Below are 278,300 nucleotides of genomic sequence, written 5' to 3'. Positions count from 1 at the left end.
TACATTTGATTTGATTTGATTTTGATTTGATTTACAATCCCAATGTATGGAATTGACTTGCAATACTTTAAGTTTATATGACATGATTGCTAATAGGGCCTATACACCAAGACACCATATGCACACCAAGACATTTTGCCCTATACAATGATAATGACATGATAATGAAGAAGTGTTGAAGTGGGCTGTTATGCTGATTAAGCTTGAGTCGGTGGAATAATTGGTGTTAGGGTTGATGCGGTGTGATACTGTAGTCAATTCTAATGAGTTATGTGCAGTATAAGTAGAGTCTCTAGGACCTAAGGGGGTTGTTCACTGTGAGGGATGGACCTCAAGAAAAGCGATGAACCACGCTCAGATAATAACCTTGCCTGAGTGAGACCTGAAGACCTGCGTTGACACTCAGAGCTAATGCCTATACAAAAAAAATATTTTTTATTGTCACATACACCAGATAGGTGCATGTGTTGTTTTACAGGGTCACCCATAGTAGTACAGATCCCTTGGAGCAAATTAGGGTAAAGTTCCTAGCTAAATGGCACATCGACAGACTTTTCACTTTGCTGGCTCTGATATTCAAACCAGCGACCTTTCGGTTACTGGCCCAACACTCTAACCGCTAGGCTACCGGCTTTAGCTCAGTGGGCTAACACAGTCTGAGTCCGCAGTCACAGTGGTGTTCTGACTTGGATGTAGAGGTCAAAAGGGGGTGAAGTGTAACATGTTTTGGATTGTGTGATGCGTTCGCTTTAGTTCAGTGTATGGAAGATCATGGTTCCAACCATAGCCACGGGAAGTAGTTTGGGGGTGGGGGTGCAGCGATGATTTAATATATATTTTTTGTATTTTTGTATGTTTTCCTGGGTACTGCAGCGCCCTTAACACCCCTACTTCCCGCGGCTATGGTTCCAACCCTATTGATGCAGAGGAGTCAAAGACCTTCACTATGACTGACATAGCAGACTATGTTTTCATATTTATATTCATGTCTTCAGAAGAAAGAGTTGCAAACTTTGCACTCAAATGCTTAGCAACGCCGACACCGGCCTCGAGGGCGACCTGGAGGGCGAAGCGCAGGGCGATCCGGATGGAGGCGATGGAAATCCCTCAACATTGACGGATCCAAGATGTCCCCCACCGGTACCCAGCACCTCTCCTCCAGACCGTACCCCTCCCAGTCCACGAGGTACTGCAGGCCCCTCACCCGGCGTCTCGAGTCCAGAATGGTATCGACCCCTCGATGTCCAGAGGGGGAGGAGGGACCTCCGGCACCTCACCATCCTGCAGGGGACCAGCTACCACCGGCCTGAGGAGAGACACATGAAACGAGGGGTTAATACGATAATAGGAAGGGAGTTGTAATCGATAACACACCTCGTTTATCCTCCTCAGGACTTTGAAGGGCCCCACACACTGCGGCGCCAGCTTCCGGCAGGGCAAGCGGAGGGTAGGTTTCGTGATGGAGTGAGTTTTGGGCCAACTCCCGCCTATGGGACATACCTAGACCACTCGCTGGGTCGGTCCTGGCAATACGACCGCAGAAACCTACCCACCTCCTGGCTCACTCTCTCCACCTGCCCATTACTCTCGGGGTGATAACCGGAGGTCAGGCTGACCGAGACCCCCAGACGCTCCATGAACGCCCTCCATACCCGGGACGTGAACTGGGGACCCTGATCAGAGACGATGTCCTCCGGCACCCCGTAGTGCCGGAAGACGTGGGTGAATAACGCCTCCGCAGTCTGTAGGGCTGTAGGGAGACCGGGCAACGGGAGGAGACGGCAGAACTTAGAAAACCGATGCACAACCAGCAAAACCGTAGTTTTCCCTTGAGACGTGGGGAGATCGGTCAGGAAATCTACTGATAAGTGAGACCATGGCCGTTGTGGAACAGGGAGGGGGTGTAACTTCCCTCTAGGAAGGTGCCTAGGAGCCTTACTCTGGGGCACACTGAACAGGAAGAGACATAAACCCTAACGTCCCTAGCCAAGGTGGGCCACCAATACTTCCCCCGGAGGCCCCGCACTGTCCTCACCACCCCAGGATGACCCGATGAGGGTAGGGTGTGAGCCCACCAAATCAGTTGGTCCCGAACACCAAGCGGGACGTACTTACGCCCAGCCAGACACTGAGGAGGCGCAGGCTCCGCCCGTAACGCCCGCTCGATGTCCGAGTCCACCTCCCATACCACTGGTGCCATCAGACTCGAGGCTGGAAGGATGGGAGTAGGCTCGGTGGACCGATCCTCCGTGTCATAAAGACGGAACAGCGCGTCAGCCTTTACGTTCAGGGAGCCTGGTCTATATGACAGAGTAAACCTGAATCGGGTGAAGAACATGGCCCACCTTGCCTGACGTGGATTCAGTCTCCTAGCTACCCGAATATACTCCAGATTCTGATGGTGAGAAAGGGGTGCTTAGCCCCCTCAAGCCAGTGCCTCCACACCCTCAGGGCCTTGACCACCGCTAACAACTCCCGGTCCCCCACATCATAGTTACGCTCCGCCGGACTGAGCTTCCTCGAAAAGAAAGCGCAGGGGCAGAGTTTTGGTGGCGTACCCGAGCGCTGTGATAGCACGGCACCCACCCCAGCCTCGGACGCGTCCACCCCCACTATGAATGCTAGAGAGGGGTCTGGGTGCGCCAACACGGGTGCATCCGCCTCCGCCGACCACCGCAAATGCATCGCCCCCCACTTCAGCAGTGAGGTAATGGGGCCGCTAACTGGCCAAAACCCTGGATAAACCTCCAGTAGTAATTGGCAAACCCCAAGAACCGCTGCACCTCCTTCACCATGGTAGGAGTCATGGTAGTGGGGGTGGACGCTTCGAGGCTGGGGTGGGTGCCGTGCTATCAATTACGCACAGCCTTAATGCGGTCACACTATATCATCACCCCCGAGGTGGAAATGCGATAACCCAGGAAGGAGACGGCTCGTTTGGAGAACACACACTTCTCAGCCTTGATGTATAGGTCATGCTCCAGCAGTCTACCAAGCACCTTGCGTACCAGAGACACATGCGCGGCGCGGGTGGCGGAATAGATCAGAATATCATCGATATAAACAATCATACCCTGCCCATGCAGGTCCCTGAGAATCTCGTTTACAAAGGATTGAAAGACGGCGGGAGCATTCCTTAACCCATACGGCATGGCGAGGTACTCATAGTGGCCCGATGTGGTACTAAACGTGGTTTTCCACTCGTCTCTATCCCGAATACGCACCAGACTATACACGCTCCTGAGATCCAGTTTTGTGAAAAACTGTTTTCCGTGAAATGATTCCACCGCCGTAGCGATGAGAGGTAGTGGGTAACTGTTACTGTAATTTCATTATTTCCAATATGTTTTCATTAATTGAATTCACTTAGTCTATTTTATGAGAATTTGTAAGATTCTTATTTGCATAAAATAGACGGAGACCAGTCTTATCAAAAATGGATGATAGTATTTATTCGCGGAGCGCTACTACCATGTTACCACGAACAACAGCTTATATACAAAATATGATGTCATTTGGTGAATGAATCTCCTTCTCCCGACCAAGACAGAGCAACTTTAAAAGTTCATTCTGACCCACTAGCACACACACAGGACACACAACATAACTGAATTAACTCTTGACCCCTCACCATTATTCAACCATAGGTTAACGACCCTATCTGCTTACTTAACCCACAACCCATTCCTCCCCAGACTAGTTGGAATGGTGTTCATTATGTTTAATTACTCCTTGTTCATGCCACATAATCCCTTCTTTATGAACTAATATTATTAATCAGATATTGTAAAACAGGGTATAGTTTACTTAGTTACAGTTCTATTTAAAATTGGGATATTGTTTAGTCATTTATTCATAAAATTCCTAACAGTAACTAAACCCCACTGTGATGGCATTTAGACCTCTATAATCAATGCACGGACGCAGACCTCCCTCCTTTTTCTTCACAAAAAAGAAACTCGAGGAGACGGGTGAGATGGAGGGCCGAATGTCCCAGAGATTCCGTAACATATGACTCCAAAGCCAACGTCTCCTCCTGGGACAATGGGTACACGTGACTCTTGGGAAGCCCAGCGTTTACCTGGAGATTTATCGCACAATCCCCTCCCGGTCGATGAGGTGGTAATTTAGTCGCTCTCTTTTTACTGAAAGCGATTGCCAAATCGGCATATTCGGGGGGGATGCGCACCGTGGAACCCTGGTCTGGACTCTCCACCGACGTGGCACAGATGGAAACTCCCAGACACCTTCCAGAACACTCCTCTGACCACCCCTGGAGAACCCCCTGTCTCCGCAAAATCTTGGGATTGTGACTGGCCAGCCAGGGAATCCCCAGCACCACTGGAAACGCAGGCAAATCGATAATGAAGAGACTAATTCGCTCCCTATGATTCCCCTGCGTCACCATGTCCAGTGGAACCGTGGCCTCCCTGACCAACCCTGACCATAATGGCCGGCTATCTAGGGAGTGCACGGGGAAGGGAGAATCTATCGGCACGAGCGGAACACCCAGCTTGATGGCGAGGCCGCGATCCATAAAGTTCCAAGCTGCACCTGAATCGACTAGCGCCTTATGCTGGGAAGAGGGGAAAGAATCAAAAAACAAAAACAAGACAAACATGTGACCAACAGGGGGTTCTGGGTGAGTTTGGTGCTGACTTACCTGGGGGGACCGAGAAGCGTTCCGCCTGCCATCTCGACTCCCAGATGGGCCCCCCAGCACCGATTAGCCATGTGCCCTCTCCGACCACAGCTGGTGCAGGGAGAGCCTCCTCCTCCGGTACCCCTCGGCATGGCCATAGGAATGGGAGCGGGGGCGCTGGGTGGTGGAGCGCACAGGAACCTCTCCGAACACCCGGGGGCAGCCAGCAGATTGTCCAGCCGGATAGACATGTCAATAAGTTCATCTAGGGAGAGAGCGGTGTCCCGACACGCTAGCTCCCTGCGAACATCCTCCCGGAGATTACACCGGTAGTGGTCTATCAGGGCCCTGTCATTCCACCCAGACCCAGCGGCCAAGGTCCGGAACTCCAAGGCGTAATCCTGGGCGCTCCTCTTCTCCTGCCTAAGGTGGAACAGTCGCTCTCCGGGTGAATTCCGGGTAGTGCTCCTTCGCCGAGTCTGGGCCATTCCAGACCGCGTTTGCCCACTCCAGAGCACGACCCGTCAGGCAGGAGACGAGGACACTCACCCTCTCCGCTGGAGTGGGCCTCACGGTCGCCAGGTACAGTTCCAGTTGGAGCAAGAACACTTGACACCCTGCCGCCGCTCCATCATAATCCCTCGGGAGCGCAAGACGGAGAGTGCTGGAGCCGGGGGTATGGGGAGAGAGGAGAAGGGGAATCAGAGCTGGGGGACCTGAAGGTGGAGAGAGGAGACCACTCCTCTCCCATCGGTCCATTCTCTCCATCATCTGGTCCATTCCGGATCCGATCCGATGGAGGACGGTGGTGTGGTGGAGGACACGTTCCTCCATCGATGGGAGGGGGTTGGCAGCTGCTCCTGCTGACTCCATTCTTAATGGTGCGGGATTCTGTAATGCCCGGGGTGTAGTGGAGGAAGAAGTCAGGCGCAGGAAACAGAGAGTTCAAGATAGCGATACTTTTAAATTCACCACACCGGTGAAAACGACGCCACCCAAACAAAAGGATCAGTGTCAGCTAGTAGGCCGGTGACGACGACCGCCAGGTGCCACCCGAACAAGAAGGGGAGCCACCTTCGGTAGGAGTCACACATGATTCAACTTGTCAATTAACACAATATTAACACTTATGTAATTTTAACACTATAATATAGCTAACCAGAAGGAAAAAAACATGTATGGTTCTTCAAACGTTTTTTTAACCTTTGAGATTGAGAAAAGTTCTTTATAGAACCATTAACAAGGGTTCTATATAAAACCAAAAAAGGTTGGAACAATAGCGGAGCCATTTTTCATGCTATATAGAACCGTTCTGTGTAGAACCTTAGGAAAGGGTTCCATTAATGTTCCATTTAGAACCCCATGAGCATGGTTCTTTATAGAACCTTCAAAAAAAGATAATATAGCACCCAAAAGGTATCTGCTATGGTTACAAGCCAAATAACCCCAATTTGGCACTAGAACCATTTTTGTGTGTGTGTAGCCTAACATGCTGACTAGACCGGGTGTGTGCATGCTCTGTGTGTGCCATCATGCTCATGTTGATTTTGTCCATCCACACCAGACGTGATCAGGACATGCAGGTTCAAATATCAAACAAACTCTGAACCAACTATATTAATTTGGGGACAGGTCGAAAAGCATTAAATATTAATGGAAATTTAGCTAGCTAGCTTGCTGCTGCTAGTTAATTTGTCCTGGGATATAAACATTGGGTTGTTATTTTACCTGAAATGCACAAGGTCCTCTACTCCGACAATTAATCCACAGATAAAAGGGTAAACCGAGTAAATTTCTAGTAATCTCTCCTCCTTCAGTCATCTTCTTCTTCTTTGGACTTTATATGGTGGTTGACAACCAACTTTAAAGTGCATTACCACCACCAACTGGACTGAAGTGTGGACATCAGTTCATCTTTCATTATAAATTGGGTGGATCGAGCCCTGAATGCTGATTGGCTGACAGCTGTGGTATATTAGACCGTATACCACAGGTATGACATAACATACATTTTTACTTCTCTAATTACGTCAGTAACCCATTTATAATAGCAATAAGGCACCTATGGGATTTGTGATATATGGCCAATATACCATGGCTAAGGGCTGTGTCCAGGCACTCCATGTTGCGTCATGCATAAGAACACCCCTTAGCCATGGTATATTGGCCATATACCACACCACCTCGGGCCTTATTGCTTAAATCACTGTTGAAGGAATTTAATTCCTCTGTTTTAATTCCCAATTCAAATTAAACACTCTGTCAATTCATAAGGATTTGTAAGACCCTTATTTTATAGGAATGGACAGAGTCCCGGTCTTAAAGTCAAGTAACAGCCTTTATTCAAGAGAGTACTGAGTACATACACATTTTACCACAGGTTATAAACTGAAAATGACATCAGCGTTTTCTAAATGTTCCGTCTCTTCTTGACACTGGTAGAAAGGCTCTATAGATCTCAAGCCTTCCCTCCTCGCCTAGAGCCAAGGTCAGTCAGTGTAGATAAGCATTCTAGACAGTCTGGAGATAGTTCATTCATTTGTACCAAGGAACAGACTGTCATTGTTCTAAACTCTTGACTACATTATATTCAATACTGGGAGCAAGAGAGAAAATTCATACATGTACAGTAACATAATAGTATTCGGATTAGTCAGTCCTGATTGAAATACATAATTAGTCATCATTGATAAAAATTCCCTTAACAATCACCCACGTGGGTATATGCTCCTAAAAATCAATGAGGAGATGGGTGAGGCAGTTCTTGCAGCGCTTCAAGCATCACAAATAGAACCAAGTTCTATTTTAGTGTCTGGCTTTGCAGACGCTCATTGACAAGCAAGCAGTTTGGACGCAATGATTGAATAACATGTATGTGTACATTTATTTTGTAACTCGAGTGGTGTGGTCAGCACATAATGACTCGGTCACACTGAAAGTGCTGTTGCAATTTGGTACACCAGAAGTACATTAATTTCCAATGGAACGCTATGTTTGTCTTGCAGCATTCTGTTGCAGATTCAGTTGCAGTGTGTTCTGTGTGGTGCCTACCTTGTATTTATCAAACATATGCCTCAAACTGTATGCGTAGCCGGCTCGACAGAAATGGTAGCAGAAGGTGAATGTTGAACTTCTGTTACAAACATATTCAGATGATGCTGCATACTATTTTGCGCAATAAATCTATCAGTGGATCAAGGCATAAGAGCCTATTAGACTACCTTTTCATGGCATGACCCCTAAAAATATATATTTTTTGCTAATTCAGCATTGTTTGTTTGTGCACCCCAATGTTTGTTAAAAGCATTAGCATATTTTAATATTCCATTTCTTAGTTATTTCGTGTTCAGCTTTCTTATTCGTGTTACCTTGGGCTTTGTCTTGTCTTGATGCAATACAATGCGTCACATAAGGGGATAGAGGCTCTATCAGCGTGCATCGGAGGTTACTGCAGGTCAGCAGAAGAGAAGGGATCATTAACAAGAGCATATTCATATGCCCCCCCACACAAATTTCTGGCCACTGACTTCTGCTATTCCACAGGCGATTAAGTACAGCTAAGCCTATCACTCTCAACCCGACTGATAATTATGCTCCTTTGTGGTGAAAAACTGGCTCATAGTATGTTGCTATTCAAAGAGACAAAGGGGACACTAAGATTATTTTACGGACCTCTTTAGTTTGCATGTTAAATTTGAAGTCGCATTGCACTATTCTATACTGAACAAAAATAGAAATGCAACATGCACCAATTTCAACGATTTTACTGAGTTACAGTTCAGATAAGGAAACCAGTCAATTTAAATAAATTCATTAGGCCCTAATCTATGGATTTCACATGACTGGTCAGGGGCGCAGCCATGGGTGGGCCTGGAAGGGCATAGGCCCACTCACTTGGGAGCCAGGCCCAACCAATGGGGAGCCAGGCCCAACCAATCAGAGAATGTCCCCACAAAAGGGCTTTATTACAGACAGAAATATTCTTCAGTTTCATCAGCTGCCCGATTGGCTGGTCTCAGACGTTTCCGCAGGTGAAGAAGCCGGGAAATGGAAGTCCTGGGCTGGCGTAGTTACACATGGTCTGTGCTTGTGAGGCCGGCTGGACGGACTGCCAAATTCTCTAAAACGACGTTGAAAGCGGCTTATGGTAGAGAAATGAACATTTAGTTATCTGGTAACAGCTCTGGTGGACATTCCTGCAGTCAGCATGCCAATTGTACGGTCCCTCAAAACTTGTGTAGCATTGTGTTGTGTGACAACACTGCACATTTTAAAGTGGCCTTTTATTGTCCCCAGCACAAGGTGCACCTGTGTAATTCACATGCTGTTTAATCAGCTTCTAGAAATGCCACACCTTTCAGGTGGATGGATTGTCTTGGCAAAGGAGAAATGATTACTAACAGGGATGACAAACAAATTTGCACAAAATTTGAGAGAAATTCTGGGATCTTTTATTTCAGCTCATGAAACATGGGACCAACACTTTACATGTTGCATTTATATTTATTTTCAGTATATGTCCTACATACAGCTGAAGTCAGAAGTTTACATACACTTAGGTTGGAGTCATTAAAACTAATTTTTCAACCACTCCACAAATTTCTTGTTAACAAACTATAGTTTTGGCAAGTTGTATCGGACATCTACTTTGTTCAAGACACAAGTAATTTTTCCAACAATTGTTTACAGACAGATTATTTCACTTATAATTCACTGTATCACAATTCTAGTGGGTCAGAAGTTAACATACACATTAAGTTGACTGTGCCTTTACACAGCTTGGAAAATTGCAGAAAATGATGTCATGGCTTTAGAAGCTTCTGATAGGCTAACTGACATAATTTGAGTCAATTGGAGGTGTACCTGTGGATGTATTTCAAGGACTACCTTCAAACTCAGTGCCTCTTTGCTTGACATCATGGGAAAATCAAAAGAAATCATCCAAGACCTCTGAAATGGTTTTTTTAGACCTCCACAAATCTGTTTCATCCTTGGGAGCAATTTCCAAACGCCTGAAGGTACCATCTGTACAAACAATAGTACGCGAGTATAAACACCATGGGACCACGCAGCTGTCATACCGCTCAGGAAGTAGACGCATTCTGTCTCCTAGAGATGAACATACTTTAGTGCGAAAAGTGCAAATCAATCCCAGAACAACAGCAAAGGACATTGTAATGATGCTGGAGGAAACAGGTACAAAAGTATCTATATCCACAGTAAAACGAGTCCTATATCGACATAACCTGAAAGGCCACTCTGGGGTTTGCAACTGCTCATGGGGACAAAGATCGTACTTTTTGGAGAAATGTCCTCTGGTCTGTTGAAACAAAAATAGAACTGTTTGGTCATAATGACCATCGTTATGTTTGGAGGAAAAATGGGGAGGCTTGCAAGCCGAAGAACACCATCCCAACTGTGAAACACAGGGGTGGCAGCATCATGTTGTCTGTGTGCTTTGCTGCAAGAGGGACTGGTGCACTTCACAAAATAGATGGCATCATGAGGGAGGAACATTATGTGGATATATTGAAGCAACATCTCAAGACATCAGTCAGGAAGTTAAAGCTTGGTCGCAAATGGGTTTGCCAAATGGACAACGACCACAAGCATACTTCCAAAGTTGTGGCAAAATGGCTTAAGGACAACAAAGTCAAGGTATTGGAGTTGCCATCTCAAAGCCCTGACCTCAATCCTATAGAAAATGTGTGAGCAGAACTGAAAAAGTGTATGCGAGCAAGGAGGCCTACAAACTCTGTCAGGAGGAATAGGCCAAAATTCACTCAACTTATTGTGCGAAGCTTGTGGAAGGCAACCCACAAAGTTTGACCCAAGTTAAACAATTTAAATGCAATGCACTTACTAGCCTGCGGAAATCCGGTGCAGAAACATTCTGGACAGTGCCAAGATTAGGGCACCACAATTCAGCACCACGTCCATTGAACAGTGCGGCGCCCCTGGCAGGCTGCTCATGCAATGGTTGGGCCTGTGGTTGCAGGAAGGCCTGCTAATAAGACATCCTGCCATGCTTTTACTATTGTTCTCGTTCCTCTTTCCCCTGAAAATTTGAATTGTGAATTTATTGGAAATAAATAAGATAGAATGTTATTATTGCAATACTGTTCTTAGACTCTTGTTAGGCCCATCCCGTTACTAAACATTAATTCACACATCATTGCATAGGCCTAGGTCTAAACAAAAATCTGCTCAAGTTTTCTTTTTCTAATGTCCCGTTAACATCTTGACTTATTTCATTATGCCGTATTTCATTACGCTGTAAGTCATCTTCATGCAATCTCGTTCCGCTACTGGACAGAGAGCATAGGGAGCGTTTCACAACGCAAGACAAGATGGAGGAGAGTCAAATATTTTTTATAACTAAACCAAGATAGACCATTGCATGTAATTTCCAATTGGAGCAAATTAATCATAGTGGGCAAAAAAAAAAAGGAAACTTTGGCAAAGGGTAAAGTCTACAAAACGTAGTCCACTCTGTTTGTTATAGATTCTAATTTTGGAAACAGAAAACTGTATTGAGATCAAATGTTTCATCGATGAGAAAATGTGCAGAATGTCGGCCAAAATCTATCTCACTCCATCTTCTCCCATCGCCAGCCACTGGGATTATGCTCATCAGTCACCATATTTGGTAGTGAGTGGAAACGGCAACCAGATACTTCACATTTATACATCCGGTGAAATATCTGGCTAATTGTTCGATCTGTGGCTGTCATGTCCGCTCCAGCTCCCCCTCTCTGGCTCTCAAGGCCACCAGGCTGCTCATCATTACGCACACCTGTCACCATAATTACGTGTGTTAGCGCTTCACCGGACTCACCTGGACTCCATGATGTCATAGATTGCCTCCCCTGTATCTGTCACTTCCTCAGTTTCTTCCTCGTCTCTGCATTAAATGCTGTTTTGTTTATTTTGTCCAGACGCTGTTTTTGCTTTGTTTCATGTCTATTTATGATTAAATCTTGACTCTGTACTTTCCTCCCGTCTCCCAGCGTCTGTCGGCTCAAGACCGTTACAGTGGCCTAGTCTCTCGTCAGGGATTGCATTTATTTTGGGAGATTGTAAAAGGTGACCTTTTCATTTAAGACAGGGGAAACATATTGTTTCAGTTGATAATAAAACATGTTTTGTTCAGTTAGATTACTTTTTCCTCAACTTGTTTCTATAACTTTCTAGCAAGTTAAACTAGCTTACAGAGCCGCTAGCTAAAAGCTAGGCTATACTGTAGCTAGCGACCTCCACTCTACCTAACAATTATCATCAAAAACTAAACAAAAGTCATTACCAACACAATAAACTAAAACAGGAGGCAACATTCATAAAGTAACCTATAATTGGCTTAACAGCCAATATGTATTACTTTTTAACATACTATTAAAATAGTACTCATTTACAATGGCGATTTTAGCATGTAAATCTTGGTGCGGCATTCTCAACAAAAACATTTTTAGAGGCATGCCAGCAAAGCCACTACACAACACATGAATTGCACTATAATGGTGACAATCGGTGCCCACAAACTGTTAGGGTCTACATAAACCTGTCCCAACAGCAGAGCTTTATTTTCAGCACAATGGAGTGAATCCTTACCACTGCTACACCTGGCTATCAGTGAAGCCTTGTCTGGCAGCAAAACAGTTCATTCTGACTCATTTACTGCCTTTAAAAAAACATAGCTGTTATGGCTGACTTGCTTAAACAAATGTGGTTTCTACTGACAATTGAAATTAACAAACAATGTCATAAGGGGATGACAAATGGATAAGAGGCAATCCATAATTTTATTTCAGACAGTAATGAGCGAGCTAGGATGGACGTAGTCAATATAACTATTTGTTAAGCACTTTTGAAATGTACAGCAACAGAATACAGAACACGGGCCGTTCTTACAGTATTCTCCCTGTACACCAATTCAGGACCGTAGGATGAATAAAGGGTGCATATAAGCAGACAATGCAATCTCTTACAATATTTGATCATTACTTTTCTCTAAAACATGCTATAGGCTACATGTGCACCACCAAGTCAGAACAATAGGCTAAGGGACCAAAGGGGGAAAGGGACCAAATTCTTAGGGGGAGTCACATGGGCTACTAACAGCTTACGATACAACATACATTTAGTATTACTTTCTTAGCTAGAGTATAGATATCTCCCTGGCATATTACATAAGTAACTCAGCAGCATAAAATACATGTTTGGACTCACCTTGTTGTGATGTGCTCACATGAACAGGAAGGTGGCGTGGTGGTCCTTCGTGGGCTAATTTTAGACTTGAACTATGCACCCACTCCACTGAATAGCAGGCTAGTGATTACTTTGCAAAACTTGCAGTTAGCCACTGATTCCTTCCAAACCACTCATTGTTGAATTTGCGATTTCCAACTTGTTGTGCAATGTTTATGTTTATGTCCAATGGCCGATGAGCACCGATACGTTTTATCTTTAATTTCTCTTTATAATTCCTCTTCATATGACAAGGATTGAAAAGGATTTGCCAGTTGATTGTCCACTTGATTCATGATGATGACTGCTAGTTTACTAAGATTTTGAAAGTATGATTTTGAGATGATCAGTCCAATCAAAGTTACGGTAGATATAACGTGATGTGACATAATTTTATCTGTGGCCAATGCCCTTGTGCCTTCATGGATGGGCACTTCTAATGTAACTCTATGGCAGCACCCAAGGGGCTTGAATTTTTTAGAGCTCTACCTGTATATTTTGCGGTGATGTAGTGTTCCCATGAGTGACAGAACACTGAGCCAATCACAGCACAACAAGAGAACATTACCAAGATTACCAGAACATTACCATTACCATTATTTCCGCTGGCTGCCCCACTACCACAGTAAGCACTGAGCTAGGCTGAAACACCTGCATTTTGGAGATGCCTTACTCAATTAAGCAAAAAAGTGACCATGTTTGTATACGGCTTTGTTAACTCAATTATGTTTTTTCTTACATTGTTTGCAAACATATATGTGACACGTATTAATGCCAAAATAACATGCTAAAAATGTGGGTCTCAAAACAGGTGGGGTAGCCCTGAATGATGGGTCGCCACTGCTCATTTATAGGAATGGGTAATTATTCATAAGTTGCTAGCTATCCCCTAAACCCATTTTAAGGGATAATCTTCTTCAGTAGTTTGGTAACTTCCTGGTTGGTCCCTTTACACCTGTCACATGCTACACTGTTTAAATGAAGTGCTTTGAAACACTAAAACTAGTGGCAACTGAGATGCCACCAACTTAAAGGAGACAAAACCTTAACTTTGTTGGAGTATTAATAAAACATGACCCTGAGATGTTCTGAAACACGATACAGTGTGTTGTACCACTTAATTAAGAGTTGTGCAAGACCTTGCCAGAGACAGGGAGCACTACCGGAAAGGGTTGAAAACATTATGGTATTTCAAGTCCTGTTTAGTGCAGAATTAAATTATTTCCCTTTTGGTGTTGTTTCCTCTCTTTAAAGATTCTAAACACTGTTATAGTGTGTCGTTTCCTCTTTAAAAGCTTCAAAATATTATAATAGTGTGTAGAATCCTGTCTAGCACAGAATTAGTTCCATTCTCTTTTGGTGTCGTTTCCTCTTTAAAGCTTCTAAATACTATGTGTTCAGAATCCTGTCTAGCACATAATTAGTTCCCTTCTCGTTTGGTGTTGTTTCCTTTCTTTAAAGCTGCAAAACACTATTTTGGTGTTTCGAATCCTGTGTAGTGCAGAATTAGATCCCTTCTTCTGGAGTTTCAAAATAGTGTAAATGAGAGTCGCTCTTATTGTGTTCCCTGCTCTTGTATGGGGTGCTGATAAACCTCTCATTGGTAATTCCAAAAGGTCAAACAAAGTATTATGCTCAAACAAAGAACACGAGAAAGGATTGTTTGGTGAAAATATACTTTTGTAAGTTTGTCCAGAGTAATATTTCATGAGTACATTGAAGCTTTAAATGCTTTATTTTCTTTGCATTTTATAAAATGACAACAAAACCTTAACAGGTCATTCACATTTATCAATTTGTAGATTGATAAAGACCGTTCCAAGATCTGAAACATATTTAGCGTATTCGTATTCTCAGGATTGGATGTTGTTGTACAGTAAATTGCAGGTCCAATGCTTGATTGGGGAAAGTACAGGACCTTCTCAGCGTCGGAGCATTTCCCTTACAAGGCAAAAGGCGACGTGGAATGGCTCCACTCTAATGTAATTGGAGTCCTGAATAAGGGCTACCTCTAAAAGCCCAATTTCCAATTACGGCCAAATTCGAGTTGGGTCGAGTGACGGGCTGGTGACGCCATTACTATACAACCACCAAGGTTGTTATATATATATATATTTTACAACCACCAAGTTCATTACTGCTGGATACTGACAACATTTAGATAGCTATTCTGGGCTTGTTGCTGTTAGCTAGTTCATGGACAAGCAGGAATGCAGTAGTCAGACATGACACAAATTACCACCATAGCTGGATTATTCATTCATTTTTGCACTACACAATAAACGCGTATGAGACCAGTCAGACCTCAAATGCTAGCTATCTAACGTTAGCTAGCCAATCAGAGTTGAAAAAAACTAACAGGCGAACTAAGCAGGAATTTTAGCTGTCCTGGTCGCATTGAAAGCTAGCTAACTAACTACATTTTTATCAAGCCTGTCGTCTGGTTTGCTTGGTTAGCTAGCTAGCTAATAGCCAATGTCAAGGTAGGAATTAAGCTAGCTAGCTAGCCTGTAATGCTAGTGTTGATAATGGGATATGATAAAGGGTGAGTCGGTCAAGGATCGATGCAGACAAGGTGGTAGATTGTACGACAAGCGACAGGTTTATTTCAAAGTGGAGATATCTGGTACAGCGTATATACGGGCCCCTCTGTTAGCTCATCAGAGACTAGCAAAAAAGACACTGCTAACAATGGGTACAAGCTTCATATACAGAACAGAAAGTAGGTTGATATCTAGGAGATCGGATTTATTGGATCAGGCTGGGGTGTAGTCATGCATTGGCTCTGTTGTCTTCCGCTAGAATCCTGCCATGCCTGTTCTTGGTCGTACCCTGTTCAGCTGAAAAGGAGATGCTATCTTCAGTCACACAATGTTCGGCAGGGAGATTATGTGTGTGTGTTATAAGTCTAGGCTTTCTGCCAATCTGTGGGTGTCTTAGCAGCTATGTACATGTGCGTCAATGCGTCCCTATCTTCAGGGGAGTTGTGAACTGCGGCTAGCACCTGTGGCTAGGAGTATCCTGTTGTGACAGTGTTCTGATGATTACAGTGAGTGTGTGGATTATTCTGTTTTACTATTCATTTTTGCACAAAGTGCCAATAGGAATTAGCAGTCCTCTACAGAAGCTAGCTAACGTTAGCAAGCTAAAGCATGGCTCGAGTCTGACTGGCACTGACAGCTTAGAGTAAAGTTAAACACAATATACAGCTAGCAACATAAAGAATGAGTCACATATTGTCTATCTAGCAACATGACATAATTTCTCATTTCTGGAGATAGGGCAATGCCAGCCCAACCTGGGTTGACTTCAAAGTGCCAATAGAAAGAGGCTTACGTGGACTACAATATACATGTAAAGAATGAGGGGTATAGATAGGGCTGCTGAAAGATGACCATCTACGGTGGGATTCTGGTTAGAGAAGATAGGCAGAGATGTAGTTATGACTCTTTACACATGTACAAACTACATCGCTGACCTGAGTATTTATATTCAGATGGTACATGTTGCAATGGATTGAATCACAGTACAGTTGAGCTAGATGAGAAATTGACATTTCAGTCGGCATTAGTCTGATCCTTGTCTTGATTGGCTTTGGTTAGAATTGACCCATATTCATGATTTTCTGGGTGGAGACAGAGAAATAGTATCACAATACATCATTACTTATTAACTGTTATAATATTAATACATCGATATATGAATACATACATCATTACTTATTAACTGTTATAATATTAATACATCGATATATGAATACACAATTATTACACATATCATTATCAATAAGCAAAATCCAAATATTTGAATAAAGCTATGCAAATATAGCAACAAGATAACATTACATTTTAAAGTAGGGTATAATGTGGCATGAAAGGCGAAACCTGACTAGCAGTGGCTATTCACTGTAGCAGCATGTGGGGCATGCATAAAAAAATGATGAAGCTCATAAAGCTAGTAGGCAAACAAGCCAGCAGTATTAACTAAAACGGATGCAATTTGCATTAAAAAAACATGCACAAACGGTGCAAACAACAAAGTGTCAATTGACAACTACATTTAGGTTAAAGAAAACTGATCAATTAATCAAAATGGCTGCTTGGCTTGGACTTATTACACTATTGACTTAAACCTGACTTGAACCATTAGCGTCCGAAATGCTACACAAAACACATGTTCATGTTGAGTGAATTCCTTTTCTGTTTCCTTCTTCAATGTGAAAACATTTTGTACTCAAGTTTTCATTGACGCACACTTTCTTGGATTGTTTTGGAAAGTCTCACCTGAGCGTTTGGTGTGCTCTCGCCTGTCTGAGTTTGCGAAGGACCCGAAGAGAGGGGAGGCACACAAACTTGCCTGTTTTTTTTTACACAAGAACAAAGAATAATCACTCCTGCTGTGAATGCCCTCTCTCCACCTCCCATGCCCCAGACTGTGGGAATTCTGATCAGTATGGCAGCACAATGTTTGAAATTCACATTTGACCTTTAATCTAAACATGTGTCTTCTGATATGGGGACCCAGAGTTTAACTCAATGTGATTTACAAGTTCCTTACAAGTCATGTGGATATATGCTTGAGTGGGTTTAATCCCCACTTCCGCATATCTCACCTTCACTCCTTCTGTTTCTAATCTGTCTAAATAAAGTATTGAAAAAAAATATAGGTGCACATATGTTGATTTAACATGGATCAAGTAAAACAAATGTCCATGTTTTATTGACTCAAATCCATGTTAAGTCTATTTATCTCAAGACTGAATCGGCCCCAATGTGCTCAATGTAACAATGGTGGTCAGCACAGCTGTTAAGACTGAAGACTGGCTGAATGGACTAAGGCAGTGTTTTGACAAGCAGGAGACCCAGGTTCAAATCCATATTATCACACATACACCAGCTTTATACATGTGTCCTCTACTATAACTTACTTACTTGAAGTATTTTGATTGTAACATAATTTATAATCTCACAATGAGCCTGGAAACTGTAATAATCTATACCTAGTGCCATTGTCTACCCTAGGAAAAGTATTACATTCCTGTATCCTCTTTAAAATATGAACATATTTCAGCAAACCATGGAGAAATATATCAGCTCTGGCTCTTACACTTAATACATTTCTAAAATGAGTCACTGGAAAGGATTGTGTGAGAGTCTGCAAAAATATTTTTGTACTGAAACCCCACATTTTTCCCCACAATACTTTTAAAAACACCAATATTCAGATTGAAGATCCACTTTTGAGTGTTTAAGAGTACTTCCATTCTGTTTTAAAACAAAATACTTACATTAGGTTTACATTCAAAGCCCATCCAAACACCAGATCTTAGTTTAGGTGCAACTACTTTTCATGGTTTCAGTACACAATGATGGTGTTTTGAGTCTTTCTATTTGAACAGTGTACGTTTTCCATGTTTTTGGTTAACATTTCATCCCATCAGAACGTTTTTCTTGTAATTAATATATTTTTCTTAAATTAATGAATTTATGTCCTGGGGATAATGTTAATTTGGTGCTTATTGCAGACCATTGATGCAGCGGCTGGGTTGGTTCTGCTGCAACCTGCTGAAAACGTTCTCAGAGAGAGGTAACTGACACATGTCTATTGGCTATCCTTTCGAGATACACATGTAGCCTATTACAATAGCAATACATGCATGCAGATACACTAAATGTACTAAATTCATCGGGGCATGGAATCTACAAGGTGTCGAGTGCTCCACAGGGATGATGGCCCATGTTGACCCCAATGCTTCCTACAGTTATGTCAAGTTGGCTGGATATCCTTTGGGTGGTGGACCATTCTTGATACACATGGGGAACCGTTGATGGTGAAAAACCCAGCAGTGTTGCAGTTCTTGACGCAAGCCGGTGCACCTGACACCTACTAACATATCCCATTCAAAGGCACTTAAATATTTTGTCTTGCTCATTCACCCTCTGCATGGCATACATACACAATTCATGTCTCAAAGCTTGAAAATCCTTCTTAAATCAGTGTAGATGAAGGGGAGGAGACAGGTTAAAGTGAATTTCACAAGTGACATCAATAAAGGATCATAGCTTTCACCTGGATTCACCTGGTCAGTATGTCTTGGAAAGAGCAGGTGTTCTTAATGTTTTGTGTACTCAGTGTATTTTTCTGCATTATTGTAATCAATGAGTTTCTGGGTTATTTTCTCTTTCCACAGATTTAATTGAGTTCAATGTTAACAATATCAATAGGTATTCCTATGAACAAGAGAAAGGGGAGTTCAAGGCTGCTGTGAAGCACTGAATACACATCTTACTTAGGCCTACTTCTTAATCCTGCTCATCCCCACTGGGACATAATGCCATTATATAATAGGCTGCTACACATCCAAACCAAAAGAAAACAAGCCATCAGCACTCATTTTATTAGCTTTATTACTGAACCCCAGGAGTCTTGTGCTTTGTAGACTTAACTCATCCCACGTGAGAAGGAGCTACAATTCACAAGTCGGCTGAGCAGTGAGTGAGATAATCTGTATAAGATAACGTAACAGCCTAAAACACATAAAAACAGATTCTTGTGGAATGTATGAAATGTACACAACAACAAAAAAACTGATAATGTTACCCCTACCCCATACATTAAGGAAACATGTGATTGGTCGTTTTTAAACTCAGTTCACTCACATCCTGCCTTTAGCATATTTATGTCAGAGATCTGATTGGCTGCTCAAGTCTCTGGACACAAATCAAATGTCAAGGTTGCCATAATTACTACATCCCCATTTGAAGACAAGTAAACTTCAGGAAAACCCCAAATGTATGTTAATAGTTGGACCTGGCTTCCTCTCCTCGCCTCCTTCCCTCCTTTACCTTCCCTTCAGATCAGTGCAGATGAGGAGGCAAGGAGAGGAAGCCATTTTAGACTATTGACATACAGTCCATCAGGAGGTTGTGTTAGATTTCTTAGAAGAATCTTCGGCCTCCATTCTCTCCCTCTCTACTTTGCCCTTCTCTCCCTGGAAGTAGTCAGACTCGATAAAACGAGACATGTGGGACAGTGTGACATAAACGTCCCCGTCAGTCTCGGTCACCGTGTGGACTCTTTGCTTGATGCCCTTGGAGTACCACCTTTTTGTGGGCACTGGGGCATAAGGGTTGGTGGCCCTGTAGATGCCCTCCCCCTCAGCGAGAGAGATCTTGTACTTGTGCTTTGGACACACTATGCACAGCTTGCCGTCAAATTCCTGCAAGAAGAATGAAATCAAGATAAGGTATTTATCAGATAGATTATATTTAGATTGGGCGTGCACGTAGAGGAAAAGGTATGTCGCTAGTACCTCGTTTCCAACCAGGGTACATGAATAGTGGAGCAAACTGTAAATGTGAAACCAATTACTTCTTTGCTGACACAGTTACCAACCTGGAACACACACAGGGCCGTAACTACCTATGAGGACACTAAGGTATTTTTTTCTAATTTGAAAAAAAGTACAAGAATAAAAATAAATATTTTGTACACAATAAAGAAAATCAATTACGGTTATGTTGGTCCCAGCGGTGATCAAAGCTCAGAATGCTTATATTTTTGATCTGACTGAGTTCTAATCGCGCCTGCCTCTTTGCGAACAAGTAGACAAGAATCATGAACAGTGGATTGTTCATTACATTAGCCTACATCCCCCGGATTTACGTTTTTAGCAGTAGCCTACATTCACCAATCTCTCAAACGGTTAACTCCGTGAAACCAACAACACCAGCTAAGAGTCGGCTCAAGTAAGCGAGATGTGTTTGCGAGATGCCGGATAAAAGGCCATTTTTAAACCGACTCTCTGGAAATTAGTGCACAACTGGTGAATAGCTGCGTATGAATAGTCAGGTGTCAAGCAGCGGGCAGAGATTTATATTGTAGTGGAAGGCGCTACATGGTCAATCCGAAGTCTGCATTGGCCGTGCAGCATTTAAGGTGATCTGGCCTATGCAGCGGTCAGGGCATCATACTTCTTGCATTTCTCGGAGCAGCTCAGAGCTGTTGTGAGGGAAGTTGTCAAGGAAGTGAGTTTGTGTTATACAGGACCTCCCGCCCTCACCTAACGTCAACCAATCATGTCAATGCAGAGCTACACGAAGCCCACCGTATTGTTAAAACATTTGAGAGGCGCTCGGTGATGCGGTACAGAGCTCAATTTGCGTCACACCATCCATAATGCCTCGACAGCGTTATTGCATTTCGGTACAACAGAAGTACATTCATTTCCAATGGAACGCTGCGTTTGCTTTGTAGCATTGCGTTGCAGAGGCAGTTGCAGTGCGTTCCGTGTGGTGCATACATTTCACTTATCAAACATATGCGTCAAACTGTATGCGTAGACGTTTTGACAGTAATGGTAGCAGAAGGTGAGTGTTGAACTTTTGTTGCACACAATATCCAGATGATGCTGCATACCATTTTGCGCAAAACACTGTAGGTTTGATCAAGACGTAAATTCGATAAATCCAACCAATGCACCACACAGAACCCACTGCAACTACCTCTGCAATGCAATGCTGCAAGGCAAACGCAGCGTCCCATTGGAAATGAATACTTCTGGTGTACCAAAATGCAAAAACACTGTCGGTGTGATCGAGGCTGGGGTCATTTTTGCTTGTTTTTTCTGTTCTCCCAATAGCATTTTAAAGTGTTTTAATTGTATATAAATGCAGTAAATGGGGGGGTGGGGGACCTCACTAAACTCAAACCCTGGTTACAGCCCTGCTGAACACACACTCAGGCCGGGAGAGGCACAGGGCCAGCTGCAGAGCAGCGACCCTGGAGCAGTTTGGGAGTTAAGTGCCTTGATCAAAGGCACCACGGCTGTATGTGGCACCTGAGATATTTATTCATCTGGATCATTCATTTGGATCAAGCTTACAATACTAAGTCACTCACCTCTATGTCTCCATTTTGCAATGGTCCCCCAGCATCTGTCCAAGGAGGAAAGGATCAGAGTATTGCAGAATAAGAAAACAGTTTATGGCACTGTAACAATTTGCTGACTGGACACACCATTCAGATGTTATGTGGGAAAATATCCCATAGAAAACAAAGTAAATCTACCACACCGGTATAAAGATGCTCCCCAGTGCAAACCCCTTGACTTTCTGTCTTGTTCTAAAATGGATTAAATTCCCCCCCCCCCCCCCCCCAATGTACACACAATACCCCATAATGACAAAAAAACTGAAATATCACATTTACATAAGTACTTAGACCCTTTGCTGAGGGCTTTGTTGGAGCACCTTTGGGAGTGATTACAGCCTCGGGTCTTCTTGGGCATGACACTACAAGCTTGGCATACCTTTATTTGGAGAGTTTCTCCCATTCTTCTCTGCAGATCCTCTCAAGCTCTGTCAGGTTGGATGGGGAGCGTTGCTGCACAGCTATTTTCAGGTCTCTCCAGAGATGTTCAATCGGGTTCAAGTCCGGGCTCTGGCTGGACCACTCAAGGACATTCAGAGACTTGTCCCGAAGCCACTCCTGCGTTGTCTTGGCTATGTGCTTAGGTTCATTGTCCTGTTGGAAGGTGAACCTTCACCCCAGTCTGAGGTCCTGAGCAGGTGTTCATCAAAGCTCTCTCTGTATTTTGATCTGTTCATCTTTGCCTCGATCCTGGCTAGTCTCCCAGTCCCTGCCTCTGAAAAACATCCCCACAGCATGATGCTGCCACCTCCATGCTTCACCGTAGGGATGGTGGCAGGTTTCCTCCAGATGTGACGCTTGGCATTCAGGCCAAAGAGTTCAATCTTGGTTTCATCAGACCAGAGAATCTTGTTTCTCAAGTTATGAGAGTCTTTAGGTGCCTTTGGCAAACTCCAAGCAGGCTGTCATGTGCCTTTTACTGAGGAGTGGCTTCCCTCTGGCCACTCTACCATAAAGGCCTGATTAATGGAGTGCTGCAGAGATGGATGTCCTTCTGGAAGGTTATCCCATCTCCACAGAGGAACTCTGGAGCCCTGTCAGAGTGACCATCGGGTTCTTGGTCACCTCCCTGACCAAGGCCTTTCTCTCCCGATTGCTCAGTTTGGCCGGGCGGCCAGCTCTAGGAAGAGTCTTGGTGGTTCCAAACTTCTTCCATTTAAGAATGATGGAGGCCACTGTGTTTTTCGGGACCTTCAATGCTGCATACATTTTTTGGTACCCTTCCCCAGATCTGTGCCTCGACACAATCCTGTCTAGGAGGTCTACGGATGATTCCTTCGACCTTATGGCTTGGTTTTTGCTGTGACATGCACTGTCAACTGTGGGACCTTTTATAGACAGTTGTGTACCAATAGAAACAGGAGGCATCTGAGCTCAATTTCGAGTCTCATAGCAAAGGGTCGGAATACTTATGTAAATAAGGTATTTCTGTTTTTAATACATTTAATACATTGCATGTCTAAAAAACTGTTTTCGCTTTGTTATTATCGGGTATTGTGTGTAGATTGCTGAGATTTAAAAAAAAAAAAAACATTTTAGAATAAGGCTATAAAGTAAAAAAAATTACGAAAAAAGTCAAGGGGTCTGAATACTTTCTGAAGGCACTGTACATTAACAACCGCTACTGAGAATGTTCCAGAATGCATCTTCGAATTAGCTTGAGTCAAAGATCTGTTTGTGCAGACTTGCCCAACTCCTATCATTGGCACAACAAACAAAAGTGCTGTTTATGGAAAGGGTTCTACATGGAAAGAGTTCTATGTTCTATCTGGAACGTAAAGGGTTCTACCTGGAAGCAAAATGGGTTCTTAAAACCCCTTTTGGATCTAGATAGAACCTTTTTTTAAAGAGTGTACCTCCGTAGGTAGGCAGGAAGATCTGATCACAAATAGATCACAATATTAATTAACAGTCTACACCTATCAAAAAAATGTGGTCACAATCATAATGTTGACAATATCAGTACAAAAGGCGCATGTTAGCGCCACATATACAGGGTGCCAGGAGTTGGTAATGGCAATTGTCAAGACAGCACAAACAGATCTGGGACTTAGGCTATCTTTAAAGCACAGGAAGGACCATTTATTCTACTCACGGTAACAGTGGAAGTCCAGAGCATAGAAAATCTCCTGGTGATAGAGCACCAGTATGTCCCTGCCCTCCAGGGTCCTGAACGACCGCTTGGCTTTTATCAGGTCTTCCTTCGTGCCCACAAAGTGCAGACCGGCTGCAGGCTCTCCCCCCTCTCCCCTGTCCTCCATGGGTATGATGATACTCCAAACACTGCTTGTAGTACAAAATATAGTGCCAGTTCAATATTTAATGTTGTATACATCAACATCAACAAAATGTTTTGGATTAAAAGGCAGATGCAATTCATAATGTATTTGATTTCTCACATCTTCAAAACATTTGTCTGTGAGCATGTCCATATAATTAAAAAGTGACAGTATAAATCTGTCATGGCTACTTGATGGAATCTGACCCTTAAGTATTTTATGCATTACAAATAATGAGCATATTTGATGTATTACAGATAATGAGCATATCAGTTCAAGTTGAGTAATTTCTGAGAGCACATAAATAGTATGAGTAGTAGGAGCCTGTGCCACATGTCCAACACCCTCTGGCTAAACCATGTCATTTAGTAAACTGCATATTTCATGTCGCCCTGATGCATTCTATTTAATAGGCCTATTTAGATACACAACCATAATCAATTGACGCTAACAAGATACATGTATTTTATCCTTAATGAAGATTGTTTGAATAAAAACAAACTATCTCCCTCTCTCTCCATCAGAAAGTGAAAACAAGTTTCCATTCCCAGTTTCAAATCAATGTTAAATTGTGTTTTTTAAATGTTTACCTTGGTAGCAGCTTGTTTCCTCTCTTGCAGAAGTCGTAATGAGCTCATTTTATATGTAACCCAGAGGCCTAGTCTAATAAGGCGGTATACCATGTCGTTATCTTGCCCCTCCGGTCCATTTCAGTTGTCCCTATCTACCCATCTCACTTTCTGGAGGGGGGGATGTTGTTCTTATCTCTGTCTAACACAAGGTGGATATTCACACAGACAGACTATAATTTTCTCTGTAAAATAAAGGATTACGTATTTGAAAATGAATCAATCAGTATGATTTAGTAAATGGATATATCATACATGAATTGCAAAGTGATAGCCTGCTAAAGATTTCAAAATACAACAATCATCTTAACTATCAACATGTTAATTATCTTAAGATGTGTGCTGTCATTTTTCTTGTTGTTAATTAATTCGTATATATTTTTTGTTTTAGTGCGATGACCTTCGGAGAGCGGACCTTTAATCAATGTTCACTATGAACACTCCAGACCCCTTTTTCAGATGACATAGCCAGTAGCCATTCAGCCAATCGGAACGCGAGAATGAGGAGATCTACGTCCAGTGTCTGAAATCAAGAAATGTATTTCTAAAAAAAGTGGCTAATTTCAAAGTAAGTGTTGTGAATGTATACAACTTCGTGTAAAAATACATTTGAGATTATTGTGGGAACAAACTAGCCAATTGCTCAACATACCCCATACAAATACTGATTACATTTGTCCGTTTTATGCATAATATGCATAGTGTTTCTGCAGTTTGTCATGCATATGAATTTATTGTTAACAGAGCAGACACCATCATGGCCCGTGTATACAAACGTATAACAAGCAGAAGTCTGGCCCCTCTTGAGGTTCTTAAAAGAGCAACCAAGAAAGTGAAAGAAGAGAAAAAGTACATACGATCAGCAGCAAGGGATTTTAAAAAATTGACCGAATGACACTGATGAGGTACATTGGCATTGAAAAAAATAAAATTACCATGTACCTGTGCGAAAGAGAGGCTATGGTAGAGTCGCAGAGGCACACAAGATCTTGTCTAACAACATGGATTCTGGGCATGCTAAACATATCAAGAATTTAGCGGACAAATAAGGCGGCTCATCTTACCATGTCCCGATGCTCAATTTACCCAATTTTTGGACAAACTATGTTTACATGACTTCTGATTATTTCCAGGGATACACATCTTGAAATATATGTAGATATTTTTGTTTGAAAGAATACTATATTTCCCTTGACGTAGTGATGCTGACTGTAAAAATGGCTCAACATACTCCACTCTCCCTTCTGTGAGCTATACACCCAAGGAATAGACAGCAAACGAATGGGCAGAAAATGCTAATGTACTTTCCAATCATTGACTACCAGTTTTTGTGTTAAAGGGTAATTCCGCCACTTTTCAAACTTATAGAGTATCTCCAGGACAATACCAGTGTCTACATATGTGAAAACGGCGCATTTCTGTTTTGTAGAAAGAAAAAAAAGAAGAAAAAAAATGAAACCATGAATACCTATGGATTGTGGATCAATGACATGGGGCGGCAGATATCCTAATGGTTAAAGCGTTGGGCCAGTATCCGAAAGGTTGCTAGATTGAATCCCAGAGCTGACAAGGTAAACATCTGTTCTGCCCCTGAACAAGGCAATTAACCCACTGTTCATAGGCCGTCATTATAAATAAGAATTTCTTAACAGACTTGCCTAGTTAAATAAATAAAAATATGAATGTCAATACGCACTGACTGGTGATTTCCCACAATAAGAACTAAAATGCTCATATTTGCATAAATTCTTCACAGTTGTGTTCTGTGGGTGTCATTGAGTACTTATTTATAATTGAATTGCTCCACACTCTAGCATTGTTTAACCTGATCTAGGCTACATATGGCGTGATTCCATCAATTGTAGTATTCTGCATCACTTTCAAATATGAACTTTTATTTTGAAGGCAAAACGCAAATTTCACTATTGTGCCTAATCCTTATTGTGGCTATTTTCACAACACATAACCCGGTCCGGTCGAGCATCACTAGCCAGATGAAGCTAGCTGGCTGCTCATAAACGTTAGCTTTGGGCAACAGGGTTAAGTCACTGGCTAGCTTTTTATTTAATGAACTGAAGTTCAATTTCAATGGGCGAACAAAAAAAGTCGTTCTGGATAAGAGCGTCTGCTAAATGACTTAAATGTAAATGTAAATGAACAACAAGTGGCTACCTAGCTAATACTTACAAGAATTCCAAAATCATGGCTAAGATTAATAAAAATGACTGCAGTTTCTACTGTTCATTGTTTTCAGGGTGGTTGTATTGGTGCTCGCTAGGTACCAAGCTAAAGCTAGCTACCCCTGAAGTTGCGGTCGAACAAATAATGCCTTATTACCAACGCTGTATTGTAAACACATATTTCGTGGCCGGTGTGTGCTATGCCTTCTGGCTAATCCTATACCCTGTGATGTCACAAACCACGTTTCCATCCAAGCATGTCATGCCGATGAATTACCTGATGCATGAAAAAAGTAAAGACTGGATAGTGGAAACAGTCAAATGTAAGTTATATAGGTTATATTGTGCTAACGCAACAGTTGTGACAAAACCGATGGAAATCCATTTAATTTGTATTTTTAATTCAGTACATGGGAATTTAACCCAAGTTATTTTATGTGACCTACGTCATCACGCACAGCCTTTTATCCGCAATAAGTCATTTTGATAGAAAAATCTCTGGTGGGAAAATGCACATATAGTTTTGAGCAGATTTGAGAATATTCGCATTCAAATCTGTCTCCAATAGGATGGAAACCTAGCTACAGAGGAGCATGTTTTAGGACCTTTATCTTAACCATCGATCATAGAAACGCACCGTTTTCACATACGCAGACACTGGTAGGGTGCTGGAAATGAGGTTAAAAAGTGGCAGAATTGCACATTAACATTGTTATGCCTAATAGCCTACTTGTCTTGCACTTTAAACAAGAATAAAAACCATCTCTTCAAAATTGACCTTTATTACATAACTTGTCTCCAATATTCCAGCTTTACTCCTGAGATATTTATTGAAAATACACAGTAAAATGGTGATTTAGGTTTATGATCTCAATGTCAGCAGTAGTTACCTTATCCAATTAACTATCACACAGTAGTGTATAAATCCCAACTCCACTGTCAGCAAGATGTGCTCCTGCAACAAATATCAACACTAGGTGGAGACAAAAAGTTGTATTTCACAGGAGGTGCACCAGTTAAGTCTCAGGCCAGCCAGGGTATCATTCAGCCGGTGGCTCATTTCATGCTTGCGAAATCAGATGAAGGTACGTACTTTTGACAATAATTAATCTTGATTCATATTTAAATGATCAGGTCTTTACATCCATTGGGGACATGTGCACTCCTGTGGTAAATGTATTTGAGAAGAGCCAAGAGCAGTGAGCCAGTTCTCGACACTGCAAAAGGACATGGTTGATATCACCTTAAATTAATTTTCAGTTAAACTGTGTCCTTTGAAAGTTGGACAAAAAGTTGGGAGTTTAAACTTACTTAATTGTCCTACACTTTCCCTCTTCAAGCTTAATTTCCATAATTGCATAGCCCAATGGTTCATACCATTTTAATTAGGAATTTTATTAAAAAGGGCAGGAGAATTGTGTTGCACAGTTGTGGTAAATTCAGTGAGAAACTGGGGCAGTGTTTGGATACTTTCAAGATGAGGATACAATCTCATGTCAGATCAGTGTTTTAGTATGTAGTGTAACCCCGGTTTTCACCTACACAATCGTGATGATTCAGTAATGGTTCAAGGAAAGACTCATTTGAAAACTACTCAAACAGGGCCCAGTGTCTTTACAACGGTTACTACCTGCTTTGAAAAACAATTTGTCATTCCCAGTTTTTCCATGTCAAAGTACAGCGGCTGATGCTTTCTAGGAAACAAATGTCATCATTCACAACAGATAATAAATGAACATTTGAAGACATTTCAGACAATCCTGTCCATTCAACATTTTATAATATACATGTTATAGGTGACATATGCATCCTCAACACAAAAGGTAGAGAAAATGAAATTAAAAAGGAGGACTGCATTGTCCACATCACTGGCTGTGACAGTTGATTTTTGTCCAAATGAGACCATTTTCAGCCTCAGAGGGAAAATCTCCTTTAAAAAAATAATAAAATAAAAATCACCACACACACACTTACCCACACAATACATGAGAAAAATTGTCCACTGCTCTCCACCTTTGCAACACTGAGTCTGGCAGCTTAGCATGTGGTCCTTCTAGTCGAGTGTCATTTCAACCAGGTAAACACTGTTCCAACAGTCTCCTACTAGTTAATACACACAAGGCAGAATGCCAGATAGCATGAGACAGTACCCCCGGCTGCATCTCAGGACTCTTCAATGGCTTCCTTCCCTCTTCTCATTGCCCTCTTTATTACCACAGATCTGAAAGAACATGGCAGGTTGGGGGGAAAAAAGCAATATGGTGGAAATGCATCCACTCCTTTCACCGATCAGTGATCATGAAGAAAAGGGGGTGAAGAGAGGAAGTCATTTTAGAGTATTGAGACATGGCTCACCCAGGTCATTGACATCACATCCCTGAACAGCCAGTGGCTGAGGAGAAGAACAATCCATGTGATCCATCGGTCAACTCATTTTTGACTTGACGCCAGCCCCAGTTCAACAGAGCAAGGTAGGAGGAAAGTTCTCATTTTGATTCTGTTAGTCTTCCTCAGACTGAATAGTCAAGTCTCTCCCGCTTACAAACAGAAAATGAATACTCCACACCTATCTATAACTGATTGATTGTAGTGTCACTGGAAGCGGTGATGAAACGTAATCTCCTTGGCATACAATCCAGGCCAGCACATCCATGTGAGTGAAAGGTGTAACGGGTCCTGTGTTCCTTTAAACAGGTAATGGTAAAACACACACGCACCCATATGAAAACTGCAGCCTAATGAGCACAGTTGATGGGTTGGCCTGACTGACTTTGCCCCACTTACACAACTTCAACATTACTACTTAGGGCCTATGCTGTTCTTTAGCCAAAGTATTTGCAGCAGAGTTTCAAGAAACATCCTTTTTCACACACAAAATGCAATGGTGCCCATGTAGCTCTGAATCACCAATGTGGCATGTGCTCAAGTCATAGCTGATAAATGTTGAGGACAACTAAATGTGCTCTTTTAGCTATATGTGCTAACTAACAAACAATGGCTAATGCCTCTTGGCATGTGTAAATAGTTGATTAAAATACAGAATCCCACTCATTTAACTTCACTTTCCATTTTGACCACCTAACTGGCTTGCTAACTAGAATTCCAGGAGTTTGCGCCAATTCCAAGAAAGCATATCAAGCATGTATGATGAGAAGCCTTTTCTGGTGTAGTTTTGTGAAGCATGGCCAATGGAAGAGGGCAACACACAGAAATGGGTGGCGATGAGAAAAAAAACTAAAAAACACACTGAATCCAGAGGAGGCTTGTGGGAGAAGCTATAGAGGACGGGCTCTATAGCTTTTCCAAACACATCAAATATATGGAAGCCACATGTTTGAATCTGGTCCATTTATCCCATTGCAGCAATAACAATGAGCCCATCCTCCTATAGCTCCTCCCACCAACCTACTCTGACTAACTCACAAAGAGGTTGGAAGGGAAAAAGGTAGGAGACATGGGGACCGATGGTGTTGGAGATCTGAAGTTCCCTCTAAAAACACCCCCCTGCAAAAAATACACCCTTTAAAACAATACCAAGCTCAAGCTGAGGAGCAGTTTGAGTGTGAGCTCTCTCCAGGGATGTAGTAGTAAAGAAATAAGGTGGGTAAACGCTGAATGAATGAATGATGCGGACGCTAACAACGCTAATTTAGCGTAATAGGCGCAGGAACACTTTTCATAACATATAGTTGCGTAGACGGTGTTAAGGTGCGTTTGTCCTCCACTACATCCCTGGTTTTCTCCCAGTGAGAGTCTATGGAGGCCCTGAGGTTTGGAGGCAGGGACAGGATGGATAGAGAGGGAGGGAGGGAGGGCGGGAGAGGAGAATGAACTCCTTTGGTTCCATGTCCGAGACAGCACTTCCTCCTAGTGCCATATACAGGGTCGTACTCATTAGGGAACACCGTAGCAAACTGTTTTGCAACAGAAAACAAAAACAAGTGGTAGTCCTTCCCCGTTTGTCTGTTTTCTGCCGTTTGGTTCCTAAAGAACACACCCCAGCTCTGGAGAGGTCAGAGGTGAAAGGAGGTGTGGGGTGAAAGTGGAGTCAGTCAGGGCAGTTTGTCTGTAGATTTGGGTGTTTGTCAAACAGACATAACGACTGAGGCTGGCTGGCTGACAACGAGGGTGAGACAAGCCAGAGACGGAAAGAGGGGCACATTGACTGAGCAACACAGCCTGCCAGGCTAACAAAAATACCAAATTTCAGCCATCCAGACAGAAAGCCAACCAGCTTACACTTGAATATGAAAGACTACCAGGGTGTGAAGGGGCCAAGAGGTGTCTGGGTTCTGAGAATTTGGTTAGAAAATTAAAGACTTAAGCCCGGAACATACTTAAAGCAAATGCGTCTAGTGACATGATAAAACGCAGACAGTTGAACAGAAACAATAGCAACCGCAGTAGCACACATTCCATTCAGCTGCATCTTTTTGTGTGTGCTCCGTTCCCAGATGCACTGCAATACTGGGTCGTCACATGGAGCAAGCACCTTTTCCGACTCCTTGTTCATAAATTCCATTTGGATATTAAACTGGTATGAACAGATACTACACTTGATCCTCTCCAAAAAGCAGATATCTGCACATCTCGCAACAAAACAAACTCCTGTGGGCTCGGCTGTTTGTTTGTGTTCATCATCAACTGTCTGCTTTCTATCAATCCATCAGACGAGGGAGGCATGCTTTGACTATGTGACCAAAACCATGCGGTCAAGTCAAATATCAAAAGGACAAATTAAGAAATTTGTCACTGCTCTCATAAAGACAAATTATATTTGGAGATATTTTTGTTTTATTTTGCGGTCGACCACGCCTTTATTTGGAATCCACTAATTTGTCCAGTTATTAATTTACTATCAATGTACCAGATGTACAAGTATTTGTTTTAGGTGATGATCCAGGCTTAACAGGATCAGGAGGGAGCTAGGATCGGATGTGGCAGGGAGTGGGGCGTCAATTTGGGGCGTTCATCATCATCATCAAGAGTCCTCGTTTCCAGAATCCTCCTGGTCGTCGTCATAGCAGCCAGTAGTGACCCCTCCTTCTCCTCCACTGGTCCCCTCTGCCTCTCCTCCTGACTCCATGTCGCTCTCCTCGTCTTCATCTTCCTCTTCCTCCTCCTCCATATCATCGTCATAGAGGTCATCGTAGAGCAGGTCTGAGCTGCTGTCTTGGGAGGGAACCCGAGTCTGAACGCAGTACTCAGCCAGCGTAGTGGGAACCTTGACACCGTCGCGCTCCGCCTCTGCCACCGTGGACACCACCTGCTTCCTGTTGGGGGCGGGGTTGGGGAGAGAAACATCGCAAAGGGTTCACTCACTGTGACTGTGTGTGTCAACTTTGTTGTGAAAAAGGTAAATCAAATGGTTGGGTTAGTGTGCATGTGTCCTTCCTACCTGATAATTTCAGCGTATTCTTTGTCCTTGCCCTTGCTGTCCCTCCACTTGCGGAACATAACGGAGGCATCCACGTTGGCCGGTGAAAATGTGTTGGGCTCGTTCAGCAGAGAGATCACACTCAACAAGATGGTCCTGTACACACACGTTACTAATTTGACTTTATGTCCTCTAAAACATTACCTGAATATTTCATTTACAATGGGTCCTTTACCTTAGTTTCTAAGTAATGTGGCTTTACTTGATTTCCTTGAATGATTGAGTTATTTGCACTGACTTCCTCTGTGACAGCAATGTTACCTCACCATTTCACCCATGTGGCTCCATTAGATGCTACTTCCTCTCTGGATGTTTGGTTAAACACACACTCAGCACTTTCAACCTGCCCCGGGGGTTGAGAAAGTGTCTCGCCGACTGGCATGCATTATCCTTTTGGCACTTTGACTGTTAGGGACTGTCTACTCCCGAGCACTGCCCTTTAAACCTTTGACACCCCCAATTGAGGCATTATGATGACATTCCATATTGTCTTTTGGTCTCCCCCAAAGATCTGGAAGGTTGTGATGTCAATGGCTTTTTCTGCATGTGTAGTCCTCTGTCATTTGTTTCAACGTATAGTCTAAAAGTTGATTGTCTTTTCATTTACATTTTTTTGGGCTCAAAATAGGTAAACATGTGAAGTGCGATAGACCTGACCTAGGTCAAGTACAAATGGGAAATCATTAGAAATACAGGTGTGCAATGTTTGCCCTTTTGGAACTACTCGCTTGATTCCACCATTTCATCAAGCTATATCAAGTGCATCTTGAGTAACAAAGTGTTTGAGCTTTGTGGTTGAGCCAAAGTGTACTCATTAGGCAGCAAATAAAATTCTTCTTAAAAGCTTATTTTTGTTTTCCGTAGCGAAACACTTAAATGTTTTCAATTGCATGCCATAATTAAAGAACACAAGGTTTGTAGCGGGTTGAGGTACCTGATGTTCTGGGTGGGGTTCCACCTCTCTGAGGGTAGCTCCCCGCTCTGGGGGTCATCAACGGGAGGGTGGAGGATGGAGATGCACACGTCGCCGTTCTGTTGGAACACAAAAAAGTCCAATTCTGGATGGAGAAAACTCTTGAAATATGTTAAGATTCATATACTTTGGGAATACACTTACCTCGTAGATGTTAGGATGCCACATCTTGGTGAGAAAACGGAAGGTCGGAGGGGAGTAGGGGTAGTCGATGGGGAACTTGATGTGAGACTGATAGAGACAACAGAAATGACCATCAGCTTCAGACATATTTAATTCCATTTATTAAAGCCAAATAACCCTTAAAATTAGTTGGATACAATTCAGAGAGCATGAGAATGATCCCCTAGTTTGTCATGTTAGTGTGTATGAGCTATTGGGGGCCAAGTGTGTGTCCGTATGTATGAGCAAGCATGGAGGTCTGTGAGAACATTGTGTCCAGCAGCGCTAGCCCTTTCGGGAGAGGCACTGCTCTGCTTCACATCAGATAGTATTATCACCGTTTCAAAACATGCCCTGTGCAGACATGATAAGCTCGTTGTGAGTTTTACTTGATACACTTCACTGCTTCCCTTTTGGATCAGGTCCCTGGAAAAGTTATTAAAAGATTTTTGTTGTAGCTTTTGTCCATTAAAATTACATCAAATTGATCAGAAATACTGTGTAGACATTGTTAATGTTGTGAATGACTATTGTAGCGGTAAACGGCTGCTTTTTCTATTGATAACTACATAGGACCACTATCAACAACCATCACTCCTGGGTTCCAATGGCACGTTGTGTTAGCTAATCCAAGTTTATCATTTTATAAGGTCAATTGATCATTAGAAAACCCTTTAGCAATTATGTTAGTACAGCTGAAAACTGTTGTTCTAATTAAAGAAGCAATAAAACTCTCCTTTAGACTAGTGAGTATCTGGAGCATCAGCATTTGTGGGTTTGATTACAGGCTCAAAATAGCCAGAAACAAAGGCCTGTCTTCTGAAACTCGTCAGTCTATTCTTGTTCTGAGAAATGAAGGTTTTTCCATGCAAGAAATTGGCAAGAAACTGAAGATCTCGTACAATGCTGTATACTAAACTTGGATTAGCTAACACAGCATGCCATTGGAACACAGGATTGATTGATGGTTGCTGATAATGGGCCTCTGATAGGCATACAATAAAAATAAAAAGTTCAAAAATCTACCGTTTCCATCTGTAATAGTCACTTACAACATTAACAATGTCTACTGTATTTCTGATCAATTTGATGTTATTTTAAAAATTGAGAATTTGCTTCTTTAAAAAACAAAAAGGTCATTTCTAAATGACCCCAAACTTTTGAATGGTAGTGTATACAGATACGTTGAATGAGTTTATCAGGAAGAGCATTGGAGATGTTGTACCCACTGTGACTATTAAAACCTACCCCAACCAGAAACCGTGGATAGATGGGAGCATTCATGCCAAACTGAAAGCGCGGACCACCGCAATTAACCAAGGCAAGAAGACTAGGAATATGGAAGAATACAAACAGTGTAGTTATTCCCTCCTCAAAGCAATCAAGCCGGCTAAACGTCAGTATAGGGATAAAGCTCAGTCACAGTTCAGCAGCTCAGACAAGACGTATGTGGTAGGTTTGCGGACCGCTATCAAGGACCTGTGGGCTCTTCTTCTCCATGCCCGACGTGAGTAAGACATTTAAGAGTGTTAAACCTTGCAAGGCTGCCAGCCCAGATGGTATCCCTAGCAGTGTCCTCAGAGCATGCGCAGACCAGCTGGCTTGTGTGTTCACAGAGCTATTCAATCTCTCCCTATCCCAGTCTGCTGTCCCCACATGTTTCAAGATGGCCACCATTGTCCCTGTACATAAGAAAGCAAAGGTAACTGAACTAAATGACAATCAACATGAAGTGCTTTGAGACTAGTCAAGGATCTTTCTTACCATCCCAATAGATCCACAGACGATACAATCACCACCACACTGCCCTGTCCCATCTGGACAAGAAGCATACCTATGTAAGAATGCTGTTCATTGACTATAGCTCTGCATTCAACACCATAGTACCCTCCAAACTCATCATCAAGCTCGAGGCCCTGAGTCTGAACCCCGACCTGTGCAACTGGGTCCTGAACTTCCTGACGGGTCACCCTCAGTGGGTGAAGGTAGGAAACCACATCTTCGCTGATCCTCAAGAATGAAATGGGGCCCCGCAAGGGTGCGTGCTCAGCCCCCTCCTGTACTCCCTGTTCACCCATGACTGAGTGGCAAAGCACGCCTCCAACTCAATCAAGTTTGCAGACGACACAACAGTAGTAAGCATGATTATCAACAACAATGAGAGAAGGGGAGGTCTCGGAGTGTGGTGCCAGGAAAATAACGTCTCACTCAAAGTCAACAAAACTAAAAGGAGATGATCGTGGACTTCAGGAAACAGCAGAGGGAGCACCCCCCTATCCACGTCGATGGGACCGCAGTGGAAAAGGTGGAAAACTTCCTTGGCGTTCACATCACTGACAAACTGAAATGGTCCACCCACACAGACAGTGTAGTGAAGAAGGCGCAATAGCGCCTCTTCAACCTCAGGAGGCTAACGAAATTAGGCTTAAAACCACCACAAACTTTTATAGATGCACAATTGAGAGCATCCTGCCGGGCTGTATCACCGCCTGGTATGGCAACTGCACAGCTCACAACTGCAAAGCTCTCCAGAGGGTGGTGCGGTCTGCCCAATGCATTACTGGGGCCAAACATCCCCCTCCTGGACACCTACAGCACCAGATGTCACAGGAAGGCCAAAAAGATCAACCACCCGAGCCACTGCCCGTTCACCCTGCTATCATCCAGAAGGCGAGGTCAGTACAAGTGCATCAAAGCTAAGACCGAGAGACAGAAGCTAGTTTTCAATCTCAAGGCCATCAGACTGCTAAACAGCCATCACTAGCATGTCAGGGGCGGCTGCCTATAGACATATTAGGAATCACTGGCCACTTTAATAATTTCTCCGTATCTTGCATTACTCATCTCGAGTGTAAACTATACACTATTCTACAGTATCTTAGTCACTTTACCTGTTTAAATATTGCATCAGCCATCTCATATGTATATACTGTACTCTATATAAATGCCACTTTATAGTCCAATGCCGCTCTGACATACATACATATAAATATGTATGTGTGTGTGTGTGTGCGCATACAGTTGAAGTCGGAGGTTTACATACACTTTAGCAAAACACATTTAAACTCAGTTTTTCACAATTCCTGACATTGAATCAGAGTAAAAATTCCATGTTTTAGGTCAGTTAGGATCACCACTTTATTTTAAAAACGTGAAATGTCAGAATAGTTGAGAGAATGATTTCTTTCAGCTTTTATTTCTTTCATCACATTCCCAGTGGGTCAGAAGATTACATACACTCAATTAGTATGTGGTAGGATTGCCTTTAAATTGTTTAACTTGGGTTAAACGTTTTTGGGTAGCCTTTTTTTTTTTTTTACATTTATTTTACTAGGCAAGTCAGTTAAGAACAAATTCTTATTTTCAATGACGGCCTAGGAACAGTGGGTTAACTGCCTGTTCAGAGGCAGAACGACAGATTTGTACCTTGTCAGCTCGGAGATTCGAACTTGCAACCTTCCGGTTACTAGTCCAACGCTTCTACAAGCTTCCCACAATAAGCTGGGTGAATTTTGGCCCATTCCTCCGGACAGAGCTGGTGTAACTTAGTCAGGTTAGTAAGGCCTCCTTACTCGCACATGCTTTTTCAGTTCTGCCCACAAATTTTCTATAGGATTGAGGTCAGGGCTTTGTGATGGCCATTCCAATACCTTTAATTGTGATAGTGAATTATAAGTGAAATAATGTGTCTGTAAACAATTGTTGGAAAAATGATGTGTGTCATGCACAAAGTAGATGTCCTAACGGACTTCCCAAAACTATAGTTTGTTAACAAGAAATTTGTGGAGTGGTTGAAAATGAGTTTTAATGACTCCAACCTATGTGTATGCAAACTTAACTAATATATATATGCACATACATATACTTAATCCATTTTGTACTTAGATTTACGTGTTTTTTGGTGTATACGTTGTGAAACTGTTAGATATTACTTGTTAGATATTACTGCACTGGCGGAGCTAGAAGCACAAGCATTTTGCTACACCCGCAATAACATATGCTTAACACATGTATGTGACCAATACATTTTGATTTATATGGCCCCTATATTTTTTTTACTAAACAGAGCACTTTTAACACGTGCAAACAATAGACTTCATGTTATTTTGCTAACTAACACCTTTCATCTGTGGTGTTAGATAGCTATATTAGCTACTATACTAGCAAGCTGACTAGATAAACATGGTGCTAAGATCAGATAGGAGCTAATACCCAACATAGTTAGCTAATGTTAGCTGGTTATCATTTTGAACATGCAACCTTTTTGGCAACGAGCCATCTGACTTGCAGTGTAACATTAGCCATTTCCTGGTGCGTTGATCTGACCAGCCGCAATCATATCCGTAAATTGACAGTTAATAGTTGGATTAGATGATTGTCGTAACAGGGAAAGTAGTGTTTTAAAATACCAAAATAAAGGTTGACAATAGGTTTAGCTACCTAAGAATTTTCCTGCATGTTTATAGACCAATAAGCGTTAGATCAGCAAGCATGTGTGCATTCTCACTTCTCAAACTATGGGCAGATTAGAGTCATTTAGACAGAACGTGCATCGTCGTTTCATCTGTTTTCCAACCCTCGCTCTAATTGTTAGATATTATCCATATTTATGGCTTGGAAGCAAATGTCATCGCCATTGAGCTAGTTCTCATAGTAGCAATAAACAGTAACAAGTGATATGAGCAATGGAGAGAGCTGTGAGGGGATGTGAAAGAGAGCGTGGTTACAGCCTCGCTCTAGCCAATCGTAGCAATAGTTTCAAGTTACAACCTGCCTGTTTCATGACAGATAGTTGAACTAGCCAACTGAGTCGTTTCTAATTTTGTCCTGGCAGCTGAGTTGTTTAGAGATGTGTCCTGACAGCTGAAAAAAAAACATGTTTCCCCGATAACAGAAAATTAACAAAAATACTATCTGTGATCACAAATCATGACGTTATGTTGGACCAATTTCTATTGAATATATGTTATTTTATATTCTCAAACTAACAGCAGTGCCTATATGATGTCCATACATACAGGCACGTCATGCTGGAGTGGTGCTTCTACACAAATGTTGTTTGTCATCTGTAGCACCATAGACACCACTGGTGAGCCAAAACAAGCTCAGTAACTCAATGCATGCACACACTCCTATTAAATATGTATTAACCTATATTGTGAGTAAGACTATGCAATCTTAATTTACACAGTTTATCAAGAGATTTACCATTATAAAATATTAAATTATTACCATGCTGGTATGTAGTTAGATTGTTGTTGTTACCAAAGTTAAATGTATTGTTTGATTTTCAAATTGATTCATTAATGCATACATGGCTGTTTCTGGCAAATTGTCACCAAATTATTAACATTTTTATTATATTGAATATCAGTCTAAAATATCAGCCTCCTTGAGGCCCAAAAATCGGTAGAGACACAAAAATAATAATAAAATAAATCAAGATTGGTCGTTCTCTAATTGTAAACCGGTTTTCTGGTTGAGAAGACGTCATGCAACTAGATTAGTCACATGGCATCTTTGTTCCTCAGAAATACGTCACATTTTAGTTGTTAGGCTATCTGATAATACTGGTAGTTATTAGAACCGGGACGATACCAGTATCGCGATACTTGTTAGTATCGCGGCAAGGAAACAAATCACGAAGCGGATTTAACTTCTTTAGCAAAACAACCCTAATGCTGGAAACAAACATGTTGTCATCCAGAATCACATGAGTAATTATTTATTTTCCAAGCTTCGGCTTTCATTTTTGAAAAAAAATATTGCGACACTGGTATCATCACAGCCCTAGTAGTTATTTGGTCCGATAACCAGATAAATAGATATTTTGTGGTTGCTAGAAAAACATTTACAAAACTTCACTTTACAACCAGTATACAACCTGACAATGACATCACTCACAAAATATGTTATAATAATCATTGCACTGATGTCATTGCAACCAGTTTTGCCCACTTGGAAGAGTACATGCCATGGCCTGGATGTGGGCTCCCGCTCACCAGACTTTTATGCTAATGTGGTGTACTAGACACACTGAATAAGTCACTCAGGGGAAAGGAGAAGAGTCTCATCATGCCCTTCTCTTCCTCGCTCGCTCTATGCTTAGGTGCCATTTATATCCGTCCACAGCTAAAAATAGGAGTCTGGAGCATAACGATCAAACTGCAAGGGGGAAGGAGGCTGGTGAGGGAGGGGGTGAGTGGGAAAGAAAGGAAGCGAGAAACAGACAAAGCGAGCGAGATTGGAGGGAGAAACACCTGAAGACATACACAAACCTGCTACACCCTTAGGCAACAAAGCAGCTTGTTGTACATCCCACCCATGACCCACCCCCCTCCCTCCGCGGTTGGCTCACCACACATAAACCTGCTACACCCCTACACAGTAACCTCACCTTAAAATAGCCTCCCTCGTACAGTGTGTTGGGGGGGCCAAAGATGGCCACCTCCCAGTTGTAAAGGTCCGACTCCTCCACCAGGCCGATGCGGAAGCCCTCCACTGGCTGCTCCTGCAGGGACTTCAGCTCCATCATCAGGGCCTTCTGGGAACTGGGCGTCGAATGGTGGGCCATGGCTATCCCACTTCTGACACCAGGGGACATTTCAGAATTCATTTATTTCCTCCTTCTAAGTTTACTGTTTGACGTATAATGACAACCAAATCAACTAATAACTCGACCTTGTTGACTTACTGGCTACAAAAAAAAATACACAGGCCATACATGTATACGGTTGGCTCCTATACAACCTCAGAAGCAATATTAAACAATAGTTTAATTAGGCTATTAAGGAAGATTTGCATGCAGTTTGAGTACAGAGAAAGCAGTGACAAGGCTGGCAAATAGCGAATTCATGTCGGATTCAAAGTAGGACATGTTCTGTATCGTGTAGCAAAGCCTGGGGCTGACTGCAACGATTAGGCCTTTGACAACTCAAATGGATTCAAGCTAATTAAACATTAATTACCTATATCCACGCAGTGTTTGTACTCTCTTGTACTGTTTTCAATGGGATATAGCAAGCTATTTAGTTTGTAACTGGTGAAGCATACAGTCAAATCATGTCAAGTTTCATATTGACAGAAGTGTTCTATCTTGACAAGCTGGACAGGAACACATTGGGGGAAAAAAATTCTCTCCTCGCGTGGTATTTTTCTTCTTTGTGCCACTGCTGGCACTTGGCATGGGGATAAACAACAACGTTAGAAAATTATTTGAGACATTCTTGGGTCCAAAACTCTAGCGACGAATTGGTCTCGTTGATATTTCCCCCGTGTCCCCTGCTTAGCCCCCGTTCGGACAGTCGCTCAGTTGATTAATCCGCTGGCTGTTTGTTTGTCTGCTCTTTTCTGGCATCTCGAACTTCTCCCCACGTCAGCTCAAACCCCACCGAGTAACTAAGTCGATAAAAGGAACTGCCTTCCCCACAGCATTTCCTCCACCGCCACGTCGAGAGGTCTGTATTTTATCGAGCTAACTTTCGTGAAAAAGAAAGACAGTGAAAGCTTTGCACTTACGAAATACAGTGAATTTCATCGAATTATAGTCTCACCCTATCGATGCTTCCGGCTATCATTGCGCGTGTCTCCACGACGTACTTGCGTAGCTAGACTCACGTCCAACGTGCGCGGGCTTCTCAGAATGATGTGCACTTTGGCATGTTTTTAATGTATCGACAATAACATAATTTCATGTAATTAAAGCCTATAGTTTTTCCTCACGTATAATTTACAGATAGAGTTGATAGACAATGGATTTTCAATAGTGACCACAAAATATGGTGAATTGGCACCCAGATGATGGGTATAAAACCCTCAATGGTAATTAGTCTCTATACCCTAGTCTCGGGAAATCACAGACCTAGGGCAATTAATGTGTGAGGAAACCCTTCTTAATTTAGGCCCGCTTCCATACCGCCTGCCATGCACTGCACTACAAGTCACAGCAAGCACTGCCAACGGGCTGCACGTCAAACCACAGTGTATTTCCACACACATCATCCCAGACACACACCTTCACATGAGGAATCTTCTACAAGACTGAAAGTTTAAACGTGTTGTAGGCTAAAACATTTCCTTGCCAAGATTCGGTTCCAACGGGTTATTGCTGTAGCCTACAGAAAATGTAATCTTGGTTGTCAAATAGTTATAAGATAAAGGATTCACACATGGTTATAAATTACTATTAAAGTACAATAGGACAAACACGCTAGTATAAATGAGACAACAGTTAAGTCATCTACTTTATGAAATTACAGCCTGATGGCTTCCATTGGTGAATTCAACATAACTTGCGCTGCTTTCGTGTGTCTCGGATATTTATTTGTGTCTGTCTTTAATCCTCATGCTTATTGCTTGTATTTCTCATATTGCTTCATAAATTATTAATAGCCTACCCGAGAAGAGAATATTTCATCTAAAAGCTGAATTGCAGTATATACAGTACCAGTCAAAAGTTTGGACACACCCACTCATTACAGAGTTTTTCTTGATTTTTACTATTTTCTACATTGTAGAATAATAGTGAATAGATCAAAAATATGAACTAACACATATGGAATCATGTAGTAACCAAAAGTGTTAAACAAATAAAAAATATATTGTATATTTGAGATTCTTCAAAGTAGCCACAATTTCCCTTGATGGCAGCTTTGTACACTGTTAGCACACCTCCTGTAACGGCTGTTGGAAGGAGAGGACCAAGGTGCAGCGTGGTATGTGTCCATATTTATTTAATGAACACAGAAATAACTACAATAACAACGAGAACAACCGAAACAGTTCTGGCTGGTGCAGACACACAACAGAAAACAACTACCCACCCCCATAGTGGGAAAACAGGCTGCCTAAGTATGGTTCTCAATCAGAGACAATGATAGACCGCTGCCTCTGATTGGGAACCATACCAGGCCAAACACCTAGAAATACAAACATAGAACAAAACATAGAATAACCACCCACATCACACCTGACCAAACTAAAAATAGAAACATACAAAGCAATCTACAGTCAGGGCGTGACACCTCCAGGCTGTGTAAGGGCTATTTGACCAAGAAGGAGTGATGGAGTGCTGCATCAGATGACCTGGCCTCCACAATCTCCAGACCTCAACCCAATTGAGCTGGTTTGGGATGAGTTGGACCGCTGTCTGAGAGAATACCAAGAATGTGCAAAGCTGTCATCAAGGCAAAGGGTGGCTACTTTGAAGAATCTAAATGATAAAATATATTTTTATTTGTTTAGCACTTTTTTGGTTATTACATGATTCCATATGTGTTATTTCATAGTGTTGATGTCTTCACTATTATTCTACAATGTAGAAAATAATAAAAACAACGATAAACCCTTGAATGATTAGGTGTGTCCCAACTTTGACTGGTACTGTATATTGCACATTACTGTACATATAAAGAATAAACTATAATACATTTTATAAAACCCAATGGACAATATGCACTATTTAATTTGATTTTTTTTGTCAAATGAAAGAATATCAAGAAATATTGGCAGATTATTTTATTCTCTCACACACACACACACACACACACGAAACACAGCTGTCTATTTAGTTTATTGCGTTGAAGGAGGTGAGGTGTGGAGGTGTGTCTCTCTCTCGACAGTATAAGTAAGAGTTATTCCTCTGGGAAGCCATGCAGACAAAACCCTGATTGGAACTACATCCCAGTAAGTACCCTACTTCTAAATATTCCTTATTTTAACACTTTAATTTAAAAATAAACATGTTTTTTTAAAGAGACTTGTAAACGTGATTGATAGAGTTTAACAGATCGCACTTTGATTGAAGTGTTACAGTACTTTGAAGCTATTGGAGACTTTTCTAGGCGTGTAGATATTTCAACATGTCCAGGCGATAACAAGGCTTCACTGGAGCTCGGTTCCCAAGTTTGTAAATTATACCAACCACATAGCCGCAGGTAGTAGGGGTGCTGAGGGTGCTGCAGCACCCCCTGAAAAATCTGAAATATATATATATATATACAGTACCAGTCAAAAGTTTGGACACACCTACTCATTCCAGGGTTTTACTATTTTCTACATTGTAGAATAATAGTGAAGACATCCAATCTATGAAATAACACATATGGAATAATCCAAAATATATTTGGATTTGTTTAACTTTTTGGTGTGTTATGGGTTATTTCATAGTTTTGATGTCTTCACTATTATTATTTTTATTCTGCATCTCCCCCCTCCTTGATCAAAGCATTGGAATGAAAGGAAGTCCAGTTTGGCTGATAGTACTATTAAAGGCACAATCTGGGATATTTCCTGTTCTTCAATGGTAATTTCAATTAGCTGATAATGTTGTAGCGGGCTTACATCAACACCCAGCAATCTCGTTAAGAGACTCGGATTGAGACCCCACGAATTCACTATATTGGTGTTAGAAGTGGGATTTTCACCCTTGTAAAGTATGTCCCCAAGGTATGGCCACAAGGGACTTGTGAGAGTGAATTAAAGGGACATGTTAGTACAACACCTAACCTGGACCTCTTTGTGTAACGGTTAAGCTATTGGACTAACAGTCGCAGGGACCTGGGTTTGGATTTGAGAGTAGTTATATTTCCTCAGCCCCATCCTTTAACTTTATAACAAACCAAGTGGTGGGGCTGCTGTTGGGCTGAAACACAAAGTCAAGGACTGTGGCTTCAAAGAAATTTGTAGTCGGGATCAGATGAAGATATATGCTTTGTCGCATGTGCTATTTTGTTCTGAAAAGGTCATCTTGCATAATGCTGAATTATCTCATGGTGATATGCTTTTGCGCAATCTCCTACCCACATTGGATCCCCAAGGTTGGTTTTATAATCTAGTCACTGTTTTATGAAAATTATCAATAAACTCAACGACGTTGGCAATGGGCGCTCAAGGGAAAACTAGCTGCTCTTTCCAGGCCTATAGTGGTCCACGGAAACACTTGACTGACTAGCCATCACATTCTCCTGACCCCAGTTCAGAATATATTTCATGGGCTTAAATAAGTAATGAATCCAGGTTAGGGTGACACAAATCTTATAAAGAAAATGTTTGGGATGATGGACCCAAAAAATACTATACATTGCACTGGGATGTGAAAAAATGTGATTGAATTGATTTATGATTTTTTTAAATAACATTTTGTATTTTCTGAGAGAATGACATTCTTTGTCCAATTTCTGTCATGTTTGTGTAATACAAAAGTGTAGCATTTCCCACTTTTTATTATATTTTAGAAAATAAACATGCCCAACTATTATGTGCAATTCAATTGAATGTTTTATCATTTTTATCAGAGAGAATACTATGAATAAAATTGCATGCCATCCTTTTTTACATTTAATTGTACATTTTTATCAACAACAAATATGATATAACACAATATAGAAACACATCTTACAAAACAGTATACCAAATAACAGAGACAAAATGTATACACAGGGGTATACACATTTAAACAAAAATACAGGGTTTGCTTTGCTTTACTGTTTTTCAGACTTTGCAGCATTATATATATATATATATATATATATTATATATTTTGCCTACTTGCATTTATGTATGTATGTAATATTTACCTTACATAATGAAGAGATTCATTATACACTACATGACCAAAAGTATATGGACATCTGCTCGTCGAACATGTCCTTTCTAAATCATGGGCATTAATATAGAGTTGTTCCCCCCTTTGCTGCTATAACAGCCTCCACTCTACTGGGAAGGCTTTTAACTAGATATTGGAACGTTGCAGCTGGGACTTGCTTCCATTCAGCCACAAGCGCATTAGCGAGGTCGGACACGGATGTTGGGCGTTTAGACTTGTCTTGCAGTCAGTGTTCCAATTCATACCAAAGGTGTTCGATGGGGTTGAGGTCAGGGCTCTGTGCAGGCCAGTCAAGTTCTTCCACGCCGATCTAGACAGACCATTTCTGTATGGACCTTGCTTTGTGCACTGTGGCATTGTCATGCTGAAACAGGAAAGGGCCTTCCCCTTCCCCTGTTGCCACAAAGTTGGAAGTACAGAATTGTCTAGAATGTAGTTGTATGTTGTAGCGTTAATATTTCCCTTCACTGGAACAAAGGGGCCTATCCTTCCTCCACCAAACTTTACAGTTGACATTATACATTGGGGCACGTAGCGTTCTCCATATTTGTCTGTCGGACTGCCAGATGGTGGAGCGGGATTCATCACTCCAGAGAACGTGTTTCCACTGCTCCAGAGTCCAATGGCGGCGAGCTTTAGACCCCTCCAGCCGATGCTTGACATTGCACATGGTGATCTTATGCTTGAGTGCGGCTGCTCGGCCATTGAAACCCATTTCATGAAGCTCCTGACGAACAGTTCTTGTGCTGACGTTGCTTTCAGAGGCCGTTTGGAACTTGGTAGTGAGTGTTGCAAGTGTCAGCACTCTGGGGTCCCATTCTGTGAGCTTGTGTTACCTACCACTTCACGGCTGAGCCTGTGTTGCTCCTAGACGTTTCCACTTCACAATAACAACACTTACATTTGACCAGGGCAGCTCTAGCAGGGCAGAAATTTGACGAACTGAGTTGTTGGAAAGGTGTCATCCTATGACAGTATCACGTTGAAAGTCACTGAGCTCTTCAGTAAGGCCATTCTACTGCCAATGTTTGTCTATGGAGATTGCATGGCTGTGTGCTTGATTTGACACAAATAGCCGAATTCAGTCATTTGAAGCGGTACTTTTGTATATATACTGTATATACTTTGTTCTGATCTACATCCTTATCATCAAACAAAAGTCAAACATTTTTACCATCAAGCCGAACCCTAGCATCAGTTGATCTAAAAAAATATCTTATTACAAATACATTCAAAGAATAAATGACTTATAATTTCATCTTCAATATTGCAGGGCAAATCTCCTACTTCCGAGTTCAGTGGGTTTTTTGTTGTTGTTATTTTAGTTATTTTATTTAACCTTTATTTAACCATGCAAGTCAGTTAAGAACAAATTATTATTTACAATGACGGCCTACCAAAAGGAAAAGGCCTCATGTGGGGACCGGTGCTGGGATTAAAAATACAAATTAATTAAATAAAAATATAGGACAAAACACATATCATGGCAAGAGAAACAACACAACAGTACATAAAGAGAGATCTTAGACAACAACATAGCATGGCAACAACACATGACAACACAGCATGGAAGCAACACAACATTCAAGACCACTGGAAACTCGGAAAAAAAGAGTTCCGACTGGGAAAAAAACCGTTGTGAACAGTCATTCAACTAGGAATTTCAATTCGGAAACTTTGGCATCTATCAAGAGCTCCGACTTTCCATCCGGATTATCACCGACTTCATGATTTGACCAAAATGATTATCTCCGAGCTCCCAGTTGTCCCGAAACAACTGGGAACTCAGAAAATACGAGGTTAGATCATGATGTCAGTGATCTTCAGGTCGGAAAATCGAAGCCCTTGAATTAGGCCCAAGTTCCCGAGTTGGATGACCGTTCACATCGATTTTTCCCAGTCGGAGTTCCCAGTTGTTTTGAAAACTCGGATTTCCGAGTTCCAAGTAGGTTTGAACGCAGTAATATTTATCTTCGGCTGTGTCGTCATGATGTGAAAATGTGACATCAAACAGGAACCATAGGAAGGCTGACAAATCAAGATGGCGTCCAACGATGAGGCAGGAAAGAGATTTCGATTCCAATAAAAACGTACTTCTGTCTAGAGAAAGTTTAAAAACAGTGTTTTTTGCCGGGGGGTGTAAATACGTTTTTGGAGACGCAAGACGGAGCAGATACTGGTAAGAGGACTCGTGGAAGATGTTATGTCAGTTTTCTTTCAGGGGCGGTGGCAGGGGGAGTGAACGAGTCAGCAGCAGGCCAGCTAGTTAAATAGCTAACTATTTAGCTAAGATGTGGACATTTGATGTTCTGTATGTCTGATTGTATTCGTAACCTAGTTATGTACTTAGTTAGCTATGTGCCATTCTTTTGGCTAAGTAACGTTAAGGCCTGCGCGTTAGCTTGGTTATTTAATATCATCCATTTAACGTCGTTACTCGTTTGCCAGCTAATGTTAACTGGTCATGAAACTTAACATCCCGACTTGCTAACTAACTATATGTCGTCCTCTATGTTAATCTACTCGTCAATTTAATTGTTTTCCAAACATACCCTCCAGGTCCCTCTTGCCTTGGTCGCATTACGTTGAATCACTCATTCAAAACTAGATAACGCTACCAGTAGCTAACCAGGCCAGGCGGAGCTAGCAAGCTAGCTGTCAAAGTGGCTAGCGGGTTAGCCCTTACTGCACTGTAGCCTACATCATATCTACGTTTTCTACTAGCTTGCTAACTTTACACTGCAGATGTATATAATGAATTACCCAACTGTCACCTTAAAGTTGTAGATATTCTTGCTAACCTCTGATGCAGGTGGCGAGTCATGCAAGTAACGTTATGACTCGTTAAATGTTTCCCCGATGAGCTAACACCGTTAGCTATGTACTTCAAATTTTCAGGTGTTTTTGTTGTTTAGGGTTTGAGTAAACTACACTACACTAAGCTATGTTGCTGTGGTGGACATTGCATTGACTGTTTATAGATAGAACATTCTGGCTGATCGAGCTAGATCTCACTCCATGGTACGCCAATGAGTCCTCTCATGACAAACTGTACCTGGGGGCCGCCTTATGTAACCGTATAATAAAGGCGATGGGTCTGGGCTTGCTGAACAGTGGTGTGGGTCATGCAATTAGTATTGCTCCTCTCACTTACTAAACTTTGTGTGTTCATTTCTGTTTATGTGCGTGCCAGGTTTTTACTCAACCCATCCAATCCATCGCCTTGTCAATATTGAAAAACTTCTCAGTAGCCAATAGCCACAGGCCCTTAAACATCAAGATATAGGCTACAGCTATTTTGCTGAGTGTAACACATTACTGTCATCTCTAGGGGCCTATTTTCGTTCATAGTAGCCTCCTGCTGCAAAAAGTACATTTTAAGTCCACAATTTGTTGTCAAGGGGATGGAAGCTCAAACTATTAGGAAGGTATGTGGCAGACCGAGGTAAAGTAGGTTTTACAACAGACATTTGCCGGTAGCCTATGTAAAAGTTGACAACAATTTCCATTACTTTCTGATCACTACAAAGGATCTTTCACAATAAAATGTTTTTGTTAGGGACCAGCAGATTTCTTGGTTAGGTTTTTTTGACTGGAGTGAAAATGCAATCACTATACATGCCCTCTCAGTGATGTGGTTAATTATACTCATACTAATAATATACTAATATATACAGTACCCGTCAAGTTGACTCATTCATTCCTTTTATTTTTTACTATTTTCTACATTGTAGGATAATAGTGAATACATCAAAACTATGAAATAACACATGGAATCATGTTGCTGGTTGAAGTGTGCAAAGCTGTCAAGGCAAAGGGTGGCTTCTTTGAAGAATATAACATATATTTTGATTTGTTTCACACTTTATCTATGTAACATCTGAGGTTTCAGAGTTGGTGGAGGAAGTTGTAATGTATAAGTCTATGTAGATTTGATGGTCGCTGACACACTATCTTGGCATAGGTCTGACCCATAGCCCCTCATCAATTGTAGTATTCAAATTGGATTCCCCTCGCTGTCTTGACTTATATACATCTGGTTTTGGGCATTGTTGCATTAACAATGAGTACACTCTGGATATAAATCTATGAGTCATGGATATCATGGAGTAGTTGTTCAATCCAGGAGTCTGTTTTGTCACAGGTGTGTTTATGAATTTCATACCAAGATCTTACTAAATTGGGTGGGACATGGATTGCTTGTTTTTGTTAATATAGTATTACTCCTGACATCATTAAGAGCATACATTTCCATCTGAGTCCACAAAGGGGCTGGTTCAGTTTCAGTTGAGAATTAAATGAATCTAATATGTGCTGCCCAGTAATACATCTTAAAATTTGGTAGCCGGAGACCTCCTAGACCATAATCCCATGTTAATTTGTCCAGACTCGCCCTTGGCGTTTTACTGTTCCACACACATTGTCTTATGGTCTTGTTAAGGGACATAAAGAAACTATTAGGTAGAGATATGGGTAAAGATTCAAATAGGTACATAATCTTACTCAGAACGTTAATCTTAGTACAGCTAATTCTCGCAAATAATTTAAGAGACAGATCTATCCACCTATTCAAGTCATCCACCACCTTCTGAACCAAGACAGAGTATTTAAGCTTGTACATTAAGTCTTTATCAACTATGATTCCTAGATATTTGAACCCCTGTGGCGAACATCTGAAGGGACTTGTTCGTTCGCAGATGCTGTTGTCAAAGCTAGTCAGTGGAAGCATTTCACTTTTGTCCATGTTAACTTTGTAACCCGATATAGAGCTTTATGTACCCAAAAGCGTCTGAAGTCTTGAGGGGTCGGGTCCGAGAGGAACAAAATACTGTTGTCTGCGAAGAATGAGATCTTGTGCGTTATCTGGCCCACCTGAAAGCCCTTTATGCCAGGGTCCACTATGGTCTCCGCCAGGGGTTCTATGGCTAGCACGAAAAGGAGTGGAGAAAGTGAACAGCCCTGTCTACCTATAAAGAGTGGGAATATGGCTGACATCATGCCATTAGTGGTGATCTTGGCTTGCGGTTTATGGTATAAAGTGTTCACCTAGTTGACAAACGAAGGACCAAAGTTCAATTCAGCAAGGACATTGAACAGGTATGGCCACTCCAGCCTACCAGCCTATCAAATGCCCTTTCAGCATCTAGCGATACTGCTATACTATGATCGCTCCTTCCACTGGCCATGTGAATCACGTTGAATAACCCACGCAAATTATTGGTGGAGGATCTTTTCTGTATGAAGCCCGTTTGATCTGTGTTAATCAGGTTTGGCAAACATTGTCCTAATCTACTAGCCATCGCCTTAGAAATGGATTTATAGTCCAGATTGAGGAGCGAGATCGGCCTAAAGGAAGAGCATTGTCGGAGGATCTTTATTTTTTGTAGTATAATTGTTATAATGACAGTGGAAAAGGATCGTCTCCTGGTGATTTGCCAGATTGTAGAGAGGAAATTGCTTTCTCTTCCTGTGTGAGGTAGTTCAATGGTAGGCAGAAATGTGGCTATCATTGCTGGTTCCGTTCTATCAGAAGTGTATAATTTAGAATAGTATTGTTTAAATGAACGAATCATCTCTTCTGGGTTGTGAAACGTTCTGTGTTGATAGTTCTCAAATTCTCCTCAGCTTTTTTCTGCCAGGCTAGGGCTGGGCGGTATACCATATTTGACTATATACCGGTATTTATGCATGGACCGCTTTGGTTTTTACTTTACCTTCTATAACGCTATTTTAATGTTTGATTTGTTAAATGTGATACGCTGTGTATAACGTCCATTTTTATAGTTTACTCCGCTGCTTGGGTCATCCCTCTCCGCTCTCTCTCTCTCCATGCCGCTTTCCACACAGACCTAGTCCCACCCCCTGTCACTCAAGGAGCGCATTTGTTGTTGCTTGACCACAAGACACTTTCGTTCAGTCTGCATGGTACATGCAGCACATACAACAATGTTGATGACAACAATGTTTCTACTTTGATCTTAATATAAATCCACATGCAATACCAAAATATGATGTTTTGGCCATATCACCCAGACCTATGCCAGGCCAAGACTTTGTGTTTTTTTCCCCAATTCATAATACATTTGCCTAGTTCTAAAAATAGCCTTTTCAGTTTTGTAAGTACTTCAGGTATTATATACTTTATTCACCATGACCGGTATGTTTCTTCAGAGTCAGATTTTTGGTGTTATTTCTGTAGTAAAAGGATTTCATTCTCTAATTCAGAAGTGCATTTTCTTTTTGACCTTTTGGTATAGGAAATGATTTGACCCCTAAGAAAGGCCTTTAATGTATCCCATATTACAAAACTAGAGGGAGAGGATGGACAAACGTTATTTGGTGTTTGATAATTTGACAAAATTCTGCCTACTTCAAAAGACTTGGGTTTAGGCGGCATCTATAGGTCCCTTGAACTCCATCTGGAATCCATGCTCCTCTCACACTTTCTGTTTGATCTGAGATAGTTCTGGATAAATACTAAGTTTCCACAACTCTATGGGTTACCTGTGTTGATAGGAGAAAAAAATACATCTGGGTTATGCGGGCAGGAGTAGAATGAGTCATCCCTATCTTGGGGGTGGAGCTGTCTCCATGTGCCTTTCAAATGGAAGTCTTTCATAAATGATAATACATTTGGCTGACTTAGTCAATAAGGTTGCTTTAGTTGAAGAGCTATCCAGAATCAGATCCAGACAAAAATCTAAGTCGCTCCAAACTAAGTGTTCCCTGAAATTCCACTACCTTGAGGAATATATCTAGAATAAAAATGATGATGATCATCATAATTAGGTGCATATACATTAAGCAAGGTCCAAGATTCAGAATACATTCTTCCATGGACCACTACTTAACGTCCCAGTGGCTCAATAATTGTTTTCGTTACACAGAAGGGTAAATTCTTATTAATCAACACAGCTACTCCCTGTGTCTTTGTTTTATATGAAGAGGCAAATACCTGGTCAACCCATTCCCTCTAACTTTATTGTTCTTCCCCTGTTAGTTGTGTTTCTTGTATAAACGCAACATCCAGTCTTTAGCCTTTTCAAGTACATATGGTCTCGTTTTCATTTAACAGGTCCATTCAATCCATTAACGTTCAATGATTTACTATCTTAGCCATATTGTTATGATTTGATTATTTCTATCAAGTCAAAAGTTGGTTGTAAAAGTGGGCCAGGCTTTTTCAAAAACATTTGAGGTTGATGTAACAATCATTCAAAAAGATCTTGCAGTTAAAAGGTACATATATATATTTTTTAATTAAAAAATGATTTGGTGGAATTAACCTCATCACTGAGACACTCAAGGGCCCTCATTGTGATTGTTCTTTTTGACTGGGATGAAAGTGCAATCTGCCCGGTCCCTAACAAAAGCATTTGCTTGTGAAAGATCCTTCATAGTAATCAGAGGAATTAACATTTTCAACGTTTAAATAGGCTAACGGCAAATTTCTATTGAACGTCTGATATAAAACCTTATTTTACCTCGGTATGTGGCAGAAGCATTCATTGGAGCAGTTGCTTCTGTTTTATATTCCAGTATCAATTGCACGTTGACATCTGTAATGCTATAGCCTACTTAGGATACAGCCGAAGCAGCACCCAACGCAAACTCCAATCAAATCTGAACACTTAACACACACGCCTCTATTTATAATGCCAAGGATTGTGGCGTGGCGTGCGGCAGAATAACCAATTTACCGGTTTGTGACTTCAAATGCAAATCAAAACACATTTTCACAGAAAAAGAACCTCAGGAACAGAAAGAGGAATGTGCAATTACTATGGCAGATATGGTTCTTCAGTAGCGCACTGTCCTTGTTATGCTCTGGTCATGCAGATATAAAAGGAAAGCCCATTACTTCACTGATTTCAACCAATTTTCTTGGGGACTGAAATACTAGGCAATTCCCCAGGATGTCAAAGGAGCACTAATGTCCTAAGGGGAGTTCTGTCAGATGAAACAAAGCCTCATTGCTCACCACTCCTACTTTTAAAAAATTTGGATTTGGGCTTGAAATGTGCATTTCTCATTGAGATGTTTCCTGCTCAGTTGCATCTTCGTGAAAGTTCCAATTTCCTTCAGAAAACATCTTGTTTGGGTCAAACATTTTGGGGAGCCTTCCACAAGCTTCCCACAATAAGTTGGGTGAGTTTTGGCTCATTCCTCCTGACAGAGCTGGTGTAACTGAGTCAGGTTTGTAGGCGTCCTTGCTCGCACATGCTTTTTCACTTCTGCCCACAAATGTTCTACAGGATTGAGGTCAGGGCTTTGTGAAGGCCACTCCAATAGTTTGACTTGGTTGCCATTTTGCCTCAACTTTGGAAGTATGCTTGGGTTCATTGTCCATTTGGAAGACCCATTTGCGACCAAGCTTTAACTTCCTGACTGATGTCTTGAGATGTTGCTTCAATATATCCACATAATGTTCTTGCCTCATGATGCCATCTAGTTTGTGAAGTGCACCAATCCCTCTTGCAGCAAAGCACCCCCACAACATGATGCTGCCACCCCCGTGCTTCACGGTTGGGATGGTGTTCTCCGGCTTGCAAGCCTCTCCCCTTTTCCTCCAAATATAATGATGGTCATTACGGACAAACAGTTCTATTTTTGTTTCATCAGACCAGAGGACATTTCTCCAAAAGTGTGATCTTGTCCCCATGTGCAGTTGCAAACCATAGTTTGGCTTTTTATGGCGGTTTTGGAGCAGTGGCTTCTTCCTTGCTGAGCGGCCTTTCAGGTTATATCGATATAGGACTCGTTTTACTGTGGATTTAGATACTTTTGTACCTGTTTCCTCCAGCATCTTCACAAGGTCATTTGCTGTTGTTCTGGGATTGATTTGCAATCATCTCTGGTAGACAGAACGTGTCTCTTTCCTGAGCGGAATGACGGCTGCATGATCCCGTGGTGTTTATACTTGCGTACTATTGTTTGTACAGATGAACGTGGTACCTTCAGGTGTTTGGAAATTGATCCCAAGGATGAACCAGACTTGTGGAGGTCTACATTTTTTTCCCCCGAGGTCTTGGCTGATTTCTTTTGATTTTTTCCCATGATGTCAAGCAAAGAGGCACTGAGTTTGAAGGTAGGTCTTGAAATACATCCACATCTTTAATTGACTGAAAATATGTCAATTAGCCTATCAGAAGCTTCTAAAGCCATGACATCATTTTCTGGAATTTTCCAAGCTGTTTAAAGGCACAGTCAACTTAGCGTATGTGAACTTCTGACCAACTGGAATTGCAATACAGTGAATAATAAGTGAAATGATCTGTCTGTAAACAATCATTGGAAAAATGACTTGTCATGCACAAAGTAGATGTCCTAACCGACTTGCCAAAACTAGTTTGTTAACAAGAAATTTGTGGAGTGGTTCTAAAACGGGTTTTAATGACTCCAACCTATATGTATGTAAAACTTCAACTTCCACTAAAACTTCTGCGATTATGCTGCAGGCTTAGTACTGTACCCTGCGTTTAGTACGGTACGCTGCGTCACCACTTCATTCCTCCAGACCAGCGCAAGGGTGAGTTAGAGCACTGATTATGCGTTTTGGGTCCTACTGTGTCACTAACTGACAATGAATGGGTGACATAAACCTAAGTAGAAACTGATAATTGTGCATGACTTCAGTATTACTTACTGAAAGGGCTATTACACTAAGGTTTTTATTATTTTATTTTGTTAGGATTATTTTGCTCTTGCTGTAGTACTGTAGGCCACTCCCGACCGGTCACGTTGTACAGCGTGTGACGCAATGGTCTAAGACACTGCATTGCAGTGCAAGCTGTGTTGCTACAGATGCTGGTTCAATACCTGTGCTGGCCTCGACTGGGAGACCCATGAGATGACTGTAGACCCCCACCTATGTAGCACAGAGCAACACGAAGGGACATTGCACAAATAATGCAGCTGACTTGGGAAACGTTCCCGCCTGTTCTTAGTTCCAGTCTGCACGTTCAAACTAAAACAATGTAACTAATAATGGCATCTTTATGCTTTCGTTAATAAAATAATAAAGACTCTTTCAAAATGCAGATATTTATTTTGTTATGGATCCATAATGAATTACTATGGGAATAAATATCACTTAATACAGAAATATTAGAACAAAGTTGTCTAATGATGGTGAACAAATTGTTGCTTACTGGAAAATACTCTTTCAAACACATGTTCATGTTGTACAACGCCATTTTGTCTATTAGCAGGTAGCTGGACGGTAGACTTGCCTAGAAGGAGGGTAGGGGGAGAATTCTAACTTAGCCAACTTATCATCAAATGTATTTCTATCACAACCGGCTGTGATTGGTTGCAATTTCAATTTAATCCACCAGAAAAGACCAAAACAAATAATACAACAAGTATTATGTATCACATCGGACCGTGATTGGGAGTCCCTTAGGGTGGCGCACAATTGGCCCAGTTTTTATCTCCCTCTTAAAACAGAAATAAATGTATTGGCCTTTTATTCAGATTACAATCGTTCACTTACGTATTTTTTCAAACAAAATAACATCATATATAATCAAGTTGATGGCACAGTCATATAGCCGGCACCTACATAAAGCTGTGACTCGCTCATTCAAAAATAAGTACCAACATTCTTTAATGTTTTGGGTATCCTGACCTGGACACCATGTACAGTATTATAATAGCCCATTATGGCCTATTAGAAGGACAATATACCTTTAACAACAACACTCTGTATTTTTGATACTTTGTGGATGGGGGCTCCCACAGTACAAACAGGTGCAGGTTCTATACCCGTGCCGGCCAAAACCGGGAGACCCATGAAGTGGCTTTTGGTTTTAATTTAGAATTCTCCAATATTCTATGTAATTGATGGCGGCGAGTCACGTCATATTTTTCGATATACTCTAGGCCTACCGTAGGCAACATGAGTCTCACTAGTGTTGAGTAATGTGGTGTAGGTTTTATTTATTTAAAGAGCATATTGAAGTTGGAAGCAATGCTACACTGCTCAAAAAAATAAAGGGAACACTTAAACAACACAATGTAACTCCAAGTCAATCACACTTCTGTTAAATCAAACTGTCCACTTAGGAAGCAACACTGATTGACAATAAATTTCACATGTTGTTGTGCAAATGGAATAGACAACAGGTGGAAATTATAGGCAATTAGCAAGACACCCCCAATAAAGGAGTGGTTCTGCAGGCGGTGACCACAGATCACTTCTCAGTTCCTATGCTTCCTGGCTGATGTTTTGGTCACTTTTGAATGCTGGCGGTGCTTTCACTCTAGTGGTAGCATGAGACGGAGTCTACAACCCACACAAGTGGCTCAGGTAGTGCAGCTCATCCAGGATGGCACATCAATGCGAGATGTGGCAAGAAGGTTTGCTGTGTCTGTCAGCGTAGTGTCCAGAGCATGGAGGCCCTACCAGGAGACAGGCCAGTACATCAGGAGACGTGGAGGAGGCCGTAGGAGGGCAACAACCCAGCAGCAGGACCGCTACCTCCGCCTTTGTGCAAGGAGGAGCAGGAGGAGCACTGCCAGAGCCCTGCAAAATGACCTCCAGCAGGCCACAAATGTGCATGTCTGCTGAAACGGTCAGAAACAGACTCCATGAGGGTGGTATGAGGGCCCGACGTCCACAGGTGGGGGTTGTGCTTACAGCCCAACACTGTGCAGGACGTTTGGCATTTGCCAGAGAACACCAAGATTGGCAAATTCACTCCTGGCGCCCTGTGCTCTTCACAGATGAAAGCAGGTTCACACTGAGCACGTGACAGAGTCTGGAGAACGTTCTGCTGCCTGCAACATCCTCCAGCATGACCGGTTTGGCGGTGGGTCAGTCATGGTGTGCGGTGGCATTTCTTTGGGGGGGCGCACAGCCCTCCATGTGCTCGCCAGAGGTAGCCTGACTGCCATTAGATTCCGAGATGAGATCCTATGCTGGTGTGAGACCATATGCTGGTGCGGTTGGCCCTGGGTTCCTCCTAATGCAAGACAATGCTAGACCTCATGTGGCTGGAGTGTGTCAGCAGTTCCTGCAAGAGGAAGGCATTGATGCTATGGACTGGCCCTCCCGTTCCCCAGACCTGAATCCAATTGAGCACATCTGGGACATCATGTCTTGCTCCATCCACCAACGCCGCGTTGCACCACAGACTGTCCAGGAGTTGGCGGATGCTTTGGTCTGGGAGGAGATCCCTCAGGAGACCATCCGCCACCTCATCAGGAGCATGCCCAGGCATTGTAGGGAGGTCATACAGGCACGTGGAGGCCACACACACTACTGAGCCTCCTTTTGACTTGTTTTAAGGACATTACATCAAAGTTGGATCAGCCTGTAGTGTGGTTTTCCACTTTAATTTTGAGTGTGACTCCAAATCCAGACCTCCATGGGTTGATAAATGTGTGATTTTGTTGTCAGCACATTGAACTATGTAAAGACAAAAGTATTTAATAAGAATATTTCATTCATTCAGATCTAGGATGTGTTATTTTAGTGTTCCCTTTATTTTTTTGAGCAGTGTATTTGAAGCAATAGCCTACAACTATTTTAGCACAGTTTCGTGCTGCTTTGAGACAATCATGGTGACTGGTCTTGATAAATCAATGAGAATTTTATTTTCACTGTTCTCCGTTTGGGTATTGGTTAGACTTCAATTAGGGTGTAGAAATGTTATGCTCTTAGTGTAAACTTGATTTAACTAGGCAGGTTAGCTAAGAACAAATTCTTATTTTTAAGGACAGCCTACTCCTTCTTCCCCGCTGGGGAATTGAACCCCGGTCTCCCGCATGCCCGCACGACACAGGGATTCTTTAGCTAAATAGCCAAGTACTGTAGTCTACTCCCGACTGTCACGTTGTACAGCTCCGTATTTTCCGTTCCATCCTAACGTAAACCGAGGGCTTTTCATTTTCTTGGAATCAAAACACCATAATATTTATCAAATGAATTCAGCAACATCAGTCCTGTATACTATGTTCTTGGTTTTAAATTCTCTAGTACAGCCACTATTGATGGCTATAAAATGCTTCTCATAGATGCCCTCCGGTCGTCTAACTACATTTACATTTAAGTCATTTAGCAGACGCTCTTATCCAGAGCGACTAGCATTAATGGTACCAGTGGTTCACACTTAAATAACCTGCCATAGAATTCTGCGGCATCATGCAAGTTGCGCTGCAGTACGCTGCAACATTTAACTTCTTGCGTCGAGCAATCCCGTATCCGGGAGCGTAATCATAGCCTCAAGCTCATTACCATAACGCAACGTTAACTATTCATGAAAATCGCAAATGAAATGAAAGAAATATATTCACTCACAAGCTTAGCCTTTTGTTAACAACACTGTCATCTCAGATTTTCAAAATATGCTTTTCAACCATAGCTACACAAGCATTTGTGTAAGAGTATTGATAGCTAGCACAGCATTAAGCCTAGCATTCAGCCGGCAACATTTTCACAAAAACAAGAAAAGCATTCAAATAAAATAATTTACCTTTTGAAGAACTTCGGATGTTTTCAATGAGGAGACTCAGTTAGATAGCAAATGTTCAGTTTTATCAAAAATATTATTTGTGTAGGAGAAATTGCTCCGTTTTGTTCATCACGTTTGGCTAAGAAAAAACCCAGAAAATTCAGTCATTACAACGCCAAACTTTTTTCCAAATTAACTCCATAATATCGACAGAAACATGGCAAACGTTGTTTAGAATCATCCTAAAGTGTTTTTCACATATCTATTCGATGATAAATCATTCGTGGCAGTTGGGTTTCTCCTCTGAAGCAAATGGAAAAATACACGCAGCTGGAGATTACGCAATAATTTCGATGGAGGACACCAAGCGGGCACCTGGTAAATGTGGTCTCTTATGGGCAATCTTCCAATGATATGCCTACAAATATTTCACAATGCTGCAGACACCTTGGGGAAACGACAGAAAGTGTAGGCTCATTCCTGGCGCATTCACAGCCATAAGGAGACATTGGAACACAGCGCCTTCAAAATCTGGGGCATTTCCTGTTTGAAATTTCATCTTGGTTTCGCCTGTAGCATCAGTTCTGTGGCATTCACAGATAATATCTTTGCAGTTTTGGAAACGTCAGTGTTTTCTTTCCAAAGCTGTCAATTATATGCATAGTCGAGCATCTTTTCGTGACAAAATATCTTGTTTAAAATGGGAACGTTTTTTTATCCAAAAATTAAAAGAGCACCCCCTATATCGAAGAAGTTAAAGGGCGAACCATTGTACAGCCTTATTCTATAACAGATTAATTTGTCCCTCCCCATCTACACACAATACCCCATAATGACAAGCAAAAACAGGTTTTAGAAATGTTTGCATGTTTTTTTTTCTTTCAATGGATCACATTTACATAAGTATTCAGACCCCTTACTCAGTACTTTGTTGAAGAACCTTTGGCAGCGATTACAGCCTCGAGTCTTCATGGGTATGATGCTACAATTTCGTTCGGGTTCAAGTCGGGGCTCTGGCTGGGCCACTCAAGGACATTCAGAGACATGTCCCAAAGCCACTCCTGCGTTGTCTTGGCTGTGTGCTTAGGGTTGTTGTCCTGTTGGAAGGTGAACCTTTGCCTCAGTCTGTGGTCCTGAGCGCTCTGGAGCAGGGTTTCATCAAGGATCTCTCTGTACTTTGCTCCCTTCATCTTAACCTCGATCCTGACTGGTCTCCCAGTCCCTGCCGCTGAAAAACCTCCCCACAGCATGATGCTGCCACAATGCTTCACCATAGGGATGGTGCTAGGTTTCCTCCAGATCAGAGTTCAATCTTGGTTTCATCCTTGGTTTCATCAGACCAAAGAATCTTATTTCTCATGGTCTGAGTCCTTTAGGTGCCTTTTTGGATAACTCCAAGCGGTCTGTCATGCCGATTTGCTCAGCTTGCCCGGGCGGCCAGCTCTAGGAACAGTCTTGGTGGTTCCAAACTTCTTCGGTTTAAGAATGATGGAGGCCACTTTGTTCTTGGGGACCTTCAATGCTGCAGAAATGTTTTGGAACCCTTCCCCAGATCTGTGCGTTGACACAATCCTTGGTTTTTGCTCTGACAACTGTGGGACCTTTTTATACAGACAGGTGTGTGCCTTTCCAAATCGTGTCTGTTTATCATCTGTTTTATTTTTTAATACATTTGCAAAAATTTCTAAAAACCTGTTTTGGCTTTGTCATTATGCGGTTTTGTGTGTAGATTTGAGGACCTTTTTATTTAATCAATTTTCGAATGAGGGTGTAATGTAATAAAATGTGGAAAAAGTCTAGGTGTCTGCATACTTTCCGAATGCACTGTATACATCATTGCCTGCATGCCGCTTCCCACAACAAGCCCTGACCCATTTTACTAAAGGAGAGCAGTTGTTGGTGCTGCTCGAGCACTTCACATGCCGTTCACTTAGTCTGCATGGTCAAACGCAACAAGATGTTGGTGACGACGATGCTGCTTTCAAAGCGTTCTATAATGACACTTAGTTTGTATCGTACTCTCTGCATACAGATAGTCACAAACTTGCAAAGACTAACAATAAATCATGTTTGCCTCTAATGATTTTTAGTTAGTTAGTTGGATGGCTAGCTAGCTAGTTAGCTAAAATGTAATAGGTCAGATAGGTTTTATCTGATATCAGCCTGATTATGAGTGCTGGTGTAGGCCTCGATCAGCATGTTGTTGGTGCAGTACAGTATCTTCTAAATCAAAGCGGAATAGACAAAGCATGACTATGTTGGCTAGCAACACAATGAAGGGGTATTTAACATTGTATAGGGTCCCCTGGGAAATGCTGACCAACACCTTTTTTAGGTATTATTGTGGAAGGGTAGGACAATCTGGCTTATTCATTTGTCATGTCAAACAACAATGTATTCATAGTGCTGCCTACTATATGTGACCGGCCGCCTTGGTTCGGTCTTATGTAGCAAAATTTGAAATTGTGTTTTCTACATTGGATAAAAGCAGAGACACAGAGCTACAAAATGGTATATCATACACTGCATTTGAGGAACAATGGGAAAGTTATTCTGCTTCAAAAGTTGATAAACTTGTAACCCCCACTTTGGCTCTTGAATATTTTGGTACACCTACTGTAGAGCTCTTCTTTGTCTACACCCATTCAGCATTCTTCACAGCCTCTTAAGCCAGCCCCACCCATCTCTTTAAGGATTGTGAGGTCATGTACTAAACAGTGAGTAGTGTAGTAAAGATTTAAGACTAAGTGGTAAAAGTAGTAGCCTGCAATAGGGAACAATTTCAGGTAAACAAAGTGTCCAGATAAAAATGTTTTATAAATATTAGATGACGCACTTGTCTAAATTGATGGGTCTTGTGAAAGATATGCTATAACCCCCAGACGCATCTTGCTAAGTGGATGGGTCTCTACAGAATGTGTAAATGGTACAGCGAACTGGTTCCTTGCATAGTAGCAAAATCAAAAATAGTGTCAATGCCAGTAGAGAAAGAACATAATATACCGTGTGTACAAGAACAATATAAATAATGAAATCAGTGATATGGTAGATGAGGTAGTTATATCAAGGGAAAAGTGGCTGAGCAGCAGGACAAAAGAGAAATTGTAGCATACCATGTGTGTTAGGAGAGAGCCATGTGAATAGAGGCACTGCATAAAGTGATGATGACTGGGAACTCGCCCCCAGTGATGAACTGGTCTGTCTGAACCACGGATGAACAAGGGATCTATATTCGGAGATCCTGTTTCTGTCCTGCCCTTGACTTTAGTGCAGGGCCTGAGATGTCCATCGCCTCTTCATCGCAAAATTCCATGATCTTCTCAAAAAGATACGTTTGTCTAGCTGTGTCCAGTCCAGGTGGTGCTTGTACATGCAGACCATCTATGGGAGGAAGGATGTCAGCGTTGCGCAGCAGCTGAAACCTGGTCCCGACTGAGTCCAAACGCTCCTTGGAGACAACACCATGCTCCATCCAGTGCATTGAAGCTGTAAAACAGGAAATCACTCTAAATAATTTGAAATCATAACTTTACAAACATCAATTCACCTCCCAAGTTTAGATAAGAAGAATAACCTCACGCAATGAAAATGATATTCGCCTGAAGTGCTGGTACTGCTTGATCTGTGGCAGCGTCCTGAAGTACGAAGTGAGGTGTTGTTGCCAGCCATAGCTTTCCACCAGCACCATACCATCCTCCAGTCCAATCAGCTGTGGGATTTTGACCCCTGCCACAGTGCTGTCCTTCACAACCCCAGCAATCTCAGTGTTAACCTGGAAATTTCTGAAGTGCTGCTTGATGAGGCCGATGCATCAGTCGGGGGGATGCAAACTTGGTGTGGCCTGTGAGCAGGAAGTGAAGGTCCAGACTGCTGGAGCATGTGCATGGTCACGATCATCCTCGCAGTGGCAGACCACGTGTAACAACACCTGCACAGGATCGGTACATCCGAACATCACACCTGCGGGACAGGTACAGGATGGCAGCAACAAAAACTGCCCGAGTTACACCAGGAACGCACAATACCTCAATCAGTGCTCAGACTGTCCGCAATAGGCTGAGAGAGGCTGGACTGAGGGCTTGTAGGCCTGTTGTAAGGAAGGTCCTCACCAGACCTCACCGGCAACAACGTCACCTATGGGCACAAACCCACCGTCGCTGGACCAGACAGGACTGGCAAAAAGTGCTCTTCACCGATGAGTCGCAGTTTTGTCTCACCGGCGGTGATGGTCGAATTCACGTTTATTGTCGAAGGAAGGAGTGTTACACCGAGGCCTGTACTCTGGAGCAGGATCGATTTGGAAGGGGAGGGTTCGTCATGGTTTGGGGCAGTGTGTCACAGAATCATCGGACTGAGCTTGTCATTGCAGGCAATCTCAACGGTGTGTGTTACAGGGAAGACATCCTCCTCCCTCATGTGGTACCCTTTCTGCAGGCTCATCCTGACATGACCCTCCAGCATGACAATGCTACCAGCCATACTGCTCGTTCTGTGTGTGATTTCCTGCAAGACAGGAATGTCAGTGTTGCCATGGCCAGCGAAGATCCCGGATCTCAATCCCATTGAGCACGTCTGGGACCTGTTGGATCAGAGGGTGAGGGTTAGGGCCATTCCCCTTAGAAATGTCCGGGAACTTGCAGGAAGAGTGGGGTAACATCTCGCAGCAAGAACTGGCAAATCTGGTGCAGTCCATGAGGAGATGCACTGCAGTACTTAATGCAGCTGGTGGCCACATCAGATACTGATTGTTACATTTGATCTTTAACCCCCCCTCCTTTTGTTCAGGGTCACATTATTCCATTTATGTTAGTCACATGTCTGTGGAACTTTTTCAGATCATCTCAGTTGAATCTTATGTTCATACAAATATTTACACGTTAATTTTGCTGAAAATAAATGCAGTTGACAGTGAGAGAACGTTTCTTTTGTTGCTGAGTTTATATTTTGTGTGCATTAGTCAGTATAAAGGAGGACATATTGCTTACTTGTTGAGCAAAATCAAAGCTGTAAATGCATCCTGATTTCTTTCCTTGCTGGTTCAGTAGGGCCCACCCAGAGACAACTGTAGGTCTTGACAGGTGGTCTTGCAGTCAGCAACCATCTTCAGCTAGATAGACCGCTCACTCTGAACAAGTGCTTGGTTGGGCCAGCTCTCTTTTTTGATGGGAGGCATTAGACCATTCTCCTTGTATGGATGGTCGGTCAGATGTGTTCTATTGATGCTGAAAGACAGATTCCAGATACAATAGATGGCTGTAATCACCATCACACACCTGGCTAATTTGAGGGGTCATGTTATCATCAAGTGGAGTCTTTTTATTTAGACGTGTTGCTCGCTAGCTAAACAATGAACCATCATCCCAATTTATAGAGTACTAGCAATACAAACCATTTTGTCATAGCTAGCTAAAGTTAACCAAATGGGTCCAATGTTAGCTCGCTAACATTAGGCTATAACTAGCAATGCGAATGGCTTCGAGATACTACTCCATAGATCATGCACGTAATGTTAGCTAGCGAGCCAGACACCTAACGTCAGCTAGCTAGCTAACAGTAAGCTTTAACGTGCAATGAAAACAACCTTCTGACAAAATTAGAAACGCATAATGTCTGAAACTGTAGCTAGACTCTTACCCGTATACATGGATGAACACTTCCCTTTCAGACTGCAACCCCTTTTATTGAATAAGTCGTCCTGTGTCATTTCCGGTTTTGTTTGTACAGCTTGCTTGGCCCGTTGTGTCAAGTCACCCTGGTTCACATGGTCTGATTCATTTTCAGAGTCTGAGAGAGCCAGCATGGGAAGCTTGTCCTCCAGAAAGTAGTCCATCACAACCTTTTCCCACTGACCTTTGTTCGATAGCGCCTGATAAATTCAGGGCAGGAATGTTATTGAGAGCCATAGCAACACTTTTGCCGTTCTCCATGGCTAAAGTTATATCTTTAGAAATAATTATCTACTGACAACAAGCAGCTCATTTTATAGACAGAAGATGTTTACACGGCAGACCAATACGTCCAGCACATCAGCCAATCATGGTTAGCGGGACGGTTCCTGTCTTTTTATGTGGCTAAACCAACTTGCCTTGTAATATAACAACTTTATTGGTATTTACAGATGGTTTGATATTAACCTCTATGGTATCGGTGTGTCGTCGCCTCTTCGCTGTTGACGTTGAGACTGGAGTTTTGCGGCTACTATTTAATGAAGCTGCCAGTTGAGGACTTGTGAGGCATCTAACGTTTCAGTTCCTTGCTCAGAACATGAGAAAATATGAAAGCTGGTGATTCCTTTTAACATGAGTCTTCAATATTCCCAGGTAAGTTTTAGGTTGTAGTTATTATAGGACTATTTCCCTTCTATACCATTTGACCTTTGACTATTGGATGTTCTTATAGGCACTTTAGTGTTGCCAGTGTAACAGTATAGCTTCTGTCCCTCCCCTCGCTCCTCCCTGGGCTCCAAACCAGCAACACAATGACAACAGCCACTACATCGAAGCCTTGCCCATGCAGAGCAAGGGAAACAACCACCCCAAGGCTCAGAGCGAGTGAAGTTTGAAACGCTATTAGCGCGCGCTAACTAGCCAGCCATTTTACTTCGGTCACACCAGCCTCATCTCGGGAGTTGATAGGCTTGAAGTCATAAACAGCGCAATGCTTGACGCACAATGAAGAGCTGCTGGCAAAACGCACGAAAGTGCTGTTTGAAAGAATGTTTACGCGCCTGCTTCTGCCTACCACCGCTCAGTCAGATACTTGTATGCTTGTATGCTCAGTCAGATTATATGCAACACAGGACACGCTAGTGATAGAGGAATTCTAAATTCCTTTATGCTTTAATTGCCAAAACCAATTTCGCACTCTTTTCTAATTCATTAATGATGTGTAAGTTCATTAATTATGCATGAAGTAGATCGAGACCAGTCTCAAAAGCCAGGTAAGAGCGTTTAATTCCAGAGAGTACTGAATGCTTACACACATTTCCACAGGTTATAAACTGAAAATGACGTCAGCGTTTTCCAAACGTTCTGTTTCACAAACAGAGGGCCCCTCTAGCTCTCAAGCCTTCGCGTTATCAGCACGAAGTCAAGGCCAGTCAGCATAAATCAACATTCCCGACCATTTGGAGATGGCCCGTTCCCACCACCTAGAGATTTGTACAACTGAATGAACTAAGGAACAGACCTACATTGTTACTAACTCCTGACTACATTATATACAATTGGGAAAAGGAGCAAGAGGGAAAACTCACATGTACAGTACATTATAGCATTTGGACTAGTCAGTTTCTGATTGGAATGTATACATAATTAGTCATTTCAACCATATTTTCCTCTATCAGCTAGCTCTGGATAAGAGCGTCTGCTAAATGACTTAAATGTAAATGTAAATAATATCTAGTAATATCATCAACCATGTGTAGTTAACTAGTGATTATGATTGATTGTTTTTTATAAGACGTTTAATGCTAGCCAGCAACTTACTTTGGCTTATTGCATTTGCGTAACAGGCAGTCTCCTTGTGGAGTGCAACGAGAGGGAGGCAGGTCGTTATTGCGTTGGACTTGTTAATTGTAAGGTTGCAAGATTGGATCCCCCGAGCTGACAAGGTGAAAATCTGTCTTTCTGCCCCTGAACGAGGCAGTTAACCCACCGGTTCCTAGGCCGTCATTGAAAATAAGAATGTGTTCTTAACTGACTTGCCTAGTTAAATAAAGGTGTAAAAAAATAGAAGAAAAATGGCAAATCGGCGCCCAAAAATACCGATTTCCGATTGTTATGAAAACTTGAAATCGGCCCTAATTAATCGGCCATTCCGATTAATCGGTCGACCTCTAGTCTACACTGTATTTCTGATCAACTTGATGTTATTTTGATGGACATGAAATGTGCTTTTCTTTCAAAATCATTGACATTTCTAAGTGACCCCAATCTTTTGAACGGTGGTGTGTGTGTGTATACATACATTTGAAGACGGAATTTTTACATACACCTTAGCCAAATACATTTAAACTCCGTTTTTCACAATTCCTGACATTTAATCCTAGTAAAATGACCTGTTTTAGGTCAGTTAGGATCATCACTTTATTTTAAGAATGTGAAATGTCAGAATAATAGTAGATAATTATATATTTCTGCTTTTCTTACATCACATTTCCATTCCCATCACATTTTTCTTTCATCACAGTCAGGTTTGTAGGCCTCCTTGCTCGCACACACTTTTTCAGTTCTGCACACAAATGTTCTATAGGATTGAGGTCAGGGCTTTGTGATGGCCACTCCAATACCTTGACTTTGTCCTTAAGCCATTTTGCCACAACTTTGGAAGCATGCTTGGGGTCATTGTCCATTTGGAAGACCCATTTGTGACCAAGCTTTAACTTCCTGACAGATGTCTTGAGATGTTGCTTCAATATATCCACATAATATTCCTACCTCATGATGCCATCTATTTTGTGAAGTGCACCAGTCCCTCCTGCAGCAAAGCACCCCCACAACATGATGCTGACACACCCGTGCTTTCTGGTTGGGATGGTGTCAGATTATGTCAACATAGGACTCGTTTTACTGTGGCAAAAGATACTTTTGTACCGGTTTCCTCCAGCATCATCACAAGGTCCTTTGCTGTTCTGGGATTGATTTGCAGTTTTCGCACCGAAGTATGTTCATCTCTAGGAGACAGAACGCGTCTCCTTCCTGAGCGTTATGACATCTGCGTGGTGCCATGGTGTTAATACTTGCATACTATTGTTTGTACAGTTGAACGTGGTACCTTCAGGCGTTTGGAAATGTATCCCAAGGATGAACCAGACTTGTGGAGGTCTACAATTTTTTTTCTGAGGTCTTGGCTGATTTCTTTAGATTTTCCCATGATGTCAAGCAAAGAGGCTTCGAGTTTGAAGTTAGGCCTTGAAATACATCCACAGGTACACCTCAAATTGACTCAAATTATGTCAATTAGCCTATCCGAAGGTTCTAAAGCCATGACATAATTTTCTGGAATTTTCCAAGCTGTTTAAAGGCACAGTCAATTTAGTGTATGTAAACCTCTGACCCACTGGAATTGTGATACAGTGAAATAATCTGTCTGTAAACTATTGTTGGACAAATTACTTGTCATGCTCAAAGAAATGTTCTAACCGACTTGCCAAAACTGTAGTTTGTTGACAAGAAAGTTGTGGAGTGGTTGAAAACGAGTTTTAATGACTCCAGCATATGTGTAAGTAAACTTCTGACTTCAACTGTACACACTTTTAAATTTAAAAAAAATATACCGTTATTATTCCCCACAAACCCTACCACCCCTCCCCCAATTGGAGTCAACTAATAAACAATAACACTTAGGCTTCTACCTTCATATTATGCACATTTTACAGACATAATCTATTTTACAATAGTGATATTGTTTGATTTTAGTCCTTCCTCTATTTCTGACTCTATCCAGTTTGATTTCTCTTTGTAACTGTACTATTATTTTAAACATTTCTGAACCTATATACATTTTACAGACCCCGTATGTTTTACATTGGTTATCATATTTTATTAGTCCCACCCTTCAGCTCCATTCAACCCCTCCCATCTATCTCTTAACACCATCCATTTACCATATATTTTTAAATGGTTAAAACATGATAATAATAGTCCTCCTGAGTATATCAAAAAAAGTTTGGTATACTTCCACTGGTATGCCATCCAGCCCTGGAGTTTTCCCAGCCTTCAAGGCTTTAATTGCATCAAGAAGTTCCTCCTCTGTAATTTGGCCTTCACATGAGTCTTTCTGTACAGATGTTAATTTTAAATTATTAATAGGGAAAAAATCCATTCAATTCGCTTCGGTTAGTGGAGATGGAGACTGAAACGAAAACATATTCTTAAAGTACTTCCTCTTTCAAAATATAATTTGGTGACTCATGCGTGACTCCATTTGTAACAAGTTTCAATACATTTTTTTTGGTAGCATTTATATGTTTAAGATTGAGAGAGAATTTGGTGCATTTTCCATCCAGTTCACTTTATTTGATTAATATATTACACTATCTTTCTTGAATAAGTTCCTCCATGTCTTTTAGTTTTTCCTCTAACTTATTCTGTGCCTCTATGGTGCAGGTTTTATTTCTATCTAACTGTACAGTTAGTCCTTCAATTTCCTTTGTTAATATGGACTCTTTTGATCTAAATTGCTTTTGTTTTATAGATGAGTACTGAATTGCATGGCCTCTAAAGGTACATTTTAAAAGTGTCCCATACAATAAGGGGATCTGCTGTACCTATGTTATGTCGGGAAAACGTTGTTTATAACTAGGACATAATAATATCTAACTAAGTTATCATCCAGTAGACTTTGATTTAAATTTCCAATATCCTCGTCCACGTGGAAATTCTGTAAGTGTAATATATATGCTGATTATGTGATGATCCGACCACATTCTGTCCACTACCACCACTGCAAAAGATAATGACGTAATGAAGACGTCGAGCTTGATTAAGCTTCTTAGACTTGCTTTCATTCAGAATCACATCTATAACTCACATGTCTATGTGAATTTGGTTGGGTTTCCCAAAAAGTTACATATTGCAGCTTTAAAAAACACAAAATACCATTAAATATGTCATCACACTATTTTTCACATATTTGACAGTATGTGTTATTTTAGCTATATTGCCCAGCCTTAATTGGCCCTGTGCACCCGGGGACATGCCACTGTCTGCACAGAGGGGGGCTTGCTTAGCTGTCTTTGAGCTTTTTGGGAGAGGGTGGGCTCACCAGAAGCACGCCACCTTATAGTCATTCTGATATAGGCAACATGACGGTTGAAACATCTACAGTTTTAATAAAGAAAATAAAAAGGTGACTGTGATATGTGGTGTTACCTGATGTTGCCTAACTTTAGTTGAATGCATTGCTCTAGATAAATGTCTGCATTTATGTCATTTAGCAATGTTCAAATGTGATGAGATGTGCTTATTTTTTATGTATCCAAAACCTGTAACCTTAGCATGATGCAACTCTGGTCAGGTATGGACAGGCAGGGATACAGTTGTAATGGTAGATGTGGTGTTTGATATCTTGTTTTTGTTTCACTGCGTCCACTCATGAGCCCTGTGTGTGTTTTAGACTCTAAATGGCTGCGAGGAAGTCTGATACCCACAACAATGGTGAGTGTGTGTCTCTTTCTGCCTCTTCATTTTCTCCATCCGTCTGCTCATTTTGGTGTAATTTTCATTCAGGCCGCCTTCTCAAACTGTTTTTCCAGGACCCATTAGCTACCTTGATGACGTTCCCTTCAAAATCAACGATAAGTTCCGCTGCCCTGCCAAAGTGGGGCTTCCCGTTGGCATCTGCCTGCCTGACTGTGACACTCTGCTCTCCAATCTGCAGGTAAGTCTTCTGACTTTGACACTGTTTCATCAAGGGTTTCAATGACTGGGATGCTTGGAATCGCACCCTCTTTATATTAGTCTGGGATCCTTAACGTTAAGAAAAATACTTAACCAAAACACTTAAATTACTCAATATTTTAAAAAATGACACGATATATATTTTTTTACACAATATTTAAAAAACTACAATCACAGTGTAGTTCACAAAACATTATTTTCTGTGTTATAGCCTAACTAGACGAAAGGCTATAAAGGCCTGGGGAAAGTTGGGTAATTGAAAGGTAGACTCAGCCATATGATGTAGATGCAGAAAACAAACGACATAGACCTAGTAGGACAATTTCCGTTACAAGTAAGAGCAGTGAAGCGCGAGGCTCAACTTCTCCTCTGTTTTGGTGCCCTCGCTACCGCACTGAACAGCGTGATGAAAACCCATGCACATGCCCAGATACTGTGTGTGAGTGTGTGAGAGCGAAGTCTTCCATCTCACTCATCAAAATATTGTAGCCTATTCATTGATGCTAACCTGCTTTACTGAAGTTCCGAGACATTGTAAGCCAAGAAATTGTGAGATACAGCATTCTATTGCGAGATGCAGATCGGCCTAGTGCACAGTTCTGACTATCTGCCTGGTGGCCGACCTGCCTATTCTGTGCCCCTCCCCTTTCTCTCCGTCCCTTGCTAGTTCGCTATGAAAGATGCAAGTGTTTTTGTTCTCAGAAGTACCACAACTAATTAGTCTCCTCCGTTTTCAAAAACACTTAATCTTAGGAATCTTGACACTCAGAGATGGGAGTCGACATTGGTAGTCAACGTGCAAGGAGTAGAGGAATCAATTATTTTGGAGTTGATGTCCACCACTTACAGTGGGGCAAAAAAGTATTTAGTCAGCCACCAATTGTGCAAGTTCTCCCACTTAAAAATATGAGAGAGGCCTGTAATTTTCATCATAGGTACACTTCAACTATGACAGACAAAATGAGGGGGAAAAAATCCAGAAAATCACATTGTAGGATTTTTAATGAATTTATTTGCAAATTATGTTGGAAAATAAACTTGTTATTGACCAAATACTTATCTCAATACTTTGTTATATACCCTTTGTTGGCAATGACAGAGGTCAAATGTTTTCTGTAAGTCTTCACAAGGTTTTCACACACTGTTGCTGGTATTTTGGCCCATTCCTCCATGCAGAGGTGAGCGGCGATGTTTTGGGGCTGTTGCTGGGCAACACAGACTTTGAACTCCCTCCAAAGATTTTCTATGGGGTTGAGATCTGGAGACTGGCTAGGCCAGGACCTTGAAATGCTTCTTACGAAGCCACTCCTTCGTTGCCCGGGCGGTGTGTTTGGGATCATTGTCATGCTGAAAGACCCAGCCACGTTTCATCTTCAATGCCCTTGCTGATGGAAGGAGGTTTTTACTAAAAATCTCACGATACATGGCCCCATTCATTCTTTCCTTTACACGGATCAGTCGTCCTAGTCCCTTTGCAGAAAAACAGCCCCAAAGCATGATGTTTCCACCCCCATGCTTCACAGTAGGTATGGTGTTCTTTGGATGCAACTCAGCATTCTTTGTCCTCCAAACACGACGAGTTGAGTTTTTACCAAAAAGTTATATTTTGGTTTAATCTGACCATATGACATTCTCTTAATCTTCTTCTGGATCATCCAAATGCTCTCTAGCAAACTTCAGACGGGCCTGGACATGTACTGGCTTAAGCAGGGGGACACGTCTGGCACTGCAGGATTTGAGTCCCTGGTGGCAATAGTGTGTTACTGATGGTAGGCTTCGTTACTGATGGTAGGCTTCGTTACTGATGGTAGGCTTCGTTACTGATGGTAGGCTTTGTTACTTTGGTCCCAGCTCTGCAGGTCATTCACTAGGTCCCCCCCGTGTGGTTCTGGGATTTTTGCTCACCGTTCTTGTGATCATTTTGACCCCACGGGGTGAGATCTTGCGTGGAGCCCCAGATCGAGGGAGATTATCAGTGGTCTTGTATGTCTTCCATTTCCTAATAATTGCTCCCACATCTACCTATTGCAGATTCAGTCTTCCCAGCCTGGTGCAGGTCTACAATTTTGTTTCTGGTGTCCTTTGACAGCTCTTTGGTCTTGGCCATAGTGGAGTTTGGAGTGTGACTGTTTGAGGTTGTGGACAGGTGTCTTTTATACTGATAACAAGTTCAAACAGGTGCCATTAATACAGGTAAGTGGAGTGGAGGACAGAGGAGCCTCTTAAAGAAGACGTTACAGGTCTGTGAGAGCCAGAAATCTTGTTTGTTTGTAGGTGACCAAATACTTATTTTCCACCATAATTTGCAAATTCATTAAAAATCCTACAATGTGATTTTCTGTTTGTTTTTTTCTCATTTTGTCTGTCATAGTTGAAGTGTACCTATGATTAAAATTACAGGCCTCATCTTTTTAAGTGGGAGAACTTGCACAATTGGTGGCTGACTAAATACTTTTTTTGCCCCACTGTATGTCATTGTTGTTAACAGTTGAAAAATGGCAGAGAAAGGCAAGATGGTGGATCAGCTTTAATATTCCATGTAGATTGTGGCTTCTATCAATGTAGTTGTCTGCATCATTTCCAATCCTCATTTTTTTCCTTATTTTCCTCCTAACCCAACCCTAGAGTAAACTAATGGACAATAACACTAAGGCTTCAACTTCCAGCTTATACAGTTGAAGTCAGTAGTTTATTTACACTTTAGCCAAATACATTTAAACTCCGTTTTTCACTATTCCTGACATTTATCCTAGTAAGAATTCTCTGTCTTAGGTCAATTAGGATCACCACTTTATTTTAAGAATGTGAAATGTCAGAATAATAGTAGAGAATGATATATTTCAGCTTTTATTTCTTTCATCACATTCCCAGTGGGTCAGAAGTTTACATACACTCAATTAGTATTTGGTAGCATTGGCTTTAAATTGTTTAACTTGGGTCAAATGTTTTGAGTAGCCTTCCACAAGCTTACCAGAATAAGTTGGGTGAATTTTGGCCCATTCCTCCTGACAGAGCTGGTGTAATTGAGTCAGGTTTGTAGGCCTCCTTGCACGCACACCCTTTTTCAGTAATGCACACAGATGTTCTATAGGATTGAGGTCAGGGCTTTGTGATGTCCACTCCAATACCTTGACTTTGTTGTCCTTAAAGCCATTTTGCCACAACTTTGGAAGTATGCTTGGGGTCATTGTCCATTTGGAAGACCCATTTGCGACCAAGCTTTAACTTCCTGTCTGATGGCTTGAGATGTTGCTTCAATATATCCACATAATTTTCCTTCCTCATGATGCCATTTATTTTGTGAAGTGCACCAGTCCCTCATGCAGCAAAGCACCCCCACAACATGACCGTGCTTCCCGGTTGGGATGGTGTTCTTCGGCTTGCAAGCTTCCCCCTTTTCCTCCAAACATAATGATGGTCATTATGGCCAAACCATTCTACTTTTGTTTCATCAGACCAGAGGACATTTCTCCAAAAAGTACGATCTTTGTCCCCATGTGCAGTTGCAATCCGTAGTCTGGCTTTTGTGTGGCAGACTTGGAGCAGTGGCTTCTTTCTTGCTGAGCGGCCTTTCAGGTTATGTCGATATAGGACTCATTTTACTGTGGATATATATACTTTTGTACCCGTTTCCTCCAGCATCTTCACAAGGTCCTTTGCTGCTGTTCTGGGATTGATTTTCACTTTTCGCACTAAAGTACGTTCATCTCTAGGAGACAGAACGCATCTCCATCCTGAGCGGTATGATGGCTGTGTGGTCCCATAGGGTAAATACTTGCATACTATTGTTTGTACAGATGAACGTAGTACCTTCAGGTGTTTGGAAATTGCTCCCAAGGGTGAACCAGATTTGTGGAGGTCTTGGCTGATTTCTTTTGATTTTCCCATGATGTCAAGCAAAGAGGCATCGAGTCTGAAGGTATGCCTTGAAATCCATCCACAAGTACACCTCCAATTGATTCAAATGACGTCAATTAGCCTATCAGAAGCTTCTAAAGCCATGACATTTTCTGGAATTTTCCAAGCTGTTTAAAGGCACTGTCAACTTAGTGTATGTACACTTCTGACCCCCTGGAATTGTGATACAGTGAAATAATCTGTCTGTAAACAATTTTGGGAAAAATGACTTAGGACATCTACTTTGTGCATGACACAACTGACTTGCCAGAACTATAGTTTGTTAACAAGAAATTTGTGGAGTGGTTGTAAAACGAGTTTTAGTGACTCCAACCTAAGACCTAAGTGTATGTAAACTTCCGACTTCAACTGTACATACTATATACATTTTATGGACACAGTATCTTTTACAATAGTTATCATTTTGTTTGTTTTTAGTCCCATCCTTCAGCTACCTTCAACCCCTCCCATCTATCTCTGAACCCCATCCAGTTTTAAATTTGCCATATATTTTTCAATTATGCTGTCGTGTTTCACCAAAGTTCTGAACCTGCCTTTTCTCATAGTTTCTACAGATTGTAAATTAAAGAAACATTTCTAAGAGTATTGTTTATCAATTGACTGACTTTTCAGATCACGCAGCAATACTTTTGAGAAGTTTAAATGAGAAAGAAATGCGAACTTTGTGAGGTGGAATTGAAGTACGGTAATGGTAGTACTGTTGCAATGCTTAACCATCTGAAAGGGATGCACTGTGAGACCCAAACCATTGCTGACAGCAGTGCAGCTGCATTGTGAATTCTATTGTTTTAATGGAAAACCAATAAACAAATGGAAGTTTAAACATGAAGACATTTTCACACTTGTCACAAACCAGACGGCACAAATTTGACAGATAGCCAGGGGCACACTCCAACACTCAGACATAATTTACAAACTAAGTGTTTGGTGAGTCCGCCAGATCAGAGGCAGTAGATGACCAGGGATGTTCTCTTGATAAGTGTGTGAATTGGACCATTTTCCTGTCAAAATGTAACAAGTACTTTTGTGTGTCAGGGAAAATCTATGGAGTAAAAAGTACATTGTTTTCTTTAGGAATGTAGTGAAGTAGAAGTTCACAAAAATATAAATAGTAAAGCACAGATACCCCAATAACTACTTTAGTAAAGATACTTTAAAGTACTACTTAAGTACTTTACACCACTGCTCATGACTTGACCAGATTCAGCTGGATTGATTAATCTCCATTCCTTTGATCCCATGTCTGCTGCTGCTCACTAACTAGTCCCGGCGGTTCTCTCTTCCCTCTTCTCTGGGCACTGCAGTATGATTTCTCCCTGGAGAGGCGGAGCGTGCGCTGGGGGGCGGAGCTGGCTGAGGCCCGGGCTGCAGAGGTGGCCAGGGCGGAGCTAGAGAGCAGGGAGCACTCGCCCCCTGCCCAGGACCCTGACAGGGGATCGGCCTGCGGGGGGAAGAGACCATGCCCTGCCGAGGAGCAGGACGCTCTCCCACCTGCAATGAACCCGCTGATGGCCAGCTTGCGCCACAATGCTATTCTCACCCCTCTGCCTGCCCCAGCCAGGCAGACCGCTCCCAGCATCCCGACCCCACAGTACCTTAACCTGGCTGACTTTGAGCGCGAGGAGGACCCCTTCGACAAGCTGGAGCTCAAGACACTGGACGATAGGGAGGAGCTGCGCAACATCCTCCAGAGCCAGCCCCAGCCACAGACTCCATCCCCACCTGAGGCACCCCAACTCAGGCCAGCATCTCGAGGCAGCACCCCTCCACCCCAACTCCCCGCCACCAGCCTTCCAGCCAAAACGGTCTTTGCCCACAAACCCAACGGGCTTGTGGTGCTACAGGACATGGACAGGGCCGGGGATCTGGCTCGGGGACAGACAATGGACCCTGACCGGCCCTGCAACATCCGCTCGCTGACCTTCCCCAAGCTGTCAGACCCCGGGGACTCAACCTTTGACTCCTACTGTCTGGCCCCTGTACCACGTAGCCTACCCAACGGCAGCCCGCCGGCACCCCAGCAGAAGAGAGAGGAGCCACCCAGTCATACCCAACAAACCCAAAATGGGGCACCAAAGCAGGTGAGCTTTGCACACGCACACACATGCCTTGCTTAGTTTCAATTACTGAATGTTTTGCTTAATTCTCTGAAACTTCTCAAAGGCTTTGAGGTTTTATGAACAAGAGGAAGATGTATATATTTTTTTTTTTACCCTTCTACAGATATGACTCTACAAAAACTCTCTCCCTCCATAGATAAATGCAGGTCCTCCCCCTCTCCCGTGCAGCGGGGCACTGCTCAGCCTGTCCCCCAGTGAACGGCAATGTGTGGAGACCATAGTGTCCATGGGCTACTCTTACGAAGGGGTCCTGCGGGCCATGCAGAGGCGAGGCCAGAACGTGGACCAGGTGCGCCCCTCCGATCTCCCTCCTCCAGGCCACAGCAGCCTAAGCCCATTTCTCCATAGAGATCTATTATAAAGAAATGTTCTATTTGATTCTGAAGTCACTCACTCACTCACTGCCCATTGCCCCCATGGTTGACTCTGAAATCATCAGGTGCCTGCGTTATGTGATTGTGTGTGTTCACAACATGTGGCTTTAGAAGTCCACCAGGCAACAAAATGGGGATGGTGGTTGTGAATAAATCTATTTGAATTTATGTAGCATTTTTTGTCTCGACACCATCCACCACCTTGGTTTAATGCCACCCTCAACACTATGATGGCATCGGACACAACAGACATGTTAGGGGCTTGTTAATGGTGAATAAACATTAGCTAACAATGTAGTGATATGCAGTGGATGTTTATGGTAGTTTTCCTGCTAGCTTTATTTGGATACCCATCTTCAAGCATCACTCGGGGGGGGGTTGAGTTTCTTTATATATTGAGGCATGGAGGGATAGTGCTTTTATTTCATGGTTTACCTTCCCCCTTTTTTCAGGGTTGACTTTTCTGCGCGCTAACTACACCACAGTTCAATGTAGTCTACCAGTCGAATGGTTTATCCTGCCCTCTATCCACCATTCATAGTGACAATAGTGTAGGTGGATCGTTTGTCCAGATCTGCAATAGGCTAACTAGAAATCATACTACACACAAAATCATTAAAAGCTGCACCAATTTTCAATATAAAGTGAAAACATGAGACAGACAGTTCAAAAAGCTCCCCCATTGATACTTTTATTTCCCCCCCAAAAATATTATGTAGACTAGCCTACAACACCACAATGCAGTGAATATTTGCGTTGTTGTATTCAAGTGAGTACAAAATTATACTCTTGGCTGTAAACGGAAATTAAATTGCATTTTAATATCGGAATGGCACATTAGCAGGCCAGTCTGGCAGTTAATTTTTTTAATTCTGATACTGCGATCTGCTGTGTGTTGCAGCTGATTATTCTCCCAAGTCAACCTATAATAATGTGGCCACATATGCTCTCAGCATACCCAATTATTCAGGAAAGCTCAACTCACTCTCTGTTCTGTGTCCTGCGATCCAAGTGGCTATTCCTCGCACACCTAGAACCTAACACTTCAATATAGCCTAAATATTTATTTTTCATGTTTAAAATGTATACCTTTTTATGTGTAATAAACACAACCAGTCACAATGTTTGTATCTGATTAGCCTACAGCAGACCTTTGAAATAGCCTATCTGTGCACATTCGTCCAAAATATAATTCTAGCAGCCAAACTGTGCACCTGTCATGCCATTTGATGAATGAAAAGGGACCTCTGTTACAATTTTCTAGCCAAACCTTCAATACTGGATACAAGGTAGGGAGGGATGTATTTTCTGTCTGTAGAGATTAACGTAATCTATTTGATTGTGGTGTTGAAAAAAAAACTGATCGTAGTTTAATGACAGGCAGGGAGAGCGAGCTTGTCTGGTAATTGGCGAACCCTCAACTTTCTGGCCCGTAGCCCTGCGACTGTGCCACAAAAGTATGCTGAAAAGGCAAAGTCGATATCCTCGTTTTATAAACACAGGGTCACTACAATTATTGTTATTTGTGGTCAAACATGTTGAGGTAATTTAGTGAAGGAAGGAGAATGTGCACTTTTTTTCTTTTTTTTACAGTACCTGGGGGATCGTGATGTGAAAATATATTTTTTTAAATTACGTTTGGGAGGTTGTTTAAATTTATTATTTTTTACCTGGAGTTATGATGGCTAGGTGGGAGTCACATACAGTCACATACAGTGCCTTCAGAAAGTATTCATACCCCTTGATTTATTCCACATTTTGTTGTATTACAGCCTGAATTCAAAATGTATTAAAGATGCACTATGCAGAAATCGCTCCGCCATTTCCTAGTTGCTAAAATTCTAATAGTTTGCCTAATTTCGGTTTGTGACAAAAACAGTAAGTATAGTGTAGAAAATAATTGTACAGTCTAAACCAGTGTAAAATAGTTTCCTTAACCAAAAATATTGTATTTTCAGCTGTTTGGACCTGATGTTCAAGACCGGAAGTAAAAGATGCAAAAACAAAACTTAACAGGAAGCATAGCGCACATGCAACAGATTTACTGCTTCTTAGACTTGAGGATAACAGATGCGAATCAAATCAATTTTTTATTGGTCACATATTTAATTAACAGATGTTATTGCGGGTGTAGCGAAATACTTGTTTGTGCAAATAATTCAAACAATAACACCCATTATTATCTATCGTGTTGCCTAGTCACTACATACCTACCTTTTTTTTATGTATGTACAGTGCCTTTAGAAAGTATTCATACTCCTTGACTTATTCCACATTTTGTTGTTACAGCCTGAATTCCAAATGGCTTAAAATGATTCACACACATTACCCCATAATGACAGTGCAAATGTGTTTTGGGATTTATTTGCAAGTGTATTGAAAATGAAATACAGAAATCTAATTTCACATCTCTGAGTCAATACTTTGAAGAAGCATCTTTGGCGGTGATAACCGCTTTGAGTCGTCTTGGGTATAGCTATTACATTAGTTAGCAAGTTACTTGGTCAATCCGGTTATGGGGAGAGTCAAGTCCAGCAGTTTTACTCACTGCAGGGGATTCAAGTAGATACCTCTTCAATTGAAAAAAGCATCTGTCAGCTGTGAGAAGCGGAAAGAACTTGACTATTCCAAAGCAACTAGCCTTGACAACATTCCTGACAGATTTAAGGGATGCTACAGTAATTATCTCACCCCCTGAGTAACTCACATTTTGTAAATCTGTCTATTGAACTCGGGATTTTTCCCAGTGAACTATAACTTGCAAGGGTCATTCTTTTGTATAAAAAGGGGAGTAAGTTAGGCTGATTTAGTTTCTATGATCGGTCTCAATCCTGTGTATTTTATCGAAGTTCATGGAAAAGATTGAGCAGATTGAGTCATATTTCCTTACAATATCTACTATATGAGCTCCAATCTGGCTTCAGGAAATCCCATTCCACCGACACTTGCCTACTATACAGTGCATTCGGAAAGTATTCAGACACCTTGACTTTATCCACATTTTTCTACATTACAAACTGAAATATAAAAATAAAAAAAGAATCTCATGCTACACACAATACCACATAACGACAAAGCGAAAACAGGTTTTTTAGAAATATTTGAAAATGTTTAAAAAAAACAGAAACCTTATTTACATAATTATTCAGACCCTTTGAGACACAAAGGAATTGTCCGTAGAGCTCCGAGACAGGATTGTGTTGCGGCACAGACCTGGGGAAGGGTAGCAAAAATGTTCAACTGCATTGAAGGTCCCCAAGAACACAGTGCCTCCATCATTCTTAGATGGAAGAAGTTTGGAATCACCAAGACTCTTCCAAGAGCTGGCCACCCAGCCAAACTGAGCAATTGGGGGAGAAGGGCCTTGGTCAGGGAGGTGACCAAGAACCCGATGGTCACTTTGACAGAGCTCCTCTGGAGAATTTTCCAGAAGGAGAATCTCCACAATCATCGCTGCAGCACTCCAATCAGGCCTTTATGGTAGAGTGGCTAGAAGGAAGCCACTCCTCAGTAAAATGCATATGACAGACCACTTGGAGTTTGCCAAAAGGCAGGTAAAGACTCTCAGACCATGATCAACAAGATTCTCTGGTCTGATGAAACCAAGATTGAACTCCTTGGCCTGAATGCCAAGCGTTACGTCTGGAGGAAACCAAGCACCATCCCTACGGTGAAGCATGATGGTGGCAGCGTCATGCTGTGGGGACTGGGAGATTAGTCAGGATTGAGGGAAAGATGAACAGAGCAACGTACAGAGATCCTTGATGAAAACCTGCTCCAGGGGGCCCAGGACCTCGGATTGGGGCGATGGTTCCAACAGTACAACGACCCTAAGCACACAGCCAAGACAACGCAGGAGTGGCTTCGGGACAAGTATCTGAATGTCCTTGAGTGGCCCAGCTAGAGCTCGGACTTGAACCCGATCGAACATCTCTGCAGAGACCTGAAAATATGTGTGCAGCGACTTTTCCCATCCAACCTGACAAAGATTGAGAGGATCTGCAGAGAAGAATGGGAGAAACTCCCCAAATACAGGTGTCCAAAACTTGTAGCGTCATACCCAAGAAGACTCGAGGCTGTAATCGCTGCCAAAGGTTCTTCAACGAAGTACAGAGTAAAAGGTCTGAATGCTATGCAAATGTGATTTAAGTTTGACCCTTTAATACATTTGCAAAAATTTCTAAAAACCTGTTTTTGCTTTGTCATTATGGGGTATTGTGTTTAGATTGAGGGGAATAAAAACATATATTTTAGAATAAGGCTGTAATGTAACAATGTGGAAGAAGTCAAGGGGTCTGAATTCTGTCTGAATGCAATGTATCTGACTGACCACATCTGGAGGGAAATTTTGTGGTATGGTTATTGTAGATCTATGTTTCTCATAGGAAGAAAACAGATGGTGGATATGGATGGGACCCTGTCTAAACCCAAAAATCTTGAACTGCAGTGTGCCGGAAGGGTGTGTGCTGGATCCAGTTCTGTTGAATATAAATGATCTGAAAACTGCTTGAACATGTGACCTTTTCCCCTATGCAGATGATTCTGCACTGTTTGACAAAAATATGGTTGAGGAAGCCCTGAGTGCTTAACTTCTGAATGTCAGTAAATGGCTATATTACCATAAGCTGTCACTTATTGGACCCATCTTGTAAGGGTCCAAGGTGAAACTGAGGGAATCCCCTGATTTTAAGGGAAGAAGGGGTAGTAGGTGACCATAGTCACAGCAAAATAGGCAGTTAATTATCTTGGATGTGTGCTAAATAACTTCTTGTGCCATGCTCTCCCCTGTCAGATGGTTATCTCCATCGTTATCTAGTGCCCCCAAGATAATTAAAAATAAACTGCAGACATCTCCGATCAAATTAGTCAGGATTGTTCTTAAACTTTCAGCACATACTCTTGACCATTCCCACTTTGAATGCCTCAGATGGCTCAAAGTGGAGGAGAGAGTCTCTCAAATGAAATTGTCTTGTACTTAAGATTGTCCACAGTATGGTACCTATAACTACTTTAACTTGGTTTGGGATAACCGTAACTATTCCACTAAAAAGAGTGTAACTGACGTTATTTTTACATTTTAATAATGGTATGGGGAATTCAACTTTTTATACTCTGCTGTCCTTTTTTCGGAATAGTCTTCCAAAGAATTTGAGATGTATAACCCCCATATGCACTTTCAAGTACACTGAAGAAATTGCTAAATAGTAGCATGTCTCAAAAGTGAGTCATAAGATTTATAGTACGTGGGTGAGAAAAATGCCTGGGATAAATAAGTGTACCCCTTGTGGTCCCGAGGACAGAGTATGGGAAACCCTGCAATAGCATGATGCTGCCACCACCATGCTTCATAATTGGGATGGTGTTAGATGGGTGATGAGCTGTGCCTGGTTTTGTCCAGACAGCGCTTTGCATTTAGGCCAAAGAGTAAAATGTTGGTCTCATCAGACCACAATATTTTGCCTTATGCTCAGAGTCTTCCATGTGCCTTTTTGCAAACTCCAGACGTGCTGTCATATGACTTTTTCTCAGGAGTGGCCACTCCCATAATGCCCAGATTGGTGAAGTGCTGTGGAGACTATCGTTCTTCTGGCAGGTTCTCACATCTCAGCCAAGGAACTCTGTAGTTCTGTCAGAGTGGTCATTGAGTTTTTGGTCACCTCGCTGACCAAGCTCCTCCTCGCACAGTTTCTCAGTTTGGTCGGAAGGCCAGCTCTTGGCAGAGTCTGGGTAGTTCCATATTTTTTTCCCATTTCCAAATGGAGACCACTAAAACTTTCAACACTCAATTGTTTTATACCCTTCCTCAAATATGCCTCATCACAATTATATCTCAAATATGTATGGACTTGGTATAGTTTCTGCTCTGACATGCACTGTCAAATGTGGGACCTTAAATAGACAGGTGTTTCTTTCTAAATCATGTCCAAAGAATTGAATTGGCCACAGGTGGATTCCAATCAAGTTGTAGTGCCGTCTCAAGGATCATCAAAGGAAATTGGATGCACCTGAGCTCAATTTGGAGCATCATTGCAAAGGGGTTTGAATACTTATTTAAATGACATTTCTGTATTTCATTTTCACTCATTTAGCAAACATAATGACAAAGTTTTCACTTTGTCATTACGGGATATTGTGTGTGTAGATGGGTGAGGGGGAAAAACCTATTTAGATATTTAGGCTGTAAAACAACAATGTGAAATAAGTCAAGGGGTGTGAATACTTTCTGAAGGCACTGTATCTTAGAAATATTATAACTTTGTTCTGTGCTTCTCTGAGCATGCACTTCGTAGCCTATAGGCTATGGATAATTTCATTGAGACCACACTAAATAGCCTATAGGCGCACTTGTATTGCGCACCCAGCGGCGAATCAGAGATGAGGGGTGGCATCAGGCACACATCTATATAGCCTAATAAGCAACTAATTCTAAAACAGAAATTTCATAAATTACAAAATACAAGACCCTCCCCCATTTTCCTTCAGGTAACCATTCTGTAAATGTCGATTCAGTCCCTTAGCTAGCAGATAAAGTCTGGGCTTAAAGAGCAACAATATCTGTCATCCTGTGACCCAGGTGCTGGAGTACCTGTTTACTCACGCGCGTCTTTGTGAGCGGGGATTTGATCCTAGTGCCATAGAGGAGTGCTTAGATATGTTCCAGAACTCTGAAGAGAAGGTGAGTCCACCCACAGTCTCACTCACTCACTCACACACACCGAGATGTGCATGTTTATACAGATGCACTCAACATGCAGAAACAAAGATGCTAATAGCCAGCTATCAACTCTTATCTGTGATGTGTTTGAACACAAATGTCGATTGGCCTAAGGTTGGATTCACTTCCAGTTTTCCCTGAACTTGGATGCACCAAGCATCTACTGCTCTCCTCCAACATTCTTCTGAAATGTTTTTAACAATCTTTGTTTATTTGATTTTTCAGTTAAATTGTACATAAATAGTCCGTAACAAGAATTCCAAATTACAATGCATATTTTTCATGATTTCCTCAGGCCTTGGAGTTCCTATCGCTGATGACGCGGTTCTGTGAGATGGGCTTTGAGAAGGACACCATCAAGGAGGTGCTGCTGCTGCACAACAACAACCAGGACAAGGCTCTGGAGGACCTCATGTCCCATGCCTCAGCCAGTTGAGCCCCCCAGCCATCCACCCTCCAGCCCCAGGCTTGCTTCCTCCCAGTACCACCCGCCCCTCCACCCCTAAACACACACAGTCCCCATGCCCCAACCTAGTTACAGCACAGAGGGGAGAACTCCCACCCCACCCAATGTAGCTATGACGTCCGTTCATGACCCCACTCTGGCCCACTCACACACAGTGACTCCAAAAGAGAGACTCCAAGAAATATAGTGAACACGTACACTTCCATAAGTGAGAAATAAGACCTTGTGTTCCTAGAGTGTGGGGCAGTGGGCAAATGGACACAAATGAGCACCTGCGAATTGAGGGGGTTAGTTTATGCTGACCACATGCCCGTTTTACCTTGTCTGTCGATCACTGTGTGTGTGTGCGCCGTGGTGGTTTGAAGGAGGCTTGAACTTCCCATAGGAGCATATAGAGGTGACCCGATGCTGGACAGCACTTTGGCGGTGTGCAGTGACTCTGTGGGTGGGACTTGGAGGGGACAAAGGACCAATGGACCCAGAACTGTGAGGAACCAGTAGCCAGGCTCTACTTTCTACAGATTAACAGTGAACACTGACACTCCCAGCTAACTAAGCTGCCATCATCTGCTATTTAGAGCAGGCCTACAAAATGGTGGAGGGGAGGGGATGCCAAGCGGCCCATGTGTGACTTACTGACCGACCGGCGGCAGAACCTAAAAACGCAAATGCGCATCATCGCAGAACAGAGAACTGACTCCAAGAAGTGCCCTATTCCTGCAACTGGCTTTCACAGATCTCATCTTTTCTATGCTGTTACTTTGCTTGTTCATTTGTCTCTGTTAGAAAGGACACACATTCATTTGATTTTTTTTCTTGGTTTCCTTTTTTTTTTAGATTCTCTTTCTTTGCTTTCTGTTTTAGGAAGTGCATTAACAGTAGTTAACTGTTCCTACTGCCTGTTGGCTCCTCCTGCACTGGAACAGACTGCAAGGCCAGTGGAGAAGAGATTGTCAATTATTTTGCAGGAAATATAAAACATGTCCAAACGCATACAAGCACCCAATGGCACAGAGATGTGACAAACTGCACAGACACACACACCAACATTAGATATTGACTTGTTTAAAAAGTACAGTGATATTTAATAATGAGATCAATATGAAGAAAAAATTCTAAGCAAGCAAAATTATGGTGCTTTGAAACGGTCCCTATTGGGGTCAGTAGACTGGACAGAGAGACGAGAGAAATTGAAATGCTAGTTTTAGGTTGTTCTGCAACCAAAACTTTTGTGCAATAGATGTTTTATGCACCTTTTTCAGACCCAGTGTACTTTTGGCATCCCTGAGCAATGGGCAAATCCCAAAATGACGGATGGCCTTTGCTGGAGACACGCTCACTGAAGGAGGAAATCGGTAGAAGAAAATATTTGATTTTGTTGTTTGCGGTCATTACTTCCCTCATTTATTGGAGTTCCTGTTTCACTATCAACTATGAGTAGTGTTTGTCTGACTCGTCACACATTCATGCTGGTCTGAATGTGTTTTGCCTCCCCCATGTGTCATGCATAGGAATCTTCCAAGAACAGGTCAGAAGATTAAACATCTTACCAGTTAGATATGAACCAAATTCATTATGGTGATATTTTATGTTCTAATTGTACTTCATTGTAGCTATGTTTTCACCTTGCATCGACCCTTTTGACTACTGATCTGTGTGTATGAGTCTACAGGTATTTTTGAAGTGCCATGATGATGCTCTCCATTTCATGTGTGAATCTTGCGCAGAAAAGTATCTCTGCCCTTTCCCAACCAAGCAGCCAGTCGATCCACGCTTCAAGATTACTTTTTGAAGATGACAAAAGATTTCTTTAAAATACAACAGTCTTGATCGTGCTCTGGTAATCAAGGGGAGATCTCTTTTATAGAATTCAACAGTCTTGATCTCCTCTGTTAATCATGGGGAGATCTCTTTAGAATGCATTCTTGATCTTCGGGTAATCAAGTGGATCTTGTGACATGAGATGGACTGAAAAGCAGTACATAGGAACGAGACTGAAAATTGGCACTTCGCTCAGAGGTTGTATCTAGTTCTGCCATCAAGACGTGAACGAACAGTTGTTACAGGTTGACAAAAATCACGTCGGCCTATTATAAGAAGAATCTGGCATTGAGGACATATGTAGAGTTTGATCTTTCTATTGATTGTATGTTGCCAATACATATATGACTGTGTGTGCCCCTTAACCCAGAAGGATCCGCTTACCTGCAGATACTAAAACACCCCAGATCCCATTATGCGTTATTAGACTGTGAGCATAGCGTCTAAACGCCAGGCCACCTCCAGACTTTGCTCTGAACTAAAGGTGAACTTCAGCCTCCTGATAACTTGTACATTTCCTTTGAACGACAGACTTCTTTGGGGAGGGGGGCACAAGAAGCCAAGCCACATAGAACATGTTGGTGGTTGAGAGAACAATAAGTGCTAGCCTTTTCTTTTTTTCATTGTGGACATGATTGGGTCTAATCCTAACTTTTTTTTTTACAATTTTTTTTGTGAGTCAATGAGAGACTTGGGAAGGGCTGGTCTGATATGACGATTCTGGAGTTTGATGTCTTAATGATATGTGGTGTTCCTGGTAGCTCCTGAAAGTTTTTATGTAAAGAAATAATAATAATCTGTAACCTCCTGAATCATTTGGCAGTTCTTCAATGTGATTAAACATGCACATCTTTTCAATGGTGTGGCTGTTACTATTGATAAGGTGTCTTGGTGTTTTTTTAATCAATTGTTATTGGAAAACAAATAATTAGATAAATTCTAGCTATGGTATGTTTTTCACTTGGTTTGTACAGCAGCACAATGGTTTGGTAGCAATTGTTAAACACATCAACAACCATGCAAAGAGATGATTGTTCCCTGAGCATTGTGGGTAAAGGTGAGAAACTTCCAGTGTTGTGGAGTGGTCGGAAAAAAATAAAAAATAATTGGTGCCTTTTATTTTTGCTGCCAGAGTCAAAGCAGATGGGCTGTTCTGTTCATATTCTATTACTAACTTTGACATCAGAGCCTGACCTGTACTGTTATATGCCCACTTCCATTTTGGAACCCTTTGAAACTGCCAGTGTGAAAAATGCCTTTTTGTGTTCACGCAGATCTCAAAGAGCTGTATAGGTGGAAGCAATATGATTGAAGCTCAGCTACCTATTGAGGGGCTGCATAGAGCAATAACCACACTGCTTACCAGTGGTGGAAAAAGTACTCTGTTGCCTTACTTAAATAAAAGTAAAGAAACCTTAATGGGAAAAAATACATAAATACTACTTGAGTAAAAGTATCTGGTTTAAAATGTACTTAAGTACAGTGGTGGAAAAAGTACTCCATTTTCATACTTGAGTAAAAATGCTATACATCAAATTCTTTGCATTAAGCAAACCAGATAGCACAATGTTCTTAACTTTTTTTTAAGGACAGCCATGCCAGGGGCAAACTCCAACACTCCACATTTACAAACACAGTATTTGTGTTCAGTGAGTCTACCAGATCAGAGGCAGTAGGGGTGGCAAAGCGTTATATTGATAGGTGCATAAATTGGACCATATTGCTGTTCTGCCTGAGCATTTGAAATGTAACAATTACTTTTGGGTGTCAGAGAAAAAGTGCAGGTTAGTGTTTTTCATCATGAATCTTGTTGTGGAGGCAGCTCTACAGAGTGGTCACTATCTGTCACAGCCACAAAGTCATAAAATCTGAAAACCTAACCTTATCCACACTGCTAACCCTAACCTTAAATTAAGACCAAAAAGCACATTTTTGTTTTCCTGAATATTTACAATATAGCCAATTTTTGACATTGCAACTGGCCTATCTAAGGGGACATTTCTCAGTTCTGCCTCCAGGACAATACTCATGACAAATGTCAACCTGATGGAAAATGTATGGTAGTAAAAAGTATATATTTTCTTTAGGAATATTGTGGAGTAAAAGTAAACAAAAATATAAATGGTAAAGCACACGACTTAAGTAGTACTTAAAAGTATGTTTACTTGGTTACTTTACACCACTGCTGCTTACACCTACTACTACTTAAGTAACCAGTCTTCTAGGACCTGTGAACACCACAAGTAGCCTGGCCTCAAATCTGTTTGTGCGATTGGCTGCAAACTCCAATGTTTGTCCATATGCTCTCGGAGCGTTCAGAGCGCACACTGGATGCTCTGGCGGAGGAGTAGGGTTGATTCGAGCTTTCTGACCTCAACGGCAGTCAAGCGCCCAAGCTAAACTTGCTAATGTTGGGTAGCTTGCTAGTTACTTTCAGACACAAATGAGAGAACACCGCACTCCGATCGTTTTACTCAGCCTAGCAGAGTTGGCTATACTGTTTATCTCGAGGGTTAATAAGTAAATGTGTTATTGGCAACAACCTCAGTTTTTGAGCCAATGTTTACTGTCATAAAACTTGGTGCTAGGTTCGTAATTTAAATTATTCTGTGCTCTGGCACTCAAACTAGAGTGGTATACTACGATTGAAGCTAGATCTAATCCGGCTTTTATAAAGCTAGCTAGCTTGGGTAACCGCTAGTGGGCGCTATGGATCTCCACTTCTTGAGGAAGACTAGTCAAAACGTGTTGCAGTTGTGCATCTTGATGTTCTCTGCTGACTGCTCCGACATCTATTCCTTTGTAAATATATTATGTTAATAGTTAACTAAACGTTTTTATTTTAACGTACCGGCTGCCTACTCCTCATCTTTCTTTGGATTACCTGCCATTTATAGGGGCCTCCCACTTCCTTCTTCTGACATGTATAGTTAAAACGTGTCTGTCTAGTGTTTACAATAATACTGCCAGAGCCAATAATACATGTTTGAAAAAAACGACATTATGCCTAACTGTTATTTGGATCACATGCATATAGCCTAGGCAGGCTACGGCTGGGGAACTCAAGGAACTGTGTTATGAATAAAAATATGAACGCAATCATTTCAAAGAGTTTACTGAGTTCAATTCATATAAGGAAATCAGTCAATTGGGAGAAATTCATTAGGCCCTCATATACTGTATGCATTACACATGACTACCTTAAAAAAGGTCGATCAGAAAACCAGTCAGTATCTGGAATGACCATTTGGCTCATTCAGCACGACACATAGTCTTTGCATAGAGTTGTTCAGGCTGTTGATTGTGGCCTTTTGGAACGTCCCACTCCTCTTCAATGGCTGTGCAAAGTTGCTGGATATTTGCGGGAACTGGAACATCCTGTTGTACACGTTGATCCAGAGCATTCCAAATATGCTCAATGGGTGACATGTCTGGAGAGTATGCAGGCCATGAAAAAAAAATTCCGCTTCCAGGAATTGTGTACAGATCCTTGCGACATGGGGCTGTGCATTATCATACTTTAATATCAGGTGATGGCAGCGGATGAATGGCACGACAATGGGCAATGGATCTCATCACGGTATCTCTGGGCATTCAAATAGCCATTGATAAAATGCAATTGTGTTTGTTGTCCATAGCTTATACCTGCCCATACCATAACCCCACCGCCACTAATGGTGCACTCTGTTCACAATGTTGACATCAGAAAACCGCTTGCCCATTTGATGCCAGACACTCTGTCTGCCATCTTCCCGGTAGAGTTGAAACCGGGATTCATCTGTGAAGAGCACACTTCTCCAGTGTGCCAGTGGCCATAAAAGGTGAGCATTTGTCCACTAAAATCTGTTACAACACCAAACTGCAGTCAAGTCAAGATCCTGGTAAGGACGATGAGCACGCAGATGAACTTCCCTGAGAGGGTTTCTGACAGTTTTCAGAAATTATTCTGTTGTGCAAACCCACAGTTTCATCAGCTGTCCGGGTGGCTGGTCTCAGACGATCCCGCAGGTGAAGAAGCCAGATGTAGAGGTCTTGGGCTGGAGTGGTAGCATGTGGTCTGCGGTTGTGAGGCCGGTTGGACGTACTGCCAAATTCACTAAAACATTGGAGGCGGCTTATGGTAGAGACATGAACATTCAATTATTTGGCAACAGCCCTGGTGGACATTCCTACAGTCAGCATGCCAAATGCACGCTCCATAAACATGAGATATCCATGTAATTTTGTTGTGTGACACAACTACAATTTTAGAGTGGCCTTTTATTGTCCCCAGCACAAGGGGCACCTGTGTAATGATCATGCTGTTTAATCAGCTTATTGATATGCCACACCTGTCAGGTGGATGGATATTCTTGAAAAGGAGAAATGCTCACTAAAATGGGTGGAAGCAAATTTGTGACAAACATTTTGAGAGAAGCTTTTTGTGGGTATGGAACATTTCTGGGATCTTGTATTTCAGCTCATGAAACCTGGGACCAACATTTTACACATTGCCTTTATATTTTTGTTCAGTGTAGAAAGAACGAGACTAGCTAAATTCTTTATAAACTGCTAGCATGTATTAGCTGCAACTGTCGGCACGTGAGCTAACAACTGTTTAGAGCAGGCTGGTACAGTGGCTCCCTTAGAACATAAGGTGAGTCAAGGAACATACAACAATAATTCACTAGGACTACATAGTGAACATAACAAATGCAACTATTTTATGGATTCTCGTGACAATTAAGTGAGTGGCGTCAGTTCAGCTAAACCTAGGGTATGGCAAAGTGGGATGGGTGTTATTTTATTTGGGGGTGGGGTGTTGAGGCTCATTTATTGCATTTCTACACCATTTCAAAACTCTAAAATGGTATTTGGAGAAGAGCAAAGACATCAAGCACTACTCAACCTCATAAATTGCGTAATTTACTTGTGGAACGGCACATACTGTATGGTGCAACAGGAAATAGATGCATAATACTCGATATCAAGTCATAAGGCTGCATTGGAGACCCGTCATTCAGGGCAGGTGGGGCAGAACCCCACCTGTTTTGAGCCCCATATAGCTAGCCCCACCTATTTTTTGTTGCCTGTTTTGCATATATTCATATATCTGTTTGCAAACAATGTAAAACAGAATATAAATAAAGTGTTAATAAAGCTGCATACAATCATGGTCACTCTTTGGCTTTCTTAAGGCAGCTCCAAAATGTAGACGTTTCAGTTTGGCTCAGTGCTTTCTGCAGTGGAGGGGCAAGTCAGCCGAATATACAGAGAGTAGGGGTTGGTAATCTACTCTAGTTGCGTCGTGATTAGCTCAGTGTACTGTCACTCATGGGGACACTATGTCACTGCAAAATCTACAGGGAGAGCTAGAAAGTTGAAGCCCTCTTGGGTGCTGCCATAGATTTACATTAGAAGTGCCCATCCAAGAAGGCTCAAGTTCATTGGTCATAGATAAAATGACGTTATATCTACCGGTAGCTTTGATTGGACTGATCATATCAACGTCATACTTTAAAAATCTTAGCTAGTAAACTATACAAGCAGCCATCATCATGAATCACGTCGACATTCTTACTGGCAAATCCTTGTCATTCACAAAAATATAAATGTAATACATCAAAATAAGGATCTTTAGAGATCAGTGTCCCACCCGCGGGACGGTTGAGCTAATGTGCGCTAATGCGATTAGCATGAGGTTGTAAGTAACAAGACCATTTGCCAGGACATAGACATATCTGATATTGGCAGAAAGCTTAAATTCTTGTTAATCTAACTGCACTGTCCAATTTACAGTAGCTATTACAGTGAAACAATGCCATGCTATTGTTTGAGGAGAGTGCAGAGTTATGAACTTAAAGTTATTAATAAACCACTTAGGCACATTTGGGCAGTCTTGATACAATATTTTGAACATAAACACAATGGTTCATTGGATCAGTCTAAAAATGTGCACATGCACTGCTGCCATCTAGTGGCCAATGTCTAAATTGTGCCTGAGTTGGAATAATATATTATGGCCTTTCTCTTGCGTTTCAAAGATGGTCCAAAAAAATACATAAAATATTTTTTTCTTTGTATTATCTTTTACCAGATCTAATGTGTTATTCTCCTACATTAATTTCACATTTCCACAAACTTCAAAATGTATCAAGAATATGCATATCCTTGCTACAGGTCCTGAGCTACAGGCAGTTAGAAATTTAATTTCATGCAAAAATGTAAAAAAGGTGTGGATCCTTAATTATGAGGTATTAAATAAATGTGGTTTCTACTGACAATTGTACTAACTATGGCATAAAGGAAAGAGGAGCGGATAAGAGGCAATCCGTAATTTCGATTCAGACATTTAAGCAAGTCAGCCATGTCAGCTATGTTTTTAAAAAGGCAGTAAATGAGGCTGAATTAACTGTTTCGTTGCCAATAAGTCTCCACTGATAGCCAGGTGTAGCAGTGGTAAGGATTCACTCCATGGTGCTGAAAAGAAAGGTCTGCTGTTGGGACATCTTTATGTAGGCCCTAACAGTTTGTGGGCACCGTTTACAGTGGTGGAAAAAGTACTGAATTGTCATACTTGAGTAAAAGTAAAGATACCTTTCCCAAGTCACCCAGTAAAAGTATTTGGTTTTAAATATACAGTGCCTTTGGAAAGTATTCATTTTTCCACATTTTGTTACGTTACAGCCTTATTCTAAAATGGAATAAATTGTTTTTATTCCTCAATCTACACACAATACCCCATAATGACAAAGCAAAAACAGGTTTTTGAAATGTTTGCTACATTTGAAATAAAATTTAAAAAATAAATTTACATAAGTATTCAGTACATTGTTGAATCACCTTTAGCAGCGATAACAGCCTCGAGTTTTCTAGGGTAGGACGCTACCTGCTTGACACACCTGTATTTGGGGAGTTTCTCCCATTCTCTGCAGATACTCTCAAGCTCTGTCAGGTTGGATGGGGAGCGTTGCTGCACAGCTATTTTCAGGTTTCTCCAAAGATTTTCGATCAGGTTCAAGTCCGGGCTCTGGCTGGGCCACTCAAAGACATTTAGAGACTTGTCCCAAAGCTGAGTGCTTAGGGTCATTGTCCTGTTGGTAGGTATACCTTAAATCAAATTGTATTTGTCACATGCGCCGAATACAACAGGTCACCTTACAGTGAAATACTTACTTACATGCCCTTAACCAACAATGTAGTTTTACGAAAAATACCTTAATTTATTTTTTAAAGTAACAAATAATTAAAGAGCAGTAGTGAAATAACAATAGCGAGGCTATATACAGGGGGTACCGGTACAGAGTCAATGTGCCGGGGCAGCGATTAGTTGAGGTGATATGTAGGTAGAGTTATTAAAGTGACTATGCATAGATAAGAGTAGCAGCAGCGTAAAAAAAGGGGGGAAATGCAAATAGCCTGGGTAGCCATTTGATTAGATGTTCAGGAGTATTATGGCTTGGGGGTAGAAGCTGTTTAGAAGCCTCTTGGACCTAGACTTGGCGCCCCGGTACCACTTGCCGTGCGGTAGCAGAAAGAACAGTCTATGACTAGGGTGGCTGGAGTCTTTGACCATTTTTAGGGCCTGACGCAACCTGGTATAGGGGTCCTGGATGGCAGGAAGCTTGGCCCCAGTGATGTACTGGGCCGTACACACTATCCACTGTAGTGCCTTGTGATGCGACCAGTCTGGATGCTCTCGATGGTGCAGCTGTAGAACCTTTTGAGGATCTGAGGACCTATGCCAAATCTTTTCAGCCTCCTGAGGGGGAATAGGCTTTGTTGTGCCCTCTTCACGGCTGTCTTGGACCATGTTAGTTTGTTGGTGATGTAGACATCAAGGAACTGTAAGCTCTCAACCTGCTTCACTATAGCCCTGTAGATGATAATAGGGGCGTGCTTGGTCCTCCTTTTCCTGTAGTCCACAATCATCTCCTGTGTCTTGATCATGTTGAATAAGAGGTTGTTGTCCTGGCACCACACGACCAGGTCTCTGACCTCCTCCCTATAAGCCGTCTTGTTGTTGTCGGTGATCAGGCCTATGACTGTTGTGTCATCGGAAAACTTAATGGTGTTGGAGTCATGTCTGGCCGTGCAGTCATGAATGAACAGGGAGAACAGGAGGGGACTGAGCACGCACCCTTGAGGGGACCCCGTGTTGAGGATCAGCGTGGAGGATGTGTTGTTACCTAACCTTACCACCTGGGGGCGGCCTGTCAGGAAGTTCAGGATCCAGTTGCAGAGGGAGGTGTTTAGTCCTAGGGTCCTAAGCTTAGTGATGAGCTTGGTGGTGGCAGAATCATGCTGTGGGGATGTACCTTCACCCAAGTCTGAGGTCATGAGCACTCTGGAGCAGGTTTTCATCAAGTATTTCTCTGTACTATGCCCCATTCATCTTTTCCTTGATCCTGACTTGTCTCTCAGTCCCTGCCGCTGAAAAACATCCCCACAGCATGATGCTGCCACCACCATGCTTCACTGTAGGGATGGTGCCAGGTTTCCTCCAGACATGACGTTTGGCATTCAGGCCAAAGAGTTCAATATTGTTTTCATCAGACGAGAGAATCTTGTGTCTCTTGTCGTGTTGTGTGTTTTGTCCTATATTTTGAATCCCAGCCCCCATCCCCGCAGGAGACATTTTGGTAGGCTGTCATTGTAAATAAGAAGTTGTTCTTAACTGATTTGTCCAGTTAACAATTCAATTTTAAAAATTACAAAAACATAATGTTCTCAATATAATGAGTGGTTATCCTGAGTTGAGTCGAACTAAGAGTTTACTAAAGTTACCTCGCTAACTCCTCAAACCTGCTTTGTAGGCTCTGACTGCTATGAAATCGGCAACCGGGGTAGATTGCCAGCGTGATTTTACTAACGCACGTGAAGAGTTCCGAAGCGTAAGTATGACATCAATTACAACTGGTTTGTGAACGCGCACGCTTTAGCGTACGTGCACGTTCGACGTTTTTGTTGCTGTTGAATTGTACTGCAGTTGCGCGCGGCACAATATTGTTACCGTTGGTGACGCTATTTGTAAAGAAAGAAGGAAGGATGGAGAACATATAAAAAGAGAGATGGAGGAGAGCCTTACATTTAGCCTCCACTTAAGCAAATGTTATTCGGTTAAAAGCTAACCTACGCGCGTAGCTATAGTTGTAGTTTTGGGACCCGGAGGGTAGACTAACGTTAGCTAGTCAACATCACCCTATGTGCTCTTCCTTCCCCGCCGCATGCTGCTACAGTCAGAGCCAGACAACAAAATAGCTAATCGCCATTATATGACCCAGTACCTAGCGTCAGTATTGCCCTCCATGTGGGTGAGAGGCTTGTGTGTGTCAGATTATGGCGAGAAAAACAGTTAACAGGAAAAGGAAGGCAGGGGAGTCCAAGGACCAACAACAGGTAGGCAAAAACGGTGGCGATTCAGGCAAACCTTGGTTAGCCTGACAAGCTAGCGAATGTTACCATTTTGCGTTGAATGTTTGACTCTATGACGTTAGCATGTTGGAAGTTAGCTGCGTGGCATTATCTATCAATCTTGCTAAAAGGCACAATTTGTTTTTGAAAATGTAATAAAATAGCTGTACCTTCATAGACGGCTAGGTATCTACCGGAACTTGCTAAATTACCTTGTTAGCCAATAATGTAACAGCTAGCTAGCACACTGGCGAGTTAGCTAACGTAAATTCGCGTTCTCATTCACGATTTCCTTTGACTGTCCCTCCTTTGTTTTTTATTTTTTATTTTATTACATTGACAGTTTCCCTAACTTGTTTTTAACAATACATTTAGACTTGTGACGTGTTGGTTAGGCCCAACGTTAGGCCTACCAGTGCCACATTAGGCAATTATGCATTGGATTGACTATTTATTGGGTTGTAGGGGACGTCGAAAAAATGATTTCATGTCATTCAATATAGATATACCAGAGTAAATCTGAGACTAGTGTAAGATAATTGTAATTATTGTAGTTAGTTAACGTATATCCTATTCGACTGGACTAGGTTGTTAGGTGTTATTATTAGGTAGGTAGTGTTAAAGGGCAATTCCAGCACTTTTAAACGTCATTTTCATAATCTCCAACACACTAAAAAATGCTTCTCTGTGACATCACAGGGTAGAATTCAAAGTAGTAAAAACAGTGATTTTCTACACCTGCAACAAGTTTCTAGCCCTTGATCATGACTTGGTTACATTACATTACACAAGTGATTGGAGGAAGGCATCTTTTTGTAGGGGATGGGTTTTGTTAAAGCTGCACTATGCAAAAAAATATCCTGGTTGCTAAAATTCTCATTTCAGTTTGTGACAAAACAAGCATGTATAGTGTAGGGAATCACTGTACCATCTTTTCCATATCCAAAAATATTGTATTTTGAGCTGCTTTGAAGCAAGTGAACAAGATGCAAAAACTGGAAGCATAGAAATAGCGCCCATAGTACAGATTTACCACTTCTTAGACTTGCTTTCCATGTGTGACAGATCTATAACTAATTTCTAAGTTAATTTGGTCAGGTCGCCTGAACATGTACATATTGCAGCTTTAAGGGCCGCTGTGCTCTGGCTGAACATTAACGCGCATTGCTTATGGTGCGGTTTTCAAAGCACTTATCTTTCAGAGCGGCAAGAAATTATTGTCAAAAAACAAAAGGTTAAATTGATGTATACCTTTTATCGGGTTATGGCAAGAGCAGCTCAAATAAGCAGAGAAAATGGCAGGCCATTACATTAAGGTCAGTCAATGAGGAACATTTCAAGAACTTTGAAAGTTTCTTAAAGTGCAGTCGCAAAAAACATCAAGGGCTATTTAACTTGTAATTGTGAAACATTTTTGCAAATTTATTTAAAAAAATACTATAAACCATTTTTCCCCGCTCTGTCATTATTGGAACGCCGACTGCAAGCCAGGCCTAATCGCCTAACATCAGTATCCAACCTCACTAACGCTCGTGACTGATTGGAAGCAAGTCCCTGCAGCAATGTTCTAACATTTAATGGAAAACCTTCCACCAACTCCATATTAATGCCCATGATTTTGGACTGTGATGTTCAATGAGCAGGTGTCCACATACTTTTGGTCATGTAGTGTATATTAAAGCAGACAACAACAACAAAAGTTACATTTTATTTGGGACTTACTCAGTGGCTTTAAAGGGCGAATTTGCTCTGTAAGCCAAAACAGCCAAATACTCAATCTAAATGTGAATCGATTCTTAATTGCGGTACGGTTCTAGAAACATAAATCCCTCTACTTTAATATGACAAAATAATTTCACAGATGCAAAAATACACACTTACGGTGCACTGTTTTAACAGTTTTTTTTCTTCAATTACAACATTTGTGGCCTCTGTCTTCCATAACAGGGTTGGATGCGCCCTGTGTTAAGAAGCAGTCCGGCTTGGTTGGGTTGTGTATCGGAGGACGCATTACTTTCAACCTTGGTCTCTCCCGAGCCCGTACGGGAGTTGTAGTGATGAAACAAGATAGTAGCTACTAACAATTGGATACCACGAAATTGGGGAGAAAAGGGGGTAAAAAAAAAAAAAGTTGTTATTGTGGAGGCGTTTCGAGTATGATTGTATGCAGACTTTCTATGCAAACCTAACTTTCATCAAGGACTTAAGAAACCAATTATATCACCTTTCTCTCTTTGTCAGTAATCATTAGTCAGCATCACTGTGTAACATGATCATGATAATGGTCATGATCATACCCTTCCTACTGCCACCGAAGTGTTAACAGGCAATTGTTTTTATCTGTGTGTGATCTATTTCACGTTCTCATATGAACTGCAATCGTGTGTGCTGCTAACTGGAGCATTGCATGGAATAATAAAGTTCTTATTTTCAAAACATAATTAAGGTCTTAAAAATCCATACATGTTCACTGGTCATGCTGAGTTTGTGTACTTCCTTGAGTAAGTTACCCCCAGTGACAATATTGGTCTGTATCGGTGTAGTCTGCCCTGCCAGTGCTTGTGAACTGCAGCTGTCAAGTCTGAGGTGATTTACAATCTGACAAAAATGTCTATGAAAGTGCAAAACCTGTTATTTTTTTTTATTTTATTTTTTACCATTTCACATCATGAAAATGAAGTTTAAACCTTCATACAGTAGGAAAGACATCAACGTATTGACATATGTAAATATACAGTAGAGATTAGAGGTCGGCCGATTTTTCAACGCTGATACCGATTTATTGGAGGACCAAAAAGCCGAAACCGATTAATCGGCCGAATATTTTTGGGGGGTGTGTTTTTTTGTAATAATAATGACAATTACAATAATACTTAATTAACACTTATTTTAACTTAATATAAAACATCAATAAAATCAATAGCCTCAAATAAATAATGGAACATGTTCAATTTGGTTTAACAAAAACAGAGTGTTTGGAGAAGAAAGTAATATGTGCCCTGTAAAAATATGTGCCATGTAAAAAAGCTAACGTTTAAGTTCCTTGCTCAGAACATGAGAACATATGAAAGTTGGTGGTTCTTTTTAACATGAGACTTCAATATTCCAAGGTAAGAGGTTTTAGGTTGTAGTTAATATAGTATTTATAGGACTTTCTCTCTATACCATTTGTATTTCATATACCTTTGACTATTGGATGTTCTTATAGGCACTATAGTATTGCCAGTGTAACAGTATAGCTTCTGTCCCCCTCCTCGCCCCTACCTGGGCTCGAACCAGGAACACATCGACAGCCACATTCGAAGCATCGTTACCCATTGAAAATCTAAAAGCGAGTGACGTTTGATACAGTATTAGCGCACACCCAGCTAACTAGCTAGCCATTTCACATTGGTTACACCAGCCATTAGGCTGATAGGCTTGACGTCATAAACAGCGCTGTGCTTGTGAAGAGCTGCTGGCAAAACGCACGAAAGTGCTGTTTGAATGAATGATTACGGGCCTGCTGCTGCTCAGTCAGACTGCTCTATCAAATCAGACTTAATCATAACATAATACCACACAGAAATAAGAGCCTTTGGTCATTAATATGATCGAATCCGGAAACTATCATTTCGAAAACAAAACTTTTATTTCTTTGAAATACAGAACCGTTCGGTATTTTATCTAACGGGTGGCATCCCTACGTCTAAATATTCTTGTTACATTGCACAACCTTCAATGTATGTCATAATTACGTAAAATTCTGGCAAATTAGTTCGCAATGAGCCAGGCAGCCCAAACGGTTGCATATACCCTGACTCTGCGTGCAATGAACGCAAGAGAAATGACACAATTTTACTTGGTTAATATTGCCTGCTAAACTGGATTAGTAGTTATAACTAGTGATTATGATTGATTGTTTTTTATAAGATAAGTTTAATGCTAGCTAGCAATTTACCTGGGCTTCTACTGCATTTGCGTAACAGGCAGGCTACTCGTGGAGTGCAATGGTTAGAGCGTTGGACTAGTTATCTGTGCGGTTGCAACCCCTGGGCTGACAATGTAAAAATCTGTCGTTCTGCCCCTGAACAAGGCAGTTAACCCACAGTTCCTAGTCAGTCATTGAAAATAAGAAAGTGTTCTTAACTGGCTTGCCTAGTTAAATAAAAGGTATACAAATATTTAAATAAATAACTAATCTGAAATCGGCGCCCAAAAATACCGATTTTCGATTGTTATGAAAACTTGAAATCGGCCCTAATTAATCGTCCATTCCGATTAATCGGTCGACCTCTAGTAGAGGTGATTAGGGATGAGTGAGGAATGAGTCCAGCTAGCTCAAATAAACAAGGGAATGAAATGGGTGTATCAATCCCTGAGTCTATTGTTAGTCTAGAGGTACACACTGAGTCTACAAAACATTAACACCAGCTATTTCCATGACACACTGACCAGGTGACAGCCTTGATCCCTTATTGATGTAACTTGTTAAATGGACTTCAAATCAGTGTAGATGAACGAAGGGGAGAAAGGTTAAAGAAGGATTTTTAAGCCTTGAGACAATTGAGACATGGATTGTGGTATACTCTGTGTATATACAGTACAGGTAGTTTGTGGGACTGGTAACAAAGAAAACGGACTCTCATGCTGTTGAAATGCAGTTCTTGAGGAGAAACCAACCACACAGGATTTGTGTAAAAAAAAAAAAAATTAAGTTAAATATAAGAACTCATTCTTATTTACAATGACGGCCTACCAGGGAACAGTGGGTTAACTGCCTTGTTCAGGGCCAGGATGATAGATTTTTACATTGTCAGCTCGGGGATTCGATCCAGCAACCTTTCGGTTACTGGCTTAACACTCTAACCACTAGGCTACCTGCCACCCCTAAATACATCTTGCCAGCCAAGGAAGACTAGGTTTGGGTGGCTGCAGGTCAAGTTGTCCACACCCTGGGTTCTTTTGTGGACAACGGGGAGGAGGTACCATTTCATAGAGCCTGTGCTGGCAGATTAAAGGGTGAGAGAGAATACAAAGCCATGAGCTTATAAAACATTTTGGAATTGAGTTTGAGTTCTTGTTTGTTTATTCTGTTACTCAAGTGATTGATAACAATTTAATATTTGAAATTAAACATCTGTCATTCATGATCTGGAATGAAATTCCTAAAACGTTGTAAATTTGAAATGGAGTGCAGTGTCATTTGCTGTGTGTGTTTTGGGACCCTGTCACATCCATAACATTTTCCTCTAGCTTTTGAGGCACTTTTTTTCGTTGCAATTTACCGGACATGCATATACATTGGGTGCATAAAGCATTAGGGCGTCCACTCACGGTGCTCAAAATCACATTTAGATTATTGTAATTCATTTTAACAGAGTAGAAATTAGCCTTAAAAGTTGTAATAATAAAGTAGAATGATCTATACCAACATGACAGGTTTTATTGAAAAGTTGTGCCTTCATCCCTGCTATAAATCATAAATTAAAAATAAGAGATTCATTTTTTAAAGAAACATTTAACCCAGAAGAGCAAGTCGCCTACACAGTAACTTCAAAATATATTTGTGAACTCCTGTCTTACAGGCTATTTGTATGAACATTTTTAATTAATAAAACACAGCTGTTTTCAAATACAACCTAGGCTTCTAACTTTAATTTAGCCTAGACATGAACATTTTAATTAGGCCTAAAAATAACAAAACATGCCTGTTTACGAACACCAGGGCAGGCCTCCCCACACCCATTCCCGCTGCGATTCAGCACCACAGCAGTGGAAAGAGGCCAATTTAGGCGACCACAAAATAAAGAACTGGTAAAACTGATGTAAAATTATGTAAATAAGCAAAATTAATTAAGGCTGGTTCATTAAATGAGAGATTATTTTACAATGCTCCTGTGAAACGAGGCCCTCGCCATGCATTTATGAAAGCACTTGTTTCCAAAGCTCAGATGATATCACACTCTTTTAAAAAAAAATATATATATATATTTTTTTTAACAGTTCTACTGGATGATTATAGTTAATGTTGTTTATTGGATACATGACACCCATGCGGCATATGTGGATATTGCCTAGGGCGGCAGCAGAACTGCTAGGACTGAGCCCGACAAACACAATTTGCCTCTAATTTACTAGCGTTTGTGGCAGACCTTTGCCTTCTCAAAGTTGCTGCTACTGTTGGGAAGTCAAAACTATCCAACTCCTTGGAGCTGCCTGCGATGCGTATCAGTCTCATTACTTTACTCTGTTTTGGAGAAAGAATCCCCTCTCAGCGGGCACACTGGAAATGGGGAAAATCCAAACAAGCATCGCCAATTTTTCCCTTACAAGGACCTCAAGTATTTTGCGTTAGTAAAAATAGAAACACACACCATACACACCATTTATTTTAATGGCTTTTTAAAAACAATCTTGGTTTGTGTGTGTGTACGGATCCTGCCTTTTTATAAAGTGTCTCTGAATGTGTGTGTGCGCTTAGATCCTGACCTAGTTGGCTCCTTGTATCTGGGTCAGTGGGCTGGGAGTGATGACCATAGCCTTAAGGGGATGAGTGTACTGTGCATGGAAGGGACAGAGTGCAGCGGGAGGGAGGGGGTCATGGTTGTAAGGAGGGATTAAGACTGGGCAGAGGGATAGGTTTTTTTAAACGCGAGAAGGCACAGAGGGTAAATGTACCGCATTAAGTAGTTTTTTTTTTTTTATACATTAAAAATGAACCTAACCTAGGCTGGAGCCTAATTTCTTCCTCTTCCCTGATCGTCTTCTGACAGCTGAGCTAGGGCCTATTGGTGTGTTCAAGACAGCTGTGAACTCTGAAGAAAACGAGCTCAGACTGGGAAAAATCGTGAAGTCAGTGACCTTCAGGTCTGAGAAGTCGGAGCTCTAGGATCATGCCGAGTTTCCAATTTGAAATTCCTAGTTGGATGACCATTCGAAAATATTTTTCCCAGTCGGAGCTTGTTTATTTCAGACTTCCCAGTAGGGGTGTGAACGTCATTTTTTTTTAAAACAATCGGGATCCTTAATCTGTATGCAAATTGTTAAAAAAAAAAAAAAAAAACAGATTCAGAAAGTAATAGTGGGTCAATTTCCACAACTTCTCCACTGTTTTGGTACCCTGGGTACCACACTGAACAGCTTGAATTGAACTCATGCACATGCGCAAATAAGTGTTGCATCTCGCTCATCTCAATATCCTAACCTATTCATTGATGAAAGGCTCTGCTTTACTGAAGTTTCTAGACCCCACAAGCCAAGACATTGATTCCTGTTTTTGATTGCCAGTAGATAGGCCTAATTCACAGTTTTGACTGTCTGCCTGGTGGCCGACCTGCCTTTACTGTGCCCCTCTCTGTCTCTTGCTCGCTATGGAAGATGTTTGTATTCTCTGAAGTAATGCAACTAATCAGTCTCCTCTGTTTTCACAAAATCGTCATCTTAAGGCGTCTGCATGCTTGCCACCCGAAACAGTTCTCTAGAGTTCGCACTGATTTTAATCCCCAACTAACCCATTTGGTGGAAACATACCACTGGTCGGAAAAAATGTGGATAAAAATCTGTCGCCAATTGGATGGAAATCTAGCTACTGTACTTGATTTACATGGTGTTCATCTCATTTAAGCCTTGTTAACCTTTATCTTTTTCTCTCCTCTGTCAGGTGGGCTGGTGCCAGTCTGCATACAAGCGGGCACGCGTGTCTTCCTCGTCCCGGCATGCCCAGCAGTGGTGGCGTAGTCTGCGCTCGGTGGTGTACGCACTCCAGGGCCGTGAGATCCGGCCTCAGCAGCAGCATGAGTGGCGTCTCCAGCGTAGCTTGCGGGGCTTTGCTGCCGGCCGCCTCCCGGGCATCCTGAAGGAGCGGGAGTTCTCCCTGGGCCGCCTCAACAAGGTATTCGCCTCGCAGTGGCTCAATCACCGCCAGGTGGTGTGTGGAACCAAGTGCAATACGGTGAGAGACTGCCCTCTCTTACTTTACTCTTTTTTTTCTTCTTTCAAAAAGGAATAACTTTAAAAACATTTCCTGTTAACTGGAGTACCTTGAACTGACCTATTATGAATAAAAAGGACATGATTCCAGACCTTGTGTTATTTCTCTAATGAAAGGTTTCTTTCCTCCTATCCACAGCTATTTGTGGCAGATGTTCTGACAGGGAAGATTACACGCATCCCCATGCTGAAGGACCGGCAGGGCCAAGGAGGTGGCTCCGGGGGTGTTGGGGGGACAATAGGGGCCCCCTTCCTCGGAAGTGGCTCAGTGTCCGGGCTGGATCAGCAAGGCTGTGGGATCCACGCCATCGAGCTTAACCCCTCAGGCACTCTACTGGCCACGGGCGGAGACAACCCCAACAGCCTGGCTGTCTACCGTCTGCCCACCCTGGACCCCGTCTGCGTGGGAGATGTGAGTGGTGGCTGAGACAGCCTAAAAGAAAGTCTGATCATACAGGGTCTGACATCAACAATGGCCCGCTGGCCCGGGGCCATTAAAAACATGTTTGGGCAGTCCATTTTGTCAGTCACTGGCCCGATTGTGCCATTAATTTCTTAGCACGTTTTGGCGTTCCAGTTCGACGTTTACCTGCTCTGTCGCAGTCTGCCAATGAAAACCATTGAAGACTAAATACGGACAACTCTTGTATTTGAGCAATATGAATGGCTGTTTATTCAACCACACTCCTCGCGAGTCACCTTCTTGAGCATTACATGAGTTGATGCATTCACAAGGCATACGCAAGCTGTCGAGAGTAAAAAATTAATAAAACGCGCTCATCAATCCACTCGCTGAGCTTATTTATTTTAGGGAAAGTGATTTACAAAAATAAAATAATTGATGCTGTTGATAGTCTGCAAAAATAAGCTAAAATGAGACTATTGCATTGATTCTTCTGCCATTGTAATCCTTGGCTGGGCCAACGTCCAAACAACGTTAAAAAAATAAATATATATATATATATAATTTTCTGGATGGACAAACGCTTTCAGTGTAAACTTAAACGACTAAAACCAGATATAAAGTATGCCGAAAAGATAATGGACCTACGTTTTTAAATAATATAATCTTTGAAAACTAGCAATCACCAAAATAAATGTTAGACATTCAGGGAGAATTTAAAATTTTAAAAATAATCAATTTAGCTGTATTTTATGTATGAGCAAAAGAACACCATGGCAAAATGCATAGAATTGCCAGGAACTATTTTAAAAACGGCAACATTTTCTCTCAGCTCCAAGGCAAATTTATGTAGAATTGCAGGAAATTGGCTTAACATGCTACAATTTCTCTACACTGCCAAGATGGGGCCCTCTAAAATGTTCTCACATTCTGCTGGTCCAACTGTGCTCATTGCCACACCCACCACCTAACCCATTTTTGATCCAGAAAAAAATATGTACTTTAGCCAGATATCGCTTTTGAAAAGCCCTTGTCTTAAAAGGGGAAACGTCCTATTTTAAAATGACATACTTTAGAGACGAATGTTAATCCAATTAATACAACAATTATTTAAGAATAGAGTAATGTCTTACATTGCTAAATTATATTACACCGCTTTTTAATATACCATAATAACTAAATGTAGCCTATTACTAGCTGAATTAAACAAGCATGTCAACAAATGTATTTATAAACCATCCAATGTCTTGGCCAGTAGAATTCTGTTCGTGCTATTAGATTTTTGGACAACTAGCCTGGCGGACCAGTGAGGGAAAAAAAGTAAATGTTGGACCCTGTCATACAATTCCTGGAATACAATGAAAACATTTTTTTTTTTTTTTCATGGGAGGGTTCTCTATTTTTCAGGATGGCCATAATGACTGGATCTTCTCCATTGCATGGATCAGCGACAGCATGGCGGTGTCTGGTAAGTGTTAAAGGTCCAATGCATCCGTTTTTATCTCAATATCAAATACTTTCTGTGTAATTAATTACCTTACTGTGATTGTTATCAATGAAAACGGTCAAAAGTAATAAACAAATGGCTTCTTAGCAAAGGATAATTTCTCAAGCAAGAATTTTGCTGCGATTGTCTGGGGGTGGTCTGAGTGGGGAGGGGAAAACTGAAAATTAGCTGTTGTTGCCAGAGCGCTTTGGAATTCTCTTTCTTATTGGTCTAACTTGTTTACTGCATGGTGATGTCACCATGGAAGGCCTAAACTCCATTCCACCAAAACAGGCTGAAATTTCAGGTGGTCTTTTCGAACAGCTCTTAAATTAAAAGGGCATTATCATAATTTTCACAATTTCACATTATTATTCCAATCTCCGTGTGGAAATGTATATGAAACACAGTAAAAATGACAGTACAAACACAGTAAAAATGTTGACTACACTAGGCCTTTAAATGGCACAGATTGCACTTACTGAAGTCCTACATCTTACGCGAATGCTATTTAGAGAACTCCCATATGAGTGAAATGCCTTTTACACTTGCCTCAAGGAAAACAGCAGAGTACTGCATGAAAGCCCCTGTTGATCTAAAAGACTGGCCACAGAGCAAGATCACAATGTGAGTAAAACCTTTAAACATGCTAAAACTCGTAAGGCCTCCGGGCCAGACGGAATACCAGGGGACAATCTCAGAACATGCGCACACAAATGAAATAAATAAAATTGGATTCTTGGGCAAGAAATGTAGTAACAAGGGAATGGATAAACCAATAGTTTACAGGCAATTACACAGGAAAAATGTCAGTATAGAGACAAAGTGGAATCACAATTCAACGGCTCAGACACGAGATGTATGTGGCAGGGACTCCACATAATCACGGATTACAAAGGGAAAACCAGTCACGTAGCAGACACCGACTTCTTGTTCCCGGACAAGCTAAACACATTTGCCCTCTTTGAGGATAACACAGTGCAGGAGACACGGGCCGCTCCTGAGGACTGAGCTCTCGTTCTCCGTGGCCTGCATAAGACATTTAAGTGTGTTAACCTTCGCAAGGCTGCCGTCCCAGACGGCATCACTAGCTGCATCCTCGGAGCATGTGCAGACCAGCTGGCTGGAGTATTTAAGGCGATATTCAATCTCTACCTATCCCAGCCTGATGTCCCCACTTGCTTCAAGATGTCCACCGTTGTTCCTCTACCCAAGAAAGCGAAGTCATTTAGTTCAGTTACCTATCGCCTCATTAGCACTCACTTCCTTCATCATGAAGTGCTTTGAGAGGGTAGTTGAGGATCATATTACCTCCACCTTACCCGACACCCTAGGCCCACTGCAGTTTGCGTACCTCCCCAATAGGTCCACTGATGATGCAATCACACTGCAATCCCATCTGGACAAGAGGATTGCCTATGTAAGATTGCGGTTCATTTAATACAGCTCAGCCTTCAACTCCATAGTACCCTCCAAGCTTATCATTGGGTCCCTGGGTCTGAACCCCAACTCTGCAACTGGGTCCTGGACTTCCTCACGGGCAGCCCCCAGGTGGTGAAGGTGGGCAATAACACCTGCACGATGCTGATCCTCAACACAAGGGGCTCAAAAAAGGTGTGCTCAGCCCTCTCCTGTTTTCCCTGTTCACCCATGACTGCGTAGCCACGCACGCCTCCAACTCAATCGACAAGTTTGCAGACGACACAACCGTGGTAGGTCTGATTACCAACAACGACTAGACAGCCTACAGGGAGGAGGTGAGGACCCTAGTGGAGTGGTGCCAGGAAAATAACCTCTCCCTCAACAAAATGAAAGAGCTGATCGTGGACTTCGGGAGACAGCAGAGGGTGCACACCCCATCCAAATCGACAGGGCCGCAGTGGAGAAGGTGAAAAGTTCCTTGGCATACACATCACTGACAATCTGTAATGGTCCACCTACACCGGCAGTGTGGTGAGGAAGGCTGAAGAAATTTGTCTTGGCCCCTAAAACCCACACATTTTACAGATTCACCACAGAGTATCCTATCGGACTGTGTCACCACCTGGTACGGCAACTGCACCGTCTACAACCGCAGGACTCTCCAGGGGGTGGTACGGTCTGCCTACTCATCACTGGTGGCAAACTGCCTGCCCTCCACGACATCTACTGGACCTGGTGTACCAGGAAGGCCAAGAAGATCATCAAGGACCTCAGCCACCCAAGCCACAGCCTGTTCACCCTGCTACCATCCAGAAGGCGAGGTCAGTACAGGTATAGCAAAGCTGGGACCGAGAGACTGAAAAACGGCTTCTATCTCAAGACCATCAGACTACTAAATAGATAAAACATGGGACCAACACTTTACATGTTGCGTTTATATTTTTGTTCCGTATTTGTGAGTGCTGTTTATAGACTAAAGCTCAGCGTTCAACACCATAGTCCCCTCCAACATCATCACCAAGCTCCGGACCCTGGGATTAAACACCTCCCTCTGCAACTGGATCCTGGACTACCTGACGGGCCAGCCCCAGTTGGTAAGGGTAGGAGGTGGGTGCTTAGTCCCCTCCTGTACTCCCTGTTCACCCACGATTGTGTGGCCACGCACAACTCCAACACCATCAACTTTGCTGACCAGGCCTGATCACCGATCATGAAACAGTCTACAGGGAGGTAGTCAGACTTGGAAGTGTGGTGCCAGGACAACATCAGTAAGACCCTGCAGCTGATTGCGGACAACAAGAGAAATGCAGGGCTGTAGTGGAGCGGGTCGAGAGCTTCATGTTCTTTGGCGTCCACATCACTAAGGACTTAACATGATACACACCCACCCACACGGTTGTGAAGTGTGCACGACAATGCCTCTTCCCCCACGAGGAGGCTGAAAAGATTAGGCATGGGTCCTCGGACCCCCAAAGTTCTACAGCTGCACCATCAACAGCATCTGACTGGCTGCATCACCGCTTGGTATGGCAAATGCACCGCCCTCAACCTCAAAGCAAATCACTGGGCCGAGTTCATTGCCATCCAGGACTTCGATATTAGGCTGTGTCAAGAGGAAGGCCTGGAAAATTGCCAAGAACTTCAGCCACCCAAGACGGACTGTTCACTCTGCTACTGTCTGGCAAACAGTACCGGAGCATCTGCTCTCAGGCCAACAGGCTCGGAGACAGCTTCTATCCCGAAGCCAAAAGACTGCTAAATAGTTCAATGGACTATTTGCATTGACCCTATATTGCAGTGAGTCTACACTCACAAAACTATACACTACATGACCAAAAGTATGTGGACACCTGATTGTCAAACATCTCATTCAAAAATAATGGGCATTAATATGGAGTTGGTCCTCCCCCACCCCTCTTTGCTGCTATAACAGCCTCCACTCCTCTGGGAAGGCTTTCCACTAGATGTCGGGACATTGCTGCGGGGACTTGCTTCCATTCAGCTACAGCCTGGCTCCCAGTCAGCGTTCCAATTCATCCCAAAGGTGTTTGATGGGGTTGAGGTCAGGGCTCTGTGCAGGCCAGTCAAGTTCTTCCACACTGATCTTGACAAACCATTTCTGTATGGACCAGTTTGGGCCTTCTCTAAACTGTTGCCACAAAGTTGGAAGCACAGAATCATCGTTAATGTCATTGTATGCTGTAGCGTTAAGATGTCCCTTCACTGGAACTCAGGGGCCTAGCACAAACCATTAAAAGCAGCCGCAGACCATAATGCCTCCTCCATCAAACTTTACAATTGTCACTATGCATTCGGCAGGTAGCGTTCTCCTGGCATCCGCTAAACCCAGATTCGTCTGTCGGACGGCCAGATGGTGAAGCGTGATGCACCACTCCAGCCAACGCTTGGCATTGCGCATGGTGATCTTAGGCTTGTGTGCAAGTGTGCAGCCATTGAAGCCCATTTCATGAAGCTCCCGACTAACAGTTCTTGTGCTGACGTTGCTTCCAGAGGCAGTTTGGAACTTAGTACTGAATGTTGCACTTGGCGGACCCGTCCTGTGAGCTTGTGTGGCCTCTCACTTCGCTGCTGAGCCGTTGTTGCTCCTAGAGGTTTCCACTTCACAATAACAGCACATACAGTTGACCGGGGTAGCTCTAGCAGGGTAGACATTTGGCAAACTGACTTGTTGGAGAGGTGAAATTCTATGACTGTGTAACGTTGAACGTCTCTGAGCTCTTCAGTAAGGACTTTCTACTGCCAATGTTTGTCCATGGAGATTGCATGGCTGTGTGCTTCATTTTATAGACCTGTCAGCGATGGGTGTGGCTGATAAATCCACTAGTTTGAAGGGGTGTCCACATACTATTGTGTGTATATAGTGTATACTCACACACTACACTGACACTCACACAAAATCCACACACATTCACATAGACTACATATGTGCAAACACACACAAAACACACACACACACACATCATATGCTGCTGCTTACACTTATATATTCTGGTGCCTAGTCACTTAACCATCCCTTTTATGTACATACAGTTGAAGTCTGAAGTTTACGTACAGTTTACGTACACTTAGGTTGGAGTCATTAAAATCAGTTTTTCAAACACTCTACAAATTTCTTGTCAACAAACTATAGTTTTGGAAAGTTGGTTAGGATATCTACTTTGTGCATGACACAAGTAATTTTTCCAACAATTGTTTACAGACAGATTATTTCACTTATAATTCACTATATCACAATTCCAGTGGGTCAGAAGTTTACATACACTATGTTGACTGTGCCTTTAAACCGCTTGGAACATTCCAGAAAAGGTCGTCATGGCTTTAGAAGCTTCTGATAGGCTAATTGACATCATTTGAGTCAATTGGAGGTGTACCTGTGGATGTATTTCAAGGCCTACCTTCAAACTCAGTGGCTCTTTGCTTGACATCATGGGAAATCACAGGAAATCAGCCAAGACCTCAGGAAAAAAATGGTATACCTTGACAAGTCTGGTTCATCCTTGGGAGCAAGTTCCAAATGCCTGAAGATACCACGTTCATCTGTACAAACAATAGTACACAAGTATTAACACCATGGGACCATGCAGCCGTCATACCGCTCAGGATGGAGACAGGTTCTGTTTCCTAGAGATGAACGTACTATGGTGTGAAAATCAATCCCAGAACAACAGCAAAGGACCTTGTGAAGATGATGGAGGAAACCGGTACAAAAGTCTATATCCACAGTAAAACGAGTCCTATATCAACATAACCTGAAAGGCCGCTCAGCAAGGAAGAAGCCACTGCTCCAAAACAGTCATAAAAAAGCCAGACTACGGTTTGCAACTGCACATGGGGACAATGATCTTACTTTTTGGAGAAATGTCCTCTAGTTTGATAAAACAAAAATAGAACTGTTTGGCCATAATGACCATCATTATGTTTGGGGGGGAAAAGGGGGATACTTGCAAGCCGAAGAACACCACCCCAACCGTGAAGCACGGGGGTGGCAGCATCATGTTGTGGGGGTGCTTTGCTGCAGGAGGGACTGGTGCACTTCACAAAATAGATGACATCAGGAGGAAGGAACATTATGTGGATATATTGAAGCAACATCTCAAGACATCAGTCAGGAAGTTGAAGCTTGGTCGCAAATGGGTCTTCCAAATGGGCAATGACCCCAAGCATACTTCCAAAGTTGTGCCAAAATGGCTTACGGACAACAAAGTCAAGGTATTGGAGTGGCCATCACAAAGCCATGATCTCAATCTTCTAGAAGATTTGCGGGCAGAACTGAAAAAGCATGTGCGAGCCAGGAGGCCCACAAACCTGACTCCGTTACACCAGCCCTGTCAGGAGGAATGGGCCATTATTCACCCAACTTATTTTGACATCAGGCTACTCAAAACGTTTGACCCAAGTTAAACAATTTAAAGGCAATGCTACCAAATACTAATTGAGTGTATGTAAACTTCTGACCCACTGAGAATGTGATTAAAGAAATAAAAGCTGAAATAAATCATTCTCTCCTATTATTCTGACATTTCACATTCTTAAACTGAACTGGTGATCCTAACTGACCTAAGACAGGGAATTTTTACTCTGATTCAATGTCAGGAGTTCTGAAAACTGAGTTTAAATGTATTTGGCTAAGGTGTATGTAAACTTACAACTTCAACTGTATCTACCTCAAATACCTCGTACCCCTGCACATTGATCTGGTACTCCCTGTCTATTGCTTCATTCTTGTGTATTTTACTCCTTGTTACTATTTGTCATATTTTTTAACTCTACATCATTGGAAAAAACTCTTAAGCAAGCATTTCACAGTAACGTCTACACCTGTTGTATTCGGGGCATGTGACCAATAAAATTAGATTTGAAGTGACAAATTGCCACCGGGAGAACTTCAAACCTTTTGTTCATCCTCGATAGTTTTTCATGTATATAATGCCTCCATATGAAATCCACCAACCAATAATATGCTGCTACTCCCCAGGGTCCCGGGACGGTTCCATGGGACTGTGGGAGGTGTCCGAGGGGGTGCTGAGCCAGGCTATGAGACAGCAGGATGAGGAGGGGGTCCCCTGCTACTCTCATATCTCCCACCGTGCCCTGGAGGACATCCCCAAGGAATACACTAACCCGTACAACTGCAAAGTGAGGGCCCTGGCCTTCAACAACAACCACAAGGTCAGCCATACCACCCTCCTAGCCTTCAGAGACAAACCATTGCCTGTGTTCCCCAGTACACATCTGTGTTGTAATTGGGGACCTACATGCTAGCTCTTCTCACTTTTTCTCAGGAGCTTGGTGCAGTGTCCCTGGATGGCTATTTTCACCTTTGGAAGGCAGAGCAAAACTTGAGCAAGGTCGGTTTGAGTATCTCAGGGTCCGCTCTGCTTATCAATGTTTGCTTTGTTCTGTGACTGTACTTGCAGACTTTGAAGATTATGAAGACTTGTTTGGAGTCCTCATAAGTCAGTGTTGAAACCTACTGCATTTTGTTGAATGTCCTCACATACCACAAAAAAAAACAAATGTTTCGGGTCAAGACGATTTGTATGCATGTTTGTCCTTAGGGCTGGTCATATAGCTCAACAAGGCTGTCTAACAAGTCAATATATCTGTTGTCCATAGCTGCTGTCAACAAAGCTGCCTCACTGCAAAGAGAATGTGTGTCTGGCGTATGGTCAGGACTGGTCGGTGTACGCAGTGGGCTCTCAGGCCCATGTGTCCTTCCTGGACCCCCGCCAGCCCACTCACAACATCAAATCAGTCAGTTCCCGGGAGAGAGGAAGTGGTGAGGAATTGACACCACATTACACTGTTTGAAACTGACATACACACATATGCAAATGCACATACAAAGGGTGCATTAATGGATACAGTGCATTTGGAAAGTATTCAGACCCCTTGACTTTTTCCACATTTTGTTAATCCGTTTTTTTAAAAGTTTTTTTTTACCTTTATTTAACTAGGCAAGTCAGTTAAGAACAAATTCTTATTTTCAATGACGGCCTAGGAACAGTGAGTTAACTGCCTGTTCAGGGGCAGAACGACAGATTTGTACCTTGTCAGCTCGGGGGTTTGAACTCGCAACCTTCTGGTTACTAGTCCAACGCTCTTAACCACTAGGCTACGCTGCCGTCGTTTTTTTCCCTAATCAATCTACACCCAATACCCCATAATGACAAAGCAAAAACTGTTTTTTAGAATTTACATATAAATAAAAAAATGAAATCACATTTACATAAGTATTCAGACCCTTTACTCAGTATTTTGTTGAAGTACCTTTGGCAGCAGTTGCAGTCTTGAGTATGACGCTACAAGCTTGGCACACGTGTATTTGGGGAGTTTCTCTCATTCTTTGTAGACACTCTCCAGAGATGTTCGATCGGGTTCAAGTCCGGACTCTGGCTGGGCCACTCGAGGACATTCAGAGACTTGTCCTGAAGCCACTCCTGCGTTGTCTTGGCTGTGTGCTTAGGGTTGTTGTCTTGTTGGAAGGTGAACCTTCGCCCCAGTCTGAGGTCCTGAGCTCTCTGGAGCAGGTTTTCATCAAGGATCTCTCTATACTTTGCTCTGTTCATCTTTCCCCCGATCCTGACTAGTCTCCCAGTCCCTGTCACTGACAAACATCCCCACAGCATGATGCTGCCACTAGGGTTGCAAAGAGTCGGAAACTTTCCGGTAAATTTAAGCCCTGGAATTTGGGGAAGTTTGCTTAAATTCATCAAAAAAGTTTGCTTAGAACAGTGAACCTTTTTTGTGGGATACACATAAGGCAATTCTAGGTCTTGTGGCATATTTTGGTTAAACTATCCCCAATTCAATGGAATTGCAACCCTCTGCATGCACAGTGCATTCTTCCATCACATGTACAACTGATTCTCAAGATCTTGCACACTAATGAGATGCTATTGAGCCCACACTACTGCACTGTCTGAGCCAAGGACTACATGCTTTCTGGTAAGTTTTGATTACAATACTGGTGGGGGTGAATATATTTTATATGATATACATTTTTGTTAACTAGTAAATAGTAGCCTGCAGCAAAGTGTGTTTAAATCATTTCTAACTTGTTAACAATTTCTGCTAGTTAGTTTTTGCTACCATGTGGGTTTTATTTTGCTTGAGGCTTTTAACTGAGTGTTAATTGACCCGTTTCCATACACGTTTCATTTTAAAAACCATTTATCTTACAAATTAGTTGTTTAACCTCTTGATTCTAGCCATCCCGGATCCGGGATCGTGAATACAGCCTCAAGCTCATTACCATAACGCAACGTTAACTATTCATGAAAATCGCAAATGAAATGAAATAAATATATTTGCTCTCAAGCTTAGCCTTTTGTTAACAACACTGTCATCTCAGATTTTCAAAATATGCTTTTGAACCATAGCTAAACAAGCATTTGTGTAAGAGTATTGATAGCCTAGCATAGCATTTAGCGTAGCATTCAGCATGCAACATTTTCACAAAAACAAGAAAAGCATTCAAATAAAATCATTTACCTTTGAAGAACTTCAGATGTTTTCAATGAGGAGGCTCTCAGTTAGATAGCAAATGTTCAGTTTTTACAAAAATATTATTTGTGTAGACAAATCGCTCTGTTTTCTTCATCACGTTTGGGTAAGAAAAAAAACGAAAATTCAGTAATTAAAACGCGAACATTTTTCCAAATTAACTCCATAATATCGACAGAAACATGGCAAACGTTGTTTAGAATCAATCCTCAAGGTGTTTTTCACATCTATTCGATGAAAAGTCATTCGTGGCAGTTTAGTTTCTTCTCTGAAGAAATGGAACGCGCATGGACCTGGAGATTACGCAATAATTTCGACGCAGGACACCGGGCGGACACCTGGTAAATGTAGTCTCTTATGGTCAATCTTCCAATGATATGCGTACAAATACGTCACAATGCTGCAGACACCTTGGGGAAACGACAGAAAGGGCAGGCTCATTCCTGGCGCATTCACAGCCATATAAGGAGACATTGGAACACAGCGCCTTCAGAATCTGGGGCATTTCCTGTATGAAATCATCTTGGTTTCGCCTGTAGCATTAGTTCTGGGGCACTCACAGATAATATCTTTGCAGTTTTGGAAACGTCAGAGTTTTCTTTCCAAAGCTGTCAATTACATGCATAGTCGAGCATCTTTTCGTGACAAAATATCTTGTTTAAAACGGGAACGTTTTTTATCCAAAAATTAAAAGAGCACCCCCTATCTCGAAGAAGTTAATAGAACTGCTTAACTATTTAACTGAATGTGGAATTGTATTTGTTGTTTTTTAAACTTTAAGAAAATGTTTTATCTTTACAGGATAATGCCACACACTATCTGATGTGTGGAGACATTTCACTGCAGCTAATGTATAAGGAAAAGCTGTGTACATTTGCAAATACTGTGCCAAATCATATGTGAAGAATGCAACAAAGATGCAGAATTATCTGGCCAAGTGCATAAAGTTCCCTCAGCGCTCACAACAAGCAACCTCTGACAGAAGTCCCTCTACTTCTATTCGAGGTGAAAATGATGAACCAGACACCTTATCGATAGCAACAGCTCATGGTCCTCCTGGAATAAGATTTTTTATTGATTCAATGGAGGAACATAGTCAAAGAAATGCTGATGAATGTTTTGCTCAAGCTGTGTATGCAACTGGTTCACCTCTGATGCACACAGGCGAAGTGTATTGGAAGAGATTTCTGAATGTTCTTCGCCAGCATACACCCCTCCAACCAGACATGCTTTATCTACTCATTTGCTGTATGCAGAGTTCAAGTGAAGGTCAATCAAATCATAGACAAAGCTAACTGTATTGCAATCATCTCTGATTGGTGGTCGAATGTTCGTGGGCAAGGAATAATTAACTACATCTCCACCCCTCAAACAGCATTCTACAAGAGCACAGACTCAAGGGACAACAGACACACCGGTCTCTACATTGCATATGAGCTGAAGGTGGTCATCAATGACCTTGGACCACAGAATGTATTTGCACTGGTGACCAGACAATGCTGTGAACATGAAGGCGGCTTGGTCTAAAGTGGAGCAGTCCTGCCCTCACATCACACCCATTGGCTGTGCTGCTCATGCATTGAATCTGCTCCTCAAGGCCATCATGGCACTGAAAACAATTGATACACTCTACAAGAGAGCCAAGGAAATGGTTAGGTATGTGAAGGGTTATCAAGTTATAGCAGCAATCTACCTCACCAAGCAAAGTGAGAAGAATAAGAGCATCACATTGAATCTTCCCAGCAACACCTTTTGGAGTGGTGATGTCATCATGTTTGACAGTCTCCTAGAGGGGAAGGAGTTGCTCCAAGAAATGGCCATAGCACAGTCTGCCGATATGGACAGCCCCATCAAGAGGATCCTCCTGGATGATGTATTTTGGGAGAGAGTGGTAAGCAGCCTGAAACTCCTGAAACCTATAGCAGTAGCCATTGCACGGATTGAGGGAGACAATGCCATCCTGTCTGATGTTCAGACTATTCTTGCAGTTGTAAGAGAAGAAACACGTACTGCCCTGCCCACTTCACTGTTGCTCCAAGCAGAGGAAACTGCAGTTCTGAAATACATCAAAAAGCGCAAAGACTTCTGCCTGAAGCCCATACATGCCGCAGCGTACATGTTGGACCCCAAGTATGCTAGCAAGAGCATCCTGTCTGGAGCACCCTGTCTCAAGATCAACAAGGCCTATGGTGTCATCGCTACCGTGTGTCGCCATCTTGGCTTGGATGAGGGCAAGGTTCTTTGCAGTCTGCATCTCCATTCCAAGCAAGGGCTTTGGAATGGAGATGCAATATGGCAGTCGTGTCAACATATCTCATCAGTCACCTGGTGGAAGGGACTTTGTGGATCTGAGGCTCTTTCCCCTGTTGCCTCAGTCATCCTCCAAATCCCACCAACATCAGCCGCCTCAGAGCGCAACTGGGCCTTGTTTGGGAACACACACACACACCAAAGCACACAACAGGCTAACCAGTACAAGGGTGGCCATCCGGGCAAATTTGAGGCTTTTTGAGTCTGACATCGAGCCATCCTCAACAAGGTTGGAAAGTGACTGTGAAGATGAGGCCTCAGGGTCTGATGTTCAAGAGGTGGACATTGAGGAGGTCCAGGGAGAAGACATGGAAGCCTAAGAGGAAGACAATCGAAACTTTAGTTTCCAGACTATCATTTTACAGATGTATGTTGAAAAATGTTTTTGGGGAGATGCGATGGATCATTGGGGATCACTCAATATTCCCTTTTATTGTTCAGTGAAATCATCCCATGTGACGAGTCAACTCATTTAATTAAGGTTCAATTCGTTTTTTAAAATTTCTATTGGAAGGATTTAATCATTTGCGATTTTGTCTATTTATGATAAGGTAAAAGGTGTATGTTTCTGTCTCCATATGATATCGTAAATATGTCCAATGCAAAAAAACATTTATATTTAAATGGTATTAATATTTATTTGCATATTTTTCCGTTAATTCCCATATTCCTGTTAATTCCCATGGAAAGTTTCCACCTCTGAATATTCCCAAAATGTCCAACCCTAGCTGGCACCATGCTTCACCGTAGGGAGGGTTGCCTGGTTTCTTCCAGACGTGATGCTTGGCATTCAGGCCAAAGAGTTCAATCTTGGTTTCGTCAGACCAAAGAATCAGAGAGTCCTTTAGGTGCCTTTTGGCAAACCAAGTGGGCTTTCATGTGCCTTTTACTGAGTGGCTTCTGTCTGGCCACTCTTACCATAAAGCCCTGATTGATGGAATGCTGCAGAGATGGTTGTCCTTCTGGAAGGTTCTCCCAGCTCCACTGAGGAGCTCTGGAGCTCTGTCAGAGTGACCATCGAGTTCTTGGTCACCTCCCTGATCAAGGCCCTTCTCCGCCGATTGTTCAGTTTGGCCAGGCGGCCAGTTCTAGGAAGTCTTGGTGGTTCCAAACTTCTTCCATTTAAGAATATTGGAGGCCACTGTGTTCTTGGGGACCTTCAATGCTGCATAAATGTTTTGGTACCCGTCCCCAGATCTGTTCTTTGACACAATCCTGTCTCAGAGCTTTACGGAAAATGTATTCAACCTCGTGGCTTGGTTTTTGCTCTGACATGCACTGTCAACTGTGGGTCCGTACATACACAGGTGTGTGCCTTTCTAAATTATGTCCAATCAATTGAATTTACCACAGGTGGACTCCAATCAAGTTGTAGAAACATCTCAAGGATGATCAATGGAAACAGGATGCACTTGAGCTCAATTTTGATTCTCATAGCAAAGGGTCTGAATATATTTTCGCTTAGTCATTGTGGGGTATTGTGTGTCGATTGATGGGGGTGGGAATTTTATCAATTTTAAAATAAGGCTGTAACGTAACAAAATGTGGATTAAGGGAAGGAGTCCGACTACTTTCCCGAATGCACTGTATGTAAACAACACAATAGCATACAAATGTTCTGTCAACTTTCTTTAATTTTCATTTCATTTCATTTCTCCAGAGGCAACACGAGGTACTACAAACACATTCCACCAAGAAGCAAAACAAAACCCAAACATTCTCCAAGACCCGCCCTGCACTTATGCTGCCTTCAAGTGGTGTCGGAATTATGTGGAAATATGACTTTCCGACTCAGAAATGTCACTTGAATGGCCTTCCAAGTCGGGATTACGAGTGGGAAAGTCGGGAGAAAATTATGATACCGGAGTTAACGACTTGTGGCATTACTTCACTGACCTTTCACCTTTCAACCAAAGATAAAACTAAGCAATTTACATTATTGGTGCATTATTTCATTGTAAATAATGGAGATAGTTTGGTTGTATTGTAAACGTAAGAAAAGCTAGCTAAATTATTATTAGCCATGTTAGCCAGCTAGCTAAAATCTCATTGGTTGAAGTGTTCTTTTGACTTCAAAAGCACTTGAAAGCACTCATGTCGGGAAATACGAGATTCCGGGGAGCATTTGAATGCGGCATTACAAACAAGTGCAGAGGCAGTACTTTTGAACGGAAAGTTAGTGATAGCTTTTTTTTTTTACATTTATGAAGCTATTAAAAGCGAGGTTTAACTTGTCTGTGTGTTTGCTCTCCTTCCCAGGCATCCGCTCTGTGAGTTTCTATGAGCACATAGTGACAGTGGGCACGGGACAGGGCTCCCTGCTGTTCTATGATATTAGAGCCCAGAGGTTCTTGGAGGACCCTTCCAGCCCGGCCGGCGGGTTCCGGCAGCGCCCAGGAGAGGGCATTCTTAAACTCACCACAGGGAAGGGCTGGCTGGTACGCTTTATTTGTTATTCCACTTTGTAAAGTATACCCCTCTTAGCAGAACACGTCAAGTTGAAAGTTCCTATTACTATACTGAACAAAAATATAAACACAAAATATAAAGTGTTTGTCCCATGTTTCATGAGCTGAAATAAAAGATCCCAGAAATCTTCCATATGCACAAAAAGGTTATTTCTTTCAAATTTTGTGCACAAAATTCCTGTTTGTGAGCATTTCTCCTTTGCCAAAATAATCCATCCACCTAACAGGTGTGGCATATCAAGAAGCTGATTAAACAGTATGAGCATTACACAGGTGCGCCTTGTGCTGTGGACAATAAAAGGCTACTCTAAAATGTGCAGTTTTGTCACACAACAAAATGCCACATGTCTCAAGTTGAGGGACCATGCAATTGGCAGGCTGACTGCAGGAATGTCCACCAGAGCTGTTGCCAGATAATTTAATGTTAATTTCTCTACCATAAGCCGCCTCCAACATCGGTTTAGAGAACTTGACAGTACAGACAATCACAGGCCATGTAACCTCCACATCGGGCTTCTTTACCTGCGGGATCGTCGAGGCCAGCCACCCGGACAGTTAAGGAAACTGTGGGTTTGCACCACCGAAGATTTTTGCAGAAACCGTCTCAGGGAAGCTCATCTGTGTGCTCGTCGTCCTCAACACTGTCTTGACCTGACTGCAGTTCGGCGTTGTAACAGACTTGTGGGCAAATCCTCACCTTTGATGGCCACTGCCACGTTGGAAAAGTGTGCTCTTCATAGATGAATCCCGGTTTCAACTGTACCGGGCAAATGGCGTTGTGTGCGTGAACAGTTTGCTGATAACTGAACAGAGTTCCCCATGGTGGGGCTATGGTGTGGGCAAGCATAAGCTATGGATAATGAACACAACTGCATTTTATCAATGGAAATTTTAATGCACAGAGATATCGTGACGAGATCCCGAGGCCTATTGTCGTGCCATTCATCTGCCGCCATCACCTGATGTTTCAGCATGATAATACACGGCCCCATGTCGCAAAGATCTGTACACAATTCCAGGAAGCTGAAAATGTCCCAGTTCTTCCATGGCCTGCATACTCACCTAACATGTCCCCCATTGAGCAGGTTTGGGATGCTCTGGATCGACGTGTACGACAGCGTGTTCCAGTTCCCGCCAATATCCAGCAACTTCGCACAGCCATTGAAGAGGAGTGGGATGACATTCCGCAGGCCACAGTCAACAGCCTGATCAACTCCATGCAAAGGAGATGTCGCGCTGGACAAGGCAAATGGTGGTCACACCATGTACTGACTGGTTTTCTGTGTTCTGTGACCAACAGATGCGTATTCCCAGCCATGTGATTACGGCCTAATGAATTTATTTGAATTGACGGATTTCTTTATATTGACATTAGCTCGTGTCTCCATAATGACATGGTATAGCATTTCTAGATTGAAACAGTATTGTCATGAAACAGAACATATTTATGAACAGCTTATTTAAGATTTAAACAAAAAGAAGCTGTGGTTTTGGTGGAAAGCTGGGTTGAAAACTAAGATCTTCTGGTCAAACTTTGCAGTAAACTTATACAGGATATATTTAAACATTCTGGAAGTAAACTGTTAAGCGACACCTCACCTCAGTGATTAGTGTGTCTTGGACCTGCCTTGACAAGATGCTGGCACAAAACGATAAGAATAATTTCTCCCTCAGTGTTCTCTTCCTCTGTTTTTCTGCCATCCTGTCACACCCTCCCTCACACATGTTTCTCTCTCACTTCCCCCAGAATCACGACGAGACGTGGAGGAGCTACTTCTCGGACATTAACTCGTTCCCCAACGCTGTGTACACACACTGCTACGACGATTCTGGCACCAAGCTGTTTGTGGCCGGCGGACCGCTGTGCTCGGGCCTTCACGGCAACTACGCAGGACTCTGGAGCTAGCCTTCTCTCGTGTCTCGCCATCTCTCCTTACCCCACCCCAGTCCCCCTCTTTGCTCCTCCTTTTGGTGTTACACTCACTGTCATCCCTTCAGTGTTGTCCGTCCCTCCCCTCACCAACATGTATCTCATCACCATCTCTTTGTTGCATCCCTCCATCCTCCCTTGCACTTTGTCCTGTCTTCTTTCAGTTCCCTATTCTCTGCTCCCCTTTTGTTTTATATATATATATATATATATATATATATATTGATGATTAACCAGTGATGTTGTAAAAAAAGGGGTATGATAAAAGAGGACAATAGGTTCTTAGGATGGAACAAACAGGAGAATACTTACACTTTTCTAAGAAACTTAGAGAGGACATGCTCATTGGCTGGTACTGGGCCACCCTGTGCCATGGCAACTAAAGAGCCGCAGCGATGGAAAAACTATCCAATCAGACGTAAGGTGAGAAGAAGCAGTGGATGAGTACAACCAATCAGATAGCGCCGGCCACTTCTTTTTTTGACTGATGTGAAGGAGGGATGACTGTAGATTCTAAATGCCACATAGGTGTTCTGCTCTGAAATAATCATGGAGACTGCTTATTTTATTTAGATTCTGACTGATTTGAAAAACTTAGTTGTTATTAGCTTTATTATTTATTCCCCCCCCCCTCTCATGATCACCCTTAGCTATGGTCTTAGGCAGGGGTATTCAACACCAGTCCCGTGCGGAACGCAGTGTCTTCTGGTTCTTCCCCCAGTTAGTGGTCTGGTCATGGCAGTGGTTGTCCAGGGATTCCCTTTGACTTTTGATAGGCCACGTGGAGTTGTTGGCCTTTTGCTGAGACATTCCCAATAGTAACGGGTCTGGGCCCGGTTTCCCCAATGTATCTTAAGGCTTGGTTCGTTGTTTGAACCTACGTAGGAGCATTGTTAAATGTCCGACCTGTTTCCCAAAACCATCGTTACTGAAGTTGCACTGGAAAAGGGTAGTTATTTAACGACAACTCATAGAACAGCAAAGTGCGTCTTTTTAAAAGTTTTTTTTTTGCCCTTCCGCGTCACTTCTTTATACACAGATCTCCGCTCAACACAAAATCAAGATGTTTCTGTCTTTCTGTTACCACTGATAACTTCAGAACTAATGTGACTACAAATACAAAGTTGCCAATGTCTTTGCAATTGTTACCAACAAGTGAAGGATATAAGATTCTTCAAACGAAAACCGAGATGTCGGAGTTAAATGATAAATATATTAGGCTACATATAGACCTATATATTGAAATACATTTCTTATCAATTGAGTTTGGCTATTTATATGCTACTTTACATTTTCTGCCTCAATAGATTTAATGTGTAGTCTACATTAGCGCAATGATTTCAATAAGTATTTTATTTTTGGTACCTTTACCCCTTTTTCTCCCCCAATTTCATGATATCCAATTGGTAGTTAGTCTTGCCCCATCGCTGCAACTTCCACTACGGACTCGTGAGAGACTAAGGTCGAGAGCCATGCGTCCTCCGAAACACGACCCTGCCAAGCCGCACTGCTTCTTGACACACTGCTCACTTAACCCGGAAGCCAACCGCACCAATATGTCGGAGGAAACACTGTTCAGCTGACGACTGAAGTCGGCTTGCAGGCACCCAGCCCACCACAAGGAGTCGATGGAGTGCGATGGGACAAGGAAATCCCGTCCGGCCTAACCCTACCCTAACCCGGACGATGATGGGCCAATTGTGCGCCACCTCATTGGTCTCCCGGTCACGGCCGGCTGTGACACAGCCTGGGATCAAACCCGGATCTCTAGTGTTGCCTCAAGCACTGCGATGCAGTGCTTTAGACCACTGCACCACTTGGGAGGCCCATGATTTCAAATCTTGATTTAGTGCATTATAGGGTAAGCATTAGAATAAGCCTCAATGTTTGTAGCCATAGGTGATCTCTAATAGGAGCTCATCCATTGTCAGTATTGTGGAATAATTTGAATGGTATGATTTGAAAGGGAGAACGCTGATCCGAGAACAGCGCCCTCTTTATTTAGATCATATCCGTATCAACACATGTTATATCTTTGGCTGTTTTGTAGGAAAGCTGCATCGTTAAAACATTATGTTCCATTGCTATTGGGAAACCTGGCCCTGGACAAGTGCATAGGGATTAGGGGTTAGAGTTGATTACCTCTTGAGGCACCATCATTTTTGTCAGTTCTTTCTATACTTTGTTTTTGTATGTGTCAAGGGATGAGTGTAGCTTCTCTTTTCCTTGTGTGAAGGACAGTGTAGATTTGAGTTAATTTGTTGCCTTTCTCTAGTCTTTCTGTGAAAGACTGTTCCATGCTGACATTATTTAGCTTTTTTACATGGAACTTTTCTTAAGTGTTCATGATCATGCGAGAACAAAAACGAGACCCCAATTATGACTAAGTTGAACAAATAAATAACCATCACTTTTAAAGAGTGTTTGAGATATGTGTGTGAAATGCATAGGGTCAAATGCATACATTTTTATGTATATGTTTGAGGTGTGTGGACTGACCTTTGCCTTTACTTTGGTGGTGACCTATTTTATACACACCTCGTGAATGTTTTTTTGTTTTTTTTACAAATGACTAAACCTGAGGATATTGTATGATATCAACAACAGCCAAAACACCATATTAAATCTTCAAAGAAAATAATGATACAAATAAAGTATATTGATGTAGTATTTATCTTATTTCATATGGCTGTTTGTGTGGTTTATTTGATGTGTGCAGCATTGCATTTCTTTCATCACTCATTGCTGGTCATTGAGCGACGCATGCAGTAGGCCTACAGTTGCCAGAAGAGCAAATATAAATGCATTTGTCATTGCTTCATAAACAATAGGTGTAGACTAACAGTGAAATGTTAAATTACAGGCCCTTCCCAACAATTAAGAGAAATAATAACACAAGTAATAAATGCATGAGTAACGATGACTTTGCTATATACACGGGGTACCAGTACCGAGTTTGTGTGCAGGTGTGCAAAGTAATTGAGGTACACTGAACAAAAATGTTTCGGGGAGTCATACTGAGACCATGGTCTTATTTACAGATGAGCCCTAAATTACAGAAAGTACACGTTAAATACAAAATGCAAGCAGCAAGAAAAACTTGGTCTAAATAAATAAACATCAGTGAAGGTCCTCAAATCAGCTTTGTGAATTGCCCCAGACTTGCAGTGGTTCCCAAACTTTTTATAGTCCCGTACCCCTTCAAACATTTAGCCTCCAGCTGCGTACCCCCTCTAGCACCAGGGTCAGCGCACTCTCAAATGTTGTTTTTTGCCATCATTGTAAGCCTGCCACACACACACTATACGATACACAATAGGGAAGTGCACTATCAGACTCCCGATCACGGCCTGTTGTGATACAGCCTGGGATCGAACCAGGGTTTATAGTGAAGCCTCTAGCACTGCTATGCCGTGCCTTAGACCGCTGTGCGCTGTGCCGCTCGGGGAGCTCATATATATAAATAATATGTGACATTTGTTTTGATTTAGAATGGACCATTATCATGCACCTGTATCGAAACAACAGGGGAAACGGAAAAAATACACTTAAATAGCGAATGGAGGATGCTTTTCCCCATGGTTTATTTTCATGCCAGGCAGGTAGGCTGTACTCCTGTTGTAAATATAAGCAATGTGCTTAATATTAGGAAATTTGAGAAATAAATACAGTAGGCGTAGCCTATAGAAAGCTGATGGGATCCTCATAGTTTTATTAGCGGCCATCACTCTGTTTTCCCTAGCAATTACATAGCCTATAGAAATGAGCTCATGGGCTCTCGTGAAGTGTTTGATTAGATTTTCAAACACATTTGCATTGATGTCAGAGTGATTAGAGAGACAATAGAGTGCTAAGTACCAGGCAGTTAGCAAGTTTGGTAGGTTACTAATAACCAGCAGCATCAGAGCTTGGAAAACGCCTAATTACGTGACTAAAAGGTAATGTGGAATTTGACTGCCTTCATGATTCGTGACTCCAGGTGTGGCGGTAATACGGTCACTGCAACAGCCCTATTCCTTTTCTGTGGCGGTCCTCATGACAGCCATTTTCATCATAGGGTTTAATGGTTTTTACAACTGCACTTGAAACTTTCAAAGTTCTTGAAATGCTCTGCATTGACTGACCTTCATGTCTTAAAGTAATGATTGACTGTCGTTTCTCTTTGCTTATTTGAGCTGTTCTTTCCATAATATGGACTTGGTCTGTTACCAAATAGGCCCGTCTTCTGTATACCACCCCTACCTTGTCACAACACAACTGATTGGCTCAAACGCATTAAGAACGACGCCAGGACAGCGGAGTCAATCACCACCTTCCGGAGACACCTGAAACCCCACCTCTTTCAGGAATACCTAGGATAGGATAAAGTAATCCTTCTCACCCCCCCCCTTAAAAGATTTAGATGCACTATTGTAAAGTGGCTGTTCCACTGGATGTCTTAAGGTGAACGCACCAATTTGTAAGTCGCTCTGGATAAGAGCGTCTGCTAAATGACTTAAATGTAAATGTAAATTTATTAAACATAATGAGTGTGAGTTTTTGTCACAACCCGGCTCGTAGGAAGTGACAAAGAGCTCTTATAGGACCAGGGCACAAATAATAATATAAATAATTTTGCTCTTTATTTAGCCATCTTACATGCAAAACCTTATTTGTTCATCAACAATTGTGAATAACTCGGGTTAATGAGAAGGGTGTGCTTGAAAGGATGCACATAACTGCAATGTTGGGTTGTATTGGAGTCTTAAATCATTTAAATAATTTTCCACACAGTCTGTGCTTGTATTTAGTTTTCATGCTAGTGAGGGCTGAGAATCCACTCTCACATAGGTACGTGGTTGCCAAGGGCGTCAGTGTCTTCACAGCGCTAATTGCCAAGGCAAGAAACTCTTGAGCGCATCCCTATCCAGAAATCTGGCAGTGGCTTCTGATTTAAATTCAATTTTCACAGAACTGCTTGTTGTAATTTCGATGAGGATCTCTTGTTCAGATATCGTAAGTGGACTGGAGGCAGGGCAAGAAGGGGATAACGAATTCAGTTTGTGTCGTCCGTTTCGGGAAAGTAGCTGCGTAATTGCGCACCCAGCTCACTCAGGTACTTTGCTATATCACATTTGACATTGTCCGTAAACTTGAGACATTTGCATACAAAAAATCATACAATGATGGAAAGACCTATGTGTTGTCCTTGTTAATACAGACAGGAAAGAGCTCCAACTTCTTAATCATAGCCTCAATTTTGTCCTGCACATTGAATATACTTGTGGAGAGTCCCTGTAATCCTAGATTCAGATCATTCAGGCGAGAATAAACATCACCCATATAGGCCAGTCGTGTGAGAAACTCGTCATCATGCAAGCAGTCAGACAAGTGAAAATTATGGTCAGTAAAGAAAACTTTAAGCCCGTCTCTCAATTTTTAAAAAAATGTGTCAATACTTTGCCCCTTGATAACCAGAGCACTTGTTGTAAAAGCATAACATGGTTGCTGCCCATATTGCATAATGCAGAAAATACACAAGAGTTCAGGGGCCTTGCTTAAATATCCAAAATGTCTTTCAAGCTGTCAGTCATTCCCTAGGCAGCAAGAGCCTCTTGGTGGATGCTGCAGTGTACCCACGTGGTGTCGGGAGCAACTGCTTGCACACCTGTTACCACTCCACTATGTCTCCCTGTCATGGCTTTTGCGCCATCAGTACAGATACCAATACATCTTGACCACCCAAGTCCATTTGATGTCACAAAGCTGTCCAGTACTTTAAAAATAACCTCTCATGTTGTCCTGGTTTCCAGTGCTTTGCAGAAGAGGATGTCTACCTTAATTGACCCCCCATAAACGTAATGGACATATACCAGGAGCTGTGCCAGGCCCGCCACATCTGTTGACTCATCCAGCTGTAACGCATATAATTCACTGGTTTGTATGAGAAGCAGTAATTGTTTCAAAACATCTCCTACCATGTCACTGATGTGTTGTGAAACAGTGTTGTTTGATGAAGACATTGTCTATAGTTTTTGGGGACTTTTCCCCCAGCGTTGTCCAAGCCATATCCGCAGGAGCAGGAAGAATTAAGTCCTCCACAATAGTATGGGGTTTGCCTGTCCTTGCGACTCGGTAGCTCACCAAATAAGATGCTTCTAGGCCTTCTTATTAATGGTATATATTGCTATTATACAGTTGAAGTCTGAAGTTTACCCAAATTACCCAAATACATTTAAACTCAGTTTTTCACAATTCCTGACATTTAATCAGAGTAAAAATTCCATGTCTTAGGTCAGTTAGGATCACCACTTTATTTTAAGAATGTGAAATGTCAGAATAATAGCAGAGGGATTTATTTCAGCTTTTATTTCTTTCATCACATTCCCAGTGGATCAGAAGTTTACATACACTCAATTAGTATTTGGTAGCATTGCCTTTAAATTGTTTAACTTGGGTCAAACGTGTCGGGTAGCCTTCCACAAGCTTCCCACAATACGTTGGGTGAATTTTGGCCCATTCCATCTGACAGAGCTGGTGTAACTGAGTCAGGTTTTGTTGGCCTCCTTGCTCGCACACACTTTCAGTTCTGCCCACAAACTTTCTATAGGATTGAGGTCAGGGATTTGTGATGGCCACTCCAATACCTTGACTTTGTTGTCCTTCAGCCATTTTGGCACAACTTTGGAAGTATGCTTGGGATCATTGTCCATTTAAAAGACAATTTTGCGACCAAGCTTTAACTTTCTGACAGATGTCTTGAGATGTTGCTTTAATATATCCACATAATGTTCCTTCCACATGATGCCATATATTTTGTGAAGTGCACCAGTCCCTCTTGCAGCAAAGCACCCCCACAACATGATGCTGCCACCCCCGTGCTTCACGGTTGGGATTGTGTTCTTTGGCTTACAAGCATCCCCCTTTTACCTCCAAACATAACGATGGTCATTATGGCCAAACAGTTCTATTTTTGTTTCATCAGACCAGAGGACATTCTCCAAAAAGTACGATCTTTGTCCCCATGTGCAGTTGCAAACTGTAGTCTGACGGTTTTGGAGCAGTGGCTTCCTCCTTGCTGAGCGGCCTTTCAGGTTATGTCGGTATAGGACTCATTTTTACTGTGGATAGCAATACTTTTGTATCTGTTTCCTCCAGCATCTTCACAAGGTATTTTCCTGTTGTTCTGGGATTGATTGGCACTTTTCACACCAAAGTACATTAATCTCCAAGAGACAGAATGCGTCTCCTTTCTGAGCGGTATGACGGTTGCGTGGTCCAATGATGTTTATACTTGCGTACTATTGTTTGTACAGATGAACGTGGTATCTTCAGGCGTTTGGAAATTGCTCCCAAGGATGAACCAGACTTGTGGAGGTCTACAATTTTTTTGTAGCAATTTCTTCTTAGTAGATTTCTTTAGATTTTCCCATGATGTCAAGTAATGAGGCACTGAGTTTGAAGGTAGGCCTTGAAATACTTCCACAGGTACACCTCCAATTGACTCAAATGATGTCAATTAGCCAATCAGAAGCTTCTAAAGCCATGACATAATTTTCTGGAATTTTCAAAGCTGTTTAAAGGCACAGTCAACTTAGTGTATATAAACCTCTGACCCACTGGAATTGTGATACAGTGAATTTTAAGTGAAATAATCTGTCTGTAAACAACTTTGTGTCATGCACAAAGTAGATGTCCTAAGCGATTTGCCAAAACTATAGTTTGTTAACAAGAAATTTGTGGAGTGGTTAAAAAGGTTTTAATGACTCCAAACTAAGTATATGTAAACTTCCGACTTCAACGGTATGCTTAAATCATCAGACTTATTTTTATGTGCTCTAGAGAACAGCATATACTGTATTTAGTTTTACCTGTATTCAGTACTAATTTCAGGTCAATAAAGTTTTTCTGTAATATAATGAATGCAGACTAGTTCAGTTAGCGCCTGGTTGACCGTTGGGGCAATAGCATACACAACAGTGTCATCGCCATACAAGTGCAGGTTACAATTTTTTACAGATTAGTCGATATTGTTCATGTAAACAGTAAAAAGTACAGGACCCAGAATTGACTTCTGTGGAACACATTTTGTAATATCCAGGAAACCTGGATCAGTAGCATCAGTAGATATACATTGAGTTCCATACGGTATGTCAAGTAATTTTTTAAACCAGCCTCTGATTATCAGTGAGTGATCAACAGTATTGAAAGCCTTTGACAGGTCAATGAAGAGGGCAGCACAATGTTGCCTTTTATCCATACAGTTAACCACATAATTTATAACTAGGGATGCAGCAGAGATAGTGCTATGACCTGGTCTAAAAACCCGACTGATGTACATTAAGAATACATTTCAATGATAAGAAAGTTCTTAGCTGAGAATTAATCAAAGATTCTAATATTTTAGCTAGGCAAGAAAGTTTAGAAATAGGACGATAATTATTTAGTTCACAAGGGTCACCACCTTTGTGAAGGGGGAGTGCATTGGACACCTTTCAAACCTTGGGGATAGTACTAGATATACTGTAATCGTCAGGTAAAAAATATGATTTATAAAATTCAGCAATCAGGGGCAGAGAGCTGCAGCAAATTGGATCAAGCATATCAGCTCCAGTTGATTTTCTTTTTACATCAATCTTAAGCAAAGGCATCTAGCACATCACAGATAGTAAATTGTTCAAATGAATACAAAGATTGACTAGAGGTTGACTGACGGGTTAACCGTCGAGTCAGCTAGAGGCTGGCAGAGGGAAGAGTAGTCAATTGACACTGTTTCTCTCAAATAAAAAACCTGCCAAGATAAAATGATGATTAAAAGCGCAACTTATCCCATTCTTCCCAGTTATGATGCCAGAGTCAGACAGAACTTGCTTAGGCAGGAAAGGAGAGGAATCTGTACGCTTCAGTGCATTTACTGTTTTCCACCAGCAGAGTCAGCTATAGAGGTTCAAAAGTATCTTGATATACAGTACCAGTAAAAAGTTTGGACACATTTACTGATTGCAGGGTTTTTCTTTATCTTTACTATTTTCTACATTGTAGAATAATAGTGAAGACATCAAAACTATGAAACAACAGCTTTGAACACTCTTGGCATTCTCTCAACCAGCTTGAGGAGGTAGTAACCTGGAATGCATTTCAATTAACAGGTGTACTTTGTGAAAAGTTCATTGTGGAATTTCTTTCCTTCTTAATCCGATTGAGCCAATCAGTTGTGTTGTGACAAGGTAGGGTGGTATACAGAAGATAGCCCTATTTGGTAAAAGACCAAGTCCACGTTATGGCAAGAACAGCTCAAATAAGCATAGAGAAATGACAGTCCATCATTACTTTAAGACAAGAAGGTCAGTCAATGCAGAAAATTTCAAGAACTTTTGAAGTTTCTTCAAGTCTAGTCACCAAAACCATCAAGCGCTATGTTGAAATTGGATCTCATGAGGATCGCCACAGGAAAGGAAGACCCAGGGTTAATTAGAGTTAACTGCAGCTCAGATTGGAGCCCAAATAAATGTTTCATAGAGTTCAAGTAACAGACACATCTCAACATCAACTGTTCAGAGGAGACTGCGTGAAGCAGGCCTTCATGGTCAAATTGCTGTAACGAAACTACTACTAAAGGACACCAATAAAAATAGACTTGCTTGGGCCAAGATACATGAGCAATGGACATTAGACATGTGGAAGTTTGTCCTTTGTTCTGATGAGTCCAAATTTGAGATTTCTGGTTCCAACCACTGTGTCTTTGTGAGATGCAGAGTAGGTGAACCAATTATCTCCGCATGTGTGGTTCCCACCATGAAGCATGTAGGAAAAGGTGTGGGGGGTGCTTTACTGGTGACACTGTCAGTGATTTATTTAGAATTCAAGGCACAATTAACCAGCACAGCTACCACAGCATTTTGCAGTGATACGCTATCCCATCTGGTTTGCTCTTAGTGGGACTATCATTTGTTTTTCAACAGGACAATGATCCAACACACCTCCAGGCTGTCTAAGGCCTATTTGACCAAGAAGAACAGTGATGGAGTGCTGCATTAGATGACCTGGCTTCAACCCAATTGAGATGGTTTGTGATGAGTTGAACCGCAGAGTGAAGAAAAATGCAGCCAACAAGTGATTAGCATATGTGGGAACTCCTTCAAGACTGTTGGAAAAGCATTCCAGGTGAAGCTGGTTGAGAGAATGCCAAGAGTGTGCAAAGCTTTAATCAAGGCAAAGGGTGGATACTGAAGAATCTCAAAGATATTTGTTTAACACTTGTTTGGTCACTACATGATTCCATATGTGTTATTTCATAGTTTTGATGTCTTCACTATTATTCTACAATGTAGAAAACAGTAAATATAAAGAAAAACCCTTGAATGAGTTGGTGTGTCCAAACTTGTGACTGGTACTTTTTGACTTGTACTATATCTCCAGTATTTACTGAACAAAAAATATAAACACAACATGCAACAATTGAAAATATTTTACTGAGTTACAGTTCATATAAGGAAATCGATCCATTGAAATATATTCATTTGGCCTTGGATTTCACATGACTGGGCAGGGGTGCAGCCACGAGTGGACCCTGGAGGGCATATCCCACCCACTTGTGAGCTAGCCAATCAGAATGAATTCCCCCCCTCCCACCTCAGACGATCCCGCAGGTGAAGAAGCCGGATGTGGAGATCCTGGGCTGGTGTGGTTACACCTGCTCTGTGGTTGTGAGGCTGGTTGGATGTACTGCCAAATTCTCTAAAAAGACGTTTGAGGCAGCATATGGTAGAGAAATTAACATTCAGTTCAAAGCCCATGTGGACATTCCTGCAGTCAGCATGCCAATTCCACACTCCCTCAAAACTTGAGACATCTTTGGAGTGGCCTTTTATTATCCCCAACACAAGGTGCACTTGTGTAATGATCATGCTGTTTAATCATCTTCATTATATGCCACCCCTGTCAGGTGGATGTATTATCTTGGCAAAGGTTAAATGCTCACTAACAGGGATGTAAACAAATTTGTGCACTAAATGTGAGAGAAATTAGCTTTTTGTGTGTATGAAAAATTTCTGGGATTTTTTATTTCAGATCATGAAACATGTTGTATTTATGTTTTTGTTCAGTGTAGATACAATGCCTTCAGAAAGTATTCACACTTCTTTACATTTTCCACATTTTGTTGTGTTATATATAGCCTGAATTGAAAATGGATTAAATTGAGATTTTGTGTCACAGATTTTTTAATTTTATTAATTTAAAATGAAAAGCTGAAATGTCTTGAGTCAATAAGTATTCAATCCATTTGTTATGGCAAGCCTAAGTAAGTTCGGGAATAAAACATTTGCTTAAGTCAGAATAAGTTGCATGGACTGTGTTTAACATGATTTTTGAATGACTACCTCATCTCTGTACCCTACACCCAAATCAAATCAAATTTTATTGGTCACGTACAGATGGTTAGCAGATGTTATTGCGAGTGTAGCGAAATGCTTATAGTGTTGCAAAATGCTTATTTATACACATATAATTATCTGTAAGGCCTCTTGGTCGAGCAGTGAATTTCAAACACAGATTCAACCACAAAGACCAGAGAGGTTTTAAAGAAGGGCCCCTAAAAAAGCAGACCTTGAATATCCCTTTGAGCATGGTGAAGTTTAAAATTACACTTTGGATGGTGTATCAATATGAGGCTGAAAGATACAGGCGCCCTTCCTTACTCGGTTGCCGGAGAGGAAGGTAACCACTCAGGGATTTCACCATGAGGCCAATGGTGACTTTAAAACAGTTACAGAGTTTAATGGCTGTGATGGGAGAAAACTGAGAAAACAACATTCTAGTTACTCCACAATACTGACCTAATTAATTGTGAAAATAAGGAAGTATGTTCAGAATAAATATATTCCTGTTTGCAATAAGGCACTAAAGTAAAACTGCAAACTATGTTCTGAATACATATCTAACACAACACATCACTGAGTACCACTCTTCCTGTTTTCAATCATGGTGGTGACTGTGTCATGTTATGGGTATGTTTATCATCGGCAAGGACTAGATTTTTTTTATAACAAAAAAAATATTCGGAAGAGAACTAAGCACAGGCAAAATCCTAGAGGAAAAGCTGGTTCAGTCTGCTTTTCAACAGACACTGGGAGACAAATTCACCTTTCAGCAGGACAATAACCTAAAACACCAGGCAAAATATACACTGGAGTTGCTAACCAAGATGACATTGAATTATAATTTTGTCTTGAAAATCTATGACAAAACTTGAAAATGGCTGTCTAGCAATGATCAACAACAAACTTGAAAGAGTTTGAATAATTGTATAAAGAATAATGTGCAAATATTGAACAATCCAGGTGTGGATAGCTCATAGAGGCTTATCCAGGAAGACTCACAGCTGTAATCGCTGCCAAACGTGATTCTATCATGTGTTGACTCAGGGGTGTGAATACTTATGTAAATTAGATTTTCAATACATTTGCAAAAATTTTGAAAAACATGTTTTCACGTTACTATCATGGAATATTGTGTGAGATGGGTCAGAAAAAAATCTATTTAATACATTTTGAATTCAAGCTCTAACACAACAAAATGTGGAATAAGTCAAGGGGTATACTTTCTGAAGGCACTATATGTATATGTAAAGTGACTAGGCAAGAGGATAGATAATAAACAGTAGCGTATGTGATGAGTCAAAAGAGTTACTGCAAAAAAGTTGAGATGCAAATAGTTAAATAGTTAACCAATAGTTTACCCGGACTAACTATTTAGCAGTCATAGGGCTTGGGGGTGAAAGCTGTTCAGGGTCCTGTTGGTTCCAGACTTGGTGCATTGGTACAGCTTGCCATGGGGTAGCAGAGAAAACAGTCTATGACTTGGGAGGCTGGAGTCTTTGACCATTTTTATGGCCTTCCTCTGACACAGCCTAATATAGATGTCCTGGAATGGCAGGGAGCTCGGCCCCAGTGATATACAGTGCCTTCTGAAAGAATTCAGACCCCTTGACTTTTTTCACATTTCTTTAGGTTCCAACCTTACTCTAAAATTGATTAAATTGGTTTTTTTTCTTCCTCATCAAGCTACACACAATACCCCATAATGACAAAGTAAAAAACAGTTTTTTTGAAATGTTTGCAAATGTATATACATTTTAAAAAATGAAATATGCATAAGAATTCAGACACTTTACTCAGTACTTTGTTGAAGCACCTTTGACAGCAATTACAGCGTCAAATCTTCTTGGGTATGACACTATAAACTGGCACACCTGTATTTGGGAAGTTTCTCCCATTTTTCTCTGCAGATTCTCTCAAGCTCTGTCAGGTTGGATGCAGAGCGTTACTGCACAGCTATTTTCAGATCTCTCCAGAGATGTTCGATCGAGGTCAAGTCTGGGCTCTGGCTGGGCCACTCAACGACATTCAGAGACTTGTCCCAAAGCCACTCCTGCGTTGTCTTGCCTGTGTGCTTAGGGTTGTTGTCCTGTTGGAAGGTGAACCTTTGCCTGAGTCTGAGGTCCTGAGTGCTCTGGAGCAGGTTTTCATCAAGGATCTCTCTGTACTAGACTCCGTTCATCTTTCTCTCGAGTTGATTCTTGGTTTCATCAGGTCTGAGAGTCTTTAGGTGCCTTTTGGCAAACTCCAAGCGGGCTGTCATGTGCCTTTTACTGAGGAGTGGCTTCCGTCTGGCCAGTCTCCCATAAAGGCCTGATTGGTGGAGTGCTGCAGAGATGGTTGTCCTTATGGATGTTTCTCCCATCTCCACAGAGGAACTCTGGAGATCTGTCAGAGTGACCATCGTGTTGTTGGTCACCTCCCTGACCAAGGCCCTTCTCCTCCGATTGCTCAGTTTGGCCGGGCAGCCAGCTCTAGGAAGAGTCTTGGTAGTTCCAAACTTCTTCCATTTAAGAATGATGGAGGACACTGTGTTCTTGGGGACCTTAAATGCTGCAGAAATGTTTTGGTACCCTTCCTCAGATGTCAGCCTCGACACAATCCTGTCTCGGAGCTCTACGGAAAATGGCTTCGACCACATGGCTTGGTTTTTGCTCTGACATGTACTGTCAACTGTGGGACCTTATATAGACAGGTGTGTGCCTTTCCAAATTATATCCAATCAATTGAATTTACCACAGGTGGACTCCAATCAAGTTGTAGAAACATCTCAAGGATGATCAATGGAAACAGGGTGCACCTGAGCTCAATTTCAAGTCTCATAGCAAAGGGTCTGAATACTTATGTAAATAAGTGTTGTTATAAATTGGCAGAAAAAAATCAAACCCCGTTTTCACTTTTTCATTAAGGGGTGTTGTGTGTAAATTGCTGAGGATTTAAAAAAAATGTAATCCATTGTAGAATAAGGCTGTAACGTAGCAAAATATGGAAAAAGTCAAGGGATCTGAATACTTTCCGAATGCATTGTACTTGGCCGTACACACTTCCCTCTGTAACGCCTTGCAGTCTGATGCCAAGCAGTTTCCATACCAAGCGGTGATGCAGCCAGTCGAGATGCTCTCAAGGGTGCAGCTGTATAATTTTTTGAGGATCTGAGGGCCCATGCCAAATCTTTTCAGCCTCCTGAGGGGGAAGAGGCGTTGTTGTGCCCTTTTCACAACAGTATTGATGTGTGTGGACTATTGATGTGTGTGGACCATGATCATTCCTTTGTGATGTGGACACCAAGGCTCTCGCCCCGCTCCACTACAGCCCCGTCGATGTGGAGGGGGCCGTGCTCATCCCTTCCTTTCCTGTAGTCCACGATCAGCTCCTTTGTCTTGCTGACGTTGAGGGAGAGGTTGTTCTGCTAGGTCACTGACCTCCCTATAGGCTGTCTCATCATTGTCGGTGTTCAGGCCAACCACCGCTGTGTTGTCAGCAAACTTAATGATGGTGTTTGAGTCGTGCGTGGCTACGCAGAAGGGGCCCCCGTGTTGAGGGTCAGCATGGCGGATGTGTTGTTGCTTACCCTCTCAACTTGAGGTTGGACCGTCCAGGATCCAGTTGCAGAGGGAGATGTTCAGTGCCAGGGTCCTGAGCTTAGTGATGACCTTGGAGGGCACTGTAGTGTTGAATGCTCAGCTATTAGTCAATAAACAGCATTCTCACATAGGTGTTTCTATTTTCCAGGTGGGAGAGGGCAGTGTGGAGTGCAGACAGGTTACCTTGGTGTTCTTGGGCACAGGGACTAAGGTGATCTGCTTGAAACATGTAGGTATTACAGACTGCGTCAGGTAGAGGTTGAAAATGTCAGTAAAGAAACTTCACAGTTGTCCGGAACAGCTGGTGCTCTCATTCATGGTTTAGTATTGCTTGCCTCGAAACGAGCATAAAAGGAATTTATGCTGTCTGGTAGGCTTGTGTAACTGGGCAGCTTGCGGCTTGGTTTCCCTTTGAAAGCCGTGATAATTTGCAAGCCCTGCAGACCGAGCGCCACAGTCGGAGTAGTAGCATTCAATGTTAGTCCTGTATTGGAATTGTGACTCTTTGATGGATCGTTTCTGGTTGGGATATTGTGACGACCCTCCCACTCGGTCTGCTAAATTCTTTCTCTCTGCTCTTGTTTCCCTTAATAGGATGTCGGTGGGCGGAGCTGGGAGGGTTGTCAGCGAAATGGGACACACCTGGGCTTGGGTGTGTCCTGGGGATAAACACACCTTTCCCCCATACATCACCGAGACTCTCTCCATGCAGATACAATGTTGTTTTTGGTTGTGCACCAGCTGTTGTTAACAAAGAGACACACACCTCCCCCATTAACCTTACCCAAATCTGCCATTTGGTATTGACAATGCATAGAAAAACCATCTAGAAGTAAATATTATCCATGTTCTTGTTCAGCCACGACTCCGAGAAAAATAGAATATTACAGTTCATCAAGTCCCGTTGATAGGATAGTCAAGAACGAAGCTCGTCCAGTTTCTTCTCTAGTGATTGTACGTTCGCCAATAGAACGGAGGGTAGAGGGTGTTTATTTACTCGCCAACGTAGTCTTGTCAGGCAGCCCTCTTGTTTGCCTCTCATGCGCCGTCTCTTCCTCTTTCAAGTCCCGGAATTAGGGCCTGGTCTGGAATAAGCAGTACATCCACAGCTGCCGACTCGCTGAAGTAGAAATCTTCATCCAAATTGAGGTTAGTGATCGCTGTTCGGATGTCCGAAAGCTATTTCCTGTCATAGGAAATGATGGCGGAAATATTATTTACAAGAAAAGTTAAGGTCAGCATAAAAATACACACAAAATAGCATAATTGGCCAGGAGCCCGTAAAACGGTTGCTATCTACTGCAGCTCCATCTTCATACCAAAATGGCTGCTGTGGCTACTGCTAGCTAGCATGAGGATGAAAATGGCAGTTTTCATAGATAACTGGTAGTATTTCAATCTTCTTGATGTATAAGTGTGGATAAAGGTCAAATTTGGAGTACAATGGCATATCCCATCACTGCATTGAGGTATGTTTTCCGACCTATATCTTGTGTTAGCTCCACGATGTCTTTGATGTAACCTACCCATTCATAGAAGCCAACTGCTTAAGCGCCTATTGACTGTAGTATCTTCTTTAAGGGGGTGCTCTTTTGTTAAGATTCCTGACACTCGGTCTCAACGTTAACACGCATCGCTTGCGCTACTGTTTTGGAAACATAAGGAGCATATCTTTCATATTAGCGAGGAAAAATGTACTTAAATAAAAATATACACTTGCTGTAGCATTTGTAGCACAATGGGTCCTGTATCCAGACAAAAATGTTTAGAGAAGACATACGACAATGGAATGTAAGAGGAAGAATTTAATAGCATTCTCCAAGATATACATGCTCAGACTACAACAAAAATAGGTCTTGAGGAACCTCTTAAATGGCTAAAGTGTCTGTGCAATCTTGCTAACTGGCTACTGCAACAGTGCATGTTTTGGGCTTTTTGGCCCATTAATGGAAAAGGTGAGCACATGTTGTATAGAGGAATGTACATCAGACATGATTTATGACAACATTTCTATATGCCATGAAATTAAACATATTTCAAATCAAATCAAATTGTATTTGTCACATGCACCAAATACAACACATTTACAAGCCCTTAAACAACAATGTTTTAAGAAAAATACCACAAAAAAATAAAAGTAACAAATAATTAAAGAGCCGCAGTAAAAGAGAAGTATCTTAAAGTAGACAGGAAATCAGATCCATATTACTGCACAAACTTTCCATCTACACGTCACTGCCGGATGATTGCATTACAATCAAAGGTGATTTTGTGCCATTACTAATCAGCTTCAACCTGGAGAACAACACGGTCTGCCGCTGCCGTTCATGGTGACATGACAAAGGACACTGCACAGAGTAAGATCCAACAATACATCTGTATCGATCTATCTATCGATCACATCTACTTGTTTTGTCCATTCTTTGGGCAGGAATTCCTGATGGTCCGGTGCAGCTGATCTTTATCTCTCCTGAAAGCCTGTTCATCGACCAGTGGTGGTCCTGGCTGAGGACCATCCAGGACAGGATATGCCTCCTGGCCGTGGACAAGGTGCACTGCATGACATTTAGAGTAAAAAAAAAATAAAGAAACGTATTGATGTCATTTGTCTCTTGCAAGCACATCATGCAACTCAAGTACATGCAGTAACTGTAAACACTTAACACATTCTTTGACACCATAATTCCCACCCCTGCAGAGAACTATACCTAAGCATGTGACATCTTTCAATAACATACCATTCTTTATTACTATTAATGCAATGGGTTTCACCAAAGTAACTCTGGTTTCAGATAAACGGTAATACTGTATGTACGCACACAAACATAAAAAGGAGAGCCCAACAGCTAAATCATACATCACACTTAAAAAACAACATTGGAGAGAGGTAATTGTTAAACAATTTAACTGCATCACAGGGGCGAATCCTTAAGGGAGACATATTTGAAGGTGCCTGCCGTCAGGGTCATCTTAATAGCTTGTTGCCCAATTCTGATGCTCACTGTCACAGCCACAGAGGCAATGGTGGATGACATGATAGAGAAGATTAATCTCCCCGTGTAGTCTGGCTGGATTGTCTCGGTTCTTTCCAACAGGTAATAATCTATGCGTTTACAATTTCCATGAAGAAATGCAATGGCAATATAAGGAAGGCAGTTGTTTAATTGAATGATCATCTCTACGAAGTGTTCCTACACATAGCTAAAGTCCAGTTTGTAACATGCTCCTTCGGATCTGTGTTTTTATTCGATATTATTACATTTTGGTGGCCTTTTACATTTTACTGACATGTACAGGAGTGGCAGATGGCCATATACGCTTCCTCTCACATGGCACCGTTTTACTGCGTAGGAGTGCGAGGCACTCAGGACAAATGAATGTCCCATGGGTAGGGGACACATTTGGAAAAACTAGTTTAGCAGTCCAGGGACTGGCTACTGAACCAAGACTGCACCTTTTAAAAAGCCTATGTTTCTTCTCAAATTCTCTGCTTCGGTTGCAGCAATTATTTGAGGAAGACATTGAAGAACACAAAAATACGTATACAACAAGAAATGAAAACACGTGTAAATAAATAGAAATGAGAAAATATGTTATGAGAAAAACTAAAAATATACTATAATAAATTACGATATCAGTTTGAGTTTAGTCTAGGATGCTATAGGGATGCTAGGATACTCTAATATGCACTAGAATTTAGTAGGGACAGGTGCTGCATTTTCTTTCGCCTTTTGTACAGAGTGGTGCAACGTGATGATGTTATTGGAGAAGTTTGCTTCACAAATATCTGGAGGCCCCAGGTAGGCACACACGTACAGCCATGTGGATCTGTGCAAAATTGCACAGTAAGTGTAGATTTTTTATTTTAAAGATTATTTCTCGCTGATATTAAAGATAAAGGAAGGGTGACCAAGAAAAATGAATTGGTACAGTTTAAGGCCAAGTGGCAAACAATATTGCAGGCGCTAGGGATAGGGGTATGAGCATGCAGATCTGGGCAGATGAGATGTTATTTTTTGTGTGTCTGTAAGTTGTTGTTCGTATGTATATATGTTTGTATCTGGAGTGAAACCTTTTTTTAAGATAAGGGGCATATCAGCATATGTTTTGAAAACCAGTTTGAAATGGATGATTATTGACGTTTATTAACATCTAAACACACCCACTATCGGCTTCACATGAAGCCAATAGTGGGTGAATGTAAGGGCTGAAAACCCTACAAACAGAGAAGGGTTTTCAAGAGATAAATCTAACCATGATTGCGTGCAAACCCCAGTGCAGCTCAGTGTAAACAAGCATAATGATAGGATCTGTATCTTCTGGTAAGTCCTACTGTACATTATGAAGTTCAATTAATTGTACAGACAGGGTTTCTGTCACGAGCTACATAAGCTAATAAGTGTTACTGACCAATTATTCCAAGTATACATAGGTGGCCCTGGCTATAAAAAAAAAAAAAAATTGTATTAAAGACTGTCGAATCGATCGCTTGTTGTGAATGTCAATGACCCCAAGAGGACGAAACACGCGCGTCTGCGCAGTTGTCTCTCAGGACCACAGAGGAGAGCGACTACAGCAACGCCGTATATCACGTGACCTTGTGCTGGCTGAGTGAATCGTGTTAGCAGGTAATAAAAAGCAAATCTCGTTCAGACGCTCAATGTTTTTCTTTATACTTGAGCCAATTTGAACCCTTTCATAGTCTTGTCCCTCTCGAAGTGTAATGTCACTGATTCATTTGTCTGTTTACACCAGCTTTTCAGTCTTTATTTCGTTATTTTCTTTTGGCTTTTTCCCGACAAGTAATGTCGGGGGTTGGATTGTGTGCTGTGTGGCCATTTTCGTTAGAATTGATAAAGCTTTGTGGTTAGCTAGCATGTTATGATACCCGAAGAACGGCTGTTTATGATTGACCCTTGGGAATAACCCCCGTTAGTAACATTCAACGTGTGAGCAGGAATGTCAGCCCGTCGTGTTTTGGTATCTTATCTGCCGTAGATTGCCTAAACTGCATCGCTAACTAGCTAACGTTAGCTAGATACTTCGCTAGCTAGGACAAAGGGGTCCCACTGTCGGTCACTTTTGTGTATTATTTGTCATTTACAGTAGGACTAAAATCCACGCCAGTGCTGTATTTGAAACGCGCGCCGTTACATTTCAGTTAAAAACATTATCAAAAGTGTCAAGACAATTAAACAGTTAAGTGATTGTAAATGTCATATAATGGCATGCGTTCTTTATCATTAATTATAACTTAGCTAAATATGATGGCAAGCTATCTATAACACTTTAGTCTATTGTTTGCACACATTTGACGGATTCTATACCAGTGTTATATAAACATTTATGCATGTTTACTATTCGAGTGTGTTTGTCATATATTGTGTAGATGAAAAAGGTTTTATGAGTAACCAGCTAGAGGATGATGCCAAACTCCGTAGCTGCGGTAACTTGTATTATTGGACAACAGCAGGGAAATCTCTGTCGAGTTGACACAATATCTCATTACATTGTCTTGCATGGGAATGCGCTCGAATGAGAGTTGTAAACAAAAAAAATATAGGCCCTGGCTGTCTTTTCGCTAGCGTATTGCCTTCGCAAAGTCAACCTGATGTTGATGCTGCTGTCATCTCAGCTACAGATCAATAATCGAGCCCGTGTTTATTGTTGCATTACTGGAAGTTGCCAATGGCAGCTATGGTCACTTCGCCACTGACCTGCAGCTGCATTGTCCTCAGATATGAACCAGGCAGAGTAATATTTGATCTTCTCAGTTTATATATTGCAGTTTTGGACGTGTGCATACAGTGCATTCGAAAAGTATTCAGACCCCTTGACTTTTTCCACATTTTGGTACATTACAACCTTATCCAAAATTGATTTAAATACTTTTTTCCCTCATCAATTTACACACACTACCCCATAATGATTTTTGCAAATGTGTGTATATATATGTATTTACATAAGTATTCAGACCCTTTGCTATGAGACATCAAATCAAATTTTATTTGTCACATACACATGGTTAGCAGATGTTAATGCGAGTGTAGCGAAATGCTTGTGCTTCTAGTTCCGACAATGCAGTAATAACCAACAAGTAATCTAACTAACAATTCCAAAACTACTGTCTTATACACAGTGTAAGGGGATAAAGAATATGTACATAAAGATATATGAATGAGTGATGGTACAGAGCAGCATAGGCAAGATACAGTAGATGGTATCGAGTACAGTATATACATATGAGATGAGTATGTAAACAAAGTGGCATAGTTAAAGTGGCTAGTGATACATGTATTACATAAGGATGCAGTCGATGATATAGAGTACAGTATATACGTATGCATATGAGATGAACAATGTAGGATATGTAACATTATATTAGGTAGCATTGTTTAAAGTGGCTAGTGATATATTTTACATCATTTCCCATCAATTCCCATTATTAAAGTGGCTGGAGTTGAGTCAGTGTCAGTGTAATGGCAGCAGCCACTCAATGTTAGTGGTGGCTGTTTTTCAGTCTCTCGGTCCCAGCTTTGATGCACCTGTACTGAACTCGCCTTCTGGATGATAGCGGGGTGAACAGGCAGTGGCTCGGGTGGTTGTTGTCCTTGATGATCTTTATGGCCTTACCGGAAACATCGGGTGGTGTAGGTGTCCTGGAGGGCACATGCGCATCCTGTTTCCATTGATCTACAACTTGATTGGAGTCAGCCTGTGGTAAATTCAATTGATTGGACATGATTTGGAAAGGCACACACCTCTTTATATAAGGTCCCACAGTTGACAGTGCATGTCAGAGCAAAAACCAAGCCGTGAGGTTGAAGGAATTGTCTGTATAGCTCCGAGACAGGATTGTTTCAAGGCTCAGATCTGGGGAAGGGCATCAAAACATTTCTGCAGCATTGATCGTCCCCAAGAACACAATGGCCTCCATCATTCTTCAATTGAAGAAGTTTGGAACCACCAAGACTCTTCCTAGAGCTGGCCGCTTGACCAAACTGAGCAATTGGGGGAGAAGGGCCTTGGTCAGAGAGGTGACCAACAACCCGATGGTCACTCTGACAGATCTCCAGAGTTTCTCTGTGGCGATGGGAGAACTTTCCAGAAGGACAACCATCTCTGCAGCACTCCACCAATCAAGACTTTATGGTAGAGTGGCCAGACAGAAGCCACTCCTCAGTAAAAGGCACATGACAGCCCACATGGAGTTTGCCAAAAGGTCACCTAAAGGACTCTCAAACCGTGAGAAACAAGATTCTCTGGTCTGACGAAACCAAGATTGAACTCTTTGGCCTGAATGCCTAGCGTCACGTCTGGAGAAACCAGGCACTGCTCATCACCTAGCCAATACCATCCCTATGGTGAAGCATGGTGGTGACATCATCATGCCGTGGGGATGTTTTTCAGGGACTGGGAGACTAGTCGGGTTCGAGGGAAAGATGAACGGTGCAAAGTACAAAGAGATCCTCTATGAAAACCTACTTCAGAGTGCTCAGGACCTCAGACTGGGGCGAAGGTTCACCTTACAACAGAACAACGACCCTAAGCACACAGCCAAGAAAACCTAGGAGTTGCTTCGGGGCAAGTCTCTGAATGTCCTTGATTGGCCCAGCCAGAGCCCAGACTTGAACCCGATCGATCGAACATCTCTGGAGAGACCTGAAAATAGCTGTGCAGCAATGCTCCCCATCCAACCTGACAGAGCTTGAGAGGCTCAGCAGAGAAGAATGGGAGAAACTCTCCAAATACAGGTGTGTAAACACATTTCAAGATTGTTTTGATCACGCAGACTGAAATATGTTTCAGTCAGCCTCAGAGAACAACATTGACCTACACGCTGACTCGCTGAGTGCATTTATAAAGAAGTGCATTGGAGATGTTGTACCCACTGTGACTATTAACACCTACCATAACCAGAAACTGTGGATGGATGGCGGAATTCGCGCAAAACTGAAAGTGTGACCCACCACATTTAACCATGGAAAGAGGTTGGGAATATGTCTGAATATAAACCGTGTAGTTATTCCCTCCTCAAGGGAATCAAACAAGCAAAATGCCAGTACTGGGCTAAGGTGGAGTCGCAATTCAACGGTGCAGACACGAGACGATTGTGGTAGGGTCTACAGGAAATCACAGACTACAAAAAGAAATCCAGCCACGTCACGGACACTGACGTGACGGTTCCAGACAAACTAAACACCTTCTTTGCCCGCTTTGAGAATACAGTGCCACCGTCGCGGCCCGCTAATAAGGTCTGTGCCCCTCTCCTTCTCCGTGGCTTATGTGAGTAAAACATTCAAACATGTTAACCCTCGCAAGGCTGCTGTCTCAGACGGCATCCGTAGCCGTGTCCTCAAAGCATGTGCAGACCAGCTGGCGGGTGTGTTTACGGACATATTCAATCGCTCCCTATCCCAGTCTGTTGTCCCCACATGCTTCAAGATGGCTACCATTGTTCCTGTACCCAAGAAGGCAAAAACAACTGAACTAAATGACTACTGCCCAGTAGCCCTCACTTCCGTCATCATGAAGTGCTTTGAGAAGACTAGTCAAGGATCATATCACCTCCACCTTACCGTCCACCCTAGACCCACTTCAATTTTCATAACGCCCAACAGGTCCACAGACGATCTCCATCACACTGCACACTGCCCTATCCCATCTGGACAAAATTAATTCCTATGTAGGAATGCTGTTCATTGACTACAGCTCAGCATTCAACACCATAGTACCCTCCAAGCTCATCATCAAGCTGGAGGCCCTGGGTCTCAACCCCACCCTGTGCAATTGAGTCCTTGACTTTCTGACGGGCCGCCCCCCAGGTGGTGAAGGTAGGAAACAACGTCTCCACTTTGCTGACCCTCAACACAAGGGCCCTACAAGGGTGCGTGCTCAGCCCCCTCCTGTACTCCCTGTTCACCCACGACTGCGAGGCCATGCTTGCCTCCAAGTCAATCATCGAGTTTGCAGGTGACACGACAGTAGTGGTCTTGATTACCAACAACGACGAGGGCACTTGGAGTGTGGTGACAGGAAAAGGAGATGATCGTGGACTTCAGGAAACAGCAGAGGGAGCACCCCCCTATCCACATCGATGGGACAGCAGTGGAGAAGGTGGAAAGTTTTAAGTTCCTCGGCGTACACATCACAGACAAACTGACATGGTCCACTCACACAGACAGTGTGCTGAAGAAGGCGCAACAGCGCCTCTTCAACCTATTCAATAAAAGACATCTCAGGAGGCTGAAGAAATTCACCCAAAACCCGACAAACTATTAGAGATGCACAATTGAGAGTATCCTGTCGGGCTGTATCACCGCCTGGTATGGCATCTGCACCGCCCTCAATCACAAGGCTCTCCAGAGGGTGGTGCGGTCTACACAACGCATTACCGGGGGCAATCTACCTGCCCTCCATGACACCGACACCTACAGCACCCGATGTCACAGGAGGCCAAAATGATCTTCAAGGACATCAACCACCCGAGCTATTGCTTGTTCACACTGCTACCATCCATAAGGCGAGGTCAGTACAGGTGCATCAAAGCTGGGACTGAGAGACTGAAAAACAGTCTCAAGGCCATCAGACTGCTAAACAGCAATCACTAACTCAGAGAGGCTGCTGCCAACATGGAACCCCAATCACTGGCCACTTTAATAAATGGATCACTAGTCACTTTATACAATGCACTCTAAGTAATGCCACTTTAATAATGTTTACATATCTTACATTACTCATATCACATGTATTTTATACCATCTATTGCACCTTGCTTTTGCTGTTCGGCCATCGCTCATCCATATACTTACATGTACATATTCTCATTCACCCCTTTAGATTTGTGTGTATTAGGTAGTTGTTGGGGAATTGTTAGATTACTTGTTAGATATTATTGCACTGTCGGAACTAGAAGCACAAGCATTTCGCTACACTTACATTAACATCTGCTAACCATGTGTATATGAGAAATAAAATTTGATTTGATTTAGCATCATACCCAAAACTAATTGAGGCTGTAATCGCTGCCAAAGGTGCTTCAACAAAGTACTGAGTAAAGGATCTGAATACTTATGTAAATGTTCTATTATATATATATATATATATCATTTTTTAATTATTATTATATATATATATATTTTATACATTTGAAGAAAAAATCACCATGTTTTTGCTTTGTCATTATGGGGAATTGTGTGTAGATTGATGAGGGGGGAAAACGATTTAATCCATTTTAGAATAAGGTTGTAACGTAACAAAATGTGGAAAAAGTGAAGGGGTTGGAGTATTTTACGAATGCACTAGAGCTAGCCCATTAATGGAATAAAGGAGCCTAACATTATTCATTATAGTCAAGGACCCAACACTTTCTGTTTAAAGGCGACTTGTCTCTAAGCCAAAACAGTCAAATACTAAATACAAATCTAGCTAAATGTGAATTGATTCTCAATTATGGTAAGGTTCTAGAAACATAGATAAATCCCTCTACTTTCATATCACGTCAAAATAATTTCACCAATGCAAAATACACATTTACTATACACTGTTTCAACAGTTGCAACCGACACTCAGGATTGCACAATCCCTCCAACCGTGTTGATGTGGGGACGTGTTTGATACAGGCTACACATGAGTATATACACACACACCAGGGAATGCATTTCAGCTCAGAAGAAACTACAAAGGGAATCGGGACTATTTGAACAACCCAGGCCTAACGTATAACAACAGACCTATTTGTCTTATCTTATACCTGCCTGCAGTGAATAGGGCAAATACCGTAAGTGACGTTATTCATTTTTATCCACCCCCCACACACCAACCCCCCCCCCCCTTCTCTGTCTTCCAGATTTTTCTATTTTGTACATACATTGTTTTGTATATACTGTATATGATGACATCGTTGGGCGGCGACAAAGCCCGGGGCACTCGGGACAAAGCGCTGCCTGCTGCCACACACGCAACTCAACCACAGAAACAGCTCCAGGTGAGTGACACACACGCAACCAGTATTTTCCACTAGCGCCGGTTGTCGGCTATACAAATGATTTGCAGACTCATATTCAGCCGTGTACATTTTCCACTTAACTTAACTAGGCTACTTTTCAATTGGTTTCTTAAAAATAAGTCTGCAGAGCCCTCCCCTGCTAGATCAAATCATACGTTATTTGTCACACGCGCCGAATACAACAGTGAAATGCTTACTTACAAGCCCTTAACCAACAATGCCGTTTGAAATAAGTGTTAAATCAAAAATAAAAGTAACAAATTATTAAAGAGCTGCAGTAAAATAACAACAGCGAGGCTATATACAGGGGGTACCGGTACAGCGTCAATGTGAGGGGGCATCGGTCGAAGTAATTGAGGTACAATGTACATGTAGGTAGAGTTAGAGTGACTGTGACTGAATATGCATCTTCTAGCAATCTATTAATAGGATAGGCGCCTGTCAGTCACGAAGTGAGCGATGACAGGGAAACACTGCCTCTCGGCATCTGGGTGTATGCGCTGTGGTTGCGGTCATATTTATTTACACTGAGGGAGAGGGCGTGAATTTACAGGTCCCATATAATGTGGTGACAATGAGTCAATCCACTTAGACTATTGTTTTTCTGGCACATTCATTTATTGTCTTTCGCGTGCAGGGTCCAACATTAACAACAAAGTCACTGCCTGCAGGACCAGTAACATCTCAGCACAGTTTTGCATTCCGGTTCAATATTTACCTGCTCTGTCGCAGTCTTTCATTGAAGACTACACACACAAATGTCATGCTACACTGAACAAAAATATAAACGCAACATGTAAAGTGGTCCCATGTTTCATGAGCTGAAATAAGATCCCAGAAATTTTCCATACGCACAAAAGCTTATTTCTCTCATTTTGTGCTCAAATGTGTTTACATCGCTGTTAGTGACCATTACTCCTTTGCCAAGATTATCCATCCACCTGACTAACCCTACCAACAGCTCTACACCCCCCCCCCCCCCCCCACACACACACTTCTCCTTCACCCAAATCCAGAAGGCTGATGTTCTGAAAGAGCTGCAAAATCTTGATCCCTACAAATCAGCTGGGATAGAAAATCTGGACCATCTCTTTAAAAAATTATCAGCCAAAATTGTTGCAACCCCTATTACTAGCCTCTTCAACCTCTCTTTCGTATCGTCTGAGATCCCCAAAGATTGGAAAGCTGCCGCGGTCATCCCCCTCTTCAAAGGGGGAGACACTCTAGACCCAAACTGTTATAGACCAATATCCATCCTGCCCTGCCTTTCTAAAATCTTTGAAAGCCAAGTTAACAAACAGATCACCGACCATCATCTGCACATTTATTACTCCAGTGTTAATGCTAAATGGTAATTATTTCGCCTCTATGGCCTATCAATGGCCTTACCTCCCTTACTCTTCTACATTTGCACACACGGTACATAGATTTTTAAATTGTGTTATTGACTATACATTTGGTTATGTGTAACTGTGCTGTTGTTTTTGTCACACTGCTTTGCTTTATCTTGGCCAGGTTGCAGTTGAAAATGAGAACTTGTTCTCAATTGGCCTACCTGGTTAAATAAAGGTGAAAAAAAAGGTGTGGCATATCAAGAAGCTGATTAAACAGCATGATCATTACACAGGTACACCTTGTGTTGGGGACTTTAAAAGGCTACTCTACAATGTGCAGTTTTGTCACACAACACAATGCCACAGATGTCTCAAGTTGAGGGAGCATGCAATTGGCATGCTAGCTGCAGGAATGTCCACCGGAGCTGTTGCCAGAGAATTTAATGATCATTCTTTTACCATAAGCCGCCTCCAACTAAGTTTTAGAGAATTTGGCGGTGCGTCCAACCGGCAATGGTGTAAAAATACTTTAAGTACTACTTAAGTCGTTTTTTCGTGGTATTTGTACTTTATTTTACTATTTATATTTAACTACTTTTACTTTCACTTCACTACATTCCCAAAGAATACGATTGACTTTTTACTCCATGCATTTACCCTGACACCCAAAAGTACACATTTCATTTCAATGCTTAGCAGGTCAGGAAAATGGTCCAATTCACGCACTTATGAAGAGAACATATCTGGTCATCCCTACTGCCTCTGATCTGGCGGATTAATTAAACACACATACTTAATTTAAGAATTTGTGTTTGAATGTGCCCCTGGCTATCTGTAAATTAAACATTTAAATAAAATGATGCCGTCTTGTTTGCTTAATATAAGCAATTTGAAATTATTTATACTTTTACTTTTGATACTTAGGTATATTTCAAACCAAATACTTTTAGACTTTTACTCAAGTAGTATTTTACTGGGTGACTTTTCATTTTCTATTAACGTTTCTTTACTTTTACTCAAGTATGACAATTTGATACGTTTTCCACCACTGCCAACCAGCCTCACAACTGTAACCACGCCAGCCCAGGACCTCCACATCCGGTATTTTCTATATGAAGTCTATCAGGACTTGCCAGACGTTATAGTGAGTTACTCGTCAGTAGCCTACCGAATTGCATCGGTACGAGAACTGTTCATTTAGCTACCTAATTTGCATACTGCTAGACGTTTTTGTGATTTTTCTGCAGATAAATTGTGAAAACATTTGACGAAGATGGTGAATCCTAGACTAGTGGAGAGAGAGCATCAGTTTGGATTGAATTTTTTAAAAGCTAATGGTACTTAGTTGTGGCCAAATATATTGGCACCCTGGCACCTTTCTTAAATCATTCCCTATTTTTTCTGAAACAAGTTAAAATTGAAAAACACTTTTGGTCTCCACACCTTGTTATTGGAGTTAAAACATTGCACAACACATTTTATTTTTGGAAACTTAAGTTGGCTATTTTTAATTTAGAAAATCAAGGCATGGACAAGGCTCTCCAGAGGGTGGTGCGGTCTGCACCACCCTCTGGACAAAATTATTGGCAAGATGGACAAAATTATTGGTGCCCAGGAGCTACCACTTAGTTGCACAGCCTTTGGCCAAGATAACTGAGAAAAACATTTATTGTAGCCATCAATGAGCCATTACTGGCAAGTTGGCCCACTATTCAACAGCAAACTGCTCAAATTTTTCGATGTTTGAGGGATGCCTTCAACCAACTGATGTTTTCAGATCTTACCACAGGTTTTTGGATGTGATTCAAATCTGGACTCTATGCTGGCCATTTCAGAGCAGTCGATAGTTTCATCTTGAACCGTTCCTGGGTGCTATTTGATGTGTGTTCAGGGTTGTTGTCTTGCTGGAAGACCCACAATCTTCAATGGAAAAACTATTTTTGGACTGGGTTGAACATTGGACTCAAACACTTGATAATCAGCTGATTTCATGATGACGTGTACGTTCAAGGCCCCCAGTACCAGAGGTAGCAAACAACCCTACAGCATTATCAAACCTCCCCATGTTTGATTGTAGGGGGTTATTTTGAGGGTATGCTTAATTTGGTCATCAGTAGAACGGTGCAGCAAGCTCATTTGAGGCTACAAGAAGCATTGGCCAAAGGCTGTTCAACCAAGTACTAGCTCCGAGGTGCCAATAATTTTATCCATGCCATTTGTCTTTATTTTCTAAATGAAACATTTAAGCTGAAGGTTACAGAAATAAAAAATGTATTCTGTAAAATGTAGAAAATCCAATAAAGTGTGGAGACATTTTTTTCTTCATTTTAAACTTCATTTATAAATAAGAAATTATTTAAGAAAAGTGCAAGGGTGACAATATATTTGGCTGCAATTGTATATGGTATTTTGAAGGATATTGATATATACAGTGCCTTCAGAAAGTATTCACACCCCTTGACTTTTTCCAAATGTTGTTGTGTTATAACCTGAATTTAAAATGGATTAAATTGAGATTTTTTTTCACTGGCCTACACACAATACCCCATAATGTCAGTGGAATTCTGTTTTTAGAAATTGTTACATATGAATTAAAAATGAAAAAATGAAATATCTTGGGTCAATAAGTATTTGTTATGGCAAGCCATAAATTCTGTCATCAAGGGTGGCTACTTTGAATAATCTCAAATATTTTTTTGGTTTGTTTAACACTTTGTTGGTTACTACATGATTCCATATGTGTTATTTCATAGTTTTGATGTCTTCACTATTCTACAATGTAGAAAATAGTCAAAACAAATAACCCTTGAATGAGTAGTTGTATTCATACTTTTGACTGGTGCTGTATTCATACTTTTGACTGGTGCTGTATATGTTTTGTGCTCTATCACTCCCCTATTACTAAACACAAATGATCTATAACTGGGCTAATAACTCACTAACCAGCAGAGGATATGAACAAACCGTCTATTTGCATAAAGGCCTACTGGAGCTCTGATTGTTTATGCCGCACCGGTCTGTGTAGAGTATGGGCGAAGTAGTGCATGTCAATGCATTAGAATCCTACTCCGATGCGTTCTGCATTCAACAAAATCCCTTGCATAGTTTTGTTTTGCATTGAAAGTGGCTAATATTGTGCTGATTCGATCACAATTGCAATTTAGATAATAGATAATAATTACAATTGCCACAGTAAAGGGAAACGTTGATAACTCTAGAACAGTGGTCACTTTGAGTCAAAATGCAAGGCGAGATTAACCGCTCAGATTTCTTTTTAACATGACTTAAAAACACATAAGTGTTGACAATGGAGCAGTCAACTGCTGCTTTCTCTTTAGCAAAGCCCATGTTTAACACCTGCTTCATTCTTCAATCATACCTGTCTTGCAGTTAGCTGAGAAAATACCTCTCAAAAGGAAGGTTGAAGCCGATGGAAGTCAGGACGTAAAGGATTCTTTGAAGGCCCAGTGCAGTCAAAATGACGTTTTCCTGTTTTTGTATCATATTGTACAAGAGCTGATGAAACTAACACTCGAAAAGTGTGAAAATGTGATCAGTGTTATTTCAGTGTTATTTCCTGATAGCTGCTGTTTGAAAATGCAATATAGCATTAGAATGTACCAGAGGCCACCAAAATAGAGCTTGTTTGTCAAACATTTCTTAACCCGGGGGACAAGCCCCTCTGGACTTTTTCTTTGACATGCACACAGTACAACTTGCTCAATGCATGGGTCTTCAAGTGGTAAATCATATCTCCAAAACAATTCTTCTCCCTCTCCTTCTCTCCTCCCTCTGTTCCTTTCCTTCTTCATATCCTCCCTCACTTCCTTCTCATCCATTTTGCAGGCGACTGCAGAGCAGATCCGACTCGCCCAGATGATCTATGACAAGAATGATGCTGAGTTTGAGGACAAAGTGAACCAGGTGAGTGGGTGGGAATTTCAGAGGCCATTGTGACAGCTCTGAATGACGGCCTGTGTGTGTTGGGGTGTGTTTCACATTAAGAGAGAATACCTGTGACTGCATGTGCTGGGAAAAGGCAAGACCACACTCATAATTTAGGAAAAAAACAAAATATTTTGTCAATTTTAGACAACTTCAGGGTTTTCACCTCAAATCTAAGACCCTCTCTTTTTCTAATACTGACTGTTAGGCTATGACAGATTCCCCCTCCCCTTCTGTGACTATGTACACAGCTTATTGGTGTGTGTGTATGTGTGTGCTTGTGTGCGTGTCTCAGTGTGTGTAGTGTATTTGTATCAACGGTCTGTATAGACAGTGTCATTGTACACTGAGTATACAAAACATTAAGAACAGACAGACTACATGAATCCAGGTGGAAGCTATGATCCCATATTGATGTCACTTGTTAAGTCCACTTCAATCAGTGTAGATGAAGGGGAGGAGACAGGTTAAAGGAGGATTTCTAAGCCTTAAGACAATTGAGACATGGATTGTGTGCGCCATTCAGAGGTTGAATGGGCAAGACAAAAGTGCCTTTGAATGGGGTATGGTAGTAGGCCCTCCGGTTCGTGTCAAAAACTGCAACACTGCTGGGTGTTTTACACTCAACACGTTCCTGTGTGTATCAATAATGGTACACCACGCAAAGGACGTCCAGCCAACTTGACACAACTGTGGGAAGCGTTGGAGTCAACAATGGCCAGCATCCCTGTGGAACGCTTTCGACACCTTGTGGAGTCCATGTGCCGATGAATTCAGGCTGTTCTGAGGGCAGGGGGTGCAAGTCAATATTAGCAAGATGTTCTTAATATTCTATTATCTTTCATTGGATTCAAATAAAGCACTCAGAGTTGTATGTATGTCCACAGCTGATGGAGGTGACAGGAAAGATCCAGGATGAATGCATGGTAGCGCTCCACGACTGCAACGAAGATGTCAACAGAGCCATCAACTTCCTCCTTGAGAGCACCTCTGATACGGTAGGGCAGAGGGGACTGACGTTAATAACGCTACCTTTTCAATTTCCTTCAGCCACTTTCCTCCGGGTGGCTAGTCATCGCTAGCTTAGCGTCGCTCAGTCACCTCAACTTCCCTGAGACCTGGGTCGTATTCATTAGGCACCAATGGAAGAAAACTGACTGAAAAAGGGAGGGACTAGCCTACCTGAACTTTTCTGCCTTTGTTTTCTGGTTTAGTGATGCTCATTGTTGACTCATGAGAGTGGAGTGGCTGGTGGTAGCATGGTATGGAATGTAACCAGTTGCTACATAGCTTTTTTGCACTGACTCTCTTGCACAGACTCGATGTACACTCGCTGGACTCTCACACATACTAAGCTGACACTCCAACACACAGACACACACACATGCATATTGACGCACATGTACAGTGCATTCGGAAAGTATTCAGAGCCCTTGACTTTTTCCACATTTTGCTATGTTACAGCCTTATTCAGAAATTGATGAGAAAAACAGTTATTTAATCCATCTACATACAATAACCCATAATGACAAAGCGATAACAGGTATTTAGAATTTTTAGCAAATTTATAAAAAATAAACATAACTTATTTACTTAAGTATTCAGACCCTTTGCTATAAGACTCGAAATTGAGCTCAGGTGCTTCCTGTTTCCATTGATCATCCTTGATGTTTCTACAACTTGATTGGAGTCCAGCTGTGGTCAATTCAATTGATTGGACATGATTTGGAAAGGCACACACCTGTCTATGTAAGGTCCCACAGTTGATAGTGCATGTCAGAGCAAAAACCAAGCCATGAGGTCGAAGGGATTGTCCGTGACAGTATTGTGTCAAGGCACAGATCTGGGGAAGGGTACCAAAAAATGTCTACAGCGTTGAAGGTCCCCAAGAACACTGTGGCCTCCATCATTCTTAAATGAAAGAAGTTAGGAACCACCAAGTCTCTTCCTAGAGATGTCCTCCCTTCTAAACTAAATAATCAGGGAAGAAAGGCCTTGGTCAGGGAGGTGACCAAGAACCCGATGGTCACTCTGGCAGATCTCTAGAGTTCCTCTGTGGAGATGGGAGAACCTTCCAGAAGGACAACCATCTCTGCAGCACTCCGCCAATCAGGCCTTTATGGTAGAGCGGGCAGATGGAAGCCACTCCTCAGTAAATGGCACATGACAGCCTAAAAGCACCTAAAGGACTCTCAGACCATGAGAAACAAGACTCTCTGGTCTGATGAAACCAATATCAAACTCTTTAGGCCAAAATGCCAAGCGTCACATCTGGAGGAAACCTGGCACCATCCCTAAGGTGAAGCATGGTTATGGCAGCATCATGCTGTGGGGATGTTTTTCAGCGGCAGGTACTGGGAGACTAGTCAGAATTGAGGGAAAGATGAACAGAGCAAAGTTTTTTATTTATTTCACCATTATTTAACCAGGTAGGTCAGTTGAGAACAAGTTCTCATTTAAGTACAGTAGGGTCCTTGATGAAAATCTTCTCCAGAGCACTCAGGACCTCAGACTGGGAAGAAGGTTCACCTTCCAACAGGACAACGACCCTAAGCACACAGCCAAGACAACGCAGGATTGGCTTCGGGACAAGTCTCTAAATGTCCTTGAGGGGCCCAGCCAGAGTCCGGACTTGAACCCGATGGAACATCTCTGGAGAGACCTGAAAAGTGTGCAGTGACTTTTCCCATCGAACCTGACAGAGCTTGAGAGGATCTGCAGAGAAGAATGGGAGAAACTCCCCAAATACAGGTGTGCCTAGCTTGTCGCGTCATACCCAAGAAGACTCGAGGCTGTAATCGCTGCCAAAGGTGCTCCAGAAAAGTACTGAGAAAAGAGCCTGAAAACTTATGTAAATGTGGAATTCCAGTTTTTTTGTTTTTGCTTTGTCATTATGGGGTATTGTCTGTAGATTGATGAGAACAAAAACAATTTGATTAATTTTAGAATAAGGCTGTAACGTAACTAAATGTGGAAAAAGTGAAGGGGTCTGAATACTTTCCAAATACACTGTACATTCATATTCCTTCACACATTTCACATACGCTGCTACTACTCTGTTTATTATGTAGGCATAGTCACTTTATCCATACCTAAATGTGCGCATTACTTCAATTACCTCGACTAACCCTGTACCCCTGCAAATTGACTTGGGAACGGGTACCCCTTGTATATAGCCTCGTTAATGTTATTTTATAGTGTTAATATTTTTCCTTTAGGTTATTAGTAAATTGTTCGTAACCTTTTTTTAAAACTCTGCATTGTTGGTTACGGGCTCGTAAAGTAAGCATTTCACGTTAAGGTCTTCAGAGCGTGTGACAAATAACTTGATTTGATCTACATCTGTTAGAGTTGGAGCACAGATCTGATAGGACGGAAATATGTTCTCACGTTTTGTAATGGGACAGATGACATAATGTACCTAATACAATACTTCTATCTACAGTGGATTGAGTCAGCTTTAGGCAATGGATCTCTTAATGACCCTTGCCACATCCCCTTCCAATCAAGCCCAAGGGTGCTGTGCACATTGCTATATCTATCCAAGGAAACTGAAAATAGGGGCTTGTGCCAACTGTGCCAGGGGGACTTGTCCAGTTGGGTGATTGAATAAAGGCATATTGTGATTATTATTGATTTATTTATTTTACAGAAGGACAATGGAAAAAGTATTATGGCCTCTGAATCTAGGATGTACAGCACTTGTCACATGTTCTGTCAGCGCCTGAGTCAGTAGTAAAATAATCGAGGTGTTTCAGAGGAGAGCACCGCAGCACAGAGATCTCCACCCCACCACAGTTATGCTGTTGTTGTTTCTTGGAAGTCCTGAAATAGAAAGTGGGTCGTTTTGCTCCTATGTATGTAATCCTCCAATGATATAATCAGCTACTGCTGCCTGCCTGCCCTGTGGTCATTCATCCTTTGATATGTCAATGACATTGTGACACTGCAGTAGGAGGAGTACATATCCATTATTAATTTGACGTTGACTAGTTCAAGCAGTTGTAGGATCTGACTTAACTTTTACTCCTGCAATCTGTAGGTATTTTCCACTCTTTCCTCTCCTCTCCTAGCGCACCTCCCCTCCCATTCACTCACCTCCATTTCAGCATTTCACCCCCCCCCCCTCTCAAAGCCAATTAGGATCAATAAGGAGACATCAAAAGTCAGTCGCTTTCCCTCGCCCGCTCTCTCGCTCTCCCTCGCAAGCTCTCGCTCTCCCTCGCCCGCTCTCCCTCGTCCGCTCTCTCGCTCTCCCTCGCCCGCTCTAGCTCTCGCTCTCCCTCGCCCGCTGTCTCCCTCGTCCGCTCTCTCCCTCGTCCGCTCTCACTCCCTCGCCCGCTCTAGCTCTCGCTCTCCCTCGCCCGCTCTAGCTCTCGCTCTCTCTAGCTCTCGCTCTCTCTCTCTCAATTTTTTATTACATTTCAATTTAAGGGCTTTATTGGCATGGGAAACATATGTTTACATTGCCAAAGCAAGTGAAATAGCTAATAAACAAAAGTGAAACAAACAAAACAAAAAAAATATAGGGAACATTACACTCACAAAAGATCCAAAAGAATAAAGACATTTCAGATGTCATATTATGTGCAAATAGTTTAAGTACAAAAGTGAAAATATATAAACATAAATATGGGTTGTATTTACAATGGTGTTTGTTTTTAACATTTAACATTTAAGTCATTTAGCAGACGCTCTTATCCAGAGCGACTTACAAATTGGTGCATTCACCTTATGACATCCAGTGGAACAGCCACTTTACAATAGTGCATCTAAATCTTTTAAGGGGGGTGAGAAGGATTACTTTATCCTATCCTAGGTATTCCTTAAAGAGGTGGGGTTTCAGGTGTCTCCGGAAGGTCGTGATTGACTCCGCTGTCCTGGCGTCGTGAGGGAGTTTGTTCCACCATTGGGGGGCCAGAGCAGCGAACAGTTTTGACTGGGCTGAGCGGGAACTGTACTTCCTCAGTGGTAGGGAGGCGAGCAGGCCAGAGGTGGATGAACGCAGTGCCCTTGTTTGGGTGTAGGGCCTGATCAGAGCCTGGAGGTACTGAGGTGCCGTTCCCCTCACAGCTCCGTAGGCAAGCACCATGGTCTTGTAGCGGATGCGAGCTTCAACTGGAAGCCAGTGGAGAGAGCGGAGGAGCGGGGTGACGTGAGAGAACTTGGGAAGGTTGAACACCAGACGGGCTGCGGCGTTCTGGATGAGTTGTAGGGGTTTAATGGCACAGGCAGGGAGCCCAGCCAACAGCGAGTTGCAGTAATCCAGACGGGAGATGACAAGTGCCTGGATTAGGACCTGCGCCGCTTCCTGTGTGAGGCAGGGTCGTACTCTGCGGATGTTGTAGAGCATGAACCTACAGGAACGGGCCACCGCCTTAATGTTATTTGAGAACGACAGGGTGTTGTCCAGGATCACGCCAAGGTTCTTAGCGCTCTGGGAGGAGGACACAATGGAGTTGTCAACCGTGATGGCGAGATCATGGAACGGGCAGTCCTTCCCGGGAGGAAGAGCAGCTCCGTCTTGCCGAGGTTCAGCTTGAGGTGGTGATCCGTCATCCACACTGATATGTCTGCCAGACATGCAGAGATGCGATTCGCCACCTGGTTATCAGAAGGGGAAAGGAGAAGATTAATTGTGTGTCGTCTGCATAGCAATGATAGGAGAGACCATGTGAGGTTATGACAGAGCCAAGTGACTTGGTGTATAGCGAGAATAGGAGAGGGCCTAGAACAGAGCCCTGGGGACACCAGTGGTGAGAGCACGTGGTGAGGAGACAGATTCTCGCCACGCCACCTGGTAGGAGCGACCTGTCAGGTAGGACGCAATCAAGCGTGGGCCGCGCCGGAGATGCCCAACTCGGAGAGGGTGGAGAGGAGGATCTGATGGTTCACAGTATCGAAGGCAGCCGATAGGTCTAGAAGGATGAGAGCAGAGGAGAGAGAGTTAGCTTTAGCAGTGCGGAGCGCCTCCGTGATACAGAGAAGAGCAGTCTCAGTTGAATGACTAGTCTTGAAACCTGACTGATTTGGATCAAGAAGGTCATTCTGAGAGAGATAGCGGGAGAGCTGGCCAAGGACGGCACGTTCAAGAGATTTGGAGAGAAAAGAAAGAAGGGATACTGGTCTGTAGTTGTTGACATCGGAGGGATCGAGTGTAGGTTTTTTCAGAAGGGGTGCAACTCTCGCTCTCTTGAAGACGGAAGGGACGTAGCCAGCGGTCAGGGATGAGTTGATGAGCGAGGTGAGGTAAGGGAGAAGGTCTCCGGAAATGGTCTGGAGAAGAGAGGAGGGGATAGGGTCAAGCGGGCAGGTTGTTGGGCAGCCGACCGTCACAAGACGCGAGATTTCATCTGGAGAGAGAGGGGAGAAAGAGGTCAGAGCACAGGGTAGGGCAGTGTGAGCAGAACCAGCGGTGTCGTTTGACTTAGCAAACGAGGATCGGATGTCGTCGACCTTCTTTTCAAAATGGTTGACGAAGTCATCTGCAGAGAGGGAGGAGGGGGGGGGGAGGGGGAGGAGGATTCGGGAGGGAGGAGAAGGTGGCCTAAGAGCTTCCTAGGGTTAGAGGCAGATGCTTGGAATTTAGAGTGGTAGAAAGTGGCTTTAGCAGCAGAGACAGAAGAGGAAAATGTAGAGAGGAGGGAGTGAAAGGATGCCAGGTCCGCAGGGAGGCGAGTTTTCCTCCATTTCCGCTCGGCTGCCCGGAGCCCTGTTCTGTGAGCTCGCAATGAGTCGTCGAGCCACGGAGCGGGAGGGGAGGACCGAGCCGGCCTGGAGGATAGGGGACATAGAGAGTCAAAGGATGCAGAAAGGGAGGAGAGGAGGGTTGAGGAGGCAGAATCAGGAGATAGGTTGGAGAAGGTTTGAGCAGAGGGAAGAGATGATAGGATGGAAGAGGAGAGAGTAGCGGGGGAGAGAGAGCGAAGGTTGGGACGGCGCGATACCATCCGAGTAGGGGCAGTGTGGGAAGTGTTGCATGAGAGCGAGAGGGAAAAGGATACAAGGTAGTGGTCGGAGACTTGGAGGGGAGTTGCAATGAGGTTAGTGGAAGAACAGCATCTAGTAAAGATGAGGTCGAGCGTATTGCCTGCCTTGTGAGTAGGGGGGCAAGGTGAGAGGGTGAGGTCAAAAGAGGAGAGGAGTGGAAAGAAGGAGGCAGAGAGGAATGAGTCAAAGGTAGACGTGGGGAGGTTAAAGTCGCCCAGAACTGTGAGAGGTGAGCCGTCCTCAGGAAAGGAGCTTATCAAGGCATCAAGCTCATTGATGAACTCTCCGAGGGAACCTGGAGGGCGATAAATGATAAGGATGTTAAGCTTGAAAGGGCTGGTAACTGTGACAGCATGGAATTCAAAGGAGGCGATAGACAGATGGGTAAGGGGAGAAAGAGAGAATGACCACTTGGGAGAGATGAGGATCCCGGTGCCACCACCCCGCTGACCAGAAGCTCTCGGGGTGTGCGAGAACACGTGGGCGGACGAAGAGAGAGCAGTAGGAGTAGCAGTGTTATCTGTGGTGATCCATGTTTCCGTCAGTGCCAAGAAGTCGAGGGACTGGAGGGAGGCATAGGCTGAGATGAACTCTGCCTTGTTGGCCGCAGAGGCTACCGGAGACCTGGAACTCCACGTGGGTCGTGCGCGCTGGGACCACCAGATTAGGGTGGCCACGCGGTGTGGAGCGTTTGCATGGTCTGTGCAGAGAGGAGAGAACAGGGATAGACAGACACATAGTTGACAGGCTACAGAAGAGGCTATGCTAATGCAAAGGAGATTGGAATGACAAGTGGACTACACGTCTCGAATGTTCAGAAAGTTAAGCTTACGTAGCAAGAATCTTATTGACTAAAATGATTAAAATGATACAGTACTGCTGAAGTAGGCTAGCTGGCAGTGGCTGCGTTGTTGACTTTGTAGGCTAGCTGGCAGTGGCTACAGTGCTGCTATTCGGGGGCTGGCTGGCTAGCTAGCAGTGTTGATTACGTTACGTTGCGTTAAAAGAACGACAATAGCTGGCTAGCTAACCTAGAAAATCGCTCTAGACTACACAATTATCTTTGATACAAAGACGGCTATGTAGCTAGCTATGTAGCTAGCTACGATCAGACAAATCAAACCGTTGTACTGTAATGAAATGAAATGAAATGTGATACTACCTGTGGAGCGAAGCGGAATGCGACCGGGTTGTTGAGTGCGGAAGTTCTATTCGGTAGACGTTGGCTAGCTGTTGGCTAGCTAGCAGTGTCTCCATCGTAATAGTAGCACACTTTTTTCTTTGTTCCTTGAGAACTCAGCGCCATTTTACATCACAGACGGGCGAAAAGCGGCAGCTGTTTGTTCTTTACTTTTCTTGTGGCAACAGGTCACAAATCTTGCTGCTGTGGTATTTCACCCAATAGATATGAGAGTTGATCAAAATTGGGTTTGTTTTCAAATTCTTTGTGGGTCTGTGTAATCTGAGGGAAATATGTGTCTCTATGGACATATATATTCTCTCTCTCGCTGTCTTTCGCTCGCTCTCTCGTTCTCTCTCTCTCTCGTTCTCTCTCTCTCTCTCGTTCATTCTCTCTCTCGTCCTCTCGCTCTCACTCTCTCTCGTTCTCTCTGTCATTTCTTTCCTCTCTCTATCTCTCTCTCTCTCTCAGACCTCATGGGAGACAGTTGGGAAGAAGAAACCCCTAGCGAAGGACGGCCCGACGGAGGGCAAGGAGAACCGGGAGAAGAGAGGAGGAGAGCGAGAGGGCAGCAGGGGCCGCGGAGGGAGCAATCGGAGAGGCAGGGGGGCCAGCAACCGCAGCCGCCAGGTTGAGAGAGGTTAGGGGGTCACGGAATAAAATTCTATGCATATGTTAATGAACAAGGCACTATAACACTAGGTCTAATTGATCACCTAAGAGCCAGGAAGAATGATAAGTCAGTAAGCTGTCGAGGATTTGAGTTATTCAACCATGGTGTGGTTAGTACAGTTACAGTTAGTGTGTTTATTCTCATTGGCGGTACTTTAGATTAGAGAACACTACATAGAGCACTTACTAAGAATGAATAGCCAGCCAATTTGTCATTAAGCAATTAGTTTGTCATCAATGCACTATTCAGCAGAATTGCTTACTAGGCAGCACATAGCTTTGTACTGACCTTAAATCACTAAATCATCTCTCTGTTGGTCTCTCCCCACTTCTCTCCTTCTCTATCGCTATCCCTCTGTCTCTGTCTCCCTCTTTGTCCCTCCCCACCTCGCTTTCTCGCTCCTTCGCTCTGTGTCTCCCTGTGCAGTGCGGCCAGAGGAAAATGGTGTGGAGGCGATCCCTGGCCCTTTGGACAGAGTGTCAGAGCGAGGTCGCAGGGGAGGAAGAGGGGGTAGAGGTGAGTGTCAATTAGTGGCACTTTCTCATATGTTCCAGTCAACACTCCCAGGTAACTTAAGTGCTCTCTTAACTTCACACAATTTTTCTGGTGCCATGCTTACTATGTGTTGACGTTGTGCGGGTCTGTGTGCTTCAGTTGGATCTGGAGGCAGAGGAAGGGGCAGGGCACCAGTGGGTAGCAGGTTCTCAGCCCAGGGAATGGGGTGAGTTCTGTAAATACACAAACAAACTCGTACACACACAACTGTCCTTTTCTGGTTCCTCGTACACCAGTTCTTCTTAAACCTAAACTTCACCTACCCTCATCCTCTCTCTCTCTCCTCAGGACCTTTAACCCAGCAGACTACACCCCAGAACAGGGGACAGGGACCACACAAGGTGACGCTTGGGAGTCAGGGGCCAACAACAGCAACAGCACAGACGGGACAGGTGAGGCTTCACACAGAGAAGGATCATGAAACTCTCTGGGTTCTTCAAAAAGTAGTAGTGTTCTTCGTTTTGCTCTACGACCCCCACAAGTCTGAAGTCGGTACTGCCGATCTGCCGACTTCTGTCAATAGCGTCCGAACAGTTTCGGCTACACACAAATATGACCCCTCTACGGAAAGATGAGACTCTCAGGAACACGTACATGTCAGTTGTTTTGCTCTAGGACGCTCACAAGACTAATCTGAAGGTAGCCCGGTACCAGTTTAAAAAGTGAATGGAAGTATACACAGAGTACACAAAACATTAAGAACACCGGCACTTTCCATTACATAGACTGACCAGGTGAATCCAGGTGAAAGCTATGATCCCTTATTGATGTAACTTGTTAAATCCACTTCGATCCGTGTAGATGAAGGGGGTGACACAAGTTCAAGGAGGATTTTTAAGCCTTGACAATCGAGACTTGGATTGTGTATGTCTGCCATTATGAGTATGAATGGGCAAAATATTTAAGTGCCTTTGAATGGGGTATGGTAGTAGGTGCTAGGCGCTCCGGTTTGTGACAAGAACTGCAACGCTGCTGAGTCTTTCACGCTCAACAGTTTCCCGTGTGTATCAAGAATGGTCCACCACCCAAAGGACATCCAGCCAACTTGACACAACTGTGGGAAGCATTGGAGTCAACATGGGCCAGCATCCCTGTGGAACGCTTTCGACATCTTGTAGAGTCCATGGCCTGATGAATTGAGTCTGTTCTGTGGGCAAAGGGGTGGGGGGTGCAACTCAATATTAGGAAGGTGTTCCTAATGTTTGGTGTACTCAGTGTATATGGAAGTACACTACAAAAGTATGTGGACACCCCTTCAAATGAGTGGATTTGGCTATTTCAGCCACACCCATTGTTGACAGGTGTATAAAATCAAGCACACAGCCATGCAATCTCCATAGACAAGCAGTGGCAGTAGAGTGGCCTGTACTGAAGAGCTCAGTGACTTTCAACCTGGGACTGTCATAGGATGCCACCTTTCCAACAAGTCAGTTCATCAAATTTCTGCCCTGCCTGAGCTGCCCTAGTCAACTGTAATTGCTGTTACTGTGAAGTGGAAACGTCTCTAGGAGCAACAATGGCTCAGCCTCGATGTGGTAGGCCACATAAGCTCACAGAACGCGACCCCAGAGTGCTGAAGCGCCTAAAAAGCGTCTGTCCTCGGTTGCAACACTCCATTCCAAACTGCCTCTGGAAGCAACGTCAGCACAAGAACTGTTCTTCGGGAGCATCATGAAATGGGTTTCCATGGCCAAGCAGCCACACACAAACCTAAGGTCACCATGCGCAATGCCAAGAGTCGGCTGGAGTGGTTTAAAGCTTGCGGCCATTGGACTCTAGAGCAGTGGAAACGCGTTCTCTGGAGTGATGAATCGCACTTCGTCTGGCAGTTCGACGGACAAATCTGGGTTTGCCGGATGCCAGGAGAACGCTACCTGCCCCAGTGCATAGTGACAACTGTAAAGTTTTGTGGAGGAGGAATAATGGTCTGGGGCTGTTTTTCATAGTTTGTGCTAGACCCCTTAGTTCCAGTGAAGGGAAATCTTAATGCTACAGCATACAGTGACATTCTAGGTGATTCTGTGCTTCCAACTCTGGAAACGTTTTGGGGAAGGCACTTTCCTGTTTCAGCATGGCAATGCCCCCGTGCACAAAGCGAGATCCATACAGAAATGGTTTGTCGAGATCGGTGTGGAAGAACTTGAATGGCCTGCACAGAGCCCTGACCTCAACCTCATTGAACACCTTTGGGATGAATTGGAATGCTGACTGTGAGCCAGGCCTAATCCCCCCACATCAGTGCCTGACCTCACTAATGCTCTTGTGGCTGAATGGAGTCCCTGCAGCAATGTTTCAACATGTAGTGGAAAGCCTTCTCATAAGAGTGAAGGCTGTTATAGCAGCAAAGAGGGGACCAACTCAATATTAATGCCCATGATTTTGGAATGAGATGTTCGGCGAGCAGTTGTCCACATACTTTTGGCCATGTAGTTTAGTGCACTAAAAAAGGTGTGGGTAAATGTAAATTTAAAAAAATCATTATTTTCTCTCAGATATAGGACAGACACTTCAAAACAAACTTCCTTTTGATAATTGTTTTTGACCATCTGTTTTTCCATGTATTAATCTGTTATTTAATGTGTTTCATTTGGCTAATAGCAGTAAGGCCAAATTCAATGGTTACTTATTTATTTTATACCTAAAGGGGTCCTAAAATTCTAAATCCTTGACATGACCATCTTAAAACAATTCCAGATGTTAGCTTAGTAGGAGGAAACCATCTCAATTGCATTTCCTTGATTCGTCGCATCCTCTCGTCTCTGTCTCAAAACCCATTAAATGAGAAGGTCAGAGGTCCCTCTAGGGCTGTGGTGGTCACAAAATGTTGTCAGCCTGTGATTGTCAAGCAAGTAACTGACAGTCTCACGGTAATTGACCATTAATCAACATAAACACATTTAGCATATCCTGGCTTCCACACACAGCCTACAAGCCACTGATGCAGACCTTTGGAACATCTACATTTTAAAAAGTCTAATAAATCCATATAATATAGCCTACACCTTCATAATAAATCCATTATTTATTTTAGACAGGTCTAAAGAAGCATGATATGAAGAAAGTGTAGTCTATTTCAGAAGAACAGAATAGCATTATCGGAGTTGTCCTTATGTTGAATAGAAAGGATATTTTCTCCAAATGATTTGAGGGAGTGCGCACATGCGGCTATTTTGTATTGAGCCGTTAACAAATAAGTATTCCTATATGCTTAATTTAGAGTTACATTAATAACTTTAGTTGTTCTACAAACGTTGGCCTATATGTTCAGATTTTTAATACATTGTAAGGCCACTCTAATGATGATTTGAAAAAAGTTGCTTGAAAGGCATGAGTTCTACCTTGTTTTTTTGTGCAGACTGTACACACTACATCATTCACAATTTGACAAGCACTTGATAATGCCTAGAATTTCACTGCGGCATCCCCTTTGTGGCCATAATGCACCCTAAAAAAATCCATGCCTTTTACGGCCAGTGGCCGTTGTCCCCTTCTCCCTGAGTGCTACGTGCTCCTAATCACCTCTCACTCACATGGCTCTCCATCACGTGATCGGGTCTTTCTCAGGCTACAAGTGAAGACAGACACACATCGGGAATGCAACTGCGCACGTCCTTGTCCAATTCCGAGGTGCATATTGAAGATGTTGGAAGAACTGTTCATATTTACTTTTCGTCAGTCAACAAGATGAGTAGGCCTAAAGAAAAGCAAAAGCACTAGCCTATATCTACTATCCCCAATAGTACAAATGTTGACCTATTCTAATCTGTGTGAGAAATAAATATTCCAAATATAGTCTGGGACAGTTGTGGGATGTGATAGATCCCAAATTAATACAACCACTAGCATCAACAAAAAAAACTTTTTTTACGCAATGTGGCTTACCCAACAGAGTAAGTGCTAGAGGCGTCACTACAGATCCGGGTTCGATCCCGGGTTAGGGAAGGGTTTGGGGGATGTCCTTGTCCCATCATGCTCTAGCCACTCCTTGTGGCGGCCGGGCACATGCACGCTGACTTCGATCGCCAGCTGTACTGTGTTTCCTCCGACACATTGGTGTGGCTGGTTTCCGGGTTAAGCGAGCCGTGTGTCAAAAAGCAGTGCAACCTTCGCCTCTCCTGAGTCCGTACGGGAGTTGCAGCGACGGGACAAGACTGTAACTACCAATTTGGATATCATGAAATTTGGGGGAAAAGGGGGGTAAAAAGTGCTTAAATAAATGTAAGAAAACATTGCAAATGGAGAACACTTTTCCAGTGGTTCATTTTCATGCCAGTCAGAGATGCTATTCTCCTGTTATAAATATAAGCAATGTGTTTAATATTAGGAAAAATGATAAATAAATATAGTAGGCCTACCCTATAGAAATCTGATGGGGTCCTCCTCTTTTTAATAGTGGCCATCCCTCTGTTTTCTCACACAATTGCATAGCCTATACAAATGTTGTTGCAACATGAGCTCATGGGCTCTCATGAAGTTTTTGATTAGATTTGCGTTGATGTCAGAGTGATTAGAGGGACAATAGAGTGCTGAGTACCAGGCAGTTAGCAAGTATGGTGGGCTACTAATGACCATCAGCAGCATCAGAGCTTGGATAAACCTAAATACCATGACTAAACGGTCACGTGGAATTTGACTGCCTTCGTAACCGCCAATGTGGCGGTAATACGGTCACCGCAACAGCCCTAGGTCCCTCCCCTCTCAACTTCTTATCCAATGGGTTTTGAGACAAGGAGAGAACGTGAAGATTCAAGAAAATGCAATTGAGATTCTCCAATTATTTCCTCCATTTCTCACATCCACTCTTCTCCCCCAATGTGCTTTGAGAGGAAGGTTCATCCCTTTGGGCTCCAATGCACTTTTGAGGAAAGGCAAGGAGTGGAGGAATCAAGGACCGAGGAAGCAAGCATTTGCCGGCTAATTTTCAGACTCTGACATGCAGACCAACGCTTAGTGTTTACTGATTAATTTCATTATTGATTATTATTAATATTGTCAATGATTTTCTTGACAAAACGCATTGTATTATTAGTTGACTAAATGCATAAACAGTCCTTGCTTCTAGGCAAGACAAAGAAACCTGCGGTGTCCATATTTCAAGTGACATTTTGAATCACATATAGATGTTTTGTTGTTGCTAGGTGGAGTTATGGTTAAGAGCGTCTGCTAAATGACTTAAATGTAAATGTAATGGTCTCATTGTGCCTATTTAAACTTTTATTTCTGTAACTACACGTGAAGCTGTATATCAAACTATTTTGAAATGTTTACCCTAATGTCACACATGGGCCCCTTTTTATTTATAGAAAGACCCATTTTCTCTTGTATAGTTTTCTGGAACGTTTTGACCGGTAGGTGTTCATTGGTCAGGATGTTTTATTGTTGTATTTCTAATGGGGCACTGTAGACTGTTGCTAGGGAAATGTCCCTAGCAATGCCGCTGAATTACAGTCCATGTTCACAAACGCCTCTCCAAGAAGCCCTTGTGTTGTTTCCATTAATCTCTGAGCTCTGACCCCTCTCTGGTGTGCTCCCTGCAGTGGCCTGGAGGAGTACTCTGGAAGACTGGGCTGCTGAGGACTGGAGCGAAGAGATGAGTGTGAGTCTGGGTAATGGGGACTGGGAAGTAGTAGTGGTCAGGGGGTGGAAGGAGCTTTGTCTTATGTTCACATTTTGGACATTTATTTTCCAGATGGAACACATACATGACCAGGGCTGTGAAGTGCGACCACCATATGCGAACTCAAATTTTAAAATGGGAGCACCAGTGTTCCTAGAAAAATCACCCACATAATTTGTGTAACCTTTTGTATTACCTCATTAGCTAGCTAGCTAACAACCTGGTAACATTATCAGTATATCCAAACATTTGAGGGCACAGGAAGGACGGGAAAGGGATAGCTTCTTCAGGAGATCAATGATCATAGCAATTAATGAATGACAGCTCTTGCATGTTGTCGTCACAAATGTTCTTAAAGAGATGGTGTACAATTTTCAATGTAATGCATCGCAATAGGAAAATGGTTATTTTACATAATGTAGAAACCAACTATTCCACAAATGACTTTTTCATTTCAATTACATTTGAGCTTTTTATAATAAACAAATGTATTTACAGGGTTACATATTCGTTTTTAGGGAACAACATGTGCTTCAGAAGTAGCTGGAATTCATATAGGCTGTATCTCAATCGATTTAACAAAAATGTATTTTCTGGTGCTCCTGAATTTTATGTTCTCTTTACCTTTTTAAAGTGGGGAGCACCAGTGATATCAATTAAATGTTTGAATTTAGTTCATACAGTGTGACTTCAAAAGGTTTAACAAAACTATAGTTGGCCTTATGTCCCACAACTTGGTCTATTACATTTGTCAATAACTCTCTGTCTTCCCTCAGCTCTCCGAGACCAAAGTGTTCACCGCCTCAAGTGCACCTGCACCTCAGAACCACCTCACACCTGGGCAAAGGTAACTCCCAGCTCACCATCCGCACGACTAACTAGGGTACCCACCCGTCACATATCAACACTGCTTTTTAGGCCTCCCGAGTGGCACTGCATTGCAGTGCTAGCTGTGCCACTAGAGATGCTGGTTCGAGTCCAGCTAGCTGCGACAGAGAGACCCACAGGGCAGCGCAAAATTGGCCCAGCGTCGTCAGGATTAGGGGAGGGTTTGGCCGGCAGGGATGTTCTTGTCCCATCACACACTAGCTACTCCTGTGGCGGGCTGGGCGCAGTGTACACTGACACGGTCGCCAGGTGTTTCTTCCAACGCAATGGTTCGGCTGGCTTCCGGGTTAAACGGGCGTTGTGTCAAGACCTTTCTTCACCTCTCCCGAGTCTGCACAGGAGTTGCAGCAATGGGACAAGACTGTAACTACCAATTGGATACCACGAAATTGGGGAGAAAAAGGGGTTAAAAAATAAGAATATATATATCAAAAATAAAATAAAAAACACTGCTTTTGGTGTTGTGTAAATATGGGGAAAATACCAGCCCAGTGGTACACAAAATAACAGCTTGACCTCTTTGCCAGTTTTATTCCATGCAGTGATATGTTTGGCCCAGCTGCTTTGGTAGATACATTTGGATGTGCATAATAAGTAGGAAGGACGTATGGACCCTTCCCTTGAGACATGGTCCCCGTTATGACTGTGTTGATTTTAATCAGACTTTCTCCGTAGTGGGTATGTGTGCAATAGAAATAGTATCATGTGTTGTAATAATGATATGTGTCTCCTGTAGTCTGGACCTGCCCTCTCTGCTGCAGAAGCCAGTGGGAGAAGGAAGAGGAGGAGGAGGAGGGGATGCCCCCTCTACACAGAGCCTGGTTTTCACCAACTCCCACCATCACCCCCCCCGCAACGGGTCGGCCATTGGCACAGGCAGCACCAGCTATGCACACGCCGCCCTGGTGAGCCATACTCGTGCCCTTTAAAACCATTCAGATACATACACCATATGACCAAAAGTATGTAGACACCTGCTCGTCGAACATCTCATTCCAAAACCATGGGCATTAATATGGAGTTGGTCCCCAGTTTTGCTGCTATAACAGCCTCCTCTCAACTAGATGTTGGAATATTGCTGCGGGGACTTGCTTCCATTTAGCTAAAAGAGCAGTAGTTAGGTCGGGCACTGGTGTTGGGTGATTGGGCCTGGCTCGCAGTCAGCGTTCCAAAGGTTTTCGATGGGGTTGAAGTCAGGGCTCTGTGCAGTTCAGTCAAGTTCTTCCACACCGATCTCGACAAACCATTTCTGTATGGACCTTGATTTGTGCATGGGGCATTGTCATGCTGAAACAGGAAAGGTCCTTACCCAAACTGTTGCCACAAAGTTGGAAGCACAAAATCGTCTAGAATGTCATTGTATGCAGTAGGGTTAATATTTCCCTTCACTGGAACTATGCATTGGGGCAGGTAGCGTTCTCCTGGAATGCGCTGAACCCATATTCGTCCGTCGGACTGCCAGATGGTGAAGTGTGATTCATCACTCCAGAGAACGCGTTTTCACTGCTCCAGAGTCCAATGGCAGCGAGCTTTAGACCACTCCAGCTGACGCTTGGCATTGCGCATGGTGATCTTAGGCTTGCGTGCGGCTGGTCAGCCATGGAAACCCATTTCATGAAGCTTCCAACGAGCATTCTATGCTGGTGCCATGTTGAAAGTCATCTGAGCTCTTCAGTAAGGCCATTCAACGCCAATGTTTGTCAATGGCGATTGCATGGCTGTGTGCTCAATCTTGTGGCTGAACTGGCCGAATCCACTACTTTGAAAGGGTGTCCACATACTTTTGTATATACATTTCCTTCGGAAAGTATTCAGACCCCTTGACTTTTTCCACATTTTGTTACGTTAAAGCCTTATTCTAAAATGGATTAAATAAAAACTAATGACAAAGCGAAAACAAGTTTTTAGAAATGTTTGCAAATTTATTACAAATAAAAATCAGATACCTTATTTACATAAGTATTCAGACCTTTTGCTATGAGACTAGAAATTGAGCTCAGGTGCTTCTTGTTTCCATTGATCATCCTTGAGATGTTTCTACAACTTCATTGGAGTCCACCTGTGGTAAATTCAATTGATTGGACATGATTTGGAAAGGCACACACCTGTCTATGTAAGGTCCCACAGTTGACAGTGCATGCCAGAGCAAAAACCGAACCATGAGGTCGAAGGAATTGTCCGTAGAGCTCCGAGACAGGATTGTGTCGCGGCACAGATCTGGGGAAGGGTACCAAAACATTTCTGCAGCATTCAAGGTCCCCAAGAACACAGTGGCCTCCATCATTCTTAAATGGAAGAAGTTTGAACCACCAAGACTCTCCCTAGACCTGGCCGCCGGGCCAAACTGAGCAATCGGGGGAGAAGGGTCTTGGTCAGGGAGGTGACCAAGTACCCGATGGTCACTCTGACAGAGCTCCAGAGGCCTTTTTGGTAGAGTGACCAGACGTAAGCCTCTCCTCAGTAAAAGGCACATGACAGCCCGCTTGGAGTTTGCCAAAAGGCCCCTAAAGACACTCAGACCATAAGAAAGAAGATTCTCTGGTCTGATGAAACCAAGATCGAACTCTTTGGCCTGAATGCCAAGCAACACATCTGGAGGAAACCTGGCACCATCCCTACAGTGAAGCATGATGGTGGCAGCATCATGCTGTGGGGATGTTTTTCAGCGGCAGGGACTGGAAGACGAGTTAGGATCGAGGGAAAGATGAACAGAGCAAAGTACAGAGAGATCCTTGATGAAAACCTGCTCCAGGGTGCTGGGGCGAAGGTTCACCAAGTCTCTGAATGTCCTTGAGTGGCCCAGCCTGAGCCCCGAAATGAACATCTCTGGAGAGACCTGAAAATAGCTTTGAAGCAACGCTCCCCATCCAAACTGACAGAGCTTGAGAGGATCTGCAGAGAAGAATGGGAGAAACTCCCCAAATACAGGTGGGCCAAGCATGTAGCGTCATACCATATCATATCGCTGCCAAAGGTGTTTCAACAAAGTATTGAGTAAGGGGTCTGAATAATTATGTAAATGTGATATTTCTGTTTTTTTAGATATTTAAATACCTTTTTTTGCTTTGTCATTATGGGTTATTGTGTGTAGATTGATTAAGGGGAAAAAATGATTTAATCAATTTTAGAATAAGGCTGTAACCTAACAACATTTTGAAAAAGTCTAGTGGTATTTCCCTTACTTGGTTGCCATATTTTGCTTGTATTAACATAGGGCCCCATTCACTCAACTCTCTCCTTCTGTCTGCCAGTCGTCAGTGCTAGGGGCAGGTTTCGGGGACCTGGGCCAGTCTAAGAGGAGTCAGTCCAGTCCGGGGGCCCAGATCTTGGAGCAGCTGAAGGGCCCGGGCCTGGGTCCTCTCCCATCCTCCCAGGCAGCCCCCCCTCCCAGCACTCAGGGGGCCAGTAACACCTCTCTGGGGAGTAGACTCCCAGGGCTAGGAGGAGCCGCCCCTGTTCTCCCACCGCCTTCCACTTCAAGCTGGGATATCAAGGTCCCAGAGCCCAGCGCCACATCCTCCTCACACACCTCCCACTTCAGCCGTGAGTAACACAGATTAACCAAAATAATCTATCATTTCAAATACCTGGCATATTGTTTTTTTTGTTAAATGGCCATGTGTCTGTATGTGGTGGTTGAGTCCGTATGCCTGACTGATCTGTATTTGTGTGTTCGCCCTCCAGGGGACTTTAAGCTGCAGCCTGAGCCATCCCTGGTGCTGAGCCAGCTGGCCCAGAGACACGGCGCCCCCTCTCTGCCCATTGCTCGCCAGCCCAGCCCAGCCCAATCTCCCTCCCCCATCCAGGGACCCCCCCTGGCCACCATCGGTGCCAAGCCTGCCCACAGCGCCGGGCCGGACACTCAAGGCAGCAACGCGCTGCAGCAGCACCGCGTTCCACAGCTAAAGGCCCAGAAACGAAGGATACCTCCCACCTCTAAGGTAAAAGGAACCACAGACAAATATTTCCTCGATTCCCTGTGTGAGGTCAAGGAATCAAGGACAGGAGGAATCAAGGAAAGAATTGGGCTTCACCCAGTGTGTATGACAGGAATGGTCAACCTTGGCTATCAAGGTTCTTGTTTTAGGCCAGTACAAACACATCTGATTGACCTAATCAAGGTCTTGATGCTTAATTGGTCAATTCCCAGCGTTGAAGAGCACTGCTCTAAATGAAGAAGCTAAGGGTGTTTGAGGGGATTGGCGATCAAGATTAGCAAATCTGTGCAGATCCTGATGATTCTCTCAAATGAAAGGATTGTGAATAATAAAGATGCTGTTTCCCGTCAATGAGTCCCCTCTGAGTAATAGCTTTCCCCTCCACTCCAGATCCCCTCGTCGGCGGTGGAAATGCCTGGCTCTGCCGACGTCCCCGGTCTTAACGTTCAGTTCGGAGCACTGGACTTTGGCTCGGAGGCAGCCCTGCCGGACTTTGGCTCCGTGGAGACGTGTGTCACCGGGGGCTCCAGGGAGTCCACCCCGGCCCCACAGAGCCAGACCAGCCTCTATTCCAATCCCCTCAGGTGGGTCACATCTCCACCGGGGGTGTATTCTGGGAGGTGAAAGTTACAGACAGAAAAAGTAACCAGTTTACATGATTCCACATTTCGCCTTAGACAGTCCGATCTCTTCAGCACAATTTCTTGTGTATATTCTTTTATTTTGCACTCCTGAACACACCCCAGGGGTGGTCAACAGATTGAAGACCATGCTAGCTCACCCTAGAAGTCCATACGAAGTCTTCTTATTATACATTTTAAAGTGTCTCGACATAGTTTAACTAAAACCTCCTTCTCGGTTTGTCTCCAGTGAATCTATGAGCACCCCTCTTTCCATCCCCCTCCCTCTCTCATCCTCTGAGCCCGTCTACCACTCCCCGTCGGTGCCCATGCCCAGCCTGACCCCCTCCTCTATGGGTACAGTCAGCTCCTCCACTCCATCCTCCTCCATCTCCTCCTCGGTGCCCTCCTCCTCTTCCACGTCTCCCTTTGTCTCAGTGGGGAGCGGTTATGACTGTGGGCCCGTGGCCCCTCACTCACACCTGGCCTTCTCCCAGAGCAAAGAGGCACCCGGGCCAATCATGGTGAGTCTAAGTTTGGCTAGTGTAAGCCATAACGAACACACTGCAGGCCAACAGTATTCATTAGGTACCAAATGGAAGAAAACGTCCAGAAGCCGGGATAGACTACCTGAACTTGTCCTATAAGAATCGCTTGTTTTTGTGTTCTGTTGCAGAAGGTTTTGGCTATGGTGTTCCCTAATGAACAAGACTCAGGGCTCCCACACAGTCTCAGTGTCCTGGGTTGTGCAATAATGAGACACATCATTTGTTGTGTATGAAATATGAATGATAAATGCATTTCGCAATGTTGGGATAATAAAGTAAAGTTGACATGGGTGAAGAATCCAATGTTTCATTAGTCGTTTGCTCGTCTCAACAGAACGGTCTGAATGGTGTGAGGACGTCTGCTATGGACCGTAAGTTACACATTTCATTCATTCTGTGCTGCTCTTTTTGTCAGTTGACCTCAGGATTTGTGTTTTTTAATTGATTGTTTCCCTCTCTCTCACCAGCTTCGTCAGCCTCCTCTACGCCAAAGCCGGAGTCTCCCTCTCTGAGCATCAGTACCAGCAGTGCCCCTGCCCCCTGTGCCCTCATGCCCTCCTCCATACCCTCCCAAAGCTCGGCACTCCCCAGTCTGCCACACGACATGCCCTCTGCCAGCCTGGCACCACTCAGCAGGTAACACGCACTTGCCTTTACGCGCTTGCATTGACGTGAGTTAGAGACAATTTATACATACAGAATTCCAAGTTTTGCCATTATAGGCTAGAAATGCAGTTACTTTCTTCGGTCAATTTATAGATACTGGATTGTAAATATATCTAAATCAAGAGCAGAAGGCAAATGGGGATATTAAGGACATTCATTAATGTATCTCTCTCTCTTTCTCTCTCTCTCTCCCCCATTGTAGCCATGGCAGCAGTAGTCATTCCTCTCTCACTGTGAGTACTGTTCAACACACAGACACACGCGCTTCTTTTAAGAGATACCATACCGAGTACAACCTCCTCTGTAACTAACTCTCTCGGTTTCTCTCACTCTACCTCTCTCTGTGTAGTATACCAGTGTAGACAGTAGTGTGAGCTCTCTGGCACCCTCGTCTGGCTCCTACTCCTCTGCCCCAGCACAGGCCCCAGCCCAGTCACTCCACCAGGTCAACAGCGGCATGGCTCACATCATGGGCACCATGAGCCACATGAACAGCATGGTCAGTAGCATGGGTGGCAGCGGGCATCACGCCAGCCAAGCACTGGGGCTCAGTGCCAACGGGACCACGGCCCAAGCGAACCTCTCCTCGGCCCCCAGGACCGCACCGCTGCTCTCCTCCTCAACTGGTGCACACAAACATGCATGAATATACGCGCGCACGCATACATGTATACACACACTCGTACAGTCACGTTCACCTACATATTAAAACACAAACGTAAAAGACTATAAGTGAAACTGTAATTCTGTCTAGATAGCAGTGTGTTTTGTTCTTGTGTTTTTCAGGTAAAGCTCCTCCTAACCTGTCTCAGGGGGTTCCCCCACTACTGCCCAACCAGTACATCATGGGCCCAGGAGGCCTGCTGCCTGCCTACCCGGTAACTATTGTGTCTGTTTGTGTGTCACTCTCTCTCCTGGCCTAGTGGTTAGAGCGTTGGGCCAGTAACTGAAAGGTTGCTGGACCAAATCCCCGAGCTGACAAGGTAAAAATCGTTCTTTCTGCCCCTGAGCAAGGCAGTTAACCCACTGTTCCCCGGGCGCCGAAGACGTGGATGTTGATTGTGGCATTCCTGCGCACCTCTCTGGTTCAGAGGGGTTGGGTTAAATGCGGAAGACACATTTCAGTTGAATGCATTCAGTTGTACAACTGACTAGGTTATCCCGCTTTTCCTTTCCCTGCTTTCAAAGTAAAGAAACATATTTTGTTATTTGGGTGTATGATCCATTCAAGTGACTGTATTTGCCATGTGTTCCACAGCAGATCTACGGCTATGAGGATCTCCACATGCTACAGTCCAGACTGCCTATGGTGAGTCTCAATGATTTATCTATGCACTGATGACTGACAGGGGGCGCTGTTTAAGCCACCTTGCCTCCATCTTGGCACTTCCCCACATATTGTTTTTGTGAGAAATCTATGAAAAAGAACAGGAATTTCATATTAATATGAAAAGTGTATACTAAAATATAAAAAGTATTGTATGTCATGTCTCAAAATCGATATCTATCTCACCTCTATATTGTTTTATGTCCTCCGGATTCGAGAAGAAAGATGAGTTCAACAGTGAGCCTGTCAGTTGGCCTTAATTCTCGCACAGCATCCAGCCTAGCTGACGCAAATCTATTTTCCAGATTTGTATTTTTACCACTTTTTTTGGTCTGATTTAGTCACCCAATTTTGGCCATCCTACACGGGTAGAACAAAATAAACATAACTTTTGAACGGATTATGATAGAGACATTTTGGACCATTGGTTTTCTTAGAGGATTATCTACACATAATTTTACCAATTGGTCAAAAGATGTGTTTTAGATTGAACACCCTACTCTACTAGTCTGTGTACCAATCTTTTTAGCTAACAGAATGGCCTTTCGGCAATCTCAACGTTCAGTTTACGGCGCAGTTTCTGATTGGCAGTTAAAAGCAACCTATTTTCCATGACAACGTTATGGAACATGGGGTGCGTGCAAATTTGGCACAATATAGAATTAGAATTTTAAGAACAACAATTAACAATACCGTTATAACGGGGTGTGGTTATTACCTTGTGAGAAGGCGGTGTCAATGCAAAATCATGTTGTTCAAAGTGGCTAGAAAGGACTCCGTATTGAGAGAGAGACAGCGAGAAATAATGATACAGAAAATACTGTATTAGTCCATAAGATTCAATCGAGCTACGTTTGCTTCGCTTGCATCCTATTCACGAGGAAAGACGGGACTTGCTTACATTTTTACAATTGTGTTATGCTCACTTCAGTTATGTTATTTTTCTCTCCTCTAATTAAGAGATGGAATCCAGACAGGATGCTTTAGGAAACTTTCTGAATGGACATTAGTTTTTCCAAACTTCCCCCCGGTAATTCTGATTTTTTTTGTTCTTCATTCAATTGAGTCGACGATGAAAGCTTGGTGGTTTTTAATCTATGCGTGAAGATAGTTCAACATGATGTCTGGACGATAAAAGGCTACACTGATCACTCGTGCTTGGCTGACAAACGTCTAGGAAATGTGATCCTAATCATTATTTTTGCGATCCACGTTAGACGTCACTCCTAATGATAAGGCTACCTGCTGATGTGAGCTGCCGGACAGTGCGCGTGCACTTGGAAATGCGTTTATGGATAAGAACGCGAGTTTGCCATTTCCGAAAAGTAGCTCCAGTCCCTGCTTGGCAATCCGTTGCCTAGGTCAACAGCCAGGGTCTCAAATAGGCCTAGGTACTACACTTTTTTATTATTGTACATTTAATTAAACTGACACATTTGGTGATGTTCGTCTTCAATTCATTGGCACATCAGACAGACCCTGTTTTTGTCTCTGGATGAATTGCACAGATGCTGATCGCTTTGATTCAGTGTAGTAGGCAAGGCCTAATATATATATATATATATATATTATAGGCTAGTATTGTTTAATAGCCCAGCCTAATTCACTTATAACTTACAGATCTGTTCCGTTCTTGCACAATTCAAACTCTGGCATCTCCATTGGCATCTCCATTGGCATCTCTCTCTTCCATCCTCTCTCTATTTCTCTAATAGCTCCTGAACCAGTAGCCTATCACAATGCATGTCCCAGAAGTAGCAATATATACTGAACAAAAATATAAACGCAACATGTAAAGTGTTGATCCCATGAGCTGAAATAAAAGATCCCAGAGATTTTCAAAATGCACAAAAAGCTTATTTCTCTCAAATGTTGGTGCACAAATTTGTTTACATCCCTGTTAGTGAGCATTTCTCCTTTGCCAAGATAATACATCCACCTGACAGGTGTGGCATATAAAGAAGCTGATTAATAAGCATGATCATTACAGAGGTGCACCTTGTGCCGGGGACAATAAAAGACCACTCTAAAATGTGCAGTTTTGTCACACAACACAATGCCACAGATGTCTCAAGTTTTGAGGGAGTGTGCAATTAGCATGCTGACTGCAGGAATGTCCACCAGAGCTGTTGCCAGAGAATTGAATGTTCATTCCTTTACCATAAGCCACCTCCAACGTCGTTTTAGATCCAACCTGTACTCACAACCGCAGACCATGTGTACCCACACCAGCCCAGGACCTCCACATCCGGCTTCTTCACCTGCGGGATTGTCTGTGGAGGGGTGCCGAGGAGTATTTCTGTCTGAGAGAATGCCAAGAGTGTGCAAAGCTGTCATCAAAGCAAAGGGTGGCTACTTTGAAGAATCTCAAATATAAAATCTATTTTGATTTGTTTAACACTTTTTTGGTTACTACATGATTCCATATGTGTTATTTCATAGTTTTGATGTCTTCCCTATTATTCTACAATGTAGAAAATAGTAAAAATAAAGAAAAACCCTTGAATGAGTAGATGTGTCCAAACTTTTGACTGGTACTGTATAGATTTGAGGATTTGGAGGATTTGCTTGCTGGATATAAAATAAGCTACAGTGTTCACACTGTGAACTGGCGGTGAAGTTTGAATGGCGAGAGCTTCTCTGTTGTGTTTTGATCACATTGGCTGGTGGTAAAAATGCAGTAAAGGGGAATCCGAATCCGTTTTCTCGCACCCAATGTTTATGTTTACAATGAAATGTATAAGGTTAGAATGCCCAATGTTAGAATGTTTACAATGAAAGTGATGAAATAAGTTAGAATGTTTTCCTATCAGTCTAATTTGCATAAACATTGTGATTGGATGATAGCTGTGAGGGTTATCGAATCAGAATCAAATCCTCCGATCTCAAGTTCATTAATGATAAATGTTCATATTTAAAGATAACCGGAAGGCCAGTCTCTTTGGCAAAGAGACAGGAGTGGCAAGCAGTGGAACCTAATAGCTGAACAGACACTGCAACCAGGCTACTGCCATTCATTCCAATTAGACAGATTTGGATTTCTATGTTTCTGATCTGGTCTCTCTCTGCGTAAAGCCCTCTTTGCAGGATTACTACGGAATCACATTCCCTGGTCCCGCAGCACTCTCTGGCAGAGATGGGAGCCTCGCCAATAACCCCTACTCAGGTATGCAACTCTAGCAGCGCTACTGTCAAACCCTTTTTGTCAACTGTTTTAAAACTTTTGGAACTGGAATTATAAACTAGCTTGACAATATTTCCATGACTATGGAGCTGAGGGGGATAAAAAAAAAGGAAAATCGTTCATGTTTATTCTGCTAAAATAGTAACAGGTACGATCACACACCCCTGGGGGACATCTTTACCATGTGTTACGCTTTCCGTAATCTTCCCTCCTCTCCCTTCCTCTGCAGGTGAAGTCACAAAGTTTGGCAGGGGTGACTCCACCTCCCCTGCGCCTAGCAGCTTGTCGGCCCAACAGCAGCCCCAACAGGGCCAGAGCCAAGGGCAGAACCAGGCCCAGCCACAACCCCCCCAGCCCCAGCCTCAAGGCCAACCCCAGGGCCACCACAACAGCCAGCAGCAGCAGGCCTTCCTCCCGCCAGGCTACAGCTACACAGGCCTGCCCTACTACCCCGGGATGCCTGGCGCTGCCTTCCAGTACGGCCACACCATGTTCATGCCCCAGGGACAGGGGCCAGCCAAGCAGCACGGTGTGGGTTTGGGAAACCCCTCAGCCAGCCCCTTCCAGCAGCAGCAGCCAAGCGGCTACGGCCAGCACACCTTCAGCTCAGGTTGGTTACCGTGAGAGAGGGAGACACACACCAACAATCTAGTTGACCACTGTGGAAAAGAGAGTTGATGTCAGTATGTTGTTGTTTTGGTCTCAGGGTATGAGGACCTGACCCAGGGCCAAGCAGGCGTAGACTATAGCAAGGGCTATAGCAACTCCTCCCAGAGCCAGGCCAAATCTGCTGCTACAGGCCCCGGTAAAGGTACATCACCCTCCCATTAAATCCCGGTCATCTGACCCCATATCGTTACCATGCACGGTTCTAACTCTTGTGGTGTTTTTAAAAATGTATTTCTATTATTAAAAATTAGAACTTGCCTGGTGAAATAAATAAATATTGCCATTTCAATGACATCTGATACATTTTTTCATCAGTATTGGGCAAAAGTCATAAGCTGTCCTGATTTTAAGAGGCATTAAGTCATGCTTTTGACTATGATACGAATGTTTGTTCAACTATTTAAATATTTTATCGTATGCTAGGCGGCATATCTGTGACGTCAGGCAACTCCGGGGTCCCAGAAATCAGTGGAAGTGTTTACAACAAGACCCAGGTGAGATGTTTGTGTTTCAGATTTTTATTTATACTGAACCAAAATATAAACGCAGCAGTTTCTAAGATTTTACTGAGTTACAGTCCATATAAGGAAATCAGTCAATTGAAATAAATGAATTAGGCACTAATCTATGGATTTCACGACTGGGAATATAGATATGCATCTGTTGGTGACAGATACCCTAAAAAAGAAAAGTATAGATCGTAAAACCACTCAGTATCTGGTGTGACCACCATTTGCCTCATGCAGCGCGACACTGTACAGATCCTTGCGACATGGGGCTGTGCATTGTCATGCTGAAAAATGAAGGTGACGGCGGCGGATGAATGACGCTACAATGGGCCTCAAGGTTAATTTCTGTGATCTTTTATTTCAGCTCATGAAACATGGGACCAACACTTTACATGTTGCGTTTATATTTTTTCCATTGTACATCATTACGATACCCATTAGTCCATCAGGGCTTATCTCCCCGGGATCATACACTAACACAATACTCTCTTATCAGTTATGATTTCAATTCTAGTCCTTTGCCAGAGCTTATTAACTGTGTTATGGTCGTTTTTTTCCCCAGATAAATCTAATCACTGACCTTGACTTTGCACTCCAATTGTCCGTTTCCAGTCCTTTGATAAGCAGGGTTTCCATGCGGGGACTCCCCCTCCTTTCAACCTGCCTTCGGCTATGGGGGGTCCTGGAGGGGCCCCGGGTGGCTACGCTCCCGCCCCCTTCCTCCACATCCTGCAGCCTGCCCACCAGCAACCCCACTCTCAGATGCTGCACCATCATCTGGCCCCGGACGGACAGGTAACACATTCACCCAGTCTACAACCTTGTGTTAACATGCCACTGGCTAGATCAATCCTACCCTGTGCTTGTAGGCTTTTCTTCCAGCCAAGCAGTAACACCTGATTCTACTCAAGTCTTCAATCAAGACTGATTTGGTTAATCAGTTTTATTTCAACAAAAGCCTGCACCCACACTAGCCATCACTTTGCATGTCTATATCAGTGTGGTGACGCTGTCCTGTCTCTAGGGAGGTCCTAGCCAGCGAGGCCAGTCTAGCAGCATGCAGCAGAAGAGCCAGGTCAACAAGTCCAGCTACGGCAGCTCCCCATACTGGGGCAACTGACAGGGCTGTGTGTGTACACACTGCATCATGCCCACCTATCTTGACTTGTCAGACCAGAGGGGGGGGACTTTAAAACACCCCCCCCAATATTCCCCTTTAAAAATGTATGGCTGTTGTATGTAAAATATATTTATGTATGTATTTATACAGTATATATGTATTAGTAGGACATGAAATTTGGTTTAGATTTTTTTGAAGGATGATAGGAATCAAATATCATGAAGTAATTATGAAGTTGGTGAATATACAGTACTTGAACCAGAACATGCGTGGATGATTTTTGTATGCACACATGAACATTACGGCTAAGCATAATTTCACACATCTCCAAACTCTTCTATTGAGGGTAATTGATAGCTTGATTCCCACATTTTATACAGCGAGCCCAAAGTATTGGCGTAGAGGAATTCTCGTTACTCCAGCACTTCGGATTTGAAATTACCCTCAGCTTTAATCTGAGGGTAATTTTCCCCCCATTATAACACAGGACCAAATTCACATTAATGTATTTGATCCCATATTCCCAGCACACAATTACATCAAGCTTATGACTGAAAATGAAAGCTTTTTTGTCCCAATACTTTGATCTCACTGCACTTGGCTTATAGAAAACATTCCAGTGTGGAGTCTCACAGGTGAAATCTTGCCCACTTAAAATGATCTGACCTTATTTTCACCCGAAAGGCATATTCTTCGGGAGAATGTGCACTATGGTACAGAAAAATGCATAATTGATTTGCCACTAGATGGCATAAAACTGCCCAAATGTTCATAATTGTGCACTCAATAGCACGGTATTTCACTGTTAATTTAAGCTTCCTGCCCATGTCTTGGGAAAATGTGAGGTTAGATGCTTTCATGTCGTCACTAACATTCCATTAGCTGTATTCAGCGAGATCTCATCTACAGGGCAGGGATCTTTCATTGAATTTAAGCGTTTCACCAGTTTCAAACCATTACAGAAAAGCAACCATTCAGATTGATAGGGGTATATTGACAAAGTAATCAACGCATAACTGGTTTAGACAAATATCCCCTTTTACATCAAATTGGCTGCAATTCTAGCCACACGTGGGTCCACGTGAGAAATGGTTGAAAGCACATTTATATTGAACAGATTTTATAGAAAATGTCCATGAAAGTATTTACATACAAGTGTGATGATTATTACATTAACATCAATGCACTGCGCTGAATATTCACCTCCCGTGTAGTACGTTGAGGCTAGGGAGCGGAAAGAATCAAAGTGAGAAACTTGATTACACAAGTCAGTTGGCTTACAACCTCTTAAATCCAAAGCTAAAAAAATACGATGGCAACAACTGTACAGAACTTAAAATAAAAAAAAATAGAAGTATCAGCCAAATCGGCTATTCAGTCCTTTTTCTTCCTCTTCTTTTTCTTCTCAGTCTGGGGGGTTTCTGGAGCCTCAGCCACTGGCTCCACCTCCATTGCCTCACTCTTTCGTTTCTTTTTCTTCTTGGCCGGAGCATCTCCGTTCTCTGCTGCTGAAGCCTCTTCCTCCATTTGAACGGCCTCGGATACCAGCTTCTTTTTCTTCTTCTTTGCCTCGCCGTTCTCAGTCGCCTAAAGACAGATCATTACATTAGGATGTTTCAGAATTACTCCATGGTCTACGCTCATTTCCGAATTGTAATGTCCGACTCACTTCAGTGATTTGGGCCACTGTAGGGGACCAGCCAATGGTTCGGAGTCAAGTTAGTTTAGCATGTCGTACACTGAGACAGAACCATGTGGAAGGGTCAAATCTCAAATCAAAACATGCTTTCAGTTAGACTGGACAGCTGAAGCAATAATTACCCCTGCCTCGCCATCACCCGCTTCCTCTTCGCCGTCACCAGTGGAGAGGGCTGCCAGCTTCTCCCGCTTCATGCGTTTCTTCTCCTTTTTTGCCAATTTGATCTTTATCTCTCCGGCCTAGGAGGGGGTAAGCAAAACAGCATGGTTATACTTCTAGGAGACTAGCCACTTAGGGCTGCTAGAAGCAGTGGAGATGTGCTTTAGTGCAGTGTCAGGCTCATTAAATCAGTAAACCCCCACATTTGAGTCAGGGAAAATGTTGTCATCACTCACAGCAAATAAGCTAAACATCTACGAGGAAAGTACTAAAATAATGCTCACAAAACAGATCCCATTTAAATGTCAGCGCACCTGTATAACAGCCTCTTTCATAACGTCTAGGTTCTTGCGAGGCGCCTCTCCAGTCTCATAGAACGAAAGGCGTTCCTCCACCTGGTCACGCAATTTGTCACCAAACACACAGGTGGGCACATCTGTCAGATTGGAAAGAAATTCAATTACACCGTTTGCCAGCAGGGGGCACCAGCAACAATACTCAAGACCTTAGATTTGCTCAGTAGTTAACTCATCACCATCATACACCCGGAGGTGGATTACTGTTGACGAAAAATAAGAACATCATCGCAAATAATGCCAGACGGGACATAGTGAACAGGCCACGAAACAACCTTTTTAACTAAGCCACTGCTCTCCTCATGGTTAAACCCCACCCATCACTCACCAGAAAAGGCATCAATTCTTGAGGCGATTGTGCACTTATTGGCCAGGTAACGGGAGATACGCCCTTTGTTCTTGGCTGCAGCACGACCAATGAAGGTTGAGTGGAAGATGAGGCCATACTTGGGGGTGTTGCCACGAGTCTTCAGAGCCCTGTGTGCGGGGAATGGCTGTTGGGTTACCAGTTTAAGTTAACTTCGCTATGGAAACAAATGTTTCCCCAACAGGTAAGTGTTGATTACTCAATTTGTATTAGTTGTCCTAATTCGAATGAAAGTACAACCATAACCCCTTTATCATGGCCCAAGACTAGAACAAAGTGCCAAGTAATCTACCTCTTAGTGCCCTGGGCGGCTGCTCAGACTGTGGGGGTGCGTAACGGAGAGAGAGATCACCCCGAGGGAGTCACACCCAGTCACCCTTCTCTGCTCCGCCCCAGCCCTGCCATCACAGCAGCCGCCAGTTTCCCCAGCAGGGGGGGGGTGCCCCAGTACCTGAACAGGGCCTTCTCAGCACCCAGGATCTGCACAGTTGAAGCTGGGTACTTGGCCAGGTTGGTTAAGCTGCCGGCGTGGGAGATCAGGCGTGCTCCCACCTAGGGGGAGGGGAAGAGACGACATGTCAGAAGTTGGTCGGTGAACATGTCACTGGTCGCAGAGGTGTCAGGGACAGTCAGCACCGATGGAAGACTCAACATTACGAGTTCAGGGGATTGACAGATTTGGTATAAACATCATTTGGTCCCGTTAGTGTGAAGTGGACAGTTGTAAGGTCACTACATACCACATCTCCTATGAGTGCGGCCAAGTTGGGGGCCACCTGGCCCATCTTGGAGTGAAGGTACTCCTGGAGCTCCAGCCTGTAGGCGGCCAGTGAGACCACACGGTTAGAGAACCGCTCAATGTTGATCAGGTCAATGGGAGAGATGTCCATGCCTACAGAAAGGGAAAGGCCGAGCGGCAACGTTGATACCAGGGACACGGGCGTTCATTGTACAAACACCACAGTGAAGACTGAAATATACATTTTGTATCTCCCGACAGGATCCACAGGAAGGATTTGAGCCTTCACTACAGGTTTATGAGAGAACTATAATAATCTACCCCTCTGTGTTGGTCATATAGGACACCTCAAAGTCCTAGATGGGCAAAAAAGGGGTTGTTTTTAATACCCGCATATAATAGAGACAGTGCGGGACATGTACTGACCCATGGAGCTGCGGGAGGCCTCCAGGATGGACTGGGCCTTGGCACTGTCCATCACCACCTCTTCCATGCTCTCCAGACTTTCCTCGCTCAGCTCCTTCCGGTTGCCAATCAGCTGGGTCATCTTGCAGTATGTAGAGTTATCCGTCACTATCTTGATTAGCTCCGGGAAATGGTAGCCATACCACTCACTATAAACCAGAACAGGAAAGAGGGAGCAGAAGTTGGGAATGTTTGGAAAATCAAAACCACCAGGTTGAGGGCATAATTTATATTTATACTGAGGGACCGTCAGCACCGATGGAAGACTCAACATTATGAGTTCAGGGGATTGACAGATTTGGTATAAACATCATTTGGTCCCGTTAGCAAGTGTGTCAGTGGATGGTTGTTGGTCTACTACTACGTACCACATCTCCTTTGAGGGAGACTTGGCAATCAAAGCAGCTGTACCTACCGCACACGCATGGAGAAGGTGTTGATGTCCTTGTCCAGCTGGTCAAGAAGGGCAATGGACTGGATGATCATGTTGTCGGACCTGTTGACGTTGAACTTGACCTTGGCCCTGGAGTAGCTGTGGCCCAGCCCCAGCTGGGCCTTGGAGGCAGCCTGGGCAGTCAGCCCCTTCACCAGGGAGTGGAAGTGGAGACGCACACCTTCAGGTGAGAACAGTAAGTGACTGAGTATGCACGGGGGTGGTATTTACACAACCTGGGTCATTGGCACTGGCGGCCGTTCAGATTTTCAGTATAAACCGTCACGAGGGTCAGGTATAGATTATCTTGACATCACCACAGGCCAGACATCCCCAGCTACACACTGTCTACTGGTCAACATAAATTATGACACCCCACCACCACAATAACTTGTACTGTAGCCCAGTTGAGTACTCACCTCTCAATATCTCTGCCACCACTCCTCCAGTCTGGATGGCCAAGCCCAGCTCTTCTTGCAGAGCTCCTCCTATCTTGGCATCACCTACCCCCAGCATTGCCTTCTTCTTGCCCCCCATTGGAAGGTTAGTCTCCAAGAACAGCTTCAGGTCAGCATGGACCACACCTGAAACAATTACAACATTTTGAATTATAGACTACAAATAAGAGTATTATTAGTTGGGGGTGTGTTAACATACTGGCTAATGCCATCTGATATAATTAATATAGCCAGGCCCAGAAGTTCAGGTTTGATGATTGGTGTCAGCACAGTCATTCAGAGGATTGACAGATTTTTGTATAACATCATTACATCTGAGCTTGGATTACAATTGAGTAAACGAAATAAAGCAACCAACTCACCTTCTGATATGGCATTAATATTATCTAGAGCAGCCTGGGCCGACTTGAACGGGAAAAAAGCAGCTAGGCTCACCATGCCATTGAATTTCCCAATGTTTAGAACACAGTCTTCAACCTGGAGAGAGGGCGTAAATATTAACTCCCCAACATCAACGAATATGGGTCAACCTGCGTCAAATGTCATGATATTTGTGGATGAATTGTTTATTCGTACCTGAGGCAAAAGCATGCCAATCTCTTCCACCTCCTTAACAACGAAGAGCGCATACCCTGCTGCGTGTTCGAACAGCACATGCAACAGCACCTATGGAAGAGATACGCATTAGGTTATTAAACTTTATATAACTAGCTACATATTAAATACGACAGAGGAAAAAAACGACTTGAAATCAAATTATTTAAATCACCATGGAGGTAGCGAAACTTGTTTAAACACTGGGCGTGGGCGATAAAGCGCTGCCGCACGCGTGTATGCAGCCATGATGGAATTAGCCACGTGGTGCGTAAAATTACGGCAGGTGGTCAAATGAAACAATTTTAGGCAATAATAGTCATTTCACAAGTGGACGACACAGCCGATGTGATATGATACAGGTAATTGATAGTATTTCCCAAAAAAGTAGCGTGAGCCTCGTTTAACTCCCGTGCCAAATACTCTACCAAGACGAGCGCCAAGCCACGTGTTGTATGGGACCAACACGCAGTAACCTTACGCACTTTGTAAAGGGAGCTAGACGATTACCGTGTATCACAAACGTTCGTAAAAACGTGTGTTGCGTTATCTATTTGCTTAATATGCTCATTAAGTGATAGTCACCCATTTCCTTTCGCAAAATCAGAATTTTCACTGAGACAGAGGCCTACCATCGAGGCTGCCAACATCCATTTCCCCCACCTCTCTGCTGGGAGCACTAGCGAACGTTAGCCACTGTAGTTCGCCAGTAATTACTGCATACAATAGTTACATGTTTTACTATGACACATTACGAAATCACTTAACTTGCAAGCTCGTCAACTTCCCACCCTGAAATTGAATCTATATGCCAAATAAGTTAGCTAGTTAGCTTAGCTAGTTCAGCGTTGAAAATGGTAGTTTTGCCACGAACATCTTATTATTCTAAGCATGTGTAACCACGAATAGTAGTTATTTATTGGTGTTTAAATGGTTAAACATCCAAATGTCGTGCAAAAATATCAAAATATTACCATGATTGAAAAATATCAGCTGCGACACGCTGGACGTGTCCTTCCCTCTGCTGCACGACTGTAGAAAGACTTCACTTGCTTTCCAACACCCAGCCACATGACTGAAGTACCGTGGGGTCGACTTTGTATCGCGAGATTAACGAATTTAGCATAATGTCGGGCACCACTTGTTGATTGATTGATGAGTTGGGATTTATGTATACGGTCTGTGGTTGGGATGCTGCGAGGCTTACCATGGGCTTTATGCATGATTGCAATGGGTTGTTACATAATGTAGTATAGCCTATGTGTACTAAATGTACTAACCATTCTGATTACTGGCTTCCAAGTAGTCATATATACCCTGTTTATTCCAGGCATTACAGACTTCCAGGTACTGTGCATTCGGGAAGTATTCAGACCCCTTTGACTTTTTCCACATTTTGTTACATTACAGCCTTATTCTAAAATGGATTAAATAAAATCATTTGTCTCATCAATCTACACAGAATACCCCATAATGACAAAGCAAAAAACGTTTTTTTAGAATTTTTTGCAAATGTTTAAAAAAATAAAAAACAGAAATATCACATTTACATAAGTATTCAGACCCTTTACTCAGTATTTTGTTGAAGCACCTTTGGCAGCGATAACAGCCTTGAGTCTTCTTGGGTATGATGCTACAAGCTTGGCACACCTGTATTTGGGGAGTTTCTCCCATTCTCTGTAGGTCCTCTCAAGCTCTGTCAGGTTGGATGTCAGGTAGCTGCACACCTATTTTCAGGTCTCCCAGAGAAGTTTGATCAGGTTCAAGTCTGGGCTCTATCTGGGTGACTCAAGGACATTCAGAGACTTGTCCCAAAGCCACTTTTGCGCTGTCTTGGCTGTGTGCTTAGGGTCGTTGTGCTGTTGGAAGGTGAACCTTTGCCCCAGTCTGAGGTCCTGAATGATCTGGAACAGGTTTTCATCAAGGCTCTCTCTCTACTTTGCTCTGTTCATCTTTCCCTCGATCCTGACTAGGCCCAGCCCCTGCCGCTGAAAAAATTCCCACAGCAAGATGCTGCTACCACCATGCTTCACTGTAGGGATGGTGCCAGGTTTCCTCCAGACGTGACGCTTGGCATTCAGGCCAAAGAGTTCAATCTTGGTTTCATCAAATCAGATTTGATTTGTCACATGCACCGAATACAACAGGTGTAGACCTTACCGTGAAATGCTTACTTACAAGCCCTTAACCAACAATGCAGTTTTAAGAAGAGTCAAGAAAATATTTACTAAATAAATAAAATAAAAAATTAGAAAAGTAACACAATAAAATAACAATACTGAGGCAATATACAGGGGGTACCTCTACCGAGTCAATGTGCAGGGGTACAGGTTACTCGAGGTAATTTGTACATGTAGGTAGGGGTTATGTGACTATGCATAGATAATAAACAGTGAGTAGCAGCAGTGTAAAAACAATGGAGGGTTGGGTCAATGCAAATAGTCTGGTATGCCATTTGATTAATTATTCAAGCAGTCTTAAGGCTTGGGGGTAAAAGCTGTTAAGGAGCCTTTTGGACCTAGACTTGGCACTCCGGTATCGCTTGCCGTGCGGTAGCAAAGACAACAGTCTATGACTTGGGTGACTGGAGTTGTTGACAATCAGACCAGATAATATTGTTTCTCATGGTCGCAGAGTCCTTTAAGTGCCTTTTGGCAAACTCCAAGCGGGCTGTCATGTGCCTTTTACGGAGTGGCTTCTGTCTGGCCTGAAGGGTGGAGTGCTGCAGAGATGGAGCTTTGTCAGAGTGACCATTGGGTTCTTGGTCATCTCCCTGACCAAGGCCCTTCTCCCCCTATTGCTCAGTTTGGCCGGGCATCCAGCTCTAGGAAGTCTTGGTGGTTCCAAATTTCTTCATTTAACAACGATGAAGCCACTGTGTTCTTGGTGACCTTCAATGCTGCATACATTTTTTGGTACCCTTCCCCAGATCTGTGCCTCGACACAATCCTGTCTCGGAACTCTAGAGACAATTCCTTCGACCTGGTGGCTTGGTTTGCTCTGACATACACTGTCAACTCCGGGACCTTATATAGACAGGTGTGTGCCTTTCCAAATCATGTCCAATTTATTGAATTTACCACAGCTGGACTCCAGTCAAGTTGTAGAAACATCTCAAGGATGATCAATGGAAAAGGGATGCACCTGAGCTAATTTTCGAGTCTCATAGCAAAGGGTCTGAATACTTATGTAAATAAGGTATTTCTGTGCTAAAATGTAAAAAAAACATTTTTGCTTTGGTTGTGTGTAGATTGATGAGGAAAATGCTTTATTTAATCCATTTTAGAATAAGATGGTAACGTAACAAAATTTGGAAAGTGATAGGGTTGGAATACTTTCCAAATGCACTGTATATAACCCATCAGGACAGCGACAAAAACTGTTGAATTTCAGCACCATGCTGACACTGGTTGGGTTAGTGGGAGCTAAAGATTCTGCGATTCTAACAGTCTACTGATTGTCAACACTTGAAATGAAGGGGATAATTTAAATAGAAGCAAGTGTCTTTTAATCCATAAAAAAAAAATCTTAATATGCATTTTCACAAACATGCAGACAAGTTACCTAGTGCTTTACGCTGTGCATATGCTATGAGATAACAAATATTTATTTACAAACAGACATGGCCAAATCATAGGCAAATTAAAACCCTTGTCGCTGTCATATGAAAGAACTTTACACCACCGAATGACCATTTCATTCATTACGTTTCTATGACTGCAACAACCAACAGTTGTTCTTTATTTTAAACCCAAAGTTACAAGCTAACTGTCAATGATGGAAAAAATAATGTCCCATTCAACTTTTCCATCATTCAAATTCAGTCATGAAAATGTAATAGAAAAGGCTGTGAAACAAAATACCCTCCAACATAAGGAATTGTACCTTATCCAAGACTATGCAGGATTTTCAGCTGGCACTGGACTACTGGTAACCGCAAGGGACACGGATGAGTCCATTAATGTGTCCATTACCCCAAAAGCTGGGTAGAGGGGCTCAGTGAATGTGGCCTGGAATGTGTACAGGTGGGTCATGGTGTCAGAGGAGACACTGTAGAAGGACAGAGTGCCATCTGGCCAGTCCAGATACACTCCTACTCTTTGGGGATCAGGTCTGGTGGTTGGGTAAAGAATATGATTCTCTTTATTATTGTGGCGGGCAAGGTAACGGTTCTTTTCTTCGAAGAACATACACCAAGACCTGTCATTGGCTCCCAGCTTACAATCTGTTGCCTTTCCCCACCTGCTAATACATTTATATGCCACTATGTCACAATTCCCAATCAAATCTGCCTCCCAGTAATGCCGTTTGATCAGAGGCGCTCTACACAGCACCTGTGGCATTTCCTCAAATCTCTGTGGGTTATCAGGATATGTCTGTTCTTCATCCACCCATGTTAGCTTTCTGTTTTCCTCAATCAGTGAGAAAAAATAGTTTTGTGTGTTTGGGTCCAGAGTGACTTCAGTGGCATCTGGAGAAGCAAGAGAAGTCAAAGGAGAGAGAATCTTATCATAACCAGTGGGTCAATAGTAGTTGTATTGAATTGCAATATCATTAGCAAAGACACTTACACTTCTTAAGCAGCTCCGGTTTAAACCACAACTCTTCATTTTGGTTCAAACTGTAGGAGAGGCAAAATAATAGTTAGTGACGGACACCGCCTGTGGTGTAAGGACACTTGCCTAGGTATTACTCATTCGAATCTACCTCAACTGGGTTAACCCTATTGGAGTAGTTGTTTACAGGTTTGCCTACGGGCTGGGAGACCCTGGTTTGAGTCCCGGTTGTTGCCGTTTGCTACAGTATGTAGAGCAGCAATGAAGCAACACAATATCAGGACCAGTCTGCTCTCAGACCAACAAGAGAAATGCAGTGATTACTCAAACAGTCAGTTATGGCAGTGGTTACAAGACTGGTGCACAAACAAAGTTTATCATTACAAAAGTCGTAGATTCTTCATTATATTCAGTAGCTGTATAAAGCTGCATGGCTGTTAACTTGTCGTGAATGTTTAGAATGACTAGTATATGCCCAGAACCATTGTGTTGATGGTGAACAAGTCAGGCAGGGGTATATAGAAAAGCAACTTTTTACTTAATGACACATTTTTTGAAGGAAATCTATTTAAAATATATTGTAATTATAGGTAATATTTCATAGAAATCTGGAGAGAGTGGGACCTAAGACAAGTTTTTCACAGTTAGCATACTTGAGTTTATCCAGTCTACAGTATGGATCTGCCAGTCTAGCAGAGAGCAGCTTCACTCCTGAGTATCCTAGGTGATTGAAGCTCAGGTCCACCTCTCTCAAATGGGAAGCCACCCCTGCGCTGTCATGGCTGTGTGCTTAGGGTCGTTGTCCTGTTGGAAGGTGAACCTTTACCCTAGTCTGAGATCCTGAGCACTCTGGAGCAGGTTTTCATCAAGGATCTCTCTGTACTTTGCTCAGTTCATCTTTGCCTCGATCCTGACTAGTTCCCCAGTCACTGCTCTCTTCTGCTCTTTTGCACACAAATATCTCTACCTGTACATGACCATCTGATCATTTATCACTCCAGTGTGAATCTGCAAAATTGTAATTATTCGCCTACCTCATGCCTTTTGCACACAATGTATATAGACTCCCCTTTTTTTTCTTCCTTTTGTGTTATTGACTTGTTAATCGTTTACTCCATGTGTAACTCTGTGTTGTCTGCTCACACTGCTATGCTTTATCTTGGCCAGGTCGCAGTTGCAAATGAGAACTTGTTCTCAACTAGCCTACCTGGTTAAATAAAGGTGAAATAAAAAATAAATAAATAAATAAATAAACTGCCTCTGAAAAACATCCCCACAGCATGATGCTGCCACCATGCTTCACCGTAAGGATGGTGCCAGATTTCTTCCAGATGTGACACTTGGCATTCAGGCCAAAGAGTTCAATCTTGGTTTCATCAGATCAGAGAATCTTGTTTCTCATGGTCTGAGAGGCTTTAGGTGCCATTTGCCAAACTCCCAAGTGGGCTTTCATGTGCCCTTTACTGAGGAGTGGCTTCCGTCTGGCCACTCTACCATAAAGGCCTTGAATGGTGGAGCGAAGCAGAGATGGTTGTCCTTCTGGAAGGTTCTCCCATCTCCACAGAGGAACTCTAGAGCTCTGTCAGAGTGACCATTGGGTTCTGGTCACCTCCCTAACCAAGGCCCTTCTCCCCCTATTGCTCCCCCTGAAAAGATTTAGATGCACTACTGTTCCACTGGAGGTCATAAGGTGAATGCACCAATTTGTAAGTCGCTCTGGATAAGAGCGTCTGCTAAATGACTTAAATGTAAATGTTAAATGTTTTGCCGGGCAGCCAGCTCTAGAAAGAGTCTTGGTGGTTACAAACTTCTTCAATTTAAGAATGATGGAGGCCACTGTGTTCTTGGGGACCTTCAATGCTGCATACATTTTTTGGTACCCTTCCCCTGATCTATGCCTCAACACAATCCTGTCTCGGAGCTCTACGGACAATTCCTTCGATCTCATCGCTTGGTTTTTGCTCTGGCATGCACAGTCAACTGTGGGGCCTCATATAGACAGGTGTGTGCCTTTCCAAATCATGTCCAGTCAATTGAATTTACCAAAGGTGGACTCCAATCAAGTCGTAGAAATGTCTCAAGGATGATCAAGGGAAACAGGATGCACCTGAGCTCAATTTCGAGTCTCATAGCAAAGGGTCTGAATACTTATGTAAATAAGGCATTTCTGTTGTTTAAAAAAAACTTGTTCTAAAAACCTGTTTTCGCTTTGTCATTATGGGGTATTGTGTGTTGATTGCTGAGGATTTTTTATTTATTTAATCCATTTTAGAATAAGGCTGTAACATAACAAAATGTGGAAAAAGTTAAGGGGTCTGAATACTTTCCGGAGGCACTGTATATAACACCAGTTTTAAAAAGTATTATTGTGAATATTATATTTCTGTAAATATAGGAATCTCTTCCTTTGTCCCCATGTATTTCCCACCTCAGTATCTCCAGTTTACAGTGTGGATTTCCCAGTCCAGCAGAGAGCATCTTCATTCCTGAATCCTGTAGATCATTGTTACTTACGTCCAGCTCTCTCAGGGGAGAGGAGTTTGAGCCGAGAACTGAGCCCAAAGTGTAACAACATGTTTCTGTCAGAGAACACCGACTCATCCTAAATGAGAAACGATGATACATAAAGACATAACACAAGATATAACAACATTAACAGGTTATGTAAAAAAGTGAGAACAAAATCACAATCATTCTACAGACCTCAGTTTCTCCAGTTTACAGTGTGGATCCTCCAGCCTAGCAGAAAGCAACACAACGCCCAACCGGTAACTTCTGTGCCCCCTGTGGTAATACAATAAAATACAAAAATGATTAAGGATGAAAACGAAACTTACACAACGACACAAAAAGGAAACAAAGGCCAATTTATGGCAACCATTGCACAGTTCACAAGGCATGCATCAGGCAATACTTTCGACACAAAATTCAACTTACAGATTGCGGCTGTAGGTGGTGAGCTCATTGGCATTAGAGCAGTAATCAAAGACGTTTCTTTGAATTTACAGCTTGAGAGTCTACAAAGAAAGAGACATCAAGTGATTAAATACAGGTCGTCTTACTCTATTGTTGATTTATTTCAGCAAAGAAAGCATCTGTGTGAAGTGAACATGAACACAAAGCATGTACACATTTAATGACATATGCTTTCATTACTGTGCGTGTCCATTACAGTTTGATTTCTCAAAACATGCTCTCAGGGTGACAATTTGAAACTTTGTTGAACAGTTTGTTAGTCACTCTTTGGGGTTGTTATCATGATATCCTATCTGGACCTCTCCAAAATAACTGACCATAGTGTTTATAGTGTGAAGGTTTCAATCCAGCAAAGAATAACATCTCTTTGTCATGAAACGCAATATTACTCAGGTCCAGGTCTCTCAGGGGTGAGTCTGCAAACTGGAGAATGGAGGCCAGCAATTCAAAGCACTGACTTGTGAGTACAATGCCAGACAATCTGCAAGAATAGAGAAAATACAACTCATATAACCTGTGATGTTATGTTACGTCAGGGTCTCTTAACCACTGTATTGTGAATTATTTGGATTTTCCAGGTAAGCCATTGAGAAATGAAATCCCAGTGCTTCTAACTAATAAGGTATACAAAAAGGCCCCCAGCATTGCAAAAATGTCAATTTATGATAATACAAATCTGAACAAGTTGCATATCATAAAAATTTGATAAATACTTATTTATAAGGATGTGGTATGTGTGAATTCTGCATTAATACTTGCATTGCCTTTCTGCGGTTTCTCACATCTGGAAGCAGTCTCAGATGACCTGTGATACCCGTGTTGTAATGATTTATGTCCAACTCATCCAGCACCTCCTCTGACATTTGAAGCATATAAGCCAGTGCTGAGCAATGAGGAGCCGACAGTTCTGTTTCTGATCGGTTTTCTGACTTAAGGTACTTTAGAATGTCTTCTTGTACTGAATTGTCTTTCATCTCAGTCAAGCATTGGAGAAGGTTGATGAATCTTTCAGGTGAGTAATAAAACATCCTGATCCCTAAAATATTTCCTAATTTTCTCAACAGACTCCGAGCCATTCTCACTTTGTGGCAGGAGGCCTTGTAAGAGTTTCTGAGTAGCATCCAGTGAGATGCCAACAAGGAATCGGAGAAACAGGTCCAGGTGTCCATTCTTACTCTGCAAGGCTTTAACAACTATCATCTGCAGAAGCCCGTGCAAGGAAAGCTCATCCAAGGGGCATAATTTTGGCTCATTTTTCAGGAAAGGCACCAGCTCCTTGACGTTCTTTATTACACAACAGTGGAACACGTACAGAGCAGCAAAGAACTCCTGGATACTCAGATGCACAAAGCAATAGACCTTCTTTTTGTACAACACAAGACTCTTCTTTCAAGATTTCTGTGCACAACCCACAGTACCATGCAGCTTCACTGACATCAATGCCATACTCATTCAGGTCCTTCTCATTGAACATGAGATTGCCTTTGTTCAGGTGCTCAAATGCTAGCCTCCCCAGTTTTAGAATTAAGTCTTTACTTGATTCCAAGATCTTCTGTGCTACTGCCTCATTTCGCCCCTGATACTTATCATTTGCCAGGTTTGTCTGAATGAGTAGAAAGTGAGTGTACATCTCAGTCAGAGTTGTTGGGATATCTCCAATCTCATTTGTCATCATCATTTGTACAAGGACTTGGGCAGAAATCCAACAGAAGACTGGTATGTGGCACATGATGTAGCAACTCCTTGATGTTGTAAGGTGTGAGATTATTGTGCTGGCAAGGTTCTCATCACTTATTATTTTCCTGAAATATTCCCCTTTCTGTGAGTCATTGAAACACCGTACTTCGGTCACCTGGTTGATGCACTAACGGTGAATCTGATTGGCTGCTGCTGGTCGTGATGTTATCCAGAGGAGAGCTTTGGGAAGAAGAGTCCCCTTGATAATGTTTGTAAGCAACACATCCACTGATGAGGTCTTTGTAACGTCAGTCAACCTCTTGTTTTTATGAAAATCCAATTCAAGTTGGTTTTCATCCAGACCATCACAGATTAACAGAAATTTACAAACAGCAAATGTCTTTGTGTCTTCTATCTCTGCAAGTTCAGGGTGGAAGTCATTCAGAAGTTCAGAAAGACTGTACTGGTCATCTTTGATCAAATTCAGCTCACGGAAAGGAAGAACAAAGACGAAATCCACATCCTGATTGGCTTTTCCTTCTGCCCAGTCTAGGATGAACTTATGCACCGAGACCGTTTTTCCGATTCCAGTGATGCCTTTGGTCATTACAGTTCTGATGGGTCGGCCTTTTCCAGGTAAGGGTTTGAAGAAGTCATTGCAGTTGATTGGAGTGTCTGTTGCTTTTTTCCCCCGGGATATTTTCCCAATCTGCCACACTTCATGTTCATCATTCACCCCTTGACTATCTCCCCCTGTGATATAGAGCTTGGTGTAGATCCGTTCGAGAGGAGTTTCATAGTCTGTGTTTCCCTCGAAAACAAATTGAAACTTCTCCTTCAGACTGGCTTTATGCTCCTCTTTAACTCTCTGCATCACATCATCCACTGTAAGGAAAAGGAATATAAAAGCCAAAAATAAATAAAGATACATCTGTTGGGGTGACATTTCCATAGTGCAAAAGCATTGTGCAAAAAATAATGTTAACCTTGTTTTAATATTGCCTTGTGATTTACTTGGAAAGGTTTCTTCTTTAAAAATTGTATTGGAGGATCGCAGCCAACTGAAAGCTGCATACACCGCGCCCCCTACTGTACTGGAGTGTGAGACCGGTCACAGCCTCCCAATACATCGATATTCTCTTATCTAACCCTGTGTTTCTAACCAAATCAAATAAAGCCCTACAAAGCTTACTACTTCCATCCCCCCACCGAAATCCCATCCCCGCCCAACCCCTCTGACCCTAGCAAACTAACTCTCTACGTCATAAAATTCACAACATAATACTACATGTTCAACCGTTTCTTTTACCATACGCCCATCTCACATACCAGTACCATGGTTCCCTATCAATTTCAGAATAATTCAATACCATATGTCCTAATCTCATCCTAGACAACATAACGTCCTCTTTTCTGTTCCCATTACATTTTATCTCGTACAGATTTCCTTGTTCTATAAAACTGTCTCCCCTTTACCACTTGCATCCCATTGCCTCTGACAACAATCCAACAGCGTTTGATATGAATGTTTTACTCTCCTCTCCCTAATTGCACCTGTAGGCCTATATCCACAAAATTATTTTTCACTGCTTCCTTTGCTATTTTATCTACTATATCATTCCCATCGACTCCTTTATGAGCAGGAATCCAACAAAACTGAACCTCTATCGCATTTCTTGTTAACCCTAACAACATCATCATTATTTCTATCCATAAATCCTCACGTTCCAATTTCCCAGTACTTAGACTGCACAAAACTGATGTAGAACCTGAACATATTACTGTTCTTCTTGGTTGCCCCTCCTCTAGCCATTGCAATCCAACAATTATAGCAACCATTTCTGTTGCATATACAGATAAATAATTTGTTGCATGGATTAACATTGAACTCAGGAATACACCTGCTCCAGTCTTCCCATTCATGGAATCCTTTGAACCATCTGTGTATACTACCAAGCAAGAATAAAACTGGTTACCAATATATTGATCCACTATTGTTCCTATATTTTCTTCAAACCACTGTTTCTTTTCTTTGATCAGGCTAAGATTAACATATGGCTTTGTATAAAACCATGGTGGCACATTTCCTATTGTCACAGATGGCCCTATATCAAGGTACCTGAGTCCATATTCATCTACCCTTTTCCCAATCTCTGGGCCAAATCCCCTCTTTTGATATTGTTTATATACCGAGCAGTCTTCCAATACTACTAGTGTAGGATGATCTGCCTTGAACGTTTCTTTAACAATGTGCATTAGAAAGAGGCAATTATTTAACTAGAGTTTAGTAAACTGAGCAATGCATAAATAGTCGCCTCTTTACAAAGGCACATTTTTAAAACTGTTTCAAATGAAATCACGCTGCCAGATTACAATACGATTAACGAATTCTGCAATCTGCCCAATGTTTTTGCACTATGAAAATGTCGCCCTCAATCTAGTACCTTACAATTATCACAGTCATCAAACTAAATACTTATGATACTTTTTACTCATTAGCTACTCTACAAGGTAAAATGTTCATTGAAATGTCTTTCTTGTTTCAGTAGTTTTCATCTTAAAAAAAGAAAAATCAATTAAGTTTCATTTTTTGTTGATATAAATGCATTATGAGTGGATGTGGGAGAAACACCATAAAGTGTCCTCCAAGTTTGTGTGGTAGTGCGCTTCAGAAAGGATGTGTTTTAGGTCTCCGGACACTGAGGACTGGCATTGTGGATGACATCCAACTCACTGCAGAGAGTGAGAGGGAGGAAGGGAGAGCGTTTAACCAGCACACACACACATGAGAAGGGTAGCACTTTATGATAACACCTGGTAATAAAACATTTGGTGGATTAGTAAATAGTTTATTCATCATTAATTAAGCTATTCCTACATTTAAAAATGTATTAAACTATTGTATTAAACTAACAATACAGACAAAACACAGAATGTTAAAGAAAATGTACTTTCTTTGCTACATCTGGAAAATGTAAATAAAATGTAAATATTTCCTGTAACATTCGGTCTCTATTTTAACAAAACTAACGCAATGGTAATTTTATGCGCTATAGGTTTGGGGTGGGGGGGTGTCAGGAATATTTTAGCTATTTTCACAACCAAAATTATGCTCGCCGTAGCTGGCAGTGGCTCGAAAGGGCTGGGTTTTGATGAATAAACAAGTTGTAGGTGTGTAAGAAAGTGCTCCATGGCCAAATATGTGCTTGCATTAAGTTGTGTATTTACGGTCTTATGTATTCAGTTGTCATCAACTACAATTAGAATGTTAGTCCATTATAGCCTAGTTTGTTAAATAGCCTACAGAAATCAAATGTAGGCTTATCCCATATTTGCTAAATATGTTGAACATGTTTGGAGTCCACATTGGTCTAAGTAATTGCATGGCTTCATTTTGGAAATATATTGTTAAACATAGCATTTGCACTAGAGGAGGCTGGTGGGAGGAGCTATAGGAGGAAGGGCTCATTTTATTGGCTGGAATGGAATTAATGGAACAATGTGTTTGATACCGTTCCATCTATTCCATTCCAGCCATTACAACGAGCCCATCCTCCTATAGCTCCTCCCACCAGCCTCTGATTCACACTGACATTGGCCTAATGTAAAAAGCTTTTTTGTCTGAGCCATGAAAATGCCAATTGTTATCAATGAGCAAGATTACATTCAATATTGGTAAGACCTAAAAAGACAGATAATAGTTCTAATCAAATTCTAATAAAATGAGACCACTTGTTTTAAAATTGTCTCTGTCTAAATACAGTAACAGGCACCATAATTGCTCCCCGTGGGCATATAATATTAGGCCTAAAACAACATAAACAACCAAGGGTTTTTTCTGACAAGTTCAGTGCCGAACCTGGCATAAGGGGAAAGGGGAAATAAAAAGGGAGATACCTAGTCAGTTGTACAACTGAATGCCTTCAACTGAAATGTGTCTTCCGCGCCCTCTGTGTTGTGTCCGTATTCTTTTACTGTTGATAAGCGAGGCATATTTCAGGTCATTTTGAGCCCTTTGTGGCGCATCAGCTACTGCTGGAATGGCTACTTATGGCATGGCCAGCCTTAAGGCTTTATCAGGTATAGATAGTCCTCACTTTAGATCCTTGCCTGCAAAAGACTTAACTAATGATTAGCAAATGCTTTGTAAGTAACCCTATCAGGGTTTTGTAAGTAACCCAACTCTGTGTCCACAGTTAAACGAGACTGGGTCTCTCAGCCCATGCTCACACACTGGACAGACTAGACCAGCCCTCAACTCACTACAGAGAATAATAGAGGGGGTGAGACAAGCAATTATATGCGTGTTTGTGTGCCTCTTTCTATTTTGGTTAGTCAGAGGTAATTATAGTGTATTGTGAGATTTTTATTTTTTTGTATAAATGCAGTTATTCTCTTCTCCAGTGGGTGTATCATCAGAGTACAACAACCCACCTCCTTTTCATCTCCCTCTCTCGCTCCAGCACCTGATCATTGCTACAACTCTTTTGATCTTGCTCCAGGTCATCCAAGAGGTCAGGAAGGGAGTGTGCCATGGTGACAAGCTGAAACAAACACAGTAATATCATAGCCATCAGTTTGATTTAGTTTTGACATGCAGTACATTTCACTTCAGGGCATCTAAACAATCCCTTTTTATCTGTGCAAAAACGGACCCTTGACCATTTGTCAGGTTGACGCCTCTTGAGATTTACAGTACATAGGATGCAGAGCTGCATTATCTTTGAATATCTAACGCAATACTGTAGGTCAGGTTAAATATTACTTAAACGTTTCACCTGAGACAGGTATTTGCTCAGGGTGTACCCTATAACCCATGTACATGCTAAGAACGTCACAAGCTATAGAAGGCAGATATTAAATATTTTGGGTTGTGTCATGTGGGTTGCTTGTTGTTATGCAACATTTACTTATTTCTGTTCTAGTTTCACCGATTTTCGTCATTTTTTTGAGGAAAGAGGTTTTTATGGCTCACATCTCTTCCTGGCAAAGAGTTTGTTTACTAGTACTGTTATTGTACCCCTTATGAAAAAAGATTACAGTCAGAGTCTAAGTTAGCAGCAAATACTGCGTCCAAAATAACACCACTTTTTTTTACTGCAGTCATTTTGCAGTGTAACTGTAGTATGAGTGCAGTATAACTGCAGTTATTCTGCAATTACTGCGTCCAAATGATCACAGTCGACTGCAGTTACTGCACTTTTACTGCAGTTTCTGCAATCTCTGTTTTAAGGGATCGGTCAGTAGGTTGGTCAAATGAGTCTGTCAAATGACAGTTAACAGCTTTACATTTTCTACTTAATTCTTTCGGAGAACTTCTACTTAACGTTACATAGTTGAGGTATTACTACATTATTTCGACGACAGTGATACGTGCTTCATAAAATAAGGCCAGTAACCTCTTCAAAGGATACCTTCCAGTCCAACCCGCCATTTTAGAATGTGCCCACAACGTATTTTCCAAAAACAAAAGGTAGCCTAGTGAGTCTTCATATAGAAAACATTTTTCAGTTTCAAGTAAGAAAACAATAACTCACCAATACGTGAACAGTTTGTTCAAACAATATTTGAAATTAAACAACGAATACGGATAAACATTTCGACTGCTTGAATACAGTCCTGCAATTTGTTTGTTGTTGGGCGGCCCGACCAATGGAGTTAAAGTTGTTGTGATGGGTCGTTCGCGAACGACTCGGCTCTAAGAGTCGGCTCTTGTAGTTGAACATTGGGAGCCGGCACGCATATCAGAAGAGCCGAATCTATTTATAAAAAAATATATAAAAAATAAAGATATGAATAATCAAAACATTTAAATGAATAGAATTAACTAATTCAAAGAACGAAAAAATAAATAAAATAATAATAGGACTAAATGCTCAAGCTGTCTGCTCAGAAAAAGAGCATCATCTGTGTCAACCAATGAAGCAAACATGCGTGAGGGAGGGCCGAACCAACTCACTCACAGTCACACACTTAGCAGCCGAGGAGAGAGAGGGAGGAGAGAGAGGAAGGACAGATGTGAAAACAACAGCTGGACAATTAGTCGGAAGCACAGTAACATTTGGATGCATTTTAATAATGTAGACAATGTTAGAGCACAGTGTAGAATTTGCCGATTCTACGCACAACCTACACCGGCATATGCGAACTGTGCACCCAACTGTGAAGCTAGCTGAAGCAGAGCTTCGAGAAACTAGCGTGCCTCCTAGTGGTAGTGGTGGAGCCAGCACCTCCACACGTGGAGATACATCCACCCAGTCAAGTAGGCCGACTCCGCGACCCACAGCAACGCAATCTTCTATGGACCAGTTTATGCCAAAGTATATGTCTGTAGCAAAACAAGGCCAAATTGATATTGCATTGGCTAAAATGATTAGAAATTATAGCAATAGTCTATATCCAAATGTACACAATTCCAAGCAGGAAAACCCTTTCAAAATCACGTATTCCATAACTGTATGAGATCACACAGGCTTCAGTGAGGGAAAGCGGTTTCTTGAGTCAAAGGATGCCATCATCTCCACCCTGGCCATTGTCAATGCACCTGTTGATGCTCTGAACCATGAGGAATGGGAGGTTACCACAGGACGTGACAGAGTTGATGGACACCCTTCTTTCATCAATGGACAGAAAGTTCCTCAGAATAGAATATAATCACTTGCTATCAGAAACCGCTGCACTTGACCCCAGGTTTAAGAAGTTAGCCTTCAGTGATGCCAGAGCGATTGATGATGCTCTTAAAAAAATAACCTCAGCAGCAGCTAGGGACAGCCCCAGGAGTCAGCTGGCTCAGGCACCAGGGCAACAGGAAGAAGAGAGAGCAGATGGAGCAGAAGCACCAGCAGTAGTGCCACAAACGTCTGCTGTTTGGATGCTGTTTGACGAGAGAGAAACTGGGGATGCAGCACGAAGGAATCACTCAGCTGATGCCATAATGGAGGTCCAATCCTATTTGGAGGAGCCCCTCCTGCAGATCCTCTGAGCTGGTGGAAGAACAAGGCCTCTCTCTACCCGCGGCTTACTAAAGTCATGACACGGAGACTCTGCATAGTGGCCACATTCGTTCCCTCTGAGAGGGTCTTCTTGAAAACGGGACAAATAATTACTGAGAAGAAACCGCACCAGCCCCTCGAAAGTTAGGCAGCTTGCATTTCTGAATGCAAATCTCTCATAAAAGCAAAATATGGTCAGCATTTCTGTGTGCTGCTGGTTATAACATGGCAATAAAGAAGAGAGAGAAAAGAGGGACCATTTTAATGTTTTAAGTGGGATGCTGCAGTTTTGCACATTGTTATTTATTTTTCTTTGATATGGTGCAATATTCTATTGTTATGTTGTTCAGATTGTATTAGTTTTGTATTGTTACATTTATATGCACTTTGTTTATATACATTAAAAAAGTTATACTTTAAATGCAAATGTTTAAAAGCATTATTTTGAAATATTTTTTAAATACAATGTGGTTAATGTAGAATATGATTTCATTTCATAATTTAATTCGAATTATTCTAACACCAATGATAGTCAAACTATCGCAAACTGTTTGACTTGAAAAAAATACAAAACATTTATTTTTATAGAGCCGTTTGGGAGCCAAAAGAGCTCACTGAAAAGAGCCGGAATGCCCACTACTAAATTAGTTAGGTCATTCTCATTGAAAGCAAGTCTACGCCGTATATCTATCTGTACCATGTGCGGTATTTCTAGAAGTCCCGTTCTTAAATTTTGTGTTTGCATCTTTTACTTTGGTTTTGTACACCAGCTTTAAACAGTAGTGATGTTTGTGAGGGTTGATACCAGTGTGGTGAGATTATTGGTGAGGAGTCGACTCCAAAAGAATCGATTCCTCGACTCCTTGCCCTTCGACTCCCGGTGTGGACTCACATTTCTGGGTGCCAAGCTTTGATTCCGCTAGAAAATCGACTCCTAAGATTCCATATTTTTGCACCGGGGGAAACTATTTTCCATAGTCTATTTCGAGAACACAAACTCTCGCATCTTTCACGGCAAAGAAAGAGCAAACTAGCGAGGGAGAGAGAGAGAGATGGAAGGGGGAGTTCCGCCAGGTATTGGTAGGCATGTAGGCAGCAGAGCAAGTGAGCGGAGTCGAGCGGTTGGAAATCCCATTGCTCATGAAGCCTCCATGTCCGTTTCTACAATCTGCTATAAACATCTCCGTGTTCACAGGAAGAAAAAAAACTCCCGCTCCAAATTGGCTACATTCATTAAAATCACAATTTAACCAACACCCATCTATTTTTATGAATTCCTGGACCTACTAATTGTTTTTTATGTATTGAAACCAAACCATATGATTTTGAATGAAAAGTATTTAAATTAACATGAAAAGGTGAATGTAAGAAGCAAGCATAATTTCAAATAGGCTGCATGTATGTAGACCTTGGTGGGGGGGGGATGTATGCCAGCAACGCCATTACACAACACAACACTAAACAATAAATTAATTGCACGATAACGGTGACAAACTGTTAGGGCCCACTTAAAGCTGTCCTAACATATTACCACCACTACACCTGGCTATCAGTTGAGCCTTGTCTGGCAGCGAAACAGTTCAATCAGCCTCATTTACTGCCTTTTAAGAAAACAGCTGATATGGCTGACATGCTTAAACAAATGTAGTTTCTAATGACAATTGAGATGTACAGCTATGACATAAGGGGACGACAAGTGGATAAGAGCCAATCCGTCATTTCAATTAAGACATTCATGAGCGAGCTACGGACGTACTCAATATAACTATTTGTTTGCACTTTTGAAATGTACAGTGACAGAATTAAGAACATGGGTCGATCTTTCAGTGTTCTCCCTGTACCAAGTCAGAACCGTAGGATAAATAAAGGGGGTTAAATCAAACAAATTATTAGGGTGAGGCACATGGGTTACTAACATCTTACTACACAACATACACTTAGTATTACTTTCTTAGCTACAGTATACATATCTCCCTGGCATATTACATCATTTATGCAGCAGCATACAATACATTTTTGGACTTGTTGTGCTGTGCTCACTTGAACAGGAAGATGGCATTTCACAACACCCACAATAACATCTGCTAAATACAGTGGCAAGAAAAAGTATGTGAACCCTTTGGAAATACCTAGATTTCTGCATAAATTGGTCATAAAAATTGATCTGATCTTCATCTAGGTCACAACAATAGACAAACACCGTCTGCTTAAACTAATAACACACAAACAATTATATGTTTTCATGTCTTTATTGAACACACAGTGTAAACATTCACAGTGCAGGGTGGGAAAAGTATGTGAACCCTTGGATTTATAACTGGCTGAGCCTCCTTTGGCAGCAATAACCTCAACAAAATGTTTTCTGTATTTGCGGACCTGCACAACGGTCAAGAGGAATTTTGGACCATTCGTCTTTACAAAAAATTTTCAGTTCAGCAATATTCTTGGACATGGTTTTGTTTGATTTTACCATGTGTTGACCATGCTGTGTAGTTAATGTGTGGTCAATTTGTGGTCAGAGGGAGCTGGGGTGCAGAGTGTTGGCACTGCTACTTCCTACCTGATGGGTAAATAGACATCACTTCTACTTTTCCAATCAATCAAATCAATGAAGATTATTATTTATTTTTTACATCAGCAGTTTTCACAGTGCTTTTACGGTAACCTGGCCTACACCAGAGAAACCCGAACAATACAGGGCACCACTTCTACTGCCATCTATTTCTCCCTGTGTGACGTCATATCCTGTTCCTGTTTAGGCACCTGGCCAGCCGAGTGCAGGGGGGCTCTCCCGTCAACATGAGGCTCCTGCTGCTCCCGCCCCAAATACACACACACACACACACACACACACACACACACACACACACACACACACACACACACACACACACACACACACACACACACACACACACACACTATTAGGAATGTTTCCCTATTTACATGTTTGGTTGTATGTGTGTTTTGTGTCAGAATAGAGGGAGGATAAGCCAGTGTTTGAGAAGAGGCGTCTGATGTAGGGGTCTTCATGGGCCCAAAAAGTTGGACTCATTCCAAAATGGACCTGGGGCTTTCCCACCCGGACCTGATATGCATAAATATATTTTTAAAATATGCAGACAAAATGTAAGGATGCTGGAGAAGTGCTTGACGCCATCTGTCAAGAATGGGCGAGGCAATGTGATGGTCTGTGGGTGCTTTGGTGGTGGTAAAGTGGGAGATTTGTACAGGGTAAAAGGGATCTTGAAGAAGGAAGGCTATCACTCCATTTTGCAACGTCATGCCATACCCTGTGGACGACGCTTAATTGGAGCCAGAGCACAGCTCCAAACTTTGCAAGAACTATTTAGAGAAGAAGCTGTAATCTGGTATTCTGTCTATAATGGAGTGGCCAGCACAGTCACCAGATCTCAACCCTATTGAGCTGTTGTGGGAGCAGCTTGACGATATGGTACGTAAGAAGTGCCCATCAAGCTAATCCAATTTGTGTGAGGTGATTCAGGAAGTATGGGGTGAAATCTCTTCAGATTACCTCAAGAAATTGACAACTAGAATGCCGAAGGTCTTTAAGGATGTAATTTCTGCAAATGGAGGATTCCTTGACGAAAACAAAGTTTGAAGGACACAATTATTATTTTCATTAACAATCATTATTGTCAATGCCTTGACTATATTTCCTATTAATTTTGCAACTAATTTCATGTATGTTTTCATGGAAAACAAGAACATTTATTTTTTTGTGTGGATTTTACCCCTTTTTTCTCCCCAATTTCGTGGTATCCAATTGTTACTACTCTCTTGTCTCATCGCTACAACTCCCGTACGGGCTCGGGAGAGACGAAGGTTGAAAGTCATGCGTCCTCCGATACACAACCCAACCAAGCCGCACTGCTTCTTAACACAGCGCCGGAGGAAACACCGTGCACCTGGCAACCTTGGTTAGCGTACACTGCGCCCGGCCCGCCACTGAAAGTATTCAGACCCCTTGACCTGATTCAGAGTGCGAAAGACACATTTCAATTGAATGCATTCAGTTGTACAACTGACTAGGTATACCCTTTTCCATTTTTCCACATTTTGTTATGTTACAGCCTTATTCTATAATTGATCAAATAATTTTTCTACTCATCAATCTACACACAGTACCGCATAATGACAAAGCAAAAACGGGTTTTGAGATTTTAGAAAACAGAAATACCTTATTTAAGTAAGTATTCAGACCCTGTGCTATGAGACTCGAAATTGAGCTCAGGTGCATCCTGTTTCTATTGATCATCCTTGACATGTTTCTACAACTTGATTGGAGTCCACCTGTGGTAAATTCAATTGATTGGACATGATTTGGAAAGGCACAAACCTGTCTATATAAGATCCCACAGTTGATAGTGATGTCAGAGCAAAAACCAGGCCGTGAAGTGGAAGGAATTGTCCGTAGGGCTCCGAGACATGATTGTATCGAGGCACAGATTTGGGGAAGTGTATCAAAACATTTCTGCAGCATCGAAGGTCCCCAAGAATGCAGTGGCCTCCATCATTCTTAAATGGAAGAAGTTTGGAATCACCAAGATTCTTCTTGGAGCTGGCCACCGGGCTAAACCAGATGGTCATTCTGATGGAGCTCCATAGTTCCTCTGTGGAGATGGGAGAACCTTCTAGAAGGACAACCATCTCTGCAGTACTCCACCAGACAGAAGCCACTCCTCAGTAAAAGGCACATGGCAGCCCGCTCGGAGTTTGACAAAAGGCACCTGAAGTCTCTCAGACCATGAGAAACAAGATCCACTGTTCTGATGAAACCAAGATTGAACTATTTGGCCTGAATGCAAAGTGTCACGTCTAGAGAAGCTGCCAGCGTCCCTGCGGTGAAGCATGGTGGTGGCAGCATCATGGTGTGGGGATGTTTTTCAGTGGCAGGGACTGGGAGACTAATCAGGATCGAGGAAAGATGAACGGAGAAAAGTACAGAAAGATCCTCGATGAAAACCTGTTCCAGAGCACCCAGGACCTCAGACTGGGGCGAAGGTTCACCTTCTAACAGGACAATGACCCTAAGCACACAGCCAAGACAACGCAAGAGTGGCTTCGGGACAAGTCTGTGAATGTCCACGAGTGGCCCAGCCAGAACCTGGACTTGAACCCAAATGAACATATCTGGATCATCAGAGAAGAATGGGGGAAACTCCCCAAATACAGGTTTGCGGAGCTTGTAGCGTCATACCCAAGAAGACTCAAGGCTGTAATCATAGGGGGAAATCCCAGGGGGGACGGGGGGACACGACCCCCCCATCCTGGGAAAAATAGGATTCCCCCCCCCCCCCCGTAAACATAACTATGTAATTTCAATAATATTAATAATACGCAATGAAAGCACTTGTGCTGATTATAGACACATACGAGTGTGTTTTTAAGTTTCAAAAGATTGCTACCCCCCGCCCTTTGCCTCACAATGGTTTGATCCACTGCCAGTTCCTTATCTGGTAGGTAACAGAGGATTCGTATCTACTGTCTGAAAGACACTCAATGCACGTAACTGACGTGAGGCTAATCGCGCCATAGCAATGTTTTTTGTTTTATGTTGGCAGGGTTTACACACACACTATCTGAATTTGCAGAGCTAGCGTGCAAACATTAACTATTAAACTAGCTAGTAACTATTCCATTCATGTGGCGTCATCAAAGATGGAATCTTTGCTGTCGTCAGTTTATTCCAGGATCAGCATGCAGCTGTAGTGCTACAAAGTCCCTGTGATAAGGTTAGCGATCAACTGAACATAACTACACTCTCTTCTACCATTGTCTTAAATATCTTTAATGGTCTCGTTGCAAAAACTAAATTGTCGCTTTGGGACTTTGAAGCACGTGTGCTGATCTTGGAGTAAACTGATAATAGCAAAGATTATAGCAAACACCACAGAAACGGAATTGGTGCTCGCTAGCATTGCAAATTCAGCTATTGTTGGAAGCCAGCCAATATGAAACAAACTATATTAAAATTACAAAAGGTTGCAGCTTATGTTGTGTAAATGGTGAACTCATACAGCTGTCAATTCTTGTCACTGCAATTCGTTTCACATTTGCTAGTGTAGAGGACTGCTAATTCCTATGTAGGTGACATTACATTGCTATAGCTGAGACAACGTATTTTCATAGTAAAACATGTTGGGCCCCATACAGGATATCTCTCACACACACACACTCACTTAAATCATCCACAACACTGTCACAACAGGATACTCCTAGCCACAGGTGCTAGCCGTCAGTTCGGCCACAACTCCCCTGAAGATAGGGACGCACACGCATTACACACTGACTCTCGAGGACAAGATAGGGACGCACACACATTACACATGGACTCTTGAGGACAGGACAGGGACGCATACGCTCTTACACACTGACCCCAGAAGACAGGGACGACGCACATACAGTACACACATAGCTGCCGAGGACACCCAGATAAGACACCCACAGATTGGCAGAAAGCCTAGACTTGGAGACAAACTAGCACACACACATAATCTCCCTCCCAGCCGAACATTGTGTGACTGAAGATAGCGCACACACCAAATCTCCTTTTCAGCTGACCATGGTGTGACGACCAAGAACAGGCATGGCAGGATTCTACGATAACGGACAGACAACTGAGCCAATGCCGGATGACTACACCCCAGCCTGATCCAATCCGAAGATCCGATCTCCTAGAAATCAACCTACTTTCTGTTCTGTATATGAAGCTTGTACTCACTGTTAGCAGGGTTCCTTCTGCTAGTCTCTGATGAGCTATCAGAGGGGCCCGTATATACGCTGTACCAGATATCTTTACTCTGAATAAACCTGTCGCTTGTCATATAATTGACCACCTTGTCCGAATCGATCCTTGACCGACTCGCCCTATCTACATATCCCATTATCAACACTAGCTATATTTAGATCGAAGCCCATATAGAATGATAGAAGATAAGATGATAGAAGCCCATCTCCTACTGTAAATAACCTACATACGGTGTGTGTGTGTGTGTTTGTGCAGCTTGCCAGGTAGAAACATTTCAGAAAAAAGTAAAAAGTCAGACAGAGTATTTTTCAGTACACCAAAACGCAAAGCAAGAACCCTAGTAGCCTAAGACTAGTTGATAAAATGTTAATTAGAAAGAAGTGAAATGCTAATGGAAAAGTTCCACAATGATGTCATTAGGCAGATCAGGCAACAGAGGGCACACAGACAGCAGAGCTGGGGACAGATGGGCAGGGACAGACAGGCAGAGACAGGGAGTCTCAGGTAAGTTTGTTGAGTCATTTGTTTGGCAAGATTATGAAAGGTTCTACATTTTTTTGACTTGTAAAATAGGGACATAATTGGAAAATGCCATGGATACCCCCACTCTCAACTTAAACTGGTGACTGAACTAAGATTTGTTTAAGGCAATGGTATTGCTGTTGTGATTAATTGTGTTGTTTTGGGTACTGGTAGTTAGGAGTACGGCAAACACCTTGTTTATTTTCTAGGAGACAAACTGTGAGGCAGTGAGGGTGGTGAAAGGGAAAGAGCCAAGGAGAGAGACTTCAGAGGACAGTGTCACAGCCACGGCAGGACCAGGTGTCAACCTTGTTGCCAGCTGCACCAGTATAGGGGACAGTGTCACAGCCACGTCAGGACCAGGTGTCAACCTTGTTGCCAGCAGCACCAGTATAGGGGACAGTGTCACAGCCACGGCAGGACCAGGTGTCAACCTTGTTGCCAGCAGCACCAGTATAGGGGACAGTGTCACAGCCACGGCAGGACCAGGTGTCAACCTTGTTGCCAGCTGCACCAGTATAGGGGACAGTGTCACAGCCACGTCAGGACCAGGTGTCAACCTTGTTGCCAGCAGCACCAGTATAGGGGACAGTGTCACAGCCACGGCAGGACCAGGTGTCAACCTTGTTGCCAGCAGCACCAGTATAGGGGACAGTGTCACAGCCACGGCAGGACCAGGTGTCAACCTTGTTGCCAGCTGCACCAGTATAGGGGACAGTGTCACAGCCACGGCAGGACCAGGTGTCAACCTTGTTGCCAGCATCACCAGTATAGGGGACAGTGGCACAGCATTGTCCAGTTACCTCAGTGATGGCACAAAACCATATCAGCCACACCCACAATTTATAGAACCGCAAACTCTTGCCAACAGAGTGTTGACGTTTCAAGAGAGATGGTTTCGCGATTTCCCCTGGCTACATTATAATCCATCAATAAAAGGAGTGTTTTTTTCACTGTAGCCAAGTGTTTTGAAGCCATCCATCTTTTGGCCAAAGAACAGATGCTGCCTTCATTAGTGCAGGATTTAGGAACTGGAGAAAAGCCATTGTAAAATTCACAGCACATCAAAACTGCCAAACCCACCTCCACTGTGTAACTGTAACAGCACACCAGCTAAATCCAATCAGTGTCCAGTTATCCAGTGCGTGGGGTAAACAGCAGAAATTACGAAAGTTACCTTGCACTGTATGAGAAAGTAACAACATTGATTGAATTCATTGAGACACTCAATACGATTTGCTGGCAAAGCAGTGGATCACTATAGGACAGAATTTTTTAACGTGTTGGATGGTGTGGAGGTTCAGTTTGGCGACCGTTTTGACCAGGACAGTCTAAACATTCTGTAAAATTTGGAAAGAGTGCTTCTCACGGGGGAGTTGGATGAGTCTCTAGATCAGTACCCTGAGCTGAACATAGATTCTCTTTCAGTGCAGTTGCCTCTCTTTCGCAACAAATACCCGTGTATCAGCAGTTGAGAGGCAGTAGAGGTCCTCAGGAGGCTTCCAGTGGAGGTGCGGGGGTTGGTTGACCAAGTTAAGGTGCTGATCAGAATTGTCTGTAATGTACATAAAGACAGGCTGGACAGTCTTGAGGGAAAATATCTGCCAGCAATTTGTTGGATCCATTGAAACCCTCAAACATAGGTTCGGTTCTTTTGTTCAGTAGTGTGTATAGCAGTGGTTCTCAACCTTTTTTAGTACTGGAACCCCTGCATATTTTGAGGAAAGGCAGGCAAGGTTTTGAGTGGTCCTCAGGGACCTCCACACCCTCTATATTATATGTAAAGTTAGTGGAATCCTTGTGCTGCTGAATACGTTCATGACCCTTTTTTATTTCATGGACCCCTTGCCATTACACCAGGGACCCCTAGGGGTCCACATACCCTGTTTGAGAACCCCTGGTGTAAAGTATAATATTTGTTATTTTGTTTAATCGTTTTTAGTACATGACAGTACACTTACTAATTATTTATTTAATTTAAAATGGCATACTTTGTGTGACATACTTGTCCATAGCTGTTGTTTGAAGAGTTGAGACACTGACGGAACAATAACTAAGTATTTCTGAAGGATATTTGGGTTGATTTGTTTGGGTTTTTCATTGAAGTAGTTATTTTGCTTTTAGAACTGTACTTATTCTGAGCGTTTTGTTCTTGTAAAGATGTTGTAATAGACTCAAACCAGTGGCACATATTTAATGACTATATAAATGAATCAGAAAAAGTTCAATAAAAAGGTCAGTTCAGTGCGTGGACCAACTGTGATGGTTCTCAATGGAGATTCTTTGAGACGAGATCGCACCATGTTCATTGTATTTATGAAACCTGCACTCATACAGTGTACAGTACCATTACCACCTACTGGCCTTGCTTGGTATTGCTGGTTGTAAGTACAAATACCTGCATACATACTGGACTGATAAGGAACACTGCATAACTATTATTAGTAGTAGTATTATAATGATTTAAACATTTTAACAAGTTGGGACAACCGTTCATTTAACTACTGTACCTATCAATTATCCAGTAGTAGTAATTATGGTTCCTCAATATACATTTAACATATTACTACGTAGGCTATGTGTTACAGCACTACTTTTTGGTGGCCCCCTCAGGAATTACTCTTGAGAAAATTTAATGTAATTGTCCCCTCCAAAGTTGATATCAGATTTTCGCCCCTGGCTGTAATCACTGCCGAAGGTGCTTCAACAAAGTACTATTTTTTATAATTTTGCAAAAATGTCCTTATCTGGCAGAGCCAATGGCATAGTCCCAAAAGTGCAAACTCTAGCCACGGTTGGAACTTTTGTTTAGACTAGCTTAAATGTCTTAATACTTCATTTATTTTATTTTGACCATTTTAATATATATATAATACTCTTGAGTCTAAAAATAATTTGGAACATCTTGCGAATATTGAGTTGTACCCCCTTTATCCCTCAGAACAGCCTCAATTCGTCAGGGCATGGACTCTACAAGGTGTCGAAAGCATTCCACAGGGATGCTGGCCCATGTTGACTCCAATGCTTCTCACAGTTGGCTGGATGTCCTTTGGTTGGTGGAACATTCTTGATACACACAGGAATCTGAGTGTGAAAAACCCAGCAGCTTTGCAGTTCTTGCCACACTCAAACCGTTGCGGCTTGCACTTACTACCATACCCTGTTCAAAGGCACTTAAATCTTTTGTCTTTCCCATTCACCCTCTGAATGTCCGACATACACAATCCATGTCTCAAAGAAGGCTTAAAACCCTTCTTTAATCTGTCTCCTCCCCTTCATCTACACTGATTGAACTGGATTTAACAAGTGACAATATGGGATCCTAGCTTTCACCCGGTCAGTTTGTGTTCCTAATGTACACTCAGTGTATGTATAGTGTGCAACGTTTGTACAAACTTGGTACTACTGTAGGTAAAAACACAAAGCAGGTACAGTGCTTAAAGGTATTGAGGCTAACATGTTTGTGCTTTCTCTTCCTCAGCCAAATGACAGAAGACCAACGGAGACATCAAAGCTGCCAATCTACTATAATTGACCAGTTTGTTTCAATTATATGAATGAAGGAAAATGATCATTTCAATAAAGCTTTGCTTGTCTTGTGAAATAGCTGTGTATCCAGACATGTCTCCCAATTCCATACCACATCCTCTAGATGACAGCGTCTATGTAATGTGAAGAAACAACCACTCATTGCTGGTAGTAAGTTAATTGACAAAATTCCCACTTCACACACAGCTACGCATTAACATACACACACACCTCATAGTTAGGGCCCTGTCTTTTGGTTAATCACATCACATGACCTGAATTTTAACCATTTATATTTTATTTAACTAGACAAGTCAGTTAAGAACAAATACTTATTTGCAATGATGGCCTACCAAAAGGCCTCCTGCAGGGGCTAGGATTAAAAATAAATTATATAATATAGGACAAAACACACATCCCGACGAGAGACAACACTACATAGAGACCTAAGACGAAAACAACATAGCACGGCAGCAACACATGACAACTGTCCCCTTATTTTATTATATATATATATTTTTTTATCTCAGATGGTCCAGCACCATCCTCTGACAATTGCTTTCATTTGTGGTCTACTTCTCATTTATGGAAAAGGTTTAAAATAAAAGGTTACAATTCCAGGTCATATGAGATGATTATCCAAAACGCAGGGCCCTACTCACAGGGAAGCAAAATACAGTCAGCTGAAAATATCACATGACCTACGGCAAACATTATTGGTGTGTCTGAGCTGTTAGGTGACTACAATACTGAAGACGCACAAATAAACACAAAAAACTTTATATGTATCCTTCATAGATTATAAAACCTTACACTGTATTTTACTTGTCTGCTATTGAATAAAACACTTGAAGATAAACTCTCACTCTCAGAACTTGGATGTCAATCTCTCGCAGAACTCAAAGACCTTTACTGCGAGGGTGGGGTCTCGGGCCAGGGGAGCAGGGAGACCCAGGGAACAGTCGCTGTCAAAGTACTTCCCTGTTATTCCCTCCGTCTCCATGGCAACCGCACAGTAGATGGTGCTCACTGCCCCTTCCTCAGAAGACTGTGTGGACAGAGATGGGAGAAGGTGAGGTAGTAGGGCCGGGATTCAATCTGTTCGCGCTGTCAGTTATGCACATTTTAAAGTCAATGTTCCTCCATTCACATTAATTGCTGCAGATGCCAGCACAGTTGGAAATATCAATCACTTTAACACGGATCAAGCGGTGATCAGATTGAATCCTGGCCTAAGAAGACACATGCACACACACACTAACCACCTCTGCCTAAAAGAGACAGCCACTGCTAGTAAATACCCTAACTGCCAGTCAATAGCGCAGTGCTTTGTTTTGGTGATATGCCAGGAAATAAGTCTTCCTTAATATGTAACTTTGACAAGCAAACTCTGAATTTTGACAGATTCCCCTTGTTGATTTCAGGGAAATCTGTGAAAAAGAGTTGTGAAACTGCTAGAAATTCAATTTTTCAGACACACACACTCTACTCCTTTTCACACTGGTTTATTCTGTCTTTAGATGTACGATCTCTATTCAATCTATCGCTGAATTTAGTATTCCAACTTGATTTCCATTACATTTCAATGTTCCCGCATTAGCGGAGACTGCATTCAAGATAAACGTGGCATATGTCGGCGCAATCGGAAATGACCTTCACATTTCTATTGTGCAATCTGTAACGATTCAGCAATACAGATTGAATAGAGCCCTAAGAATTCTTTCTGGACAAACTCAACAGTTCTTCCAAGGTGGGATGGCACACACACACACACACACAGCCAAAACAGTCCAAATTCCACTGTCACGGTTGGCCAAAACAGTCGAAATTCCACAGTCACGGTTCATGTGAACCCAGAGACAGAAATAAATGCTGTATTCATTACCAACATGTGGTAGCGTTTACAGTTGATCTTCTGGTTTATTGAGTGGATTTGTTTTTTTCCATCTCATTCTGTGGTGTGCCGCTGTTTTGTTGGGTCCCCACCAGACCAGGGCAGAAAACAATTGTATTTTGTAGTTTATTTGAAAATACAAACTTTTGAAATACTCAAGGTAGTGGAATATAGCTTATATAGAGTTTCAACTAAAAGGCAACTATTTTCTTTAATATTCAAAGGTCTCAGAAAAATTAAATAATATTTGAAAGTATTTAAAATACTTCTCAGAAAACCAAATTATATTAAGGTATTTATTTATTTTCTTTGTAGAAAAAAAACATTTATTTGATTTTATTCACACCAGATACAAACATCAACTTACAGACGCACACAAACAACGACTACATTTCATCTGCCCAGACCCGCATGCTCACACCCCTATCCTTAGTGGGCCACATGGCCTTAAATTGTATCAATGTGTCTTTCCTCAGTCACCCATGCTATTTCAATAATATATAATTAGATTTTCCTATTGTGTTAATGATTGGAGATTGATTGATTTCCATGTTTTTTGTATAATTTCTTTCTAGATGAGAAGAGAATCAGTCCATCCACCAGTCCATCAGTCCATATCTCACTACACCCCCATATGACATGTCTTGAAATATGCAGACAGACGGATTAAAAGTAAGTTCACATTGTAATACTTCTGACAGCCAACTTTCTAGCTCCGCCCATAACTTTTAGGAAAACCCAGAAAGTATGGATTATTGAGTCGTTGTTAGTTTTACACTTAAGACATGACTCTGCTGTTGTGCTGTAGAATTAGTTCATTTTGTCTCTTGTAGAATAAATTATATACATTAGTTTATACTGGATTAAGCGTACATTTTCATTAACTGTCATTTCGTTAATTATGCTCCAAAATTCCCTCTATCCTGTGCCAACATCAATTATTTTTAAGTCTAGGTTCCAATAGTTTAAAAGAGATTGTCAGCTGAATATGCTCTTTGCAAGGTTTTGTAAGTCTTAGCTATCACATGAACATCCTTTTCTGACTCAAATAAGATTCCCTCAAGGTTGCTCTGATGTCCAAATGATTTCAAATCGGAATTTTGTGATATGTAGCTTAACATGCATTTTAAAATATGTACATAGATTTTAATTATATAATGGAAATACATTTACTTCCTGTTACCAAGTCATTTACAGTTTCTATGCTGTTATCAGTGAATTCTGAAAAGCTATCCAAGGATTGTGTTTTTAGGGAGTGATATTGTTTCTTTTTTTCTTCCATATTGTTATAGTGTTCTTAACTATGAAGTTGTGAATGTTCTTAGCTTTATCCTTTGAAAATAGACACGTAAAAATATTCTGGAGATGAGCATGTGCATCTTCAATATGTACCCCTTGTTCCTCTTTAGCGCACTTAACTACAGTATCTGTCGCAAGTAAAAGCCTTGGGTAGCGAGTTGATACAATTCCAAGTCTGGAAATTTAAAACCACCAGACTTAGGAAGATGTCAAACTTTCCTTTTAATTCTATGAATTTTATTTGCCCATATAAAGTCTGATATGATAGAGTATACTTTTTTTAAAGAATGTCTTCGGTGGGGTAATTTGTATTAGCGAAAATAAATACAAACACTTTGGGAGCCATGCCATTCTGAAGAGGGTTATTCTACCTGTAAGATTTATGGGAAGATTGTTCAATTTAATTAGATCTGCTTTCATATGTTAAGTAATGGAATGAAGTTATCTTTATATATTTGTTGTCACTTATTAAAGTAACCTTATTTGTTGTAGTCCACTTAAAGGACTGCTTGAGTTATTATTTTTCATATTGTAATTATCATTTTCCCCCCTTAAATTGGATTTTAGAGGGTTCTGAAAATATTTTTAGCAAAGTGGGCATTGAGTTTTCAGTATTGGTCAGGTATATCAGTAGATCATCTGCAAATATATGTTTAGTTTATATTCATATTTACCAATACCTGTTACTTATGGGTCCTGTCTAATTCCTTCTGCAAGCTGTTCAATTTCCGGTGCAAACAGGAGGGTGGAGAGGGGACATCCCTGTCTTGTGCCCCTTTCTAAAGCAATTTCATCAGATAATGTAGTATTTGTGCATATTTTTGATTTAGGACATTTCTATATTATTTGAATTAAATGTATTATTTCATCTGTAAAGTTGAAAGCTTCTGTTTTGAATTTAAAAAAGGCCATTTAAGATGGTCTAAAGCCTTTTCAGGATCAACATCCATTATTAATAAAGCTATATATTTTTTTTATGTATTGTATTAAACTGAAACATATTCTTGTATTTCTCAGCTCGCTGGTCACCATAGCAGCACACGCTCCAGCAGGTATATCTCTCTGGTCACCCCCAAAACCAATTCTTCCTTTGGCCGCCTATCCTTCCATTTCTCTGCTGCCAATGACAGGAACGAACTACAAAAATCTCTGAAACTGGAAACACTTATCTCCCTCACTAGCTTTAAGCACCAGCTGTCAGAGCAGCTCACAGATTACTGCACCTGTACATAGCCCATCTATAATTTAGCCCAAACAACTACCTCTCCCCCTACTGTATTTATTTATTTTTCTCCTTTGCACCTCCTTATTTCTATCTCTACTTTGCACATTCTTCCACTGCAAATCTACCATTCCAGTGTTTTACTTGCTATATTGTATTTACTTCACCACCATGGCCTCTTTTTTGCCTTTACCTCCCTTATCTCACCTCATTTGCTCACATTGTATATAGACTTATTTTTCTACTGTATTATTGACTGTATGTTTGTTTTACTCCATGTTTAACTCTGTGTTGTTGTATGTGTCGAACTGCTTTGCTTTATCTTAGCCAGGCCGCAAATGTAAATGAGAACTTGTTCTCAACTTGCCTACCTTTTTATGTCATTGTTTATTTTTAATAAACCCTCTGATTGATATTTATCAAGTATGGTAAGACTTTTGCCATTCTATTGCTTATTAGCTTTGTTTTTATTTAATTGTGACAGTTTATTAAACTTGTGTCTATAATTATTAGGGGACTCTCCAGATGGTCTTGGTTTTAATATAACTGAAATAACTGTTTGAGACATAGAACTATAAGTACTGAATTGAGTGACATGTGTTGTCATTTGTGTAAAAAGGGGTGCTACTATGTCTCAAAATGTTGTATAGAATTCTATGGGAAAGCGAACCAGTCCTGGTGCTTTTCTCCGGGTAAAAGTTTTAACAGTATGTAATATTTATTTTGGGGCGATCTCTGTTTTCTGTAAATTGCTTCACGGTTCTTGAGTCTCAGAAGGCTATAAGGTCCGTCCAACTGCTGTTTCATTCGGATTTCAATATATTTTAATAGAAGCTTATAAAATGGTCATTAAACACGTTGTTATTTTTGTGAGAGCTGCAAGATATTTACCAGGTTTATTTGCTATTAAGTAATATGCTTTATTGGAGTTTGACCTGTAATTGTTGGCTCTCTTCAAAAGTAAAAAAGACTGTATTCTTGCTTAAATTCAGAAATGTGATTTTCTTCTTTATCTTGTAAAGATTTTTTATGGTCTTTTTCTAAGATAGAAATAAAAAAAAATAATGAAAAAGAAATCACTTAATCAGATTTAGATTTAGCCAAATATTAGATTATCATTGAGATTATCATTCCATAATGTATGCCTTAAAGGCATCCCAGATTATATCGGGGGTCGGCTTTTCTCTATGTCTACATTTGTAATGGTAACGGCCTCTATTTTTCCAGACATTGCGCTAACGCTAATTAGCATTGGCTCATGAAACTACCTCTAGCTTCCTTCATACTGGACACAGAGACATACAATTTGTATCCACGAGTTAATCGGACTCTGGGGAAGTATATGAAGGAGTACGCCTTTAAGTGTTGAAAGAAGACTAAATATCCCAAAACTGCCTTTTTGAATCAACTACAGCCACGGTAAGTGGAAAATCTGAGTAAACTATCCCTCTATAGTCGGTGTAATGTGTGTTTGAAACAAGAACACTGAGCCTCAGATGGTCAAAGAGGTTCAAAGTTGTATATGCAAAGCATCCAATGTTTGCAAATGGCTTTGAATTATTCTTCAGTAGTTTCAGGTAACATAAAATTAATTGCAGCTTTCAACCTTTTCAGTGGCATGTTGAAAGAGTCATACAGTAGTTAAGCGCCACAACCTCTTTATACTTATCTGTACAAAATATCATTGGTTAAACTGGCTCAGCTGGAAATGATCTTTAAAAAGCGCACTGTCGGTTGTCAGGTGCAGTAAGTCTCTTTAGTTCCCTTGTGAATGAAGTGAGACCTAACACATCCTGTTCCAATACATGCTACAACCAGGACCATAACAATAACAAATCTTTATATCTCACACATTTTCTTCCCAACTACAGACCGTCTCAGAAACACACTTTTCCCGGAATTTAGTCAAAGGAGCGATGTCGACAAGCACATTGCACATGAATGTGATATCCACAAAAAGCAGGGACATTGCCTTTCAAAGGTGTGTTGTCATTTGTGCACTGCTGAAATGCATCTTTGAATGAATCCCAGCCTTTCGCTCTTTCAGTTCAGACAAAAATAAAATATTGATTGCAACTTCATTTCACAGTACACTATTTACTTGTTATTTGGAAACTACTGCATAAAATGATAATTATTACATAATAACATATAAGTGCCAGAAATGGTTTCTTACTTAATAATACCAGCTGAAACAGGATGGTAAAATAAAGTGTTAAACAATGTACTGTATGAATGATTTTCACCAGGGTGTTATGATTCAAAATGTTCACCTTGAAGAAGAAGATTCCGATCATGTTGAAGAGGAACCGAACCATGAAGTTATAGTGTCTCATCATTTCTGTCATCACCAACCCGGGGTGGACGGAGTTAGCTGTCACCCCTGTGAGACACACACACACGAAAGCACACACGCACGCACGCACGTTCACACAGAAGAGATTATAAACCACACAAAAGCCCAGAAATCCATGTCCCTCCTTTACCAGGAATCTGATTTCATGGGAAGTCTGACACACATGGGAAAACTCCATCTCCAGCAGCTTCAAAGAAGACATTTGGTGCATTTCATTACATCACCACATTCCCCCTTTCAAGACCATTCAGAAAGGATGCTCATTGAAAAATGTTACTCATCTACTAATACGGTTGTTTTAGCAGCTGTAAAATAAGTATGGCTACTTTGTGCTCTAAACAAGAATTTGATAATCGAATAGCCAAACCAGATGCCATCAACACTCCTACTCTGAGATGCTTTACTAATACTGTCCCAGGCCTTCATACCCACCTGTTCCCTCTAGCCTTCGTGCCAGCTCGTTAGTGCAGATGACGTTGTGCAGCTTGGTGTGGTTGTACACACTGTCCATAGTGTAGCCCAGGTTCTTGCCCTTGAAGTGCGAGAAGTCGACCATACCCTTCCAGTGGTTCATGGATGACACGCTGACGATGCGTGCCGGTGCTGATTGCTTCAGCAGGTCTGGATGGAGGGGAGAGGGGGAGGAAAAGGAGAGGAAGAGGAGGGAGAAAGGGGAATGGGGGGATGGAGGGAGGAGAGATGAGAGAAGAGTAGTAAAGTGTGGAATGTAACATGAGATAACTGGGACAATGTTATACACAGTAACCTACTGTAAGGTTGAGTAGATATAAAACAGGTAAAGTAACAAAATGCACAACACTCACAAAATACAGTACTAGAATACACTCTTGGAAAAAAGGTGCTATCTACTGTAGTTCTCATTTGCAACTGCGACCTGGCCAAGATAAAGCATAGCAATTCGATACATACAGCAACACAGAGTTACACATGGAATAAACAAAACATTTAGTTGCGAAATAGGAAGCCGATTCTAGATTTAATATTGGATTGGAGATGCTTAATGTGAGTCTGGAAGGAGAGTTTATAGTTTAACCAGACACCTAGGTATTTGTTGTTGTCCACTGTCATGTCTTTACTATTATTAAATTGAAGACTTAGTTTTTATCAAAGATTCTCTGTAATTAGTATTACGCGATAAAACTGATTAATCATGGAACTGTAATTAAGTAGGGTGTCGGGGCACCAAGGAAAATATTCAGATTACAAAGTTATAATTTCCCAATATAACCTTTCAGATATCTGATCCATAGTCTTCTGATTAATGAATTATTTACTTTAGCTCACGTTAGTCTCATTCCAAACGTCGTAAATTGTTGGTTATCTGCACAAACCCAGTCTTCACTATGAGTTATCCATACATCAATTGTTTTAAATCATTTATTTTTTACTAACTAAGTAATTCACAGAAATCCATAAACAAACAGTAGATAGTTACAATGAATGATAGGAGAATGTGCCCTAGTGGGCTAAACCGGCATGGCGGCTTGTTAGACAACGGGGAAGTGGGGGTCGACTAAGATGAAACACTACAAAGTTGATAATTATAACAATTGAAATGCTAATCCTTTGCACATGAACGCTCACTCATTCGGGAACAATTGCAATCAATATACATATTTACACTCAGTGTGTCGTCGGTATCTTTGTTGAAAAGTTAGTTTCAGATCTCTCTCTCATATATATATATATATATATATATATATATATATATATATATATATATATATATATATATATATATATACACTGCTCAAAAAATAAAAGGGAACACTTAAACAACACAATGTAACTCCAAGTCAATCACACTTCTGTGAAATCAAACTGTCCACTTAGGAAGCAACACTGATTGACAATAAATTTCACATGCTGTTGTGCAAATGGAATAGACAACAGGTGGAAATTATAGGCAATTAGCAAGACACCCCCAAAAAAGGAGTGGTTCTGCAGGTGATGACAACAGACCACTTCTCAGTTCCTATGCTTCCTGGCTGATGTTTTGGTCACTTTTGAATGCTGGCGGTGCTTTCACTCTAGTGGTAGCATGAGACGGAGTCTACAACCCACACAAGTGGCTCAGGTAGTGCAGCTCATCCAGGATGGCACATCAATGCGAGCTGTGGCCAGAAGGTTTGCTGTGTCTGTCAGCTTAGTGTCCAGAGCACGGAGGCGCTACCAGGAGACAGGCCAGTACATCAGGAGACGTGGAGGAGGCCGTAGGAGGGCAACAACCCAGTAGTAGGACCGCCACCTCCGCCTTTGTGCAAGGAGGGGCAGGAGGAGCACTGCCAGAGCCCTGCAAAATGACCTCCAGCAGGCCACAAATGTGCATGTGTCTGCTCAAATGGTCAGAAACAAGACTCCATGAGGGTGGTATGAGGGCCTGACGTCCACAGGTGGGGGTTGTGCTTACAGCCCAACACCGTGCAGGACGTTAGGCATTTTCCAGAGAAAACCAATATTGGCAAATTTGCCACTGGCGCCCTGTGCTCTTCACAGATGAAAGCAGGTTCACACTGAGCACGTGACAGACGTGACAGAGTCTGGAGACGCCGTGGAGAACGTTCTGCTGCCTGCAACATCCTCCAGCATGACCGGTTTGGCGGTGGGTCAGTCATGGTGTGGGGTGGCATTTCTTTGGGGGGCCGCACAGCCCTCCATGTGCTCGCCAGAAGTAGCCTGACTGCCATTAGGTACCGAGATGAGATCCTCAGACCCCTTGTGAGACCATATGCTGGTGCGGTTGGCCCTGGGTTCCTCCTAATGCAAGACAATGCTAGACCTCATGTGGCTGGAGTGTGTCAGCAGTTCCTGCAAGAGGAAGGCATTGATGCTATGGACTGGCCCGCCCGTTCCCCAGACCTGAATCCAATTTAGCACATCTGGGACATCATGTCTCGCTCCATCCATGCTTTAGTCCAGGTCTGGGTGGAGATCCCTCAGGAGACCATCCGCCACCTCATCAGGAGCATGCCCAGGCGTTGTAGGGAGGTCATACAGGCACGTGGAGACCACACACACTACTGAGCCTCGTTTTGACATGTTTTAAGGACATTACATCAAAGTTGGATCAGCCTGTAGTGTGGTTTTCCACTTTAATTTTGAGTGTGACTCCAAATCCAGACCTCCATGGGTTGATAAATTTGATTTCCATTGATCATTTTTGTGTGATTTTGTTGTCAGCACATTCAACTATGTAAAGAAAAAAGTATTTAATAAGAATATTTCATTCATTCAGATCTAGGATGTGTTATTTTAGTGTTCCCTTTGTTTTTTTGAGCAGTGTATATATATATATATATATAGAATGGATATTTCGGCAGTTGTCGTTCTCGTGTTCAATGATAACGAATTCCTAGCTGCAGACTAGTAATTCATATCAAAGACTTGTTCTTATTCTGTCGGTATCGATAGTATGGTTAAAAGATTCAGCAATGGTCTACAACCTTTGTCCTCCCGTGATTGAGAGAAACATGGTCTACTTAGAATTTCTCAAAGTTGGGTTTTATTCGGAATTGCAGAAAAGGGGCTGTCCCAGGATGCCTGACCCTGACTGGGCTCATGGACGGTCCTCTGATTTAGTTAAACTCAAAAGGGAATTGGAGTTTCCTTCATTAAACAGTCCAAAATCACATTACACAATTTTACAAACAGTATCATCCTCACTCATTCATCTTATACAACAATTAGATGTAAACCTCATATCTGAGGCTATTATGTAAACAGCATTATGGTAATGTGGCTGCACCGTCTCCCATGAGCTTCCCCAAGTTGTAACAAATGGACCAGTTCGTAGCTGGATTCTTCACCGATCTTTTATACCTTCTCCAGAACGTAAACGTTGTTCGGTGCAAGTTCTGTGAGGTGGAAGAAATTCCTTTGTTCTCTATGAAACTTCACTCTATCTCTATACTGTGTGGCCAAAAGGAGATCCTCACTCTCTGACCACAGCAGCCTAGTTGAAGGATGCAAGGGGAGGCAGGGAGAGTAGGAAGGGGCTTGCTGTACCCAAAGAGGGCAACGTCATGACACCACGTATTCTAAGTCGGAGCCGTCCAGAGTAGTGATGCTGGACGGGCGGGCAGGTGCTGGCAGGGATTGAATGAATGGAGAGTTGTATGGCATTGAAGCTCGTCTGGAGGTTAGTTAACACAGTGTCCAAAGAGGGGCCAGAAGTATACAGAATGGTGTCGTCAGCGTAGAGGTGGATCAGAGAATCACCAGCAGCAAGAGCGACATCATTGATGTATACAGAGAAGAGAGTCGGGCCAAGAATTGAACCCTGTGGCACCCCCATATAGATTGCCAGAGGTCCAGACAACAGGCCCTCCGATTTGACACACTGAACTCTATCAGAGAAGTAGTTGGTAAACCAGACGAGGCAATCGTTTGAGAAACCAAGGCTGTCGAGTCTTGCCGATAAGAATGTGGTGATTGACAGAGTCGAAAGCCTTGGCCTGGTCTATGAATACGGCTACACAGTATTGCCTCTTATCGATGGCGGTTATGATATCGTTTAGGACCTTGAGCGTGGCTGAGGTGCACCCATGACCAGCTCTGAAACCAGATTGCATAGCGGAGAAGGTACGGTGGGTTTCTAAATGGTCAGTAATCTGTTTGTTAATTTGGCTTTTGAAGACCTTAGAAAGACAGGGTAGGATAGATATAGGTCTGTAGCAGTTTGGGTCTAGAGTGTCACCCCCTTTAAAGAGGGGGATGACCGCGGCAGCTTTCCAATCTTTGGGAATCTCAGACGATACGAAAGAGAGGTTGAACAGGCTAGTTATAGGGGTTGCAACAATTTCGGCAGATAATTTTAGAAAGAGAGGGTCCAGATTGTCTAGCCCGGCTGATTTGTAGGGGTCCAGATTTTGCAGCTCTTTCAGAACATCAGCAATCTGGATTTGGGTATAGGAGAAATGGTGGGGGCTTTGGCGGGTTGCTGTGGAGGGTGCCTGGCAGTTGACCGGGGTAGGGGTAGCCAGGTGGAAAGCATGGCCAGCCGTAGAGAAATGCTTATTGAAATGCTCAATTATAGTGGGTTTATCGGTGGTGACAGCGTTTCCTAGCCTCAGAGCAGTGGGCAGCTGGGAGGAGGTGCTCTTATTCTCCATGGACTTTACCATGTCCCAGAACAATGTTCATGTAGACTTGATTGTGTGTTTTGGATCACTGTCTTGCTGCATGACCCAGCTGCGCTTCAGCTTCAGCTCACAGACAGATGACCTGACATTCTCCTGTATAATTTTTTGATACAGAGCAGAATTCATGGTTCCTTCTATTAAGACAAGTCGTCCGGGTCCTGAGGCAACAAAGCATCCTGAGTGGCATAGTGGTCTAAGACACTGCATTGCTGTTCAAGAGGTGTCACTACAGTCCCTGGTTCAAATCCAGGCTTTATCACACCCGACTGTGATTGGGAGTCACATAGGGCAGTGCACAATTGTCCCAGCGTCGCCGGGGTAGGCCATCATTGTAAATAAGAATTTGTTCTTAACTGACTTGCCTAGTTAAATAAAGGTTAAATTAAATATATATATATATATGAAAATCCCCAAACCGTCACACTACCACCACCATGCTTGACAGTTTATTTTTGTATAATACTGTGGCCGGGTTTGCAGTTATCTGTTCTCTGTCAGGACTAAGTTACTTGGGCCGGAGAGAGGGGAGAGGTCAAGCGTGTATCTCTTGGCTCCACAATGTCTGTGTGCCAGTCAATGTGTCTCTGTGATCTTGTCAAGATAGGGTGGATGTGATATATGCCTGTTGATTGGAGGATTTGTTTAGGGTTCTGAGTTTGAGAAAAGAACATAGTTTAGGAGACAAAGCTGAAGGATAAATTGTGGCCAATGCTGTCTGGCTATGTGTGACTTTGCTATAAAGGATCTCAGTTGCAATGTGTAAGGGACTCTCAGAGAATTCATTTATAGACACTGAATTGATCTGAGAGTCACAGGGTTGTGATGGAGCTCATATAATTAAAGATGGACTTTGTAATAACTCTGACCTGTGTGTGGTTTGCTCTCATGATTTGGTAAATACAGGAAATTTCCACGACAAAATTGATAAAACACAGAAAGGGGGCAAATACTTTTTCATGGCACTGTCACGCCCTGATCTGTTTCACCTGTCCTTGTACTTGTCTCCACCCCCCTCCAGATGTCGCTCATCTTCCCCACTTATCCCCTGGGTATTTAGACCTGTGTTTTCTGTCTGTCTGTGCCAGTTCATCTTGTTTGTTGAAGTCAACCAGCGGTTTGTCTCAGCACCTGCTTTTCCCCTGTCTCGCTTTTTCCTCATCCTTCTGGTTTTGACCCTTGCCTGTCCTGACTCTGAGCCTGCCTGCCGTCCGGTGCCTTTACCCCTACTCTAGAATTCCAACCTCTGCCTGACCTAACCCTGGGCCTGCCTGCCACCCTGTACCTTGGCCCCACTACTTTGGATTATCGACCCCTGCCTGCCTCGACCCGTCGTTTGCCTGCCCCTGTTGTTGCAATAAACATTGTTACTTCAGCAGTCTGCACTTGGGTCTTACCTGAAACCTGATAGGCACTGTACATGGAACCCAAAAGGGATCTCCGATGGGGACAGTGGAAGAACCCTTTGAGAAACACTTTCTAAGAGTGCATAGGAACATATTTGTATAATAAGCCTATAGCCGTGGCCTGTGTAACACTGCATTAGTTGCACACAGAGCTCCAGCATTACAGCAGGGTGAGGCATTAGTGGGATATGTTGTATCTTACCCAGAAGCAAGTTGGTGAGGAGGAAAGGGCCCACATGGTTGGTAGCGAAGGACACCTCTAGCCCATCTGAGGTGATATCTCTAGGCAAGCCTGTGTGCAGACACAATATAACCAAACCAAGGCACACCCATACATATTTGAAAATATGTATTTTATATACAGAAAGCATTGCTAAAATATGTGACAAGAAATTCTGTGAATGCATTTTACTTTGGGCACAAAAGGATCTGCATGTCGCAAACAGACATAGATAATGAATGGGAATTTGTAAGCCAAATTGTAATTGGGTGGAATGGCATGTTACCATCGTTATTATCAATCAAGAAAAGCTGTTCGTCTCATGGACATTCTTATTGGGTACTGACTCGAAATGACAACCGTGCTTTGGTAATCTTACCCAAGACCTAAAGACTTGCATTAACTCCCCTCATGCCCAGTCTTCAGTCTTATGGCATGTAGACACTCTTGATTCAAACCTAGTTGATCACACTAGTGTGATGGCTGTTGATGTCCACCCATGGTTACCTGCATCTTAGCCTGGAATCCAGAGTGAATATCGCTCCTTTTCATGACGGTTCTGCTTCAGGTGAATATTGAAAATGTAGCGATATTCAGTGTGGATTTCAGGCTATAACTGACTCTGGAACCAATGTCCACCTGAAGCCCTGGCATTGTCGACCAGGATGTGGATAGAGCTCCTTTACTGGGACAGTAATACATTGTGAACGATATTCAGTGTGGATTCCAGCCTAAGTGTGTATTCCAGGCTAATCTGGATCCGATGCCCACCTGAAGCCCCGGCGTTGTTGACCAGTATGTGGAGCTCCTTCTCCTCTCGCAGGACGCCGTCTGCGAACGCCCTCACTGACGCCAGGGATGAGGTGTCCACCAGACGCAGGTGCACGTCCGCATTCCCACTCCGCTTACGGATCTCATGCAGGGCGACGCTACCGCGAGCCTCGCTCCGGCACGCCATGATAACACGAGCCCCGCGCAGGGCAAAGTCAAGGGCAATGAACTTCCCTATCCCTGAGAGTGTGATAGGTGAGGTGGTGGGGGTGGGGTGTAAGAGGAAAGGAGTTAGGGAGAAAATGAGATAGAGAAAGAAGAAGTAGAATGAGAGAGGGAAAGAGTGGGAGTGGTAGAAAAAGAGAACGAGAAACAGAAAGAAGGGGGAAAGGGAATGAGAAAACGGGATAGGGGAGTAGAGGGAGGGAGGTTTTGGGGGTGATAAGGTGATAAGTTGGGACAGATCGAGTGAAAAAAAGCCGTTTTACCACAGAACATCTCTCCTTCTCACTCCCACGCATTAGTTTCGCTTTCCCACCCGCCATTTTTTTAAAGACACAACGGCGCTCACTGCCTTCTTGAATCATGCAGAAACGGGCGGCGGTCTCGGCATGAAAGGGGAGAAAATGTCCTTTACAATGGTATTGACATAACAGTTGATCTGGAAGTATGACATTTTCTTGACGCTAAAATAAGGTCAATTGTACGGACCAAGGCGATGAACAAAAGTGAGTGAGTTGACGTTAGTGATAAAGACACTCAGCAGGACAAAACAAAGTTCAAGAGCATTTTCTCAGACTGCAATCAAACAGGGAAACCATGTGTTTGATTACAGTGCCTTGCGAAAGTATTCAGCCCCCTTGAACTTTGCGACCTTTTGCCACATTTCAGGCTTCAAACATAAAGATATAAAACTGTATTTTTTTGTGAAGAATCAACAACAAGTGGGACACAATCATGAAGTGGAACGACATTTATTGGATATTTCAAACTTTTTTAACAAATCAAAAACTGAAAAATTGGGCGTGCAACATTATTCAGCCCCCTTAAGTTAATACTTTGTAGCGCCACCTTTTGCTGTGATTACAGCTGTAAGTCGCTTGGGGTATGTCTCTATCAGTTTTGCAAATCGAGAGACTGACATTTTTTCCCATTCCTCCTTGCAAAACAGCTCGAGCTCAGTGAGGTTGGATGGAGAGCATTTGTGAACAGCAGTTTTCAGTTCTTTCCACAGATTCTCGATTGGATTCAGGTCTGGACTTTGACTTGGCCATTCTAACACCTGGATATGTTTATTTTTGAACTATTCCATTGTAGATTTTGCTTTATGTTTTGGATCATTGTCTTGTTGGAAGACAAATCTCCGTCCCAGTCTCAGGTCTTTTGCAAACTCCATCAGGTTTTCTTCCAGAATGGTCCTGTATTTGGCTCCATCCATCTTCCCATCAATTTTAACCATCTTCCCTGTCCCTGCTGAAGAAAAGCAGGCCCAAACCATGATGCTGCCACCACCATGTTTGACAGTGGGGATGGTGTGGTCAGGGTGATGAGCTGTGTTGCTTTTACGCCAAACATAACGTTTTGCATTGTTGCCAAAAAGTTCAATTTTGGTTTCATCTGACCAGAGCACCTTCTTCCACATGTTTGGTGTGTCTCCCAGGTGGCTTGTGGCAAACTTTAAACGACACTTTTTATGGATATCTTTAAGAAATGGCTTTCTTCTTGCCACTCTTCCATAAAGGCCAGATTTGTGCAATATACGACTGATTGTTGTCCTATGGACATAGTCTCCCACCTCAGCTGTAGATCTCTGCAGTTCATCCAGCGTGATCATGGGCCTCTTGGCTGCATCTCTGATCAGTCTTCTCCTTGTATGAGCTGAAAGTTTAGAGGGACGGCCAGGTCTTGGTAGATTTGCAGTGGTCTGATACTCCTTCCATTTCAATATTATCGCTTGCACAGTGCTCCTTGGGATGTTTAAAGCTTGGGAAATCTTTTTGTATCCAAATCCGGCTTTAAACTTCTTCACAACAGTATCTCGGACCTGCCTGGTGTGTTCCTTGTTCTTCATGATGCTCTCTGCGCTTTTAACGGACCTCTGAGACTATCACAGTGCAGGTGCATTTATACGGAGACTTGATTACACACAGGTGGATTGTATGTATCATCATTAGTCATTTAGGTCAACATTGGATCATTCAGAGATCCTCACTGAACTTCGGGAGAGAGTTTGCTGCACTGAAAGTAAAGGGGCTGAATAATTGTGTACGCCCAATTTTTCAGTTTTTGATTTGTTAAAAAAGTTTGAAATATCCAATAAATGTCGTTCCACTTCATGATTGTGTCCCACTTGTTGTTGATTCTTCACAAAAAAATACAGTTTTATATCTTTATGTTTGAAGCCTGAAATGTGGCAAAAGGTCGCAAAGTTCAAGGGGGCCGAATACTTTCGCAAGGCACTGTATTTGATACCATTCCACTGATTCCACTTCGGTCATTAACACGAGCCCGTTTCCCCAACCTCCTGTGGTGTGCCCGCCTGCTTGTCTGACTGACATTTCTGTCTGTGTGCAAAAGCTGTAAAAGACAGGAGTTTTGTAACAGGTGTGACTGATTGACTTGTTAACTCTCCAAGCGATCTCATCGGTTAATTGTATGTTTGCTGAATTGTATTTAAGCAAAGATTGTCTATTATATTGACAAGATAGTCAATTTAATGGGAATACAAGTCCTCAAAGATAGAAGGGAGGCGAGATCAGGTGGGGCCATTCTTTGTATCTGTGTCATTATAGTGACTGTGACTGCATGGGCAGCGCCATTTTAACGTAGTAGATTTTCCTCTTCTTTATTGTCTGATTGCTCCCAACTCGTAGGCTCCCCACCCAGTTAACTACTTTTAAAATGGTGGAAGCCCTCAATGGCAATATCTATGTTAAAATGGGCTATATCCATGATGAGTCATACATCTATCTTTATGGCAACAGGCACAACTCCGTTAATGTCCGATATATAAGTTGCCGTAATTCCAAGTGCGTCCACTTATATCAGTGCATTCTTAACAACCTAACCATTACGAAATGTCTGTTTGATCAAATAAGCCTCACGTAACAAATGAGCAATTAGATTTTTTTGTTGACCAAATTCGACACTCACTGGCAGGGGCGCCGCCAGGGATTTTGGGCTCCATGAAAATATATCACATTGGGCACCACCACAGGCCACACCAACCCTGAGCAATTGCTGTAACCACACACCTCCAGAACCCAATCGAACCATTCAAAGCATTAAATAACTCTACCTTTGCAGGCTTGCAACTCTCTTGTAGTCCAATATTTACTGTACAATATTTACTGACAGTGAGTTGTGAAAATATAACACTGTGTAGACATGCATGCAACATTCTGCATACAGTGGAATTCACTATTTGACCCAAGACTGATACCCTCTATAAGAAATGTGCTAAAGGCCATCTTTTACAGTCTAAATGTGATTTTAATGGTACAATTCTTGAATGGAAAATTCTCTTAACATTAATGAATAACTTAAAATAAATATAACTTAAATATACATTAACCTCTTCAATTAAAATAATTTAACATTATCATCTATAGAATTATATAACAAACAAAATAATAAAATCAGCAGCAGATTTTTGAACTAAGTATACATACCAACTAGAAAATAAAAGTGGAAATGGAGAACAAAATGGAAATGAAAAGGCCTGATGGTGGCGCTAGAGGAAAGGTCAAGTGGTCACCAAATCAACAGGTATCTCCCACAATCTCTTGATTGTGCACAACAAATTGTATGGCAATCCAGCCATTACTTTGAGATAGATCTTGTTCTCAGTCTGTTCTCAATCTTGTTCTCATCCTGTGGGCATCATGTGTGTAGTGATCCAATATCCATAGCCATTTAACAGTTATCACTGGCCCTTGCTCAGCCTTACTCACCAAGAGCCCAGCGCCGAGCCTTCTTGCTAGCAAAGTCACAGATCAAATATTTGAAGTCCAGCTTTCTAGCTAACTAACTTTCAATGGACAGCATGGCAAGACTGCAAAGCCTGTCCTGGGACATAGTGGACCTCAAATAGTTTTTTTGAATCAGTTTTAGCTCACTGAAAGCTTTGCGGCCACCACAACAGTCACAGGCAGTGTGCAAAATAGAAGTAAAGCAATGCACACTTCTCCAACAATGCTTTGCAGCTGCATCTTACAAATTGCATTCAGGAGACCAAGAGGGGACAGGTTAAGGGGGAAAGTGGCAGCATATACAGTGTTCAGGTGTCTTACTTCATTTTGAAACTCGGTTGTAAGATCTCTGGAATACTTCATGATCAGTGGTTGGCACAGAGAAGGGACTTTATCCTCACTAATCTGCCCAACTTTCAGAACAGAAGAAAATTATTATACAATTTTTGCAGTGGTGTGGAACCTAGTGTCCAAGTCACTTATGATGCTGTCCATAGCAGTAAAAAACACTGTGTTCTGGAACTTAGTGTCCAAGTCACTTATGATGCTGTCCATAGCAGTAAAAAACACTGTGTTCTGGAACACATTTGCTGCACTGTCCTAAGCTGTCTGTCTCCTCTTGAGAGGTCTCATCATGGAATCTCTTCCTTTTACTCTGGCGGCTGTGTTCCTTTCTAAATTGAGGTGCAACAATCATTTGTGTAGCAATCAATGTTGCCTCAGACAAGAGAGACAATGTTGCCTCAGACAAGAGAGGATTTTTCCTGACTGGAGAATCACATTCCTGTCCTTAATGCATTTCAGTACATGCAATTATGCCAACTGACATGTCATTCCATACAATGCTGCTCACCTCCAAGACCCTGCATCTCTTCCTTTAAGGCTCTGATACTGGCTGCCTCTGTGTCAAGTGAGATTTTTCCTGACTGGAGAATCACATTCCTGTCCTTAATGCATTTCAGTACATGCAATTATGCCAACTGACATGTCATTCCATACAATGCTGCTCACCTCCTTCTTCTGTTGGGAGTAGTTTTATTAAAAAATACAAGTTAAATAGCTTTAATTTGATTTTGAACTCTGATATGAATATTGTAAGTTAAGCAGGTTCCTGGAATAAAATATACATAGAAATAAACACTCACAAATACAATTTAAATAAGGGGCAATGTTCAAATGAGGATGTGTTTGCATCATCACAAAACACAAAAAGATCCCACCTTTTGAAATATTTTGTTTTGCCAACATTTTGAAAAGTTTACCTTAAAATGTGATGTTTCCATCAGGCCTATTGTGACATTTGTTTAGCAGTGTACTGTACTTGCATAAAAGGTTGGATGGAAACCTGGTTTATAACCAAAGTAAAGTACATGTTGGATAAAGAAAATGTAATGACAGGCCTGATGGAAACAGCAAATGTTTCGGGAAACTTGGTAATCGTTCCAAATGTCGACAAAACAAAATATGCTAGACAAGGTGGGATCTTTTTGTGGCTATAGGTACTTTTCCATCCAATTGGTGACAGATTTCCATGCTGAATATTCTAAAATCCGCATAAAAACAATATGCACATTTTCCCACTAGAGACTTGTTTCCATCAAATTGATTCGTTGCAGACGAAAGGCTGTGCGTGATGACGTAGTGAACATAAAAATAGTAATTCCCATGAACCGAATAAAAAAGACAAGTTAAGTCGGTTTCCATCGCATTTTCAACTCTACTGATGGTTTTCTCACAAAATAATGTGCCATTATAGCAAGGAGCTTGATGCTTTTTTCCAATAAATATCAAGGGTGTTTTTCTGGTGACTTGCTAATCGATGCTTGGCTGCCATTTGACAAATAAAAAATAATCGCGCACTTTTGTCCATAATAATCTCATAAATGTAGGCTGTATGTGCGCATATCTGCGCCGTGCTGGCTAGAGCGCGCGTGTCAATACCAGAGTGGGCACATGAGCTAAAATGCAAAACTGTCAGTAGAGTTTAAAATGAATGGAAACCCTCTCTCACGGACAAAAACATGTGGACATACAGGAGAACTCTCACTTTCTTCAAAAGCGAGATTCCAAAAGCATGCCATTAACTAAAATCCGAAATCTATTTGAGACATTTTGAGTGCGGGCTGGGGGGTGAAAAGTGAGGGAAATGCGTCATGTCGAGAGGTATTTCCCCACTGGACAAACACTGGTTAAATCATAGTTGTTTCCACATCCTTTAGATGAAATTGAACCAAAGTGAATATAGATGCTGAATTGACGTATGTGCCCAGTGGGTTACCAATTATGATTTAAATAGTCTTTAGATTTAGTTGTATTACCATGTGGTTTTTGTCTGTGCACTTGGTGGATAAATATAACTATTGAATCAAATTGACTGGATAAGCCTATCCAAGCAAAACAAGTATATAGCCCATGCCAAGTGGCACCATACAAAACAGTTACCTGTGTTAGCTCCAGTAACTATGGCTGTCTTGCCCTTCAGTTGCACCAGACAGGCGCGCGGATCCCACGACCCTCTCCGCTGTGATCGCAAAACAAGTCCCAAAATCACCGTCGATACCGCCCACAACGGGTGAGAGAAAACATCAGTCCAAACCAAATACATTTTAAAATCCACCGAGCCCCAAATGCAGAACGAAAATGTATCTGGATACAACTTCGCAATTGTCAGTCAGGTTGAAGCAGATTTATTTTTATTGTCAGATTTACGACCCGCCTCCTTTCTGAGGGCTATTTGCCAGTATCCACATAGAACGATTCAAGTCAACACCTTGAAGTTTTCCCCAAAGTCGATATTGCCACTGAGTGTGCGCAACATTGGAAAAACCTGCTCTTTAAATCAAATCATATCAAATCAAATGTTATTGGTCACATACACATGGTTAGCAGATGTTACTGCCAGTGTAGCGGAATGCTTGTGCTTCTAGTTCTGACAGTGCAGCAATATCTAACAAGTAATCTAACAATTCCACAACAACTACTTAATACACAGAAATCTAGGTAAGGGATGGAATAAGAATATATACATATAAATATATGGATGAGCAATGACTGAGCGGCATAGGTAAGATGTAATATATGGTATAAAATACAGTATATACATATGGGATGAGTAATGCAGGATATGTAAACATTATTCAAGTGGCATTATTCAAGTGACTAGTGATCCATTTATTAAAGCGGCCAATGATTTCAAGTCTGTATGTAGGCAGCAGCCTCTCTGTATTAGTGATTACTGTTTAACTTCTTTGGGATAGGGGCGGTATTTTGACATCCGGATGAAAATCGTGCCCAAAGTAAACTGCCTGCTATTCAGGCCCAGAAGCTAGGATATGCATATAATTGGTAGATCTGGATAGAAAACACTCTAAAGTTTCGAAAACTGTTAAAATAATGTCTGAGTATAACAGAACTGAAATGGCAGGCAAAACCTCGAGGACAAACCCCCCCCCCCCCATTTTTTTTTTTATCCTACCACTGATTTCAATGGCTGGCAATTTTCTAATAGGGTGAAATCGCGCCCGATTGCAGTTCCGAGGGCTTCCACTAGATGTCAACAGTCTTTAGAAAGAGTTTCAGGCTGGTTTTTGAAAAAATGAGCCAGAAATTGTAGTTTTTCTAGGTGGCTCCCATTTTGGCTGTAGTGTTTCCAAGCGCGTGAATGAGAGCACGTTCTTTGATATTTTTCTCTGGTAAAGACAATAACGATTCTCCGTCTTAAATGTTATCGTTTATTTAGCGCTAGCGTCCCACTAATCCGCAAGAAGTTAACAGTCTGATGGCCTTGAGATAGAAGCTATTTTTCAGTCTCTCGGTCCTAGCTTTGATGCACCTGTACTGTCCTTGCCTTCTGGATGGTAGCGGGGTGAACAGGCAGTGGCTCTGGTGGTTGTTGTCCTTGATGATCTTTTTGGCCTTCTTGTGACATCGGGTGCTGTAGGTGTTCTGGAGGGCTAGTTATTCAGCCCAACAGGATGCTCTCAATTATGCATCTGTAAAAGTTTGTGAGGGTTTTAGGTGACAAGACAAATTTCTTAAGCCTCCTGAGGTTGAAGAGGCGCTGTTGCGCCTTCTTCACCACACTGTCTGTGTGGGTGGACCATTTCAGTTTGTCCGTGATGTGTACGCCAAGGAACTTAAAACTTTCCACCTTCTCCACTGCTGTCCCATCAATGTGGATAGTCCACGAACATCTCCTTTGCTTTGTTGACGTTGAGTGAGAGGTTGTTTTCCTGACATCACACTCAGAGTGCCCTCACCTCCTCCCTATAGGCTAGCTCGTCGAGTTGGAGGTGTGCATGGCCACGCAGTCATGGGTGAACAGGGAGTACAGGAAGGGGCTGAGCACGCACCCTTGTGGGGCCCCAGTATTGAGGATCAGCAAAGTGGAGATGTTGTTTCCTACCTTCACTACCTGGGGGCGGCCCGTCAGGAAGTCCAGGACCCAATTGCACAGGGCGGGGTTGTTATGGGATTTTGATGAATAATGACTCAATTATGTATACATTTAGCTTAAAACTATAACTAAACAGAATACTACTATCTTACTGTATGGATGTATGACTCTTATTATAATCATAGTACTGAATATAATGTGTGTAATTATAATCAAGAATTAGAACAAGGACTGTCTGTTCCTTGTTAGAAACAAATGGAGTTATCGTCAGACCGGCTGGAATAGTGTGTTCCTTACAAGACATCCTGTCTCTACCCAGGGAGGGGAGAGACCTTGGGCTAGTAGTAGATTATTTAACAGGTGGTAGACAATGTGGGAAGGCTTGTGAACTATACTACCATTGTATCGGAGTGGAGGAAGGACATTTTAAAACCTATGACGTCATTTTTTAGTATATAACCTGATGAAAATTGTACTATGATCAGTACTCTCGAGAATAAACGCTATTGATTGATTTTGAGAATGGTTTCTGTCCATTTTATGCAAATATCTTACAAATTCTTAGAAATGGGCAGAGTCTTTTAAGTGAATTGGTTGATGAACATATAGGAATGAAATTCCATAAACAGGGGTTGAGACCCAGGGCCTCAAGCTTAATGATGAGCTTGGAGGGTACTTTGGTGATGAATGCTGAGCTGTAGTCAATGAACAACATTCTAACATAGGTATTCCTCTCGTCCAGAAGGGATAGGGCAGTGTGCAGTGTGATGGTGATTGCATCGTCTGTGGACCTATTGGGGCAGTATGTAAATTGAAGTGGGTCTATGGTAAGGTGGAGGTGATATGATCCTTGACTAGTCTCTCAAAACACTTCATGATGACAGAAGTGAGTGCTACGGGGCGATAGTCATTTAGTTCAGTTACCTTTGCCTTCTTGGGTACAGGAACAATGGTGGCCATCTTGAAGTATGTGGGGACATCAGACTGGGATAGGGAGAGTTTGAATATGTTTGTAAACACACCAGCCAGCTGGGCTGCGCATACCCTGAGGACACGGCTAGGGATGCTGTCTGGGCCGGCAGCCTTGTGAGGGTTAACACGTTTAAATGTCTTACTCATGTTGGCCACAGAGAAGGAGAGCCCACAGTCCTTGGTAGTGGGCTACATCGGTGGCACTGTAATATCCTCAAAGCGGGCAAAGAAGGTGTTTAGTTTGTCTGGAAGCAAGACGTTGGTGTCTGTGACGTGGCTGGTTTTCTTTTTGTAGTCTGTGATTGTCTGTAGTCCCTGCCACATACGTCTCGTGTCTGAGCCATTGAATTGCAACTCCACTTTGTCCCTATACTGACATTTCGCTTGTTTGATTTCCTTGCGGAGGGAATAACTACACTATTTGTATTCGGCCATATTCCAGGTCACCTTTCCATGGTTAAATGCGGTGGTTCATTCTTTCAGTTTTGCGTGAATGCCGCCATCTATCCACAGTTTCTGGTTGGGGTAGGTTTTAATAGTCACAGTGCGTACAACATCTCCTATGCTCTTCCTTCAAAACTCACTCACCAAATCAGCGTATAAATCGATATTATTCTCTGAGGCTACCCGGAACATGTCCCAGTCCACGTGATCAAAACAATCAGACCAGCGTTGAATAGTCCTTGTCACGGGTACATCCTGTTTGCGTTTCTGCCTATAGGAAGGGAGGAGAAAAATTGAGTCATGGTCAGATTTGCAAAAAGGAGGGCGGGGGAGGGCCTGGTATGCATCCCGGAAGTTATAGTAGCAGTGATCCAATGTTTTGCCAGTGCGGGTACTACAATCTGCTACATACAATATGCTGATAGAATTTAGGTAGTCTTGTTCTAAAATTTGCTTTGTTAAAATCCCCAGCTACAATAAATGCAGCCTCAGGATATATGGTTTCCAGTTTGCATAGAGTCCAGTGAAGTTCCTTGAGGGCTGTCATGGTATCGGCTTGATGGGAGGGGGGAGGGGGTGACGACATACACGACTGTGACAATAACCGGCGAGAATTCTCTTGGGAGATAATGCGGTTGGCATTTGATTGTGAGGAATTCAAGGTCAGGTGAACAAAATGACTTGAGTTCCTGTATGATGTTACAATTACACCATGAGTTAATCATCAAACATACATTCCCGCCCTCCTTCTTCCCGGAGAGATGTTTATTTCTGTCGGCACGACGCACAAATAATCCCAGTGGATGTACCGACTCTGACAGCATATCCCGAGAGAGCCATGTTTCCATGAAACAGAGTATGTTACAATCCCTGATGTCTCTCTGGAAGCAATCCTTGCCCTAATTTCGTTTGCCTTGTTATCTAGAGACTGGACATTAGCGAGTAATATACTTGGAAGCGGTGGGTGGTGAGTTCGACTCTGAAGTCTGACCAGAAGGCCGCTCTGTCTTCCTCTTCAGCGGTGACGTTGTTTTGGGTCAGCCTCTGGAATCAGTTAAATGCCTTGGATGGTTCAGACAAAGGATCCACTCCAATTCGTATTACTGGTTGTATATTGTAAGACTCCAACCATCTGCCTCCTGTGTCTGCATCTGGGTCTCTCCTTGTGCCATGATACATATAGTTTAAGTAAGAGCAGCGCTGGGCCATGTGAAAGATGTGCTGCTGTCTATACAGTCCTGTAGATTTTTGTTCCAACCCTAATCTAGCTCACCTGATTCTAATAATTACCTGGTTGATAAGCTGAATCAGATAGTTACAACTTGGGTTCGAGCAAAAAGGTAGTTATCCAGGAACAAGGTTGGAGAGCACTAGCAGTTACTGTACTAGATTTTTTGAATTGCTGCTGATAATTCTTCTGAATTTTTCTGCTGATAATTTTGTCAATAGTTAGCTAGTAGTGAGGAAAGGATAAAGCAGGGGTTCCTAAACCTTTTGTCCTGTAACCCCATTTTGATATAAAAAAAAACATTTGTTACCCCACTATGTCAAGTTATTTAATCAACTGCCAATGTTTACTTTTTTAAATTTGTGGTCTATTACAGTCTATTACAAATCAGTCTGACAGTAGTTTTGACAGTATTTCAATCTGAAGGAAGTAAATCCAATTTTGGAATGCTTGTGCTTCTAGTTCCGATAGTGTAGCAATATCTAACAAGTAAATCGAACAATTCCCCAACAACTACCTAATACACACACATCTAAAAGGGTGAATGAGAATATGTACATATTAATATATGGATGTGCGATGGCTGAGCGGCATAGGCAAGATGGAGTAGATGGTATAAAATACAGTATATACATATGAATAATGTAAGATATGTAAACATTATTAAAGTGGCATTGTTTTAAAGTGACTAGTGATCCGTTTAAGGTGGCCAGTGATTGAGTCTCAATGAAGGCACCAGCCTCTCTGAGTTAGTGATTGCTGTTTAGCCGTGTGATGGCCTTGAGATAGAAGCTGTTTTTCAGCCTCTCGGTCCCAGCTTTGATGCACTTGTACTGACCTCGCCTTCTGGATAGTAGCGGTGTGAACAGGCAGTGGCTTGGGTGCTTGTTGTCCTTGATCTTTTTGGCCTTGCTGTAGGTGTCATGGAGGGCAGGTAGTTTGCCCCCGGTGATGCGTTGTGCAGACCACACCATAGTGGAAAATAAATAACATCTAAATGTATTAAAATTTTGATTTGGGTTTCTCATTTTGTTCATTCCCAGAAGCACACACCGCCTCATAGAATATTCATGAGGCTTAGGGGCTGTGTTTACAGCCTAGGTTGGCAGCACAAAGAAAGGATTAGACTATTTCTCAAAAGTACTGAGTTAGGTAGGATGATTTAGAAATGTGGAGCTAATGTTGTAAACCGTGATTGACCACACACTCCAGCACAGTAGGTGGCAGCATGCACCTTAACGTTTGTTTATGGACTGCCATTATATCATATAAGAAGAAGATGATGATGATGATGATGATGAAGAAGAATTAGACTGTGTGAGTGTGACAGGAAGATAAAAATACTCATGTTAGCTGAGATGCATAATATATTATGAAGTTAGCATGCCAATATAACAAACTCAACAACAACTGAACAAAGTTGGGTTGCACTAGCTGGCTACTGACTAGCTAGCAGGCTGGCATACTAGCTCTAACTGGTTACTGGCTGTAGTCATGCTAGCTAGTAGTAGCTAGTGGAAGTAAGTTAGTCCCTTAACCTGCTATAAGATTAAGCTGCTTGCTACTTGCTGCAGAAAGGTCAGCTTAGCTCAATCTTTTGCCGGCTGATGATGTTTATTGACTTGAGTAATAATGAACAGCGGTTACTGTAAATGGTTACCCATCTGGCACTTGGCTATGCTTACATATGCAACAATATCTAATTAAGCTATAGTCACGGCTGACATGTGTGTGTGTTTGTGTTCTGAATGTTCCGTAAATTAGAAATAAGCCTTTTTATTGGTATGGATATATGTCACCAAGATCATTTCCTGCTCACTGAAAGGTAGACGTAGGCAATACTCTTCAATTGTGAACATGACTTAGGCAGTAGTCATGTTCGAGGTTTAAAAAGGCTTCTAAAGTTTGGAATTTCCACTTTAAAATGTCAGACTTGATTTGTCCTAACTAAAAACGTATCAACCCTTAGGAAAATTACAATTAATTATAATCCACACAATAATTCAATTTTTCTGTTTCTGGAGGATTCTTTTCCTGCTGTGAGAAAATGATCAAACTAAGATCCTCACCTGTTGGTAGGTTGATGATCAATGATACGGAATCAGTCTAATATTACTTACTGATCTCACTCACTCACTCACTCACTCACTCACTCACTCACTCACTCACTCACTCACTCACTCACTCACTCACTCACACACACACACACACACACACACACACACACACACACACACACACACACACACACACACACACACACACACACACACACACACACACACACACACACACACACAGCGACCAACCGACAGGACCATTCACACAGTTCAGTCACTCAGCCCAATCCAGTGGAAATTATGCTCTCAAAGTCCTGTATACTACCACCTCCCACAACACCCTGATGAAAATAAACCTGGCCCCATGACTGTAAGTCTGCATATCTCTCCAACCCTGCTGTACCCCACTGTGCTGAGACAATATGACTCTAGAACAGTTTTATACTATTTTAAATGGAATGCTCAACATTGATTCACTTTCTCTCTCTCTCTCTCTCTCTCTCTCTCTCTCTCATCAATCCTCACAGTTCACTCACAGATGGTATGTACAGTAGGCTGGTTGATGGCACCTGCAGGCCTGTTTGAAGGACAACCGGACAGAATATATCAGAATTCTTGGACTTCAGCTGAGACCCTCCTCTCCATCCCCATCCTTCAAGGAAAGTCTCTTCTTTATACTTCCTGTTAGGCATGATGCTCACAAGGTGTGTCTTTACAATTTCTCTCATGGCGTGTGGTATTATCGTGCTATCGCTTTCTCGCCAGGATACATTAGGGGAAGTTGTTATGCTGTTGGTCAACTGCCTTATCCCCCTCATACTGAATTTTGCTCACACTTGTTCAACTGCCCTTTGATTAAATCGGTTTAATTCAATGTTTACATTTGCTTCAAGTGTGGTTTTTACTGAAAGTTGACAGATTGGACATGGAGAGATATGGAGAGATGTGGGCGTAGGGGGAGAGAGAGAGTGGATAGATGGGTGTAGGTTGAAGAAACCCCCTATCCTCCTGCCTCCCCCTCTTCTCTTGATAAGTAATGAAAGTGACTGTGACCATCCACTTCAGCTAGCATTTCCTGTTTTTAGGCCTGTTTACATTTTTCAAGGTAAAGCTTTGGATGAAGTGTCAAAAATGTGACACAGGCTGGATTATTATGCTTATGTATGTGTTGGTACTGTCTGTTCAATCAGGTATTGAATATTCTTAAATCTGACATGGGTTGAAGTTACCAATGTTAATCCTGCGTCAAGTCTCATATGGCTGAATTGTAGTGCATTTACAGAATAACCTGTGTTGTACAATTTTCTATCCACTAGATTGTACTAATGTGCTGTCACCTTCAAAGAGGTCTAATGTGAGTTTTTCTATTCACCCTTCAAGTACTGAGCAAATGTCCAAATTAATGAAATTCCCTGAATGTTGCGTTTATGATGACTAGATATGACTGGTTGTGATCCAGTCACATGTGACATGCAAAGTCCAAGTGTCATACAAAGCGGGTCATGTTGAGACCCCAACTCCTGTCTGTCACTCACACCATTAAATAGCTTAAACATATACAGTTGAAGGTGTGGTCTGTACCTTCTGAATATTCCCTTTTGATTGCACAAATATTTCCATTTGTTCTCTCAGAATTACTGCCACAGATTTATGTTTAGATACTCAGGCACTGGCTCATTGGAAGAGAGAGGGCTTGAGGCTACAGCCCACTAACAAATGACCAGCCAGGCCACCACACACACCTGCAGTACACTCCTCTCCCCGCCCCTACTTACTTACATGCATACAATTCAAGTCTGTATTCACAAAGTGTCTCAGGGTAGCATTGCTGATCTAGGATCACTGACCAGGTCCCTCTATGTAGTCAGCAGTTGCACCTGCTGTTTCAGCTCTGAGCACCGGACCCCTGATCAACTTCCCATTCTAGGAAAAGTCACATCTAATAAGTCATTGTGGAGATGACATAATTGTCTCAATATTGAATCGTGTCTTGATGACATTTTATGATAGGGAATATCATTCTGATTCGGACTCCTCGCACCTGTTTCTTGTGCCACAGTGTACAAAATGATTCATGCCTATGCAGAACTAAAAGTCCTCAGCATTGACAACCAAAGGAATGTGTGCTTTCATGTATATAAATAAAGAGTTTTGGCATTCTTTTCAACGTTTCAGAAAAATAACGATTTATTTCAGCTAAATTGCTTGTATTAGCAAGGAGTTAACCCTGGAGTCCATTTGAGACCTGAATGTAGGACCTTGAAATGACAGATGACAAGTGTACTAAACACAAACACGCTGCATTAAAAATAAAGGCAGTCATACTTTTTTATCACTATTTTTTTCTTTGTTTGAAAAAGATGATCAGAAAACAGTGTATTATAATAATAATAAATGGTACAGCTCGTTTGATTTACACAGGTTAGTAGAATAAGGAAATAATTCAATGTTTTTACAGAAACATGATTCATGGTCATCAGTTGAAGTCAGGTGTAATGAGTGTTGACAGTATGGTTCATAGTTATGTTATTAGTAGCTTTTAGTAAGCACTCTAATTAAGTGATAATGCCAGAGAAGCCGGTGTTTAGAGGATAAACTATATTGGCATGGGTGTTGTTAGGCCCGAGACGAAGTCGATTAATTTATTCATACTATTTCATCCTTCCACAAGATATAGTCTAGGGTTGCTAGAGACGCGACCCAGTCGTTTAAGTCTTTTTGTTCTGTATCTATGGACGCGACCCAGTCGTTCATTCGAAATGTTCAATTGCCATACTGGCGAGCAATGTTCGTATCTCTTGCTTGCTATCTAGCCAACTACGGCTAACTTACAGTCAGGTAAAGAAGTGCAGCCAGAATAACAGCAAATTAGCTGCATTTGCATTTGTTTAAGCTGTTTTCTAGTGTTATATAAATATTCATAATATTAAGCATTACTAGCTGACCAACGCTCTGGTTAAACCGGATGTACTCAGATAACTCTGGGCCCAGTGTCCTCAATCAAGTCTAGAGCCTATGTGCAATAACATAATTATCCTCGCACAAAACAGTTCAAGGGAAGGACACATGGCTGCCATCACTCAAAATATACTCCCCTGCAAAATACAAAGAACATCCTGCAACACTAACGAGCTTAGAGTGCCAAACTATTTCACTGACATTGAACCCTACATGCACTCCTGCATAAACAGGAAACACCTTAGCCTAACGCTGATACTGCCAGTTCCCCCTATCTCACGCTTCCTTGACACACAAACATTTCATGAGCAACGCACACTCACACTCCACCCCCCTCTACTGGTCGGGTGCCAAGAGCAGAGGACTCTGCTGTGCACCAATGGGGCTCCTGCTCTGGCTAGAGCAGGCCCGCCTCCAACTCTTCAGGACCAGTCAGAAGACCAACACGACGAGACTCCACCTACACTATTCTGTGTATACATTCTGCTGTAAACTCTGGCTGAACAGCCTAATTAGCTGACTCGATACAGAGCCATATGCTTAGGTCCGTGCACGATAAACTGCAGGACAAGATATCTCTGACTTGAAATAAACTGCCTTTTTGTTACACCTGATTCCACTCTGTCCAGCGTCGTTGTTTTGCATTCCCTCTCCAGTATGTAAACACCAACACTAGTGACATTTATTTGGATACACCCATAACAATGTGCTAATGAGGCGCAATTTCGCCTGGCATAGAACATGTGCTCACTCATTAGGACACGGTTGTTCTGAGGAGCTAGCCAACACAGCTACAGTAACATAATCACTTCAAACTGAAGCTGGAAAGACGGCAAATTAGCTTTGTTTCTTTTTACCTTTTTTGAAATGACCTTTTTTTTGTATATGTCCATAAAAATGATGCCAGCTGATTCATGATTTAGACTAGCTGAGAAACACTGCCTGCCTGCCTGTCTGTCTCGTCCCGACTCCCAACACGTTCATTACTATGGGAGAGCAGAAGATCAAATTTGAATAATGAAACCATGTTGAAAATGTCGGAGAGACAGACAGCAAGGTTTACACAAATCTCTGCTGTTGAAAATGAAATGTTAGTCTAAAATAAATGTGAGATAATGTCTAGATGCTTTTAATAATGGTTGGGCTGAGACAGTGGATTGCGCAGTCAGATAGAGCAGAATAAATATACATTTTAACGTCATAGATTTAGCTTGGTGGCAATTTGTGGATTAGACCCACTCATACAATATTTTAGTAATTTGAAGTTAAAGTTTCCACACAAGGTCACACTGTTAATACGAGTGTTGACAGCATTTGCTTTCTATTGTTTGCGCTTCCTAAGGGAACAGAGGGATGAAGCTTGGGACTGATATCCAATTTGAGGTCACCATTCCTCTCTCCCCAGCACATCTGGTGTTTGGGTCAAAGATAAGATGTGTCCTTAGTGTCATGAACTAAAACAGGCTGTAAGATACAGTGGAACATTTGGAACAGAGGTATAAATAATTGAATAGGATACCATTTTGTCAACCTGACATGACAATTTCCAATTATTATTTCTCAATTCGATACATTTTGAATAACAAGTGATTTAAGTAAGAAAGTAATTTCATATAAAAATGACTTGAAACACTGTCCAAATTGAAGTAAGTAGATCCAAATAATTATGGCTGTGGGTAACAATAAAAGAAAGAGCTGATAGGCCAGCACCAACTTTTTGCAGGTTTCATTTTTTTAATAAAAAAAAAATCATACACACAAAATATAGAATAAAGTTGTTTAAGCTGAACTTTTAGCCATACGTCAATGCAACAGGTCTAGATGATAAGATTCCAAGTGAAAGGAGCTCTGGGATTGTTAAGTTTAGTAGGTGGCTATTTTGCTTAATGGGACCCTGTATCACTTGATGTGTCTCCAGTATGATTATGCTGTATGTACGCATAGTTTTATCGAGGCTTATTGCCAAAATGCAGTAAGCTAGATTGGAAAAAAGGAAGGAGGTACTTAGGCCTAGTAGTACAGAATATTGCATTTTTAGGACTGATTAATATTGAGAATGTAGCATTTTTAGGACTGATGAACATGTAGCATAGAGTTGAACAATTATTCTGTATCTCTCCCTTTGAAATGCTTCCTTAGGCCTGCTGTCTTGGGAGAGCAGTTAATGAAATTCTGCACATGTAAAGGTACCCGAATCTGGCCATTAAGGGAGCTCCCAAATTAAGAAAGGCCTGGCCATGTTTGTTTCTGCCCCTACGTTTTACCCCCACACACCTACAGTTGAAGTCTGAAGTTTACATACACCTACATACAGGTTGGAGTCATTAAATCTTGTTTTTCAACCACTCCACAAATGTCTTGTTAAAAAACTAGGGTTTTGGCAAGTCGGTTAGGACATCTACTTTGTGCACGAAACAAGTATTTTTCCAACAATTGTTTACTGACAGATTATTTCACTTATAATTCACTGTATCACAATTCCAGTGGGTCAGAAGTTTACATACACTAAGTTGACTGTGCCTTTAAACAGCTTGGAAAATTCCAGAAAAGTATGTCATTGCTTTAGAAGCTTCTGATAGGCTAATTGACATCATTTGAGTCAATTTGAGGTGTAACGATGGATGTATTTCAAGGCCTACCTTCAAACTCAGTGCCTCTGCTTGACATCATGGGACAATCCCCCAAAAATGTGCAGACCTCCACGAGTCTGGTTCATCCTTGGGAGCAATTTCCAAACTCCTGAAGGTACCACGTTCATCTGTACAAACAATAATACATAAGTATAAACACCATGGGACCACACAGCCGTCATACCTCTCAGGAAGGAGACGCGTTCTGTCTCCTAGAGATGAACGTACTTTAGTGCGAAAAGTGCAAATCAATCCCAGAACAACAGCAAAGGACCTTGTGAAGATGCTGGAGGAAACAGGTACAAAAGTATCTATATCCACAGTAAAATGAATGAGTCCTATATCGACATAACCTGAAAGGCTGCTCAGCAAGGAAGAAGCCACTGCTCCAAAACCGCCATAAAAAAGCCAGACTACTGTTTGCAACTGAACACGGTGACAAGGATTGTATATTTTTGGAGAAATATCCTCTGGTCTGATGAAACAAAAATAGAACTGTTTGGCCATACTGACCATTATCTTTGGAGGAAAAAGGGGGAGGCTTGCAAGCCGAAGAACACTATCCCAACCGTGAAGCACGGGGGTGGCAGCATCATGTTGTGCTTTGGGTGCTTTGCTGCAGGAGGGACTGGTGTACTTCACAAAATAGATGGCATCATGAGGCAAGACAATTATGTGGATATATTGAAGCAGCAACTCAAGACATCAGTCAGGAAGTTAAAGCTTGGTCACAAATGGGTCTTCCAAATGGACAATGACCCCAAGCATACTTCCAAAGTTGTGACAAAATGGCTTAAGGACAACAAAGTCAAGGTATTGGAGTAGCCATCACAAAGCCCTGACCTCAATCCTATAGAACATTTGTGGGCAGAACTGAAAAAGCGTGTGCGAGCAAGGAGGCCTACAAACCTGACTCGGTTACACCAGCTCTGTCAGGAGGAATGGGCCAAAATTCCCCCAACGTATTGTGGGAAGCTTGTGGAAGGCTACCCAAAACGTTTGACCCAAGTTAAAACATTTAAAGGCAATGCTACCAAATAGTGATTGAGTGTATGTAAACTTCTGACCCACTGAGAATGTGATGAAAGAAATAAAAGCTGAAATAAATCATTCTCTCTACTATTATTCTGACATTTCATATTCTTATAATAAAGTAGTGATCCTAACTGACCTAACACAGGGATTTTTTACTAGGATTACATTTCCGGAATTGTGAAAAACTGAGTTTAAATGTATTTGGCTAAGGTGTATGTAACCTTCCGACTTCAACTGTACCTACACTCACAACCCACCCGTCTATACTTATGAATATGTGTCAGTGCTGTTAATACCGTGTCTGTTTTATTGTGTGTAGTTTTCTTATTTGGTTTTAGCAGGATCTTCACGGGTGAGAAAGGATTCACCTTAAAGGACACGCAAATACAATTTTCTAAAGTATCTATTGTCTGAATTTTGGATTCACAGATTTAAGTTCTCCTGATGAGAAATGTACTGAAAAACATTGTAAATCTGGTACAGAGAATGTTTGAAATGTTTTTATATAATGAGTCAGAAGTACAAGGAAAGAAAACAGAAAGAACAGACTCACTTAATCGTATTGAATGACCCCTGTACTGACTTTCTGGTGAGATCTGATCACCCTCAATAGAAGGGCCAGAGGCATTGGGTGAAGTTTGAATGTTATATGGAATGCTGACATTTTTGAAGGAGTGTATTGCTGTTGTTGTTTGTTTGTTTGTTTTTGTTTCAACACAAATCTCACCAGATTGGGCCTGCTGTATTGTCAAGACATTCCTCTGAGTTTTGGCCCTGTAACTCTGTGGTAAGATCGGCAAATAATATAGGGAAGTATAAATCAATTTGCAAGATCCCACTGGGCATAAACTGGTTGAATCAACGAATTTCAATTAAATAGACTGGTGGGTGTTGGGCGTGCAGGCGGCTGGGATGTCCTTGTCCCATCGTGCCCTAGCGACTCCTTGTGGCGGGCCGGGCGCATGCACGCTGACTTCGGTTGCCAGCTGTACGGTGTTTCCTCTGACACATTGGTGCAGCTGGCTTCTGGGTGAAACGAACAGTGTGTCAACAATCAGTGCGGCTGAGCGGCATCGTGTTTCGGAGGACGCATGGCTCTCGACCTTCGCTTCTCCCGAGTCCGTACGGGAGATAACCTGTCATCTAAAGCACATTTCCTGCATTTTTAAACAATCCGATATGCCGTCTCTATTTAGAACACAAATTAAGCAAAAATGCTCACAACCATCAATCTAGGGAAGAGATCATTACTAAATATGTTTAAGAGATTAATATGACTGAACTAGATCAAAGATAATTCAATAATAAACATAAACAATAGCCTAACAAATGAACAAACCTTGAAAAATATGAAGACTTTTGATTGTCTTTAAGACATCCGCTGTATCAAATTTCAGCCAGACTGCCCAGCCAGCCAGAGCCCAACCCCCACCAGTCTAGTCAATGACTCAACAAAGAGCTGCAGTTAGTTTCAGAGTGGGTGGCAAGGAATAAGTTACCCCTAAATATTTCTAAAACTAAAGGCATTATATTTGGAACAAAACACTCATTAAACCCTAAACCTCAACGAAGTTTTGTAATAAATCATGTGGAAATTGAGCAAGTTGAGATGACTAAACTTCTTGGAGTAACCCTAGATTGTAAACTGTCATGGTCAAAACATATTGATGCAGTAGTAGCTAAGATGGGGAGAAGTCTGTCTATAATAAAGCGATGCTCTGCCTTCTTAACAACACTATCAACAATCAGGTCCTACAGGCCCTAGTTTTGTCGCACCTTGACTACTGTTCAGTCGTGTGTTCAGGTTCCACAAAAAAGGACTTAGGAAAATTGCAATAGGCTCAGAACGGGGCAGCACGGCTGGCCCTTGGATGTACACAATATTCATAATATGAATATTATGCATTTCAATCTCTCCTGGCTGAAAGTTGAGGAGAGATTGACTTCATCGCTACTTTATTTATGAGAGGTTATTTATCACATGTTGAATGCCCGCGCTGTCTGTCTAAAGTACTGGCACACAGCTCGGGCCCCCATGCATACCCCACAAGACATGCCACAAGAGGTCTCTTCACAGTCCCCAAGTCCAGAACAGACCATGGGAGGCACACAGTACTACATAAAGCCATGACTACATGGAACTATGACTACATGGAACTCCATGACTACATGGAACTCTATTCCACATCAAGTAACTCACGCCAGCAGTAAAATTTGATTTAAAAAAAACAGATTAAAAAACACCTTATGGAACAGCGGGGACTGTGAAGCATAACAAACATTGGCACAGACACATGCATACACACACACACACACACACACACACACACACACACACACACACACACACACACACACACACACACACACACACACACACACACACACACACACACACTTTTCATACACATGGATTCAGTACTGAAGATATGTGGTAGGGGGAGAGGATGAGCCTGAGGGCAAAAGATGTGTTATGAAATCTGTGAATTTGTTGTTAATGTTTTTAAAATTGTATAAACTGCCTTAATTTTGCTGGACCCCAGGAAGAGTAGCTGCTGCTTCGGCAGCATTTATGGGGATCCATAATAAATACAAATACAACTCTCTCCCAACACAATTTCCTCCCAGTTAACACCTTTAATTTGTTTAATTCCCATTGGAACGATTTGGAAACAAAAATGGAAGTAATGTAGTAACCAAAAAAGTGTTAAACAAATCAAAATATATTTTAGATTTTAGATTATTCAAAGTAGCCACTCACAAAACACCAGTCTCAACGTCAACAGTGAAGAAGCGACTCCGGGATGCTGGCCTTCTAGGCAGAGATGCAAAGAAAAAGCCATATCTCAGACTGGCCAATAAAAAGAAAAGATTAAGATGGGCAAAAGAACACAGACACTGGACAGAGGAACTCTGCCTAGGCCAGCATCCCGGAGTCGCCTCTTTCCGAATGCAGTGTATTGTTTCTGCAATGAATTATAGATGCCAAATGAACGGCCACAGATAGAACAAAAGAAAACGGTGTTGTTTAGAAGGAGTGCATGGGCGAATTGAATTATTGCACACGCGCATTTCACAGAGTAGGCATTCCCTAACAGAAATATGCTAATAAATGCTAGAACGCGCCAATAGGAGCTTGTTTGCTTCCATTGGAAACAACATGCTAAGGTCTATCTTGGGTTCATTATAAAAACTCTTGGAACGGCTCTTTCACCGATTCGGTTCCCGACGTTCTCCAAAAGGATCTGTACAAAAAGAACAGTTTTAATTACATTTTTAATTTCATCTTTATTTAACCAGGTAGGCCAGTTGAGAACAAGTTCTCATTTACAACTGCGTCCTGGCCAAGATAAAGCAAAGCAGTGCGACACAAACAACAACACAGAGTTACACATGGAATAAACAAACGTACAGTCAATAACACAATAGAAAGTCTATACATAGTGTGTGCAAATGAGGTAAGAATAGGGAGGCAAGGCAATAATTAGGCCATAGTTGCAAAATAATTACAATTTAGCAATTAAACAATGGAGTGATAGATGTGTAGAAGATGAATGTGCAAGTAGAGATACTGTGGTGCAAATAACAATATGGGATGAGGTAGTTGGGTCGTCTATTTACAGATAGGCTATGTACAGGTGCAATGATCTGTAAGCTGCTCTGACAGCTGATGCTTAAAGTTAGTGAGCGAGATATGAGTCTCCAGCTTCAGTGATTTTTGCAATTAGTTCCAGTCATTGGCAGCAGAGAACTGGAAGGAAAGGCGGCCAAAGGGGGAATTGGCTTTGGGGGTGACCAGTGAAATATACCTGCTGGAGCGCGTGCTATGGGTGGGGGCTGCTATGGTGACCAGGGAGCTGAGATAAGGCGGGGCTTTACCTAGCAAAGACTTATAGATGACCTGGAGCCAGTGGGTTTGGCGATGAATATGAAGCGAGTGCCGGCCAACGAGAGTATACAGGTCGCAGTAGTGGGTAGTATATGGGGCTTTGTTGACAAAACAGATGGCACTGTGATAGACTGCATCCAATTTGCTGAGTAGAGTGTTGGAGGCTATTTTTAAATGACATCTCCGAAGTCAAGGATCAGTAGGATAGTCAGTTTTACGAGGGTATGTTTGGCAGCATGAGTGAAGGATGCTTTGTTGCGAAATAATTTTGGATTGGAGATGCTTAACGTGAGTCTGGAAGGAGAGTTTTCAGGCGAGGCAGTCATTTAAGAAACCAAGGCTGTTGAGTCTGCCAATAAGAATGAGGTGATTGACAGAGTCCAAAGCCTTGGCCAGGTCAATGAATACGGCTGCACAGTATTGTCTTTTATTGATGGCGGTTATGATATCGTTTAGGACCTTGAGCGTGGCTGAGGTGCACCCATTACCAGCTCGGAAACCAGATTGCATAGGGGAGAAGGTAGGGTGGAATTCGAAATGGTCGGTGATCTGTTTGTTAACTTGGCTTTCGAAGACCATAGAAAGGCAGGGTGGAATAGATATAGGTCTGTAAGAAGAGCGGGATGACCGCGGCAGCTTTCCAATCTTTGGGGATATCAGATGATATGAAAGAAAGGTTGAACAGGCTAGTAATAGGGGTTACAACAATTGCGGCAGGTTAATTTTAGAAAGAGAGGGTCCAGATTGTCTAGCCCTACTGATTTTTAGGGGTCCAGATTTTGCAGCTCTTTCAGAACATCAGCTATCTGGATTTGGGTGAAGGAGAAATGGGGGAGGCTTGGGAAGGTTGCTGTGGGGGGTGCAGAGCTGTTGACCGGGGTAGGGGTAGCCAGGTGGAAAGCATCGCCAGCTGTTGAAAAATGCTTATTGAAATTCTCAATTATCGTGGATTTATCAGTGGTGACAGTGTTTACTAGCCTCAGTGCAGTAGGCAGCTGGGAGGAGGGGCTCTTATTCTCCATGGACTTTACAATATCCCAGAACTTTTGGGAGTTTGTGCTACAGGATGCACATTTCTGTTTGAAAAAGCTAGCCTTTGCTTTCCTAACTACCTGTGTATATTGAACTTCCCTGAAAAGTTGCATATCGCGGGGGCTATTCGATGCTAATGCAGTACGCCACAGGATGTTTTTGTGCTGGTCAAGAGCAGTCAGGTCTGGAGTGAACCAAGTTTGTTTGAGAACGACCCATCAACTAGTGGGGGATAGAAGAAGGATGCCAGATTGGCATACACTGAACAAATCTGATTTAAAAAAAAGTGGATATTTGTCAAATCCGTCATGATTAATATGTTGTAAAAGGCCCACAGTGTGAACATGTATTGCGGTTGACATCCATACAAGCATTATACTCAGAATTTGTTACCTCAACATAGTGTGAAATACACATATAAATATTAGCCTAAATGTAGGAACATTTTGCTAGGGTGCAATGAGGAGATTTGGGATCTTTCCCCCACACATTTCCTTGGCATTTTCATTTTTGGGGTCAAGTTCCATTGACCTCTTCACCCATCTATGCCAATTTTAAGATTAGTTCATGCTTTTAAAACTACATTACACTTCAAATTTGTGGTAAAGAGGTCAATCAAACTGGAATGGAATTGCCATGGAAACATGTGGGGGAAAGATGCGAGTATCCTCATTGCCCCCCAGAAAAATGTGCTTACATTTATTTTGTCTATTTTATATGCATTTCACACAACGTTGAGATAAAAATGTTAGTATAATGCTTGTATGGATGTCAACCCCAACACATGTTCATGTCATCGTTACCAATCAACTGCATTACAGTTAAAAACTACTTTGACTACCACCACCGATTTCTGTACGCTAGCTATGCAAACCAGTTTAGAATTGGGTTAGAATTTAGCAGTTCCTTCTTCAAAACCTTAAAAAGGACAACTTCTACATGTTATGTAGCGAAAACAGCCAAATATATCCATATCTGGCTTAAGTAACGACATTGTGGGCCTGTTACAATACATAAATCATGACGGATTTGACGACTTTGTTAGATCAGATTTGTTGAATGTGCGGCAATCTGGTCAATGCCTTCTATTTACTCTTTTACCGCATCTATGATCACTGAGGGGAGCTACAATCAAGTTCTGTCTCGTGCAGTCCAACCCTCGCAGGCCCAATAGCCTGTGCAGGGAGCTATGGCGTTTTTGAATGACAATGAATGAGATGTTTTTATGCTTTTTGTTGTTGTATGTGTGGATTCATGTTTTTCCCTTCTCCATAATGAATGTACTTTTTTTTCTTCACCCCGTCCAGTTGGGGGCGGCAATACATCAATAATTGTGGTGCACCATAACATCTCAGAGAAGAAGATAATCTGCGACTCCTCCAGAAAATTAACTGTTAGATGGATTATATTAATATTTCTCTGCTGTGATTTCTAATTATTGAAATGGAGGAGACAAAGGAAGGTTTAACATGTAAAGGGGTCGCTGAAAGGCTGACACTCGGCATCACCAGAGTACTTGGTAAGCATTCATTTTCGCTGGCTAGCTAGCGTTTGATTCAGCAAGCCTGTTGTGGTTGCTGCTAGGCTAGCTAGCTCGCTAGAAGCCTGTTTGGGACGTCCTGTTAGGATTTTTTTCTTCTTCATTGCATTACAGTTGTGGCTAACATTAATTGTCGTGATGCTGTATAATATTTTGGTGTCACAGAGAGTATGCCCGGGGTGATGGACGTGCGTTTTGTGGAGAGGGAGCCTGCAGAGAAGCGATGCCTGCTGTCATGGGAACAGGTAAAAACACAGGCTGGCTGCATTTCAATACTAAAATTTCTCCTTCTCTCCATCACGTCAGTGTAGGACAGGCGAAGGAAAGGAGGGAGAGAGGTGCTTATCCCGGTTTGGGAGGGAATTCTGTGTCAATCCATTTGAATTCAATCATTTTTTGATAGCATCACTTTTTGACAGCAACATAACTTTCCAGACATATTTGCCCATGGAAGAAGTGGTCAGAAAGTGACTTAATGGACCCAGCTCAAAGGCCGGCAGATGACGATATTGAGTTGTCATTTTACATTCAAATGCATTGTATGCAGCCTGCAAAACATCAGTATCCTTCGTGGACCGGTATGTACTTAAAACATTATCCATTCAGGCTGCATAGGCTTTGATTTCCTCAGATGGATACTTTGGAATTATACCAATGAGATATACCAGTGGGAAGTCTATGGCTAACTATAATGGTAGTTAGCATTTGCCAAACCACCTCTGACGAATTCCTTCATACTGAACATAGGCATATAAAGGTATCCACGATTTCATCTGACTCTGGGCAAGTAAATAAATTGCCTCATTGCCAAAATCCCTTTAACTCTGTAATGGTGAGAATGTGGAAAATAATTGGAAAATATGCATACTTTCCTTATGGAACACCATTTTCCACCACCATGCTATAGTGGCTAAATTCTAATCCCGGATGTTGTCTTTCATTTTCAGGCAATCAAGTTGCAGCAGCAGGCCTGCCAACCTTTGAACATACTGTAGCTTGGAGTGAGATTGTGAATGTCATTGGCTCCACCCCAAGTCCGTGTTCTGACCAAATCAATTAAACAGATAATACAATCCCCTGAACACAAGATTACATAGTTCAAATCTGCCCCTACACCCAACCCAAATGATCTTTCAATGTATCCCCCCTAGAATCACTTACACAGTTGGGTTCACAATCTGTCTGGGCAAAGATATTGTTCATAATTAGACAAATCAGGTCACCCTACCAAAATTATATGCTAATAAGGCTGACCTAAAAGAGGCAGAACTCTGGTCTGATAGTTTCAACCTGATTGGCTAAACGTGATACACAACATCCGGGATTAGCATTTAGCTGAAAATGGTGTTTCATTAAGGAAAGTACGCATTTTCGGCCTTCTCGCCATTAAATAAAGTTGAGGAGGAAATCGAAGCCTATGCAGCCTGAATGGAGAATGTTGGAACCGGTGGTTTGTCTGAGGTGAAAAAGCCGGATGTGTCGGTCCTGGGCTTGCATGGTTACATGTGGTCTGCGGTTGTAAGGCCGAATGGACATACTGCCAAATTCTCTAAAACAATGTTGGAGGTGGCTTATGGTAAAGGAATGAACATTAAATTATATGGCAACAGCTCTGGTGGACATTCCTGCAGTTAGCATGCCAATTGCACGTTCCCTCAACTTGAGACATCTGTGGTATTGTACTGTGTGACAACTGCACATTTTAGAGTGGCCTTTTATTCTCCCCAGCACAAGGTGCACATGTGTAATGATCATGCTGTTTAATCAGCTTCTTGATATGCCACACTTGTCAGGTGGATGGATTATCTTGGCAAAGGAGAAATACTAACAGGGATGTAAACAATTTTGCGCTAAAAATGTTAGCACAATAATATTTTTGTTTATGTGGAATAATTCTGGGATCTTTTATTTCAGCTCATGAAACATGGGACAAACATTGCATGTTGCGTATTATATTTTTGTTCAGTATATTTGGTCACCTTTTGAAGAGCATATCAATCAGAACAACAAAAAGTATTATTCCATGCAAATCAATTGCGCAAATGTAGCTCTGTCATCGGAGTTACAGAAAGTAACTGCAGGCTGTGCCTGTCAAGCAGCAGAAGGGGGCATTTGCCGATGCATTGTTAGCCGATAGCTTGCAAAGTAAACATTAGGCTATCGGTAGAAACTTTGTACAGGTGGTTAAACATAGCGGTAAGCAGACCTAATGTACTTTTCTCCAACCAACGTAGGCCTACCTAGTGAAGTTATTTAACTATATGTAACAGTAACAGTTTAGACCGTCCCCTCGCACGAACCAGGGACCCTCTGCACACATCAACAACTGACACCCACAAAGCATCGTTACCCATCGCTCCACAAAAGCCACGGCACTTGCAGAGCAAGGGGAACTACTACTTCAAGGTCTCAGAGCAAGTGACGTCACCGATTGAAACGCTATTTAGCGCGCACCACCGCTAACTAAGCTAGCCGTCTCACATCCGTTACATATATCCCCTATTCAACATTGCTTTTAAGAGTGTAGTGTTTAATCACAGTTGCTGCTGACAGACATGAAATAGTGATTTGATGGGCCACGTTTCGTGGTTAGGGGAAGGTTTAGAGCTAGGAGAAGGGTTAGCTAACATACAAAGTAGATATAAAGTAATAAATTGTTGAAAAGTTGCTAAACTGCCAAAGACCAGACTGAAGCTACAACATATGCAGATTTTTTTGAGTTTACGCACTTTAAAAAAAAATGTAAGTGTTTTTTCTTACGAAATTCTAAAATAATTTTACAATGCGGTTTTGTAAGCCCTTAAATGATATAAATCTCAACCATTTATATTTTCCAGTGATGAGATGTCTCATGGTAGGGTATGCAAAATGGCTCAAATTTGAGCACATTTATCTCTTGATTCAGTTCCAAATAGTCACATTTTGATCACTTCTACAATGGGCAAATATGTATGGAATGTTTTGTTCAAATCAACAGGGGTGCTGTGAAAAAGTGATTGAATTTAAATAGATTTACCCGTCTGTGTTGACATTTTTTGTGCGGTTTACAGAAAAATACCTGTGTTCTGCCCGAGGACCTCCGAGATTTTTATCTCACAACGGATGGTTTCACCCTTACCTGGAGTGCCAAACTCGAGAGTAGGTAACCCTGACAGTGACACATTCAGCCCCAAACATCCATAGAAGAACAGACAACTGAACACTAATCTGTTCTTCTCTCTGTGACACTCTTTCCTATATTGTACCAGATGAATCTGTGCCTTTAGGATGCATGGTGCTCAACGGTGTGGCCAACCTGCGTCCTCTTTGCCAGTCATCGTCAGTGTTCTCCCTCCCCAACGCACCCTCACTGGCTGACCTGGACTGGGACGAAGAACAAGTTGAAGGTGACACTACCTCATTCAGCTACTTAGGGGATTCTTTAGTTTCAGCCTCCAATGTTATTGTATACTGAATCTTCTACCGATGGGTTCCTTGTCGAAATGTTGGACATATTGCAGAATACGGGGCATTGAAGCAAATGTTCCATAAATTGCTACGTCATGTATAGATAGGCCTATCTAGTTAACATAGTAGGACACACACAGACAATTCACACATTCTGTTTTCCTCAGAGTCAGAGTGTGGGCTGGTGGAGCCCCATTTTGATTCCAGGAGCCGTATCTTTGAGCTGGACCCCTGCAGTGGGAATGGCAAAGTTTGCCTGGTCTACAAAGACTGCACAGAAGGTACTTTCCCATTTACCCATGTGATATGCCACATGCACTGTGTGTGTATAATATCATGAAAGAATAAGAGAGGAAGACAATTTCCGTTTGCCATATTTTACACCAGACTTTATGAAAGTTAGAAAGTTAAATTGATTTTGACTGGTTAATATTCATGGGAATGTGCCCATAATTATTTCATCCCCCTTGCTCTCTGTCCCATGGCTGTTTGGTTCCAGGTGTGGTGGCCCAGAAGTGTGAGGTGTGGTTCCTGGATCGCTCTCTGTACTGGCACTACCTAACACCCAGCTTCACCGCCTACTACCGCCTGATGATCACCAACTTAGGCCTGCCAGAGTGGCAGAACGCCTTCACCCCCTACGGCCCCAGTCCCCAGGCCAAGGTAATACACCGTTACCCCCTAGAAGGAGCGAGGCTGGGGTTATGGGATTTTGTTGGAATTGGGACAACATTTAAGAGAATACATTGGGTGTCTAAGAGCACTTGAAAATAGTGACCATTGTTCTTATGTATTGCATGTAGATGTAATTGTAACACATCTACAATGATATGTATTAGAGGCCTACTACCATGTATGTAAGTAAAAAACGAAATCAGCACAGCCAAAAAGGTGATCCATTACATACAAGGTAGACACAGATTGTATTGTTTCTTTCAATGTACAATATATAGTCATGTCAAACATAACAGACCCCAGTTAGGCTATGTATCATCACTTTCTGGCCACATCAGCTAAAACAAATAAGTCAGGGCCTAGAACTAAAGTGTTTTGACTGAGGTATGTTGTATGTTGAACCCCAAGCTCTGACCCAATGGAGGGGTCATTAAGTGCATTTGTTTCATTGCCCTGCCCTACCTTGACTAGGTCTCACAAAAAAATATTAGTATTTTAGTCATTTAAGTGTATCCTAAAATGAGTTATACTGTAGTAAGCAACTTATAAATGTGTAGCTATACGTTTTGATTAGACAACTTCACAATAAGGTTTGTTATATATGTTTAAAACAAGTCCGTCTCACGAAAGAGATTTCTCTCAGCACGCAAACCTAAATAAGTACAGCTTAACAGTAGGATATAATGCCATGAGTTTTTGTTCGGTTAGTTAGTTTACCCATTGTGCTTGTGTCATCTATATCTCCCCAACAGCAGTGGGCGTCTCTCTACCAGCCCCTGAGTTTCCACTGTGAGCCCAGTATGGCCGACCTCACCGGAGATCTGCCTGTCAACAAGCTGGACCCCAGCAAAGCCTTCCGGGGCAAAGCAAAGCTGCCCGCCCCGAAGAAGAAACAGTCGGCCCAGGGAGGGGTGGGGGGCACTGCCAAGGGGCAGGGGAGCTCGGGGAGGCATAGTGGGGGCAGGCGATAAGGAAACTTCCCCTCCCCCACCCCCCAAAAAATACATATTCAATGGGCTATGGCAGTGTTTCCCCTGCATTTGTTTCTTGAGTGGGGTGAAAAGGGCCCGGAAGAAACATATCTGGCTGCTACCATTCAGAATATTGAAGCTAACGATCTATGTGGTAGCTAATGGGGCTACAGCGCTTGGCTTCTCAAGTAAGTAATGGCAGGGAAACGGTAGCTATGTATTATACCACTATAAATGCTTCTTCTCCTCTGAGTGTGTGTGTGTGTGTGTGTGTATGAATGTGTAAGTGTGTGTGTGTCTGACATGTTTTTTCTAGCAATGCTGCTATTCCCTGTGAAGCCTTGTAGGCCATCCTGTTGATCCTATTTATTTCCCTTTTGTGTCTATGGCTGTATGTATTTCCTATTAAAGGCAGATGAGAATAGTTTCGGTTAAACCTGTGTTATTGTCGATGGCCATTTTAATGAGTCCAGATTTCCTCCAGTGTCCTCAGATGTGCTGCATTGTGCTTTGAAACCGAAACGAGTAATGAGCACCAATTACATTCTTGACATAGTCTCTTGCATTTTGTCATCAGTTTCAAGGCTCCATAGTTCTATTGGTTGAGGGGTAAGCTGATCCTAGACTTGTACCTACAGGCAACTTCTATATGCAGCTTTGACTTCTGTTAGAGGTGGTCTCATTCATCCTTAGCCTGGGAGCCAAACTGAATTCATGCTCTGTTTCACAGTTGTTTCACAATTCATTCTTGTCACTTGGACTTGGACCGTCGAGAATGTAACCAGTACAGTCAGTGTCCTCTCAGAACAACATCCCCAATTGTTTGTCGATGTTTCTGTTCCATTGGATCCTCCTCCAGTTACTTTGGGTGTAGCAAGTGTGCGCACACATAGCTGGGGTGCCTCACACACACACCTCTGGGCTGAGGTTTTTCTGCATATCCAGAGGCGCAGCCTCCTCCTCTGCCTCGTCCTCTATCTCCCTCCTGTGTTCACAGGGGGAGGGGTGGTGCAATTCCACAAAGACCTTGTAGATGGAAGCCCCTGTGACTCCTCCCACCATGGGGGCAAGTACAGGTACCCACCACCAGCCGTTACCTGCCCTGCACAACAGACAGAGAGAGAGACAACAGTGTGGAGATTGGTTACAGTGGTCAAAGTCAGTCAAAAACAAACAAAAATAGCTTTGGGGAGTTTTGCCCTATTTATTTGTATGCTGTATTATTTGGCAGCCCTTGATCAGAATTCAATCTATTGTCATTTCAAGCAAGTGCTCCCGTAACAGGCCTATCAGAATTCCTGATTGACAAGTTTTCCTGATTATCACAGTGGGCTTGTTTGACATTTCAGCTGACATTGAAGGTGACCGTAGACTGACTGATCTACAGAGAACATTTTTATTTGTAGATCAGTCAGTCACAATCCCAAAATCATTTGAACCATATCATGAGAGGGACTTCTTTTTTGTTGCTACCAAAATTGGAACGTAACTGGCCAGTGAGATCCAATTTAGATGCCATAAGAGGGTGAGATCAAATCAGATGCCACAACAAACGGGCACAGCTCTTTTCCTGTTATCTTCGGAACAAGAGGACAGAACAGCACAAAGAAACATTAAAAAGAAGTGACTGGCTAGGACAGAGGAAATAATGCAGATTGGCATGGGAAACCAGACTGTCCACTCCAAAATACCTCTACTTTCCCTGTAATTGACCCCTGAACCACTGAACATTCTACCAACAACACCTGGCTAAACTCTGTAGGCAAAACGTGTGAATGTTGCTAATCCAAAACACCAAGGCAATCTTAGTCCTGCCAGTTTGTTGATGTACAGTACCTTAAGAAAGTATTCTCACACCCCTGCTTTTTCCACATTTTGTGTTACAAAGTGATATTAAAATTGATTTAATTGTATTTTTTTTGGTCAAATGTCTACAGAGAATTCTAATATTTGTTAAATGTTTTATGATAAATAAAACATATTGATTAGATAGCATTCAACCTATAAATGTTACAATCACCTTTGGCTGTGAGTCTTTCTGTGTAAGTCTTTAAGAGCTTTGTACACCTGGATTGTACAATATTAGCCTATAATTATCTTCTTCAAGCTTTGTCAATTTGGTTGTTGTTCATTGCTAGAGAATAATTTTCAGGTCTTGCCATAGATTTTCATGTAGATTTAAGTCAAAACTGTAACTCTGCCCCTCAGGAACATTCACCGTCTTCTTGGTAAGCAACTCCAGTGTAGATTTGGCCTTGTGTTTTAGGTTACTGTCTTGCTGATATGTGAATTAATCTGTTAGTGTCAGATCGAGAGCAGACTGAACCAGGTTTTCCTCTAGGATTTTGCCTGTGCTTACAGTGGCTCAATTCCGTTTCTTTTGTATCCTGTAAAACCTCCCAGTCTTTAACGATTACAAGCATACCCATAACATGATGCAACCACCACTATGCTTGAAAATATGGTACTCAGTAATGTGTTGTATTGGATTTGAACCAAACATAATGCTTTGTATTCAGGCCAAAATGTGAATTGCTTTGCCAATTAATGAACTAGTGTCACTATAGAATTATATATGTCTTTGCCCTTTCGTCAATTGTTTTTGCAGTATTACTTTAGTGCCTTTATGCAAACAGGATGCTAGTTTTGGAATATTTTATTCTGTAGAGGCTTCCTTTTCATGCTGTCAATCAGGTTAGTATTGTGGTATAACTACAATGTTGTTCCATCCGCAGTCTCCTCTTATCACGGCCATTAAACTCTGTAACAGTTTAAAGTCACCATTGGCCTCATGGTGAAACCCCTGAGCGGTGACCTTCCTCTCCGGCAACTGAGTTAGGAAGGACACCTGTATCTTTTTAGTGACTGGGTGTATTGATATACTTTGGATGGTGTAATTAATAACTCCACCATGCTCAAAGGGATATTCAATGTGTTTTTTTCTATGCATCTACCAATAGGTGCCCTTCTTTGCGGGGCATTGGAAAACCTGCTTTGTCTTTGTGGTTGAATATGTGTTAGAAATTCACTGCTCGACTGAGGGACCTTACAGAAAATTGTATGTGTGGGCTAAAGACACAAGGTAGTCATTCAAAAATGATGTTAAACTTTATTATTGCACACAGAGTGAGTCCATGCAACGTATTCATGTTTGTGACTTGTTAAGCACATCTTTACTCCTGAACTTATTTAGGTGTGAATACTTTCTGAAGGCAGTGTAAGATAAAAAGCCCTTGCAAGACTAGCAGGCAAGGTTGGGGTCAATTCACTTTTTAATCCACTCCGTTCTGAAAATGGCCAATTCACTTTTGAATTCATAAATTGAATATCAAATAATTCATTCACTGAACCAAAACTGAGAACTGAATTGACCACCACCAGGTCTTACTCCCCTCCAGTCTTACCGGAACACCTCTGGCCCCCAGCCTGCTATAGCGGTGAAGATTCGAGGTCCCAGGTCGCGGCTAGGGTTGATAGCGTATCCACTGTTGCTCCCCAGAGAGACTCCTATGAGCAGTACCAACAGGCCCACAGCGATGGGCTCACCCCCCGATGGAGCAGGCTGGTTCCTTTGGTCAGACAGGGCCATCAGGCACAGCAACAACATGGCCGTGCCGATCACCTGGAACACACACAGCGAGAAAGCAAGCATTAGGTTAATATGTCTACTGTCTGTGAGAGTAAAACAACCATGATTGACACTATGGGACCAAATCAGACTTAGGAAATGTATGCCTTTTTTAAGCATTCTGATTTAAGCACTTCTCAGTAGTTGGTATTCAGACTTACCATAATCATGAGCATAACATGGTTTGCGGGTGTGGCTCTCTTGCACACACTGAATATATTTGATTCGATCCAACAAAAAACACACCTACTGGGTTGGCCAATTTGATCAGAGTTTTTCTTCAATATGTTTTTCTGTTCATCTTAAGCAATCCATCTAAATAATGTGTACCTTTAATTTGAATATAATCGGCACAACATTACAATGCAGCCTATGAAAAATGCTTTCAGAATGGATATCAATGAAAGATAGCCATCAAAACATGCATATTTATCTCTGTTCAGAACCCATGTGTAGATTTCAAAACACTGATATTTCACAGTATGTATGTTTAGGGGAGTTTTCATGAACCCTAGGCTACTTCATAGAAAAATTTGGAGAGCCTTTACGCACACAAAAAAACAGAACTGTTTTGATTAATAGTGAACATATAATTGTAATAGGGAGAATAGTGTACAATAGTATACCCTGGCTCATTGCCCGCACTGACCATGGAACTTAACGTTACCTAATGCAGGGTTCTCAAAGTGGGGTACGCGGACGAGGTAGGCTACTGCAGGGGGTCCGTGACCAGATATTAAAATAAAAGTAATAACTGTTTTTAAACATAGTTCATTTTTCAAATGAATATTACTAAAAACAACAGATTAAACACATTTTGTCCAAAGGATCAGTGGAACAAGTTAGATGGTGTAATACAATACAATGTAATATTATTCAAAATACAATTTATGTTCTTAACTCTGGGAAACATAGGTCAAACATATTTTTTTTAAAACATTTTTTACATTTTTTTTTTACATGAAATGCATTGTAATTTAAACTTTATAACTGAAAAGTTTTCTTTCTGCCTCATGGCAAAATGTGTAGAATTGCAGAAAATTTGCTTGAAAATGGCAGGCCTTTAAAATGTTCCTGCCAGACTTAGTTCATCCAGCCATGCACTGCCAAAGTCATAGTAACACTTCTTGTATGCTATTGTTATCTTACTGATGTTGTGTTCTCAAAACAAATCAAAACGTTTGTCACATGCGCTTTGTAGTAACGGGCGGGCGGTGCATTTGCCATACCAAGCGGTGATGTAGCCAGTCAAGATGCACTCAATGGTGCAGCTGTAGAACCTTTTGAGGATCCGAGGGCCAATACCAAATATTTTAAGCCTCCTGAGGGGGATGAGATGCTGCCTGCCGTGCCCTCTTCACGACTTTGCGGGTGTGTGGATCATGTTAGGTCCTTAGTGATGTGGACGCCAAGGAACTTGAAGCTCTCCACTCGCTCCACAACAGCCCCGTCGATGTGGATGTGCTCTCCCCTCTTTCTCCTACAGTTCACGATCAATCTACATTTTGCTCACATCGGCCACGGAGAGCGGGATCACATAGCCATCTGGGAAAAACAGGAGCTTTCACGCAAATCACAATGTTATATTCCTCGAAGCGAGCATAAAAGGCATTTAGCTTGTCTGGGAGTTCTGCATCGCTGGACAACTCATTGCTGGGTTTATTTTTGTAATTCGTTATCGTCTGCAAGCCCTGCTACATACGACGAGTATAATAGGATTCCACCCTTTTCCTATATTGTCCTTTTACATCTTTGATGTCTTGTCGGGGTTCGTAGCGGGATTTCTTGATTGCTTCCATGAACGTGTCCTGTTCCTTGTAAGCGATAGCTCTAGCCTTTAGCCCAGTGTGGATATTGCCTGGAATCCATAGTTTTCCCAGTCTGTACTCGCAAAGCAGTCTTGTAACTTCGCGTCTGCTTCATCTGACCACTTCCGTATTGAGGGCATCACTGGTTCTTCCTGTTTGAGCTTTTGCTTGTAAACAGGGAGCAGGAGAATTGAGTCATGGTCAGATTTGTCGAGGGTGGTACAAGGGAGGGCCTTGTATGCATTTCTGTGGGTGAAATAAAAGTGGTCAAGAGTTTTGTTGGCAGAAGTGAGGTAGGACGGTTTTATGTCTCCACAAATTAAAATTTCCCCCCACCAAAAACGCTGCCTCTGGGTGAGCGGTCTCTTGTTTGTTTATGGCCCCATACAGTTTGTTGAATGCCAGAGTGGTGTTTGCTTGGGGCGGGATGTAGACAGCCGTGATAATTAAGGATGAGAACTCTCCTGCTAGATGACAGGGTTTGCAGCTTACCATTAGGTATTCTATATCAGGTGAACAAAAGCTAGAGATATCCTTCACACTTGAAGCAGCACACCAGTTGTTATATATGAAAAAACACACTCCACCTCCTTTCGACTTCTCCGAAGGCGCGGTACGATCCTGCCGCTGCATGGATAATCCACTGAGTACTACCTGCATAGCGTCATCATCCGGCCACGTTTCAGTACTCAACGTCAACGAAACAAAAGATGATCGTGGACTTCAGCAAAAGCAGAGGGAGCACCCCCTTATCCACATCGACGGGACAGTAGTGGAGAAGGTGGAAAGTTCTAAGTTCCTCGGCGTACACATCATGGACAAATTGAAATGGTCCACCCACACAGACAGCGTGGTGGAGAAGGCGCAACAGCGCCTCTTCAACCTCAGGAGGCTGAAGCAATTTGTCTTGTCATCATAAACACCCAAAACTTTTACAGATGCACAATCGAGAGCCTGGTACGGCAATTGCTCCGCCCACAACGGTAAGGCTCTCCAGAGGGTAGTGAGTTCTGCACAACACATCACCGGGGGAAAACTACCTGCCCTCCAGGACACCTACACCACCCGATGTCACAGGAAGGCCAAAAAGATCATCAAGGACAACAACCACCCGAGCCACTGCCTGTTCACCTGCTATCATCTAGAAGGAGAGGTCAGTACAGGTGCATCAAAGCTGGGACAGAGAGACTGAAAAACAGCTTCTATCTCAAGGTCATCAGACTGTAAAACAGCCATCACTAACAATGAGTGGCTGCCGCCAACATACTGACTCAAATCTCTAGCTACTTTAAAAATACAAAATTGGATGTAATAAATGTATCACTAGTCACATAAAACAATGCCACTTTATATAATGTTTACATACCCTACATTACTCATCTCATATGTATATACTGTACTCTATACCATCTACTGCATCTTGCTTATGCCGTTCGGCCCTCACCCATCCATATATTTATATGTACGGTACATATTCTTATTCATTTCTTTACACTTGTATGTAAAAGGTAGTTGTTGTGAAATTGTTAGATGACTTGTTAGATATTACTGCATGGTATTACGCAGCAGTGTTCATGGCAACTGAAACCTTGTTTTCCGGGCTCTGACACATCAAACAAGGTTGTCGAGTGGAGAGCTACAGTAAAAAGGGCACTTGGGGGGGAAAGTGGGCTGTCTCCATCCTCCCTGTGTTTAGACACAAAACAATGTGTTGTAGCACGGGGGAAAGTGTTCTGACAAAATAGACATGCTCCTCTTGCAATTTACGTCGGGTGAAAGGTCTTTAGCCCGAGAGGGGGAAGGGCCGGACACCATATGAGCTGTGCTCTGCTCCCATTTCCCACTGTGGGAGGACCCCTAGGACGGTCTCCCCCTCAGGGGAATCGTTGGGGTGTGACCTCAAAGCGGCTGCTGCGTAGGAACGTCTGACCCAGTTTCGTCTGCCTCTAGTCTGAACACTTACTTGTGGGTTAGCAGTCTGCTGGGCCTGGTGCCCCTGGCGGAGGAGTACTGGCCTCTTCCTGCTGTGGAGGCACGCTGGCTCATGGCTGTGGAGGTTGGACCGGGGTGGGACCCGGGTTGGCAGGGCAGGCAGAAGCTGGAACCTTCTGCTCTGTACAGTTCGAGTCAATAGGGCCAAACAGTTCCTTTGGCTCAATAGGAGCATCCAGGAAGTCTGCCGTCTCCCCCGTGAGGCTGGACAGGTTCAGCCGCAGGACTCTATCCCCCACCACTGCGAGGCGAATGACATGCCCACAGCCTTGGATAGCACCCGTGGAGGCACGGAGGTTGAGGTCTGAGACAACACAGATCTCTTCCCTGAGCAATGGGTTGGGCTCGTTCTTGTTCAGTTTTTGATATACCATCAGTAGAGTGGTGACGGTCAGTGTCCTAATCTTGAGCTTGGCTGCAGCCCGTTTACACACATCCACGAGCCCGTACCCCAGGGTAGGAGAGGGGACATCTCTGCCCAGTGTGGGTCTGGGAGCCAGGGAGTCCTCCTCTCCCTCTTCTTCTCCATCACGGAGGAGACGAAGGATGTCGTCTTCATCCTCATCTATGATCAAGTCATCTGTGTGGGTGGACCATTTCAATTTGTCCATGATGTGTACGCCGAGGATCTTAGAACTTTCCACCTTCACTGTCAAACGCTCCCTAAAACACTTCTGTGAGCAGGCCTTTCTAATCGACCTGGCCCGGGTATCCTGGAAGGACATTGACCTCATCCCGTCAGTTGAGGATGCCTGGTCATTCTTTAAAAGTAACTTCCTCACCATTTTAGATAAGCATGCTCCGTTCAAAAAATGCAGAACCAAGAACAGATACAGCCCTTGGTTCACTCCAGACCTGACTGCCCTCGACCAGCACAAAAACATCCTGTGGCGGACTGCAATAGCATCGAATAGCCCCCGTGATATGCAACTGTTCAGGGAAGTCAGGAACCAATACACGCAGTCAGTCAGGAAAGCTAAGGCCAGCTTCTTCAGGCAGAAGTTTGCATCCTGTAGCTCCAACTCCAAAAAGTTCTGGGACACTGTGAAGTCCATGGAGAACAAGAGCACCTCCTCCCAGCTGCCCACTGCACTGAGGCTAGGTAACACGGTCTCCACCGATAAATCCACGATTATCGAAAGCTTCAATAAGCACTTCTCAACGGCTGGCCATGCCTTCCGCCTGGCTACTCCAACCTCGGCCAACAGCTCCGCCCCCGCAGCTCCTCGCCCAAGCCTCTCCAGGTTCTCCTTTACCCAAATCCAGATAGCAGATGTTCTGAAAGAGCTGCAAAACCTAGACCCGTACAAATCAACTGGGCTTGACAATCTGGACCCTCTATTCTGAAACTATCTGCCGCCATTGTCGCAACCCCTATTACCAGCCTGTTCAACCTCTCTTTCATATCGTCTGAGATCCCCAAGGATTGAAAGCTGCCGCAGTCATCCCCCTCTTCAAAGGGGGAGACACCTGGACCCAAACTGCTATAGACCTATATCCATCCTGCCCTGCCTATCTAAGGTCTTCGAAAGCCAAGTCAACAAACAGGTCACTGACCATCTCGAATCCCACCGTACCTTCTCCGCTGTGCAATCTGGTTTCCGAGCCGGTCACGGGTGCACCTCAGCCACGCTCAAGGTACTAAACAATATCATTACCGCCATCGATAAAAGACAGTACTGTGCAGCCGTCTTCATCGACCTCGCCAAGGCTTTCGACTCTGTCAATCACCATATTCTTATCGGCAGACTCAATAGCCTCGGTTTCTCGGATGACTGCCTTGCCTGGTTCACCAATTACTTTGCAGACAGAGTTCAGTGTGTCAAATCGGAGGGCATGCTGTCCGGTCCTCTGGCAGTCTCTATGGGGGTGCCACAGGGTTCAATTCTCGGGCCGACTCTTTTCTCTGTATATATCAATGATGTTGCTCTTGCTGCGGGCGATTCCCTGATCCACCTCTACGCAGACGACACCATTCTATATACTTTCGGCCCGTCATTGGACACTGTGCTATCTAACCTCCAAACGAGCTTCAATGCCATACAGCACTCCTTCCGTGGCCTCCAACTGCTCTTAAACGCGAGTAAAACCAAATGCATGCTTTTCAACCGATCGCTGCCTGCACCTGCATGCCCGACTAGCATCACCACCCTGGATGGTTCCGACCTTGAATATGTGGACATCTATAAGTACCTAGGTGTCTGGCTAGACTGCAAACTCTCCTTCCAGACTCACATCAAACATCTCCAATCGAAAATCAAATCAAGAGTCGGCTTTCTATTCCGCAACAAAGCCTCCTTCACTCACGCCGCCAAGCTTACCCTAGTAAAACTGACTATCCTACCGATCCTCGATTTCGGCGATGTCATCTACAAAATGGCTTCCAACACTCTACTCAGCAAACTGGATGCAGTCTATCATAGTGCCATCCGTTTTGTCACCAAAGCACCTTATACCACCCACCACTGCGACTTGTATGCTCTAGTCGGCTGGCCCTCGCTACATATTCGTCGCCAGACCCACTGGCTCCAGGTCATCTACAAGTCCATGCTAGGTAAAGCTCCGCCTTATCTCAGTTCACTGGTCACGATGGCAACACCCATCCGTAGCACACGCTCCAGCAGGTGTATCTCACTGATCATCCCTAAAGCCAACACCTCATTTGGCCGCCTTTCGTTCCAGTACTCTGCTGCCTGTGACTGGAACGAACTGCAAAAATCGCTGAAGTTGGAGACTTTTATCTCCCTCACCAACTTCAAACATCAGCTATCCGAGCAGCTAACCGATCGCTGCAGCTGTACATAGTCTATTGGTAAATAGCCCACCCATTTTCACCTACCTCATTCCCATACTGTTTTTATACTGTTTTTTTATTTATTTATTTACTTTTCTGCTCTTTTGCACACCAATATCTCTACCTGTACATGACCATCTGATCATTTATCACCCCAGTGTTAATCTGCAAAATTGTATTATTCGCCTACCTCCTCATGCCTTTTGCACACATTGTATATAGACTGCCCATTTTTTTCTACTGTGTTATTGACTTGTTAATTGTTTATTCCATGTGTAACTCTGTGTTGTCTGTTCACACTGCTATGCTATATCTTGGCCAGGTCGCAGTTGCAAATGAGAACTTGTTCTCAACTAGCCTACCTGGTTAAATAAAGGTGAAATAAAAAAATAAAATAAAAATGCTAGGTCGTCAAACCGTATATCCGGGGGGAGATTGTCCATAACCTCAGCCCTGTCAACCTCAGTACATACAGAACTGGGTAGGGGTTGTTGAGTTGCCTCTTCACCCAAAATGCTGGGAGGAAGATGAGCATGAGGCGGCAGCCTGTCGCACTCGACGCTTGAGGATAGCCTTCGGCAACTCCTAGCAATACACGCAGGACTCAGGAATAGCGAGCCTTGTCTGGGCATGCTCCAGTCCTGGGGAGTTGAAATATAGGGTGTGGGTATGAGAGCCCCACATGGGCATGGGTGTAGGTCAGCAGGTTTGCTGGTCTCGTCCTGTGTAGGGGTAGACACCCAGGCTATGTGTGTGCTGGTCGACGCTGTAGCTGTGTTGGTAGTAGTCCTGTCGTTGGCTAGCTAGAGTTCACCTCGTGGGTTAGTAACCTAGCTAAAGCCAGCACGCTGTTAGCTGAAGAGAATGTGTGTTCTTCGTTAGCTATCAAAAATTATTTCCTAGGTAGGAATAAGCAAAGCGAAGCAGTTAGTTTAGTTACAGCTAGCCGTGTGGTGCTAGCTGAACCAGAGACTGAGAGTAGTTTTCACTGTGATGTCAATCCTCTCGATGATAAGCTGCTGTCCTACGCTCGGCGATGGATTCTTTGACGGTCCACCTGTGGACAGGTTAGCAGGAAAGTAGAGGTCCAAGTTGACGAGAGTAGAGGATATTACTGAGGGGAGTAGAGGAGAGTAGAAGAGAGTAGAGGATATTACTGAGGAGAGTAGAGGAGAGTAGAAGAGAGTAGAGGATATTACTGAGGAGAGTAGAGGAGAGTAGAAGAGAGTAGAGGATATTACTGAGGGGAGTAGAGGAGAGTAGAGGATATTACTGAGGAGAGTAGAGGATCTTAATAGAATCTGTGAGGAAGATGAAAGAAGTGAAGATGGGAGCAGACTATAGCCACTTGTATAGGAAGTCTATGACAGACCTTGTGTGATTGGATCTTCATAGACTCTGCCCCTTCCTATACTCCGCCCCTAACGAGACGTTACCCAAAGTGAGAGACCAAACAAGTAATTGTAATAGAACTGTGTGATGACATGGCCAAGTATTGCGCCATGCGTCGGGTTCAAACTATTAAGACTTGGTCTGTCACTCCATAAGGATTTAATTAGCCTACATGTTTAAAAAAAAATATACCATTATTAAACATGATCAACTATTACTAGAGATCCTCAGCAACAACCACACGGACGTGACAGCGTTTACAGAGGAAGCATATGAAGGCAAACAAAACAATGCAATTCAATTGAGGGATGTAATGTATTGAAATGAAGGAAACTAACATTAAATCGGCAGTTAAATACGTATGGTTATTACTGATATTTGATAACATGATAGAAATAGTAGGAACCAGAGAAGGTTGAGGCATATAATTCAAACATTCGAGAGTGCCCAAAGGTTCAATTTGGCGTCACTACCATTGTGCATCGTCATCACATGCTCCAGGCTGCAGTAGCCTACCCATTTGGCTTCCATCTCCAAGCTTCATAACTGCAAGTTATAAAGGCCATACAATTAAAATGATGCATAAGGTCACAGCATGTTGTACTTCGCAGTGGGAAAAGGGCAGAAATTCTTGTCATGCTTTTAGTTTGCTTCTATGACTGGTTTCATTCTCCAGCGATCTGAAGGAAAAATCATCTTCTTTTTTTTTTTTAACCCTCTTCTCCAAACAGATTGCTCATTTACCTAGCTTGTATCAATTGCTCTCATCAATTTATAAATTACAGTGCATGAAGAAAAGGGGTTATTTATATCTGGGAAAAAAAACAATTAAGTATGAGTTTCCACTTGGAACGAACAGGTTCGCTCGACCTTATCCATGGTTTCCTCAAGCGCAAATGTGGTGGAATTTTGAGCGAATTAAGTCAAGGTCAGAATACAGATATCTGTAGACACACCTCTACCTCACCTCCATTTCTGTGATCTCCACCCCAAACGTATAGCTGGCTGGCACATGCGTTTCCCCACGCTCAAGTTCAAGGTCAGACTACGCATTGAGAGAGAAGTGCATAAAAAGGAAATGAAGTTCCATTTACGTGCACAAAACTCGGGTCTGAATTCCCCCCTATGTGCTTAATACCTGGACGACACACAATTAACACACATACACACACACACACACACTTGGTGAGAAAAGGGAGAGATAGCTTGAGTTGTCCTCCGTCAGTGGGAGATGAACGTCCACAGTAAAATGTAGATCAGGGTAAACTGGCTTGACAAACCAATTCAACAGGTGTCTTTATGGAGTAAAATGGGGTTGAATGACCCGTTTCATGCTTACCTGGTCTAAGAATCCAGCATGAAGCGAGAGGTAGGGTGCTGGGTAGGTAGCAAAGATCCCAGCGGTAGCCTTAGGGCCAGACACAGTCAGATTCCCTCCACAGTAGTGGTATATGGCGTCTGGAAATACAGTGACAAAGCAAGTTTCACAGCATTGCACAGCGCCTCATAACCATATTCAACCAACACACTACTACTATCTGTAGGTTTTCAAGTGTTAAGGTTGGGAAATGTACATGTGTCTCAAACAATAACATTGAAACAAACATTTCCGGCCCTCATAGTGACGTTTAATGCACACAAGCGCTTCCTTGTACTGGCTGTATGATTTCCCAAAGTGAACTGGTCATTGTCTTCTATGTTGTCATTCTGTCTTTACCATAGTAAAGGGAGTATATGGTCCCAGCAGCCAAGAAGGAGCCTATCAGCTGACTGAGGATATAGACGGGAAGCATCCTCCAACCCAAACGACCAAAGAGACACATGGAGAATGATACTGCTGCGTTCATATGGGCCCCTAGGAGGTAGAGGAAGAGAGAGAGAGGGAAGTATTTTCCTTTTGCACTTAAATGTGCTGTTATAAGAGGCACCATACATGAAAACGATTTCAACCTTTAACCATGTCAAAATGAGTGGTGTTGTGTTATGTACCTGAGACCCTCCCGCCAATATGCACTCCCATAGCCACGCCCAGGCCGAAGCCCAGGTTGACACTAAGGTACTCTCCGAACGCACCCCGTCCAGTCACGACCTGTGCCACAGAGCCCAAGCCAAAGACCTTGAATATAAACACAACATGAACACAACCTGTCAAAAACAGACGTCCACAGAGGCAGTGGGAGAATTGATTACAATAATTTATTACAGCTGTGAATACATCCAAGCTGGTTTGTGGGTCTATGTAATGTATTCCTTCTGGTGCATTTGGATTCACTTAACTCAATTAAACAAAGAATTACTGTTAAAGTAAAAACATGTCATTTCATAAAACATCCAACAAGCTTTGTCACAAGTTTCAATTCCCTCATTAGGAAATGTGAATGAGAACTAGATTTGGGTCTTGAATGCGTCTTTGATGTGAGTGTCTCTTGCAGAGGCGTCATGCCCATAGGGGGCACAAGAGCACATTCCCCCTCAGATTTGTCCAGTTTAAAAATGTTCTGATGTAAAATGAATTATTAAACTTCAACATAATTATTTATAAAAAATAGATCTGTCAGCGGTATTTTGTGGAGGGGCACACTGACTGGACCAGGCAAAGAGTACCCCCATTCTCCCTAGTAAGTGTTTCCTTCCAAGGTGCACCATGGAGCAAAGACACAGCATTTGATTTGATTTGATTTTAGCTGCCGATGATGGGCAGGAGTCACAGGAGGTCTGTTTGTAAATGAATTTGATCAAGCTATGTCACCTATTGATTCCTTTTGATTAATAAATTAAACAAAAAAAATATTATTTTTATGTAATACAAGACACCTAGCCATTTTATGGAGTTGGTTTTAGTTAGCCAGCTAGATAGATTCCCAATCTCCCAACCTCATAACTAGCAACCAAGTCATTTCAGGCTACCAATCAACTTAGGGTAGCTTGTCTAACTACGGTATCTTAGCTAGCATGCTGCGGGCAAAGTTGCTAGACTTTAGGAAAGTGTACAATTACTTAATGTACATTTACATTTACATTTAAATCATTTAGCAGACGCTCTTATCCAGAGCGACTTACAAATGTACCCAAGAAGAATCACATTCCGTTCAACCTTTTATCCAGATTTTAGGGGGATGCAGACAGCTCAAGAGGTATGCAGAAAATATTTGGTTTAAATTTAATCTGCTACCTTATGATATTATCATGACATCTGTGTGTTAATTATCATTCCATGATATGTGCCTGTATTGACGTGTGGTCCCATGTACTGTGTTGTAATTTGGATGTGACATTTTAGGCCTGTTATTGCAGTATATTTAGACGTGTAATTTACAACAGTCAGAATGACACCGTCATTAAAATGACAGTTGAACAGGTACATTTATTTTTTACAGCGGAGAGGAGGTGAATGAGCCAATTGTAAACTGGGGATGATTAGGTGACTGTATGAGGGCCAGATTGGGAATTTAGCCAGGACACCAGGGTTAACTCTTACTATAAATGCTATGGGATCTTTAGTGACCACAGAGAGTCAGGACACCCGTTTAATGTCCCATCCGAAAAACAGAACCCTACAAAGGGCAATGTCCCCAATCACTGCCCTGGGGCATTGGGATATTATTTCTAGAGCAGAGGAAAGGGTGCCTCCTACTGGCCCTTCAACACCACTTCCAGCAGCATCTGGTCTCCCATTCATCGACTGACCAGGACCAACTCTGCTTAGCTTCAGAACAAGCCAGCAGTGGGATGCAGGGTGGTATGCTGCTGGAAAAGATGTATCCTTGGATAACCTATGGAGAAAAATATACATTTTTTTTTTTACATAGAATTAGGCAGAATGATTATGGCTCTAGATTCCTGGAAAAACCCTTTTCAGGTGTTTGAAAAATTCAAAATTCTCCAACATCCGACCTCCATCCTCACGTACTTCGTTTCTACTTTCACTCTGCCAAAACAGCACACAGTTACAGTACTCACCCTTCTAAATAACTTGAAACGGTCTAACCAGGTCTTGTGTCTGGACGTAGCCTAGATTAGCTAGCAAGCCAGCTAACTTCTTTCGCCAATCAGCTTCAGCCAGCCGGTGTGCGACCGTGGCAAAGTGGGTTTGACTTTGGATAGCCTAGTGGCGCTAGTTAGGGACCGTCAATAAATTATACAATGTAAATGGGGCAATATTTTAATGTTGCTCATCTTTGAGCTGTATTTGTATCTGAATTTCTACAAATAATAGTTGTTTGAGGTTTTTAAGTCACTGAAATTTGGAGCTATTGACATTTAAAATGACTGTCCCATCTACATTGTGTAATTTACTGATGTTCCCTAACTAGCCCTCATAGGGATATCGAATGTCAAACCGAATTGACCATGGGCATTACGATGGGGTCGGGTGCAGCTGCGCTCCGAATTTATGATTATTTGTTTGCTGCCAGTTTTGGGTGTGTGGGCAGGATTGAAATAATCCCAACCCAAGGAAAACTGTTATAGTACCCTTGATTCCGTGACATACTTTCCCCCCCTAATTATCTCACAAATCTCCATTTTGGATGAGACTGACTTTATGAACAAAATTATCCTATTTACACTTTGTAGTCAATTTTGACACTAGAACAAAAAAATCGGAATAATAGCAATGGCCGTTTTTCTACTAGGCCGTTTTCTACTAGGCCGTTTTCTACTGGGCCGTTTTCTACCGGGCCGTTTTCTACCGGGCTGTTTTCTACTAGGCCGTTTTCTCGTTTTTCTACTAGGCCGTTTTCTACTAGGCCGTTTTCTACTGGGCCGTTTTCTACTGGGCCGTTTTCTACCGGGCCGTTTTCTACCGGGCCGTTTTCTACCGGGCCGTTTTCTACTGGGCCGTTTTCTACCGGGCCGTTTTCTACCGGGCCGTTTTCTACTGGGCCGTTTTCTACTAGGCCGTTTTCTACTAGGCCATTTTCTACTAGAGAAGTTGTTTATTGCCTTCAGTTGCTCTTTAAGACATTTAAGGTAATTATCACGTCTTGTCCTATAAACCTGTCAACTCATTTTGAGTGATGTACTTAATTAGTTATAAGAATATAATCAGTTTAGGCCTTAGGGGGATGGGATTATTGTATTAATATTGTATCGTATGTAGGTTAATAAAGTGATGACCTACTTCCAACCCACAAGCATGCCCCAAGGTCACTCTTTTGGATCAACCCTCTAAAAATACTTTACCTGGTTACTAGTAAATTCGTTTTTGAAACCAAATATATGATTCAATGTCAACTGTTTAATTGGATTATTACCAAATTTATATTTCAAGTTGCAAACTATTTATTTGAACACTCATAAACCTAATAAATAACTAATATGAATTAATATTTCATCGAAACAACACATTTTTTTCATCTTGTTTCAAGTTCACTTTTTAATTTGGAATTACCTATAACATTTTCAACAATTGGGTTACAAGCAATTAAATAATTCCCTGTAAATCAAGATATTAAGTTGGTTGAAAATAATGTTTCCACATTTAGTAGCCACAATATTTATTTTACCTTTATTTAACTAGGCAAGTCAGTTAAGAACAAATACTTATTTTCAATGACGGCCTAGGAACAGTGGGTTAATTGCCTGTTCAGGGGCAGAACGACAGATTTGTACCATGTCATAATATCATAATCAAGCATTGTGTACAGTAACATAGAAATCATATCAGGCTCTTTTATATGAAATATAATTATGCCAGCATGATTACAGATGCTATTGGTGAAAAAACGACTACAAAGACCAGATGAACTGGAATGACATTCACTCTCACTGGTGTGCAAAAAGAACCAACTGAAAGCCACAACCCAAACAAGCCACGCCTCCAACTCTTCTTATAGGCTGCTTCCGCTACATTTCCCCCAAAGCTATTCAATGTGCAAGCGCATGAGGTGTTGAAAGCAGTTAAGAACCTTTCAATCAATTTAAAAAATCACATTAATCTGTCAAATTTGTTATTTGATTTCAGACAAATTGAATAGAAAGTGTCGTTTTCAATCATTCCAATCAGTAAAAGCACTTAAGATTAACAACAGCATCGTCCCATTTTGTTTTGTAGGTAAGTCACAAAGGAAAGGGAAAGCTCCTTATACAATTACTGTATAGTAGTAAAGACATTATCACACTACTACCACGTGTGTGTCTTCTGTCTGTGTCCTAAGCTCTAAGAATAGGATTCGTTTTCAGGCATGTGACAAACAGGCAGCATGTGTGTGTGTGTGCGCGTGTGTGTGTGTGTGTGTCTGACATGTTTTTTCTAGTAATGCTGCTATTCCCTGTGAAGCCTTGTAGGCCATCCTGTTGATCCTATTTATTTCCCTTTTGTGTCTATGGCTGTATGTATTTCCTATTAAAGGCAGATGTGTGTGTGTGTGTGTGTGTGTGTGTGTGTGTGTGTGTGTGTGTGTGTGTGTGTGTGTGTGAGAGAGAGAGAGAGAGCGTGCATGCGGCCAACTGGCCAGCCGTGTTATCACAGGGTCAAGCGCATGACAGTGACAACCAATGCCACATGATAAGCATCTACATGGGGAGCGTATTGCAACATGCAATTTGTATGAATATTTCTAAGCAGAATCACAATTGAGTGGAATTCTATCAATGAATATAGACACTAGTAGTAATACGAGTAGTAATAAACTAGTAATAATAAATACCTTTAAATACAACATTTTATTTATTCATTTATAATTCTTGTACTTTTGGAAATATGCAACAACCAAAACATATTACATGCAAATGTAAAATGCAAATAAGCAAGGGAGTAAGGGTGAGGCCGGACTGACGCGTGGTTACGGACACCAAATTAGAACGGATACATTTTGCTCCGTTCATGTGTGAAGTGTGTGACGTAAAACGCCTCCTCTTTTCTAATTGGCTAAGCAGATGGTTACGTATCCGTTTGTCCGTGAAAATACGTTAACGGTCAGCGTCAACATCAAATCAAGGGGCCAGTCCGGCCTTGACCTTAAGAAGTGAGAGGTTGATGTTGTCCTCTAACCCTTTCTCTCTTTTTTTCTCTCTCTATCTTTCTCTTACCATCATGACATATGTGCTGAGGGTTTCTGCGAATCCCACTCGAACATGTTCATTTATCACCCAGATCTTGGAGAGTTTTCTACTTCTTCCATGCTCTTGAACGCTCCCCTGCTCCATCGCATGCATCTTATTTCCACAGAGTCACACTCAAGTTTGCAGTCCTTTGTAGGTTGTCAAGGTATCCGGAAGAGTTTGGGCTACGACCCTCAAAATCGCAATCGACACACAGCCTTGTTTATATCTATTTCTCTTCACACTTCCCTTTCTCTCGCTTCCTTTTGGCTTGCATTTTATGGCCTCTCCCCTCCCACACCCTCTTTCCTCCACACACAGACACACAAACACCCAGTCACACACACTCCCTACAATGGACCTATGTCTGGGAGGGGTGTATGCTTAAGGGGAGGGGTAGAAAAACAGGGTGGCTTGTCACAGAAAAATCTTCCAACTCAAATGTGCTGAATACAACAGCTGTCGACTTTACCGCAATACTGCATGTTTACTTAGGAGCCCTATCCCAACAATGCAGAGTTTAAAAATATATATATTTATATATATATATTTAAAAGAGGAATGAAAATACACAACAATTAAGCTACCAGATCAATGAGGTAGATATGTACTTTAAGGCATGGCATAGATAATAACAAGAGTAAAAAAGGAACAGAGTAGCAGCAGCATTTTTTGATGAGTGTGAAAGTATGTGTGTGTGTGAGAGAGTGTCAGTGTAGTGAGTGTGTGGGTGGAGTCTTATGAGTGTGCATAGGGTCAAACAAGGTCAATGAAGATCATCTGGGTAACCATTTTGATTAACTATTTAGCAGTCTTGTGGATAGATGCTGCCACGCATCCTGTTGGGCCGAGACCCGATGCTCCGGTACCACTTGCCGGACGGTAACGGGGAGAACAGTCTATAGATTGGGTGGTTGAAGTCTTTGGCAATTTTTCAGGCCTTCCTCTGACACCGCCTGATATAGAGGTCCTGTAAGGTGATGTATTGGGCCGTCAGCACCACCCTCTGTAGCGCATTGCGGTCAAGGTCGGTGCAGTTGCCATACCAAGCGGTGATGCAGCCAGTCAAGATGCTCTCAATGGTGCAGATGTAGAACTTTTTGAGGATCCATGCCAAATCTTTTCAGCCTCCTGAAGGGGAGGTGTTGCCGTGACCTCTTCACGACTGTTTGGGTTGGCCCGTCAGGAAGTCCAGGATCCTGTTGCAGAGGGAGGTGTTCAGTCCAAGGGTCCCAAACTTGGTGATGAGCTTGGAGGGGGCTATGGTGTTCAATGCTGAGCTGTAGTCATTGAACAGCATTCTCACATAGCTAGTCCTCTCAGGTGGGAGAGAGCAGTGTGAAGCTCAAAACAAGTTTATTCACCCAAAGGGTCAGACAGCTGAGCAGACAAAGACATGTTCACACGAGCACTGGTATTTAACCCTTCCTCCTATGCTGAGTCTCCTCCTTACACATCTGAACAGCCAATACACCTCTGTTGCTAGACAGAATTTTAGTGATATTGTCAAGGGTGTGCGCAACTGGTTAACTGAAGTCAGGTGCAGGAGACCAAAGATGAGTGAACAGGCACACTTTATTTGGCAGAAGGAAAACAGTCAGACGCAACTGCGTAACGGCACTCCCGTCAAGGGCAAAAGTGAATAGCGCACTCGTCACACAAATAATGTACAGCATACAATTCCACGGGTTCCAATCAAGACCCGGCGAAAAACCAGCATGAAGCGTCATACATGACACGTAACGAACAATTACACATACAGACATGGGGGGGAACAGAGGATAATATACACGTAGA

At 42.4% G+C, this 278,300-nt stretch overlaps 9 protein-coding genes, 2 long non-coding RNA genes, 2 other non-coding genes and 2 pseudogenes across 19 annotated transcripts; 4 read left to right on the top strand and 11 right to left on the bottom strand.

Moving 5' to 3' along the window:
• Positions 1–16,347: 16,347 nt before the first annotated feature.
• On the bottom strand, positions 16,348–18,016 carry LOC115143596 (uncharacterized). Its single transcript, XR_003865661.2, has 2 exons — positions 17,170–18,016; positions 16,348–16,511 (listed from the first exon to the last, which is right to left on the bottom strand). It is a non-coding gene; the product is annotated as an uncharacterized LOC115143596 (long non-coding RNA).
• A 1,260-nt stretch (positions 18,017–19,276) lies between these two features.
• Positions 19,277–24,788, bottom strand: rfesd (Rieske (Fe-S) domain containing). 2 transcript variants are annotated; one of them, XM_029682430.2, is made up of 4 exons: positions 24,687–24,788; positions 23,913–24,103; positions 21,788–21,822; positions 19,277–20,105 (listed from the first exon to the last, which is right to left on the bottom strand). In XM_029682430.2, the coding sequence occupies exons 2-4, from the start codon at positions 24,076–24,078 to the stop codon at positions 19,803–19,805; spliced, it is 504 nt and encodes a 167-aa protein (XP_029538290.2). In that variant the 5' UTR covers positions 24,079–24,103; positions 24,687–24,788; the 3' UTR covers positions 19,277–19,802. The 2 variants fall into 2 exon arrangements, with proteins under 2 accessions (XP_029538290.2, XP_029538291.2); XM_029682431.2 differs by having other exon boundaries at positions 23,913–24,100; positions 24,687–24,787.
• A 6,551-nt stretch (positions 24,789–31,339) lies between these two features.
• On the bottom strand, positions 31,340–31,486 carry LOC115143828 (U2 spliceosomal RNA; annotated as a pseudogene).
• Positions 31,487–31,676: 190 nt separating this feature from the next.
• On the bottom strand, positions 31,677–41,085 carry LOC115142750 (ubiquitin-conjugating enzyme E2 R2-like). 2 transcript variants are annotated; one of them, XM_029682429.2, is made up of 6 exons: positions 40,446–41,084; positions 39,875–40,064; positions 33,460–33,546; positions 33,277–33,374; positions 32,304–32,438; positions 31,677–32,178 (listed from the first exon to the last, which is right to left on the bottom strand). In XM_029682429.2, the coding sequence occupies exons 2-6, from the start codon at positions 40,049–40,051 to the stop codon at positions 31,887–31,889; spliced, it is 789 nt and encodes a 262-aa protein (XP_029538289.1). In that variant the 5' UTR covers positions 40,052–40,064; positions 40,446–41,084; the 3' UTR covers positions 31,677–31,886. The 2 variants fall into 2 exon arrangements, with proteins under 2 accessions (XP_029538289.1, XP_064857700.1); XM_065001628.1 differs by having other exon boundaries at positions 39,875–41,085.
• A 6,009-nt stretch (positions 41,086–47,094) lies between these two features.
• Positions 47,095–86,237, top strand: LOC115142749 (ubiquitin-associated protein 1-like). The gene is made up of 7 exons (XM_029682427.2): positions 47,095–47,261; positions 69,658–69,698; positions 69,797–69,921; positions 75,164–75,940; positions 76,116–76,268; positions 82,928–83,029; positions 83,364–86,237. Exons 2-7 carry the CDS (start codon positions 69,665–69,667, stop codon positions 83,502–83,504), a joined length of 1,332 nt encoding a protein of 443 aa, XP_029538287.2. The 5' UTR covers positions 47,095–47,261; positions 69,658–69,664; the 3' UTR covers positions 83,505–86,237.
• Positions 86,238–94,311: 8,074 nt separating this feature from the next.
• On the top strand, positions 94,312–122,949 carry LOC115142748 (DDB1- and CUL4-associated factor 12-like). Its single transcript, XM_029682426.2, has 10 exons — positions 94,312–94,733; positions 102,391–102,681; positions 102,859–103,131; positions 104,530–104,590; positions 111,027–111,220; positions 111,334–111,399; positions 111,668–111,830; positions 117,528–117,539; positions 118,127–118,305; positions 120,083–122,949. The coding sequence occupies exons 1-10, from the start codon at positions 94,674–94,676 to the stop codon at positions 120,239–120,241; spliced, it is 1,458 nt and encodes a 485-aa protein (XP_029538286.1). The 5' UTR covers positions 94,312–94,673; the 3' UTR covers positions 120,242–122,949.
• Positions 122,950–136,993: 14,044 nt separating this feature from the next.
• Positions 136,994–149,467, bottom strand: LOC135560198 (uncharacterized). The gene is made up of 2 exons (XR_010458772.1): positions 149,333–149,467; positions 136,994–137,761 (listed from the first exon to the last, which is right to left on the bottom strand). It is a non-coding gene; the product is annotated as an uncharacterized LOC135560198 (long non-coding RNA).
• On the top strand, positions 139,741–180,241 carry ubap2a (ubiquitin associated protein 2a). 4 transcript variants are annotated; one of them, XM_065001627.1, is made up of 27 exons: positions 139,741–139,834; positions 146,056–146,193; positions 151,395–151,472; positions 152,381–152,491; positions 160,135–160,303; positions 160,763–160,852; positions 160,991–161,057; positions 161,180–161,283; positions 166,429–166,487; positions 167,285–167,355; positions 168,133–168,301; positions 170,648–170,939; positions 171,081–171,337; positions 171,725–171,918; positions 172,205–172,478; positions 172,837–172,873; positions 172,970–173,138; positions 173,371–173,401; positions 173,518–173,794; positions 173,955–174,046; positions 174,427–174,477; positions 177,571–177,661; positions 177,909–178,289; positions 178,386–178,490; positions 178,772–178,842; positions 179,470–179,652; positions 179,882–180,241. In XM_065001627.1, the coding sequence occupies exons 2-27, from the start codon at positions 146,098–146,100 to the stop codon at positions 179,975–179,977; spliced, it is 3,615 nt and encodes a 1,204-aa protein (XP_064857699.1). In that variant the 5' UTR covers positions 139,741–139,834; positions 146,056–146,097; the 3' UTR covers positions 179,978–180,241. The 4 variants fall into 4 exon arrangements, with proteins under 4 accessions (XP_064857699.1, XP_029538283.1, XP_029538284.1 ...); XM_029682423.2 differs by having other exon boundaries at positions 179,420–179,652; XM_029682424.2 differs by having other exon boundaries at positions 160,763–160,903.
• Positions 180,242–180,950: 709 nt separating this feature from the next.
• nop56 (NOP56 ribonucleoprotein homolog) lies at positions 180,951–186,326 on the bottom strand. Its single transcript, XM_029682425.1, has 12 exons — positions 186,222–186,326; positions 185,230–185,319; positions 185,016–185,130; positions 184,615–184,779; positions 184,178–184,376; positions 183,724–183,911; positions 183,299–183,450; positions 183,010–183,110; positions 182,520–182,668; positions 182,150–182,271; positions 181,799–181,915; positions 180,951–181,564 (listed from the first exon to the last, which is right to left on the bottom strand). The coding sequence occupies exons 1-12, from the start codon at positions 186,222–186,224 to the stop codon at positions 181,352–181,354; spliced, it is 1,614 nt and encodes a 537-aa protein (XP_029538285.1). The 5' UTR covers positions 186,225–186,326; the 3' UTR covers positions 180,951–181,351.
• On the bottom strand, positions 182,007–182,072 carry LOC115143819 (small nucleolar RNA SNORD57). Its single transcript, XR_003865715.1, has one exon. It is a non-coding gene; the product is annotated as a small nucleolar RNA SNORD57 (small nucleolar RNA).
• Positions 183,541–183,665, bottom strand: LOC115143827 (small nucleolar RNA SNORA26). The gene has a single exon (XR_003865724.1). It is a non-coding gene; the product is annotated as a small nucleolar RNA SNORA26 (small nucleolar RNA).
• Positions 186,327–188,738: 2,412 nt separating the features above from the next.
• Positions 188,739–200,147, bottom strand: LOC115142744 (protein NLRC3-like; annotated as a pseudogene).
• A 12,399-nt stretch (positions 200,148–212,546) lies between these two features.
• LOC115142743 (retinol dehydrogenase 11-like) lies at positions 212,547–233,335 on the bottom strand. 2 transcript variants are annotated; one of them, XM_029682419.2, is made up of 6 exons: positions 233,011–233,335; positions 226,598–226,837; positions 225,809–225,898; positions 219,600–219,662; positions 218,959–219,068; positions 212,547–213,318 (listed from the first exon to the last, which is right to left on the bottom strand). In XM_029682419.2, the coding sequence occupies exons 1-6, from the start codon at positions 233,171–233,173 to the stop codon at positions 213,139–213,141; spliced, it is 846 nt and encodes a 281-aa protein (XP_029538279.1). In that variant the 5' UTR covers positions 233,174–233,335; the 3' UTR covers positions 212,547–213,138. The 2 variants fall into 2 exon arrangements, with proteins under 2 accessions (XP_029538279.1, XP_029538278.1); XM_029682418.2 differs by having other exon boundaries at positions 219,474–219,662; positions 233,011–233,333.
• A 19,222-nt stretch (positions 233,336–252,557) lies between these two features.
• tpgs2 (tubulin polyglutamylase complex subunit 2) lies at positions 252,558–258,281 on the top strand. Its single transcript, XM_029682417.2, has 7 exons — positions 252,558–252,731; positions 252,918–252,997; positions 255,803–255,890; positions 256,001–256,138; positions 256,367–256,480; positions 256,699–256,862; positions 257,627–258,281. The coding sequence occupies exons 1-7, from the start codon at positions 252,656–252,658 to the stop codon at positions 257,843–257,845; spliced, it is 879 nt and encodes a 292-aa protein (XP_029538277.1). The 5' UTR covers positions 252,558–252,655; the 3' UTR covers positions 257,846–258,281.
• aqp7 (aquaporin 7) lies at positions 257,104–277,859 on the bottom strand. Its single transcript, XM_029682415.2, has 6 exons — positions 276,492–277,859; positions 271,449–271,575; positions 271,177–271,314; positions 270,799–270,917; positions 261,250–261,467; positions 257,104–258,947 (listed from the first exon to the last, which is right to left on the bottom strand). Exons 1-6 carry the CDS (start codon positions 276,615–276,617, stop codon positions 258,749–258,751), a joined length of 927 nt encoding a protein of 308 aa, XP_029538275.1. The 5' UTR covers positions 276,618–277,859; the 3' UTR covers positions 257,104–258,748.
• Positions 277,860–278,300: the final 441 nt, after the last annotated feature.

This window comes from Oncorhynchus nerka, linkage group LG15 (genome assembly GCF_034236695.1).
Source record: "Oncorhynchus nerka isolate Pitt River linkage group LG15, Oner_Uvic_2.0, whole genome shotgun sequence".
Taxonomy (NCBI): domain Eukaryota; kingdom Metazoa; phylum Chordata; class Actinopteri; order Salmoniformes; family Salmonidae; genus Oncorhynchus; species Oncorhynchus nerka.
Note: the sequence above shows the minus strand (reverse complement) of the source record. Positions and strands in the feature narration are given on the sequence as shown.

Bases quoted from the DNA above. Each gene is read 5' to 3' on its own strand.
- LOC115142750 (XM_065001628.1), bottom strand. From the start codon at position 40,093: ATGAATTCTGAAATGTCCCCTGGTGTCAGAAGTGGGATAGCCATGGCC. The intron at 32,439-33,276 runs GTACCTCAACCC...GTGTGTGTACAG, and splicing joins AACCCCACCCAGAACATCAG to GACCATCTTGTTGAGTGTGA. The intron at 32,179-32,303 runs GTAGGAAGGACA...CGCCCCCAACAG, and splicing joins GAATACGCTGAAATTATCAG to GAAGCAGGTGGTGTCCACGG.
- tpgs2 (XM_029682417.2), top strand. From the start codon at position 252,656: ATGGAGGAGACAAAGGAAGGTTTAACATGTAAAGGGGTCGCTGAAAGG. The intron at 256,139-256,366 runs GTGACACTACCT...TGTTTTCCTCAG, and splicing joins GGACGAAGAACAAGTTGAAG to AGTCAGAGTGTGGGCTGGTG. The intron at 256,481-256,698 runs GTACTTTCCCAT...GTTTGGTTCCAG, and splicing joins CTACAAAGACTGCACAGAAG to GTGTGGTGGCCCAGAAGTGT.
- nop56 (XM_029682425.1), bottom strand. The intron at 185,131-185,229 runs GTACGAATAAAC...CCCTCTCTCCAG, and splicing joins TTGGCATGCTTTTGCCTCAG to GTTGAAGACTGTGTTCTAAA. The intron at 181,565-181,798 runs GTAATTATTGCT...ATCTGTCTTTAG, and splicing joins CGGGTGATGGCGAGGCAGGG to GCGACTGAGAACGGCGAGGC.
- LOC115142743 (XM_029682418.2), bottom strand. From the start codon at position 233,173: ATGTATTTGGTTTGGACTGATGTTTTCTCTCACCCGTTGTGGGCGGTA. The intron at 219,069-219,473 runs GTGGGTATGAAG...TGTGTCTCACAG, and splicing joins ACGAAGGCTAGAGGGAACAG to GGGTGACAGCTAACTCCGTC. The intron at 213,319-218,958 runs GTGAACATTTTG...CTGTCCACACAG, and splicing joins TCGGAATCTTCTTCTTCAAG to TCTTCTGAGGAAGGGGCAGT.
- LOC115142748 (XM_029682426.2), top strand. From the start codon at position 94,674: ATGGCGAGAAAAACAGTTAACAGGAAAAGGAAGGCAGGGGAGTCCAAG. The intron at 103,132-104,529 runs GTGAGTGGTGGC...TCTATTTTTCAG, and splicing joins ACCCCGTCTGCGTGGGAGAT to GATGGCCATAATGACTGGAT. The intron at 111,400-111,667 runs GTCGGTTTGAGT...TGTTGTCCATAG, and splicing joins CAGAGCAAAACTTGAGCAAG to CTGCTGTCAACAAAGCTGCC.
- ubap2a (XM_029682422.2), top strand. From the start codon at position 146,098: ATGATGACATCGTTGGGCGGCGACAAAGCCCGGGGCACTCGGGACAAA. The intron at 160,304-160,762 runs GTTAGGGGGTCA...CTCCCTGTGCAG, and splicing joins CAGCCGCCAGGTTGAGAGAG to TGCGGCCAGAGGAAAATGGT. The intron at 178,491-178,771 runs GTACATCACCCT...ATCGTATGCTAG, and splicing joins TGCTACAGGCCCCGGTAAAG to GCGGCATATCTGTGACGTCA.
- rfesd (XM_029682430.2), bottom strand. From the start codon at position 24,078: ATGGAGGACAGGGGAGAGGGGGGAGAGCCTGCAGCCGGTCTGCACTTT. The intron at 21,823-23,912 runs GTGAGTAGAATA...CTCCTTGGACAG, and splicing joins TCTGGACTTCCACTGTTACC to ATGCTGGGGGACCATTGCAA. The intron at 20,106-21,787 runs GTGAGTGACTTA...TTCTTCTTGCAG, and splicing joins TGCAAAATGGAGACATAGAG to GAATTTGACGGCAAGCTGTG.
- aqp7 (XM_029682415.2), bottom strand. From the start codon at position 276,617: ATGCATGCGATGGAGCAGGGGAGCGTTCAAGAGCATGGAAGAAGTAGA. The intron at 271,576-276,491 runs GTAAGAGAAAGA...TTTATATTCAAG, and splicing joins TCAGCACATATGTCATGATG to GTCTTTGGCTTGGGCTCTGT. The intron at 270,918-271,176 runs GTAAAGACAGAA...CTGTATTTCCAG, and splicing joins CATATACTCCCTTTACTATG to ACGCCATATACCACTACTGT.
- LOC115142749 (XM_029682427.2), top strand. From the start codon at position 69,665: ATGGCTGCGAGGAAGTCTGATACCCACAACAATG. The intron at 76,269-82,927 runs GTGCGCCCCTCC...CCTGTGACCCAG, and splicing joins GAGGCCAGAACGTGGACCAG to GTGCTGGAGTACCTGTTTAC. The intron at 83,030-83,363 runs GTGAGTCCACCC...TGATTTCCTCAG, and splicing joins TCCAGAACTCTGAAGAGAAG to GCCTTGGAGTTCCTATCGCT.